Source organism: Delphinus delphis, chromosome 5 (genome assembly GCF_949987515.2).
Source record: "Delphinus delphis chromosome 5, mDelDel1.2, whole genome shotgun sequence".
NCBI lineage: Eukaryota > Metazoa > Chordata > Mammalia > Artiodactyla > Delphinidae > Delphinus > Delphinus delphis.
In genome coordinates, this window is record NC_082687.1 from 46,426,007 (window position 1) to 46,648,384 (window position 222,378).

At 39.4% G+C, this 222,378-nt stretch overlaps 3 protein-coding genes, 1 long non-coding RNA gene, 1 other non-coding gene and 1 pseudogene across 7 annotated transcripts; 3 read left to right on the forward strand and 3 right to left on the reverse strand.

Annotated features, from left to right (window-relative positions):
- Positions 1-55,403: 55,403 nt before the first annotated feature.
- LOC132426253 (histone H2A.N-like) lies at positions 55,404-55,869 on the reverse strand (annotated as a pseudogene).
- Positions 55,870-97,127: 41,258 nt separating this feature from the next.
- Positions 97,128-173,071, forward strand: CCDC158 (coiled-coil domain containing 158). Its single transcript, XM_060011693.1, has 22 exons — positions 97,128-97,340; positions 102,490-102,599; positions 102,712-103,039; positions 103,401-103,477; positions 104,921-105,031; positions 105,661-105,775; positions 112,120-112,239; positions 114,996-115,193; positions 115,868-116,350; positions 119,028-119,217; positions 121,087-121,239; positions 123,308-123,420; positions 127,398-127,556; positions 128,923-129,015; positions 129,807-129,902; positions 148,716-148,873; positions 151,576-151,635; positions 158,376-158,432; positions 161,145-161,212; positions 163,456-163,614; positions 170,489-170,596; positions 172,856-173,071. Exons 1-22 carry the CDS (start codon positions 97,143-97,145, stop codon positions 172,930-172,932), a joined length of 3,231 nt encoding a protein of 1,076 aa, XP_059867676.1. The 5' UTR covers positions 97,128-97,142; the 3' UTR covers positions 172,933-173,071.
- LOC132426402 (U6 spliceosomal RNA) lies at positions 121,922-122,029 on the forward strand. The gene has a single exon (XR_009519695.1). It is a non-coding gene; the product is annotated as a U6 spliceosomal RNA (small nuclear RNA).
- A 2,640-nt stretch (positions 173,072-175,711) lies between the features above and the next one.
- Positions 175,712-180,717, reverse strand: STBD1 (starch binding domain 1). Its single transcript, XM_060012334.1, has 2 exons — positions 179,972-180,717; positions 175,712-177,568 (listed from the first exon to the last, which is right to left on the reverse strand). The coding sequence occupies exons 1-2, from the start codon at positions 180,177-180,179 to the stop codon at positions 176,712-176,714; spliced, it is 1,065 nt and encodes a 354-aa protein (XP_059868317.1). The 5' UTR covers positions 180,180-180,717; the 3' UTR covers positions 175,712-176,711.
- On the forward strand, positions 179,406-184,572 carry LOC132425889 (uncharacterized). The gene is made up of 3 exons (XR_009519523.1): positions 179,406-179,690; positions 181,419-182,034; positions 182,127-184,572. It is a non-coding gene; the product is annotated as an uncharacterized lncRNA (long non-coding RNA).
- A 3,746-nt stretch (positions 184,573-188,318) lies between these two features.
- Positions 188,319-221,908, reverse strand: FAM47E (family with sequence similarity 47 member E). Of its 3 annotated transcripts, XM_060012332.1 has the most exons (8): positions 221,783-221,908; positions 217,363-217,554; positions 215,007-215,134; positions 208,893-209,043; positions 200,500-200,700; positions 195,576-195,731; positions 193,947-194,024; positions 188,319-191,696 (listed from the first exon to the last, which is right to left on the reverse strand). In XM_060012332.1, the coding sequence occupies exons 2-8, from the start codon at positions 217,504-217,506 to the stop codon at positions 191,631-191,633; spliced, it is 924 nt and encodes a 307-aa protein (XP_059868315.1). In that variant the 5' UTR covers positions 217,507-217,554; positions 221,783-221,908; the 3' UTR covers positions 188,319-191,630. The 3 variants fall into 3 exon arrangements, with proteins under 3 accessions (XP_059868315.1, XP_059868314.1, XP_059868316.1); XM_060012331.1 differs by lacking the exon at positions 188,319-191,696 and having other exon boundaries at positions 192,587-194,024; XM_060012333.1 differs by lacking the exons at positions 188,319-191,696; positions 200,500-200,700 and having other exon boundaries at positions 192,587-194,024.
- Positions 221,909-222,378: the final 470 nt, after the last annotated feature.

Consider the following 222,378-nt stretch of genomic DNA (forward strand, 5'->3'; position numbering starts at 1 on the left):
TTCGAACTGTCAGCTCATCATACACTTATTTATTTGCTCTACAGGTATTTATTGAGCGCATTCTTTACGTAAGGTGCTGTGTCAGGAGCTAGGGATACAGAGATGGTCCTTGTCCTTAGAGAGGTTACATTCCATCAGGTGACACAGACCTTAAGCAGTGAATTACTTAATTTTTTTGTTTGTTTAATTACAACTGTGATAAGAGTCATATGGGGAATAGGGCGCTTTGAGTGTATATTATGGGGGAGGCGGTTCTGAAATAGACTGGGGAGAACAGAAGGAGACAGTTAAGCTACACACAAAGGACAAGTGAAAATTAACTGAATGGAGAAAGGAATGAGAACATTCCAGGCAGAACTAGAGGCATGAATCCTTTCCACTGCATCAACTGCTTCTCATATATCATGGTGTTACTTATTCTTGAATGCCTGGGTCAGCAAGATAATTAGGAGATAAGAACAGCAAGTGAAAATACAAAGAAAAAAAGGGAAAAATCAAATGAGTGGCATTTTCCTAACTGAGAGATTTAACAGGAAGGCCAACTAGTCCAAGGGGATGTGGGACACCGTGAAAACTGAAAGTTGGGAATTATTTAAGCTGTTAACAAATGGTTTGGGTTAGACACCACCAAGAAAGAAGGTCTCACTAGGAATTCCTGTACCTCCAATAACTTGTCTGTGCCCAATGCCTTCATTAGGGATGCCTACTACACAAAGGCTCAGGTACAGGAAGTGATGGCATCTCTGGGGCGTGGGGCAGGTAAGAACTGCAGGTTCAGTGTGGATTTCTGGGGTCACTACCACACCTCAGTGCTGACAACATCCCTGAGGATGGCTCCAACTCCCTAACACTGCATTGCTTTGATCTCTTTACCAGAAACCTCCCATCTAATTCATTCAGACACCTGTGCCCATGGCGGATCTAGACCTGTCATTATGCAGAAATGCTCTAACCCTTAAACCTTAAATTCGTGCTTTCTAAACTCTGAACACACCCTCCTAGCCTCCTAATCTTGCCACGTGTTCTCTGGTTGGTGCTCATCACACATATTTTTCAATCTTAACCATATCTTTGGTCCACTGACACCTCCATTTTCTCTCAAACTATTTGTTCCTTCTGACCTTCAAGTCCTTTCTTATCATGCCTGGACCATTATCTTCTTACGGCCTCCCTTTGTCAGCACTACAGCCATGTGCCATCTGCTTCGGTTTTGTATCTAGGCTGCTGAGTGCTGAAGCTAATGATACCACAATATAGATGGTGGTCTCTCACCTAAGCTGACAATCAACGCTGTTCCTATTCCCCACGTGAGGCACACGCCCGCCATCAACGTTCACCAATCTCCTCAACCACCTTGTCTACTGTGTCTCTCATGTCACAGAAAATAAGAGCCCACAACGCCAGAACCACATCAACTTCCTGCCCCTCTCCCATCAGATGGGGTTTCCTAGACACAGAGCCAGAGGTGAATTCATGTGCAAGTGATTTACTGAGACACGTTTTGGGGAGACACCTGTACGGAAGTGAGGGAGGCAGGACGGCGCAGAAGTTAAGACATGGTTCCAGCTGAAGTCTGTTCTCAGGCTGATCCCACAGGATCTCTGGAGCAAGAATAACACCACAGAGTTGTCCACTTTGAGGCAAGGAAGCCAGATTTTTGTACTCTCTCATCAATCGGCCATTGGCTATAAGGCATCCCTGGGGAAGGGTACACAACACCTGGGCATTTTCTGATTCTTTCAGCAGAGGGCAGTTTACCCTGGGAGAGTGCAGCAGGGAGCCTGCCAGCCAGTGATCTCCCAGCAGCTCAGGGCCGGGGACACCAGTCCAGTCAAGGGGATCTGGGCATGGCACGCACAGCGACTCTTACAGCATCCAAGCCCACAACCTTACCTACCACTATCATCTTCCTCTCGTTGCTGAGCCCCTCAGTGTCCCCCACCCCTGGATACAGGCCTCACTGTCAGTGTGAACTATCACCACAGCGCTCATTACATGGGTAAACTCTAGTTCGACCGTCAGCTTACTTTATTTGATAAGCTCCCAGACAGTGGGGACCATTCATTCTTCTCAGGATCTCTGGTGCCTAGTACACAGAAGAAAGCTGGCCTGAACAAAGGTTTTGGGCTCTTTAGCGGTTCTAGGGGTGGGGAATTTCAATCACGTAGGTAAAAGTTTAAAGGGAAGGGCCTTCCACCCTTCAAATCAGATGGCACAGAGGACAAACTTAAGCAGCCCTTTCAGAAGTGGCCTTGACCCATGACCTCCATTTGCCAAATTCCACAGCTGGCATGTTGGGCCCCAAAGGCTACAACACTGAGGACCACTGAGAGCACCACAACAGAGGGCACCCCAAAGAGCCCCTCCCGCTACCATCCTCAGGATAAATAACTAAAAAGCCAGGATTTGTGGCTGCTCTCCATTTGCCAGTATTTGGTGGGGGTGGTGGTGGTGGTGAGGACATCCCCTCATCATTAGATTCCCACCCCAGCCATGTCTTGTACCATGTGTGTGGCGGTCTCAGCATCTCTTTTTCCTGTTCATCCTGCTGCTGCTTTCACTATCAGGGCCCTGAAATGCTCACCACCTGGGAGCAGGCTCCACCGTTTCTCCAGCTCGGCAGTCCTCTCGCTTCACGGGAAAGCACAGTTACCCGACCCAGAGGTGTTAAGTGATCTTGTTTGACAAACAGGAACAAACCAGCAGCGCACAGTGTCGATTCTGCCTCCGCAGTGCTACAGGCAGCGAGCCACACACCGGGGTCAAAACCGGAGTGCAATCCTGTCCCTCTGTGTGCTGCAAAGAATCTTGCCTTTTGCTCCCTTAGAGACGTGTGATGTGGGTAAAGAGTGTACAGACACCTGAAGGATGAGTACAAGGAAAATCTGAAAAGGCCCAGAAATTTAGAAATGGGTGTGAGAGATTTGGCGTTCAGTTTTCTACTGAGAAAGAGCTAGTCCACAGGGGAGGAAAAATCAATCTGGGGCACACACCAGCAGAAATTAATTTAATTAGGGAGGGGGCAGTGAGCATGGAGAACGAGAAAAATAAACCAAGGCCCACCCACTCATTTCAAAATTCAGAACAAGGACCATGAAAAGGATGACATAACTACAGCCTATAATAAAAAGTCAATAGTTTCCATTTCATGAAAACCAATTAAGGGTGAAAAAGGGAAAGGGGGTTGAAGAGATGTTCAAGGTCAAGTGAGGAATCAGGAAGGGGAGGACTCCCTGTCCCCCAGTTCCTGACACATACCTCAGTCTTTCACTCCCCTCAGCTTTGGCTGAATGCACGCAGCCCCCCACAGGACAGCAGATCTATCAGACCTACAGAATCCTCCTGGAGTCTTCCTTTATCCTCTCTCGAGTAACTTAGGCTGATGTCATTACCATCAGTGACTTCTTGTAGAATTCGGGTTGCCGGATTTAGTATATCCAGATATCGGACTCCCAGGTAAATTTGAATTTCAAATAAAATAATGGATATGTTTTAGTCTAAGTATGCCCCATGTGGTAGTTGGGACATACTTATATTAAAAAAAATAAAATAAAATTCTTGTTTACCTGAAATTCAAATTTAATTAAGTGTCTTGTAGTTTACCTGGCATCTCCACCCAGAATCCCACCATCAGAACCAAATTTTGTTGACATTATACTTCTAGCAAGATTCTTATTTGTCTTCAGGCGTGTCCCCCCTGAGGTGTGTAGGTAAGACCCACACCCTGCCCGGCCCTCCACGTAGAGCATGACCTAAGAAGTAGGAACTCTGATCTCATGTGGACAGGATCTTACATAAGATTTAGTCAAATATTTTCACTGACAAATATGGAAGCTTGGAAACATTAAGCAATTTTCCCTCCTGGGTGGCAGAATCAGGACTAGAATCTATGTACCATGTTTTTCTCTCTTCTTCCTGACAAGAATTTCCTTATCATAAACTTTAGATACAACACACAAAAAGCTTCAGGAGCTAAATGGTGAAGTGGGTACAAAATTCTAAAATAATTTGATAAACTTAAAATGAGCAAAAAAGAAGAGTATAATAAAGTGTTTGGCCTTTGTGAAATCTAACTTTATAATGTACCTTTTGAATCTCATTTTGAAATTCTGCAATCAATTACTTTTCAATCAATCAGTCATCCAGACCTTCCAAACGCATACTTGCTCCAATTCAAAAGCTTCACAAAACAGGCTAAGTCTCGTTAGCACATCCATCACTGGGTTGAACTTGCCTCCCTGCCAGCAGACACCAGCAAACGCAAGGAAGGTGGGAGGAAGCGAATGAAAAGAGCAGCAGCTCTGAAAGAAGAAAATACTTCCTTCGCCCAGTGTGTATCTAGGGGCTTTGGGATGCTTCAATTTACTAATGAGCCCTGTTGTCATTTGAGAAGCACACTGTAACACTGAAACCTAACAGGGACTCTCACCTAGCAGCAAACTTGGTGTAAGATCTGGGCCAGGCTTCAGGACCTTTAGAGACCTTTGTTAAAAAGCCCTCATTTTCTAGAAATGGGATCCAAAGCACATTCTCCTTTTTAGGAACTCCAACTATTTTAAAGGTTTCAGTGGACAATTCTGATGTTCACTCCCCATATGGTGTTTTCCCAAAATTAATGTCCAAAAGAGAAGGTACAGCCAGTCTTGGATCCCAAGGTAATCTGGGACCTGCATAAAGTCTATATCAGTTGGGATGCTCTGGCTATAAATAACAAAACACTCATCTAAAAGTGGCTTGAACAATGGGCTTTTTTTCCCCACATGATAAGCTGAGAGATGGATGGTCCTGGTGTTGTTTCAGGAGCTCCCCAATGTCAGGGCTCTGAGTCAACTTCCCACCTGTTTTCTCCACCTGTGCCTCAAGGCTACAAAATGGCTGCAGCAGCTTCCTGTAAGATAAACTTGCATTTGAAATCCAAAGTTGAAAGATATTTTTCTTACTAGATTTTTTAATCATCAAAGAGAAAAATCTTTTCTAGAAACCCCCAGGAGGTGTCCACTTATGTCCCATGACCAAAGCTGGGTCATGTGCAAGGGAGTCTAGGAAAGCAAGAATGCAGAATTTTTAGCTTTTATGTAGGGAGACGAAGTCTCTGACATCAAGGAAAGACTAACTGGTATACATTGCACACTAGTGTCCTGCCATCACCATAGGCCCAAAACACCACCACAGGCCTAAAAATCTTCGCAAACTGCTTCATCTCCTAATTTCCCTATTTCTATTTATGACACCAGCAATCTCTCTGTCACTACTCTGGAGACCTCAGATTCATTGGGACTCCTTCCTTTCCCTAATTCCCACAACCAATCAGTCCCCATGTCTCAAGGATCATCCATTTGTTCTCAGAGAGTCTTCTATCTCTCTTCTCTTTTTGGTTCTAACCTAGCATACTGACTCAGATGCTTATCACTTCACAGCAAGAGGAAAGTGCGAAAGCTAAATGGGACTTCCCTGGCAGTCCAGTGGTTAAGACTTCGCCTTCCAATGCAGGGGGTGCGGGTTCGATCCCTGGTTGGGGAGCTAAGATCTCACATGCCTCGCGGCCAAGAAACCAAAACATAAGACAGAAGCAACATTGAAACAAATTCAATAAAGACTTAAATAAAGTGCAAAAGCTGCAAAACCATTCTGCCCTCAGCCCATATACCACTTTCTTATAAGTCTCCTGTTCAGAAAACTTTCAAGGATTCCCCCATTAACTGCAGAAGATATTCCAAAACCTTTAGCCTAATCATTAAGGTCAGCCATGATCAGCTGTGGTGGTTAAGAAACTAGACTTTGCAGTTAAATGACTCGTGTGAGATTTGGCCATTGACTTAACTCTCCAAGGTTCCATTTATTCATTCATAAAATGGAGGTGATAATAATACACAGCATATGTGGTAAGTGTCAATAAATGGTAGTTATTATTTTTGCTCTTTTTCTCGTTCCTAAGTAGCAGGCACTCTACTATGGATTAGGACGTAGGGGCGGGTAATATATACATGGTGGCTGCCCTCAATGAGCTAATTTCAATCGCTGAAATAAAATTCAACCATTCTATTGGCTGAATGCACCTCTAATTCACCACTCAATGTTCATTTTATAAACTGATTCTTTGTCTTTCTCTACTTGACTAAGGAGAGTACCAAGGGTAGCACCATTTTGGGCTGTGCTCATTCTTCTGGAAGTTTCCTCTAGAATCCTAAACCTCATTTTGTCCCCAAGAAGACCTTCATTTGCTCTGAGGTCATAAACCCTGGCTCATATCTTGATTCATTCTTTCAAAGCAAATTATGCTTCCACCAGAAGCTGTTAACAGTATTTATTTATCTTCATCCGACATCTGTGCAACTTCGAAAAACAGAAATGAAAAGACAGCGTGGCTCTTTATTTTATTAGGCCACAGTTAGATAGTTTCAGTAAGTTTTAAGTACCGGAGATTAAAAGTCACACTAGGGAGTAAACGGACACACAAATTACATTCTTCTCACTTTGCGATGGTCTTGTGACTTAGCTTTTTCATCTTGACATTTCAACTCGTCTTAATTTGACTCTTTTGCCAGTTTCCACAAACCTGCTATAATAAAAGACAATATTGTATACAATAGCGCTCATTCTCTGTTTAAAAAAAAAAGGTATATCTTTAAAGATAAGCTAGATCTACGTCCTGCTGATACCTTCTGGCCACAAAAGAATTCCATACAACTAATGCTTCTTTGGCCATCTGAAATTATCCAAGCAGTGAAAGGCCAGGAGAATGCGTCAGCTCACCAGTTCATTTTGGCAAAATGCTGACATTTTGCTGGGCCCCTGCCCTCCCTGCCTTCTCCAGAGGCAGGAGTGAGAGTTTCTCCGTGTTTCCAGGTTGTGCAGGAACACTTAGTGGTTAAGGACACCAACTCTGGAACTAGACCACCTGGGTTCAAATCATGATTGTGTGACCTTGGGCAATTCTTTAACTTATTTGTGCCTGAGTTACTTCATCTAAATTGAGGGTAAAACCCTACTGACCTCATAGGATTGCTATGAGAATCATGTGAGTTAATACATGTAATGTACTTAGGGCACTGCCTGACACATCATTAAGAGCTCTGTAAGCGTAAGTTGTTGTTATTACTAGTACTCTTTCCCTTGGCTTGGCCACCTGTCAACAGTCTTAATGGCTTGCTGGAACACTTCTTAAAACATTCTCCCAAAGCTCCCTATTCAAAACCTCAGGCCAAGCCTATGAATCAACCAATTTCATTCTGTAGAAAAGGGTCCAAGAAGAATTAATGAGGAATGCTGGACACGGTAGGGCTAATGTTTTATCAGGTTCTTAAGAAATCTGAACAACAGAAATGAAAACTACTTGGCTTAAAGGGAGTCCATATTTTATTCCTCTCCAATGAAACAACGTTCTCCTTAAGAGTCAAACAGCATCCCTCTCACTGCCTACTCTTTATTACCTCCTACTCAAATATACAGGCCACTAAGAAAACTGTTAAAGTCTGCAGAGTTCAAATAGCTTTGGCTCATTAAAAAACCAGACTTTTGACAAGTTCATGAATCCAATGATCTCAATTCTAAGGTAATGTTCACTTTGCAAAGTCATAACAAGAACACCTATTATAAAGTTACTGTTATGATGAAAATACAGTCTATTTAAAAAAAAATCATTCCGGTGGTCCTTTTTCTTACTTTGTGACCACTTTAAAAAATAATAAATTCTATAATTTATGCACTTAAACAATTTGCTTCCTTTACTGTAAGTTCTTTTTACCATCCTTAATAATAACTCTGACAGCATAATACCAGAAACTAAGAATAGGTTGAAAGAAGCAGGCTGTAACTTCTTCAGAGTTTCAGGACAAACAACACAATTTACAAGGCACATAAAAACCATGATGACAAACCTACTATAAGTTCTTTTCACCTAAAGACTATAAAAATACTTTGTCTGAGTTATCTGTGTTTCAGGTCTCTTAGTTTAGTAAGTGGCACTAATAGAAAGTAAAAAGGCCAAAAAAAGAAGGATGGCAAGGAACTAAGAAAGCAAAGGCCCTAGAATAATCTGAAATTGGCTCCAGCTATCTTTTGAGAGTTAACTGATGGAAACAGGGAACCTCTGTTTCTACTCTATAGATCCAATTCTTAATGAATACTATCTGTGTTCCAAGTGCAGTAGCAAAATAATAAATCAGAGTGAATTCAATGGAAGTATGACCCTATTCAAAGAGACTAAACACTTAGTACAATTCACTTTTCTGTGGTTCACCTACTGGTTCACAACATGTGTGAGGGTGGGGGGTGGAGGGTTGGTGTAGGACCAAGAAGTACCAGCCAAGCCAGACACACACCACTGAACCCTCCTGCACTGTTGGTGGGAATGTAAATTGGTGCAGCCGCTATGGAGAACAGTATGGAGGTTCCTCAAAAAACTAAAAATGGAACTATCGTATGATCCAGCAATCCCACTCCTGGGCATATATCCAGACAAAACTATAATTAGAAAAGATCCATGCACCCCTATGTTCGTAGCAACACTATGTACAATAACCAAGTCATGGAAGCTCCCTAAAGGTCCATTGAAAGGTGAATGGATAAAGAAGACATGGTATACAATGGTATAAAATATACAATGGAATATTACTCAGCCATAAAAAAGAATGAAATAATGCCATTTGCAACAACATGGATGGACCTAGAGATTATCATACTGACTGAAGTAAGTCAGACAGAGAAAGACAAATGCCATATGCTATCATTTATATGTGGACTCTAAAATACAACACAAATGAACTTATCTAGGAAACAGAAACAGACACACAGCCATAGAGAATAGACGTGTGGTTGCCAAGGGTGGTGGTGGGGGAGAGAAGGATTGGGAGTTTGGGATTAACAGATGCAAACTATTATTTATAGGATGGATAAACAACAAGGTCCTACTATATAACACAGAGAACTATATTCAATATCCTGTAATAAACCATAATGGAAAAGAATATGAAAAAGAATATATATGTATAACTGAGTCACTTTGCTGTACAGCAGAAATTAATACAACATTGTAAATCAATGTAAATAAAACATTGTAAATAAAACCATTATAAATAAAAAAGGACATATACCATTAATAAGATGACTTTTAATATAACAGTTAATAATGGAGAGATTTCTAAAGTAAAAATTGCCCTTTCCCCAGCAATTCTACTCCTAGGTACATCCAAGAGAATTGCAAATATATGTCCACATAAATAATCTGTACATGAATGTTCATAACAGCATTATTCATAATAGCCAAAAAGTGGAAATAACTTAGATACCCACTAACCAATGAATGGATAAATAAAATGTGGCATATCCATACAATGGAATATAATTTGACAGTAAAAAGAAATGAAGTACTGATACATGCTAAAACACAGATGAACCTTGAAAACATGCTAAGTGAAAGAAGCAAATCACAAAAGGTCACACAATGTATGATTCTCTTTATAGGAAATGTCCAGAATAGGCAAATCTATAGGGATAGAAGATAGATTAGTGGTTGCCAGGAGCTGGCAGAAGGAGGGAACAGGGAAAGTCATAACCAGAACTCCAGAACAGGGTGTGACTGATAATGGGTATGGCGTTTTGGGAGGAGAGTAATGAAATGTTTTAAAATTGATTAGGGCGATTGTTGTACTATACCATAAATATATTAAAAATTACTGACTTGTACACTTTTAAAGGGGTGAATTTTATGATATGAAAATTATATTTTAATAAAGCTGTTCTTTTTATTTTTTTAAATTTTTATTGGAGTATAGATGATTTACAATGTTGTGTTGGTTTCAGGTGTACAGCAAAGTGAATCAGTTATACATATACGTATATCCACTCTTTTTTAGATTTTTTTCCCATATAGGTCATTACAGAGTACTGAATAGAGTTCCCTGTGCTATACAGTAGGTCTTTGTTAGTTATCTATTTTATATATAGTAGTGTGTACGTGTCAACCCCAATCTCCCAATTTATCCCTCCCCGCTCCCTTTCCTCCCTGGTAACCATAAGTTTGTTTTCTACATCTGTGACTCTATTTCTGTTTTGTAAATAAGTTCATTTGTACCATTTTTTAAAAAGCTGTTCTTTTTAAAGTTGCTTTTCTCTTACTTCTTCACCAAATAGATATTTATTAATTACTCAGTACAAGTTACAGGGTTAATAGTGAAGTATATAAGATACACAGTAGACCTTTGTCCTTCACAAGGGATACTCTGGAAATATTTCCAAATCCCCAAATAAATGATTACCACTAGGGCTGAGACATTGCACAACTACAAGGGGTGTCATTCATTTTGGAATCTATGTGAATGGTGACACCAGGAGTCAAGCAGAGCAAAATCTGCATGGCCATACATGGTGGTCCTGGCTACCACTAAGAAACTAGCATGTGACTTTTTGTTTCCTAGAACTCCCCCTCCCAGTACCACCAAAGAAGAAGTTCTTTTTTTTTTTTTAACTTTACAAGAATTATTGAATAAGTGCCAATGGATTGGAATACAGATAGTGGTTGGGCAGCCAGGCAATACGGTTTATTCCCAACAGGCATTGCCAGCCCTCATGAGGATCTTAAAGTTCCATGACCAGCCCTCCCATCTGGACCCCATCTCATTCAAATGTTTATGAAAGAGGTTCCAACCATGTGGTTATGAATGGTCTATCTTATTTATAGGCAAAGAATCTTTTTCTGCATATTCTAAACATCCTTTTCAAAACATACTAGTTGCCATCCACTGTCTGCTCTGGCCTTTTTAAATTTCCAATTAAATATGCAACTTTCTGTGCTTTTGCAGTACGTAAAGTTAGCATTGCAAATACTTAGGCTTACTGATCAAACACATGTGTGGTCACTTCCATCCCATCCCACAGAAATGGAAGCTGCTGATCTTTAAGCAAATGGCAGTGCACACATATTTTCTTCTGTAAGTTAGAGAGAGTGGGAAGCAACTAGTCACATCCGTAAAATTCCGTTTGTGTTTGTTTAAGGGGTAGGGAAGCAGAAAAAATGGAAATGGCCAAACTGTTACCATGTTAGTACCTACGCAAATGAATCATTTGACTATGTAGGACTAATTTCTCCAAACCATTTGTTCTATTTAGTTTTTACAGACATTTAATTATTCTGATACATTTCAGACATATAAGGCATAAAGAATCATGAAGCACCCCATTGCCTACTACAACCCTACATAAGCAATAAATGTAATCAGCACCCCGATCACATTATTCTCTCCACTATTTATTTTCAAATGATTTGGGAAAGAACAAAAAGGTGTTGCATAGGAGATTGGTTCAAGATGGAGAAGAAGGATGTGCTCTCACTCCCTCTTGCAAGAACACCAAAATCACAACTAAATGCTGAACAATCATCAACATGAAAACACTGGAAATCACCAAAAAAGATATCCCACATCCAAAGACAAAGGAGAAGTCACAATGAAATGGTAGGAGGGGTGCAATCACAATAAAATCAAATCCCATAACTGCTGGGTGGGTGACTCACAAACTGGAGAACACTTATACCACAGAGTCCACCCACTGGTGAAGGTTCTGAGCCCCACATCAGGCTTCCCAACCTGGGGGTCCGGCAATGGGAGGAGGAATTCCTAGAGAATCACACTTTGAAGGCTAGTGAGATTTGATTGCGGGACTTTGACAGGACTGCGGGACACAGAGACTCCACTCTTGGAGGGCACACACAAAGTAATGTGTGCATCGGGACCCAGGGGAAGGAACAGTGACCCCATAGGAGACTGAACCAGACCTACCTGCTAGTGTTGGAGGGTCTCCTGCAGAGGCAGGGGGGTGGCTATGTCTCACCGTGAGGACAAGGACACTGGCAGCAGAAGTTCTGGGAAGTACTTCTTGATGTGAGCCCTCCCAGAGTCCACCATTAACCCCAACAAAGAGCTCAGGTAGGCTCCAGTGTTGGGTCGCCTCAGGCCAAACAAACAAAAGGGAGGGAACCCAGCCCCACCCATCAGCAGACAAACGGATTAAAGTTTTACTGAGCTCCGCCCACCAGAGCAACACCCAGCTCTGCCCACCACCAGTTCCTCAGATCAGGAAACTTGCATAAGCCTCTTAGATAGCCTCATCCACCAGAGGGCAGACAGCAGAAGCAAGAAGAACTACAATCCTGCAGCCTGTGGAATAAAAACCACACTCACAGAAAGATAGACAAGATGAAAAGGAAGAGGGCTATGTACCAGATGAAGGAACAAGATAAAACCCCAGAAAAACAACTAAATGAAGTGGAGATAGGCAACCTTCCAGAAAAAGAATTCAGAATAATGATAGTGTAGATGATCGGGACCTCGGAAAAACATTGGAAGCAAAGATCGAGAAGATGCAAGAAATGTTTAACAAAGACCTAGAAGAATTAAAGAACAAACAAACAGAGATGAACAATACAATAACTGAAATGAAAACTACACTAGAAGGAATCAATAGCAGAATAACTGAGGCAGAAGAATGGATAAGTGACCTGGAAGCCAGAATGGTGGAATTCACTGCTGTGGAAAAGAATAAAGAAAAAAGAATGAAAAGAAATGAAGACAGCCTAAGAGACCTCTGGGACAACATTAAACGCAACAACATTCACATGATAGGGGTCCCAGAAGGAGAAGAGAGAGAAAGGACCCGAGAAAATATTTGAAGAGATAATAGTAGAAAACTACCCTAACATGGGAAAGGAAATAGCCACCCAAGTCCAGGAAGCACAGAGAGTCCCATACAGTATAAACCCAAGGAGAAACACACCAAGACACATAATAATCAAATTGGCAAAAATTAAAGACAAAGAAAAATTATTGAAAGCAGCAAGGGAAAAACAACAAATAACATACAAGGGAACTCCCATAAGGTTAACAGCTGATTTCTCAGCAGAAACTCTACAAGCCAGAAGAGAGTGGCAGGACATATTTAAAGTGATGAAAGGGAAGAACCTGAAACCAAGATTACTCTACCCAGCAAGGATCTCAATCAGATTCAATGGAGAAATCAAAAGCTTTACAGACAAGCAAAAGCTAAGAGAATTCAGCACCACCAAACCAGCTCTACAACAAATGCTAAAGGAACTTCTCTAAGTGGGAAACACAAGAGAAGAAAAGGACCTACAAAAATAAGCCCAAAACAATTAAGAAGATGGTCACAGGAACATACAAATCGATAATTAATTTAAACGTGAATGGATTAAATGCTCCAACGAAAAGACACAGGCTTGCTGAATGGATACTAAAACAAGACCCATGCTGTCTACAAGAGACCCACTTCAGACCTAGGGACACATACAGAGTAAAAGTGAAGGGATGGAAAAAGATATTTCATGCAAATGGAAATCAAAAGAAAGCTGGAGTAGCAATACTCATAACAGATAAAATGACTTTAAAATAAAGAATGTTACAAGAGACAAGGAAAGACACTACATAATGATCAAGGGATCAATCCAAGAAGAAGATATAACAATTATAAATACATATGCACCCAACATAGGAGCACCGCAATACATAAGGCAACCGCTAATAGCTCTAAAAGAGGAAATCAACAGTAACACAATAATAGTAGGGGACTTTAACACCTCACTTACACCAACGGACAGATCATCCAAACAGAAAATTAATAAGGAAACACAAGGTTTAAATGACACAATAGACCAGATAGATTTAATTGATATTTATAGGACATTCCATCCAAAAGCAGCAGATTACACTTTCTTCTCAAGTGCGCACGGAATATTCTTCAGGATAGATCACATCTTGGGTCACAAATCAAGCCTCAGTAAATTTAAGAAAATTGAAATCATATCAAGCATCTTTTCTGACTGCAATACTATGAGATTAGAAATCAATTACAGGGAAAAAAATGTAAAAAACACAAACACATGGAGGCTAAACAATACGTGACTAAATAACCAAGAGATCACTGAGGAAATCAAAAAGTACCTAACGACAAATGACAATGAAAACACAATGATCCAAAACCTACGGGAGGCAGCAAAAGTAGTTCTAAGAGGGAAGTTTATAGTTACACAAGCCTACCTCAGTAAACAAGAAAAATCTCAGATAAACAATCTAACCTTACACCTAAAGGAACTAGAGAAAGAAGAACAAACAAAACGCATAGTTAGCAGAAAGAGAGAAAACATAAAGATCAGAGCAGAAATAAATGAAATAGAAACAAAGAAAACAATAGCAAAGATCAATAAAACTAAAAGCTGGTTCTTTGAGAAGATAAACAAAATTGATAAACCATTAGCCAGACTCATCAAGAAAAAGAGGGAGAGGACTCAAATCAGATAAATTTGAAATGAAAAAGGAGAAGTTACAACAGACACCGCAGAAATACAAAGCATCCTAAGAGATTACTACAAGCAACTCTATGCCAATAAAATGGACAAACTGGAAGAAATGGAAAAATTCTTAGAAAGGTATAACCTTCTAAGACTGAACCAGGAAGAAATAGAAAATATGAACAGACAAATCACAAGTAATGAAATTGAAACTGTGATTAAAAATCTTCCAACAAACAAAAGTCCAGGACCAGATGGCTTCTCAGGCGAATTCTATCAAACATTTAGAGAAGAGCTAACACCTATCCTTCTCAAACTCTTCCAAAATATAGCAGAGGGAGGAACACTCCCAAATTCCTTCTACGAGGCCACCATCACCCTGATACCAAAACCAGGCAAAGATACTACAAAAAAAGAAAATTAGAGACCAATATCACTGATGAATATAGATGCAAAAATCCTCAACAAAATACTAGCAAACAGAATCCAACAACACATTAAAAGGATCATACACCATGATCAAGTGGGGTTTATTCCAGGGATGCAAGGATTCTTCAATATACACAAATCAATCAATGTGATACACCATATTAACAAACTGAAGAAGAAAAACCATATGATCATCTCAATAGATGCAGAAAAAGCTTTTGACAAAATTCAACACCCAGTTATGATAAAAACTCTCCAGAAAGTGGGCATAGAGGGAACCTACCTCAACATAATAAAGACCGTATACGACAAACCCACAGCAAACATCATTCTCAATGGTGAAAAACTGAAAGCATTTCCTCTAAGATTAGGAACAAGACAAGGATGTCCACTCTCACCACTCTTATTCAACATAGTTTTGGAAGTCCTAGCCACAGCAATCAGAGAAGAAAAAGAACTAAAAAGAATACAAATTGGAAAAGAAGAAGTAAAACTGTCACTGTTTGCAGATGGCATGATACTATACATAGAGAATCCTAAAGATGCCACCAGAAAACTACTAGAGCTAAACAATGAATTTGGTAATGTTGCAGGATACAAAATTAATGCACAGAAATCTCTTGCATTCCTATACACTAATGATGAAAAATCTGAAAGAGAAATTATGGAAACACTCCCATTTACCATTGCAACAAAAATAATAAAATACCTAGGAATAAACCTACCTAGGGAGACAAAAGACCTTTATGCAGAAAACTATAAGACACTGATGAAAGAAATTAAAGATGATACCAACAGATGGAGAGATATACCATGTTCTTGGATTGGGAGAATCAATATTGTGAAAATGACTATACTACCCAAAGCAATCTACAGATTCAGTGCAATCCCTATCAAATCACCAAAGGCATTTTTTACAGAACTAGAACAAAAAAATTTTTAAATCTGTATGGAGACAGAAAAGACCCCTAATATCAAAAGCAGTCTTGAGCGAAAAAAACAGAGCTGGAGGAATCAGACTCCCTGAGTTCAGACTACACTACAAAGGTACAGTAATGAAGAAAATATGGTACTGCCCCAAAAACAGAAATATAGATCAATGGAACAGGATAGAAAGCCCAGAGATAAACCCACGCACCTATGGTCAACTAATCTATGACAAAGGTGGCAAGGATATACAATGGAGAAACTTCAATAAGTGGTGCTGGGAAAACTGGACAGCTACATGTAAAAGAATGAAATTAGAACACTCTCTAACACCATACACAAAAATAAACTCAAAGTGGATTAAAGACCTAAATGTAAGGCTAGACACTATCAAACTCTTAGAGGACAACATAGGAAGAACACTCTTTGACATAAATCACAGCAAGATCTTTTTTGATCCACTTCCTAGAGTAATGGAAATAAAATGAAAAATAAACAAATGGGACCTAATGAAGCTTAAAAGCTTTTGCACAGCGAAGGAAACCATAAACAAGACGAAAAGACAACCCTCAGAATGGGAGAAAATATTTGCAAATGAATCAACAGACAAAGGATTAATCTCCAAAATATATAAACAGCTCATGCAGCTCTATATTCAAAAAACAAACAACCAAATCCAAAAATGGGCAGAAGACCTAAACAGACTTTTCTCTGAAGAAGACATACAAATGGCCAAGAAGCACATGAAAAGCTGCTCAACATCACTAATTATTAGAGAAATGCAAATCAAAACTACAATGAGGTATCACCTCACACCAGTCAGAATGGTCATCATCAGAAAATCTACAAACAACAAATGCTGGAGAGGGTGTGGAGGAAAGGGAACCCTTTTGAACTGTTGGTGGGAATGTAAATTGATACAGCCACTATGGAGAACAGTATGGAGGTTCCTTAAAAAACTAAAAATAGAATTACCATATAACCCAGCAATCCCACTCCTGGGCATATACCCAGAGAAAACCATAATTCCAAAAGACGCATGCACCCTAATGTTCATCGCAGCTCTATTTACAATAGCCAGGTCATGGAAACAACCTAAATGCCCATCAACAGACGAATGGATAAAGATGTGGTACATATATACAATGGAATATTACTCAGCCATGAAAAGGAACGAAATTGGGTTATTTGTAGAGGTGTGGATGGATCTAGAGACTGTCATACAGAGTGAAGTAAGTCAGAAAGAGAAAAACAAATATCATATATTAACGCATATATGTGAAACCTAGAAAAATGGTACAGATGAACCGGTTTGCAGGGCAGAAATTGAGACACAGATGTAGAGAACAAACGATGGACACCAAGAGGGGAAAGCAGCGGGGGGGTGGGGCTGGTGGTGTGATGAATTGGGAGTTTGGGATTGACATGTATACGCTGATGTGTATAAAATGTATGATTAATAAGTACCTGCTGTATAAAAAAAAAAAAAAGAAGGGAAAAAAATGGTGTTGCATAAAACCTTTTCAGGAACTGCAGGTCGAAACATGGGTCATAGCCGAGCCAACATTCTATAAAGATACTGACCTTTCTGATACAAAGGAATTACCTGGCCAAAGCTAACCCTGCTCCCTCGAATCCACACTGCCAGGATGTCTCAAACGCTCACCACAGGCTTCACTGGTGGCGCAGTGGTTGAGACCACCTGCCAATGCTGGGGACACGGGTTCGTGCCCCAGTCCGGGAAGATCCCACATGCCACGGAGCTGATGCAGGGGACACGGGTTCATGCCCTGGTCTGGGATGATTCCACGTGCCGCAGAGCGGCTGGGCCCGTGAGCCATGGCCGCTGAGCCTGCGTGTCTGGAGCCTGTGCTCCGCAACGGGAGAGGCCACAACTGTGAGAGGCCCGTGTACGGCAAAAAAAAAAAAAAAAAAAAAAAAAAAGCTCACCACTACTTCCTCTTTTATGCTAAAGCATCAAAGCTTCTGTACAGAGATGAATGGATATCCCTTACACATTTTATTGGATATCTGCAGGAAAACACTATGAATGGTTCTATCTTTGAATATTCATTTCTGAAACAAAATGTTCCACCATACATACAACTCTTCTCTCAGAAATGACCTATCAATTTTTCTATTTATAGTTAGGAAAAAAAGATACTCATTTAGGGGCTTATCTACTTTCTAATCTGTCTTACCAACTCTAGTCAAAGAGAATTTAAATCTTCCTTTTCAATGGAAAAAACAAAAACAAAAAACCCATAGACCAGGCTATTTGCAGGCAGTGAGAGGCAGGAAGGTGAGGACACAAGGTCAGGGGAGCAAGAGATGATTCACTGCTTACTCGACATAACTCCAAAATCCAGAGAACACACAAGACATTGAAACAATATGGAAAGGTGACCACAATGGGATTCCTACGTGATCTGAGAGCTCTTCTATTGTCTAATATTTACTGTGAATTTATTTATCACATTAGATTCTCTCTCCTAACAGGCCTGAGGAAATATGACACTGGACGGTTAAATTTTGCTTGGAGAATAGAGAAGAAGGGGTCAAGGGCTTGAGTGTTTTCTCGATGTTACAGGCCTGGCTGGGTGGCATGAGAACTTGGGTCTTAGAGAGGGAAGTAGAGGGCAAGGGAGGGAGACAAAAGGGCCGTCCCTGTCCATTTTCTCAAATGTCAGGCCCACCGCCCAGGTTCTGAAACTTCAGTTGTAATCATAGCCCTCTTATTTTCTGCTAACAGATGTTGAGTTACCAGGTCATTGCAGCTCAACCACATTTTTGCAATTTGAGTAAAATCCCTAGTATTAGAAAGAAAGGAAAGTTGAAAGGCTGATCCTGTTGGACCATAATCAACTCTCACAAGACCTACTTTTTTTGTTTGTTTGCTTTTGGTTTGTGTCATCGTGAGCTTTAGTGCTCCCTTGATATAAAAGAAAATGCTAACTAAGGTTATGGACAGGAAAAGAATCATCCTGCACACCTCATTGTTTTTTATCATGTATTCATTTCTTACTTCTTTCCAAAAACAATTATAGATGCCTTTATAAGAAAGAAAAAAAAGTATGTATACATATATATGATACATATGTTATACATATATATACACACACATATTCACCTATTTATCCATTATGCCAACTATTTATACATATATATGATAAAGTAGAAAGAAAAAATCATGGCAATGATTTAAAAATTTTAAACTTAGCACACTCTCTGTAACTGAGCATTAAGAATGGTTTTGAGGGGGTTCCCTGGTGGCACAGTGGTTAAGAATCCGCCTGCCAATGCAAGGGACACGGGTTCGAGCCCCGGCCCAGGAAGATCTCACATGTCGCGGAGCAACTAAGCCCATGCGCCACAACTACTGAACCTGAGCTCTAGAGCCTGCAAGCCACAACTACTGAGCCCATGTGCCACAACTACTGAAGCCTGCGCGCCTAGAGCCTGTGCTCTGCAACAAGAGAAACCACGACAATGAGAAGCCCGCACACCGCAATGAAGAGCAGCCCCGGCTCACCGCAACTAGAGAAAGCCCGCACACAGCAACGAAGACCCAACACAGCCAAAAATAAAAAATAAAATAAAATAAATAAAAAATAGTAATAATAAAAAGAATGGTTTTGAGGGGACTTCCCTGGTGGCACAGTGGTTAAGAATCTACCTGCCAATGCAGGGGACACGGGTTCGATTCCTGGTCTAGGAAGATCCCAAATGCCGCAGAGAAACTAAGTCCATGCACCACAACTACTGAAGCCTGCACTCCCTAAAGCCCATGCGCCACCACTACGGGGCCACGCACCACAACTACTGAAGCTCACACGCCTAGAGCCTGTGCTCCGTAACAAAAAAAGCCACCTGCGCACTGCAACGAAGACCCAATATAGCCAAAAATAATAACATAAATAAATAAAAGAATGGTTTTGAGCCTCCAAACAATTCAAAGCAAAAACAGAAAAAGGTCAAATATACATAGTTTTGCAACAAGTTTGAGTTTCCTCAGGGGGCTGTCCTTTTCTCTTTCCACATATCAGGTTAAAGCAGATCTTAATTAGTTTAGGAAATGTTGCTCCCAGTCTCTTATTTCAGACACACGAACTAGTTAAGATATATTTTATGAATATTCTCTTTTACCCTTATTTTTCCAAACACATAGGCGCTCCAGACTCAGAAATTGTAGCTGAGTCTACTCCAGCTCATCTGCAGTCACACACGTTGTAGAAACACATGGCACATTCCCAGAAGCATTATCTCAATGCAGGAGGTTATACGCAGGGAATTAAGAGATGAAAGGAGAGGCTATATATCCTAATTCTTAATCTTCTGCTATTTCTGCTTGAGAAAAAGAAAGACATTTCAGTAGGACAAAAATTGTTTTAAAATTACACACATCAAATATCTGAGACAGGACAAAGGGTATATGGTCAGATCTTTTAAAAGTAAGTAAAGTTGATAACCAAAATGTCCATGGACTTATTTGCAGCTCTTCTTTAACCAAGAAACAAAAAAAATAGAAGGGCTCAGTTAAAAAACCCCAACACCTAGAGATGAACTGGATTTTGTTGCCACTAAGCTGGTTTACAAGAAATGCAGTAATCTGATGCTCAGAGGTCAAGTCTCTTTAATAATGGATGGATCAGCATTTAGAAAACTATAGGAAACAGATCCTAGACCAGACCTTCTATCTGGGGTGGAGGTCATATAATTGAAGAGAATGGCTTGGGAGTCTAGGAAAAGAGTAGCGATCATCTCTCCTTGTGTATGAAACACACATGCTTCTCTAACCCGATTAGGTAACTCCTTCAACACCAAGGATTTTCAAACTACTCTAAAAACCTGCTGCCTCCAGATTCAGATCCAGGAGTCCCCACTGAAGTCTCATTTTCCTCGATACGCTAGTGCTCAGCATACTGCCTGACTCTGCTGGCACAGCTGCTATAAAATTGTTTCGTATGCCCATGCAGTTCAACAGGTTTAAGTGAAATAAAATATAATTGGAATACAGGCAAGACTATTTCATGTGATTTCTAGAATAAGGGGATTTTTTTTTTTAAAGAACAGTATTGTTTTGTGTTGATTAAACCACATGGATCCCAGGGAATACTGTAGAAAACACTAGGAGAATTCACTACTTAATGTTTTCTCATTTATTGTAAATTTTTTTCCCACCATAGAATATTAGATTAAAGAATGCTGGTGTGAACAATGAATTTGCAGTTAACATACTTTACTGAATCTGTCCTTCTGAAAAACTTCATTGAGAAAGTTAAGCGCTATGTACAAGCGATTTGCTTAGGATTCCTTAGCACTCTATTTCAGCTTGTAGTTTTCAATCCAAAAAGCTAACATTTGCTTTATAAGCTTTCAAAACGTCTAGTAAGCATATACTCAAAAATCCACGTGGGAAACAGATTTTATACATTTTCTGCACTTAATATTTTATTTTACAATACATTTCTTAGAGCTTCTAAAAACTACTTTGGTCATATTTTTAAAAATTCTGTAAATCGTTAACTCATCTACAATTGACTATGGTAAAATACAGAGTAAAAAAGTCCTTTGTCTCTGACCTAGGAGTCTTGTATCTTCTACCAGCATCTATCAGGTTAGCTTATTAGTAGTAAATTTTCCGATCCTTCACAATTCTTGGTAACTCTCATTAAATTATTATAATACAAATGTTCTGTTGAGACCTGGACTAATACACTATTTTCCCTTTCCTGTTCTCCAAATCAGGGATATGTATTAGTGAACATGACACAAAAATCTTGCTTTCATCTTCTATCACTTCTTTGGTATAGAAGAAAGTCATGCTTTATATATATATATATATATATCTCCATACATGTATCCATAATGCTTTATATAATAAAGATTTATATAATTGAATTTACCAGGCCAATATGATCAAGTCCTTTGGGGGAAAATTTCTAAAATCATATATATTCCCTAACACAAACGAGACTACCAAGTACAAAATTACTCGCACTCTCTAGTACAAAGCCTAGGACAGATGCAAAGTTGATGCTGAAAATGATGCAGGACTAAATTTCTGAACACACTCTAATCACCTTACTTGCTCCCTAAATAACCTGTAATGGTTCTCCATGGCCAGCTTCCTGATAATTGAAGCCCTTTATAATTTGATCCCGTTTTATATTTTCAAATTTATTTCCTATTACTTTCTTCATACACTCTACAATTCAGTCAAATCTAACCACTACAAAGCATAAAACTGCCCCATACTTTGTATTTTATTTATTTTATTGAGGTATAATTCACCTACCATGACATTCACCTTATCAGAGTGTACAAGTCAGTGGTTTTTAGTACATTTACAGAGTTTTGCAACCATTACCACTATCTAATTCCATAACATTTTTTATAACCCCCCCAAAGAAATTCTGTACTCATCAGTAATCACTTCCTAGTCCCCTTCTCCCCTCATTCCCAGCAACCACTAATCTGCTTTCTGTTTCTATTTTGGACATTCTATACAAATGGAATCACACAACCTGTGGCCTTTGTGACCAGCTTCATTCACTTAGCATAATGTTTTCAAGGTTCATCCATGTTGTAGCTGAAATCAGTACTTCATTCTTTCATATGATTGAATAATAATCAATTATATGAATATACCATATTCTGTTTATCCATCAGTTGATGAACAGTTGAGTTTTTCCCCCATTTTTTTTCTTCCATTTTTGACTATTCTGAATAGTGCAGCTAAAAACATTCATGTACAAGATTTTGTGTGGACTTGGGTTTTCATTTCTCTTGGGTAAATACCTAGCGGGTGGGATTTCTGGGTCATGTGGTAACTCTGTGTTTAACTTTTTGAGGAACAACCCAATTGTTTTCCAAGATGGCTATACCATTTTACATTCCCATCAGCAATGCATGACTGTTCCAATTTCTCCACATCCTTGCCAACATTTGTTATTGTCTGTCTTTTTCATTATAGCCATCCTAGTGGGTGTGCAGTGGTACCTTTGTGGTTTTTATTTGCATTTCTCTGATGACTAATGGTGTTGAGCATCTTTTCATATGCTTGTTGCCCACTTGTATATCTTCTTTGGATAAGTGTCCAAAAGCTTCTACTCATTTTTAATGGAGTTGTCTCTTTTCATTGTTGAGTTTTAATGTTTTCTTTTCTTCTTTTATTTTACTTTTTAATTTCAGCTTTATAGAGGCATAACTGACAAATGTAATAGTTTTGTATATATTCTAGATACTAGACCCTTATCAGATACATGATTTGAAAATACTTCTCCCATTCTGTGGCTTGTCTTTTCACTTTCTTGGTACTTTCCTTTGAAGCAAAACTTTTAAATCTTGATTAAGTTAAATTTATTTATTTTTCCCTTTGCTTGCTTGTGCTCTGTGTGTCCATCTAAGAAACCACTCCCTAATCCAAGGTCAGGAGTATCTCAAAATTTTTTTATTGAGATATCATTCACATACCACTCTTACTTTTTTATTGTGAATATAACAGACACACTGAAAAGTTAAACATAAATGTATAGCTTAATTAGTTATTATTGAATCATCCCCCAGGTCAAGGAACAGAATATTGCCAGCTCCCCAGAAGGCTCCCTCGGTGCCCCACCATTGCTTCCTAGTCATAGCATCCTCTCATCTTCATGGCAAGATTGTGGTTCTTGAAGGCAAGTCCCAAATCAGATCCATCTTTGTATTCAAACAGAATTTATTATAGTGCTTGATAGCAAATATTGTTGAATGAATTAGCAAAGAATGGAAAGTCAGTTAATTTACTATCTAATAGCATCTCCTATAAATTTTTGATTGGTGAAGAGGTTTAAATTATTGCACAAAGCTGTGTTTCTCAATCTGTCTTTGTCTTTTGTTTGTTTTGCCCCATTCCATCTTAGGTACATGACACATTTTGATGAATTAATGGCTCACGCTAGGTAGGGGAAGGAAAAATAATAATATATCGAAAAATAAGGAAAAATAATAATATCAAAAATAGCTGGGAATTCCCTGGTGGGCCAGTGGTTGGGACTCTGCACTTTCACTGCCGAGGAGGCGAGTTCAATCCCTGGTCAGGGAACTAAGATTCTGCAAGCTGTGCAGTGTGGCCAAAAAAAAATAATTTGCTGATAGACATTTATTGCATGCTTACTGTATGCCTGAAACTGTGCCAAGCATTATGTCACTCTTCACAACACCCTTGATGAGATATATATTTTTCTCTCTCCCCTTCTCCCCTCTCTATCCCCCACCCCCCATTCTTTTGTTTTACCAACAGAAGCATCAAGGCTTATCAAGACTAAGTAACCTGCCCCAGGTCACACAGCTATCAAACAGCAGAGAAAGAATGTAAAACCAGGCAATCTGACTCCAGAGCCTACAAGATACAACCCTCCACTCTTCCCAGGTAATTGTGATTCCCAAAGTACCTGAGAGCTGCCCTTAAATCTGATCAGGAGAAAAGATGCTCACTGGACCCCTGGCGTCTTTCTCAGATGTTCTTTCAGATGTATAGATTCTTAGAACAGGAAGTGTTCGATAAATGGTGTGTATCATAACATATTTTCTTATTGCGATCTTGGCCCCATTCTTTTTTTTTTTTTTTTTTTTTTTTTTTTTGCGGTACGTGGGCCTCTCACTGCTGTGGCCTCTCCCGTTGCAGAGCACAGGCTCCGGACACGCAGGCTCAGGGCCATGGCTCACGGGCCCAGCCGCTCCGCGGCACGTGGGATTCTCCCGGACCGGGGCACGAACCCGCGTCCCCTGCATCGGCAGGCGGACTCTCAACCACTGCGCCACCAGAGAAGCCCCTTGGCCCCATTCTTTTGATGCATTCATGTGTCACCTCCTGACTGGGATAGCAGGCTCTATGGATGTGAGGACTGAGTAAGGCTCCTCTCACTTTGGGTAACATTCCAACTGTCTCTGCTTTTAGATTTGCTAAAATCTAAAGGGAAAGCATGTGGCCATAAGGAGAGAAGGAACTAGTACTTATAAGAGATAGCTATCTTCAGGTAACCTTAGAGATGTGTGATTTTATAAAAAGATACCCATAGCGGACTGAGTCACTCAGGGGTGCTTTTTTTTCGTCAAGACATATACCCGTTCTTTTTTTGGTATGAAGATAAGTGATATTTCATAACAAAGTAGTGTATACACACACAAACACACACACAGCCTTTTACCTCTTCCTCTTAAAAAGGCACAGACACAGCACGAGATAGGAACTTGATATCCTTGGTAAATTTTTGGACCAGCTTTTAATGGAAGGATAACCAAGACTTGACTGAAGAACTGTCTATTAACGTCACCACTTTCTGCTTATGGCATTACCTACAGGCTGTCACCTGATCAAGGGCATTTGTCTCATTTACGGCACACAAAAGTGAATGTATTAGATGAATTAAATTCTGCTTGAAACGTGGCATGCTAAATTGCCCATGGTTGGCTTGGTGGCAGTCCTCTAACAAAATAATGAATTCAGTCTGGGCCTGGAGAACACATCCCTGGCAAAAGGCTTCTTGGCATTTTCAGCCACATTCGTTAAATGGGGATACATTTTCCAAGAGCTTCATTAGCAGCTGAAGGTGGGAACAATACACTAGGCCATGCAATTATCCTCTTACAGCCAGGTCAGTCCTGTTCCAGAGACTGTTCTATACAATGTGGCAATAGAATCGCAGTTTTCAGCTCTGAAAGATTTTCACCCCATCAAAAAGGCCACTTTTTTTTTATTACAACTTATCTTGATTATATGTCATTTTTTTCTTTTTTATCCTTGTGTTTTTCTTAATACGTTGCCATCCAAAAGTGTTCTTCTAATCCATGGTTAATTTTATTTTAGTTTTGACAGTAACTTGCTTTCCAAGTACTGTATTAAAAGGATTGTTCCATAGAGTAGAGTGAATAACATTTTCTACCTCTTGAAAACTGGCTTTCAAGTATCTAGTGCTTTGTGGTTTTCAAAGTACTTTCACACACAGAACCTCACTTGATTCTCACAGGAACCCTCCGAAGTAGACAGAGAGACAGAGTACAGTGACTAGCTCTGAGTCTGGGGTATTGATGTGTTTATATATTTTATCTTTTCAAAGAACCAGCTTTTTACTTTCTTTGATCTTTTCTATTCTTTTTTTAGTCTCTATTTCATTTATTTCTGCTCTGATCTTTATGATTTCTTTCCTCTACTAACTTTGGGTTTTGTTTGTTCTTCTTTCTCTAGTTCCTTTAGATGTAAGGTTAGATTGTTTATCAATGTTCACAGCAGCATTATTTACAATTGCCAAGAATGGAAGCAACCTAAATGTCCATCAACAGATGAATGAATAAAGAAGATGTGGAATATATACACAATGGAATACTACTCAGCCATAAAAAAGAATGAAAATTTTGCCATTTGCGTCAACATGGATGGACTTAGAGGGCATTATGCTAAGTGAAATAAGTCAGACAGAGAAAGACAGATACTGTGTGATATCATTTATATGTGGAATCTAAAAAATACAACAAACTAGTAAATATAACAAAAAAGAAGCCAACTTACAGATACAGAGAGCAAACTAGTGGTTACCAGTGGGGAGAGGGAAGTGGGGTGGGGCAGTATAGGGGTAGGGAATTAAGAGGTACAAACTATTAGGTATGAAATAAGCTACAAGGACATATCGCACAATGTGGGGAATATAGTCAATATTTTATAATAACTATACTTGGAGTATAACCTTTAAAATTGTGAATCACTATATTGTACACCTGCAACGTATGATATTGTACAGCAACGATACTTCAATTTAAAAATATTAATTAATTAATTAATTTTAAAACCTTAGCTGGCCCATTCTTTATTTTGTTGTTTCTTTTTTACTGCAACTTCCATTTCTATTTATTAATTTTTAAAAATCTCATCCTTTTAAAGCTTCTGTTTTTGTATATATTTTATAATCTATTAGTTCAATATAACTGAATATAATATATAAATAAATAGGCACACACAATATATAAATATAAGAATATAACATATCTGTACATTAATTGTTGAGGTAGCACATAATCAAAAAACTTTGGGGCTTCCCTGGTGGCGCAGTGGTTGAGAGTCCGCCTGCCGATGCAGGGGACACGGGTTCGTGCCCCGGTCCGGGAGGATCCCACATGCCGCGGAGCGGCTGGGCCCGTGAGCCATGGCCGCTGAGCCTGCGTGTCCGGAGCCTGTGCTCCGCAACGGGAGAGGCCACAACAGTGAGAGGCCCGCATACCGCCAAAAAAAAAAAAAACTTTGGTATCCCTACTCCAGACCGTCAGGAGAGACTGAGAGGGACAGGCTTAATGTGCACAATATAATGTTACCAACTGGCACCCCTTTAGGTAATTATTTTTTTCTGTAATAGAGCCATAGGGGTTGTCTGGAGAAGGGTTTTTAATGCTTTGGTTGTTTACCACCTTGGAGTCTTTCATATTCTTTCTGCACTATGATTTGGACTTAGGCTGATGTAGTTGAATGAGCCACCCTTGTTGGGTGAAAACCTGTGAAAGAAGGTCTCGGTTTAATATGCTACACTTGGGGGTGGAGAAATATGATTATGACCTAAGTGAGACAGACAAAGCAGGCTACAGTTAATAAGACCCTTGATCTCCATGGCCGAGACTCATGCTGAAGAAGTGGTTTCATTGACTGGTGCTGGGAAAGTCATTAGGATGCCAGGTGTGGGACGCCAAGCAGGAAATAAAAAAGTTGTAGACTGACTGTTAGAGCTGAAAGACCGTAGAGGTCATCTGGTCCACACTCTCATTTTACAGTGAGGAAACTGAGGTCCACAGAGTTAGAACTTTATCTAATGTTATGTAAGACTCTGTCTTTAACGCAGGAGGCAAACACAGTTCAATGTCTTCCTGGCCGGTCCAGATTTTAGCTGGGCTCAGAAGGAGCACTTGCCACCTGAGAACAGGAAAATGTTTTACTTTATAAGGAATTCAAATTCCACATGCTTCACATTAGCATATTATCCCTCCATTTATATAGTGAAATTATGTTATAAGGAGACAATTTTGAAGAGTCCACATTGTGATATATGGATGGACTACATGTAATTCTTCAAAAAATATTCAGGACTTCCCTGGTGGTCCAATGGTAAAGAATCTGCCTTCCATCGCAGGGGACTTGGGTTTGATCCCTGGTCTGGGAACTAAGATCTCACATGCCCCGGGCAATTAAGCCCGCGAACCACAACTAGTGAGCTCACGCGTCTCAACGAGAGAGTCCACATACCACAAACTACAGAGCCCACACTCTCTGGAGCCCACGCGCCACAACTAGAGAAGAGAGAACCCTCATGCCACAACTAGAGAGAAACCCATGCGCTACAACAAAGAGCCCAAGCGCTGCAACCAAAACATACCGCATGCCTCAACGAAGATCCCTCATGCCGCAACTAAGAACCGACACAGCCAAAAAGTAAAGAAAGAAAGAAAAAAAAATCACCTTAAAAAAATATTCAAACATAGCAAATTTTGGTCTTATTCTATGAGTATAAGCCATTTAGAATTTTATTCATCCTCTCAGGGACAGAAATATTAAATGTTATAGAAGTGTCTTATAATGGCCAATGTTGAAATTTTCCCAAGCATTTTAATGGCTAATCCTTGGGAAGTTTTCCATATGTTTTTGTATTGAAAGCAACTGAGAACATAATGCAATGATAATTCTCAAAAGGAAAATGTTAATTATTTTACTCTGTGTGACTTTTCTGGAAGGAGTGTTCTAGCCTCTGTGTGTCCCATTAATTTATATATTGGATTTCCTCTAAGGATATCCCTGAGTTTATGCCTCTGAAATATCACATGCATTTCCCAGGTTTCCATTCCTCCTGTCTGGAATGTCCTTCCTGCCTGGCTAATGTCTCTATTTCCTTACAGACTTAGCTCAGGGGTTGCCTTAGAGACCTTCCCTTGGCCACTCCTGCTTCTCCTCCTTTGCAGAGAAAAGGAGTCTTCTTCTTTTGGGGTACTTCTTTTACGATATTTCTCAGGTCTTGCTGAAATTATCTGTGGAACTGTGTTTTCCCTACGCTAAGTCTTGAGTTCCAGGGTGACAGAGAGAATTTTCTTATTTCTACATTTTCAAGGCCTAGCAAGTGGTAGCTCCAGAAACATATTAGTAGAGAAACACAAATTATTTTCAGAATCTCATTAAAGAACAACTAAAAATATCCCGAAGTCTAATGTAGACTAGATATATAGTGATTTACTATTTACTTCATATAATCGACAGATCTTGCATTAAATAAGCCATTCAGTTGCTTCGAAAGAAACATCCTGCATTTGATTCATATCAATAGTGTGATATCAATAAGTTAACTCTGCTCAGAGCTTCAGATGGAGCTGAGAGAATTCTAGGTAATTATCTTTTGAGAACACGAGTAACTAAAACTACAACTAATAAAATACTGGAGAAGCAAGATGATACTCTAGGCTCAGTCTCTTCTTTGAAAATGGTTTATTTTGGTCTGTTTCTCTCATCTTACATTAATACCTATAGTTCAAAAGGAATTATTGCTTTAATATACTAGAATTCTTTTTTTGTCCTAGGCAGCCATGGGACACATGTTTTAAAAATGTAGTCCCTTGATAAATTTATTTCATGTCAATATCTTTCTGGATGAAAACTAAATGTTTTAACCTATAATTCCATGGTTTTGATCCTGCTGGGTTGGCACATTATAGATGCCTACCACTTCTACATTGAAATTAAGGGAGGAAAACAGCTGTAAATTTTATGACCTAGATAAAAATCATATTCCTTTACAATCTCTTATCCTATAGCTTGATACTTTCTAGGTTCTCTGAATTGATCTAAAAAACATCTAATTTCTTCCTTACTATTTATGGATTTCTTCAATTAGCTTCAGCAGGGAAAAAAAAGACTTGAGCTGGCCCATTCTTGACATTTTTCAACTTAAATCTCAATATTCCTTCCTGTAAAGCTCTATATCTTCAACTGTCCATTGTCTTGTCTCTTCACATAAACCCAGCTTCCTACTTTGACCTACTAGAATATTTCCTAACCCCAATCCTCTCACCCATCTAAGGTACTAAGTTAAGAGGTTAGGGGCAAAAAAGAAAAAAGTGGAAGGAGATAATTGGGAATTTAAATGGAAGACTTGGGCAGACTCGTCCCTAATAGCTTATTACACAGCATGCTATCAGCAGCTCTTTACTCACTCCCCACCTTCCAACACCCACGGGACTCTACAGGGGTTGGCCTTGACACTTCTGAAAGGAGTGGACCATGACCTATAGGTACAACCAAAATTTCTTTTATTATATGTTGCAATACTTCTTATGCTATTCCCTACATTGAATCATCATGACAAACAAAACATTGACCCACATTAAATTAGAAATAGCTTTAACAACAGTGGTCAATTTAATGTGTGAATTTAATTTATATATATGTTCATTTTTTACATGTTTATATATACACATATACATATACAAACTGTTCTGTTTTGGCTTTATCGTAATAATTATGAATTAATCTAGTAATTTTTTCATGAACCCAAGTTCATTACAGAAAATAATAACTAAGTGATAGCAACTGAAAACCCTAAGAGAGAATTATAAAAACTGTGCAAGAAATCCTAGTCAAGAGACAAGAAATTCTACTATTGGTTTCCTCTAAGGATGCTGCAGTGAATGTCCTTGTATATATACCACTATGTACATGAATGAGTATTTCTTTAAGTTCAAACCCTAGAAATGGTACTGCTGGGTTAAAGAGAATGTGAATTTACAATTCCAGTAGATGCTGCCAAAATGCTCTCTCTGTGAATGTTGTATCCGTTTACACCTCCACTAGCAATGTACAGGAAGGTCCCGTATATGTGGAATGTTTCCCCCCAGCCTGGCCAAATATTGGCCAGTAGGATAGGTGAAAAGTAATCCCAGAACTTTGCATGGAGCCCTGTCACTCTGCCTTGTAGTTGAGAGCACACTTTTCCAGGGGGTTCAGTCTGGTCCTCTGAGCCATCAGGGGGTCTCTTTGTGTTCCTTTATGTTAATTCAAATACATATAATTTCCTCATATTCCACCTTCTAGAATAATGGAGTCAGCCCAGATCAAGTCCAAACTCCTCATCTCCATTTTTTTTTAAAGTAACAGCCGCGCCACGCAGCTTGCGGGATCTCAGTTCCCCGACCAGGGACTGAACCTGGGCCATGGCAGTGAAAACCCAGAATCCTATCCCCTAGGCCACCAGGGAACTCCCTCATCTCCATTTTTGATAGTAGGTATTGGAAAGTACGGTGTGCTCCTTGGAAGTCAGCCTTATGATCAAGTCATTTCTCTAAGTTCTGGTTCTAACTTCCCCAAGCCACTGCAAATGAGAGTTCAGTGTGCCTCAGAGCTCAACAGAATTATTCAAATTATGACTAGGTTTAAGACTATATATCTTCATTTCGAGTCTTCCTATGCTTCCCCTTTATACTCCCTTAGTTCCTTGAAGATCACCAACTGAAGTTGCAGTGTCTTCATGTGCAAGGTCTCACAGATCCTGGGTAGATTAGCAAAGCACACTGAGGGCGATCACCAAGAGCCTTGGCCTTTGGTTGTTCTAGGCTGGAACCCATTACTTAGCTGCCTCAGGAGTTAGTCCCTCTTACCAGCATTTGCTGTCTTTTAGAGTTCCATGATCATTCTCCTTCATCCATAATTTAAAGTCAGACAGGCCTGGGTTTGAATCCCAGAGGGACCACTGACAGGCCATATGATCTTGGGCTAATTTAACAACTCTAACCCTCAGTTTACTCACCAATAAAATGGAGATGACATGCTTCCTTTTCTGACTTCTGGAGAGAACAAAGATTTTATATATATATATATATATATATATATATATATATATATATTTTATATATTTATATATATACACACACCTCATCCAGTTAGAGTTAAGGTTTTATATATATATAGTGTATATATATATATAATTTTATATTTTTATATGTGTGTGTGTATATATATATATACATATAATTTAGCACAAGTGTTAGCACAAAACACAAATGCAACAAATAATTATCTCCTTCTGTTACTCTCCTAGCAGAGAAGCAAAATACTATGTTAGCAGTATTTTACTTTCTTTTAAGCCTATATTTTCATTGCCTTTACAGCCCCAAACGTAGGCATTTCTTCCTTGTCTCTTATTATTGCTAAATATACAATTAAGCAAGCAAAGAAACAAAAAGAGATTCTTTTATTGCCCTTAAGACTTGGTTTTTGTTGAAATTGTTCATTTTATTTAGCTTGATTATTTTTTGCAAGGCTTCTGCTGATTCTAGACTTGGACTTATTGCTATTACTATTACAAGATGAATGTTTTAGATTCTCCCAATATTAAATACATCATTATTATTGACTGAAAGCCTATAGCATCCAGGAAACAGTAGGGCCCCCTTTTCTGCATTAGATAAAAAATATTTCAGACTTGGTTGTGCCACAGTGGCCAAGGCTTCCCAAGGCTGCTCAGTTCGTGAGGAAGTCTGTCTACAAGGTAGAAGACAGTTGATTCCTATAATTGCTGCTGTAACCAAAATCTCTACCTCACTAATACCAATGAATTGTACTATGCCTTGAAAATTCACAAGGCAAATTAGAGCAGAACATGAAAGAGGAAGAGCATGAAGGGGCAGATGCCGTGGGAGAAGAGAAAGAGAATTTTGCTTTCAGTTTATCTGATTAGGCTGTGATAATGCCCTCTACAGACCTGTCCATCACGGCTGCACTTAGGTCAGACAAGAGTCTGACCCGAATGCCTGGGCAACAAAGGGCAAACAATGCCAAATTCAATTTTAGCTGATTTTTGACAGAAGGAAAAAATATTCTTTAAGGAGCCTGTTGAGAGCACCACATGAACCCCACATTTTTCATTTTTGACACCTTAGATCTTGTGGTAACACTTCATGGTATAAAATAGAAAGCAAAATATAGAGCGGAGGCAGACAAACATGTAAATGCTGTCTGGGTTCCCAGTTTCTGCTCCTAATCCCAGGAATTTAATCTCTTCCCTGGATCCACTTTAAAACTTTATTTCCAAAAGCAACATTTGCTCACCTAGGGAATAGATGTTTTTCTAGGGGAAAGAAACCAACTCTATTCAGGCATATTTAATTATCTTTTTTACATATGGCATATTTAATTATCTTTTTTTTAAACTTTCAGTTACTAGGAAAAAGTAAAATTATGCTCCCCAAGGCCCAGAAATCTTATACTTGTCAACAATCTAATATTCAATGGACTTCAGGCTTTTCTGCATTAGTTCATTTCTGTGTCAGCTCAGATCCTCTGAGAAACAAATGCCAAAGTGGAACAAGATGTGGAAGACATGTACTGGGGGAAGCACCTGTGGAAGGAAGGAGGGAAGGAAAGAGGCCTCAGTAGGAGGAGCTTCAGCCTGCAGTATAATTCTGAGATGGTCTTGGCCAGGCCGATGGGGAGCCTCAGAGCAAAAGTCGCCTGTCATAGCAGGCATCAGACCTCAGCTAGTATATATACATATACTAGCTTGGAAAAGCAAGTGATGTGGATCCACTTTGCTAATAAGATTTAAGTGGGGAGGGTGGGAGGGAGGGAGACGCAGGAGGGAAGAGATATGGGAACATATGTATATGTATAACTGATTCACTTTGTTATAAAGCAGAAACTAACACACCATTGTAAAGCAATTATACCCCAATAAAGATGTTAAAAAAAAAAAAAGAAGAAGTCTTGGCCTCTTTATTTTTTTTATTTTATTTTTTATTTTTTTGCGGTACGCGGGCCTCTCTCTGTTGTGGCCTCTCCCGTTGTGGAACACAGGCTCCGGACGCGCAGGCTCAGCGGCCATGGCTCACGGGCCCAGCCGCTCCGCGGCATGCGGGATCCGCCCAGACCGGGGCACGAACCCGTGTCCCCTGCATCGGCAGGCGGACTCTCAACCACTGCGCCACCAGGGAAGCCCTTGGCCTCTTTATTGAGGGAAATTAAAGAGTCTATAGATTTTTGAAATTTTCTTCATACTAGTTCTGAATGGATGCTAATTCCTGGTGACCCAAAACACCACTGGAGATCAGTATTCAGAGAGAAGACTTATGGTACTCAGGTGATACATGAGGTTTGAGCTCAAGACTATTTTACAGGACCTACCTGTAAGGAAATGGTTATTTCCTTAGTGCTTGGGTGTATAATTGATGGTGTATAATTGATGGTCTAATCTCCACACTGGAATGTGGCAAAATGCTGTAGGAAGGTCAAGTGGAAGCTCTTGGTATTCCCTCCACCCCATTCCCGACAGTCAACCGGAAGCAGTACCACATCCCTAGGAGAATTGCCAAGATTCATGCCAATACCAAAGACTTAAAAGATGCAGGTGTGGCAATTCCTAACATTCCCATTTAACTTTCCTGTTTGGCCTATGCAGAAGATGTCTTCACCTTGGATAATGATTATGGATTATTGTAAACTTAATCAGGCAATGCCAATTGTAGCTGTTGTTCCCGATGTGATATCTTTACTTGAGCAGATTAACACAAGTACCTGGAATCTGGTACACAGCTATAGATCTGATTTTTTTTCCCTTAAAACAATTCTCAAGGATCACAAACCTTTTGCTTTCTACTAACACAAGACAATAATACACCTTCACTGTCTTACCTCAGAGTTATGTCAATCCTTCTGCTCTCCATGTAGTCCCTGCCACAGTCCCCAGAGGTCTTAACCATCTTGACATCCCACAGAACATCCCACAAAACATCACTTGTGTCTCCTTCATGGATGACACCATGCTAAATTACTCATCATGGGCAGAGAGTAGTAAATATTTTCATGATTATTCCCTATAGTAAGTTTCCTCTTCTGACCTAACTAGTGTAGATTCTATTTTCCTGTCTGTCTCAACTCTAAATCCCACTTTCCAAAAATTATAGACCAGACGTCTAAACCAAACAAGAAATTATTGCTGGGCAAATAATTTATAGACAAAATAATAGACAAAAATAGACAAATTGACAAAATATTAATGTCTATTATTTTTCCATGGAAGTCTGGGTTTCTCCATAAATGTCAGATATCTTTCATATGATTGATATAAGTATCACAGGAGATATTCAAACAAATTTCACCACTGGCTTCAAAACTCCCTTTGATGCCTTTATGTGATACTGGAGTAAATTCTGGTCCTTTGGCTAATTTCTCATTGTCTATGAAGTGAAAAGCATGTTGTGGGCTGAATTGTATCTGACTCCCATTCATATAATAAACCCCTAACTTCCAGTACTTCAGAGTACAATGGTATTTGGAAATAGGACCTTTAAAGACGTAATTAAGTTAAAATGAGGTTGTTAGTATGGGTCCTAATCCAGTATGACTGATGTCTCATAAGAAGAGGAAATTTGTACACAGAGAGACATCAGGGATGTGCACACACACACACACACAGAAGACCACCTGAGAACCAAGGAGAGAGACCACAGAAGGAACCACACCTGCCGACACCTTGATGTTAGACCTCTATCCTCCAAAACTGTAAGCAAAATTTCTGTTGTTCAAACCATCCAGTCTGGTGGTATTTTGTTATGGCAGCTGTAGCAAACTAATACACAGCCTACGGTGTAAAGAGGTAATATGGCTTTTAAAACTTTCAGTAGTAAGAGACAAAGATCACAAGACAAGGGTGAAAGTGTCTTTGTCTTTGTGTCTGTTTTGGTGTGTTTGTGCATCTTTGTTTCTATCTGGATCCCTACTTCCCCACTGTCTTTCCCTCTCTTGATGACTCTTTCCGGTTTTGTTTTGTTTTGTTTTGTAGGGGGCAGAGGGTTTTATTTGACCCCCTCTTTCTCCTTCCCTCCCCCAAACTCTCTTCCAATTAATTAGTTAATAGTAATGATACTTACTCTGTGTTACCACTATTCTAAGAGCCTTACTTCTATTAACTCATTAAAACCTCACAATGAACTTACGAAGTAATTACCACCTTTTATCCCAGTCTTATACATGGGGAAATAGAGGGACAGAGAGGTTAAATAACTTGTCCAAGGCACATGGTTAGCAAGTGACAGAGTTCAGAGGTGAGCCCCAAAATTCTGACTCAGGAGCTGGTGCTCTTAATCGCTATGCTAAGCCAGATTTCACGTAAAAGAGAAGGATACCTCTGGATATGTCCATTCCTAAATAAGCTATTTTTATTGATTTGAAGACAAATGGAGAGAGTATTTTATATCTTATACCTAAGTTAAAGTCACTTTGGAACTTATATAGCCCTCAATACTTTTCCTTGGGTAATATTAAAAAGTTGTCTCGGGGGCTTCCATGGTGGCGCAGTGGTTGAGAGTCCGCCTGCCGATTCAGGCGACACGGGTTCGCGCCCTGATCTGAGAGGATCCCACATGCCGCGGAGCGGCTGGGCCCGTGAGCCATGGCCGCTGAGCGTGCACGTCCGGAGCCTGTGCTCCGCAACGGGAGAGGCCACAGCAGTGAGAGGCCCGCGTACCGCAAAAAAAATAAATAAATAATAAATAAATAAATAAATAAAAGTTGTCTCTTTTTAATAATCCAGAAGAGTCATATACACACAATTTCTAAATTCAAATATAAAAATTCTAATGATAATGAGTTAGAAGTATGCCTTGATATTGTGACAAATATACAAGTTAATCACTTTAATCCTCACAGGAAACTTGTAAGTTAGAAGGAGCTGGTACATTACCCATACTTTACAGATGAGAACACAGAAGCCAGGAGACATTGAGGACAAGCTAGATTGCGAGGCCATGAGGAGGAACCTTGGATATTAACTGCAGGGCCCCCATCTCCCTTTACACCACTCTTATTGCCGCTCAGAGAAGTCAAGTATGCTGCAACCCCAGAGCCAGCATTTGTTCAACTGTCACGACATCACTTTAGCCAAAGCATAGAGAAGATGCAATGCAGTTAGAAGGAAGATTTTACAGTTTTCCGTGCCTTGGCCTGGATAGCATCGTGACTCACAAAGCGAAAAGTGGATCATGGCACCATATCTGGCTGCGTGAGAGTTTCCTCCATTGATTTTTTTTCTCCATCTACTGCTCCAACTTGATCCTGTTTAGTGAATGAGTCTGACGGAAAACCCAAGCCTGCATAAAAAGCTCCCTGCTGACGCTCTGTCACAGCCGCTCAACCTAGGCTCCCAGGAACTTGGGCAAGCGGAAGAATCCTTTGTCTTCAGACTATGACAAGAGTGGAAAAAAATCCCAACTATTTGGCTGTGTAGCATCATTCGAGCATGCCTTAATGGGGAAGGTCTAATGAGGAATGCAGGCTTTGAAAAATCGAGCTTTAACAACTCCCAGAGCATTCTCACTGTACAATTCTACACCATTATCATTAATAGGATTCAAACTACAAATCAGAGATTATGTTACTATTTTACCCAGTTTGATGGCCACGGATGCTTCTTTTCTTTACTGGTTATGTTCAAAGAGATCTTGGCCTGTTATTATAATCAAATGTGCCGGAGAAAACATCCCTATTCTTCATGGATTCTATGGTGGTAGCAGGAATAAGAGAATAAAAGAAAAGCCAATTTTAAACTACCAAATGAACCGCAGCTGCTCCAGGCCCCTTCCAATCCCCCCTTCCTCTCCTGTTATTGACCTAGTAATGGATTCATGTTCTTGAGCTTAACTCAACTTTCAGAGGGGAGCTGGGCCTAAAACCAGTTGGAATGGTTTTTGAAGGTACCCAGAGGTCCTTTCCAAACACAGGGCACAGGTTTCTGGCAGGTAAAATTCACTTATATTTCCTCCTCTATAATTTCTCCCAAAGCAGTTCAAGAGCATTCACCTCCAACACTGTACTCCGTGCATGGTTAAAATGTTTCCAGTTAAAAAGAAAGAAAAAAAAAAAGACAAGGACGTCTAAAATACTTCAAAAGTGTGTGTGTGGTGGGAGATTTATACGGTCTGTGTATTATATCTCAATAAAATTGTTACTGTTTTTAAGCATATGTGTAGTTGGGAAGGGGAGAGGATGGATAAACATGACTGAATATAGAATACTGCTGATTTTAAAAGGCATCACTAAGAGTGTGGGTAATGGGAAGTTAATGCTTAATGAGGGTAGTTTCAGTTGTGGAAAATGAAAAAGTTCCGGAGATGGGTAGTGCTGATGGTCGCACAATAATATGAATGTACTTAATGCCACTGAATTGTACACTTAAAAAATGGTTAAAATGGTAAATATTACGAGTTATATATTTTACCACAATAAAAGTCATCATTGTTTTTAAATTAACAAAAACCATTACTACATCAAGACTACATGTTTATTGTAGAAACCTTAGAAAAAGAAATGAAAAAAGAGGAAAATATAAATCCCTTAAAATCCCATTATCTGGACACAACCATTTTTTAGTACCTTTGTATACACAGCCTCCAAAATTTTGTCAGAAACATATAAGTAAATAAAACTGGGGTTGTACTAGGTGTATTATTTAGCAATAATTTTGCTTCTCACTCAAAAAACAAATATATGTATATATATATATCTCTTTCCATGCTTAGATAGACAGATTACACGTACAGTTGGCCTTTCATATCTGCAGGTTCAACCAATCATGGATCAAAAATATTAACAAAAAAGATTCCAGAAAGTTCCAAAAGGCAAAACTTGAATTTGCTGCATGCTGGCAACTATTTGCATAGTATTTACATTGTACTTATAACTATTCACATATTATTTACATCATATTAGGTATTACATACACCTTAGATGTACATACACCTTAGATGATTTTTTTCTTTTCTTTAGGATAAACCCAGAGTTATATAATTGTTGAGTATGCACATTTTTAAGAGTTAGTACTTGGTGCCCTCCTGAAAAGACTGAGCCAATTTGTATTCCCATGGAAAATGTGTGAAATTACTACCACCAAGTGCATGTTGTTACTCTTCCTCATCTTTTTCAGAATTAGAGGAATTTAAAAAGAGTTTTTAGTGAAATAAGTCAGGCAGAGAAAGACAAATACTGTATGTTTTCACATATATGTGGAATCTAAAAAGCAAAACAAATGAACAAATGTAACAAAACAGAAACAGACTCACAGATGTAGAAAAGAAACTAGTGGTTACCAGAAGGGAATGGGGGAGGGAGAGGGGGCAAAACAGGTGAAGGGGATTTTTACAAACTCCTAGGTATAAAATTAATAAGTTACAAGGGTGTAATGTACAGCACAGAGAATATAGTCAATATTTTACAATAACTTTATATGAAGTATAATCTATAAAATATTGACTTACTATTTTGTACACCCGAAACTAATATAATATTGTGAGTCAACTACACTTCAATTTTTTACAATTCTATCTCATTTAAATCTTTATTTCTTTAAATACTAAGGAGAATAAATGCTTTTCCTAGATATTCCAAAACTCCCTGTTATTCTTTTCTTGTGAATTGCATGTTCATGTCCTTTCCCAATTTAGCTTTTGTGGGGGTTTTTTCCTTATTTGTACGTAAGAGTTCTTTTATATTAAGGATCTTACCCTTATCATATCTTTTATCATATCATTTTAGCTTATGGAGCTTCTGCCATGCAAATATTTTCAATTTTTTCATAGTCAGATCTGTTACCCTTTCTTTCCCTTATAATATTTGTCTTTGGCTATCGTACTTTCCTTCCTCCAAATAATAACAATATTATCTATATTTTAAAGCGTGACATAATAAAGGCCATATATGAAAAACTCACAGCTAACATCATACTCAATGGTGGAAGACTGAAAGAAAGCTTATCCTCTAAGATCAGTAATAAAATAAAGATGCCCACTTTCACTACTTCGGCATAATATTGGAAGTTTTAGCCAGAGCAAATAGGCAAGAAAAAGAAATTAAAAAACATCCAAACTGGAAATGAAGAAGCAAAATTATCTCTATTTGCAGATGACTGACCTTAGATGTAGAAAACCCCAATGGTCTCACACACACACACACACACACACACACACAGAACTAATAAACAAATTCATCAAAACTACAGGATACGAAATCATTGTACAAAAATTAGTTGTGTTTCTATGCCTAGCAGTGAACAATCCAAAAAGGAAATTAAGAAAACAATTCCATTTACAACAACATCAAAAAGAAAAAAATATTAGGAATAAACTTAACCAAGGAGGCAAAAGACTATACACTGAAAACTGAAAAACATTGCTCAAAGATTAAAGAAGACATAAATAAATAGAAAAACAGCCCATGTTTGTGTATTGGAAGACTTAGTCTTATTAAAATGTCAATACTACCCAAAGAGAACTATACATTCAATGCAATCCCTATCAAAATCCAAGAATTTTTTGCAGAAAAGTCCAACCTAAAATTCATGTGGAATCTCAAAGGACCCCAAATAGCCAAAAAAAGTCTTTAAAAAAACAACAAAGTTGTAGGTCTCACAGTTCTAGGTTTCAAAACTTACTACAAAGCTATAGTAATCAAAACAGTGTTGTCCTGGCATACAGACAACCATATAGACCAATGGAATAGAATAAACAGCCTAGAAATAAACTCTTACATATACACCCAAATGATTGTCTACCAGGGTTTCAGGACCATTTAATATTCAAAAGACAGTCTTGCCAATATATAGTATTGGAAAACCTGGATATTCACTTGCAAAAGAATGAAGTTGGACCCTTACTTTACACCATATACAAAAATTAATTCAAAATGGATCAAATAATTAAATGTAAGAGCTAAAACTATAAAACTCTTAGAAGATGCAAAGGAAAAGCTTCATGATATTAACTTTGGTAATGATTTCTTGGATGGGACACCTGAAGTGTATGCAACAAAAGAAAAAATTGTGTGCTTCATCAAAATTAAAAACTTTTGTGCATCAAAGGACACTATCAGCAGAGTCAAAATGCAACCCACAGAATGGGAGAAAATATTTGCAAACCATATATCTGATAAGGGATTAATATTCAGAATATATAAAGAACTCTAAAACAACAACAGCAAAACAATCCAATTTAAAAATGGGCAAACAACTTGAACAGACATTTCTCCAAAGAAGATATACAGATGGCTAACAAGCTTGTGAAAAGATACTCAACATTGTTAATCATTAGGGAATGTAATCAAAACCACAATGAGATACCACTTCACACCAGTTATGTGGGCTATTATATAAAAGAAGGAGGAGGGGAAGGAGAAGAAGAAAATAACAAGTCTTGTGAAAGAGGTGGAGAAACTTGAATCCTTTGTGCATTACTGGTGGGTAATGCAGCTGTGGAAAACAGTATGGCATTTCCTTAAAAAATTAAACATAGAAAATAAAGCATTTTTCAGTTACAAAAAAAATAAAGCATTTTTCCAGTTTCCCATAGAACTACCATGTGATCCAGCAATTCCACTTCAAGGTATATACCCCCCCAAAATTGAAAGAAAGTATAATGGACTGATTGTGTCTCCCCCCACCCCCAAATTCATACCCATGCCTATATTTGGCGTTAGGAAGTGATTAAGGTTAAGTGAGATTATAAGAATGAGGACCTGGTGTGATAGAAGTAATGTCCTTATGAGAAGAGACACCAGAGAGCTCCCTCTCTACTCCATCTCTGTCTCTAAGTCAGGAAGAGAGCTTTCACCAGAAACCAAATTGGCCAGAAACTTGATCTTGGACTTCCAGCCTTCAAGGACTGTGAGAAAACAAATTTATGTAGTTTAAACCAGCCAGTATTTTGTTATGGCAGTCCAAGCAGACTACGACAAAAGGCACTCGAGCAATATTTGTACACCTATGTTCATAGCAGCACTATTTACAATAGCCAAAAGGTGGAAACAACCCACATGTCCATCAACAGATGAATGGGTAAACAAACTACAATGGAGTATTATTCAGCCTTAAAAAGGAAGGAAATTCTGACACATGCTACAGGAAGGATGGACCTTGAAGACATTAATGATAAGTGAAATAAGCCACAGAAGGACAAATACTGTATGATTCTACTTATATGAAGTACCTAGAGTAGCCAAATTTATAGAGGCAGAAAGTAGATTTGGGGGACGAGGAAAATGGGGAGCTGTTTAATGGGTACAGAGTTTCAACTTGGGAATATAAAAAATTGTGGAGATGGACGGTGGTGACTGTTGCACAACAAGGTGAATGTACTTAACGCTGCTGAAATGTACAGCTAAAAATAGTTAAAATGGAAACGTTTGTTATGCATATTTTACCATATTCAAAAAAATTTGAAGTGTGCTTGCTAAAAGAATCTAAACAATACAGAAATACATGAAGTAAGCTTAGGAAGTAAATTTATTTCATTATTTTATATGTAAACCTTTAATTCATCTGGTTTTATTTTGGTGTTAGGAATGAAGTGGATCCAGGTTTTATCTTTCCTGATCACAGTATTATTGTTAAATAATCCTTCCTCCCCCATCACCCCTACTAATTTAAAGTTTCTCTTTCATCACATACTAATTCTTATCTATGTAGTGGATCTATTTCTAAATTTTCTATTTTGTTCCATGGTGCCACTGGCCAGTCAATTTGTTCCTGCCTCACAGTTTAAAGCATCACACTTTAAGGTGTAATTTATATGATATAAAATGCACAGATCTTCAGGATACAATTCAATGAGTTTTGGCAAATGCATACATACACATAGCCCATACCACTATTAAGATATAAAATATTTCAATCACCCAAAAAGAAGCTTTGTGCCTCAGTCAGTCCCCAGCCATCCCCATCACAGAAACAACCATTTTTCTGATTTCTTTCACTGATGATTCATTTTGCCTGTTCTAAAAATTCATGTAAATGGAATAATTCAATATGTACTCCCCCGTGTTCTACCTTTCTTCACTCAGCACAGTGTTTCTGTAGTTTATCCATGTTGTTGCACGTACCAGTAATTTATTCCTTTTTATGGTCGAGCAGTATTCCATTGTGCAGATGTGCCACAATTTCTTTACCCATTTCCTATTGTCAGATATTTAGATCGTTTCTAGTTTGGAGCTGTTATGAGTACAACTGTTACAAACATTCCTGTACAAGTCTTTATATAAACATACATTTTCATTTTCCTTGGAGGACCATACTTTTAAATTACTATAGCTTTATAATAAGTATTAATATTTACTACAGACATTCTTCACTCATTATTTTTATGTTTTCTTTCTTAAAATGGGCTATTTTTACATTATTCTGTCAAAACATGCCTTTGGGAATTTTTGGAATTTGATAGATTAGTTTAAGAAAAACTAACATCTTGATAACATTTAATCTTCCCATTCCAAAACATGTTACATTTTTCCATTTGGTCAGGTCTTCTTTTACGTTCCTCAATAAAGTTTTAAAATTTTTATCAAAAAGTGCTGCACATTTCTAGCTAAGTTAATTCCTAGGTAGTTTTATTTTTTTATTACTACTGAAAATTGGTACCTACCCAACCCCCCACCCCCCGCCCATTATTTTTTCTTATTATTACTACTTTTCCACAGGAGGGATCTCGGTTTCTTTTTTAAATTATCTTGTATCCAGCCACCTTACTGAATTTTTCTTCTAGTTATTCTATTATGAACTATTTTAAACATTTACTTTGTGGAGGGTTTCTTTCTCTGAAGAAAATGGAAAGAAAATTATCTCTTTCTAAAGCCCTGCTGGATTGCTTTCCAATCCTGCTTTCATTGTCACACTCCCTTATAATCAGTTATTTGACCTACCAGCAACCCCAACCAGCATCTCCTTTCTTTTGTGTCGACTATAAAACTTCAGGGAAGTCAACTGTCAATAGGAAAGTGACTTATACCTTTCAAGAACACATTTTGAATTAAGTCTAGTGCATATGAGAGCTAGAGTCTATAACAGAAAAACAATAGGTTGTTGTTGATTGTTAATTACACAAGTATCCATCATCTTTTTTCCATGAAGAAGCAGCCACTACACATTAGTAACAAACATGTAAACGTTCACCATAGATCCCTTGGATCTGAGACAATTTTGATCAGCAGATACTGGAATGGAGGATGATAGCAAGGACTTTTGTAGACATTTGAGAGACTCTTCTCCCATATGTTATGGGTCCCCACAAGAAGTCAGAGTGGACAGCCAGGAAAGTTACCATGGGGCAGAGAGAGCAACTGGGCATCATCCGTGGTCAAGAGGCTCCTGCTCTCAGGTGGCTCATGCCTCCCACATGGCTTCATAAAGTATGGCACTTGTAAAATGCCCACATGGCTTCATAAAGATGGCCCTTGTAAAATGCTTCCTCACCCCTCACTCTGAAATGCTTCTTTTCCTTCTTTATAATCTAACCAGTTCAGCAGCTTACTCACCTTTATAACCTCCAAAGGGGTAAAACTTCACTGATTTCCATATCTCAATGAACACAAATTTCTCATACTCGATTGTTAGCACCCCTCCTCTTCTGCAGTATTAACATTTTTTCTGTTGCAATGTTAAATGCCTTTGTGTCCTCAAACTCCACTAAAGAATGAAATTCTATCCTCAGCAATTTAGCAAAAACTTCCATATTTTACATTACTCTGCTTTCCCAGGACACTGCACCTTTATTTCTCAAAACATGAGCAGAATTAAACAGATTTAAGACCCTGACATCTGACAACAAGGAAGGCACTCTTCCTTCAGAGAAGATCCTAGAATCCACTGCCTAGGTCCTCTGAACGTGCCATATCAGGTCTCATTTCCTAAGTTCTCTTATTTTTTTTTCTCTTCTTTTTAAATTGAAATATAGTTGATTTACAATGTTGTGCTAATTTCTGCTGTACAACAAAGTGACTCAGTTATACACATATATACTTTTTTTTAATATTCTCCTAAGTTGTCTTCTGAACAACTTTTTAGATTGTCGTCATTCCCTAAATCATCAGGGCACTGCAATGTTGTTTAGAGCTTCATTTTTGTCATCTTCCTCTACTACTTTAAATTTCAGTTAATGAAATCAATACTAAATGCTGAACATGGTGAGTAATATCTATTTTGTGATTCTTCCTTATTTTCTTTCTCCTTTTTTGTTTCTTCTACTTTTTATTACCAGAATAAAAGTGGGGTTTTTTCTTTACAATTCAATGATTTTTAATATAAAGGTGTGCACTCATCACTGCCATCTACCTTCAAAACATTTCCACCACCTCAAAAAGAAACTTTGTACCATTTACTGTTACTCTCCATTCCCATCCCTAGCCTTAGGCAACCATTAATCTCCTTTCTGTCTCTATAGATCTGCCTCTTCTGGACACCTCACATAAATGGAATTACATAATGTGTGTTTTATTGTGTCTGGCTTCTTTAACTGAGCTTAATACTTTTTTTTTTAACATCTTTATTAGGGTATAATTGCTTTACAATGCTGTGTTAGTTTCTGCTTTATAACAAAGTGAATCAGTTATACATATACATATGTTCCCATATCTCTTCCCTCTTGCATCTCCCTTGAGCTTAATACTTTTGAGGTTAATCCATGTTGTAACATGTATCAGTATTCAGTTCCTTTTTATTGCTAAATAGTATTCTGTCATATGGCTAGACCACGTTTTGTTTAACCAGTTGGTGGGCATTTGGATTTTTTCCACTTCATGGCTATTGTGAACAATGCGGCTATGAACATCTGAGTATGTCTTTGTATAGACACACGTTTTCATTTCTCCTGGGTATATACTTCAAAGTATAATTGTTGGGTGATATGGTAATTCCGTATTTAAGAAACTGGCATCTGTTTTTCCAAAGTGGCTGCACTGTTTTACATTCCCACCAGCAATGTATGGAAAGGTATATTTTTAACATCTATGAAATGACGGCATAAATAGGACAAACCAAGGAATTTTGACTAAGAAGAGTGCATCTTTTACCCTGCTTGAGAGATGGGAGGTTGGGAGAGGATTCTCTCCTGTACTACTTTCTGAATCTATTTTCTGTTCCACAGGCCCCCTGGACCTAGAGTGGGCATGAATGTGCTCAGCAATCAATGCCATGGGGTTAAAATGAACATTGACTTGCCAAGACCTCCTTCATTATAATGAAATGCCCCTCCCTGTGCTCACATACACAAAAACACAATTTTTAAAAAATGCTTGTTAATTCCCACTGATGCAAAGAAGCAAATACTTATCTTCCTTTCCATCTCTTTTTTTGATAGCATATATGTTTATTGCTTGCTCTATTACTCAGAGTTCAGACTGCTATAAAAGTGCTTTAACTGAAGGAGGGAACAATGTCTTTGACATTATTATATTCAAATAAGAACGTAGAAAAGAGAAGACTGGAAGCATATTTAGTTTCCTTTGAGCTGCCAATTTCATATAGCTGACAACATGAATTACATTACATAAAATCTATTCATTATTCTAGCCATTCAAGAGCAACTTGAGGTTTAAGGCAGACTAATGGCTGTCACATGAAGCTACTGCTTGTCAGTCTTCAGTGAACTCAAGCAAAAAACAAGGAAATTGGGAACGGACAACATAGGGAGTCAAAGAATATTCATACTGTGGGGAAACCGCTCCAAAAGAAAAGAAGCTTCTTGTATTGAATTTGGCAGTGGTACAAGTTACACCAGGAAACTGCATTTCTGTGTTGAAAAGTTATTGTGTTATTTTGGGGTTGGGATGGGCTGGAAATCATTTTACTGCTTATTTAGGTGCCAAACTTCATACCATTGACAGGTTATACTGTCAAATATTCTGGACTTCAAAATATGTTGTTCATTTTTCTTCTTGTGTTATGTTTATAGAATGAATTGAGAAAGAAAATAAGCAACATAAATAAAATTCCTGAAAAGAACCTATGCACAGAGGCCCCCCACAAAAATCAGACAGAAAAAAAAAATCTTCTGTCTGTTCTGCTCATGGGGCCCCATTTTCCTTAACCACTAAGCTACATAACCTACAGAATAAAAGAACCCAAAGAACAAAAGAGAAACTGGATTCTCCTCTCAGAGGGGAGGGGAAAGTCTCTTGGTGCTTGACTGATACAGAAAAAAAGAAATAAGGATGAAAACAGTGAGACTTATCAACGAATTCAATGGAGAAAAAAGAGAAAGGCAAGCCCATCCGCAAGAGGGCAGAAGATGAAAGAGAGAATTGCAAAACATCATATCTAGGAATGAATTTCTCCTTTACTTAGCACCCAAGAAAATATTAGGTCTAAGAAAGTATGGGATTCCTCCTGCTTGAATTTCAGAGCAGAGTAGAAAGAGATCTATTGTACATTAGATTTTAGGTTCTAGCTTTCACTTAGCAAGCATCCTCTAAATGGTGGTTATTTTGGCTTGGGTTTCCCCAAGCAGACTCTGAGACGAGAATTCAAATGCAAGGAGTTTCACTGGGAAGTAAAGAAAACTGAGAGGGAAGTGGGCAAAGGAGGCAGGGAAAGGAAGGCAGTCACATTTTCAAGCCAGCTACAACCGTGGGCAGCTCCAGGAGCTAGTGGAAAACATGCACCTCACTGTTATCCCATCCAACGGATGAGGGATTTGGACTGGTCACCTTCTGACTTCACTCAGTCATGGGTGGAGGGCTGCTCCCAGAGTCATTAAACAAAGGGGAGGCAAAAGAAAGTCCATAAGTGAAGAAATGCAGATGCTGACAGTTGGAAGTCAAGCCTCTGTGCACAGCAGCGAAAGGTGAGGGAATGTGGGTGTGGCCATGCCTGGGTCAGCTTCAAGTGGTATAAAAACAACCAGGGAACAAACACCTCCCTCTTTGGGTGCAGGGACCTTGTTTGCTGTTGTTTCCCAATTCTGTCGTATTTTAGGCATTCAGTAAATAATGTGTTAACTAAATGTGTTAGTGAATGCATGAAATAGCTTTAAATCCTGGCTCCATCATTTGTGAAAAACCTCTTTGCTCATACATAAAAACAAACCTTGGGGCTTCCCTGGTGGCGCAGTGGTTAAGAATCCGCCTGCCAATGCAGAGGATGCGGGTTAGAGCCCTGGTCCAGGAAGATCCCACGTGCCATGGAGCAACTAAGCCCCTGCGCCACAACTACTGAGCCTGCGCTCTAGAGCCCGCGAGCCACAACTACTGAAGCCCATATGCTTAGAGCCCGTGCTCTGCAACAAGAGAAGCCACCGCAATGGGAAGCCTGTGCACCACACACAAGAGTAGCCCCAGCTCGCTACAACTAGAGAAAGCCCGTGCGCAGCAACGAAGACCCAATGCAGCCAAAGATAAATAAATAAAAATAAATAAATTTTTAAAAGACCTCATTCTACGAAATAATAAATGACATAACCTAAGATAGCGCCTGACCCACAGCGGGAACTGAGTAAATGTAGTTATTATGTATCGATTTCCTTCTTTCTGCCGTGCAGTCCTCCCTCCTTTATTTTGCTTTTCTCTCATAGAAAGGAAAGGTGGCTGTAGCATTTGATAGTGCCCTAGTTCAGAAATTTGAGAAATTTGCAATGTATCTTGACCCAGTGGAAGGGCCCACACCAACGGTTTCTTCTTAAAGGTCAAATTCATTGACTTACATATGTAGGGGAAGCTGTGATAGCAGTTCTTTCAAGAGAGGGCCAACACTTATTTAATTGTAAGTTTTGAGCCAAGAGCACCACTATGCAACTACGAATGCAATCCTGAAGAATGACACTAATTCTTTTAACCTGCCTGCTGCTTATATTGAGGTCAATGGATGACTTTTTTTTTTGACCTGATGCTCATCAGTAATTACTCCAAAGTGAAAATATGAAAAAAAAAAAATCAAGGACTAATATGAAAGTGTCAGGTATTTTCTGCCTTCTTATTCCCCAAATTCACTCACTCTCATACTCTTTTAATGTTTTATCTCAACACTAAACATGTGTATTTCTTTCTAGAACCCAGCCAGATCTCAGGTCTGAATTCCAATAGCTCATTTCCCAGTTTCCATGAAACAAGGCCTGAAAAATGTGAACTTCTCAGAGGACTGCACACAAGAAGATAAAAGCTTAAATTACACCCGTACAACTTCCTCCATTAAAATTTATAACTTTTCAAAGGAAAAGAGTAAGTCAATTAGTTCTAGAAATCCAATCTTCTTACCTTCCAACAAATGTGTGGCTCAGGATCTAATTTAATACCCAAAGTGCTAGGCACTTAGTCCAACTAACCTGAAGAGTGCTTATTCCACTTAACTTGCCTGTGTTTTGAGATCTGTTTAAAATGTTGACATCTTTAGAGTTCTAGGATCTGTCTAAACTACATTTCCAGGAGCCAAGTAAAGGTGAGGGTTGAGGCCAGTTGATGGACGCTCCTCCATGAAAGAACATTTGTTGTGCTGCTGAGCTTATAACCAGGTCTCTTCACCAAGCTGGGGGGCATGAACTTGAAGCCTCTCAGAAAATCAGTCCTCTACCAGTTTGAAACTCAAGTCTGACTGTGATTCAAATGCAGGCTTTTTCATTGACCCTGCCTGGGGTCAAACCTTTATCTTTCCTTCCTTCACCCTTTGCAGCCTTTTCCTCCTCACTTTCCCTTTCAGTGCTATATTTTATCCTCAATGTTTCTGAAAAGCACAGTGGGTTAAATGAGATAGTGCATTAGTTTCCTATTGCTGCTGTAACGAACTACCACGGACTTGGTGGCTTCAAATAACAAAAATTTATCATCTGACAGCACTGGAGGTCAGAGTCCAAAATGGGGTTTATTGGACTAAAATAAGATTTCAGCTGAGTTGTGTTCTTTTTAGAAGCTCCAGAGGGGAGTCTTTTCCTTGCCTTTTCCAGCATCTCGAGGTCACCTGCATTCCTTGGCTTGGGCCCTACATCATTCTGACATCTGCTTCCATCTCTCTCCTCTCCAACTAGTCTGATCCCTATATAAACTGGATCCAGCCCCTGTTAGCTTTAAACTGGTTAGTGTTCATTTAGTCAATTAGTGTTTCTCCTGGGGTAACAGGCTTGATTTGAGGGTTAAGGTTTTATCATGGCTTAACGATGTGATAGAGTGTATCCAGCCCAAGAGGTAAGCCCTAGGGTTTAGGTTAGTGAGAGGGGGAAGTTTAAGTCAATTGAGGAGACAAGGGCGTGATAGAAAAGTAAAGGCAAAGATGATGACTGTGCATGGAGATGAAAACACAATATCTCAGCTGAAAAACAACAATCAGAGAGGTCAAATGAGACCAAGGTTAGAACCTGACAGAAATAAAAGATAGCAGGAAGCAGAGCCTGGGAAAGTGGGAGGAGTCCAGTTTAATTCTTGAGGTTGATATCTCAGTCACACCCCTCATTTCATGGTGCAAGTGACCTTCAAGATACCATTGAGCTGCCTGACTTTTCCACACAGTTCACACATCCCACTTCTTCCCCCAGAAATCGTGACATGGGCCGAAGTAGATGGAAGGATTCTTTGGAACTATAAAATGACAATGCAGTTTTTACTTTAAAAGGTATTTCTTAGGCTTAAAGTTTAAAAGGTCTTCGATCAGCCCCTAACTACTTTTATGACCTTAAGCAATCTTCCAGTTTCCTCATCTATAAAGTGGAATTAATAATAGAATCCGTACCTCACAGAGTTTCGTGACGCTTATGTGAACTAACATGCCAGTTACAGAGCAGGACCTCAGTAAAGTTAGTCATATTGCTACGACAAATCTTGTTGTCTTTAAGTGAAAAATAACCCAAGAGATCAACAGTTATGAGGTGGAGGGGGAGAACTTTCTCCCAACTAATTACAAAAAGAATATTTACTGTTTATTTATGCATAATTCCATAAATCACAATGAATTTTGACAGTTTTCTTTTGGAAGGCTCTGTCTTGTTGTACACCCAGGAAGTGCCTTAGAAATGTATGAGGGAGAGGAGAGACTGGCTTTAAGAGTCAGCATAGGGACTTCCCTGGTGGTCCAGTGGTAAAGAATCCGCCTTCCAATGCAGGGGACATGGGTTCGATCCCTGGTCAGGGAACTAAGATCCCACATGCTGTGGGGCAACTAAGCCCGTGTACCCCAACTACTTAGCCTGCAAGCCTCAGCTAGAGAAGAGAAAAACCAGCACATCACAACTAGAGAGAAGCCAATGCACTGCAACAGAAGATCCCACGTTCCGCAACTAAGACCCGACGGAGCCAAAAAAAAAAAAAAAGTCAGCACAAAAAAATCACCCAGAGTTTAATTACATGGAATTGGCCCATCCCACCATAAGTAGAGAAAGAATTGTGGTGTGATGTACCCTTCCTCACACCCTGCATTTAAGTTCAGTCCAAGGTCCTTTCTACAACCTACAAGGTCCTGTCTGATCTGACCCCTGCCCCCCTTTGCATTCGATGTCATACTGCTCTCTCTCCTGCCTACTGCTATATGCTGAAAATGTGTCCTTCCCAAAATTCATATGTTGAAACCTATACCCCCAGCGTGATGGTATTTCGAGGTGGGGTCTTTGGGTGGTGATTAGGTCATGAGGGTGGAGCCCTCGTTAATGGGATCTGTGCCCTTATAAACGAGACCTCACAGAGCTCCCTTGCCCCTTCTACCATACGAGGACACAGGGAGAAGGTGACATCTATGGACCAGGAAGTGGGCCCTCACGAGATATTGAATCTGCCAGTGCCTTGATCTTGGACTTCCCAGCCTCCAGAACTGAGAAATAAATTTCTGTTTATAAGTCACTCAGTCTATGGTATTCTGTTATAGCAGTCCAAACAGATACCTAATATACTGCAAAAACATCTTTCTTCATATTTCTGAAACATTCCAAGACCTTCCTACATCAGCCTAACTTATAAACCTCTTTTATATCTGATTTCGTATTTCTTATCCATCAGGTCTTAGCTCAGAAGTCATCTTATCGGAAAACTCTTCTCTAATCATCCTACTTAACGTAAACCCTGCTCCCCATACCTCTACCTAACCGATACTACCATTCTGGAACTCATCATTTTTTTTTCGTAATAACCCTGAAATTACCATATACAAACATATTTTCCACCAGTCTATTTCTACTGAACTATGAGCTCCATAAGGGCAGGGAATTATCTGTTCAGGTAGCAACTATTGGCCATGATACGGAAAATTAGCCAAGTATCATCTTTGTTATGTGAGTTGCTAATGTCTGTTTGGTACCTACTACTCTCCCACCAGTCCATAACATCATGTCATAACTAAACTTCGGATGTGTTTTGTCATTTCAAAGCATTATTATATAGTTTAATCCCTTGGATACTTATAACAACTCCATTGGGTGAGAATGTTCCATTTTTATAGATGAGGACACAGATTCAGGAAAGCTAAGTTACTTGCCCACAGTCACACAGCCAGTTAAGACTATGGTAGAGATGAAATTTGTTTATTTTCACTCCAAGCCTTAGAGTGTCTGGGATGTGTATTTTGCTACACTAGACAGCTTTGCCTAAAATGAAAAGAAAAAAGATAACATAGAAATTACAACCCCAGGGACTTCCCTGGTGGCGCAGTGGATAAGACTCCACACTCCAGCTGTGACAAAGTGAGAGAGTGGCATGGACATATATACACTACCAAACATAAAATAGATAGCTAGTGGGAAGCAGCCGCATAGCACAGGGAGATCAGCTTGGTGCTTTGTGACTGCCTGGAGGGGTGGGATAGGGAGGTTGGGAGGGAGGAATATGCGAGAGGGAAGAGATGTGGGAACATATGTATATGTATAACCGATTCACTTTGTTATGAAGCAGAAACTAACACACCATTGTAAAGCAATTATACTCCAATAAAGATGCTAAAAAAAAAAAAAAAGACTCCACACTCCTAATGCAGGGGGCCTGGGTTTGATCCAGGTTTGGTCAGGGAACTAGATTCCACGTGCATGCCGCAACCAAGAGTTCACATGCCACAAATAAGGAGCCCATGTGCCGCAACGAAGGAGCTGGCGATCCACAACTAAAGAGCCTGCCTGCCGCAACTAAGACCTGGTACAACCAAATAAATAAATAAATAAATATTTAAAAAAAAAAAGCATTACTAAAAAAAAGGAAATAAGACATATATTTTTTAAAAAAAGAAATTACAACCCTATATCAATACAGACATACCAAAGGGCATTAAATATAAAGGCTTTAGTTAGATCTTATAAATCTCTAAGGTAAAATGCAGTTCAAGATGGAGAAGGCTATAATGAATAGATGCATGAATAGCTGAGGAATGAAAAAATGCAGTTGATTTAGAAAAGCCTCCTCTGAAGGCAGGAAAGAACTGTCACTTCCATTCTACAGACCGAGCCACACAAGTTCTCTTTTGTGGGGATAGTCATTAGAAGAGGGGAAGAAACAGTGCTTAGATTTAGCAGAGAGTCTTTGCCTTGTTTCATTTCATTTTGTTGAGAAGGGCCCAGGTTGTCAGAGCATAAAAGATGGATGGACTCCTGAGATGGACCGAGTGGGAAAACAGTGACTCTGCAGCTCTTTGGATCAAGATGTTTGCTGTTTGGAAGTACATCAAAGGGAGAGACGTGGACGATTCTGTCTGTGGGTTACTTAAGATCCAGAACGTCCTTTAGGGTTTTGTTTTTTTCAAAGATTGATAGAAAGTCTCGCATTATGTGTCTCCAATCACATTGTGGGTTCACTAAAATGAGACAGACAAATATATCTTAAATTGTGTTCCCTACATAAGAGGCAGTGCCTCGGGAATCTATTACCTTTAAAAGAAAGCAGAGTTCTTACAAATGCTAAGAGCCATCTGGTACATCACCTCAGCATGCTGCTTGAATAAAAGTTAGTTCCAACAACATTGATAGGATCACAAACTTAGTTTTTATCTAAAAACACATAACCTTTAAGCAAAGTTTACATAGTTTCAAAAAGTTAAATCAAAAACACAAATTTTCTTTTCTTCCCCAATCAATTCAACAGACATTTATATACGTGCAAGACATCATTAAATTGAAAATCAAACTCAACCTACTTACCTTAATTTTTTAAGCAGGGTTTTCTAGTATATACTACCCTCATCATCTTTCTAACAAAGACTTTAAAGAAGATCCCCTTTAATATTTCATTTGTCTCCCTCTTCATTAATACATCATTTTTATCATTGTTATGCATAGTTTAAGCATTGTGGATAAGAGAAAGTAAAGAAGGAAGAAAAGGAGGGAGGGAGGAAAGAAAGGCCCTCAGCTTCCAGAAGTTAGCAGCCTAACAGGGAGCTAGGAAAAGTATGAATGGCACAAGCAGAAAGCAATTAATTATTCTCTCACTAGCTGAGCTTTGCGTGCACACAGACACACAGACACACAGACACACACACACACACACACACACACACACACACACAGTTTGCTATGGCAGAAACCATCTTGGCAAATAACTGAACTTTATTGTATCTCAGTTTTCTCTCTGTATAATGAGGAAGTTGGATTAGATGATTGCTGAGATTCTTTATAGCTCTAACCTCCGATAGGTCATTCAACATTTATTGAGCATTTGTTGTGTGTGAAATGGGAAGTATTTCACTAGGAGAAACGGGATATACAGCCTGAGTAAAACTCATTTGGCTTTAAAGTGATTATCATTTATTGGCCAAATGCAAACAACTACCTGTACTAGAAGATGGCACAAATAAAGGTGCTGGGAACATGAGAAGAAGGAAGACTTGATGCAAATGCAGGACGGAAGGGGATGGAAAAATGAGGGACCAAACTTATTAGTTTAAGGACAGCAGACAGATGAGGCTACCCTAGTATGAAGGGCAAGTGATGTTAAAGGAAAGAGCAAGAAAGGTAGGGAAAGAACCTCAGAAAGGACTGGCTATTTTAAAAGGTCAATAACAAGCTGATCTAGCTGGGTTCTTGGAAGGAGATGAAAAAGATGACTTTGGGATGAGCTAAACCAAACAGCCCAAGGTCTTGGGAAACGGCCTAAAAGTCAATTTCACATTGAACTCAGAAACCGGCTACCATAAACTCATAAAAGGATCCTTGTTTTAGTGCAGAAGAAATGGGTCAAGAGAGATTGTATGGCTGACGTTGGCGTGTTGAAACTGAGGATCGCTAAGGAAGCTAGAAGGTTGTAATGTGCTCAGTGTGGACAGATGGATATAGAAAATCCAGAAGTGAGGAAATCTCAACATGGTCATCCAGACGACTTAAGTATGCTCCAAAGGAGTCATTTCCTAACCTACGGGCTGTTTCTATCTCCAAGGCTTCTCACAACGTAGCAAAGCAATTCATTTCATCTTGAAAGGGCAGGTTGATTGGGCTGTTCTGGATGATTCTCTCCAGAGGAGGAATTTTGAAGAGGATTCAGGGATTATCTCATATCACTGAGGCTAGAAAAACCCAATGAGAGAATCCACTTTAAAACCTGAGTAGTGTCAGCCACCAGGAAGACAGGGGGCATAAGTTTGAGGTTAGCCTCTGATGTCATCTAGCTAACACACCCCCTTACAGAAAAAGAATGGAAAGATGGGGTTGGGATAGGGGTGGTGAGCCAAGCCTTGGTAGGGGAAGGCTGAGATTTAGATCGACAGGAAGAGGATGATGGTGTTGTAGGTGGTAGAAGCAGATTCAGAGAAGGAGGGGTAATGGCGTGGAAGATGGAACCAACAGGATTTACTAGTGAGATGACACAGAAGACAGTCCAAAGAGCAAAGATACCTCCCAGGCAGGTAGGAATCAGGAGCATTGATGACAAAGAGACAATGGCTGACCTTCAGTTCTGAAGCCCAGGATTTTTTTTTTTTAACACACACGAGAAAAAGCCTTTATTTTTTTCTACAAAGGACATCAGAGGCTAAAAACACAGGACCGGGAGACCAGGTGTGGAGCACTAAGACTCCTGTTGTAGCCAGTACTTCTTAGATACATTGTCTCCAACCCAGCCCTCTGACACATACAATTTTGGGGGGCAAGTGCAATCATTTCCAACAACAGGGCCATTCAGAAACACTTCATTTATCCAAAAGCTCTTCAGAGAGGATCTCTGCTTGACTGCTTCAAGGAGTTGTCTGCCAGCGACAGCTTTTCTGTGGTTGTCAAAGGATGGTCTAGTTGCCTCCAGGCTAATCTGTTCCAGTCGCCAATCCTCCAGAGAGCCCAGAGCATCCAAGATCCAGGAGCACCCACTGAAGTCTGGGTGGGTTTGCTTTAGGATTTCCCCCATATAACTAAAATAAGCCTCACTTTTCCTCCTCTTCTTCCCAAGGGCTGAACTGGTACACTCATACTCCTTTGTGGCTAGACTATACATTTTAGTCTTCTTCCTAGGGAAGACCATGTAAGCACATGAAGTACATGTGGAGGTTTAAATCCTTTGAAGTGCACAAAAAAGGTGCCTCTCCAGGTGGAGACACCACAACAATACTTACTAAGAAATGGTAAGTGGTCCCTCCTTTTATGGGTCTTGAACTACTTAAAGGAGTTCCTGTACCTATTTTAGGGGACCTTTATAGGACTAAGTTTTTTTTTTAACCTCTTTATTGGAGTATAATGGCTTTACAATGTTGTATTAGTTTCTGCTGTATAACAAAGTGAAATCAGCTATGTCTACATATATCCCCATATCCCCTCCCTCTTGCATCTCTCTCCAACCCTCCCTATCCCACCCCTCTAGGTGGTCACACAGCACTGAGCTGATCTCCCTGTGCTATGCAGCTGCTTCCCACTAGCTATCTATTTTACATTTGCTAGTGTATATATGTCCATGCCACTCTCTCACTTCATCCCACCTTGCCCTTCCCCCTCCCCGTGTCCTCAAATCCATTCTCTGCATCTGTGTCTTTATTCCCGTCCTGCCCCTAGGTTTGGCAGAACCAGTTTTTTTTTTTAGATTCCATATATATGTGTTAGCATACGGTGTTTGTTTTTCTCTTTCTGACTTACCTCACTCTGTATGACAGACTCTAGGTCTACCCACCTCACTACAAATAACTCAATTTCGTTTCTTTTTATGGCTGAGTAATATTCCATTGTATATATGTGCCACATCTTCTTTATCCATTCACCTGTTGATGGACACTTAGGTTGCTTCCATGTATAGGACTAAGATTTTTTTTTTTGGCCACACTGTGCAGCATGCAGGATTTTAGTTCCCCAGCCAGCGATCAAACCCAGGTTCCCTGCATTGGGAGCATGGAGTCTTAACCATTGGACCACCAAGGAAATCCCAAGGACTAAGATTTTTAAAAATTGTTGTCTCTAATAAATTTTAAAACATATATAACAAAAGATTAATCCCATATTTTACCCAGATCATAGCTCTAGAAACTAGACTGAGACAAATATTTGGTAGGCAACAGTGACTGAACGGCAGAGTATGTCAAGCGCATGGACTCTGGAGAACCAGGATGCCTGCATTCAAATTCCACCTCTAGCACTTTCTACCAGCCATGAGAGCTTCAGAAAGCTACTCAAATTCTGTGTCTTGGTTTCTCATGTATAAAACTGGCATCATAATATTACCTTCCTCATGGAGTTGTGGAAATTAAATGGGTTAACACACATGGATCTCTTCGAATAGAGATCAGCACCCAGTAAGCACTTAGTAAGTGCCAGTATTTACTGGTGGTCGTTACTGGTTGTTGTTTGTTGTTGTTCTAGTTGTTATTTGATTATGAATCCTAGGGGCAGGTGCATCCCCACAGCAGGTGGAACCACTTTTCTCAGCCACAATACGGAGTGAGTCATAATAAAATCATGCCGCCAGCTTCCTGAACTATTGAAATACTTGAGCTTCTACATACAATCCCTATTTTTTTAAAAAAGTTACCCTTTCTTTTTGAAGTTTACAGATTACAGAGGCTCTTTCCTCAACTCCACCTTTCCTTTTCAAGGACATTAAAACCCAAAGAAAGGGATTTGGAAGTGATTTCTTTTACTGCCACATTTTTGTAGCTCCTTTTTCTCCATTCATTCTCCCACCTCATTTGTACCTAAAGAAAAATGATACTTCATTCATTATACTGTCACACCTGGCAGCTTATAACTGCTTTGTATAAATGTACCTGCCTTTCATATCAAAGACTTAATGTGTACTATCCTTCCCTTCACTTACAATGGGGGTCACCCTACATTAGGGGAATAGTGAACATTTGGTGAGCAGCATATGAGCTAATGGGCACTTTCTTCATAGTCCTAGAACAAAGGTCTTGGATACACACAATCAGCCTCTAAACTTAACTTTTGTCTCATCCTTGGTATTATCTTAATTACGCGTACTTTCATCAATGTTCAAACTCCCTGTTGGTTGGCAAAATAAAGCCCTCTCCTCCCAAAGACATCCACGTTCTAATCCCTGGAACCTGTGAATATGTTAGATGACATGGCAAAGGGGAATTAAGGCTACAGACAGAATTAAGGTCATTACTCAACTGATCTTAAAATAGGGATATTATCCTGGTGGGCCCAATGTAATCCCAAGGGTACTTCAAATTGGAAGAGGGAGGCAGAAGTTAGAGATCAGAGTGATGCAATGTGAGGACTCAACCTGCCATTGCTGGCTTTGAAGATGGAGGAACGGGACCATGAGCCAAGGAATGCGGGTCGCTTCTAGAAGTTGGAAAGGGCAGGGAAACAGAGCCTCCCCTATAGCCTCCAAAAAGGAACACAGCCTTGTTGACATCTTAATTTTAGCCCAGTGAGACCTGTGTTAGACTTCTGACCTACAGAACTGTAAGGTAATAAGTTTGTGTTGTTTAAGCCACTAAGTTTGTGGTAATTTTTATGGTAGCAATGGGAAACATACACGTTCCATGTCTGGAGATCTGCCTGGCATCCTCATCTCATGGGACTCTACATCCTTGCTTAGACTGCCTCCCTGCTCTGTTTTGCCTTTGCCTATTAATTCAATAGAAGTTATCGAGCACCTACCCTGTGCCAGGCTCTCTGCTAGATCTTGGAAATGCAAGATGAATAAGACATAGCCCATGCCTTTTCATTTACTCAACAAATATTTGTGTACCCGGGCCGAGTTAGATGTGGTAGAGATGAAAAGAAAATGGTCGCAGCCTTTCAAGAGGCTTTCAGACCGCTGAGAAGACAGTCAACATAAATTTTAAAATTATGATTTGGTGTAATAAATGCATGGTACTGGAGTGTAGAAGAGAGATCACCTAACCCAGCTAGATGAAGTCAGGAAAACTTCAGAGAGAGGAAGAAATGGCGCTTGGATGAATATGAGTTTGCCAGACAGACAGGATGGGGAGAGAGATTCAAGAGCTCTGAAGCAAGGTGGCACTTGACATCTGGCTAGTGGATATGAGAAACAGAATTTAAAATTGTATTTCATTTTAGTTACTTTTTTAAAATATAAATTTATTTATTTTTGGCTGCGTTGGGTCTTTGTTGCTGTGTGTGGGCTTTCTCTAGTTGCGGCGAGCAGGGCCTACTCTTCGTTGCAGTGCACGGGCTTCTTATTGCAGTGGCTTCTCTTGTTGCGGAGAGTGGGGTCTAGGCACGAGGGCTTCAGTAATTATGGCACACGGGCTCAGTAGTTGTGGCGCACGGGCTTAGTTGCTCTGCAGCAGGTGGGATCTTCCAGGACCAGGGATAGAACCCGTGTCCCCTGCATCGGCAGGCGGATTCTTAACCACTGCGCCACCAGGTAAGTCCCATTTTAGTTACTTTTAATTGAAATGGAAATAGCCACGTGTGGCTACCATATTGGACAGAGCAGATTACGCCAGATTATACCCTTGAAAGGAAGGAGATTGTCTTCTCTTTTCTTTCTTCCACTTCTTACAGACTGGAAAGCAGATGTTGGGGCAAGTCACCTTGGACCATGCAGACGGGGCATCAGTATGAAAGTAAGAAAGTAGAAGGCACGTGGGTCCCTGACCCCTTGCAGCCATCTTTCAGTTTGACTTATGCTCAGATTGTCATGTGAGAGAGATAGAAATTCCTATATTGCTTAAGCTAATGCTATTTTGGAACTTTGTAGATCAGACAAATCTGTATCCTAATACAATGTCTCTTAGACTAATGAAAAGCAATAGTCATAATCTTTGCTAAGATTTTTTTTTTTTTTTTTGAGCTCTTTCTGTGTACCAGCCCCTATGTTAGCTGTTCTAAATACACGGTCTCATTTAATCCCCACACATTCCAATAAGGGAGATAATCGTTTACCCCCATTCTGCAGATAAAATGGAGCCTTGCAGAGTGGCTCATTAGTGGTAGGATTAGGCCTGTTTGACAGGAAACTGTATTCTAGTGAGCAGATACATAATATCTTAACATTAAAGACCAGGCAAATTGAATGTAAACCAGAGTTTTAAAATGCAGAGATAATATTTATGTCTGTGGCAGACATTCTCAACTGTCTACCCGGCACCCACTCCCTCTTTCTTCCTGAAAACAGAACCTCAATTTGTTCAAATAGTGGGCAGAGATTCCTTGACATCAGGAAGGCTGTTTCTATCGCAGAACCCAGGAAAGAAGTCCTGACTGGTCTAAACTAGTCATGGTAGTCTCATTCCCCTTGGCCAATAATTGGTCTAAGGATAGGTATGTGGCACCGTTCTGGTCAACAAGATGTAAGCACAAGTTTGATAGGGAGGGTTCCAAACCAAAAGCCAAAACCAAAAGCCAAAACCCTGCCCAGAATGAAGATGCAATGCCGGAGATATGGCATCCATCTTGCAACCATGAAGACAAAAGTCTACATCGTAAAGAAGGCAGAGTGGAGAGCTAACTGAAGTTCTTGATGACATTATTGAACTGCTGCTCCTTGCCTGGACTCCAGACTTCTTGTAATATGAGAAAAACTAACCCCAGTTTACTTAGGTTACTATCAGTCGGGTTTCCAGTTACTTATAGCTGGAAGTCTTCCTAACTGATACACATATATGTATACGTATCTTTTGTTTTCTTAGGAAAGACAAGGAAAAGTCACACGGCTTACAGTGCTATTCTGCACGTCCTTGGCTGACGGCTGGAAAACAGTTCCCACTGGCTCACCCACAGTAAGCATCGTTTGTCTCTCTCAAAACACACATTTCGGTGGGATATGAAAAATAACCTTAAGTAGGTAATAGAGCGCAGGCAAAATGCATATTTACCTCTTTCCCACTCTCCAACTGAAACTAAATTTCCCCTCAACTGCAGATGTTTCTTGAGTAATGCTAAGGTGTGAAAAGCACTTATATTCTGTTGTTTTAGACTGTTAATATTCTGAAATTTTAAAAGAAATCTCTGGGGACTTCCCTGGTGGTCCAGTGGGTAAGACCCTGCGCTCCCAAGGCAGGGCGCCTGGGTTCAATCCCTGGTCGCGGAGCTAGATCCCGCATGCCTCAACTAACACCTGGCACGGCCAAAATAAATAAATAAATAATAAATTAATGAATTTTTAAAAAATTATTTAAAAAATAAAAAATCTCTGTAATCTTTCTTAACCGCTGAAGTTTTAGAGAAAAGCAGAAACACTAAACCTAATGCACAAAAAGGAGTCATTCAATGGGTATACCTATCCACACCAAAGATATATGAAGAATTGAGGCATGTTGCAGGATGATGAAGGTTTAAAAATTGGCTTAAATACATAGATAAACAGAAGAGGCAGAAATGCTGTTTTGCCCTTGGATTATATTGAAAGCTGATTTAATTCTCCTGAGTGTGCAAAAAGCAATAAATAATATTTATGCAATCAATTATCCAGAGTTGCAAACAGATTGTAAAATATTTCGGAACGCTAGATACTTCCAGTTGAAAGGAGAAAGAACAGATAGTTTTCTAGCCATAAAGGCACTCATACACAAATATACACCATGCCACTACATTAACTATGCTGTTAATCTTTAATCTGATTCATAACTGAAAAGATCATGTGGTAGCTGGTTTTATACTATTTCATTCACAAAAAGAGATTATCCATTAAACAAGCACATTTTTCCCTAGGATTTCACAGAATAAATGCGCGAGACACATTTTTCTTTCAAACACCAAGCTATGTAAAACATTTCCCGATATAATCAGAAAGGTATGAAACAGCAAATTAAGCAATATCTGGGCAATCCTCGGCATTATTCTGTGTTCTTGACAGATTAGAAAAAGCAATTTCAATAAAGACAATATTGGAAAAAGAAACATACCTTAGAGATGATTAATGGTTCTCCATGCTCCAGGCCACCTTTCAAAGTAAAACCCCAGGGAGCTCCTCCCTGCAGGAACACTTCCAGATAAACGTACCTTCCCCTGGGGGTCCTGTTAGGGTTTAGTGTGGCACTGGTCTCATCGAAGTTCTCTGTGGTCCTCATCATGCCAAACACATGATCCCTCAAGTTAAATTTTAAATGCCTGCAGCAGATTCAAGAAAGCGGTGCTTGTATAGCACATTATCCCATCCTTCATGATCCACGCTGGCCGAAAAAGAGGTTTTCAGGAACAAATTCTTTCAGATGTAAAGGGTTCTTCCGAGCTTCACTCCAAGATGCTGAGCCAGGAGGATTTTTCACTTCAACATTTCTGAATGTAAACTCTCCTCCTGGAATTCCCGGTTCTCACTGAAGCCCCCGAGTGGTGTATATCTCTCTACTCTGTTCAAAAAGAAACTTCTTTCAGTGTCACTCTCAAGACTGCCTTTATTTCACACACACCCACACCAAAACTCTTCCAGCAGATTTTACAGAGAAACTTCAAGTCATCTTACAATGTAGTAAGAAAATTGCAAAAACTCAACTGAATCCCTCAATTCTGATTGATTATCAACCCTTTCTTCCTCTCCGAGTGAAATTTACCATTACAATAGCCCCCCCCTCTCCCCAGAAGTGGCTTTAAAAGAAAGAAAGCACTTACTATGCTTCTGCTCGCTTCAGGAGTTTCTAACTTGTCCCAAACTGAGGAGCTGTGCTAAAACTTCTTGCCTCTGTTTTTCAGCAATAAGTTCAGTTTGTTTCTTGTAAAAGAAAACAAAAAAAGTTTTTTCCAGGATGTAGAGAAAAATGGAAGAAAGCATGGTAAATTAACCTTCCCTGGAGAAAATATCCAGGAGGCAGCTCAGTGCTTTCTTTGGTCCTTTCAGTGATGGTCAGCCACCGCAGCTGCCGAGGCAGCCACTTGCCTCCTCTGAAAGAAAGAGTAAGGAAGTGAGAGGAAAATGGATCAAGGCAAACAGAGGCACCGCAACCTTTCTGCACAGTAAGCCCTGCTCTGCGGAATTCGGTTCGCCACAAAGACCTGACCAATCAAAACAGTCTTACAGCTGATAAAACGGAGACAGTTAAAAATACCATACAGATGGCTAATTAGCAAGGAGTAGAAAAATAGTTGATAGATTAGCCACACCTTGTTCCAGTTAAAGCAGAATCCCTGGGGGTGAGGCACAGACATTGACATTTTTTAAAAAACTCTGGGCAATTCTGCTGTGCAGCCAAGTTTGCAAGGAGGATTTGGTAAACATTTAAGTAAGTGTCAAGGTGGTAGCACAAGGGCTTTATTTTGTTCTTTGGAAGAAAATGCCAAGTAAAATATATGACCGGTCTCTCATCTTGCAATAGGACTCTCCAGTCAAATTTCTCCTTATTTGATTCAATACAAACAGGAGGCAGGCTTTCTTCTGTATTTTAATTGTTATCTACTCCAAGACAGTTTGTTATCCATTCTTTAAATGAAAAGAAATACTTAATATCTGGCAAGTAATAGACACTCAAGGCGGAATGTTGTTCTCATTTCAGGTTAGCAATGGAATTTTGTAATAATGTTATATAAAATTTAACATTAATACTTTCTATTAACAATTTAAATAGTGCAAGATAACTATATCTTTTACCCAGAAGCTTCAGTTATCAAGTTATTGGAACAATTTAGAATTATTTCAAAGAGATATTTTGCTAAAACTTTTTCTGTTTAAAAGTACTTGATAATGTGAATTATGTTGGAAACTGACATTTTGATATCAATTTAATTTGGGTGTTTGTACCTACAGTTAATGAAAAGTTAATATAATAGAGAAGCAGATATAATATGCAAAGAAGTCTAGATGGTATTTAATGTACCACACATGTCAAGTGTTATTTGCTTTTCAGTAGTAACTTTATCTGTAGGGCTCAAAGACCAAAAAAAAAGTAAAATCTCATTTTAATGTAATGATAGTACTTTAGTGGAAACAAAAGTTGTACAAAATGAAAGTAGATGGTAAATATTGTCTGATTCTTAAGAGTAATTATGCAGTTTTCATTGGGGCTTCCTTTTCCAGCTTAATTTATAAATTAAGAATAAAAGGAGAAATGCTGGTTTTTCTTTCACTCCATTATTAAAATATATATGTATATACATTTAAATAAAATCCTAAGTAAATGAATAGTTTTTTTCTGAAAATTATTTTTTATGGCACTTACGATCTTGCTCCTGATTCATTTTGTAAAAAATGGGATTTCACAGAATCAACATTTAATATTAAAAGTAATAAAGCCCAAATCAAAAGGCAAAGGAAAGAAGAACAAGGTAAACAGTGATGAACAGAACTCGGTGCTTGTGGACTAACGAAACCTCTATTTTACATCATCACCAAAAATATTTGACATAAATATTTAATGAAAATTTATATACAATCTGAAAAATAACCCTATAGAACTTCATTTGGTGGGCATTCATTGTAGCAACTGATAGATCAGACTTAGAATAACTTTTTCCCCATCTTCCATTGCTCACAATCAACGAACGTATCCTTTTTTAGAGGTAAGGACATAGAGGCCATGAAAAGCCTAAATAATCTGACCAGAGTCATCCTGCAAGCAGCATAACAGCATAAGTGAGCATAAAATTAAAATTGTCAGACACTCAGGAATGGAATCTCAGTTTAAGGTAGGTCTCTTGCATAATTTATGTCTCTGCCAGCATTGTTAATTCATAAGAATAACTTCTGTTAGGGTATGTGATTTGGACTCAAACTCTAATTAGAGTATGAAATTGGACCCTCTCTCCTCACTAGAGAGAGAAAAACAACCCTATTGTCTCAAGGTGCTGACAGTGGATGGCACTAAGACTCTGTCTTAGTATTATTATGAAAATGTGTTTGACCTTGCAGACCCAAAAGGGTCTCAGGGAACTCTCCAAGATCCCCAGACCACACTTTGAGAATTCCTTTCCTTAACCAGATACAGCCATATCTGAAGCTACCCCATTCTTACCAGTTTGGTGAGCCTATAAACACATGTGTACTTTTTCCTTAAATAGCTGGAGTTGGGTTTCTGTTACTTGCAACCGAAAGAGTTCCGAGTAAACACAATGAAACCCTTCATTGTTCTTCCTGGTTTAGGAAAAAGTTTAGGGAAACAGTGCAGTCTCAAAGAGGTAGCTTCGAATCTTGTTTTCTCTCTACTTCTTCCCTCCTTCCTTCTGCCTCTAACTTAGGATTGCTCCTACCTTCTTAACAAGCTCTTCCCTTCATGATAAATAGATCCAACCTCACAACTTTGCTTTCTGTCTCTATATGAAAAATTCCCAGTGTTGTAATTGAGTTCATGTTGCTCTGTTACTGTGAATATGGTCCCAAAGCAGAAAAATACTTCAATCATATCGCCTCTTCTATTCTTCTGGCACGCCCATACCAAACACTGTTTTAAATGTCATTTGCCTAAACACTGTTTTGACTTCTTAGAAGTCACTCATCACTCTATTTGTTAACATCACCTAGGGAAAAATTAATTTGTTCTTTTCAAAATTCTCATTTCTTGATTTTAATTTTTCATAGCAACCTATGTGTCTTTACCTTTTTTAACATTTTAAATGTGATTTAACTTATTGGATTTTTTGGAATGCCTTTAAATTTAGTATTTCAAAGATTGAAAATGTCACTAGGTTGTCTCTGAAAATAAAAAATAATAAAGTCAGAGTGACATCTAGTGGCTCTTCTGGCTTACTAAATCATCATCAAAGTAACTGTAGACAATAAGTTGTTAAATTGTAGGTTTGGAAGTTTATTCAGTTTTTCTTAAAAGGAACGTCTCAGAACCATCCCAAATAGACAAAAATCAACCTTATTTTAAACTTTTCACAGTCTCTCTAGGCAGCCTTTCAGAGGCAAAAAGAATTATCTCTTCATGTGTCTCCTTAAGAGGGAGGAAAACTTCCAAGCCGACCTTCTCTCATCGCTAAATGCCAAGGAGCCTCACCTGAAAACAGTCACTTGAAAGAGGACTGAAAGCCCAAAGATTAGTTTAAAAATCATCAGGATGCACCTGCTAGACCTTCCCCTGAAGCAATGTCATGGCTCTGTAGAATGCTGTGTTGAATATGCAAAGTGGGATTCTCCTAGAAAAGAGGAAGGGGAAATGCATGTTGGTTACGCAGTTTATAGCACCTGCTTCACTAACCATCCTGAGGGCTGTCATAAAATTATCAGAGTACGATCAATTCAGATCTTTTGGGAATGATGAAAATGTTATGTCTTGATTGAGGTGGTAGTTTCATAGGTGTACACAGCTGAACAACATGAAGGTTGAGGCACAGATTCCCCCCACCCACGCATTCGAAAAGCTGCGTTTAACTGTCTAGTCAGCCCTCTGTTTCCTCGATTTTGCGCCGAGGATTCAACCAACCGCAGATCGCAGATCGTGTAGTACTGTAGAATTTACCATTGGAAAAAACTCCACGTATAAGTAGACCCGCGCAGGTCAAACCCTTGTTTTTCAAGGGTCGAATGTGTATCTATGAAAACTCATCAAACGGTACACTTTAAATAAATGCAGTTGAATAAACAGAAATTATACCTCAATAAAATTAGTTTAAGAAAAACTCAAGAACTCCATTGATGGATGAATGGATAAACAAAATGTGATATATGTGTGTGTGTATATATATATATATATATATATCACACAATAGTGGAATATTATTCAGCCTTTAAAAGGAAGGCAATGCTGACACATGTTACAACATCGATGAAACTTGTGGACATTATGCTAAGTGAAATGAGCCAGTCACAGAAGGACAAATATTGTATTATTCCACTTATATGAGGTACCTAGAGTAGTCAATTTCACGGAGACAAAGTAGAATGGTGGTTGCCAGGGGCTGGGGCGAGGGTGAATGGACAGTTAGAGTTTAATGGGTACAGAGTTCAGCTGGGGGAAAAGTTCAAGAGATGGACGGTGGTGATGGTTGTCCAGCAATGTGCATATACTGAACTAAACACTTAAAATGGTTAAAATGGTCAATTTTATGTTACGTACATTTTACTGCAGTGAAAAGGTTTTTTAAAAGGTACTTGTAAAAGGTGAAGAAAGATTATAAAATATGACACTATAATTAATCAGTTCATCACTTCACCATGCTGAGCATGGTTATGGGTGGATGTCCCCAAGACTGCCAAATGCATAAAGAAGCAAAGAATAATAATACCTGATAGCATATACTACATGTTAGATACCTGGCAAAAAGTATAACTGTTCTAGGAATTAGTAGTAAGCTATTATTCTAAAAAACTGGTAGAAATATATCCATAAACTTATGAGAAGTAAAGGATTTTAATAAGAATATAGCTCAGCAGAAACAGCAGTATTAAAATCTTAAACAATAGATGGTTATGATAAAGCGCATACATTTATTTTGGAAGAACCGGAGCCAGCTTCAAAAACGCTAGTGACGGGCTTCCCTGGTGGCGCAGTGGTTGAGAGTCCGCCTGCCGATGCAGGGGACACGGGTTCGTGCCCTGGTCCAGGAAGATCCCACATGCCGCGGAGCGGCTGGGCCCGTGAGCCATGGCCGCTGAGCCTGCACGTCCGGAGCCTGTGCTCCACAACGGGAGAGGCCACAACAGTGAGAGGCCCGCGTACCGCAAAAAAAAAAAAACCCTACTGACAACGGTGATTGACCACAACGGCAGAAACAGCCTAGAGGAGAAAAGGCAATCTGCCTTCATTTTATTAGTTATTTGGCTTCAATCTCCTACTTCTATCCCTTTTAATTCTTCTATAAAACAAAGTCTTTATCCTCAAAACTCAAGGACTTGCATTTTTAAAAAACTTAACTCATATCAGTGTTGGGGGGAGAGGCTGACTGCAAAGGGATGCAAAGGAACTTTCTGGGTCAATGGAAATGTTCCACATCTTGACTGGAGTGCTGTTTACTATGTATGTATATTTCTGAAAACACATCAATCTGTACACTTAAAATGAATGAATTTTATTGTAAGTGAAGTATATATCAATAAAGTTGATTTTAAAAACCTCAATCAACTCTAAAGAGTAAATACATTCCTGCACTTAGGATGGTATATGAAAGTCTTCTTTTAAAACTTGTTTAGAAAGTAACCACAAGTCAGAAATTGCTCATCTTCCAGTCCACCCCGTCAGGCAATATTTCTAGAAATCTAATCACAACCATACCTGGGAAGCAGGTGGGTCCTTCTCTGCTCTATTTGAATGTCCATACATCCCATGCTCCCTCTTCCCTGTCTCCATAGCACTCACCATGTTCTAATATGTTAATTAGGACAAGTGTTTATTTATGATCTGTTTCTCCCAACTAGAATAAGTTCCATGAGGGCAGGGTTTGTCTCTTTTGTTCACTGATGTTCTTGGCATATAGTTGGTGTTTAATAAATATTTGTTGAATGAGATCAAACTTTCTTTTTTAAAATATATTTTATGGAAGTATAGTTGATTTACAATGTGTTACTTTCTACTGTACAGCAAAGTGATTCAGTTATACATATATATATATATATATGCATTCTTTTTCATATTCTTTTCCACAGGTTTATTACAGGACACTGAATATACTTCCCTGTGCTATACAGTAGGATCTTGTTGTTCCAGACTTTCTTACTAAATACACTTCTTTTCTTTTAGTCTTAGTGGAAAGAAAATGTTAGAACATTAACTATACAGTCTCTAATGTTTTATACCATGTCTACTTGAACAAATTATTGGAGGTGATTTGCCATTTATTTCCTCCACAATATTTATGAGTCACTTCTATGTGTCTGCATTCTACCAGGCACTGGGAAAATACGGCTGTCAAATAGCACTTGAAATAGAAATTTTTAAACCATAATCAGGAAGAGAAAATATCGATATCAAAATCCAGACTACTCCGTAACTCTGGTTTAGCATTGCATTTAGCTTTGAAGACCTTTGGCAAAAAATCTTTAAGGTTGAAGTTATAAAGGAAACACATGGTTAAGAATTTTTATATAATCTACACTATATTTTTTAAACTACCATTCATTTACAAAACTGATTGTGTTGGTGAAACAAGGTTTTTTTTTTAACTAAGCAAATCATGAATTACATTTTAAGTGACCTTACGTATACATGATGTATGTGATGTCTGAAGTGCTTTCCTAGTACACTTTTAATCAGTGCTACTGTACTAACATAAAGTTCTATTTTTTGGTTTTATACAATCATAGTGGGGTTTTGGGGGGTTTTTTTGAGTTAGAAATATCTCTTGTGATAATTTCTCCAGCTAGCGTTTTGCAGATGGAAATACTAATGCTCCAACAGGTTGAATGGCTTGCCCAAGGCTGTATAGTTAGTGACAAAGCTCAGACCAGCTCTGGGTTCCTTATTCCTGAACCATCCTCTAATCAACCAACAGTCCTTAACTGCACCTCATAAAGGCCAGCAGCCATTCAACAATAAGAAGGACACTGGTTATTTGAGGGTGGAAACGGAAGCTTCTTTGTATCTTCCCTCACTGCCCAGCATAGGGTCTGGTCCAGAGTAGAAACCCAAAGAAGGGAGGCAAATAGCAACCCTGGATCGAGGCATGGACTCTTACTAACAAGCTCTTGGTGACTTGGGCCCTACATGACCAGAACTCCCAACCTCGTCTGGCTGGTCCACTCTGCTCAGGCCAAGCTGGCTTTTTGGCTGATTCTTAAATACACCAAGCACACACTTGGGCAGCTGTGTTCTACAATATGGCTCCTTCCTCTAGGAGGAGGCCTCTGTTCGATGTCACTTTATCAATAAGCCCTTCTCAGACCACACTACGAAATTAACCTCCTTACATGTCTCATGAACACTTATCCCCATCTGATATATTTGAACTTGCCTCTCTGCACATTATTCATCTTCTCCTACAAGAATGTAAACTCCACGAGGATCGGGACTTCTTTTTCATTCACAGCTACATTTTCAACACCTTTCCATCAGGTGCCCTGTGAATATATGTGAAATGACTGGATGAATGGTAAATTAACTCTGGACCCCTTCCTTTATCTCTAAATTATTTTGAAAGCTAAGAAGCTCATCTATATTCACTATCAGAAAAATACCATGAAGTAAAACTGCAAAGATACTTCAAAATGAAAAGAATGTTACAATGAAGTTACAATAAAATAATAAGAGAGGGCAGAGAGCAGAAGCAAGAAGAACTACAATCCTGCAGCCTGTGGAACAAAAAACACATTCACAGAAAGACAGACAAGAAGAAAAGGCAGAGGACTATGTACCAGATGAAGGAACAAGATAAAACCCCAGAAAAACAACTAAATGAAGTGGAGATAGGAAACCTTCCAGAAAAAGAATTCAGAATAATGATAGTGAAGATGATCCAGGACCTCGGAAAAACATTGGAGGCAAAGATCGAGAAGATGCAAGAAATGTTTCACAAAGACCTAGAAGAATTAAAGAACAAACAAACAGAGATGAACAATACAATAACTGAAATGAAAACTACACTAGAAGGAATCAATAGCAGAATAACTGAGGCAGAAGAACGGATAAGTGACCTGGAAAACAAAATGGTGGAATTCACTGCTGCAGAACAGAATAAAGAAAAAAGAATGAAAAGAAATGAAGACAGCCTAAGAGACCTCTGGGACAACATTAAACATAACAACATTCACATGATAGGGGTCCCAGAAGGAGAAGAGAGAGAGAAGGGACCTGAGAAAATATTTGAAGAGATAATAGTAGAAAACTTCCCTAACATGGGAAAGGAAATAGCCACCCAAGTCCAGGAAGCGCAGAGAGTCCCATATAGGATAAACCCAAGGAGAAACACGTTGAGGTACATAATAATCAAATTGGCAAAAGTTAAAGACAAAGAAAAATTATTGAAAGCAGCAAGGGAAAAACGACAAATAACATACAAGGGAACTCCCATAAGGTTAACAGCTGATTTCTCAGCAGAAACTCTCCACGCCAGAAACTCTCCAAGCCAGAAACTCTCCAAGCCATGTGGCATGACATATTTAAAGTGATGAAAGGGAAGAACCTGAAACCAAGATTACTCTACCCAGCAAGGATCTCAATCAGATTCAATGGAGAAATCAAAAGCTTTACAGACAAGCAAAAGTTAAGAGAATACAGCACCACCAAACCAGCTCTACAACAAATGCTAAAGGGACTTCTCTAAGTGGGAAACACAAGAGAAGAAAAGGACCTACAAAAACAAGCCCAAAACAATTAAGAAGATGGTCCTAGGAACATACAAATCGATAATTAATTTAAACGTGAATGGATTAAATGCTCCAATGAAAAGACACAGGCTTGCTGAATGGATACTAAAACAAGACCCATATACATTGCTGTCTACAAGAGACCAACTTGAGAACTAGGGACACACACAGACTGAAAGTGAGGGGATGGAAAAAGATATTCCATGCATATGGAAAAGAAAGCTGGAGTAGTGATACTCATAACAGATGAAATGACTTTAAAATAAAGAATGTTACAAGAGACAAGGAGAGACACAACATAATGATCAAGGGATCAATCCAAGAAGAAGATATAACAATTATAAATATATATGCACCCAACATAGGAGCACCTCAATACATAAGGCAACTGCTAACAGCTATAAAAGCGGAAATCGACAGTAATACAATAATAGTAGGGGACTTTAACACCTCACTTACACCAATGGACAGATCATCCAAACAGAAAATTGATAAGGAAACACAAGGTTTAAATGACACAATAGACCAGATAGATTTAATTGATATTTATAGGACATTCCATCCAAAAACAGCAGATTACACTTTCTTCTCAAGTGCACATGGAACATTCTCCAGGATAGATCACATCTTGGGACACAAATCAAGCCACAGTAAATTTAAGAAAATTGAAATCATATCAAGCATCTTTTCTGACCACAACACTATGAGATTAGAAATCAATTACAGGGGAAAAAACATAAAAAAACAACCACATGGAGGCTAAACAATACGTGACTAAATAACCAGGAGATCACTGAAGAAATCAGAGGATATCAAAAAATACCTAGAGACAAATGACAATGAAAACAAGACAATCCAAAACTTATGGGATGCAGAAAAAGCAGTTCTAAGAGGGAAGTTTATAGCAATACAATACTACCTCAACAAACAACAAACATCTCAAACAAACTAACCTTACACCTAAAAGAACTAGAGAAAGAAGAACAAACAAATCCCAAAGTTAGTAGAAGGAAAGAAATCATAAAGATCAGAGCAGAAATAAATGAAATAGAAACAAAGAAAACAATAGCAAAGATCAATGAAACTAAAAGCTGGTTCTTTGAGAAGATAAACAAAATTGATAAACCATTAGCCAGACACATCAAGAAAAAAGAGGGAGAGGACTCAAACCAATAAAATGTAAAATGAAAAAGGAGAAGTTACAATGGACACTACAGAAATACAAAGCATCCTAAGAGACTACTACAAGCAACTCTATGCCAATAAAATGGACAACCTGGAAGAAATGGACAAATTCTTAGAAAGGTATAACCTTCCAAGACTGAACCAGGAAGAAACAGAAAATATGAAGAGACCAATCACAAGTAATGAAATTGAAACTGTAATTTAAAATCTTCCAACAAACGAAAGTCCAGGACCAGAGGGCTTCACAGGTGAATTCTATCAAACATTTAGAGAAGAGCTAACACCTATCCTTCTCAAACTCTTCCAAAAAATTGCAGAGGAAGGAATACTCCCAAACTCATTCTATGAGGCCACCATCACCCTGATACCAAAACCAGTCAAAGATACTACAAAAAAGGAAAATTAGAGACCAATATCACTGATGAATATAGATGCAAAAATCCCCAACAAAATACTAGCAAACAGAATCCAACAACACATTAAAAGGATCATACACCATGATCAAGTGGGATTTATCCCAGGGATGCAAGGATTCTTCAATATATGCAAATCAATCAATGTGATACACGATATTAACAAATTGAAGAAGAAAAACCATATGATCATCTCAATAGATGTAGTAAAAGCTTCTGACAAAATTCAACATCCATTTATGATAAAAACTCTCCAGAAAGTGGGCATAGAGGGAACCTACCTCAACATAATAAAGGCCATATGCAACAAACCCACAGCAAACATCATTCTCAATGGTGAAAAACTGAAAGCATTTCCTCTAAGATCAGAAACGAGACAAGGATGTCCACTCTCACTACTATTATTCAACACAGTTTTGGAAGTCCTAGCCACAGCAATCAGAGAAGAAAAGAAATAAAAGGAATACAAATTGGAAAAGAAGAAGTAAAACTGTCACTGTTTGCAGATGACATGATACTATACATAGAGAATCCTAAAAATGCCACCAGAAAACTACTAGAGCTAAACAATGAATTTGGTAAAGTTGCAGGATACAAAATTAATGCACAGAAATCTCTTGCATTCCTATACACTAAGGATGAAAAATCTGAAAGAGAAATTACGGGAACACTCCCATTTACCATTGCAACAAAAAGAATAAAATGCCTAGGAATAAACGTACCTAGGGAAACAAAAGATCTGTATGCAGAAAACTATAAGACACTGAAGAAAGAAATTAAAGATGATACCAACAGATGGAGAGGTATACCATGTTCTTGGATTGGAAGAATCAATATTGTGAAAATGACTATACTACCCAAAGCAATCTACATATTCAGTGCAATCCCTATCAAATTACCAATGGCATTTTTTTACAGAACTAGAACAAAAAAATCTTAAAATTTGTATGGAGACACAAAAGACCCTGAATAGCCAAAGCAGTCTTGAGGGAAAAAATCGGAGCTGGAGGAATCAGACTCCCTGACTTCAGACTATACTACAAAGCTACAGTAATCAAGACAATATGGTACTGGCACAAAAACAGAAATATAGATCAATGCAACAGGATAGAAAGCCCAGAGATAAACCCACGCACCTATAGTCAACTAATCTATGACAAAGGAGGCAAGGATATACAGTGGAGAAAAGACAGTCTCTTCAATAAGTGGTGCTGGGAGAACTGGACAGCTACATGTAAAAGAATGAAATTAGAACACTGTCTAACACCATACACAAAAATTAACTGAAAATGGATTAGAGACCTAAATGTAAGACCAGGCACTATAAAACTCTTACAAGAAAACATAGGAAGAACACTCTTTTACATAAATCACAGCACGATCTTTTTTGATCCACCTCCTAGAGTAATGGAAATAAAAACAAAAATAAACAAATGGGATGTAATGAAACTTAAAGGTTTTGCACAGCAAAGGAAACTACAAACAAGACGAAAACACAACCCTCAGAATGGGAGAAAATAGTTGCAAACGAATCAACGGACAAAGGATTAATCTCCAAGATATATAAACAGCTCATGCTGCTCAATATTAAGAAAACAACCCAATCCAAAAATAGGCAGAAGACCTAAATAGACATTTCTCCAAAGAAGACATACAGATGGCCAAGAAGCACATGAAAAGCTGCTCAACATCACTAATTATTAGAGAAATGCAAATCAAAACTACAATGAGGTATTACCTCACACCAGTTAGAATGGGCATCTTCAGAAAATTTACAAACAACAAATGCTGGAGAGGGTGTGGAGAAAAGGGAACCCTCTCGCACTGTTGGTGGGGATGTAAATTGATACAGCCACTATGGAGAACAGTAGGGATGTTCCTTAAAAATCTAAAAATAGAATTACCATATGACCCAGCAATCCCTCTCCTGGGCATATACCCAGAGAAAACCATAATTCCAAAAGACTCATGCACCCCAATGTTCATTACAGCACTGTTTACAATAGCCAGGACATGGAAGCAACCAAAATGCCCATCAACAGACTAATGGATACAGAAGATGTGGTACATATATACAATGGAATATTATTCAGCCATAAAAAGGAACGAAATTGGGTCATTTGTAGAGACATGGATGGATCTAGAGACTGTCATACAGAGTGAAGTACGTCAGAAAGAGCAAAACAAATATCGTATATTAACACATACATGTGAAACCTAGAAAAATGGTACAGATGAACCGGTTTGAAGGGCAGAAATTGAGACACAGATGTAGAGAACAAACGTATGGACACCAAGGGGGGAAAGCCGGGGGTGGGGTGGTGGTGGTGGTATGAATTGGGAAATTGGGATAGACATGTATACACTGATGTGTATAAAATGGATAACTAATAAGAACCTGCTGTATAAAAAAATAAATAAAATAAAAAGTTATAATAAAATAATTTTCATACATATATGCGGATTTAAATAGTTTTATCGTGTTCTAATTAACATACTATTTCAATTAAAGACTTCAAAACGTAAAGAAAACAGAACTTTCTTTGTTCGTAGAGCCCAGGGTACAAACATGAGACACCAATGGAAATCACATGTTAGGAACTAAAATATTTTCTTGCCACACTCATGCTTTCATAGAATAAAATTTGAAACAATATAATTAAAAAATGCTTTCTGTCTAGCCACAAAACTTAAACCATTCATCCCTCCATTTAATACGATTTCATTCCCTATTAAAATACTTGATTCTATAGGCAATCTTAGCTCTCTCCCAGTCAATAAATGGAATAATTTATATCATAGGTACAATAAAAAGCAATCTTTAGTGGTATTTAATACTAATTTTATTAAAATTTATAACTACATTATATAATGTAGGATTTATTAATACTTCCAATAAACTTGCACATAAAAAGTTATTCACTGTAGGTGTCCGTATAACGCGGCAGCCAATAGCATTAACGCGACAGGTTTTATCTATCACACGCAGGCCTTTCTGGATTCCTTCCATCTGAGCACTAATTTAGGCAGCACCGAGAGGTCTAAGTGTGTAAATCACATTATGTGATAAGTTCTATATTAGAGATAACGACAGAGAGCAAGTGAAGCACAGCGGAAGAAACAACTCTCCGGAGGCAAGAGGGTCAGCTACCCCGAGAACACCTGTGAACCTTGAAAATCATTCCGTACAGAGGATCGGCATAAGCGAAGGCAGAGCTGCAGAATGTGAATCGTTAAAGGAGATAGTCAAAGCGGAATTGAGGGGTGGGTTGGCGGAGAGGGGTACGGAGGCACTGTCAGAAGCCAGGCGGGGAGACCTGACTGGCAACGCCAAGATTGGGCTTGACGCTTAGATTGTGGGTAGAGATAGGATTTGTGAGGGTCGGTAAGAATTGGGGAAGATCATTTGGGGAACAACTTCGAGAATAGCCTGGGGCGTTCGGGTGCTGAGAGGTGGGGGGGGGGGGGGAAGAGTAGGACTTGGAAACCGGCTAAGAGGCCGTAGAAAAAGAGAGAGGCCTTGGGAGGCAGATAGTGTAAGTGGAGGCCCGAATCAGGGTCGTTTCTGGGGTAGGGCTGGCAGCATTTGATGCCTGCGGGGTGCAAGCAGACTCCTTAGGGCTCCTGGGGTCGGAGAGGAGGGCGGGAGAGGGGGGAATGGCGCTCGGTTGCCCGGGCGACGGCGTCTGGGGACGCAGTCCAGGTCTGGCGACGCAGTCCAGGTCTGGCGCCGGCCCCCGCGGAGTAGTCCAGCACCCCTTCCCCCTCCCCACGCCCGGCTGAGGTGCCCTACCGTTGCCCGCGCGGCTCGCTTGGAGCAAGTGGCGGCCGGAGCCCGAGCGCACGAGGAGAGGGCGCAGGGGTGGGCGGGGCAGCGTCCGCGCCCCCGCCGCCCCGCCCAGTCGACGCGGGTGCGGCCGCCGCGCCCGCCGGCGTCCCCCCGGTGATGGGGTCGGTCTCTTAGGATGAGGAGTTGGCCGCAGGTACGGGGGCGGGCGCGACCCTGGGACCGGGTGAGGGGGTGGGTCGTTTTCCTGAGGACCCGAAGCAGCGCGTCTTCATTTCTGGAACCTTCCAGACCTTTGTGTCTGTTTTGCACGTGGTGGTAGATGGCCGATAAATTGTTTCTTTATCAGAACGGACTGCCGTTGTTTTCGGGGATCGCAAGACCTCCGGGGACGGTGGCTGAACTCTGGGACCATAGTATACCTTTTGGTAGAAATAACAGGATCCTGTCCCAACATTACTGCTAACTCCTGTTCCTACCCCGCTTCCGGCGGACGGGGGGGAGGGGTGGGGAAGACAGAGGTATGAAGAGGAATGTGTAGCCTTGGACAGTCTTATCCAGAATGAGATTGTATTAAATGCTGTGCAGGGGCCCTTTCAGCTGGAGCCCTCCCTGTTGAGTGAGGAGTCTGGTTCTGCATCAGTCAGAAACAAGAACTTCTCAGATGAGACCATCCTTTTCCACAAAACTGTGCTCCAAGTCCCCGCTGAAGCTGTCCCAGGTTGTGTTCATTTATCTTGGTGTACTTTAAGGGCAAGGAAAAGTAGAAGAAAAGTGAAGTCGGCTATTTCTCAGGGTTTTTAGACTGGCAAAACCACTTCTTGCTTTCTCAGCAGCCGATTCGGGAAGGACAGGGCTAGCACTTTCCACTGTCCCAGAGACCAGCCGGGCAGGACTGTTTCCATGTGTGTAAAGTCGTGGGATGGAGGTGAGGGAGTGGTGGGAGACAGTCTGATCCTCCCAACTCTGTACCACATTTATTGTTTTAAAACTTACACAGTTATCTTTATTTGTGTTGTGGGTAAAGTGGTTTTTAGGCCGTAGAGATATTATTATACTCCTGAATTGAGGGCAGAAATTGACAAGTTATTTGGTATGTGCATAGCCCTTACTGTTGTGTTCTACAAAGAGGACTCAGTGTTGTCTATCTAATATGTTAGGGCCACTCGCTGTAATAATCCACAATTCATTAAATAGGGGCTCTGTGAACCACCTGTGCCCAACCTAGATGGCTCCAAATTATATGGTATAGTAGGCTGAATAAGGGCCACCCAAAAATATCAGGTCCTAATCCCTGGAACCTGTGAATGGGATAAGGAAAGAGGGTAAGGTCAAAGATCTTGTTATGGGAGGTCATCTGGGTGGGTTCTAAATGCAAACACAAGTATCCTTATAAGAAGGAGTCAGAGGAGATTAGATACAGAAGAAGAGAATGCAGTGCGATCACAGTGATGTAAATTGGAGTGATGCAGCCACAAGTCAAGTAATGCCAGCAGCTACCAGAAGCTGGAAGAGGCAAGGAATGGATTCTTTCTTAGAGCCTCTGAAGGGAGCACAGACCTGCCAATACTTGGATTTCAGCCCCGTGAGGCTGATTTTGAACTTCTGTCCCCAGAACTGTGAAAGAATAAATGGCTATGGTTTTAAGCCACCAAACTAGTGGTAACTTGTTATGGCAATTACAGGAAACGAATACACTATAAATCACATAGAATCAAACCTGGATTGATGAATACAGTAAGTCTTCTACATACGAACCTTCAAGTTACAGGCTTTCAAAGATGTGAACGTGCCCCTGTATGCCAGCTGTTGTACTGTACTACTGTACTTTTCAAGGTACTGTACTGTAAGATTAAAAATGTTTTATTTTTTGTGTTTGTTTGTTTTTACATATTATTTGTGTGAAAAGTATTACAAACCTATTACAGTACAGTACTGTATAGCCGCTTGTGTTAGTTGGGTACCTAGGCTAATTTTGTTGGACTTACGAACAAATTGGACTTACAAACATGCCCAGAACGAAACTCGTTCATATGCAGGGGACTTACTGTATTTTAAAGCTCTCCAGCTGGGGCAGTGGCAGGTGTAGTAGTGGAGACCACTAAATATTTCCTGAACCCCGTAAATCCTAAGGAAAAGACTGAACAAAGAATTTGGTGAGAAAAGAAATTAAAAAGTGCAGAAGAAAGAGGTGGTCTAGCACTTCAAAGCAATTTTTTAAACTTTTGTTGTATTCCTATTAATATATCACCGCATTTGTTCTGGTTAAGAGAATAAAGGTACAAAGTGAATTAGGCTTGGTCCTTAGCTAAGACATCGTTGGATAGCTGTCATGTGTATATCAAATAAGAGTTGCAGACACTTGGGGATTGCGTTCCAGGCTCAATCCAGGGGAAAAGAGGTAATGCCAAAGTGCTTCCATGTGGCGGGGAGTTAAAAACAACCTCTAGTCATCTTGAAATAAAGACCCTTTGGAGTATTCAAGATGCAGGAAAAAGCCAGTGTTCAGGTTTAACTGATTGACTTCTGGGTCCCAGGAAGCTAATTAGCACCCCTATTCTTACCCCACAAAACATCACAAAAACGTACAAAGTGTAGCCAATCTGCTTTCTTTTTGAACTGCTTTTTTGAGGTATAATTTGCATACCATAAAATTCAGCAATGTTAAGTGTAAAATCCAGTGATATTTAGTAAATTTAGAGTTGTGCAGTCATCACCACAAATCAGTTTTAGAACATTTCCATCACCCAAAAAAGATCCCTGGTACCCATTTGTAGTCAATCGCCATTCCCAATCCCAGCACCAATCCACTCTAGATCACTGGCCTCCTTTAGAGTTAAGGTTTTAGTTCCTCTGCTGTACTGCTCCAGTGGCCTCATAACTGGCGCCTTCTACTCAGTATATTTCCCACCCAGCCGCTAGAGTATTATATTCCCCTGGTTAAAATCCTCCAGTGGCTTTCCACTGCAATTATAGAATAAACCCCAAAGTCATTAGTATGACTTTTTCAAGGCCCCGTGAGCTCTACCACCAGCCAACCTCACCAGCAACTTCTCAGGATAATTTAGGAAAGGAACTGCTAATAAGCACAGCATTTCTTTGGGCACAGTACACAGTTGGCTGTCTATAAGCAGACCTCCCATTCTCCCTGGACTACATGCAGTTTCAGTAGCCTCCTTCCTGGCAGTCAGTGAACCCTTAGCCCTCTCATCTCAGGACCTTTGCATGTAGCACTTCCTCTTAAGATCTTCCCCAGTCCTCTGCAGGGCTGAATTTTTGTCATTCAGCTCACATGTCACTTCAGGAAGTTTTTCCCTGACCTACCCTAACTAAGTAGTCTCAACTCCTTCTCTCTGTATATTATTACTACCCTGTGTTATTCTCATCATTGCACTTGACCAATCTCTAAAATTATATTTTTGATTTGTTTGGTTAGTGTCTTTCTCCGTTAGAATATAAGATCCACGAGGGCAGAAACTTGATTGGTCATGATCTTAGAAAGTTCTATCTCCAATATTTACAGAAGCACTATTCATAGCAGCAATACATTGTAAACCATCAAAATGCTAACAACAGTAATGAATAATTACCAGAGGTCTACTTTGTACCAGGCCCTGTGCTAAGTGTTTTATATGCATGAATGATTTAATTAAAGCTTACTACTTTTGATGTGAGAAGAGTAAGGGGAGCATGTCCTCCAAATATAGTCCCCTACATTAAATTATATGTTTCAGAGGCATTGGGCAGTTTTCGTTCCCTTTTTATTAGAACACTGATTTTAAAGACTGGATCAGTGTACATTGCTACCAGTTACATAGTTTTGAACCTCTTTCTCCACATCCCTGAAAGCTAAACTGGAGAGGATTTTGCTGGGAAGAAAGGAGGAGAAAAAGAAGAGTATAAATACAAACAGGGTCCTGAAAGAGCAGGACATGCTCAGGACACAGCTAGTAAACATTGAATGGTGCACAGTGTGCGTAAGGGAGTGAAGATGAGGCTGGGAGGTTGGTTAGGCCAGATGGTAAAGGGCATTGAGTGCTGGTCTTAGTTCACAGCTTTGTTTTTGGGCAAGGTATGGCAAGATGGCTCTGATTTTAAAGGAAGATTGTAAGAAACTGAAACTAGAAGAATCATTATGAGGTATTTTGTAATAGGTCTAGTAAGAGTTGATTAAAGCATGAAAGAATACGATAGGACTAAAATGAACTAAACTACATATTCCAGGATTCCTTCCTTATAACTTTTGACCACACTTAAGTCTCCTTCACTGAGTTAAAAGGTATTACAGAGATAGACTCAACAGAATGTGGAGTTTGAATAGATGAAGAGTGAAGACACTGAAATGTCTGACTTGGGAAGTTGGGTTTATGGTATCACTATCTGAGAATGCCCTAGAAAACAGGTTAGGTGGGAAGGAAAAGAGACCAGATTTGGGATAAGATGAATTTAAGGTGACTGTAAACATATATGCAGAGGTGTTAAAGGAACAGATTTCATTAAAATTTATCTAGAGCCAAAATTCTTAAACAAAAGAGCATGAAACTTGCTGGAAGCAGTGGAATTGTCCCTATCTGGCTTTGCTGTTGACTGAAATCATCTGTGAGAAGTCACTGTATTCCTGGTCATCTTTTTGATGAATGTTCTCCATACAAAATCATAGAATGTCCAGATTGGAGAAGATCTTACACTTCTTCTAGTCCAATACTCTGCCCAAGGGAGGACAGCCAGCGGCAAGTTGGCATCCCAACGAATGCTCATCCCCCCTCAGTTTGAACACCTCACAAGGAAGTCCACCCTGTAAATATCCAAGGTGCTCTAGTTTTTAGAATGTCCATTTCCACCCTGAGCTAGAACCTACCTCCCTTTACTTCTGTTCATTAGTCCTCATTCTGAACATAGAATATTGTCATTCTTTTTTTCCAATGAGGTATAACAGATATATAACATTATATTAGTTTTAGGTGTATTCCACAATGATTTGATACTTGTATTGTCATTCATTTTTCCAATGAGGCAACTGCTTACTTAGATTCCACTGAGATAGTCCAAAAATCCTAGTTGTTTATCTCAGCTCCATTGCTTAAGATTTATAGACCCATTTCTGACCTATTTCTGATTTATAGACAGAAGTTCCTCTGCTCAGTAACTTTTCTAACCAAGCATAAGAACTGTTACCTGGTCAGAGTATCTCCAGCAGTGAAAAGCAGTTTAAATGGTCAGAAGACATTCAGGGGGTCTATTTAAGTCAGCTTGGACAGTACCTGGAGAAAGATCAGGTCTGGGAATGTAGACACGGGCCTATATTGTTTACTTGCTGCGCTATCTTGATAATGTCAGTGAGACCTATACCAACAAGATTAGCATTGGGCCAATAAATAGGGAGCATATAATTGAACATGTTCTGTTGTATAAACATAGCCTAGATAAGTGCCATAGGCTATACTTTTAAAGCATACTTTCATATACAAGATAAGCCCAAAGGAAAAAGAATTTAGTTTTGTTGCTGCTGTGTTGTTGTACGTGTGTGTTTTAGGTGTTGTCAAGATCTTAAGTGATGAAAATTAACTTGCAAATTGAACTTTTTGAAAATAATAAATTTCAGATAATGAAGTATTCTATATATGAATAAGCAGATTAAAAATTTTTTTTCAGGTGTTAATAGTATAAGTGAAAATAAGAATATCCAGATTTTAAGGTATTTCTTGTTTTACTTTGAGTTATATTTAAGAATTGTGACTAAATACAACTGATACGCTAATTTATTATATCTGTATCTAATTTTAGAGCCTGAAGTCTTAAACTTGATGAATGTCTAGGCTGGAGTATCTAAGATAATAAAGTTATAAGGGGTTTATCTCTGTGGTTTTCAAACTCTGCTCCGTGGAGCCTTCTGAATTCCATAAAGGTGTTTGGGAGGCATAGAGGAGGGTGTGTAGTCGGGGTTACGGTTGGAAAACACAACCGTAACCTCACTTAGTAATGGTGGAAATTGAGGCTCAGAGATGTGAAAAGATTTGCCCATGCTTTCACAGGTAACCAATGACAGAATTATGTGCCCTGATCCTAAGTTCTGTGCTTCTTATGTGCTGCCTCCCTACAAGATGGTTTTATGTACTGGTGAAGTAGGGTCTAAATAGCTTAATTCTACATTATATTATAATGGTCCCTGTGTTTACTTAATGCATTTTAAACTCACTCTCTTTTCTGTTAGTGGACCTATATGAAACTTACATCTTCTTTCTAGATATATAGAAAGATATAGCCATTTATTATGGGCAAGTGAGGGGGTATACACTGCCTAAATTTTAAAAACAATATTGTTATTCATGGCTTACTGTGGCATTATGTACCTGTAGATTGAGGCAAGTACTGTATAGTAAGGCTGACATGAGTTATCTCAGTTAACTCTTATTCTTTTGAGGTATATACTCTATCTCCATCTTATAGTCTTACAGAGGTTAAATATAGTTCTCAAGGTCACATAGGTGGTAGATCACAGAGCTAGGATTTGAACCCTGACAGTCAATGACAACATCTAGAGAGAAAGAATGTGATTGAGAAAGCAGACAATAAGAGTGATGTGAAGTTATTGGTAACAACAATAACTCAGGCAATAAAGGGTTATTCAGTAATAATTGCTCTCCTCATTGCGTTTCTGAGACTGTACCCGCCCAGATATGTGGTATTTGGATCAATCTTGGGGTACCTTAGAATTTTCCAGGGGAAACATACCTGCAGACTGGTTCTACAAGAGTATGGACCAGTTTTATAAAATCACCAGTCTCAGGCTTCTGTGAAAGGTGGCACTCTAGGGGCTTGAGTCATTAGTTGACGAATCCAGTAATCTAAATATAACACACATTATACATAATCTTTCCCAATCAAAATAGAGCATGGATTCTAAATCAGCTTACTGTGGAGATAGTCACATTTCATCACAGTCACATGAGAGGTCCACCTTACGTAGCCATAAGCAAAGAAATCAAGGTGAAGACTGGTCACATTAGGGAAAGTAGGTGTACAGTCACCACGGCCTTTTGGAAGCCAAGGAGAAGGGGTGAGAGCCCAGGACATAGTTTTAAGTCTTTTAGCTCAACTATGTAGCAAAAGTTAAAGCCTATAAACTATTTTCCTCCAAAAGCCCTCTTTTGGTGGTCTGTGGTTTCTAAGGCCTTTTCTGCAACATTCCAATTAAATAACAAGAGTTATTTACCTCTTTACCTAGCTATTATTCGTCAGAAATTTAAGGCTCCTTTCAATGTGAACCTGTTCATAATTTTAAACCAGGTAGAATTGTTCTTAATAAATCTTGAGCATACTAGAAGAGGCCAAGATCTTATGTGTGTACTTTACTCAGAGATTTAAATCAGACACATGTAAGTTCATGTTTTGATCCCCAAATCAACAAAGTGCAGCGTTTTCACAATTTTATGACTTACTGAGGCAAAAAAACCTTTCTTTTCCCAGGAATCCTTAGTAATTTAATAAGTTTTATGCCTGAAAATAGGATTATCTTTCAGTTCTTACAATTCGATGCAAGTAGAGAAACACTGAATGATTTGACCAGTTTAATGATTTGGTCAGTCTAAAATAGTGAAAATCTAGATTACAAATACTTTTTTAAAGACAGATTTCATTACTCTATGGTACATAAAATAGCTAGCAGCATTGACAGGTAGAAGTGCTAAGCGTCTTTACAAATAAATGATTTTAAAATTCTTGTTTAAGTAGATAGACCTGTGCTGTCTTCTTTATTAATTTTCTAAGCAAAAAATTTCCCTCTGAAGGACTGTGGCTCTTAATATCCTACCAACAATCAGTGGATACTGAATTAATGAGTTTATTATCATCATCTTATGCCAAAGTAGAACATGGTTTCCATATCAGAATAATTGGAAGTCAAACCTTTTCCTTTCTTCTCTTTTCTCCAACTTCTAGTACCCGTTCTGCTTATCTTGCTTGTAGGTTCTGTTTCCTTCTTGATACCCAGAACTCTGGTATCAAGCGGAGTGGATTAGTGTATGATCTCGCAATGCTGGGCTTTGATTCAGCCTGTCCTGCTCATTCCTTCATGCTTTTGATCTAACTGTAATTTATGATAATAACATTACTCAGTAATTTACATTTTCTTAACTGTCTTTCATCATCCTGAAGAATCCCCAAATGCATCACTTTAGTGTGTAAGCTAAATTATACAGCAGACATTCATGATAACACTTGTTTAAATGAGAGGTTTTCCCAAATAGCAATTCCTTCTGTTAGAACATTTAAATTGCCTAGCAATCTTGAGTAACATTCCATTTGTTATAATTCTTTATGCAATGTCTCCCTACCTACTACGTATTTCCTAAAAATGATAGCACAAAACATATTAAGGTAGAATTTATCTAATTGTTGTTTTGACAGGTGGCACCTCAGTAATCTAAAGGGAGAAACTGTGAGTGAAATAAAAAGGAATTTTGTTCAACAAAAATTCTTCTTAGCTCAGAAGTTTTTTTTTTTAAATTTAACACTATGCTTACATTGTGCATTAATGTCAAAATGGTAAGCAGTATGTTATAAGTGATCTTCCTCTTTCCATCATTTTGATGGCCCTTGCCTATATTTTTTTTAAAGAATCAGGATTCTGATTCATTAATTTGATCTGTTGTTTTTCTGTTTTCTTCATTAATTTCTGCTTTTATCTTTATTATTTCCTACCATGTGCTTTCTTTTGTTATACTTTTTCCCCCTACCTTTTTGTGTTAGAAATCTAATTCACTTATTATCATTCTTTTTTTAAAATTGAAATAGGTGTTTAAGGCTAGGAATTTTCTTCTTTGCATTGTTTTTTTTTTTTAAGTCTGTTGTTTATTTATTTATTTTTTGGGGGGGGCGCTCCGTTGGGTCTCTGTTGCTGTGCATGGGCTTTCTCTAGTTGCAGCGAGCAGGGGCTACTCTTCGTTGCGGTGCCTGGGCTTCTCATTGCGGTGGCTTCTCTTGTTGCGGAGCACGGGCACCTAGGTGTGCGGGTTTCGGTAGTTGTGGCTCCCGGGCTCTAGAGCGCAGGCTCAGTAGTTGTGGTGCATGGGCTTAGTTGCTCCGCGGCATATGGGATCTTCCTGGACGAGGGCTTGAACCCGTGTTCCCTGTATTGGCAGGCGGATTCTTAACCACTGCGCCACCAGGGAAGTCCCTGCATTGCTTTAATGTATCTCAGATTCTGATATGTAGTGCTTTCATTGTCATTATTTTTCAGAAATTTTTAAATTTCTGTTTATATTTCTCTTATCACATGAATTATTTAATACAAGGCCTTTTAATTTCCAAGTGGAAAGGCCTTTTTGCTTTTGGGTTTTACTTTTATTTTTATTTTCTAGTTTTATTACATTGTGACCAGAGGTGGATGTTTGTAACATTTCTATTTATGGAACCTACTGATCTTTTATTTGTGCCCTAAAGTATGATTGGTTTTTGTGACTATTCCATGTGCACTTGAGAGGAAGGTATAGTTTCTATTATCAAAATGTAGTGTTCAGTATATATCCAAAAAGTCTACCTTAGTGATTATTTCATCTAAATCTTTTATATCATTACTTATTTTTTGGCCGCTTGACCTATCTCATACTGAGTGGCCTGTTAAAGTCTCTCATTATTACTGTGTTTCTAGTTCTTATTGTGTTTCCTGTAATTTATGTTTTATCTTAGTGGTTGCTGTGTTACATGGTACATGGAGTCAGAGGTATTATATCTTTACCGTGGAATGCAGCTTTTAACTTTAAGTGCCCTTTGTCTTATTTAATACTCTTTGGCTTGAGGACTACTTGGTCTGGTATCAGGATTTTAACCCATGCTTTTTTAAAAAATTTTATTGAAGTATATTTGTTTTACAGTGTTGTGTTAATTTCTGCTGTACAGCAAAGTGACTCAGTCATACACATATATATATATTCTTTTTCATATTCTTTTCCATTATGGTTTATCACAGGATATTGAGTATTGTGCTGTACAGTAGGACCTCGTTGTTTATCCATCCTATATATAATAGTTTGCATCTTCTTATCCCAAACTCTCAGTCCTTCCCTCCCCCACCTCCCTCCCCCTTGGCAACCACGAGTCTGTTCTCTATTTCTGTGAGTCTGTTTCTATTGCCTAGATATGTTCATTTGTGTCGTATTTTAGATTCCACATATAAGACATATGGTATTTGTCTTTCTCTTACTGACTTTGCTTATTTGCTTATTATGATAAGCTTATTATGATAATCTCTAAGTCCATCCATGTTGCTACAAATGGCATTATTTCATTCTTTTTTATGGCTGAGTAATATTCCATTGTACATTGTATAGCATTGTATACCATGTCTTCTTTATCCATTCATCTGTCAATGGACATTTAGGTTGTTTCCATGTTTCAGCTATTGTAAATAGTGCTGCTATGAACATAGGGGTGCATGTATCTTTTTGAATTAGAGTTTTGTCTGGGTACATGCCCAGGAGTAGGATTGCTGGATCATATGGCTACTCTATTTTTAGTTTTTTGAGGAAGCTCTATACTGTTTTGCATAATGGCTGCACCAATTTATATCCCCACCAACAGCATAAGAGGATTCCCTTTTCCCCACACCCTCTCCAACATTTATTATTTGTAGACTTTTTATTGATGGCCATTCTGACTGGTGTGAGGTGGTACCTCATTGTAGTTTAGATTTGTATATCTCTAAAAATTAGCAATGATGAGCATCATTTCATGTGCATATTGGCCATCTGTATGTCTTCTGTGGAGAAATGTCTATTTAGGTCTTCTGCCCATTTTTCAATTGGGTTGTTTGTTTTTTGTTATTGAATTGTATGAGCTGTTTATATATGTATTTTGAAAATTAATCCCTTGTCTGTCACATCATTTGCAAATATTTTCTCCCAGTCCATAGGTTGTCTTTTCGTTTTATTTGTGGTTTCATTTGCTGTGCAAAAGCTTATAAGTTTGATTAGGTCCCATTTGCTTATTTTTGCTTTTATTTATATTGCTGTGGGAGACTGACCTAAGAAAACATTGGTACAATTTTTGTCAGAGAATGTTTTGCATATGTTCTCTTCTAGCAGTTTTATGATGTCATGTCTTATATTTAAGTCTTTAAGCCATTTTGAGTTTATTTTTGTGTATGGTGTGAAGATGTGTTCTAACTTCATTGATTTACCTGCAGTTGTCCAACTTTTGAACACCACTTGCTGAAGAGACTGTATATCCCATTGTATATCCTTGCCTCCTTTGTCGAAGATTAATTGACCATAGGTGTGTGGGTTTATTTGTGGGCTCTCTATTCTGTTCCATTGATCCATATGTTTGTTTGGCCAGTACCATGCTGTTTTGATTACTGTAGCTTTGTAGTATTGTCTGAAGTCAGGGTATGCCTCCTGCTTTGTTCTTTTTCCTCAGGATTACTTGGGCAATTCTCTGTCTTTTATGGATCCATATAAATTTTTGGATTATTTGTTCTAGTTCTGTGGAAAATGCCATGGGTAATTTGATAGGGATCACATTAAATTTGCAGATTGCTTTGGGTAGTATGGCCAACCCGTGCTTTCTTACTGCTTTCATTTGCCTAGCAAATCATTGTCCATCACTTTATTTGTAGTCTTTTTGAATCTGTGCCTATTAGTGTCCTCTTGTGTACAGCACAGTGTTGAATTTTTTTTAGGAGCCAATTTGAAAATACTTCTCTTTGAATAGGCAAGTTAAGTCCCTTCAGGTTTATAGATGTGACTGTTGTGTTCGGTCTAAATTCTGTCACAGTGTTATTATGTTATTATCTTCTTGTGTAATTACTGCAAGTATTATATTTACTGTGTTTATTTGGTGTTTCTTCTTTACTTTTTCTTTTTAAAATTCTTTTGTCACTTAAGAAGATTTGTATTTTTATTCTAGTGGTTACCTTTGCCTTAGTACTTTCTATACTGCACCTATAACCCCCTTTTTTTTCTTTACCTTTTGCTTTTTGTCAGTTTTAAATGGTACCTTTTACAACCAATGGCATTCTACTTTCCCTTTTTTTTCTCTTTTCCCGTCTTTAGTTACATCTCTTCTCCATTGTCACACATATAATATTTATATGTTATTCTTCAGTGCCATTATCCCACCCATGTTTTAGTCTCAACTTTTTTTTTTTTTTTCAAATGTTCATCTTTTTTCCCAAGTTTTATTTTGGAAAATTTAAAACCTAGAGAAAAACCAAGATTTTCACCAGTTGTTACCATTTGGCCGCATTTGCTGGTCATCTGTTGGTTGGATGAAGCTTCACTCCCTCTAGTTGATTTCTCAGAAGGGGCACTTAATGTACAGTGTTCTGGTGCATTCAAAACTGCTTTTCTGTGCCTTTGAATCTTTTGAAGATCTTGGCTGGGTATAATATCCTTGGTTTAAATCAATACTTTCTTTCCTTAGATTTCTTGAAAATGCTGCTCTTCTGTTGCCTTGATTTGTATGTTGTTTTTGAATAATCTGATGCCATTCTAATCCTCTTGCCTTTGTATGTTATTTCATCTTTTTTGCCTGAAGGCCCTGAGGATTTTTTCATAATCTTTAAAGTCTTAACATGGTTTATTAGGATATATTTCAGAGTTGATCATTCTTGGTCGATTTTCCCTAGTATGAAAAATGTGTAGATTTGGATCCTCCTTTATTTATAGGAAGCTTCCTTAGATTATTTTAAATAATAGTTCTGTTTCATTTTTTTTTTGACTTTTTTCTTCAGGGACACCAATTATGTTCAACCTTCTTTGCCTGTCTTCCATTTCATTCACTTCCTCTCCCACCCTTTTTATTTCTTTATCTCAGTTTTCATCCTCTTGGTTGTTTTCCTGATTTTCTTCAATGCCTTTTATTAAGTTTACATTACAGTCTCTCCTCCCTGTGTACTTTGTAATTTGGTCTTCATTTCTGATATAATTTTGTCTTTTTCTTTTCTTTCTTTCCTTACTTTAATCAACTCTCATTTCATTTCTTCCTGATTTTTTGCTTTTTTCATTGTTTCTTGTCCACTTCTGTTCTTACATTTACAATTCTCATTCAAGGGTGACTTTTAATCACCCCCAAATGCTTGCTTGAGACTATTTAGTTCAGTTTGGAGTGTTGTGTTACAATTTTCTTTGACTTCATGTTTGTTGGCAGGGAGGGTATGGGGGGACTCTTCATAGGCAAAAAAGAGTTTATCCACATTTTCTGACATTTTGTTATAGTTTTGTATGGATGTGTTCTACTTTTATCTATTTTTATTCATTTAGTGGACAGGATTCCTTGTCTGAGAGAGCCATCTTCTACGTGTTCCCTTTTATGGATGGTGGTGGGGACGTTGGGTGGGAAGGGTAGAAGGAGCACTGGCATATCTTGCTTCTTTTTGTTTCTGCTGGTTCCTGAATTTTCCCCTCTCATTTCCTTCTTCCCTTTACTGCCATGTCTCCATATCTGATTCTCCCCCAGAAACATTCTTCTCTGAGGCTGACACTCCTGGTGCCCACCCACTTTCAAGCCCTTACTGCATAGCCAGGGCTACCGACTGTCATGTTCCATCCTGTGCTTAGTAACCTGGCCTTTCTTCTTCACTTTCCGGGGTGACTCTGTGCTTCCTCTCAGTCCTCTACTCCTTTTCAGTCTTTTCAGCCTCTCCTTCCCTGTTGTCCATACTCACAGGCCTGCAGTACTGGTTGGTAGAATATGGGAGAACTTTTGGAAACAAATTTCCCTCTCCTTACAGACAATTTGAAGGCTGTGGTATTCTCTGTCTTCTGGGAATGCTGAAGGCTTGGAGCCCATGTGCTTTTATTTATTTGTTGTTCTTGTTGATTTTATGGATATTCAGAGGATGAGGAGGAGATTTGGAATCAGGCCACCAGTGTTTTCCAAACCCAGAAGACCCTCTTGGCCTAATCTAAAATTATGAGCCCTGTTTGATATCAAAGAAGTCTTTACCTTTTTATTAATGATTTCTAATTTGCTGATTTGTGATCTCTTTTCCTAATTTGTGGCTTTTTACTGAGGAAATGTCTTCTTCCATTATTTGACAATGTAACGTGATGAGAGAGACTTAAGAAGAGGAAAAACTCTGCCCCAAATCAGAGTGCTAATAATCATAATAATTAAAGTGTTAGTTTTTTATTTTTAGATTGTCTCTAATAAGCCACTTGGCCTTTAAAATCAATAAGTTTTACAGTAAGATTCTCTTCACTTATTAATGTTAGATAATAATAAAATATTTCTGTGTAAATATTTTCCTGGTGAAAAATTGCTGTGAAATTTCAAATGTGAATATAGTCAGTTCCTCCTCTATGAACTTTTTTCATGTAATACCTTATTGATAAAGATCGAATCCCTTTCTTTTCTAGATAAGAACTAAAAGAACTAAATAGGGAAGCATTCATATTTCAAGATCTCTAAGAAGAGGTAGCAAATATTTAATATGGAACAAAACCCTTGTGACTCAAATAATGAGGATCTTTTATCAAGTAGTGGCATCACATCCAATGCAGGTAAGTAATTTTTATAAAACAAAATGGGAAAAAAATTAGAACTAAGCAGTCTTCGTAATATTCATTCAAGCTGCTATTTTTTCAGTATGTTTTGATTTTAACTGTGCAAGGCACAGACCTTGCTCATGAATGTTTACCAGATTATTTATAATTCTGCCTTATGAGGAAGAAATTGTTTAGTCTTTTAAAAATAGCATATCTATTTTTTAGCATGTGTTTACATTATTTTTTGGTTTGAAGATTGTTTTCAAGTTGAGGAACTTTAGCACATGCCACGTTTCTCTAAATGCCTTCTCTTCCTCAGTCTGCTCTAAGCCCCAATTCTGCATCATGGTGACTTCTTTTCTCTCACGTCCCCCGCCCCCCATCCAGTCAGGTACCAAGTCCTGCTTTCTCTATTCTCAGAAATGTGTCTTGAGTGCATTTTCCCTCTCCATTCCCATGACTGCTGTCCTAGTTCAGGCCCCCCATCAACTCTGATGGAAATTATTTCAGTCAACAGAGAGCAGGCAGGAAAACAGGAACAGTAGGAATAAATAGGTGACATTTAATACAGGGAATTGACAACACAGGTGTTGAAAGAGCTGAGAAGGCTCAGAGATGAGCCACTGTAGGAAGCTGCTACCAGCCTTTGGGCTAGAAGGACCCTCAGAATGGGAACTGTCATAAGGCGTAGGTACAAGCAGGAGCTAGAGCCATGGGGACGGCTGCCTGTGGGAGCTGAAGCCACCCCTCACTGCCAGAAGCCTGTCAGAGGCAGGAGAGAGGAGCGGTCCCTTAGCTTCTCCCTTCCTCTGGCCTTCTGGTCTTTTGCCGGTACCTCCCACTGCGAACCGTCCTGGAAACAAGTTGGGAACGGGGCCTAGGAAAAGAAGTTCTCTACAACACACAGCAGAATAGGGGCAGGACAGAGAATGGATTATCTTGGAGTCAGGCAGGTGACCTGCACAGCCGTAATTGCTTTCCCTGTCATGTCTGTCTCATCTGAAAGAATGCAGCCAGAGTTTATTCTCAGTTATAGGTGTTGTTTCACCGTTTCTAAGCGCAGTGAAACAGTGCTGAAAACTTTTATTTTGGCACCTTTATTTTGTAAAAGCTTCTGCTCCTTAGGACGCTCATGCCATTGTCACCTTCATCCTACTATACCCATCAACCCTGCTCACCTCCCCACCTACCCGATATCCCTCATCCTCAGGGACATGAGCACTTAGCTCATGGGCTGTCTCTCCCTCCCCAGGCACATCATCATCCCGTAATACCATCACCCTCATGGACGACCCGTCTAAGATCTTAGACTTACGGCTTCTCCACCTTTTTAGTTCTAATTGTTTTGACCTGTACTCTAGCTACTCAATTTCCTATCTTGGATCTTATTGCCAAGAACGGTTGGACTTCTGGAATCCAGCCTGCTATCTTCTAGCACTCTCACTCTCTTATTCCTGCAACACTTATTTTTCTGCCTCATGAAGGTAGTGGTTCTCAACCATGGTTCCACGTGAAAATCACTTTTTGAGACTTTAAACTTTTAAATGGCTTAGAACCACACCTAGAGAGGCTAATTCGGGAGATCTGGAATGGGGCTTGGGCACCACTGGTTTTTTTTTTTTTTAAAGCTCTCCTTGTGTTCCTGGTTTACAACAAGGGCTGAGAACAGCTGCTCTACCTTCTGCTATTTTCTCCTAACCTATCAACCTCTTCCTATCTTCACTTTCTTTATCACTTGCCAATATCCTCAACTTCCTCTTTCTCTTATTCTTCTTTGCACTCTTACAGGAGAATCCCAGTCCTTTCAGGCTGACTGCCTTTTCCATTTTTGTCCTGGGCTGCTGGAAGAAAATACACAAATGTGGATTTTCCACCAATTTGCCACTTGAGAGTCATAGTTTGCCATCTCAGCTGGGCCCCCGATGCTGCTGAGGAACCTTCCTCTTAATCTTAGCCAGTTCTGTCTCTAATTTCTCACCACACTTATTTCAAAATTACACCATTCTCAAGCCCCTCACTCTGCCACCATCTTCCTCACTCTCAGATGACATCATTTCCTGATTTGCCGAGAAAATACGCCATTCGGCTGGCATTCTCCTACCCTCTCCTCTGCTGCCCCTAAGACTCACTGTTCTTCACAGTCCGTGCCTCTTCATAGTTCCGTGGAGGAGGTACCCTCCTAATTTGCTACTCATGCTTTAATTCCCACCCCCGCTCGCAGCAGCTCAGCCTCCTCGGAGGTTTGGCTCCAGGATCTCTGCAGAGTCTCGGGCCCCACTCACTCCGATATCTTCAGTCCCTCTCTCTCCATTTGCACGTATCCATCAAAGTAAACATGCTAAATCTCTCCAAGCCTAAAACCACTAACAAGGAAAACAAACCAAAACAACAAAAATGAAAACCTCTCCTCAACCTGCGCCTTCCGTGCCCCTTCCTCCGTCACAGCTGTGCCGTCTGAAAGACAAGTCTGTGTTCACGTGTCCACATCTTCACCATCCATTCACTCTGTGAACCACTGCCTTAGGACTTTTGAACCTAGTATTCCAATGAAATCACTCTGGCCATAATGACTAGATTTTCTCTTTTTTGCCAAATGCAGTGAACTCTTCCCCCTTCCCAACATTTTATTTCGAATTTTTTCAAAATGGTCGAACAATTGAAAAAATAGTACGTTGAATACATTAAATACCGTTCAACTGATGCACCAGTTGTCAGCATTTTATCATATTTGCTTTATCTCTATGCCTACAATTTATATTTCGTTTTGCTGAAGTTGAAGGCATCATTATTCATGCCTCAAAACCTGCATGTGCATCTCCTTAGAAAAAGGATGATTTCCTACATTGCCACATCATTGTACCTGAGAAAATTACTGTCTATGCAGTTATCATCTAATTCATATGCATATTTAAATTTCCCCAGTTGTTCCAAAAAAAGTTTTACTTAGCGTTTTAAAAAATCTAGAGATCATGCACTGTATTTTGTTGTTTGGTCTCTTTATTCTCTTTAAATCTGTAACCATCCTCCCTCCTTTTGTTGTTGTTGTTTCTCACAGCATTTTCCTTAAGAGTCCAGACCAGTTGTATTGTAGAATGTTCCACATTCTAGATTTTTTCTGATTGTTTCTCATGTTTAGATTCAGATGAAACTCATTTGGCAAGAGTTTTACGTAGGTGACAATTTATACTTTTACATCATACTTTAGGGAACACATAATGCCAGATCCTGCTAATTTACAGTCATATTTTCTCCTTTACAATAAATAAGTAACCTATAGGATGGCCCTTTGAGACCTTGTGAATATCCTAGTACTAAATAACCTTCCATTCAGTGGTTTTAGCGTCAATTGAAGATCCTTGCCTGAATCAATTATTACATTGATGATTTCTAATTTTTTTTTTTTTTTTTTTTTGCGGTACCCGGACCTCTCACTGTTGTGGCCTCTCCCGCTGCGGAGCACAGGCTCCGGACGCGCAGGCTCAGCGGCCATGGCTCACGGGCCCAGCCGCTCCGCGGCATGTGGGATCTTCCCGGACCGGGGCACGAACCCATGTCCCCTGCATCGGCAGGCGGACTCTCAACCACTGAGCCACCAGGGAAGCCCGATGATTTCTAATTTCACCATAGTTATTAGCATACATTTTTCAGGAAAGAAAAGCTTTTCTTTTATATTATCATTCTAGATCCATAGGTTGTTTTTAATTGTGCTATAATGTATTGTTGTCACTGTTGTTTTGATGCTCAGTTGTACCAAATTTGGCCAGCCCCTTTAAGCCAATTCTGTGTCTTTTTAAAACATGGCCCACTTCATTACTTTCTGGCACATCAGAATGTTCCAGGCTGTACTTTTCCTCCTGTTCCACCAGACCTGGAATCAGCTATTCACTAAAGAGCCCTGGTTCCTTCTATTAGGAAATAGTATTCACACACCAAGATCTCGTGTGCTTATTGCTACTGAAGTGTCACTGTGTCTAGGAATGTTCAGTGTCTGAAGCTTGGAATTAGATTTTTTTCCCTTAAGTTCACACTGGTAATTCTCAAATCCAGTACCACAGAGTTCTTCCTCATCTTCCCCCCATTCCATATCTGTATTTCCCTTACAGTGAAAACTCAAGTTTCCAACAACTTCAGTGTGTTTACTTGTTTTCTCTCTTACACGGTACACACAAAATTGTTTCAGAATTGTAACGACACCTGTTATATTAACAGCCTACCTGCTAAGTTAAGTTCACGTGCAGTCAGGGTACTGTGTTCTAAAGTTATTTGAAAGGGACTATTTTCTCTGTGAGGTTATGTTGTCAACTTACTGTACACTTAGGTTTATTTTTTTCTGTTAGTTTTCAATTTTATTTTTTGAATATGTATAACATGTATACGGCTCATAAGTGAAAACTTTATAAAAAGGTATATTCAGTAGAGTCTAGCTGCCATCCCTATCTTTTCCATTCTGTTTCCACCCATCCCTATACTGCTATAGATAGCTGTTTTCATGAGATTCTGTCTTATTGTTCCAGTGTTTCTTTTGTGCAACATTAAGCAAATGCCACACATACACACATATCCATATATGTACATATACACATACACGGACACTCTTGTTTCTCCTTTCTTACAAAGAAGAGGGAAATTAACCTCCACCTGTTTAAGGGAGGAGTAGCAAAGAATATGTGGACATATTTTAAAACCACTGCAAGTTTACTTTCTGGTCACAGATTATCTATATTTCTCTCACATGCAAAATATATTCACTTTCCTAAGAAGGCCCCTAATAGCCTGATCACACTACAGCACTCCCTGAAAGGCCAGAATACCTTTACCTAAATTAGATTCAAGTATGGATGAAACTCCTTAATTGTAATCCCTTAAATACAGCTCCTTGAGTAGAGTTCCTCGTTATCTGAAGACTTGTGACACCCAACATGCAATGGTAGCCAGGCACAGGATAACCACTGTCCACTCCTATTGAGGAAGCAGTAAACAGGAAGCACATATGTCTGGAAGCACATATGCACACAGTTCTGAAATCCAGCTGGGCACAGGCTGACCACTCAGGACTAGCTGATGGATTAGGACGCAGGCCTGGGGATAAGTCTCCATGGTTCCTGGCACCATCCACTGGACTCTTGGGTCTGACTCTGAGTTCTCCTCCCTTTTGCATGAAAGGTAGCATATGTTTCCAGCTGGGTGGCTTCTTTCAGCCTGCTTGTAGAAAAGCCTCTCTCCGTCTCATACTGTCTCTGTCCCTCAGTTTAAGCCAGCGGTGGTTCTTGAAAATCTTCGTGTGTCTTCTGTGACTCTTACTGGGTTTTACGTCCTTTGTCTTCCTTTTAAATGTGAATATTTCCTCAGAGTGCTCTGCTTGATCCTCTTCTCTTTTCACTCTGTACGCTGCCCCTAGATGATCCCCTTGACTCCAAGGATTCATTAGAACTCATATGCTGTTGATTCCCAGAAGCTTATCTCTAAAGTAAAACACTCTCCCAGACTTCAAGTCCATGTACAGTATTTGCAAATCAACTTCGTTACTTGGACGTTGCTGAAGCCGGAAACTAAAGAGAAATCTTTGATGTCTCCCTCTCTCTTACTTACCACATATATTTCTTAAATTCATGCCCTTGTTTCTAGCTCTGCTGTCTCTGCTTTAGGGCAGACCCTTGCCATGCCTTGCCTGAACTGTTGAAAGCCTTCTTCTACTTTGAGCTTCTACCTTCATTTTTATCCCCATCCAATGCATTCTCTACACTGAAGCCAGAGAGCCTTTTCAGAACACAAGTGTAGGTTATATTACCCCTATCTTCAAGTCCTTTAATGATTCCCTAGAGCTTTCACAATGAAATCCAAATTCCTTGGCATGACCACAAGGCCCTTCGTGATATGTCCTACATTTTCATTCTCATATCTGGCCACTACTTCCTTTCACCCACAGTATGCCACGCTGCTTCAAGACCCCTCGCCAATAATGATGGTGTTCCCACTGCCTGGGATGGTGTTCCCAATAATGATGGTGTTCCCATAATGATGGTGTTCCCACTGCCTGGAATGCTCTTCCTCTTCTCCTGTCTTCCAGACTACTTACTTCTTACTCATAGATGCTTCAAGACTAATTCAAGTATCACTTGATCACTGTCAAGTAAAACTACCCCCTCCTCCCTAACCTGTTCCTCCTTTTTACCTTGTGCTCTTCTCTCTCAGAGACACTCTCACTTTTCTGTTCTCCCCATGAGACCTTGGGCTCCTTCAGGGTTCAATAAGGGAATCTACCTGGGATAATGTGTGCCACAAAATTATTTTATTATTAAGTTAATTAATTGGTTAATTAATTATTTAATATTTAGGTTCTTCAGGTTCATTTTTTATGTCATCTATTCGTGGAACAATAATTGAAAACACATCTTCAACTGGGACTTTGACGCAAATCCCTTTTTTCCCTAAATATGAAGTGGAACTTGATTCTCACAGAAAAGTCATTCCTTACCCTGGAAAGGAACACATTGAACGTGTTTTGGAAGAATATTCACATCAAGTCAAAGATTTGCAGAGAAGACTAAATGAAGTGAGTTACATTCTTTTCCTCCAGTATCTGATACCATTTTGGGGAGACAGTGAGGCACAGAGCTTTGGAATAGAACCCAAGCTTTCTGGAAAAAAAACTTAATAATGGATTCATGGGACTTCCCTGGTGGTGCAGTAGTTAAGAATTCACCCCCCAATGTAGGGGACATGGGTTCGATCCCTGGTCAGGGAACTAGATCCCAAATGCATAGCACAACTAAGAGTTTGCATGCCACAGCTAAGGAGCTCACCGGCCGCAGCTAAGACCCAGCACAAAATCACCAAAAATAAATAAACAAAATTAAAAAAAATAATAATAATGGATTCATTGGTTAAACTTGTTAATTTGGCCTATGCCTTCTATTTCACTATTAAAAATTGGACTGATGGAAAGTCTACACACCCATTTGTCTTTTGTTAATAATAAGTCATAATGCCTTGTCTTAATGGTGTAATTTTTTTCCAGTTTTATTGAGCTATAATCAACATAGAGCACTGCATAAGTTTAAGGTGTACAACATAATGAATTGACTTATATATATCATGAAATGATGACCACAATAAATGTACTTAACATTTATCATCTCATATAGATAAAAAAAAAAAAAAGAAAAAAATTTTTTTCCTAGTCATAAGAACTCTTAGGATTACTCTCTTAACAACTTTCATATATACCATACAACAGTGTTAATTGTAGTCATCATGTTGTACGTTACATCCCCGGTACTTATGTTGTACCTTTTGATCACCTTCATCCAATTCCCCCTCTCCCCACATCCCTGTTTGGTAACCACAAATCTGATCTCTTTCTGTGTAAGTTTTTTTGGTTTTTTGTTTTTTAGATTCCACATGTAAGTGAGATCATATGATACTTGTGTTTCTCTGTCTGATGTATTTCACTTAGCATAATGCCCTCGGTGTCCATCCATGTTGTCGTAAATGGCAGGATTTCCTCCTTTTTGTGGCTGAATAATATTCCATTGTGTGTGTGTGTATACATACATACCTCAACTTCTTTATCCATTCGTCTGTCAGGAGACACTTAGGTTGTTTCCATGTCTTGGCTATTATAAAGCATGCTGCTATGAACATGGGGTGCAGGTATCGCTTCGACATAGTGTTTTCATTTCCTTTGGGTAAATTTCCAGAAGTGGAATTGCTGGATCATATGTTAGTTCTCTTCTTGACTTTTTGAGGATCCTCCATACTGTTTTCCGTAGTGGCTGCACCAGTTTTTTATAATCCCATCAGTAGTACACGAAGGTTCCCTTCTCGCCAGCATTTGTTCTCTCTTGCCTTTTTGATGTTAGCCATTCCAACAGGTGTGAGGTGATATCTCATTGTGGTTTTGATTTGCATTTTCCTAGTGATTAGTGGTATTGAGCATCTTTTCATGTGCCTGTTGGTCATTCGTATTTCTTTGGAAAAATGTCTATTTGGATCCTTTGCCCGTTTTTAATTAGATTATTTGGATTTTTGCTATTGAGTTATATGAGTTCTTTATATATTTTGGATGTTAACCCCTTATCAGATATAGGATGTGCAAATACCATTTTTTCCCAATCCATAGGTTGTCGTTTTCATTTTGTTAATTGTTTCTTTTGCTGTGCTCTTGGTGTAATCTCAGTGAAACTTGAATAGCTCAAAATGTTACAATTAATGACATTCATCTATAATTATAATTAGTAATCGGTTCAGGCCTGCTATCCTGCTTTCATGATACCTGGTTTTTCTTTACAAAGCAGTTGGTAGGGGGTCGGTTTTTAGATGCATGTGTATACACGATAGCTAAGTAGTGTATAGAAGTTATTCGATAAAAATTTCAAGTGGAGCTTGTGTAGAATGAAGCTGGCTTTAGTCAGCTTTACAGCTGCAGGTTGGATCCTGATAGTCTATAGCCTAGAAGTCAAACTTATACAAAGGCCTTTGTGATCGAATATTTTTCGCTGTACATTTTAGCCTCTTCGGCTACCTGTTCCCTATATGTACCCTCCATTCTAGCGATATCACTCTTCCCTGGATGTGCCATTCTGTTCTAGACCTTCATGCCTTTGCCCAAGTCATTTCCTCTTCTCTGCCTGTCTACCTGTTAAATTCTTATTATCCATCAAGACTCAGCTCAAGCATTTCCTTCTCTGAAGCCTTTCCTCTAGACACAAGTAGGTGTGTTCTCCTCTGTACACTTGTTGCTCTTCATACACACGTCTATTGTAGTATTTAGAACGTTTTATTATATTCATTAACGGATTGTTCTACTTCATCAGAATGTGTGAGCACTTAAAAAAATAACTATAAATTTATTAAGTGCTGAAAATGAGATACCATTGTATTATGTAGAGGGGATGCAAAGATGAATAAGATAGGACTCATAAGGAGTTCATAGTCTTGAAGGGGGCCTGGCATATAAACAAATAATGACAATACTTTATGATAAGTGCACTAAAGAGATGGATTGATGATAGATAGATAGATGAAGCACAGAGGTACCAATGAGGAAAAGAAGCAATGTCAGTTAATTTTCCAAGTCTATCCTCTGGCGGAGTATGTGACACTTGACTGGCTCCCAATAAATTAGTTAAATCAGTAAATAAATAACAGGGCTATTTGGGTACTTACAATATTTATCGCAAACCTCCTATGTAACAGATATTATGCTAGGTACTGGATATATAAAAATGGAAAAGGTGTGGTCCTTTTTATGTACACATTTACAGTCTTATAGCTGAGATATTTAAAATAGAAAATGGTAGTAACAGGACATGTATGCTACAGTAGGGGTAAGCGGTGATGCTAAATCTAATCAATCCTTTACATTCCTTGTCTTACTTGACTTTCCAACAACATTTGACACACATGACAATTCTCTTCCTCTTGAAGTGCTCTTTTCTCTTAGGTCTCATGGAAACACACTCTCCTGATTTTCCTCCAGCTCATTCTTTTTCAGTTTCTTATTCCAGCAAAACCCTCCATAGACAGTAATAGTGATTCCCATAGCTTCTGTTGCCATTTATATATAAGTGAATGTTCGGTTTACATTTCTGGTCAGACCTCTTAACTGGTCTCCACACCAGTTAGTGTACCTGTGTTCCTACTGGACATTTCTACTTGAAATGTTTCTCAGGCTCCATAAACTCAACATTTCCAGTTGCATACCTGATCTTTCCCCCAAACCTTTCTTCTAGCTGTATATGGTGCCACATTTATATTGTTGCACAGGGCAAAAACCTGATTCATTCCTGATACCTCTTCATTTTCCCTGACATCCACTTTACTACCAAGTCCATCCAGTGTACCACATATATTTCTCAAATATGGAAATGTTTTCATTTCCACTGTTACCATCCAAAGTTCAGACTACTCTAGCCGTTCACCTGGACTATTAGAAAAGAAGGTAAAGGATCTTACCTTATATTGACTATATAAACATTGTCAACTGCAGAATTAGGTAGTAACCTATTATATTTCCTTTCCTGTGTAATGTTTGTTTTTCCTGTGGTTCCTAATTGCCTTGCTTTTTCCTTATACTGTTGATATTTACCTTTATCATATCCTCATTAAAAAATTATTATATAGGTTTTCTATCAAACCTCCTTTAACCCAGGACCCTTTAGGAGTTCTTCTGTCTAGTCTCGATGAGTTTCTTCTTAGGTCTGCTGTATAGATATTTTCTTGGGATTCCTATCACTGCTTTCCTGGTTGAATTCATGATTTCCAGGATTCACTGTTTTCTCTTTTCCTCTTTCTTGATTTATTTCTTCATTTAGTCAAAACACATCTTTAGAAACTTTTAAGAAGTATATGGGACATACATTATATGAATTTTTTCATTCTGATAATGACTTAAGCTGGATAAAGCTGAGAGTTATTTTCTCTCCGTCCTTTGAAAATATTGTGTGCCCTTGCACAGACTGAGAAGATGTCTATCTGATTCTTGTTCCTTTGCAGATGATATGTTTTCACTTAATTGGGGTCCACCTTTGGAAACTTTAGGGTCTTTATCTCTGAAATTCCACTATGATGTTCTTAAGTGTGGATTTTTGTTTTTTCCTTCCCTGTGCTAGTACCAAAAGGGACTCAGTGGACCCTTTTGGCCTGCAGATTTGTGCCCTTCAGCTTTGAGGAATTCAGGTTTTTTTGGTTTCTTTTTTCTTTGATAGTTTTTTTCTGTTTTCTCAATTCTCTCTTTCTGAAGCTCCTGTTAGTCAGATATTAGCTCCTAGGTTGAACCTCTAAATCTCTTACCTTTTCTTTCAAAATTTTTGTCTACTTTTTTACTTTTGGGATGCATTTCTTGACTTCCATCATTTCTATTGCAACTTTTTAGTTTGCAACCATATTTTTAATTTCCAAGAACTCTCTCTTCTCCTCTGATCACTTCTCTGACACAGTGTCCTGTTCTTACTTTACAGCAAAAATGTCTCTCAAACTTCTCTGCAATACAAGTTTTTGGAAGTGTTCTTCCACTGTTGCATTATCTCTTTTTGTTTCTTTGGATCTTTTTTCCTGAGTATTTGCTCATTTGTTTAATCTTGGTCTCTTTTTTATTTTGTAATCTTCCTTCAAGTGTTCAGTGGTTTTTGGCTTTTTGTTCATACTCAAGAATGAACAGTAAAACAACTGATGGCAGTCTCCCTGAGGGCAGAACTTGATGGCTTTACTTTGGGATAATTAGGTGGGGCATCAACCATTGTGCTGGGAGATCGCTCAGTGCCTGATTTTGAGATCTTTGTGAATTTCTTTGTAGTAGAACACCTTGATTTTTGAATGGTAGTTGTCTGCTGCCAAGTTTTTTAAGTCAGTTGGAGGCAGAGGTTGACTTTTCTATATACACAATTTCCACCAATTCTCATGTCCTCGGGAATAGAGTTTATTTCTATCTCTGTCTTGAACCAGAGTCAGATTTGTTCTAGGAACGGTGTTTTGGTTGTAACGTGAATGGATTGAAAGAGGGCAAGGTTGAGACAGTGAGACTAAAGTATTCAAAAAACCTAGGTGAGAAATGATTAATTAGGCCCCCAACAATGGTGAAGGGGGAAGGAAGTACACATAAAAATAAATCATTGATATATAGATTTTTGGAAATTATTAGCTATAAGGAAATACGTTCCTCTAATGAAAACTAATTTGCAGGACTTTTTTTTTTTTTTCAGAGCAATGAATTGCATGAGAAACAAACATTTTACCTAAGACAGTCAGTCATTGGTTTGCAAACAAAACTTAAAGAGATGCAGATGGAGAGAGATGCCATGGCTGACATCAGGTTGGGATTCTTACCTGATATTATCTTAAAGTTTTACTCTTTGTAGTGTAAAATCACTTGTGTGAATCTGAGTTTTATCAGTATTATTTCTTCTCTTTCATTTATTTCCTAGACGAAGAGAGAGTCAGTCCCAGGAGGATTTAAGAAATCAGCTTCAAAATACCATTCATGAACTTGAAGCTGCCAAATGCCTTAAGGATGATATGCTGAAAGACAGCAACACACAGATAGAGCAGCTAAGAAAGACGATGCTTGGTCATGAGCGAGTGCTTCAAGAAATTCGATCAGTCCTAGTTGACTTTGAAGAAGCCTCAGGCAAGAAAATATATGACCATGACAGCATGTCTACCATCCACTTCCGCAGCATGGGCTCAGCTATTAGTAAAATCCTAAGAGAATTAGACACAGAGATTTCTTATCTTAAAGGGAGGATATTTCCAGTAAGTGGTGAGAACACTACATCCATATTGTATTAAAACTCATTAAGACAATAGTATTAGGCATACAATTTTTGAAACTCTTCAAAGTAAGCCAAGGTCTCATTTTTGTTCTCTAAAATAGCAGAAGTTACTTCCACAATGATCTTTGTGAATAATGGGAACTAACTCGACTTATCTGTGTAGTTACGTGAGAGTGTAGCCAATGTAAAAGGTCTAATAAAATACAGCGATAGAATGTATCTGATTTTAGCATTGCTTCTGTTTGCATCTTTCTAAGGCATTCCTTTTGTTGGAAAATCTCTAAATTTTCCAAGCTTTAGATTTACCAATTCCTAAATCAGTATCTCTTTATTATAACCAGGTAGAGGATCAGCTTGAAACACTGAAATCTGAATCACAGAACAAAATAGAGCTACTACTTCAACAACATCAAAATAGGTAGGTTTCTGAGGTATAGAACAGGGGTCTCCAACCCCTGGGCCACGGACTGATAGTGGTCTGTGGCCTGTTAGGAACTGGGCTGCACAGCAGGAGGTGAGTGGTTGTGAGCGAGTGAAGCTTCATCTGTATTTACAGCCGCTCCCCATGGCTCGCATTACCGCCTGAGCCCCGCCTCCTGTCAGATCTGCCGTGGCATCAGATTCTCATAGGAGCGCAAACCCTACTGTGAACCTCGCATGCGAGAGATCTAGGTTGCGTGCTCCTTGTGAGAATCTAATGCCTGATGATCTGAGGTGGAGCCGAGGCGGTGATGCTAGCGCTGGGGAGCGGCTGCAAATACAGATTATCATTAGCAGAGAGGTTTGACTGCACAGGGACCATAATAAATCAATTGGAAAACAAGCTCAGGGATCCCACTGATTCTGTATTATGGTGAGTTGTATAATTATTTCATTATATATTACAATGTAGTAATAATAGAAATAAAGTGCATAATAAATGTAATGCACCTGAATCATCCCCAAACCATTCCTCCCCCGCAGCCCCAGTCCATGGAAAACTTATCTTCCATGAAACCAGTCCCTGGTGCCAAAAAGGTTGGGGAACACTGGTATAGAAGATCGTAGTGAAACTATACCACAAGTCTATAATCTCTCATCAGCAATTCCAAAATCTATAAAGCTCTAAAGCACAGAATCCTTTTTTCATAGATTTGTGGCAAACTCACGTTAAAGAAAAAATTATTCTGACACGTGTTTAAAAAGTAGGGAAGACCTTATTGAAGACTGTTGCAACAGGAGTTTGCGTTAGAGAGTGATGAGGCTCAACTCCCAATACAAGGGCAAACGGAGATTCATAGCCAAGAAGCAGGGTGAGGGGTTCAGTGGATAGAAAATTGCTAGGAGGAGGCGTCGAGGTGAGAGGCTTCTTACTAAACGGACTTAGCGAGCTTCATACCAAGCCTGGGCTTCTTACTAAGTGGGCTGGAGGCACAGACTGCCGAGAGGAGTCTGACTAAAGCTTGGTCAAGGTTAGAGTCTTTGTCACTCATTTGTTGGGAAAGCCTGAGCTAATGTAAAGCTTTTTATAGTCTTTATGAGTTACCGTGAATATTTAAAAACCTACTGTTGTGTTAGTAATGTCTGGCTTCTAGGACACTTCCCTAGATCTCTCTGGGGGTGTCACATGATATTTAGTACTGTTATTTATCACCACTGTAAAATTTAAAAAAAAAAATCTGAATCCTAAAACCTAACTGCCCCCAAAGGACTTGGATAAAGGATTCTGGATCTAATTTACATACTTGTTACAAAAAGAATAACATATTCAAAGCTAAAACAAAATACTAAATTTGAGAGTGTTGACAATCATTAATATTTAGAATAATTCATTGTCAGGCAACATCTGTATCAAATAACAATCACCACATTCTTTTTATAGGATTGAGCAGTTAATCAGTGAATATGAAATTGAAAAAGCAGGACTTACTGAGAAAGCTAGCAGTGCTCGGAGCCAAGCCAGTAGTATCCAAAGTCAACTGGAAATCATTCAGTATGTGTGTCCTGGTGGTTTGAAATTGATAGTCATTTATCTTCTTTTTATTTTTATCAATTTTTTGTTCTAAGATCTTTTAAAAAATTACTTAATAATTGATTCTACAGGAAAGTAAAACTTTTCTAACATTCAAAGAAACAGAAAAGATTACTTAACATGTAGATAATACTTTATAACCATATCAGAAGTATTAGGGCAAGTATTTGGGCCTCTTGGGACGGGATGTTTTAGATATTGTCTACATTTCAACTGATAGGATGAAACAAACACACACTATATATGTGTGTGTGTATGTATAAATATACATAAATTATATATATATACATATAAATAACTTTATAGTTTGAGCGCCTGTGTTGAAACTTTTTATATGGACATTTTCAGTCGTACACAAAGGTATAGAGAAAATTGTATAATGAACTCCTATGTATACATCACCTACCTTTAACAGTTAACATTTTTGAACTTAATCTTTTAATAAGCAGTTTTGGAAAATAAAAGACTATTGGCCTAATAATGCCATATTAAATAATTAGTGGAAGTATCTAAAAGCTAGAGAACCCTTAGGTATCACACTTATTCTTAGTCTGCTATTTGCTGTTATTCCCCTTTTAAACCCTTTTTAGAGAACAAGCAAGAAACCAAAATTCAATGTATATGCGTCAACTCAGTGACCTGGAATCTACTGTTTCTCAGCTACGTTCTGAATTAAGGGAAGCCAAAAGGATATATGAAGACAAAGTGAGTTTAGATTTTGCTGCTCTGCTTCCAGCGACTATTATACACAGAATCAGTTATGTAGTTTTTAATGGTTTATTTGAAAATGAGGAATCAAAGCAATCATTTAAAATTAAAAGCAGTTTATAAGATGGGTGCTAAATAGCTACATGTTAAATTACTATAGAAAAACAGTTTTTAAGTTGTTTGCTCAAATTAATTGATTCTTAGAAAAGTTTTTTGCATCCTTCAAGTAAGTTTCTAAAAAGTGAATAATAAGGCCATTTTAGTTACTTTTACAAGGCTTAGCTTTCGCAGGTACTTTGGTACCAGCTGGTCTCCCCGACCACTGAACGTTTTGGGGCCTAACCTCCTCTCTTACTTCAGCTCCTCCTTATTAATCATTGTGCGGCTAGCAAACTGAGTTCCCTTCAAGATTAGGCCGAATAAAAAATAATTAGGAAGCTAAATCTTCATTTCTCATCACACAGTTCCTATTAAAACTAGATATTAATATTTACTACAATATTCTGTTCTCTCCCTGTCTATAGCTAAAGACAAGCTGTTCGTTATCATTATCAACCATTTTTCTGGAGCTTAGGTTTTTGTTAATTTCAAGGACACAAAGTAGTGTCCTGTTTTGTGAATGCCACCTTTCATCTCCAAAATGTCCTAGTCTGGAAGATAAATTCTACGTATAATCATCCTGCCTACAAGAGAACCTACAGTTCTAACCACTTGTAGTTAATTTCCTACTCCTTAGTTGATTGGGAAGAAATAGAGTATAAGGAAGCTGCCAGATTTTCTTTATAAAATAATCCAGTTCTACAGGGTAACAGTACAAGAAAAAAGCTCCTTATGGGAAGAAGCAATTGAATATTGCAGCACTAACTCTTCCAGATATTTTCCTGCCTTTGAGCAACCCCTCCTGTAATTACCACTGTCACCCATTTGCTGGCCACAGGAGGGGGCTGTTTCTCCTCGGTTCTCAACTTTAAAGACCTCAACTTTAATTCGTTGTGGCACGGCTGAAAGAAGAATGGAAAATTTAGACATGAATTTACTATAAAAGTCTAAACAATAAAGAGTAGCATGAAACTATATAATCTCAGTTATGAGATTTGGATCCTCTACAGGGACTTTCAAACATTTTTGATCACTACCCACAGCAAGAAATATAGTTTACCATATAATCTAGTACACACGTACAACTGAAGCACACTTCACAAAACAATACTTACCCCTATTACTTAAGACGCTGGCTCTTTTCTGTTTTCTTCAGATACTGATTTGATGCTCACTAAGTTGACTTCGTTTTTCACTGCTGGGTTGCAGTGTGAATAACACTGCTCTCCAAGACCTCTTCCTTAGCTCGTGGCCTAGATTCTTGTATCAAGGTCATTTCAACAACAGCCACCTGGAAGCAGCCTTGAGGAACCTTAGACTTCTTAAAGGCTAAACCCAAGAAACAAAAGCCCAGAGAGAAATATTTGCTCTTTACTGCTTCTCTGAGGCCTGCTTTTTGTGTTCTAGTTTCTTTCCTCAGGGTGAACTTTTCCCCTGAAGATTGATAGCAGGAATATCGATCGAACCCATTCTGGGCAGATCAAGCCTACACAAAAGGCCTTGATCTCACCCTATAGGATGGTAATGATTTCAATACAGCATGGGGTAGAAAGATGCTTTACTTTACTACTCAGGTTGAGTGGAGGTAGGCACCTTGGCCGAGCTGAGCACTGACGATCCAACAGTGAGAAAGGAAATAGGAGAGCTGCTGTACTATAGTACGGTACAATAACCGATATTCATCATACTCAAACCATTTTGAAAAGACTATTCATTGTTTATTGACAAACCCTTTGAAAAGCCACGAAGTACTAAATAAAACTCAACTCACCTGTTTGTCTTACATAATTTGAAATTGATACAGCTTTCCATTTGTAATGTTGCTTGGAAAGATGACCCCTTCATAAGCTATCACCCATTGCTAATCTGCACATGGTCTGATATATAGCATCATGCTGATCAACTCTAAGTTTGGGCATGGTACGAAATTTTAACAAATACTGACATGTAAACAATACAAAAATAGTTTTTGGTTTTATAAACGTCTATCTCTTTAGCATTCTAGAAGCATAAGCATCCAGATGAATGACTGCAAACCTTTTATATGAGTGTTTTGAGGTCATATCGATACAAACATAATACTAAAATCATTGTCTTACTTTGCTCTAATGTAAACAATGGATCACCAAGAATTTCGACAGTCTTAAACAGTCAACATTATTGGAAATAAGGGGGGCATATTAGTTTAATTAATTTTAATCCAGATCGTTGAGACTTCTAATAAAGCATATTGAACCTAACTGAGTTGGCACCTAGATGATGGCTAACAAGGATCTCTTAACAGTAACTCCCTTTAGTGAGGGAACACTGAGAGATGATTACCCTGCCATGTAAATATAGATTTGAATATACTCCGACCTGAAAGGCATTAATAATACATGGTAGGGCTTCCCTGGTGGCGCAGTGGTTGAGAGTCCGCCTGCCGATGCAGGGGACACGGGTTCGTGCCCCGGTCCGGGAGGATCCCACATGCCGCGGAGCGGCTGGGCCCGTGAGCCATGGCCGCTGAGCCTGCGCGTCCAGAGCCTGTGCTCCGCAACGGGAGAGGCCACAACAGTGAGAGGCCAGCGTACCACACACACACAAAAATAATAATAATAATACATGGCATAACTGAGCAAAGAAGATCAAGCAAGTTAACAAAAGTATTTCAGTTTGGGTTCATGAAAAATTCTATTGTTATGAAATGTTTTTGTTGTAATAAATCGAATATAGAATTTTTAAAGACAGATTCTTTTGTTAATTTCTTTTATTTTTCATGTACCTTGACTTTACATTGCTAAAGCCTATTAAAACTTTAAAATATATTTTATTTTCCACTGCTTCAGTGCACATTTTCGTATATCCTGTCCAAATAACAATAAGGAAAAAATACTTAAAAGCTATGATTAAAAGTGAGGTTTGTGAGAAAAGAGACTTATAAGGGTATGTTGATATTATACATCAACATATTTTATGAGAGGCAGGCAGTATTACTATTTTCTCCTGAGGTCAGATTCCTTCAGAAAAAAAGTATTTATTATTTTTAAAAAACTGATGACAGGTCTGAACAAAACTTTCCCAACTAAAATGCATAAGTTTAGAGAAAACTTGTTTAGGAGGGCAGTGTTTCTCTTCAGATCATATTGATGAAAATAGAAATTGTGTTTCAAAGAACATTTTAGACGTAGCCTTCAGACATACAAAAGTGTTTTGCTGTAATGTGTTTTCTATTCTTCTCTTTCCATTTTAGGAGAACCTCCAGAATTCCCCTTTACGACATGGGACCAGTAGAAGCTGTCACTATTGGCTCTATAGATTTGGCTTTACTCTTAGCTTTCGCTTTTTGACAACACAAATATCTCATGATCTTGATTCTAAGTTTATTTTTCCTACTTTGAAAGCATTTGGGGCTGAATTTCATACTCAAAAAGTAAAGATTTAGTAGCACTGGCTGGAGCTATCTACTGTGCGGGAAGATTCTGTGCAAACCTCTTTGCATAGTTCTGCCAATGCACCTCCATGCTCACCTGCAGCATCCCTTATTACCCCATAACTGTGTCTTTTTGAGCACAGAAAACAAAAGATACAATTTGGCATGATTGGTGATACCTAAAATCACTGTAAGATTTAGAATGAGATCCCAGTACCGATTTGTCCAGTGATCCAAAACAAAAAGTAGATTCATAGATGGTGAAAGGGAAAACCAGTGCTGCTATTTACAAAGAAAAAGAAAAAACCTTTACTATATCTCAGATGTCAGTATTTATTCTGGACATTTTAAAAGGCTTTTCTTTATAGTGTTTTTAACAGCGGTTTGTATCAGCTCAGCTGCTACTTCAATGGTTTTCCCTTTCACTCTCCATTTATCTTTTTGAATGATTAATTAATATAAATATTTTTACTCTAAAAAGTGAAAGGTAAAAGCAGAGCTATAGCAGTTGAGTCAGTACTGACAACTACGAAACAAGTGTTCCTGCAGGGGTCTGGAGGAACTTCTGATACTTAGAAAGTTACGAGTTGACTCTTTTTCTTTTCTTTTTAAAATTTTGGCCTTATAGATTTTAACATCAGATGGTTACCCAGGGTTTCTTAAAAAGTGAAAACAGACATAAAATAGCAAGTCTTAATTGAAGGTTTTAAAGCGCATATACAAATACTTTGCTCAAAGACAGAAACACCAGACTAGGAGTAGAAGATGTTTGTTTTAGTCATACGAGTAGCTTTTCAAGTGGAAAGTGTTCTTGTTAAATTTATAGCTCAGAATATGGTTCCTTTGACCATATTTTGTTTCCAAAGACAGGTGGAAAAGATAGAATTTCAGCTTCATTAATACTGTTCTTCTTGTGTTAAAAAGTATTAGTAGCAGAATTGAAAGGAATTTAAAAGATCATCTAGAATACTCTTTTCAAATTATTGGTGAAAAATGTATAATTTAGACTCAAATTATAGGCTCAGAGAGCTTATGTGACAGAAGCTGGTTCAGAACCCAAGGTGTTTGACTCTTAGTAAGATCACATTTCCTGTCTGATCACATTTGTCTACCCAAAGTGAAAGTGTATGGGTTTTTTCCTAACTACTCCTACTGTCTTTACTAAGTGTGCTGAGTTAGTCTTTCCCAATAATAAAAGAGCTGAAGAGGTTATATCAACTGACATTATTCATTCATTTATCTTGGGAAGCTACTTGTGCCACAGAGGGTGAATTGTTGTAGGGCTTTTTTCTGTGTATGTCCCCAAAGGAGCACAAGAGTGAAAGTACTTCTTTATAGGATTATGAGAATCTCTGAGCACATTTCATTCGGTCACCTCATGTTTTATTTTATCTAATTCCTGTGAAATACTTTTTTTATATATAACATGCAGTCAAATACAGAGTCAGTTTTAAAATATATCCAATGTATATATTAAAATTTATATTCCAGTCCCTATAGGCTGTAATACTACTCTGTTGAATTTGAACCTGTTTGATAGTCCTGTATTAGTATTTTCTTAAGTCATGTATGTATGTATGTATAAAGATATATATATATATATATATATATATATATATATACACACACACACAGATAACTTCTAAGTATTCATACTTACCATTTATCAAAGAGATAGTTGCATATATGTGTTTATATATAATGTGCTTAATAAGTGTGTGCTGAATTAATAAATGAAGATCTTAAATGAACTTAGTCCAGTTTAAAATAGTCATTAAGAAAAAGTTAGTCTTGCTCATATGTTCTTTAAGAAGGTTTAATCACAGTTGCGTCCAAACCAATCAATAAGTTTTATCCTTGACAGTAGATTTGGAAGCCTGTTCAATAGATGCCTTAGCAGTAAGAAGGGATGTGTAACATTTGTGCAGACATGAAAGATTTGTTATTACTGAAAAGTGGATGACGAAATATTATTGTAGGCATCACATTAAAGATCAGGGATTACTACATATCACTAAGTATCAGTAGTTTTTCATTATTTTAATATCTGTGTCTAAGTTATGAGTTTGTACAGCTGTGCCGGAATCTAAACCCAGAATCTACATTGTCTGAGACCTTAACCTTTTAGCCTGCACTGCACCTCCAGGTTAAGAGCTGTAGGGATGCTGTTAGCAGCTATGGCCCTTCTGGCATATGTCATAGAAATGCAGTCACACAGATGAAACAGCTGCCCGTCTGTAAGAGAAAACTACACCTATAACAATCCTTTAAAATTGGTATTCTTATCCCATTTTATAGTCATAGGAATTGAGGATTGTAATATAACTTCACTTATTCTTGCAAACTAGGGTGATTATATAATAATGACAGTAACTATAAACTTGTTGTTACCATTTATTCTTTTATATTCAATGCCTTTTATTACTGACACTAATATTCTGAAACAAAATAGCTCTTCTAAGTATAATATAGTTAATTTACGTGGGCTCTGCAGAATGTTATTTATGCTACATCAAGCTTCCTTAAATACCAAATTATAGAACACATACTCACAGAAGATAAATCTTGAATAGTGTGAAAATGAGAGTGATGCATTACAGACCATGGCTTAACCCAACAGTACCAAGTATTTCATTTTGGTCCGTTTGTCTGGCTAAATTCTACATAGATCTTAAGTTTAGAAAACTTCGCAAAATACATCACAATAAACTTTATTTTTGCCCCCCAAATAATACCATTGCCCCAACATAATCCCATTTGTTTTCCAAAGACTCTATTTATTTTATATTACTCATTGACGTAGCCAGACTGATTTGTGCTTTCCTTTTAGATAGAAGAGCTGGAGAAGCAGTTAGTTCTTGCGAACTCAGAACTAATGGAAGCACGGACGGAACGTGATCAGTTCAGTGAGGAATCTGGAAATCTGGACGATAAACTTCAAAAGCTCTTGGCAAGTTGATGATTTGAAATATGAATGAGATTAATTCTGGGAAATTTTTACCACAATAGTTCACAAAACTAGTTTCATTTGTAAAATTACAAATTTTACAACATAGTTGTACATTTATACACAGCACAATATCCTAGACACTACTCAAGTTTTACATATAAAATATAGTATTCTATACTTTAAGCAGAACTGTTAGGGCTTAAAAGTTAGGTGAAGCCGATCTTCAAACACCCATAGTCTTTCTTTTCTTTCTTTTTTTGTTTTATGACAGTTTATTGAGTATTTTTAAACAATTGTATTTTTTTCATTCCAGAAGTTCTATTTGCTTTTTTTTTTTTTAACATCTTTATTGGGGTATAATTGCTTTACAATGGTGTGTTAGTTTCTGCTTTATAACAAAGTGAATCAGTTATACATATACATATGTTCCCATATGTCTTCCCTCTTGCGTCTCCCTCCCTCCCACCCTCCCTATCCCACCCCTCCAGGCTGTCACAAAGCACCAAGCCAATATCCCTGTGCCATGCGGCTGCTTCCCACTAGCTATCTACCTTACTACGTTTGTTAGTGTGTATATGCCCATGACTCTCTCTCGCCCTGTCACAGCTCACCCTTCCCCCTCCCCATAACCTCAAGTCCGTTCTCTAGGAGGTCTGCGTCCTTATTCCTGCTTTACCCCTAGGTTCTTCATGACATTTTTTTTCTTAAATTCCATATATATGTGTTAGCATACGGTATTTGTCTTTTTCTTTCTGACTTACTTCACTCTGTATGACAGACTCTAGGTCTATCCACCTCATTACAAATAGCTCAATTTCGTTTCTTTTTATGGCTGAGTAATATTCCATTGTATATATGTGCCACATCTTCTTTATCCATTCATCCGATGATGGGCTCTTAGGTTGTTTCCATCTCCGGGCTATTGTAAATAGAGCTGCAATGAACATTTTGGTACATGACTCTTTTTGAATTTTGGTTTTCTCAGGGTATATCCCCAGTAGTGGAATTGCTGGGTCATATGGTAGTTCTATTTGTAGTTTTTTAAGGAGCCTCCATACTGTTCTCCATAGTGGCTGAACCAATTCACATTCCCACCAGCAGTGCAAGAGTGTTCCCTTTTCTCCACACCCTCTCCAGCATTTATTGTTTCTAGATTTTTTGATGATGGCCATTCTGACTGGTGTGAGATGATATCTCATTGTAGTTTTGATTCGCATTTCTCTAATGATTAATGATGTTGAGCATTCTTTCATGTGTCAAACACCCATAGTCTTTCAATTAGGTACTGTGTTCTGCTAAATTGAAATAATGTTGAGTGTTCATTTCAAAGCCAGACAACATCCAAAACACATACAAATTATGTATAAAGAAAATTTAAATGCAAGTTCAGGTAAAAAAAATTTTTTTAGAAGGAAAGAAAAGAGGATTCTGAGAGTAGTGAACCAGATTCTGCCCTCTGTTTAGGGGTACGACAGGCTGAGAAGTTTAGGAAAGGAGACGTTAGTACCCCTTCGTGTGATATTTATTATAGGACCTCTAAGCAGAGGCTACAGCGCCCTCTGCTGGTAGAGGACAGGCCGACAGGGGGCTTGAAGAGCGTGCGGTAAAGGGAGAGCTGGCAACTGGGAGAGAAGCTCTAAACCTTGGGATGATCCTCACTTCTCTCCCTCCTATTGCGTGTATCCCAGTGTCCTCATATCTAATTTGAAAATCTTGGAGGTTAAATGTCTGAACCGTCCTCATAACCATCCCCTCCTTTTCATTCTTGCTGCCACTACCTATTCATCCAAGCCCCTCATCATACCTGCAGCGTGGCAGCATCTCCTCACTCGGTTCCTAAATCTAGTTTCTTCCCTCTTCCGTCCAGCCTGTATTCATCTTTCTAAACTATAGCTCTGATTGTGTCTCTCTTCCACTCAGAAATTACTCTCCCCATAAAGTCAGACTCCCTGCCTTTCAATTATTATCTGGCCCCAGCTTACCTTTCCAGTCTCTTCTCTCCACATACACCCAGTGCTCCAAGCAAACCCCATGTGCGTCTTTCTAGTCCCTTCTTCCTAATCTCTGCATCTCCAAGCTGTTCTCAAGGTCCAACTTAGATGCCGTCTTGAAGCATTTGATCTCCTTTTTGATCATTTCTCTCTGCTGTTCATTAGCTCTGTCTCTTCAGTGAAAAGCCACTTCCAGTTATTTGTCCATTTATCTCTCTCTGGGTGAAAAGTTCTCTGAATATCTGTGTGTCTTTTTTTTCTCTTTCTCCGACTATGGCGTTTTTGCCAACAGTCAACACTCACTATGTGTTTCTTGAGTAACTGAAGAGGGAGGTATTCTATCCACAACCCAATTGCCCGTCCAATCCCAATACCAGACACTATTCTGCTATTTCTGAAGCAGTCAACCAAATTACTATTGCTGTCCCTTCAAGCTTTTCTTTATTACAGGAGTACACTTGATGTGAAGCATAATGCCTTTGTTAGAAAATTCAAAACGTAACAGGATGATTTGTAGTTTCCTCTTCATTATATACTATTTGGGGTCTAGTCCATTGAGGTGTAATGCTAGAAATTACAAGTAAACAAAATGTTATTTTTCTAGGAAATATTGTTCTTTATCAAGCCATTAAAAGGGAATCAGATTCCAAAATCAAAGGCTTCTCAAATCACATAGCAACTCCAAAAATGATGTAAGGAAGGAAAATAAGAATTTTACTTTAATTATTTAATACTAGGGAAAAAGCTTATCTTCGTTTCTTGTAGGCTGATCTGCATAAACGAGAGAAGGAGCTGAGTCTCGAGAAGGAACAGAATAAGCGTCTGTGGGACCGGGACACAGGCAACAGCATCACCATCGACCACCTGCGGCAGGAGCTGGACAACAGGAACATGGAGGTGCAGCGCCTGGAGGCCCTCCTCAAGGCCATGAAGAGCGAGTGTCAGGACCAGATGGAACGGCAGGTCAGGCAGGGCTGGGCGGCTCCTCCTTGGTCTCCCCCAAAGTAGGGTTGTGGATTCTGTGAGCAACTTATAAAAACCTGTTGTTTATGTCTATATTTTTGACGACTTGTTAAATTTAAAATGTTAAGCTTTATCTCGTTTTTGTCCATTGTTGTGTAATGAAACTCCCATCCAATTTTCCTTTTCATTTCCACCTAGAAATTGGTAACCTAGTAATTGCTTATTTCAGAAAAGCATCAAACCATAGGGAGATGTGAGGAACAGCAGGGTTGAAGGTTTCCAACAGATTTTTTTTGTTTTTGTTTTTCCCCCGGAATTAAGGGGCAGGTTGGAGGGAAATAGAAAGGGCAGTTTGTCTTCAATCCTACCACACTCTCCACTATTGCCAGTGTTATGCTAACTTAACTTGGTGTGGAAGACATCCTCAGAGGAAACTTGCCAAGCTCCTCCCAACGCTAGAAAACCACTCTAGAGGAGGAGCATTATTATTCAATTAAGGCCTCTCCACCTTGGTCTAATTAACACATGTCAGTCTATGGTCTCTATGAGGTTCTGACAGCAGAACAATTTGAGACACTGTCAGATTCATGATTTCACGTTGTTGAGCTAACTTGTCATATCTCGAGACCTCTGTCTGTCTGCCTAAATTCATGAAATTCTTCTTTAACAATCAGATGGCAGCAATTCAGGGAAAGAATGAAAGTCTCGAAAAAGTGTCCTCCTTGACTGCTCAGCTTGAATCCACCAAAGAGATGCTCCGCAAAGTCGTAGAAGAGCTGACAGCCAAGAATTTGAGCCTGGAGAGCTCCGAGAGGACTGTGTTGGACCTGACAGCTTCGTTCCAGGAGAAAGAGAGAGCCATCGAGGCCACCAACTCGGAGATCATGAGGCTGCGCTCCCGGGTGGACTTGAAGCTGCAGGAGCTGCAGCATCTGAAGAATGAAGGGGCTCACCTCAGAAACGTGCAGACAGAATGCGAGGCCCTCAAGCTGCAGATGGCAGAGAAGGACAAAGTGGTCGAGATCCTGCGGCAACAGATTGAAAAGATGACGCAGCTGGTGGGCCAGCACGGACGGACGGCTGGCGCTATGCAAGTAGAGAAAGCCCAGCTGGAGAAAGAGATCAATGATAGGAGACTGGAGCTACAGGAAGTTAAGGTCTGTAGAGTGTTTTGTTGGTTTAGCTTCTGAAATATCTTTTTTCCCATGAGTAAGTATGACCTAATTGACTGGAAAGGGGTTTTGTAAGATGATTGTGGACACTCTGAAATTGTTTGAATGTATTTGTGTCAGTATGCATATATGTTTTTGTGAGAAAGTTTCCATACTTTTATCAGATTTCACAAGGAATGGCCCCAAAATGGTTCGGAACTGCTGACGGAAAAGAGAAAATCCAGCTTCTTCACGAAGCCTTTCCTGATCCCACAGTTTGAAGAAGTATTCTGTCCCTCTTCAAACAGACCTAAATTTGAACCCCATCTCTCACCACTCAATAACTGTAAAACACTGGACTGTTTGCTGAACGTTGGCTTCTGTGTCTGTAAACCAAAAAGCAAACAAAGAAAACAAAACCCCCAAAACCTATTGGGTTATTTGAGGCTTCCACGAGAAAATATGTATCAAGGATTTACTTAGCTTGGTTCCTGGCCTGTGGAAGATGTTTAGAAAATATTAGTTCTCTTCCCCCATTCCGTTCTCTCTCTTCTGAACCTTATCATACTGCATTTGTACCTGTTATAGCCTGGATCACATTCTGTATTGCACTGTGTGTGTGTGTGTATAAATAGCAATGTCTCCTCTTCCCTATAAGACTGCAGACTTCTTCAAGCAGGGTACACATCTTATTCATCTTTGTACCCCTGCCCCAGGACTTTGTGCCTTGCACCCAGCAGGTGCTCAGTAAATATTTATCAAAATTTAAAACTATTGAACCAATTTTTAAAAATTTGATTTCCTAAGCTTTATGTTACCTGTATCTGCCACGGTAAGTAGTAGGAGACAAGTCACGTACAATTATTATTTTTCTTTTAGTTTTACTGAGATATAATTGACACAATACTGTATAAGTTTAAGGTATACAGCATAATGGCTTGATTTACATATATTGTGCAATGATTACCACAGTAAGTCAACATCCATCATCTCATATAGATACAAAAAAAATTAAATAAAACAATGTTTCTTCCCTTATGATGAGAACTTTTAGGATCTACTCTCTTAGCAACTTTCAAATATACCATACAGCAGTATTAATTATAGTCATTATGTTGTACGGTACATCACTAGTGTAGTTATTTCTGTTATATCTGGAACGTTGTACCTTTTGACCACCTGATCCAATTTCCCCTCCCCATCCTTTCCCTGCCTCTGATAATCACAAATCTTTTTTTAATATTGATTTTCTTTTTTTTTATAATTTATTTATTTGTTTATATTTTTGGCTGCATTGGGTCTCGTTGCTGTGCGCGGGCTTTCTTTAGTTGCGGTGAGCTGGGGCTGCTCTTCCTAGTAGTGCGTGGGCTTCTCATTTCGGTGGCTTCTCTTGTTGCGGAGCACAGGCTCTAGGCACGTGGGCTTCAGTAGTTGTGGCATGCAGGCTCAGTAGTTGTGGCTCACAGGCTCTAGAACACAGGCTCAGCAGCTGTGGTCCACGGGCTCAGTTACTCCGTGGCATGCGGGATCCTCCTGGACCGGGGCTGTTCCTTGAACACATTACCCATGCCTGGAGCTGTCCCCAGCCTGCCACATGCTTGCTCCTTTACCTCTTTGAGGTTTCTGCTCATCAGAGAAGCCTTTCCTGACCAACTGTGGCAGGGTCCCCAAGACCACTCACAGGGTGATCATTTACTAGGAGGACTCAAACAGTACTCAGGAGATAGTCGTGCTCATGGATAAGATTTATTACAATGAAAGGATCTAAAACAAAATCAGCCAAGGGTAAAAGCACACGGAGGAAACCAGGCACAAGCTTCCAAAAGTCCTCTCTGGCAGTCACGCAGCATATGCTTAATTCCCCCAGCAACAAGTTGTGACAACATGTGTCAAATGTTGCCAACCAGAGAAGGTCATTAGAGACTCAGTCTGCAGGGTTTTTATACTGGGGGCTGGTCATTTAGGTACTCCTTACCGGACAGGTGAATACAGTCTTCCGAAAGGAAAACAGGTGTTCAGCATAAATCGTTTTGTTTGCAGAACAGTTTAGGCAGAGTGGGCCACTTTTATTAGTTAGACTGGTGGGAACCCTCTCAAAATCCTGGCTGTTGGAACAGCCAACAGCCAGCCTGCCTAGCAGGCTTTCCTCAGGGTAGCAGTCAGGCTCTCTTCCACGTACCAACTTAGCTCACGTAGCAGCCCCCTCCATGTGTTCATTCTCTACCCTCTCACCTTTTTAATTATTTTTTGTCCTCGTTATCTGGCTATTAAATATTTGTTTCATCTGTCTCCTCTCACTGGAATGTAAAGCCCCACGAGGGCGGGGACGCTGTTTGATTACTGCTGTACACGGCCAGGGCAGGGGAAGCCTCGCAGGTGAGGTGTTTTGGGAGTAAAACAAGGAGGTGCTCACCTAGGGCCTCCCCTACCTCCCCTGCTACGCTATCCCCAACAGATAACGTGGAGCCTGGCACAAAGTAGGTGCTGGTGTTCAATCCCTGTTTTTGAATGAATGAGTACAAAGAATAGGAATCATGAAGGGTTGCGGTCAGTGATACTGAGAATTAACATCTAAGGTTAAAAGGAAGTCAAATATTCCTTTTGTTTTCCAGCTTACTATTGCTGCTTTATATTTTATTTTTTTAGTTCTTACTCTGTCCTTTGTGTTTATCCCTATATTTAGATTTTGAAAGATAAAAAAGATGCAAAGATACGGGAGCTTGAAGCCAGAGTGAGTGACCTGGAGCTGGAAAATGTGAAGCTGGTGAACGCAGGCTCTGAGCGGCTCCGTGCAGTGAAGGACATCACACAAGAGAGAGATCGTTTATTAAGTGAGGTGAAAGCTAGTAGGAATGAGTTAAACAGTCTTACAGGTATGTTACTCCAATTCAAATTCTGCTAAAAAATAGGAGTGCTATCAGTGAAGTTCAATGAGGATCCTGGGACTATGTGAAAGAATGGTTCCTCATCCCAATTACAAACATGGATAATTATGCTGTCCCAGTGGACACCTGAAATCCTGATGCTTCTCCTTGAAGCCCTCCCACAGCTTGCACTTATTAACCACTAACTTTAGTCAGTCTTCAGTGTCCATAAAATTCTTCACTGAGTTTCCAAGAGGAGGGTGAGGGAAGCGGAAACCTCGAGTCCTTTGAGTCAGATAGCTTGATTAGATGTTTAATAACGAAGCAACACATGTAAACAGACTTATGCAAATTTCTTGAAACAGAAAAATCCAAGGCCTTAAATTTTAAAAGGAAATACTCCTAGTTCACCAATAGTATGGTATAGGTATTATCTACTTCTCATACACACACACACACACAGGCACACACACACACACACACACACACACACACAGGCACACACGCATACATCTGCGATTCCTGAACACTTACTATGCCAGATGCTGAGACAGGCCCTAGAAACAACAGTGAGGCTCCTGGCTAGTTGAGAACCAGACCCGTATAGAACAGGTTACAGTACAGTGGGTGAGGCACAGTGGCCGTGTGCCGGCTGCACATGTGGCAGAGGATAGAGAATCAGCCTCCTGTAGGAGGGAACATCTGTACTGGGCTTGATGGAGGAAAAGGAATTTGGCAGGTGAAAAAGAGGTAGAAGGGCAATCCAGGCAGAGAGAACATTATGGGCAGAAGCATGAAGGCATAAAATAACATAATGTGACCTCAGAAGTATTTATGGAAGTAAAAATACAAAGGAATGAGGACTAAGAAATGAGGCAGACAATGTGGAGCCAGCAAAAGATATTAAGTAAGAGATTGTTGTCATCAGATTTACATGTTAGAAGGACATTGTCGGCAGGTAAAGAGAGAAGGGCAAGCCTAAAGGAACAGAGGCCACCCAGTTAAGGAGGGTTTTGCTGTAGTCCCAGGGAAAGGTGATGATAACTTGAACTGAGGCAGTGGCAGTGAGAAGGAGAGGAGAGGGAAGAATTAAGAATATTTTTGGAGATTGGAGGGACTGTGTATGTGTTTCAGGTTTTAAATTTGCAGTATTGGGAGAACAATGATACCAACAGCTGAGAGAAGGAAACCAGGAGGGGTTGGCTTGCGGGCAGGAGGGTGAGACGCAGTCAGTGTGATACCGTTGGTCTGGGGGCACCAGGACGTCCACGTGGAAGTGTCTGGTTAGACAGAGTTAGATCTTAGCAGAGAGGTCTTGGTTCTGTTTGTTCCCTATATATGTAAATCTATCTATCATATATAAATAGATAAATATAAATAAATAGATACTTGAATAAGTGTGTGTGTGTATATGTGTGTGTGGGGGGGTGGGTGTGTGTGTATTCTTATGTATGCACAATGAATGCTGGGTATTTTGATAGTTACTGGAGATAAAAAATCAGATAAGACACATGGCGGCCTCAGGCTACTTACCATGTGGTGGACATTTCATCTACCTCCAGCTGGAGGTTAAATCTGTTGTGGTAGATATGATTATCCAAGAAGGTTTAAGATGAAATAGGTGTGAGCCAATTATACTGGCTGGGAAAAAGCAGTAAATAATAAGTGGGTAAAGGAGGAAGATCCACCCAAGCAGATTAAAAAGAGTCAGATGCCTGGAAATGTGTATGTACATCTAATTTTTGTAACAAATGATGTAACTAGATGGAATCTCTTTCAGCTCTAAAATTCTATGATCATTAATTACAAATACAATATACTTTATAACAATGGAGTAGAAAAAATTAATCAACTATTATTGATTATCACGTTGTACAGAGGACTATGAAGTCTTAAAAAGGAATTTTCGAAACAAGAGTGAAGAAATGGAAACTACTACAAATAAGCTGAAAATGCAATTAAAATCTGCACAGTCTGAGCTAGAACAAACAAGAAATACATTAAAGTCAATGGAAGGATCTGATGGTCACGGTATGCTTTAGTAGCTTTTTTCCTTTTGTTTTTAATTCCCTTGGTCTAGATTTATTAAAACACAAACCTAGATACGTTGCCTTTCACCTCTTCACAGGGCAGCATGCTGTGAGAGACATACAACAATAGGTAAATAGGTATCACTTATGGGTGTTATATAGCAGTAGTTCTCAGGTTTTTGTGGGTTTTTTTGAGGGAAATTGCCATTTACTTAATTTAATCTTTAAGTATCTGAATCTTTCTTTTTCTGTAGCTATTTCAATAATTTCTAACAGACCTCAATGTCCATAAATGCCAGTTAATTGTTTTTAAGGAAGTGTTGATATAAATACGGGTTACCAATAATTTTCATTCAACACCTTATTTTTCACACGTTTATTATCTACATAAACTGTGTACCTGTGGCTAATTGTCAGTTCCCAATTCCTTCTCTGAGGTGAAGATGGGAGGGAGCCCTGGGAATTGAACTGCTAGGATGAGGGGTCCCTTCAACCACTTACCTGTTCCCTTTTCACCTTGCTGCCCATTTTAATTCAGAGAGAGAAGGTTAGTTGCTGTTTCATATTATTCATATCATTGTTTGTATGGCTACTATATTAGCTGACTGTAAGAATAAATATTTAACTAAAGGCTACATTTTTTCTATTTCTCAGTATTTTTTCATGTTAAAAGGCTTACGTTTGTGCTTACTTCAACAGCACATATACCAAAATTGGAAAGATACTGAAGGAGATTCCCATGGCCCCTGCACAAAGATGGCACGCAAATTCTTGACGCGTCCATATTTTGTGCGGTTCTTGGAGATTCAGCTCTTTCTTCGCTGGTTAACACCAAGAAAATGGTGGGACTTGGAGAGATCACTCCAGAGGCCCATCTGGGGTCTGTCCCCTCGTCCCCTCCACCAGACAGAGTCTCGTCCTCAGTGTATTCCAGGCCTCTCCACAACTGCCCCAGTCACATTACCATTGTTAAATTAACTAGGTAATCCTGTATTTGCTCTCGAATGCCTATTTTCATTGATTAAGATCACCTTAAAACAAAAACTTTATTAAGAAATTTACCTTTGAAGGCCAACCATGATCCACTTAATCAGACCAAAATTCTTCAAAGTGGTGAGCGAATGATGCCAGCCAATCAGTGTACTGTGCCTGTATTAACCCTGTCTTTGACAGTTTAGCTATAAGAACTGTATCTTGTTAGGAAGAAGTCACACCTTTCATCCTCCAATAGTTTGCTTTTAAAGAATGGCACATTTTCTTTTTCTTGTTAACCTCGAAGCTCTAGCTGGACCTAACTCAAAGCAGTGGCATTTTCAAACCTCTTTTCTCAGCTGACTCCAAGAAACAACATAAGGTCTCTGACTTTGAATTTCCAAACAAGGATGAACTTTATTTATCTTTTCAGTGGCCTGCCATATCTTAAGTATTCAGTGCCTACTACCTGTCTAGAACATTCTCATCCTGTCATCAGTTTTAGTAAAATAATCACATATATGCTTGTATTGCCAGTTTGACTTCTGAAACAGCAGTGAGTTCCAAGCACATGACGGTAACCATGAGATTGGAAATTGAGTCGTTTGTGATATCACTGGGATCTTTTAAAAGATCACTAATAGTAGATGTCTTGCGTGGTATTTTATATATCAGTTTCTAGAAAAATTATTTTAGTAAAAATACTATATACATTTTTCATTTTATGACTGTATATATTTTGTGTGTATATATTTCCTATATGTGTAAGTATGAACTTGGTCAGCATTATTTATTACTGTTGGAGATACGGCAAATTATGATGGCCAGTGAAATTAATTCTAGCAAGGAATCACAAAACATCATCATTTATATACATTTCTGAGCTCAAAACCTCTGAGTAATTGCTGAAAATTGTTATATCCCAATATTGTGAAATCTGAAGACATTTTCTGTGAACACTTCTTTGAAACGGTCCAGGTGCCTTAGAGGAATCTTACCTGTCACCTTCTCATAATGTTTGACCATCAAATTATAGTCACCTCTCAAAATTTAGAAACTTTAGAAACTAAGATACAGTTTAGTTCCTTTTTTTCCAGCTATGAAAGTGGCAATGGGGATGCAAAAACAAATTACGGCTAAAAGAGGTCAGATAGATGCCCTTCAGAGCAAGATACAATTTTTAGAAGAGGCCATGGCAAATGCAAACAAGGTAAGTCTCTGTCCTTGGAATGGGGGAAGCCAATATGTTCACTCATTAGTAAACTACAACACAGAAGAAGGTGTAGCAGAGATACAAAGTACAATGGAAGAAAGACAAGAGTTTATTCCTGACAGAGAGAATGAGGAGAAAGTTCCTGAAGGAACATTTGAGCAGGACCTTGAAAGAGCTAGTATTTTTTTTTTTTTTTTTGTAACTACTCTGGAATGAATTTTATTTTATTTTATTATTTTTTTCCTTGGTCCTCTTTTATTATTTTTTTGCATGTATCTATTCTTTTTTAAAAAATAAATTTATTTATTTATTTATTTATTTATTTACTTTTGGCTGTGTTGGTTCTTCATTGCTGCACAGGGGCTTTCTCTAGCTGTGGCGAGCAGGGGCTACTCTTCGTTGCGGTGCACGGGCTTCTCACTGAGGTGGCTTCTCCTGTTGTGGAGCACAGGCTTAGTTTCCTGTTGTGGGCTCTAGGCGTGTGGGCTTCAGTAGTTGTGGTGCACGGACTTAGTTGCTCCGCGGCATGTGGGATCTTCCCGGACCAGGGCTCAAACCCGTGTCCCCTTCATTGGCAGGTGGATTCTTAACCACTGTGCCACCAGGGAAGTCCCCATGTATCTATTCTTTTTCAGATTCTTTTCCTATTTTGGTTGTTACAGATTATTGAGCAGAGTTCCCTGTGCTATACAATAGGTCCTTGTTGGTTATCTATTGTACTTTAAATACAGCAGTGTGTATATGTCAATCCCAAACTCCCAATCTATCCCTCCCCACGACCCTTCTCCCCAGCAACCCTAAGTTCGTTCTCTAAGTCTGTGAGTCTGTTTCTGTTTTGTAAATAAGTTCATTTGTATCATTTCTTTAGATTCTGCATATAAGCGATATCATATGATATTTGTCTTTCTCTGTCTGACTTACTTAACTTAGTACGATAATCTCCAGGTCCATCCATGTTGCTGCAAATGGCATTATTTCATTCTTTTTTATGGCTGAGTAATATTCCATTGTATAGATGTACCACATCTTCTTTATCCATTCATCTGTCGATAGACATTTAGGTTGCTTCCATGTCCTGGCTATTATTAACAGTGCTGCAGTGAACATTGGGGCGCAGGTATCCTTTTGAACAATGATTTTCTTCGGATATATGCCCAGGAGCGAGATTGCTGGATCATATAGTAGCTCTACTTTTAGTTTTTTTTTTTTCTTTTTTTTTTTTTGCACTACGCAGGCCTCCCACCGCTGCGGCCTCTCCCGTTGTGGAGCACAGGCTCCGGACGCGCAGGCCCAGCGGCCACAGCCCACTGGCCCAGCCGCTCCACGGCATGTGGGATCTTCCCAGACCGGGGCACAAACCCATGTCCCCTGCATTGGCAGGCGGACTCCCAACCACTGCACCACCAGGGAAGCCCTATTTTCAGTTTTTTAAGGAACCTCCATACTGTTCTCCATAGTGGCTGCACCAATTTACATTCCCACCAACAGTATAGGAGGGTTCTGTTTTCTCCACACCCTCTCCAGCATTTTATTGCTTGTAGATTTTTTGATGATGGCCATTCTGACTGGTGTGGGGTGATATCTCATTGTAGTTTTGATTTTTATTTCTCTAATAATTAGTGATGTTGAACATCTTTTCATGTGCCTCTTGGCCATCTGCATGTCCTCTCTGGAGAAATGTCTATTTAGGTCTTCTGCCCATTTTTTGATCGGGTTGTTTGTTTTTATGATATAAGCCGCATGAGCTGTTTGTAAATTTTGGAGACTAATCCTTTGTCGGTCACATCATTTGCAATATTTTCTCCCATTCTGTGGGTTGTTTTTTTTGTTTTGTTTGTGGTTTCCTTTGCTGTGCAAAAGCTTTTGAGTCTAGTTAGGTCTCATTTGTTTATTTTTGTTTTTATTTCCATTACTCTGGGAGATGGATCGAAAAAGATACTGCTGCAATTTATGTCAGAGTGTTCTTCCTATGTTTTCCTCTAGGAGTTTTATAGTGTCCGGTCTTACATTTAGGTCTTTAATCCATTTTGAGTTTATTTTTGCGTATAGTGTTAAAGAATGTTCTAATTTCATTTTTTTTACATGTAGCTGTCCAAGAGCTAATATTTTAACTGCAAGAAGTAGGCAGAAGGATATTCGTGGTAGAGAGACGGAATGGTTATAAACAAAGCATATTCAGTTCTGCTGTAGTGCAACATATGTGTTCCTGAAACGACCACGCTCTGCAAAATTGTGCCATAAAAGCCACCATGGGGCTTATCAGAGCAGTGGGATCAGCACCACACTAACGAACTTCATCAGTGACAAAAGGAAAACAGGAACCTAATGGAAATGGAAGCACTGTTTTACACATGTTAAATGGTTATGAGATACATAAATACTACAATTAGGATGGCCCTTTATCTTAAAAAAGACTGGAAGTTTGCTTGTGCCTTGAAGAATGGCAGCATGGGAGTTGTTAAGAAGGGGTAGAAGGTGGGTTTCCTGTAACACAGTATGTGCATGGACATAGCTCATAACCCACGGTAAACTGAGGGAGCTGATAGTTGTTTGAAGAGTGTGTATGTATGCTTTTTGTGTATTTCTGTGCAGCTCTGTTTAGCTGGGTGCTGTTTTCTGCCTTGACCCCGTATGTCTCATAAATGAAACTCTGCATAAGTAAATGTGAAATTTGTGTTATATTCAAATGTTCCCTGATAACATCAATCACTTTGGAACAAATTTGCACTTTTAGAAGAAGAGTTATAACAGAACTGACTGTAATGGAGATGAGAAGGTAAACAGCATAAGCAGAAAATAAGGGCAACTAAAATAATTGCTTTCCCCTTACCGAAAATGCTGAAATACTTTTTTTAGAATGAGGCTAAGTATTAACGAATATATACATACATTTGTGCATACCCCTCATCATATGGACTTATTTATTTCCTGTGCTTTTGTTCTTTCCCACTTTTTTCTCCCCTCCATTTCTTATCCTAAATTTGTTCTTTTCTTTTTCTTCTTCCATTATTTGCCTATTTGGAACCTAAAGCAGGGCTTATCCTCGTCCTCCCCAAGGGTACTTAGGGCAGTAAGAGGTTACTGCCTGCTGTCACCAGAAACACCTTCACCTAGTAAAGGAAGGTGTTCATCAAAGCTCGATGACATTCCTCTCAAACAGGAAGGAGGCAGCTTGAAAAATTAATCCTTCTTTCTTTCTCATCAGAAAAGGAAAAACTATTTGTATCCAGAATGTGTATTACAGTGGTGATACCTACTACCTTGTTTACATTAAACATTTTCTCTATGAAAAAAATATACATATAGAAAGAAATATAGACTCAGTAAGTTCAGGTTTATATCTTAACTTGATTACTATGCATTTGTTCTCTTCCACCCATTTCATGATGTATTTTAAAGGAATGAACTAATTTTAATGAAACTTTGTTAGATACCAAAGATTCTCCATAAGTTTATCAGTAAGCTCATTCTCATCACTGGATCACAGTGACTTTGAGGACAGGAACTGTGTGCCCTATTTCTTTTTATGCCAGAGGGTCTATAGTAGGCATTTGTGAAATGAATATTTAACCATTTGTGAAATTAATATTCAACCTTGAAACAAAATAGAAAACCCATAAAGATTTCAAATACGTGTGTCTTCTTTAAATCTCTTGTGTCATTTTAAAGAAGTTTCAATTTGATTTGGTATATGATTTCTCAGTTCACCACAACACTGTCTCTTTTTATGACAGCACAGTTATTACATATTTCATAGGTTTTATCAAAGATTTAGTAAGCCTAGAAAGAAGTAATAAACTAGTAGTGATAAAAATGAGAGAGAACATGGTAACATAATTCTAGCAGCTCCCAACTCCAATCCATATACAGTTAAGCTATAGTTCAGATCTTTACATAATAGTTTTATATTTCCATCACATCTCAGCATCTACATCAGTATATTATTTCTGATATTTTCTCCTCTGTAATTGTAGGAAAAGCATTTGCTAAAAGAAGAAAAGACAAAATTAAGCCAGGAATTGAGTACTGTTGCAGCAGAGAAAAACAAGATGGCGGGAGAACTAGAAGTCCTACGATCTCAGGAACGCCGACTGAAAGAAAAGGTTGCTAATATGGAAGTTGCTCTTGATAAGGTGGTTATTAACTAAATATATAAAATGGTTATCAACTAAATAGTTATTAACCAAGTGGAATTGTTCTGAATGAAAGGTCCATGTTGATAGAACCAAATCTGTCAAACTGTATTGTATCCCAGTCACCTCACACAAGAAAAAAACTGTATCCTGTACAGAAGGCTGAGCTTTAAAAACATAGTCATGATGCATACTTTTTACAAAATTATCTTTTTTCTGGCTAACAGGTCACAAGAGCAGTCAGATATAAGATGTAAGATGCTGCTGGTATCCTTTGTGACCTGAATAACTAAAAATACCACCAATCTAACTTACCATCAAAGAAGGACTTGAATACTAGGTAGAATACAGTCTGTTAATAATATCCATACATAGATAAAGTAATGCTAACGTCTGGCACTTTGTGGAGTTCAAAAAGTGCAGGTGGGGAGCTTCCCCGGTGGCACAGTGGTTAAGAATCTGCCTGCCAATGCAAGGAAACAGGTACAAGCCCTGGCCCGGGAAGATCCCACATGCCGCGGAGCAACTAAGCCCATGCGCCACAACTAGTGAGCCTGAGCTCTAGAGCCCACAAGCCACAACTACTGAGCCCACGTGCCACATCTACTGAAGCCTGCGCGCCTAGAGCCTGTGCTCTGCAACAACAGAAGCCACGACAGTGAGAAGCCCGCACACTGCAACGAAGAGTAGCCCCCGCTCACCGCAACTAGAGAAAGCCCACGCACAGCAATGATGACCCAACACAGCCAAAAATAAAATTAAAAAAAAACAAATAAATTAATCAATTAAAAAAAAGAAAAAGTGCAGGTGAGGAACACAGCTTAAAGAATGAGAAGGATCAATGATGACACTGTATTTGTCATTGCCATTTATTGTAGAGAAGTAAATCTCTCTTTGTGTCCCCTGAAAACTCTGGAAGCCTAAAAATATACCAAGACTAGTCATTGATTCTTGAGAAATCAGAGCATTCATGGTGATAGAAAATGACCTGTGATCCCACCTATTTAAACTTAGGTCTTAGAACATGATATATTGACTCAATGAATTTCAGTTGTGGTTATTTTTATAGAAATGTTTTTACATTGCTAAAGCTGTTTGCTCATTTCATCCTTAGTTCATTCATTCTTCTGAGTGCCCTCCACATACTAAATGCCATGTAGATGCTGGGGCTATAGAGGATAGAGACATGGCCTCCAATTACTCTCAAGTTTTCTGAATAAAACATAAATAAATAGATAAATGTAATACAGTGTGCCAAGAACAGGGGCAGTTTCCTTGAAGAGATGGCAACTCTGCATTTATACATTAATAAAATAAAATTGCATACAGAATGGAGGGTAAACCACATGTGGTTGCTTGATTGTAGGCATCTTTGCAGTTTGCAGAATGTCAAGATATAATACAGCATCAGGAACAAAAATCAGTGCACCTAAAACTTCAACACACTTTGGATGTAAAAGTAAGATCTTTTTTCATCAAAAATAGTAGTTTAAGCAAAAATTATGCCTTGGTTTGATATACTTTCATATATTCCCCATGTACTTGAGATACATTCAAGTGTACTTTTAACATTATCTAATATTAGCAATTATAAAATCTGTGCATTGTACAGATTATACCTATCCTTTTCATATATAGTAACAAATTGAAGCACCATGCTTTATGTTAAGTCTATACTGAATGAGGGAAACATAGAAGTACCTACCTTGGGGAACCAGAGGTTTGTGTACAGGAGGTCAAGTATGTTTGGCTTGTTTGGAAAATTTAAAAAATGATGTAATTTGCATGACAAAACATGTCTTCTTTAAAAATAGTAGATTTTTCCACTGGAGTATATGTCTGGCTTTCGAGTATATTTTAAAGTTGCAGACATACTTTAAAGTCTCAATACTGGATATTTTCACAGGCAGAAGCACTCCATAGTTGGAGAGGGTCTTTCTCAGTAGTATGTCAGAAGTAGTGTGGAGTGTTTGGCAAAGTTAGAAACCAACGTAGTAGCATCCCATCCAAGATATGTTTTCACATCTGGAATGATTTTATCCATCAGAAGTGTGAAGGCATCTTCCTAAGCCCATGATTAGTCCCCAAAGAGTGATATACACCCGAATCATCTTGCTTAATACTTTGGCTTAAAACTTTGTAGAAGTTCAACATGTAAGACTGAAATTATATTTGCAAAAATACATTTTGATTTCACAATTCTCACTGTAGGTTGACAGTTATTTTGCTCACATGTATATTGTCTTCCAGGAACTTAAGGGCCCTGGATACACCTCCAATTCTTCTGTGAAACCACGCCTTCTACAGCCATCTGCTGCCCAGTCTGCAGCCAGCTTCCTATCTCATGTAAGTAACTAGTCTTGTAGTCTAATCACACATGAAATCACACATGAAAATCAATTTCATTAGTTAATAGTCCTATTGTACATATAGCAACAGGGTTGCTAGTAACCTACCAGTTATCCTGCTTATGCATTTAAATGAAAAGCATGCACTGCAAAATGAAAAAGTGGAAATGGACTATTTTCACACATATGAGTTATGTGCACTGATAAACTAGCTATCACCCAGCAAGTAACATTCTGTCAAACAAAAGAATATTATTAATATTAGAAGTTAACATGGTTCTCTCTGGAGACTGGAACTTGGAGGTGGGCAGAGGAAGGAAAGGAGACTGCTGCTTTTTGTTTTAAGTGCTATAAAATCATTTTACCTTTAAAACTATATGCACGTTACATTGATAAAAATTAAATTAAACCCCTCTCCCCATGAAGCAAACAACAAACACAACAAAGAACATTTGACCAGGAGTCACTGGGACTCAAGATGTGTCTCTAACTACTTTGTGTGACCTTGGAAACTGAGTTAAATATATTGTTCCTTTTCATCTCTAATGAGGAGTCTGGACTATAGATCATCTCTGGGGTTTTCTAGAAGATCAGCTCTGAAATTCCATGACTCTTCATTACCCAAAAGCCAGCCTAGTAGTTAGGCTCTTTAATACATAGACTGTACTTGATTATAAAGAATCTCATCCATCACTGAAAAAGTACTAGTCATAAGTCTATTAAATTTAACACTTTAATTGTAATTCTAACAGCAGTAATGAAGTGTATTATCTAAATAGAGTGTTAAGCATGTTTTATACAATTTCTTCCCTTAAAAATGTTTATTATATAATTTTACACGTTAAATGTAACATACATTCTTTGTTTTATTCACTGATGTGTTCCAAGCACCTGGAACAGTATCTAGCATGTGGTAGGTATTCAGTACATATTTGTCTAATCGGTGAATGAATTCATTGTAAAATATTGTGTTCAGGTTTTCATTGTTTCTACTGACAAGTCAGTTTTAAGTCTTGTTGTCGCTTTTTGGGAGGTACTTTTTTTCTCTAACCACTTTAAAGATTTTCTCTTTGTTTTGGTTTAAGCAGTTTGACTGTGATGTGCCTGTGTATAGTCTTCTTTGTATTTATCTTTCTTGGGGCTCACTGATCTTCCTGGATGTGTGGATTGATATCTTTCATTGATTTTGGAAAATTTTTATCTTTTATATTCTTGACTATTTTTTCTGCTCCATTCTCTTGTTTCCTTCTGTGACTTGTACTATTAAGTAACTTTATTTTTTAAATTGGTATGTGATAACTCCATTGTCTGAATCCCCTATGAACTTCTGACCATTGTTTCTCTTGGTTTCTGGTCATATTTTTGTCTGCTCTTTTTACTGCCTTTTTTTCAAGACTATTTTTTAGAGCAGTTTTAGATTCACACCAAAATTGAAAAGAAGATACAGAGATTTCCCTTATACTCCCTGCCCTCACACATGCACAGCCTCCCCATTATAAACATCATTCACCAGAATGATGTGTTATCAAGGGTGAACCTACATCGGCACATCATAATCACCCAAAGTCCATAGTTTACCTTGGGGTTTGCTCTTGGCGTGGTACATTCTATGGATTTGGACAAATGTTTATACATATGTCATAATTGACATATATCCATCATTATCATATCATACGAAGTATTTTCACTTTACTAAAAGTTCTGCCTCCCCCGCATCCACCCCTGGCAACCATTGATCTTTTTATTGTCTCCCAGTTTTACCTTTTCCAGAATGTCATTGAGTTGGAATCATACAGTATGTAGCCTCTTCAGATTGGCTTCTTTCACTTAGTAATATGTATTTAGGATTCCTCCATGTCTTTTCATGGCTTGATAGTTCATTTCTTTTTAGCACTGAATTTTCATTGTCTGGATGTACCACAGTTTATCTGTTCATCTACTAAAGGGCACCTTGGTTGCTTCCGAAGTTTGGTGATTGTGAATAAAGCTGCTATAAACATCCATGTGCAGGTTTTTGTGTGGACACGTTTTCAACTCCTTTGGGCAAATATCAAGAGCATGATTGCTGGGTCATATGGTAAGAATCTGTTTAGTTTTGTAAGAGACTACCAAACTGTCTTCCAAGGTGGCTGTACCATTTTACACTCCCACTAGCAGTGAATGAGAGTTCCTCTTGTTCCACAGCCTTGCCAGCATTTGGCAGAGATTATATAATCCAGTGGTTTCCTGAGAATGGGTGCATTTCATTCATTAAGTGTTTTAAAACCTTGCATGTCTGAAAATACCTTTATTCTTCACTTACATTTGATTGATGTGCAAAATGTTGTTGCTATTGTGCCATTTTGATTCCAGGGCTTTTGTATGTGACCTGTTTGTTTCTCAAAGATTTTAGAGTCTTTTCTTTACCTCTGGTATTCATTTCAGGGTGATCTCTGCTGAGGGTCTTTTTCCCTTCATTGTGCAGGCTCTTATGTTCTTTCTTCTCTGAAATTTTCTTGTGTCATTTATTTGATCATTTTCTTCCTTCATTTTTTCAGTTCTCTCTTTCTAGAATTCCTGTTAAGTCACCTATTAAGCCTTCTGGATTTATTCTCTAATCTCCTTTAATTTTGACTTCCAATTTCCATCTCCTCATATTTTATTCCCACCTTCTGGGAAAACTCCTCAACTCTATCTTCCAAACATCTATTGAATCTTTTTTCTGATATCATGTATTTTTAAAAATTTCCAGGAGGCTTTTCTTGTTTTTTAAATCTTCTCTTTATATAGGTTTATGTTCTTTTGTGGATGCAGTACTTCCTCATTTCCGTCTAAGGATATTAGTATCAGTTTTTCAGTAATTTCTTCTGTTACCTAAATTATTGCTGTTTCTTTAAATTCATTTTTTTTCTGTTTGTTTTGATGTCTGTCTTTCATGTTGGAGATTTTCCTTCACTGTTTGGCGATCATTGGCTCTCCATTCATATTTAAGACTGAGGCCCTAAAAAACCAATGAAAAGCACTTCGTAAGGTTCACAGGATTTGTTAGCTAGTAGATGGTTAGATATTACTTTTTAACCGAGGGATCTAAAAATGATCTTAGTTTTTTTTCTTGGTCCTGTTAATTCCCTTAAAGAGCGGTTGTCTTACTACAGACTTGTAGATATAAATCTATCTGCCAGTATTCTGAGAGGTGAGTGAGGCAGGGAATCTGGGGTATCTATATATCTGTAAATCTTACTTTATGCTTATATTTTCAGTTTGCAACCTTCCTCCTGCCATGCCAGATATCCTTTTGGAGCCTAAAGTCCTTTGGTTCAATCTCACCCAGAGATTAAGCCTCTAAATGTATTTAGGGGAAAAGAACGAATTATTACCTGACTCCGTGGGGAGGACATCTGGTATTCTCACAGCTTCTACCATAAATTTTTAGCCAGTCCTCCCATTTTGCTGCCCTGTCCCTTACCCTGGCCTTCCTTTCCTCTTTATCCCTGTTAATTTCTTTAGTGTCATTTTAGTGGGGCTTCAGATAGAGCAAAAATAAATGCCAAGTCTTATGTTTAAAAGCAGAATATCTCTATGTGCATTGTTCTCCATTGCCCCTTCATTTATCTCGTTTCATTTTAGTCTTCTTGTTCCATGATTCTAATAATAGTCATTACTTACTGAACACCAGGCACTGTGCAGCATACTTTCTATAGATTATATAATGTATTCCTCACAACCACCCGCACGAGATAAGTGCTGTTATTATACTTATTTTACAGAGGAGGAAACTGAGGCTTGGAGAAGCTAAGTGACTTACAGAGTTCACACTCCAAAAACCCAGTTGTGCCAACCCTTAACCAAGAGAGCCTGAGCCTAGAACCTGTCTCCTTAGCCAGTTATACTGTATTCATTCTCTACACCACACTGTTGAATGCTGTTTATAAACAAAATAAATGGATGATGACGTAAATAGATACTCTACCTGAACCAACAGTGTATTTCATTAGGTCTTTGTGGATGAATATTATACCATTTTGGAAGTACAAAGGCATTAAAAATTATCCAATTGATTGCCCTAGTTTTAACAGGTGAGAAAATGGTAGAACCAGAAAAATTATATTATGTGATTTGATCCAAGCTCAAACACCAAGAACATGTATATATGTATGTGTATCTAAATACATACCTACACAGACAGACACATACACACAAATAATTGGTAGCTTGACATAGACGATTTTAGATGAAAGTTTCAGATAAAGGCTATTGTAGCATATAAAAATAAAAGATTTCCAGGATCGTATAATTTATTTTGTTTATATATCAGACTCTGTACACATGCACTGTAATTTGTGCTAGCTGTGCTTGATCTTCGTTGTTGAAGTACCCATGATGTGAGCAAGATTTTCAGCAAGACTTTGTAACTTTTGTCTTATTTCCTACTCACCCATTTTTAGTATACAATATAAAAATATATATATATATTCTAAACAGTATATTTTTATTCCATTTTTATTACCGCCTTCTGACAGGAACATAAGTATTATAGGAGATGGATTTGGTCAGACGTTCTCAAAATAGAGTAGTCTAATTCAAACTGAATGAGATCAAGCTTTTATTTTTAGCTTTTACATTCATCTTCTATCTTTGGAAAATGGAGCTAGGAGGAGTTGAGAAGCACACATTCTCCCTAGACATTACTTATCTTACATTATAACTCATTAGTTTGCCTGTAATGCACTCAAGGCCATTAGAGAGAACAGTATTTGGGGAAGATGGAGGTACATTAGAGATATAATTTGCAAGGTATTTTGGAAACAAATTTAACATAAAATAATTTCAGAGTCAAAATGTAATAGGAAGCTAATCAAATCACAAAACAAACCTTAAGTTTAACAACAACAGTATAAGCTTATATTCTTCCCTTGAAACCAAAAAAGCTTGTAGAAGTTTTAACCTGAAAATGTATGTCCCCTAGCAATAGCCTTAATGTGTATCCTAAGGGTCAGAGATTGGAGTGGGAGAGAGCAAGATTCTTTGACGGGCTCCAGTAACTTCAGGAAGAGCTTATATGTAGCTATTTCTTTACCAGCCAGACAGGAGTCATATGTAAAGAATGTTTTTAAATTGTTCATTTCCTAGCTATTTTCTAATTTTTAAAAGTGTATTTTTCTCATGTTATAAATCAAAATATGTTCCATATGAATCAAACAGCATACAAAAGTATTAAAAATGAATCAGTGAAAGCATTACAAGATTTATAAACATTAAAAGGAACGATTGGGACTTCCCTGGTGACACAGAGGTTAAGAATCCACCTGCCAATGCAAGGGACATGGGTTCAAGCCCTGGTCTGGGAAGATCCCATGTGCCGCAGACCAACTAAGCCTGTGTGCCACAACTACTGAGCCCGCTCGCCTAGAGCCCGTGCTCTGCAACAAGAGAAGCCACCGCAATGAGAAGCCCGCGCACCGCAATGAAGGTTAGCCCCCGCTCGCCACAACTAAAGAAAGCCTGCACACAGCAACAAAGACCCAACACAGCCAAAAATAAATAATAAATTAACTAATTAATTTTAAAAAGGAACGATTGATTATTTTGAGTAAATAAAACTTAAATCACAAAACCACCATAAACAAAATCAAAACACAAACTAGAAAAATATTTCTAATAAATAAAGGGTTAATGTGTATAATATAGAGAGTTTTTACATACCCAGATGAAGATAGCATATACTCTAAAAGAAAAGTGTACTAAAGATATGGATACAAAATTCACATAAGAAATGCATATAGTCAATAAACATGAAAAATGTTCAAACTCATTTATAAACAAATAATAATTACTGCATATTAAAGCAAAAAAAACTAACAATTTTGCATATAAAATGGTCAAATGGTAACGGGAAGGGTGCAGCATAATGGCCACTCTTGTATCATACCTTACTGATAAAGATATAAATTGATATGATTTTGTCATTTTTGCTTCCAGAGTTCACTGTTTCTTTTTTTTTTTTTTCTTTTTAAATTAATAGACTAATTTTTTAGGGTAGTTTTAGCAGAAACTAGAGAATTGAGCAGAAAGTTTAGAGAGCTCCCATAGACTCCCTTTGCCCTACCGCTCCCTCCCCCCAGTTTCTCCTATTACCAATATCTTGCATTAGTATGGTACGTTTGTTACAATTGATAAGCCAATATTGATACATTATTATTAACTAAAGTCTATAATTTACATTGGGGTTCACTCCTTGTATTGTACATTCTGTGGGTTTTGACATATGTATGATGGTATATATCGACCATTATAGTATTATACAAAATAGTTTCACTGCTCTAAAAATGCCCTGTGCTTCACCTGTTCATCTCTTCCCCCCCCTTCCCCTGAACCCCTGGCAACCAGTGATCTTTTTACTCTCTTTGTAGTTTTGTCTTTTCCAGAATATCACATAATTGGAATCATATAGTATATAGTCTTTTCACATTGGCTTCTTTCACTTAGCAATATGCTTGCAAGATTCCTTCATATCTTTTCATCCCTTAGTAGCTAATATTTTTTTCACTGAATAATATTCCATAGTATGGGTGTACCACAGTTTGTTTATCCATTCACCTGTTGAAGGATATCTTGATTGCTTCCAAGTTTTGGCAGATTATGAATAAATCTATGTGCAGATAAACATCTATGTGCAGGTTTTGCACAGACATAAGTTTTCAACTCTGTTAGGTAAATACTACAGAGCATGATTGCTGCATTGTATAGTAAGAGCATGTTTAGTTTTGTAAGAAACAATGAAACTGTCTTCCAAAGAGGCTGTACCATTTTGTAATCTCACCAGCAGTGAATAAGAGTTCCTGTTGCTCCCCATCCTTGACAACATTTGGTGTTGTCAGTGTTTGGATTTTAGCCATTCTAATAGGAGTGTGGTGTAGTATGATATCTTGTTGTTTGACTTTGAAATACCTTAATGAAATACAATGTTGAGCCTATTTTCGTATGTTTATTTACCATATACATATTTTCTATGGTGAGATGTCTGTTCCAAACTTCTACCCATTTTTTAAATGGGCATTTAAAATTTTTTCTTATTGTTGAATTTTAAGAGGTTCTTTTTTGGGGTGTATTTTAGTTACCAGTCTTTTATCAGTTATCTGTTTTGAAAAGATTTTCTGCCAGTCTGTGGTTTATATTTCCATTTTTTAAACATCGTCTTTCACAAAGAAAAGTTTTTAAAGTTAATAAAGTACAATTTACTGATGTTTTTCTTTCATGGATCATGCTTCTGATGTTGTATCTAAAAAGTCATCACTAAACCTAAGGTCATCTAAATTTTCTCCTATATTATCCTCTAGGAGTTTTATAGTCTGGAATTTTACATTTAGGTCTGTGATTCACTTTGAGTTAATTTTTGTGGAGGATATAAGGTCTGCATCTAGATTCATTTTTTTCCGCATGTGGATGTCAAGTTTTTCCAGCACCACTAGTTGAAAATAGTGCCCTTTCTCTATTGAATTACCTTTGCTCTTTTGTTGAAGATCAGTTGGCTATATTTGTGTGGGACTGTTTCTGGGATCTTTTATTTTATTCTGTTCCATCAGTCTATTTGTCTGTTCTTTTACCAGTACCACACTGTCTTATTACAGTAAATCTTGAACTTGGATAGTGTCAATTCTCCAACTTTGTTCACCTTCACTATTGTCTTAACTCTTCTGGGGTTTTTGCCTTCCCATATAAACATTAAAATCAGTTTGTCAATATCAACAAAATTTAAAGAATTATTGGGGTTTTGATTAAGATTGTATTTAATTCATAAATCAGGTTGGAAAAAACTGATATCTTAACAATATTGGGTCTTCTTATCCATGAACATGGAATATCTCTCCATTTATTTAGCTCTTCTTTGATTTCTTACATCAGAATTTTTTAGTGTTACTCATGTAGATCTTGTACATATTTTGTTAGACTTATACCTAAGAATTCTATATCTTTGGTACTAATGTGAATGGTATTGTGTTTTTAATTTTAAAATCCAATTGTTCATTGCTCTTATACAGCAATTGACTTTTGTATATTAACCTTGTTTCCTGACACCTTGCAATAATCTCTTATTTGTTCCGGGAGTTTTCTTGTTACTGTTGTTGATTCTTTGGGATTTTCTACATAGTGAATCATGTCATTTGTGAAGAAAGACAGTCATTTCTTCCTTTGCAAATCTGTACACCTTTTTTTTCCTTTTTGTTCTTTAATTAGGTCCCATTTGTTTATTTTTGCTTTTATTTCTTTTGCCTTAGGAGACTGATACAAGAAAATATGTCAAAGAATGTTCCACCTGTGTTCTCTTATGGGAGTTTTATTGTTTCAGGTTTTACGTTTAGGTCTTCAAACCATTTTGAGTTTATTTTTGTATATGGTGTGAGGAAATGTTCTAATCTCATTGTTTTACATGTGACTATCCAGTTTTCCCAGCATCACTTATTGAAGAAACTGTCTTTTCTCCACTGTATATTCTTGCCTCCTTTGTCATAGATTAATTGACTGAAGGTGCCTGGATTTATTTCTGGGCTCTCCATTCTGTTCCATTGATCTATGTGTTTGTTTTTGTGCCAGTACTACACTATTTTGATTACTGTAGCTTTATAGGATAGTCTGAAGTCTGGGAGGGTTATACCTCCAGCTTTGTTCTTTTTTCTCAGGATTGCTTTGGCAATTTTGTGGTCCCATATAAATTTTAGGATTATTTGTTCTAGTTCTGTGAAAAATGTCATGGGGTATTTTGATAGGGATTGTGTTAAATCTGTAGATTGCTTTGGATAGTATGGCCATTTTAATAAGATTATTTCTTACAATCCAAGAGCATGAGATATATTTCCATTTCTTTGAATCATCTTTAGTTTCCTTTATCAGTGTTTTATAGTTTTCAGAGTACAGGTCCTTCACATCCTTGATTAAGTTTATTCCTAGGTATTTTATATTTTTGGATGCAATTTTAAGTGGGATTTTGTTTTACTTTCTCCTTCTGATATTTCATTATTAGTGTACAGGAATGGAACAGATTTCTGTATGTTAATCTTGTATCCTGCAACCTTGCTGAATTCATTTGTTCTAATAGTTTTTGGGTAGAGACTTTAGGGTTCTCTATATAGAGTATCACGTCATCTGCAAATGTTTTACCACTTCCCTTCCAATTTGGACACCTTTTATTTCTTTTTCTTGTCTGATAGCTGTGGCTAGGACTTCCACTACTGTGTTAAATGGAAGCAGCAAGAGCGGACATCCTTGTCCTGTTACTGAATTTAGTGGGAAGGCATTCAGCTTTTCACTGTTGAGTATTATGTCGGCTATGGGTTGGTTGTAAATGGCCTTTTGCTGAGATACTTTATCATGGGTGGATGTTGGATTTTGTCAGATACATTTTCTGCATCTATTAATTTAATCATGCGATTTTTCCTCTTTAGCCTGTTGATGGTGATAGATTATATTAATTGGTTTTTGAATGTTGAACTAGCTTTATATAACTGGGATAATTCCCACTTGATTGGGGGGTGTAGTTCTTAAAATAGATTGTTGTATTATACTTAGTAATATTTTGTTGAATATTTTTATACGTATGTTCATGAGAGATATTAGTCTATAGTTTTCTTTTCTTCTAGTGTTTTTGGTTTTGGTATCAGGGTAATGCTGGTCTCATAGAATGACTTAGGAAATATTCTGTCTACATCTATTTTCTGGAAGAGATTGTAGAGAGTTGGTATAATCTTTTCCTTAAATGTTTGTTAGAGTTCAGCAGTAAACTCATTTAGGCCTGGTGCTTTCTGTTTTGAAAGGTTATTAATTATTGATTTAATTTCTTTGATAGATATAGGCCTATTCAGATTCTCTATTTCTTCTTATGTAAGTTCTGACAGATTATGTCTTTCAGGGAATTGGTCCATTTCATCTAGGTTATCAAATTTGTGGGTACAGAGTTGTTCATAATATTCCTTTATTATGTTTTTAATGTCCATGGGATCTGTGGTGATGTCACCTCTTTCTGATAGAAATTTTTGTATCCTCTCTTTTTTTCTTAGCCTGGCTAGAGACTTACTAATTTTATTGATCTTTAATAAAAAGCAGGTTTAAGAACCTGCTTTTGGGTCATTGATTATCTCTATTGGTTTCCTGTTTTTAATTCCATTGATTTCAGCTTTAAATTTTATTTGTACTTTCTTTGCTTGCTTTGGATCTAATTTGCTCTTTTTTCCCCTAAATTCCCAAAGAAGCTTAGATTATTGGTTTTAGATCTTTCTTTTTTTCTAATATGTGCATTCAGTGCTATAAATTTCCCTCTAAGCCCCACTTTTGCTATATCACACACATTTTGGTAAGTTTTATTTTCATTTTCATTTCATTCAAACTATTTTAAAATTTTTCTTAATATACCTTCTTTGACACATGTGTTATTTAGGACTGTGCTGTTTAATCTTCAATTATTTGGAGATTTTCCAGCTGTCCTTCTGTTACTGATTTCAAGTTCAGTTCTATTGTGTTCCTAGAGTAGATATTGTATGATTTTTATTCTTTAATAATTGTTAGGTTTGTTTTATGGCCCCAAATTCATATCTTGGTGAATGTTCCATGTAAGTTTGAGAAGAATATGTATTCTGCTGTTTTTAGATGAATTAGTCTTTAGGTATCAATTATATCCAGTTGGTTGATGGTGTTGTTAAGTTCAGCTGTATCCTTACTGAATTTCTGCCTGCTGAATGTTTCCATTTTTGAAAGAAGGTTATTAAAGTCTCCAACTAATTGTGAATTCATCTATTTCTCCATGCAGTTCTGTCAGGTTTTGCCTCACATATTTTGATGTTCCACTGTTAAGTGCATACACATTAAGGATTGTTATACCTTCTCAGAAAATTGACCTGTTTATCATTATGTAATGCCCTTCTTTATCCCTGATCGCTTTCCTTGCTCTAAAGTCTTCTCTGTCTGAAATTAATGCTACTCCAACTGTTTTTTAAATGAGGACCATTTTTAAAGTCTTTTAAAGAATTTGTTACAATATTGCTTGTTTTTTATGTTTTTTTGGTTTTTTGACCACAAGGCATGTGAGATCTTAGCTCCCTGACCAGGGATCGAACCCACACCCCCTGCACTGGAAGGTGAAGTCCCAATTACTGGACCGCCAGAGAAGTCCCCCGATTTTTTAAAATTAGTGTTAGCATGGTGTAACTTTCTTCATCTCTTTGCTTTTTTTTTTATTGTTTTTTATTTTTGGCTGCATTGGGTCTTCATTGCTGCATGCGGGCTTTCTCTAGTTGCGGTGAGTGGGGGCTACTCCTTGTTGCGGCGCATGGGCTTCTCATTGCGGTGGCTTCTCTTGTTGCAGAGCATGGGCTCTTGGCACATGGGCTTCAGTAGCTGTGGCACGCGGGCTCAGTATTTATGGCACGCGGGCTCAGTATTTATGGCTCGAGGGCTCTAGAGCACAGGTTCAGTAGTTGTGGTGCACGGGCTTAGTTTCTCCGTGGCATGTGGGATCTTCCCAGACCAGGGCTCGAACCCGTGTCCCCTGCATTGGCAGGCGGATTCTTAACCAGTGCACCACCAGGGAAGTCCATCATCTCTTTACTCTTAATCTATATGTGCTTTTATATTTGAAGTGGGTTTATTGTAGACAATATTTGGGTCTTATTTTTTTTGATGCACGCTGACAATCTCTGTTTTTTAATTGGTATATTTAGACCATTAACATTTAAAGTGATTATTTATATAGCTGGATTAATATGTATCATATTTGTTACTGTTTTTTGTCATTGCCTTTGTTTTCTTTCCTATTTTTGTCTTTCACTCTTTTCCTGCTTTTTTTTTTAAGTTGAGCATTTTGTAAGATTTTATTTTTCTCTCCTTTTGCACATCAATTATGGGTTTTTTTCTGCTTTTTTTAGTGGTTTTCCTAGAGTTTGCAATATACATTTACAGATAATCCAGGTTCACTTTCATATAACACTATACTGTGTCATGGGTAGTACAAGTACCTGCTAACAACAAAATAGTACTAATTCCTCTCTCCTGCCCCTTGTATCATTGTTGTCATTCATTTCACTTATACATAAGCATATATTAGTAATACATATCATAATGTATATTATATACTTTATTAATATATATGATGTACATACCTAATTGAATACATTATTGCTATTATTGTTTGAACAAACTTCTGTTAGAGCAATTAAGAAAAAGTTTTGTTCTTTACTTTCACTTATTCCTCCTTTAATGCTCTTCCTTTCTTTATGTAGTTCTGGGTTTCTGACCTTATAATTTTCCTTCTCTCTAAAGGACTTTTAACATTTCTTGCAAAGCAAGTCTACTGGCAAAAAATTCCCTCAATTTTTGTTTGAGAAAGTTGTTATTTCTCCTTCACTTTTGAAGGATAATTTTGCAGGGTTCATAATTCTAGGTTGGTAGGTGTTTTTCTCTCAATACTTTAAATATTTCACTCAACTCTCTTTTCACATGCATACATGGTTTGAAGAAAAGTCTGATGTAATTTTTATCCTTGCTATTCTATAGGTAAGGTGTTTTTTTCTTCTGGCTTCTTTAAAATCTTTCTTTTTTTGATTTTCTGCAGTTCAAATATAATATACTTATGCATAGTTTTTTTTTTTTTTTTTTTTTTTTGGTGTTTATACTGCTTGGCATGTTCTCTTAGCTTCCTGGATCTGTGGCTTGATATCTGTCAGTAATCTTGGAAAATTCTCAACTGTTATCACTTCAAGTATTTCTTCTGTTTCTTTCTCTCTTTCTTCTCCTTCTGGTATCCCCATTATGGATTTTACACCTTTATAGTTGTCCCACAGTTCTATTTTCTGTTCTATCTTTTTCATGCTTTTTTCTCTTTGTATTTCAGCCTTAGTAGTTTCCATTGACATATCTTGAAGCTCATTGTTTCTTTTATTAGGCATGTCCAGCCTACTGATAAGTCCAACAAAGGCCTTTTTCATTTCTTTACAATGTTTTTTCTTTCTAGCATTTCCTTCTGATTCTATCTCAGAATTTTAATCTTTCTGCTTACATTACCCATCTGTTCTTACAAGTCATCCACTTTTTCCATTAGAACCTTTAGTATATTAATCATAGTTATTTTAAATTCCTAGTCTGATAATTCTAAAATATCTGCCGTATTTGAGTCTGGTTCTGATGCTTGCTCTGTCTCTTCAAACTGTGTTTTTTTGTCTTTTAGTATGCCTTGTACTTTTTTGTTGAAAGCTGGACATGATGTACTGGATAAAAAAACCTGAGATAAACAGACGTTTAGTGTGTGGTTTTGTGGTTTTTTTGCTAGGAGTTGGGCTGTGTTTACTGCTTGCTGTAGCTGTAGGTGTCAGAGGCTAAAATTTTCTCAGGTGTCCTTGTTTTTGTTTCCCCTCTTGTCTTTGGGTTTCCCTAGAGACTTTCTCTTAAGGCCTTTGACATGCAGTTATTTATGTTGTAGCCTCATTATTATACAGAAGGCTTATTGATGTCGTGGTAAGGTGTGTGTGTGGGGAACACTGTATAGTCCTGTTATTAGGTCTGTCTTTTAGTGAGCCTATGCCCCTTGGGTGGGACTCTCCCAAGTTCTCAGTTTTGTTACCCCACCACCACTATCATCTTTAGGTAAGACAGGAAGGCTAGGAGGAGTTGAGTTGGGTATTTCCCTTCCCCTAGGTTGATCAGGCTCTAGTAAAACCCAAGATGTTTCACCTCTGGTTTGATATCAAGTGTCCCTTGAGGGCTGGATTTGTTAAGAAGAACAGAAGGCTCTGAGCATATTTCAAGATAGTTACTTTTCCCTTACTCCTGTCAGGAAACACAAGGGGATTTTTCTCCAGTCTTCATTCTGAGAACTGATGGGGCTCCTGGAGGTAAAGCTTACAAAAATGTGGTGGCCCTAACTTGGAGTTTTTAATTCTTAAGCTTGTTCACACTGAGCCTCTAACACTTCATCAATGTAAGTTTTTCTACCCTTTACTGGCTTCATTGGAGGATCTCTGCTCCTGGACTTCTGCTCCAGTAAGTTATAATTCTGTATATTTGCCTCCAGTTTTGAGAGTAGCAGTTTGGCCTGTGTCCTCAGTTCTCTGATGGATCTAAGGGGAGTTGATGATTATCAGTTTGTTAAGCTTTTTTCTTGTTGTGAGGAAAGAATTGGTGACTTCTAAGCTCCTTGCATATTGGATTGGACTGTTATGACTTTTCTAGATAATAGTTATCAGAAGTCCTAAAATTCCCTTTGATTCAGTAATATCATCTCTAGAAATTGATCTTGATAAAATAATGAGAGATAGGCACAAAGGTAAATGCATGAAGATATTCACTGAAGTATTATTTATAATAGCCAAAAATGGAAATAATACAACTGTCTAACAATAGGATATTGGTTTATAAAGGAAGGGCGCGAAGAAAAAAGAAAAGAAAGATAATGTCTCTACTTATATCAAGGGAGAGCATAAGTAACTAGAATGCACAGTTAACCCTTATGACATCTTCTTAGTGGCTCTATCCTAGTACTAACACATTATAATACTTTAAGTCTTATTACCTTTCTGGTCATTCTAGATCAGTAAATATGAAGCATATAAAATACTTCATGTGTTTCTATGCTAAAGGGAGAAGGAAGTGGAAACCAGCCTTTACTGAATACTTCCAATGTATACATTAAATGCTTCTCATTCCTTATGCCATCCTTATAAAGTAAGAGTTATTTTCCTCATTTTTACAGATTAGGAGATGGAGATTAAAAGAAGCATTTCCCTTGTTATAATGAAATGATCTGTTTATGCATTTGCCTCCCATATTAATCTGTATGGTCTCTGCAAGCAAGGACCAGTTATATTTGTCATTTTACGTTAGTTCCTAAGAGTGTCTGGCACATAACAGATATCCTGCAAAGTCTGTTGGAGTGTGAAAGGTAACTTGTTCTACATCACATAGCCAGAGAATGGTAGTGGCCATGATTTAAAAGCCTGTGCTGTCTTCCACTGGTACCACACTGCCTCTCTATTCCCTATCACCTCCAGAATGGGTTAGGAAGTGGTACTGGCATTTGTGTTACTATCTCTTTAGTAGTTTTAAAGATTCCCAGGGTACATTTGACTGATAAATCAATTCTTGTTTAATGCCTCTGAGTTTGTAGAGTAGTTGCCTTCATGTGATTTGTGAATTACTTTTAGTAATAACCAGACTGTAAGTATGGTGAGCTCAGGTGTTCAGCTATATGATTTAATACTTGTCCATATTCTACAATTTTGTGATTTTATGATCCTAAATTTGGACAGCCCCTTACATACTGATAACGTTTCCTGATGAATATATCCAGTGAGAATTAGTCAGTGTATCACATTGGACAGATCATGGACTTTGAAGACAAGCAGATGATGTTTTTTTATCCCAGTTGTGCCATTTACCCCTTGTGTGATTTTCAGCAAGTTGTTTAATCTCTCTGTGCCTCAGTTTTCTCATTTCTAAAATGGAAATGATGATTTCTACCTTATTGGGTGGTTTGAAGATTAAAGTTTAAATGAGATAATATATTGAGTACTTGGTACATGGTAAACATTTGATAAAAAGTGCCTCTATCAACTTATCTTGACAGTTGAAATGATGAGCCACATCTATGAGAGAAAGTTTGACTGGGACAGATATAGTCTTGAACTTGGTACTAAATACACAGAAATGCAAATTACAGGACATGGAAGATGTGTGTTATCAATAACGTGTGGAAAAGACCTGGGGAGCCTCAGCTGACTGCCTACTCAGTCTGAGTCAGCAGTATTATGTTGCAGCCAAAAAAGGTTTTAAGGATAGCACCCAGACCAAGGAAGGAGACAGTTCTCCTCCCTTCTGCTCTGGTCAGATTCTCCTTGATTTCTCTATTTCATTTCTGGGCATGAGCATTTAAGAGAATCATTGATTAACCAGAGTCTGTTAAAAAGAAGCACAACCGGACTTCCCTGGTGGCGCAGTGGTTGAGAGTCTGCCTGCCAATGCAGGGGACACAGGTTCGTGCCCCGGTCCGGGAAGATCCCACATGCCGCGGAGCGGCTGGGCCCGTGAGCCATGGCCGCTGAGCCTGCGCGTCCGGAGCCTGTGCTCCGCAACGGGAGAGGCCACCACAGTGAGAGGCCCGGGTACCGCCAAAAAAAAAAAAAAAAAGAAGCAGCAGCACAACCAAAGTGGTGAGAAATCATGAGACCATGCTACTTAAAAGAGTAGATGAATTGAGAAGATCTAGCCTGGAGAGTGTGTTAGAAAGTGTAGGTGGGGGAGGGGAGGTTGGCATGATAAAATAAGTATCCATTTCTAAAAGGTTATCATGTTAAATTGTTCCCTCATAACACTAGGAGATAAAACTATGACCAGGGATGGAAGTTGTATGGAGGAGATTCAGTTTAAGCCTTTCTTGCAAAGGGTTAAAGCTATATGAAAATTAAACTGCCTTCCTTGGTTTTTGGTGATCAAGTAAATGCCAGATAAGTATATTGCTGGGATGCCGTAGAGAAAATTCATCATCACTTCTGACTGGAGATTGGACTAGAATTAAATGATCTTAAAGACCCTTCCAACTTTATATTTTTGTGATTTTATATACAAGCAAAGTATGGGTTATTTGAAATGCAGCGTATAAAGGCGGAGATGGTCGAACCAGTCCTTGCCTCTATGAAACTTACATTTTAATTGGAGGAACAACACAAATTTTAAAAGTTTTAAAGAGTATTAGGATGAAATCACAATAAGAGAATATCATAGGGCTGATTATGATTAATTGTTAAGTTAATGTTAATTGAATACTTTTCAACCTTGTATGTTTTGTAAAGCACCAGTTACTCTCAAAGAACATGAGTGTCATGATCCTGGGAGTGGGGAAGGAAGCATATTTACATGTTTGTATGTTATTATACTGATAAGTTATAATAAATGTCAAGGGCTTAAAATTTTTAATGACAAAGCTTATTAAGTAAACTTTCTAGTGGGCAGAAGATATGAAGGTCCAGGTGTTATATTGATATCTCAAGGTTAGAACTAAAGTGACTGAATATTGCAATAGAATAAGGTTTTTGAAGTTTGTTTTTTTTTTTTTTTTTTGCAGTATGCGGGCCTCTCACTGTTGTGGCCTCTCCCGTTGTGGAGCACAGGCTCCAGACATGCAGGCTCAGTGGCCATGACTCACGGGCCCAGCCTCTCCGCGGCACGTGGGATCTTCCCGGACCGGGGCACGAACCCTTGTCCCCTGCATTGGCAGGCAGACTCCCAACCACTGCGCCACCAGGGAAGCCCTGGTTTTTGAAGTTTTATTCCACATTAGATATGATGTCCACCAGGGCTAGGACAGGAACAAAGCCAGTGTTTGTTTGGTGAAATTGGATCTGCTTAGAGACAAATGCTTTTATTTATGATTAAGAAACTTGTTCAGCATGTGTGCCATCAGCGGGTATATGGGAAATCTCTGTACCTAATACTCATTTTTACTGTGAACCTAAAACTGCTCTCAAAAATAACGTCTATTAAAAATGGTTCAGGGCTTCCCTGGTGGCGCAGTGGTTGAGAGTCCGCCTGCCGATGCAGAGGACACAGGTTCGTGCCCTGGTCCGGGAAGATCCCACATGCCGTGGAGCGGCTAGGCCCGTGAGCCATGGCCGCTGAGCCTGTGCGTCCAGAGCCTGTGCTCCGCAACGGGAGAGGCCACAATAGTGAGAAGCCCATGTACCACAAAAAAACAAAAACAAAAAACAAACAAAAACAAACAAACAAAAAAAATGGTTCACATCTTCATATATTTTAAATTAATGAAATCGAATTTCATAATTTAATGGAGTCTAATTTATGAAATTCTGAACTCATCATGTAATTTCTAGGTTAAGGCGACCATCAGTAAACTGGAAAGATCATAATTACCACACATTCAGTTAGAACTCTTGACATCTTCAGCTGGATATTTTATGTGGTTTATCAGTGGTGGTAGGAAAGGAAGGGGAATGTGAGCGTTATACCAGTAACATCAACACCTGGTTGACGTGGACCCTAGAAAAGTAATGCCCAAAGAACAAAAATTTTGCAGTGTTCATCCTTCAGCAACCAATCCGTGTGGCAGGTGTAACTCTGCCTTGGGACAGACACTTCTGGCTAAAATAGCTTGATGATGCTTGATGCCTCTCTAGCCATGAACATCCTCCAACTAAGTCCACCTGCTCACCAGGGCAACTTCTGACTAATGTTCGGTTTCCTCTCTTTTTGTGCCAATTGGGAACCTCTGTACTTTTTCTTATATTATAAATATTCATTGAGGAATACTATCTATTTGAAAATCTTTTTTATATTATTCTCCAACTAACACAGTTTGAAAATACTGGATGTCTCTTTCCTCATCAGTAAAGTGTTGGGGGTAGATTGACTCATCGCTAGAGAGTTCCTTACTTGTAAAGTTCTGTAGCTTTATAAAATTAGTTCAGCCCTTAACAAAAGTATTGGAATTATTTTGCCTGGATGTAGTTGTAAATATTTAATGGCATGGTAAGATGTACATACCGCATTGTTAAAGTTAAAAAATAAAAAAGGATTTAAAAATAGATGTGTATAGTTTGATCCTGTGTTTATATATATGTATAAATAGGTATACACACATTTATAGATTAGATATAGCACTGTGTGGATTATTGATTGAATATTATTGATTATCCCTGAGTAGTAAGATTACAGGTTTTTTATTTCCTCTTCTTTCTCCTCCATAATTTCTGTTTACCAGTTGAATTAATTTTATAGTAGGAAATGGCATTTGAATCTGAAAAAAAACAGTGTCCTTGTCTTGTAAATTGTTTTAATTCAGCACTCTACGAAACCTAATACAAAGGAAGATCCAACGAGGGACTTGAAACAGCTTCTCCAGGAGTTGAGAAGTGTGATCAACGAGGAGCCACCCGTGCGCCTGGGCAAGAGCGAGGAAGACGGGAGAGCACCATCTCTGGGGTTCTCCTATGTGGCTGTGTAAGACTGAGTGTACTTGACAGTGGGAAGGCTTCTCTAATCAGTGGGTGGCGATCACGGTGTCTATGTGGTACAGCTTCTGGGGGGTTGAAGTTTCAGTAACTTTGAGGGGTATCTGGACATTACCAGGGAAAACAAAAGTGGATGAGTTAGCAAAAGTAAAACACCTTGACATCAAGAGAAAATAATAGCAATAGTTTTCCTACTCAGAAATTAGTCAAGGCAACGTGTTACCCAAAGTTACATTCATACAGTAATTTATAGTTCCCAACAGATGTCACATTCATAATCTTATTTGATTGTCACAACAACTGTCTGTTTGAGACAAGATAGAGCAGGATTTATTTATCCCATTTTAAAAATGAGAAAAACACAAGTTCCAAAAGGTTGACTTACCTACAACCACACATAGTGAAGCTAAAGCTCAAACCCTGAGAACTGCATAACTCTCCAGGTATAAGCTAATTGGAAAGCTTTGGTTCTGTAGGCATTAAGTCTAGGCAATGACTTAAATTAATAAAAGTCGTATCCAAAAAAGGATTCAACCAGTCCACCAGCCACTGCCTGCACGTACCTGCAGAAATCAATGAGATCCTCATACTCTTTTCAAAAGTGTTTTAAATTTTTAATGTGTGCTATTATTAAGTCAGCTTAGAGCATTTTAATATGGTATATACTATATTCTTAGCATTATAATACTAATTATATGTTGTTAGTATTATAATAACCCATTGTAATTTTGTTTTCTGGTTATATGGCAAATATCTCAAAATAATACTTTCTGACATAATACTTTTATATAAACAATCTCCATTTTCTTAAGATGTTCAGTGTTTCTTAAGATGTTAGTGTTTATTAACCTGAGGTAGCAAAATATTAATTGGATTTGTCTATTTTTTATTAATAATATTATTAATAGTAGTAGTAAAATATTAATAACATTAATTAATTAATAATTATTAATTAATTATATTAATTATTAATATATTTAATATTAATTTAATATTTATTATATATTATATAGTTTATTATTTATATTTTATTTTATATTTTATATATAAAATATATATATTTTTTATATATATATTTTTTATATATTTTTTTATATACATATAAAAAATATATTTATATATATAAAATATATATAATATATATATTATATAATATATATAATATATATATAATATATAATATAATATATACATATAATATATATATTATATATATATTATATATATATAATATATAATATATATATTATATATATATTATATATTTTATTATTTATTATATATTTAATATTTATTATATATTATATAATTTAATATTAATTAATATATTTAATATTAATTAATATATTTAATATATAATTAATATATAATATTATTAGTATTAATTAATATAATTAATTATATTAATTATTAATTAATTAATATGCTAGTTACCTAGCATAACATTGCATTCTCTGAATCACATGTTAGAAACATTCTGTTGTCACTCCATCCAAGAATACTTATATGTGCAGGACACTTTCATTTTTTTTAAATGTTCTCAAGCATTTTATTTTTTCTCAGTTTTTTTATTGAAGTGTAGTTGATTTACAATGTTGTTAATTTCTGCTGTATAGCAAAGTGATTCAGTTATACACATATATGCATTCTTTTTTTTAATATTCCTTTCCATTATGGTTTATCATGGGGTATTGAATATAGTTCTCTGTGCTATACAGTAGGACTTCGTTGTTTATCCATTCTGTATATAAAAGCTTACATCTGCTAACCCCAACCTCCCCCTCCATCCCTCCCCCACACTCCCTCCCCGCTTGACAACCACCAGTCTGTTCTCTCTATGTCCATGATTCTGTCTGTTTCATAGATAGGTTCATTTGAGTCATATATTAGATTCCACATATAGGTGATATCATATGGTATTTGTCTTTCTCTTTCTGACTAGCTTCACTTAGTATGATAATCTCTAGTTGCATCCATGTTGCTACAAATGGCATTATTTTGTTCTTTTTTATGGCTGAGTAGTATTCCATTGTATGCATATACCACATCTTCTTTATCCATTCGTCTGTCGATGGACAGTTAGGTTATTTCCGTGTCTTGGCTGTTGTGAAGAGCAGAGCACTTTCATTTTTGTCATAACTCTATAATATGCCTTCTAAGCCAGGGCAGTATTATTAAGCTCATTTGACAGATGATTACATTTAGACAGATTAAGTTGCCTCCTCCTATGAGGCAAAGAGACAAAGTCAGAAGTAAACATTAGAGACCCTGGCTTCCAGAACTAATCATTCCACAAGATTACCATGACTTCCCTGATCAAACTTCCATCACTTCAACCATTAATGATGGGCTTGACTATATTGAACTGTATTCAACATGAATATATTTAGCCCCTGCCGTTAGAGAGTTTATGTTAATTTGCTGTAATCCTACAAATGACCTTGTCATTTTAGGCTTTGGCACCAAAGCCAGAACTCAGCCTCAAGCGTTTAAGGGTTCAGGAACAAAAACATTTCTAAATTGACAAATTCCAGGGGTAGCACTTTGCAAAGTTTGCTTGGAGGCCTAAATTCTACTGTTGTGCCTTAAAGAAGAGTTAAATACATAGGAGCAATTGATTATTCTAAAAATACATGGAATCTAGAAATTATTCTTTGTATAATTAACTGAGAGTTACATTTATCTATACAGAGATGATAGAATAAGAGAGTGCATTACTGAATCAAACCTGAGATTAGAGATATGCCTTAGGTGAGAGGAATCTGAGATTCTGAATCTAATTAATTGTCCAAGAATTTTACATGTGACCAGGTAATTTGGGAAGTCTGGACAGTTCACATGAGAATTGATGGAAAGTTGTGATAGTGTTTAACTGAAACCAAAAAGGATTTTGGTGAAATGTACTAATTTACTTTCTAGAAATTAACTTAATAGGCATTTTTTAAAAACACCTTTATAAGAGTATAATTGCTTTACAATGGTGTGTTAGTTTCTGCTTTATAACAAAGTGAATCAGTTATACATATACATATGTCCCCATATCTCTTCCCTCTTGCATCTCCCTCCCTCCCTCCCACCCTCCCTGTCCCACCCCTCTAGGTGTTCACAAAGCACCGAGCTGATCTCCCTGTGCTATGCGGCTGCTTCCCACTAGCTAGCTATTTTATGTTTGGTAGTGTATATATGTCCATGTCACTCCCTCACTTTGTCCCAGCTTACCCTACCCCCTCCCCATATCCTCAAGTCCATTCTCTAGTAAGTCTGCATCTTTATTCCCGTCTTGCCCCTAGGTTCTTCTGACCATTTTTTTTTCTTTTCTTTTTTTTTTTTTTAGATTCCATATATAAGTGTTAGCATACGGTATGTGTTTTTCTCTTTCCGACTTACTTCACTGTATGACATCTCTAGGTCCATCCACCTCACTACAAATAACTCAGTTTCATTCCTTTTTATGGCTGAGTAATATGCCATTGTATATATGTGCCACATCTTCTTTATCCATTCATTTGTTGCTTCCGTGTCCTGGCTATTGTAAATAGAGCTGCAATGAACATTTTGGTACATGACTCTTTTTGAATTATGGTTTTCTCAGGGTATATGCGCAGCAGTGGGATTGCTGGGTCGTATGGTAGTTCTATTTTTAGTTTTTTAAGGAACCTCCATACTGTTCTCCATAGTGGCTGTATCAATTTACATTCCCACTAACAGTGCAAGAGGGTTCCCTTTTCTCCACACCCTCTCCAGGATTTATTGTTTGTAGATTTTTTGATGATGGCCATTCTGACCAGTGTGAGATGATATCTCATTGTAGTTTTGATTTGCATCTCTCTAATGATTAATGATGTTGAGCATTCTTTCATGTGTTTGTTGGCAATCTGTATATCTTCTTTGGAGAAATGTCTATTTAGGTCTTCTGTATGTTTTGGAGATTAATCCTTTTTCAGTTGCTTCATTTGCAAATATTTTCTCCCATTCTGAGGGTTGTCTTTTTGTCTTGTTTCTGGTTTCCTTGGCTGTGCAAAGCTTTTAAGTTTCATTAGGTCCCATTTGTTTATTTATGTTTTTATTTCCATTTCTGTAGGAGGTGGGTCAAAAAGGATCTTGCTGTGATTTATGTCATAGAGTGTTCTGCCTATGTTTTCCTCTAAGAGTTTGATGGTGTCTGGCCTTACATTTAGGTCTTTAATCCATTTTCAGTTTATTTTTGTGTATGGTGTTAGGGAGTGTTCTAATTTCATTCCTTTATATGTATCTGTCCAGTTCTCCCAGCACCACTTATTGAAGAGGCTGTCTTTTTTCCACTGTATATTCTTGCCTCCTTTATCAAAGATAAGGTGACCATATGTGCGTGGGTTTGTCTCTGGGCTTTCTATCCTGTTCTATTGATGTATATTTCTGTTTCTGTGCCAGTACCATAGTGTCTTGATTACTGTAGCTTTGTAGTATAGTCTGAAGTCAGGGAGTCTGATTCCTCCAGCTCTGTTTTTCTTTCTCAAGATTGCTTTGGCTATTCAGGATTCTCTATGTATAGTATCATATCATCTGCAAACAGTGACAGCTTTACTTCTTCTTTTCCAATTTGGATTCCTTTTATTTCTTTTTCTTCTCTGATTGCTGTGGCTAAAACTTCCAAAACTACGTTGAATAATAGAGGTGAGAGTTAGCAACCTTGTCTTGTTCCTGATCTTAGTAGAAATGGTTTCAGTTTTTCACCTTTGAGGACAATGTTGGCTGTGGGTTTGTCATACATGGCCTTTATTATGTTGAGAAAAGTTCCCTCTTTGCCTACTTTACGGAGGGTTTTTATCATAAATGGGTGTTGAATTTTATCAAAAGCTTTCTCTGCATCTATTGAGATGATCATGTGGTTTTTCTCCTTCAATTTGTTAATATGGTGTATCACGTTGATTGATTTGCATATATTGAAGAATCCTTGCATTCCTGGGATAAACCCCACTTGATCATAGTGTATGATCCTTTTAATGTGCTGTTGGATTCTGTTTGCTAGTATTTTGTTGAGAATTTTTGCATTTATGTTCATCAGTGATCTTGGCCTGTAGTTTTCTTTCTTTGTGACATCTTTGTCTGGTTTAGGTATTAGAGTGATGGTGGCCTCGTAGAATGAGTTTGGGAGTGTTCCTCCCTCTGCTATATTTTGGAAGAGTTTGAGAAGGATAGGTGTTAGCTCTTCTCTAAATGTTTGATAGAATTCGCCTGTGAAGCCATCTGGTCCTGGGCTTTTGTTTGTTGGAAGATTTTTAATCACACTTTCAATTTCAGTGCTTGTGATTGGTCTGTTCATATTTTCTAATTCTTCCTGGCTCAGCCTCGGAAGGCTGTGCATTTCTAAGAATTTTTCCATTTCTTCCAGTTGTCCATTTTATTGGCATATAGTTGCTTGTAGTAATCTCTTATTATCCTTTGTATCTCTGCAGTGTCAGTTGTTACTTTTCCTTTTTCATTTCTAATTCTATTGATTTGAGTCTTCTCCCTTTTTTTCTTGATAAGTCTGGCTAATGGTTTATCAATTTTGTTTATCTTCTCAAAAAACCAGCTTTTAGTTTTATTGATCTTTGCTATCGTTTCCTTCATTTCTTTTTCATTTATTTCTGATCTGATCTTTATACTTCTGCTAACTTTGGGGTTTTTTTGTTCTTCTTTCTCTAATTGCTTTAGGTGTAAGGTTAGGTTGTTTATTTGAGATGTTTCTTGTTTCTTAAGGTAGGATTGTGTTGCTATAAACTTCCCTCTTAGAACTGCTTTTGCTGCAACCCATAGGTTTTGGGTCATTGTGTTTTCATTGTCATTTGTTTCTAGGTATTTTTTGATTTCCTCTTTGATTTCCTCAGTGATCTCTTGGTTATTAAGTAGTGTGTTGTTTAGCCTCCATATGTTTGTATTTCTTACAGACTTTTTCCTGTAATTGATATCTAGTCTCATAGTGTTGTGGTTGGAAAAGATACTTGATACGATTTCAATTTTCTTAAATTTACCAAGGCTTGATTTGTGACCCAAGATATGATCTGTCCTGGAGAATGTTCCCTGAGCACTTGAGAAGAATGTGTATTCTGTTGTTTTTGGATGGAATGTCCTATAAATATCAATTAAGTCCATCTTGTTTAATGTATCATTTAAAGCTTGTGTTTCCTTGTTTATTTTCATTTTGGATGATCTGTGCATTGGTGAAAGTGGGGTATTAAAGTCCCTTGCTATGATTGTGTTACTGTCAATTTCCCCTTTTTTGGCTCTTAGTATTTTCCTTATGTATTGAGGTGCTCCTATGTTGGGTGCATAAATACTTACAATTGTTACATCTTCTTGGATCGATCCCTTGATCATTGTGTAGTGTCCTTCTTTGTCTCTTGTAATAGTCTTTGTTTTAAAGTCTGTTTTGTCTGATATGAGATTTGCTACTCCAGTTTTCTTTTGATTTCCAATTGCATGGAATATCTTTTTCTATCCCCTCACTTTCAGTCTGTATGTGTCCCTAGGTCTGAAGTGGGTCTCTTGTAGACAGCATGTAAACGGGTCTTGTTTTTGTATCCATTCAGCCAGTCTATGTCTTTTGGTTGGAGCATTTAATCCATTTATATTTAAGGTAATTATCTATATGTATGTTCCTATTACCATTTTCTTAATTGTTTGGGGTTTATTATTGTAAGTCTTTTCCTTCTCTTGTGTTTCCTTTCTAGAGAAGTTCCTTTAGCATTTGTTTTAAAGCTGGTTTGGTGGTGTTGAATTCTCTTAACTTTTGCTTGTCTGTAAAGCTTTTAATTTCTCCATCAAATCTGAATGAGATCCTTGCTGGGTAGAGTAATCTTGGCTGTAGGTTTTTCTCCTTCATCACTTTAAATATGTCCTGCTACTCCCTTCTGGCTTGCAGAGTTTCTGCTCAAAGATCAGCTCTTAACCTTATGGGGATTGCCTTATGTGTAATTTGTTGTTTTTCCCTTGCTGCTTTTAATATTTGTTCTTTGTATTTAATTTTTGATAGTTTGATTAATATGTGTCTTGGCGTGTTTCTCCTTGGATTTATCCTATATGGGACTCTCTGTGCTTCCTGGACTTGATTAACTATTTCCTTTCCCATATTAGGGAAGTTTTCAACTATAATCTCTTCAAATATTTTCTCAGTCCCTTTCTTTTTCTCTTCTTCTTCTGGAACCCCTATAATTCGAATGTTGGTGCGTTTAATGTTGTCCCAGAGGTCTCTGAGACTGTCCTCAGTTCTTTTCATTCTTTTTTCTTTATTCCACTCTGTAGTAGTTATTTCCACTATTTTATCTTTCAGGTCACTTATCCGTTCTTCTGCCTCAGTTATTCTGCTATTGATCCCTTCTAGAGAATTTTTAATTTCATTTATTGTGTTGTTCATCACTGTTTGTTTGCTCTTTAGTTCTTCTAGGTCCTTGTTAAACGTTTCTTGTATTTTCAACATTCTATTTCCAAGATCTTGGATCATCTTTACTATCATTATTCTGAATTCTTTTTCAGGTAGACTGCCTATTTCCTCTTCATTTGTTAGGTCTGGTGGGTTTCTGCCTTGCTCCTTCGTCTGCTGTGTGGTTCTCTGTCTTCTCATTTTGTTTATCTTACTGTGTTTGGGGTCTCCTTTTCGCAGGCTGTAGGTTCGTAGTTCCCGTTGATTTTGGTGTCTGTCCCCAGTGGCTAAGGTTGGTTCAGTGGGTTGTGTAGGCTTCTTGGTGGAGAGGACTGGTGCCTGTGTTCTGCTGGATGAGGCTAGATCTTGTCTTTCTGGTGTGCAGGTCCATGTCTGGTGGTGTGTTTTGGGGTGTCTGTGGCCTTATTATGATTTTAGGCAACCTTTCTGCTAATGGGTGGGGCTGTGTTCCTGTTTTGCTAGTTGTTTGGCATAGGGTGTCCAGCACTGTAGCTTGCTGGTCATAGAGTGGAGCTGGGTCTTGGCGTTGAGATGGAGATATCTGGGAGATTTTCGCTGTTTGATATTACATGGAGCTGGGAGGTCTCTTGTGGACCAGTGTCCTGAACTTGGCTCTCCCACCTCCGTGGCACAGCCCTGACGCCTGGCTGGAGCACCAAGAGCCTCTCCTCCGCACAGAAAGCAACAGTGAAAAATGCAAAGACGACTCTTCCCAGTTATAGCCCACAGCTGCTCTTGCACATCCTCTTCAGAGAAGCTCCTCGAGGATATCTGAGCTGCTGCCACTTGTGCTGGAGTCCTCAGTAAGATCCCGGAGTACAGCTTAACTTGCAACTTTTAGGTTGTGAGTTTTCTTCAGTCGACATGTGTGTTCTGCTGCTAGAGTTGGAGGGCCTCCTGCAGAGGCAGGGGGTGGCTGTGGCTCACAGTGGGGACAAGGACACTGGCAGCAGGAGTTCTGGGAAGTACTTCTTGGTGTGAGCCCTCCCAGAGTCTGTCATTAGCCCTGCCAAAGAGACAATAGGCATTTTAAAAAATTTACTTATTTTATTTATTTTATTTTTGGCTACGTTGGGTCTTTGTTGCTGCACACAGGCTTACTCTAGTTGCGGTGAGCGGGGGCTACTCTTCGTTGCGCTGCACGGGCTTCTCATTGTGGTGGCTTTTCTTTGTTTCGGAGCATGGGCTCTAGGTGCCCAGGATTCAGTAGTTGTGGTGCGTGGGCTCAGTAGTTGTGGCTTGCGGGCTCTAGAGCACAGGCTCAGTAGTTGTGGTGCACGGGCTTAGTTGCTCGGCGGCATGTGGAATCTTCCCGGACCAGGGCTCAAACCTGTGTGCCCTGCATTGGCAGGCGGATTCTTAACCGCTGTGCCACCAGGGAAGCCCCACCATTTTTTTTTTTTTTTTGCTTATTTTACATTTTACTGCTGTTTAACCAGATGAAGATATTTATATGGTATGCCATTCCACAATCGGAATACTTTTTCTACATTTACATGTATTTACAGTAGCTTACATAACTTTTGAGGGAAAGGTAGTCTGAAAGGAAGTTACAACAACCTCAATATAGGATTATAAGAACCTTACTGAAAACAGTTCTAGTTTTTATTAATAATTGAATTGCTGAATGTTTAAATGAAATCATAAAAGGAGCATAAAGAAATGAATTCCATAACCCCTAAACAAAGACAACTTCTGAGAACTGACTTTAGCCAAAAAGGAAAAAAAGCTAATATTAATTTGTTACTCATGTCAGACACAGAAGCCGTTGCCTGCAGATCTGCTGCATTCAATACATGGTTCTCAGGCTGACACTGAAGAATCTCCCTAACTCGTCACCACCCTGCTTTCCTCCTGTATTGTGCTCTAACCAAGACAGACTACTCCTGATTCCCAAAAGGGGTTCATTTCCTTCTGTCTTCAAGCTTTTCTCCATACTGTTCTCTCCACTGGGAAGAGCCAGCGCCCCAGTCTCACTCTTTTGAATCTGCATTTGTCTAAAAGCAGTATCCAGAGGAACAATTTTGTTTGATCACTAAGTTAAAATTACGTCACGTAGTCTTTAACTTCTCCCACCCTCTGCCAACAGAAGCAACAACTCAAGGGAATGCACTGAAGGCAGCGAATCAAGTGAAACTCTTCACAGGTAAGAAACTATCTCTCCAGCCCCTGACTTGCAAAATGTCCCCTTTACTACTGTTCATTCATTAATTCAGAAGATCGTTAACTGCCCATGATGTGCCACACGCTGTGCTAGGCCCTTAGGATGTAACAGTGAGGAAGACAGATATGGGCTCTGTCCTCACGTTGCTTATAGTCATAGGGTCTATTTATTGACTGACTGCCTGGAAAAAAGCTTTTATCTTTTCTATTTTTACCACTTATAAAAATAGAGATATGAGAGCCCTCTTTATATCATAAGAATATGAAAATGAATTCTAGGGTTTAAATTCCATTTAGGCAAAGAAAGGGTTATTCATTACTGTATCTTCAGCACCAAGCATATTGCCTGTCATATAGTAGCTGTTAAGAAAATATTTGTTTAGTGAATGAATTAAGACAGATACTTTCTTACTGTCCCTGCTGTTTGATCAATATTCAGTGGACTTGAATCTTTCTAAATACAGCTTTCTCATAGCCTAAAAGAAACAAGTTTTGATTTTCTTCTCACCTGAGTGTGTAACATTACATCGTTCCTGTTAATAATATCTGCAGCTATCTACTGCATATTTTTATTTTTACTATTATATGGGTGTTTTAGACTCATCTCATTTAGTCCATCTAATCGAATCTATGATATAGGCATTATTATCCCTGTATATAGATTAGAAATGGAGACTCAGCTTGCCAAGCAATTTGCCAGGTCATACAGCTTGTAAATAGAGGATCCAGACTTGAACTCAGGTCTAGCTGGTTCCTGAGCGCAGGCTTGTAACTGCTCCTGTGTTCTGCCTCTGAGTACCTGAACAATCAAGGTGATGGCAGGGCTGCACTCCTTGCAGAAGCCCTTGGGATTAATCCATTTCCTTACCTTTCTTTTTTAGGGCTCTGGGCCTCTAGAGCCTCATTCTTTGCACTCTTTGCCTTGGGGCTCCTTTCTCCATCTTCACACCCTGTGACATAGCATCCTCCAGTCTTTCTGCTGAGATTGTCACATCACCTTCTCTCTTCTGTGTGAAATCTCCCCCTGCCTTCCTCTTCGTACAGAGACTTGTGATGGCATTTAGATAATGTAGGTATATCTCCACATAATCCAGGATAATCTCCCCATCTCAAGATCCTTGACATAATCACATCTGCGAAGCCCCTTGTGCCATATAAGGTAACATTCGTAGGTTCTTGGCATTTGGACACAGATATATTTGTCAGCCATCGTTCATCCTACCACATCCTACTTTTCAGGCCATTTTACCATTCGCGTGTACCATTGTGGTGGGCTCTACAGTGTTTCGTGTGGATGTTTTAAATCTCCAATCTCTTGCAAGTTCCAGTCACTTCTGTGCATCAATTTCAGATTGATCGCCTGAAGTACACCTCAGACTATGTTCCCAGCCCCCAAACCTTCAAAGGCTCCCCATTGCCTACTGCAGCAAGAACAAACTGCTTGCCCTGATAATTAAAACTAGCCACAATATAGCCATGACCTTCCTTCCCAAGGCTTTTCTCCTAATATTCTCAAACTTTTTGGTCTCAGGATCCCTTTGCACTCACAAATATCACTGAGGATTCCAAAGAGCTTTTGTTTATATAGGCCATTTCCATTTTTAGTATTGGAAAATAAAATTTAATTTTAAGCATTAAAAAATTAAAACATTTTGATATTTATTCACTTAAAAGTAACGAAGTACATTATATATTACCATAATAACATATTTTATTATGAAAAATAACTATGTTTTTCAAAAAAGTCATTGAGACTTAATCGTTAAAAATCATTAAATCATCAATTTAATGCATGGCTTAATGAAAGATAGCTGTATTCTCATATCTGCCTCTGCATTTATCTGCTGTGATATCAGATATCATGGAGCCTCTGGGAAACTCCACTATACACTTGTTTGAGACTGAGAGTTAAAAAGAAAATAATACCTTAGTATTATAATAAAAATAGTGTTGACCTCACAAACCCCCTTTGCAAGGGCACCACCTTCAGAGCTGCTGTCATAATATTATCAAACTGGTACCCATCCTACAGAGAACTATGTAGCTTAGTTCAAGTTACTGATTTAAATAGGTCTGATAGTTTTGTAAAGTGATACTTATTGCTAAGAGAGGTGTTTTTTTCCTTTGGTTTTTTAATTTTTAAGTGAGTCATTAAGATTGCATCTCTTAGAATCCATGAGAGAAACATTGGGTTTTATAGCTATTATTACACAAAAATGAATTTTCTAACCAAGATTATATATTATTACCTTTTCATTCTGCAAAATGTTCATGGGCACTGAATACATAGAGGTGATGCAACTTTGGATCTCCCTCATAGGGTATTTTAGGACTTCTGCAGGTTTGGGTTATGGCTGCCATCTTGGGCTTTTTTTTTTTTTTTTTTTTTCCCGGTACGCAGACCTCTCACTGTTGTGGCATCTCCCGTTGCGGAGCACAGGCTCCGGACAGCGCAGGCCCAGCAGCCATGGCTCACAGGCGCAGCCGCTCCGCGGCATGTGGGATCTTCCCGGACCGGGGCACGAACCCGTGTCCCCTGCATCGGCAGGCGGACTCTCAACCACTGCGCCACCAGGGAAGCCCTGGGCTTATATTTTAAGCCATCACTTTTGCCTTCATTAGCTTGTTTCTGTCAATAAATCTTAACACTGAGTTTTGAAATGGAATGTTTGCATGACCATTCTTATGCTTCCAGAGAGCCAGTCACATTACACACAGGAGAGTTGGAAGATCCACCTAGTTGCTTCACATTCCCATCTGCAGGTGAGTTTTTAATGAAAGCACAGAAATGGAGCCTGCTTAAAACCCTGCAGTGGCTCCCCTTTCAATGCTTCCCTCCACACTGCTAGCCTCCTCACCACCTTTAAAGCCTTTGCTCAGATGTCACCTTCCCAGTGAGACCTACTCTCACCACCTTATGTAAAAATTATAACCCTCCCACAATCCCAGTCCCCCTTATCTTTTTCTTTTTTTAAATTACACTTAGCATTTTTTTATACTATGTAACTTACTAATTTATGTTGTTGATTGTGTGTCACCTCCTGCTAGACAAAAGCTGCACAAGGGCATATGTCTTTAGTTGTTTGGTTCCCTGATATATCCAGTACCTAGAACTTTCCTGGCACATAGCAGGTCCTCAATAAATAATTACTGAATGGATGAAAAGAAAAAGAAATGAGACAGATGGTTCTCTATATACTTTCCAAAGACAAAGTGTTCTCTATAAAACAAGGAGATCAAGGAAGAGATTGAAAATAACAGAATCTGTTGAAAAACAAAATGGCACAACCCAGGCTAGATATGGAAAAGAAAAAATAATAACATTACAGAGGAAAGCCTTAGAAAAATAAAAATTAGGATATGCATGACTGAAATCATAGTCAGGGACATGATGGACCCCAGGAGAAAATTACAGAAAAGGAATTTTTAAACCTAAGAAACATGAAAGATAATGATACAGAATATGTTAGATTTGGAAGGCGAAGGCAAATAAGCAGACACTTTATCAGCCTTCTTATGGAAGAGAACAAAGTAAATGGGAAAGAATGATACTGTGAAAATGATGGTTATTCAACAAACTGTAGCTATAAATCTGGACAGTAATAATGTAAATAGGGAAAATCGAGGTGTGAGGTGAAATAGAAGAAGGTAAGTTTCCATATTTTCTTGTCTTTTGTAGAAGAGTATCTATGTATACCTAAAATAAAAACATAATATTCTTAAATAAAATAATGGCAAATTTTAATTTTTAAACCTTTAACTTGTGAGAAATCTTTAAGAACTAATATTTTGAAGAAAAGAGCATTTATTTGAAATTGAACAATTAATTCCTTCAGGTTTTACTTCACTTATATGTTTATACTGTTGTTTCAATGTTTACCCAAGAGAATACAACATATATCCTTGTTTTATTAGATTAATATGTGAGTGCCTTTACCTTTTCTCATAATTTGTGAGTACCTGAGAACATGTTAACTGCATTCACTTTCCTTCCAACTGTCATACAGTTGTTGTCACATGTAAAGGTAAAGGTAAATACCATAATGGATCATTTGCATTGTGTTGTACAGTTAAAATTCATTTAGATACACCCACATATTCACACTTTACTTTCTATCTGCTATCATTTTACTTATGCCATTAATGTTCCCTTTAATGTATTCTCCCAGTTTCTGTTTTCCTGAACTTGTCTTTATTTTGTCCCCATTTTTGAGGAACATTTTTGCTGAATATAGAATCTAGGTTAACATTTTTCCTTCACTTTGAAAATATTCCACTGTTTTCTGGCTTCCAGTGTCTCTACTAAGAAGTCAGCTCTAAATTTAAATGTTGCTCATTTAAATGTAATCTGCCATTTTTGCCCTTCTGGCAGCTTTAAGACTGTTTTTGTCTTTGGGTTTTTTCTGGGTTTTTTGTTTATTTGTTTGTTTTTTGCAGTTTTTATTGATATACCTAGGTATGATTTTCTTTATATAAGAAGAACTTGTTTGGGGTTTGGAGTAATGCTGTTGAATATGTGGTAGTCTGCGCCTCCATTATCCAGACCTTGTGGGTCTATATCTATTACCTGTATTTTTTTTCTCTTGGTTTTCTGCCATGTTATTTTGTCTCCTCATATGCCTGGTTATTTTTATTGTATGACAGACATATGTGAAAAATTGTACAGATGGTTTCAGACTTAGAATATGATCACCTTCCTCCAGAGAGCATTCATGCTTGCTTCTGGTACACAGCCAAGGACACCAGCAATCCCAGATCAATTTAATCCAATCAGGAATTAAGATGATTTGAAGATGGACCTCAGGATCCCCAAGGGCAGGTCCAGTTCCTTATTCCTATGATGTAGCCCTTTTCTGTTCCAACCCAAAGCCTTGGGGTTTTATCAGAACACACCCCAGCCCCATGATTGGGAACATAGTCTCATGAGAGTTTGATTTTTTTGAGAGATGCAGCATATTATTTTTAAGTAATTCTGTCCTTTTGTTTTTGTTCTTGTAAAATTTTAGGAAGTCCATCTGTGAAAAATTCAGCTTCTCATTCATTCCATTCTTCTCCTAAGAAGTCTCCAATTCATTCATCCCTAACTAGTTCGGCTGAAGATTCTATAGGTTCCACACCACAATATAGATCCACCAAGCCTGTTCATTCACCTGATTCTGTTAACGGTAAGAATAATCTGATATAACTGATGAGATTAATTGATTTCCTACTCCAGTGACTTAAAAGTTCACTGGAATTATATTAATTATATTTTTATATTATTTATATAATTAATTATATAATTATATTAATTGGAATTAATAAAGGTTCACATGGTGTTCTTATATGTACACTCTAATTGATGCTGTGTGGTGGGTGTGTGCTTAAGTGGGTCTTCTTTATTTGTTTATTTATTGAGTCTTATTTAAATAGAATAGTTACTGTATACCACATACACACACACCCCTTAGTAAATATACATAGATATTATAGGTAAATATTATCTGTTTCTTTCTCTGACATGAATAATGACCTTTTTTCTCTATTTTATTATAAGATTTTGAGTCTTCTTTTAAATGCTGAGAATGACTTTTCTTTTTTTTTTTTCAGTTTGGAGGAAATTTTATACACCAGGTTCTTATTAGTTATCTATTTTATACATACTAGTGTATATATGTCAATCCCAATCTTCCAATTCATCCCACCCCCACCCACCTTTCCCCCCTTGGTGTCCATACGTTTGTCCTCTACATCTCTGTCTCTATTTCTGCTTTGCAAACTGGTTCATCTGTAACATTTTTCTAGATTCCACATATATGTGTTAATATACGATATTTGTTTTTCTCTATCTGACTTACTTCACTTTGTATGACAGACTCTAAGTCCATCCACCTCACTATAAATAACTCAATTTTGTTTCCTTTTATGGCTGAGTAATATTCCATTGTATATATGTACCACATCTTCTTTATCCATTCACCTGTCAATGGACACTTAGGTTGCTTCCATGTCCTGGCTATTGTAAATAGAGCTGCAATGAACATTGTGGTACATGACTCTTTTTGAATTATGGTTTTCTCAGGGTATATGCCCAGGAATGGGACTGGTGGATCATATGGTAGTTCCAGTTTTAGTGTTTTAAGGACCCTCCATACTGTTCTCTATAGTGGCTTTATCAATTTACATTCCCACCAACAGTGTAAGAGGGTTCCCTTTTCTCCACACCCTCTCCAGCATTTGTTGTTTGTAGATTTTCTGATGATGCCCATTCTGCAATGAGGTGATACCTCATTGTAGTTTTGATTTGCATTTCTCTACTAATTAGTGATGTCGAGCAGCTTTTCATGTGCCTCTTGGCCATCTGTATGTCTTCTTTGGAGAAATGTCTGTTTAGGTCTTCTGCCCATTTCTGATTGGGTTGTTTGTTTTTTTAATACTGAGCTGCATGAGCTGTTTATATATTTTGGAGATTTATCCCTTGTCAGTTGCTTTGCTTGCATATATTTTCTCCCATTCTGAGGGTTGTCTTTTCATCTTGTTTATAGTTTCCTTTGCTGTGCAAAAGCTTTAATGTTTCATTAGATCCAATTTGTTTATTATTGTTTTTATGTCCATTACTCTAGGAGGTGGATCAAAAAAGATCTTGCTGTGATATATGTCAAAGAGTGTTCTTCCTATGTTTTCCTCTAAGAGTTTTATAGTGTCTGGTCTGACATTTAGGTCTCTAATCCTTTTTGAGTTTATTTTTGTGTATGGTGTTAGGGAATGTTCTAATCACATTCTTTTACATGTAGTTGTCCAGTTTTCCCAGCACCACTTATTGAGGAGACTGTGTTTTCTCCCTTATATATCCTTGCCTCCTTTGTCATAGATTAGTTGACCATAGGTGCATGGCTTTATCTCTGGGCTTTCTATCCTGTTCCACTAATCTATATTTCTGTTTTTATGCCAGTACCATATGTCTTGATGACTGTAGCTTTGTAGTATAGTATGAAGTCAGGGAGTCTGAATCCTCCTGCTCTGTTTTTTTCCCTCAAGATTGCTTTGGCTATTTGGGGTCTTTTGTGTCTCCGTACAAATTTTAAGATTTTTTGTTCTAGTTCTGTAAACAATGCCATTGGTAATTTGATAGGGATGGCATTGAATCTGTAGATGGCTTTGGGAAGTATAGTCATTTTCACAATATTGATTCTTCCAATCCAAGAGCATGGTATATCTCTCTACCTGTTTGTGTCATCTTTGATTTCTTTCATCAGTGTCTTATAGTTTTCTGAGTGCAGGTCTTTACCCTCCTTAGGTAGGTTTATCCCTAGGTATTTTATTCTTTTTGTTGCCATGGGGAATGGGATTATCTCCTTAATTTCTCTTTCTGATCTTTCATTTTTAGTGTATAGGAATGCAAGAGATTTCTGTGCATTAATTTTTTATCCTGCAACTTTACCAAATTCATTGATTAGCTCTAGTAGTTTTCTGGTGGTATCTTTAGGATTTTCTATGTATCATGTCGTGTCATCTGCAAACAGTGATAGTCTTCCTTCTTCTTTTCCAATTTGGATTCCTTTTATATCTTTTTCTTCTCTGACTGCCTAGGACTTCCAAAACTGTGTTGAATAAGAGTGGCAAGAGTGGACATCCTTGTCTTGTTCCTGATCTTAGAGGAAATGCTTTCAGTTTTTCAGCATTGAGAATGATGTTTGCTGTGGGTTGTCATATATGGCCTTTATTATGTTGAGGTAGGTTCCCTCTGTGCCCACTTTCTGGAGAGTTTTTATCATAAATGAGTATTGACTTTTGTCAAAAACTTTTTCTGCATCTATTGAGATGATCGTACAGATTTATTCTTCAATTTGTTAATATGGTTTATCACATTGATTGATTTGCATATATTGAAGAATCCTTGCATCCCTGGGATAAATCCCACTTAATCATAGTGTATGATCCTTTTAATGTGTTGTTGGATTCTGTTTGCTAGTATTTTGTTGAGGATTTTTGCATCTATATCCATGAGTGATATTGGTCTCTAATTTTCTTTTTTTGTAGTATCTTTGTCTGGTTTTGGTATCAGGGTGATGGTGGCCTCATAGAATGAGTTTGGGAGTGTTCCCCCCTCTACAATTTTTTGGAAGAGTTTTAGAAGGATGGGTGTTAGCTCTTCTCTAAATGTTTGATAGAATTCCCCTGTGAAGCCATCTGGTCCTGGACTTCTGTTTGTTGGAAGATTTTTAATCACTGTTTCAATTTCATTACTTGTGATTGGGCTGTTCATATTTTCTATTTCTTCCTGGTTCAGTCTTGGAAGGGTTATACCTTTCTAAGAATTTGTCCATTTCTTCCAGGTTGTCCATTTTATTGGCATAGAGTTGCTTGTAGTAGTCTCTTAGGATGCTTTGTATTTCTGCGGTGTCTGTTGTAACTTCTCCTTTTTCATTTCTAATTTTATTGATTTGAGTCCTCTCCCTCTTTTTCTTGATGAGTCTGGCTCATGGTTTATCAATTTTGTTTATCTTCTCAAAGAACCAGCTTTTAGTTTTATTGATCTTTGCTATTGTTTTCTTTGTTTCTGTTTCATTTACTTCTGCTCTGATCTTTATGATTTCTTTCCTTCCACTAACTTTTGGTTTTGTTTGTTCTACTTTCTCTAGTTCCTTTAGGTGTAAGGTTAGATTGTTTATTTGAGATTTTTCTTGTTTCTTGAGGTAGTATTTCTGTAAACTTCCCTCTTAGAACTGCCTTTGCTGCATCCCATAGGTTTTGGATCGTCGTGTTTTCGTTGTCATTTGTCTCTAGGTATTTTTTGATTTCCTCTTTGATTTCTTCAGTGATCTCTTGGTTATTTAGTAATGTATTGTTTAGCCTCCATGTGTTTGTGTTTTTTACATTTTTTTCCCTGTAATTTATTTCTAATCTCATAGTGTTGTGGTCAGAAAAGATGCTTGATATGATTTCAATTTTCTTAAATTTACCAAGGCTTGATTTGTGACCCAAGATGTGATCTATCCTGGAGAATGTGCCATGTGCATTTTAGAAAGTGTAATCTGCTGTTTTTAGATGGAATGTCCTATAAATATCAATTAAATCTATGTGGTCTGTTGTGTCATTTAAAGCTTCTGTTTCCTTATTTATTTTCATTTTGGATGATCTGTCCATTGGTGTAAGTGAGGTGTTAACGTCCCCCACTATTATTGTGTTACTGTCGATTTCCTCTTTTATAGCTGTTAGCACTTGCCTTATGTATTGAGGTGCTCCTATTTTGGGTGCATATATATTTATAATTGTTATATCTTCTTCTTGGATTGATCCCTTTATCATTATGTAGTGTCCTTTCTTGTCTCTTGTAACCTTCTTTACTTTAGAGTCTATTTTATCTGATATGAGTATTGCTACTCCAACTTTCTTTTGATTTCCATTTGCATGGAATATCTTTTTCTGTCCCCTCACTTTCAGTCTGTATGTGTCCCGAGGTCTGAAGTGGGTCTCTTGTAGAGCATATATATGGGTCTTGTTTTTGTATCCATTCAGCAAGCCTGTGTCCTTTGGTTGGAGCATTTAATCCATTCACATTTAAGGTAATTATCAATATGTATGTTCCTATGACCATTTTCTTAATTGTTTTGGGTTTGTTTTTGTAGGTCCTTTTCTTCTCTTTGTTTCCCATTTAGAGAATTTTTTTAGCATTTGTGTAAAGCTGGTTTGGTGGTGCTGAATTCTCTTAGCTTTTGTTTGTAAAACTTTTGATTTCTCCATTGAATCTGAATGAGATCCTTGCTGGGTAGAGGAATCTTGGTTGTAGTTTCTTCCCTTTCATCACTTTAAGTATATCATGCTGCTCCCTTCTGGCTTGTAGAGTTTCTGCTGAGAAATCAGCTGTTAACCTTATGAGAGTTCCCTTGTATGTTATTTGTTGTTTTTCCCTTGTTGCTCTGAATAATTTTTCTTTAATTTTTGATAGTTTGCTTACTACGTGTCTTGGCGTGTTTCTCCTTGGGTTTATCCTGCCTGGGACTCTCTGCGCTTCCTGGACTTGGATGGCTATTTCCTTTCCCATGTTAGGGAAGTTTTCGACTATAATCTCTTCAGATATTTTCTCGGGTCCTTTCTGTCTCTCTTCTCCTTCCAGGACCCCTATAATGCAAATTTTGGTGTGTTCAATGTTGTCCCAGAGGTCTCTTAGTCTGTCTTCATTTCTTTTCATTCTTTTTTCTTTTTTCTGTTCCACGGCAGTGAATTCTACCATTCTGTTTTCCAGGTCACTTATCCATTCTTCTGCCTCAGTTATTCTGCTATTCATTCCTTCTTGTGTATTTTTCATTTCAGTTATTTTATTGTTCATCTCTGTTTGTTTGTTCTTTAATGCTTCTAGGTCTTTGTTAAACATTTCTTGCGTCTTCTCGATCTTTGTCTCCGTTCTTTTTCCGACGTCCTGGATCATCTTCTCTATCATTATTCTGAATTATTTTTCTGAAAGATTGCCTAGCTCCACCTCATTTAGTTGTTTTACCTTGTTCCTTCATCTGGTCATAGTCCTCTGCCTTTTCATTTTGTCTGTCTTTCCACAAATGTGGTTTTCGTTCCACAGGCTGCAGGATTCTAGTTCTTGTTTCTGATGTGTCTGACTTTTCTTTCTTATTTACATTCTCTAAAATTATTTACATTCTCTTCAGTCTCTGCCTTTGTAAGTGCAAGTGTCTATCATACAAACTTACCAAAATGTTCTCATTTTTAAAATTTTAAGTTCATTTGTTATTCACTAAGACAGATGGGGAAATGATTTGATTTAGAATAAGAGCCTGATAAATAAGTGGACATTAAATATGTATATGTTGAATTGAAATTGAAATGTTTTTCATCATATATGACAGTGATTCAAACGGCCCCAGTGCTCTGTGGTATCATTCTCTTTGATAAGGGATAAGTTAGGCAAGTTGTTGCATCATTGTTAAGTCAGTTCCTGGTCTTTTGAAATTCTATGCCTAACATATTTTTAGATCCTAAAAAAAAAGAAATCAGGACCTAATCACAGATTTTAGTACAGTTTCTGTTTTACCATCTTTTTCTGCATTTGTGTCCTCCTTCATCTCTTATGCTTCTAAGTTATTCTTTTAATATTTAAAAAAAATTTAGAGTAGCAAATTACTTCATTATTACAGCAGTGATTATTGCAAGAGTAGAACAGTGCTGTTGGTCACCCCATTATTAATTTGTGGTTACATAATAGCGTGGCATTTTCTTTTTTTACCCTGTTGTCAGATACTCATCAAACTTCATATGTTTTGTGTTACGTTAAAAATTTCTCAATGAGAAATTATTTTTTATTCTCTTGAACCAAAATAACTCCTAGATGATTGCCTTTAAAATTTAATATCTTGAAGTGAAAGAGTCTTTTGGTAGGAAAATGAGCCATCAAAAGTATTTTCTTTTTTTTTTTTTTCATCAAAAGTATTTTCAAAGTTATACAGCAAGTCAGAGGCTAAGCTCAAAATCTTGTGATTGACAACCAGTATTTTTTAGAGGTTGACAAAACTTAGCATACTTATTAGAGAATAGCTCAAATGCTTCTAGCCTCTCCTCGGTTGCTACTGCCACATTTACTCTAGATTCACTGTGGCCATGTCAGCATCTGTACTCCCCTCTCCCATCATTTAATACTATCCTCATTCAGGTGTCAAGAACTGAAATGGGCACTTGGCCTCACACACACTCAAAGCTGTTGCCAGCATCAGTATTAAATCTTGTGCTTCCAAACTCTAAGTTACTGGAACTACTCAGCTTTGGTATGAAAAGTTGTCATTTATAATGCAGAATGTATCATTAAACTTGAAGTGTTCTTCACACTCATCACATTTAATGCTACCTAGTTAAAATATAGTAAATCAGATTGGTTTGAAACAAAATCAGATAAGCTAGTATTGCAGTATTAGATAAAACATTTCTTTATTTTCAAATAGTGTTTTAAATTTTTCATTATTTTAAAGGAAAGATTGTTTAACCTGTAAGAGAAAGATATCTAAGATGAAATACTGAATAGATTTTTAATACCACATCTAAGCAATTTTCTAATAGCTTCACAGTCTCAGCCAATAGAAACAACTGGAAAAACATGCAGGAAGCTTCAGAACAGACTGGAAAGCTTGCAGAATCTGGTAGAAGATTTACAGATGAAGAATGAAGGTACAGTGTACATTTTTGGAGAGATCTTCCTTGTTCAAAAGAATACTCACCTTCCCTTCAGGTTAAGCCTCTTATCTGTAGTCCCACTGAAAAGGATCTTGAACAAGAAATTCAGAAACCTTAGTCAAAATATGAGTGTCTTAACCATGCCTAATGCCTGGATTAATAGTGTGACCTTGGGCAGGTCACTTTAGCCCTGCTCTCCTCTTTCATCTAATAGGGATGATAATATGGCTGACTAGCCCTCAATAGAACACATGTTTTGAGCGGCTGATTTTACATGAGACTTTCCCATACACTGTCTTTCTTGTCCCTGTTAGGTCTGTAGATGAGAATTTGTATGGCAGTAGCCAAGATAAGTTTGCAGTTAATAGCCAGAAAACAAAACAACAGTATTTAGCCTTATAGAGGATTTAAATTAGCATGGGTATAGGAGACTGTGCCACCCCATGAATCACTCAATAAAAAGATAAACTGCATATAAATATACTGAAGCAAAAATAAATAAATAATAAAAAATGAAAAAAAAATTAAATTTAAAAAATATATACTGAAGCTCTCCAAATGAGAAACTGTTGTACTCTGCAGATGATAGACAACTTTTGGGGCATAAATTCTTAGTGGATGTTCCCATGGATTTGGGAGGCTGTCATGTTTTATGATTTGCTGACATGAATCCAGGAGCCTTTGTCAGAAAGAAATTAATTTTGGAGGATACATGTTATTCTCATTTCATCTTCCATCTCTAGAGAATATAAGTTGCTAGATGGAGGATAATAAATAATTTTCTAAGAATAAATCCTTTTAAAATAAATTTAACCTTATTAATAATAATAGTTGTTATTAGCATTTATTGAGCACTTACCAGCTATGTGCCAGGCCCTGTACTCAGTGTCTTACTAATTAGCTTCACAACACTGGGAGGTGGGTGCTAATATTATGTCATTTGGTGATGAGGAAGCTGAAGATCACAATCAGTCAGTAAGTTTTAAGTCACACAATGAGTAATAGAGCTGGGACTTGACCTCTGCAATTTCTAGCTCCAAAATGCACATTTTTTAATGTACTAAAGTTATTCCAAATTGTTACTAAAGAAAATTAACAACTTCTTTATGATAACTCCAGATGCCTGCATATATAAACATAAAGGAAAATGTTTGAGTTTAAGTTTATCATAACTTTTTTAAGGAAGATGCATTATCTTACTGACCCCATTTTTATTCACACTTTGACTTATATTTCGGACTTTATCTGAGTCATCCTACCATGTAATAATCCAAATGGAAAACATGTTGTATTTGTTTAAAAAACCTCTTAAAAGTTTTTTTAGACAAATACTTTTTGTTGGATGCATTGTCTGGGTAGAGTGTGTCTTGGAAATTCTGCAATAGCTATTTTGGAGAGAATTTGGGGAACATTTATCAAAATTTAAAGCGCATGTATTCTTTTACCCAGAAACTCTACTTCTAGCAATTTATTCTGCAAGGAGACATTGTACATACAAAAGTCTGAAGTATTTCCTATAGCATGTTCATAAACTAAGATAAGAAACAACTTTTAAAAATTTATTTACTAACATGGGGCATCCACACAATGGAATACTGTGCAGTCATAACAAATCATGAGCTGAACTGGAAAGAGGTTGACGTTCTGTTAAGTGAATAAAAGCAAGCTACAGAACAATTTCTACCACATATTTCCATTTGTGTAAAGAAGAAAACTCGTGTGTGTGTGTGTGTGTGTGTACACATGTGAAGATACTCACTGACAGGTTTACAGTGATGACCTGGGATGGGGAAGTTCAACAGATTGAGGGAACAAAATCAATGACCTTTACCCCTCTTTGTACCCTTCTGAGGTGTTCAAATTATTTACAATTAGTATGTATTACTTCTATAACAATAATTATCATGTTCATTTATTTATTGGCTGTGCTGCACAGCTTGTGAGATCTTAGTTCCCTGACCAGGGATTGAACCCATACCCTCAGCAGTGAAAGAGCAGAGTCCTAACCACTGGACCACCAGGGAATTCTCTATCATGTTCATTTAAAGCAACTGAAAGAGAAAAGATTTACCCTTAGCTCTGTTTCATAATTTCAGTCTTTTAAAAAATATGCTACTTTGCAGTTTTTGAGAACTTATTGAGCTCAGGATGTATCTATTCTGTGGTAGCAAGCTGACCTTTTAAGACGTGCATAATAGAATTTAAAGCCTGAGTAATGTTGCTTTTCTAACTTTGCTTTATCAACATTTTCAGCAATGTCTTCAATGATCAGAAATCAAGAAGAGAGGATACAGAAAGTGAAAGACCAGGAAAAAATGTTACTAAAATGATACATTGCTTGCCTATTCTTTACAGAGAGATGATGCCCAATTAATTGTGGTGTTACTTATAATTAGTGCCTTTTTCTTTTTATGTGAAAATTTAATAAAAGATACCCTGTCCTGTAAACTCTATTTTGAAATAAACTAGTCTTCAGCGCTCTCTCAGTAAAACTTAAAAGCAGTACTAGCTAGAAGCAAAAGTACCTAATAGGTGTTATTTTGTGCTAATACCAGTGTGTTGGAATAATCACGTGTTTTTTTGTTATCTTTAGTGGTGCTGAGGCAATAGCCTTCTTCTTTTTCAGCTTAAAATGCTTCTTTCACATGAAATTGAAAGATGGGGTATAATGCCCAGAATGGGAGGACAAACTCCAAGGTACTGACCAGGATTCCTTCTGTGACCCTGAACTCCCTGTTTGTTCTGTCAATATCAGTGAATGTAATCACATAACTAAACATTGTGGCCCGTAATCAAAACTTTTAGAAAAGTTTTCTTTTTACATATTAATAACTAGGAAGCAAGAGAGAAAAAGGTTGTTATTCTTCAGCCAGTGGGTAACTTCTGCAGATTGAATGGATTCAGTCTGCCTTAATTAGAGTTTAATAAATTACTGGCGTTTGTACGTGGAGTGTTTTCCAGCGCCAATAACCAATTCTCTGTGGGTACCAACTGGGTGTCTATGAGTCAATTCCATTCTGACACTACCTGGGGTTGGTGTCAGATTGTACAGATTTAAGGGCTCAGTCCCACAAGACTGCCCCTACTTCAGACACCAGTCACAAGTCCTGGGCCACCTATACTTTTTGACTGACAGGCTGTAAATTGGGGGTTCCCACATCCTCCTCTAAAGTTTCAATAATTTCCTAGAACTGATCATGGAATTCAGGAAATTGCTTTACTTACTATTACAGTTTATTATAAAGGCTATAACTCAGGAACCGCCAAATGGAAGAGATGCACAGAGCAGGGTATGGGGTGGAGGTGTGGAGCTTCCATGCCCGCTCAGGGCTCCCGGCACCTTGTGTTCGCCAACCCAGAAGCGCATTAAATCTCACCATCTGAGTCGTTATAGAGCTTCTTCTCCAGCCCCGCTCCCCGTCCTGGAGATCAGAGTGTGGCGCTGGAAGTTGCAAGCCTCCGATCACTTGGTCTTTCCAGTGACCAGCCCCGGCCCGAGGCTATCTAGGGGCCCCATCTAAGTCACCTCACTAGCAGAAGCTCAGGCGTGATCCAAAGGGCCTCATTATGAATAACAAGATACTCCTATCTCTCAGGAAATTCCCAGGGCTTGAGGAGCTCTGTGCCAGGAGCAAAGACCAAATATATTTATGACACTACAGGATGTGAACCAAATAAAAGGGCAGAAGAACAGATACAAAAATGTTTACATTGTGCCAAGGACAACAGGAAGGACTTCCCTGGTGGTGCGGTGGTTGAGAGTCCACCTGCCGATGCAGGGGACACGGGTTCGTGCCCCGGTCCGGGAGGATCCCACATGCGGCGGAGCGGCTGGGCCCGTGAGCCATGGCCGCTGAGCCTGCGCATCCGGAGCCTGTGCTCCGCAACGGGAGAGGCCACAGCTGGGAGAGGCCCGCGTACCGCAAAAAAAAAAAAAAAAGACAACAGGAACAGTGTCACAGAAGCCTGTACTCCCGTTCCACAGTACAGCTGTCACTGAGAAACTACTGCCCAACTAGAGACTGTGTCCCAACCCCACTTCCCCTCTCCCTACCTGGGAACACCTACCTGCCCAGTTCTCACTAATGACACGTGGACACAGCAGTTTGTGGTGCTTTCTGGCCCAAAGTTTTAGTGGGTCTTTCCTTACTTTATTTCCCCTTCCACAGGCTGCTTACAGAGGACAGTGAGGTCCTAGGGGATGGAGGAGCCACAGGACAGGAGCCCGGGTGATGACCTGCAAGGAAAGCTGCCCTCCCGCCAGGAGCACCCACTGCTGTTTAGTGAGGGAGAAGTAAGCTGCTGTCGTTGCAGCCTTCTTACACGCTGGGGTCTGTGACAGCGGGTGGCGCTCAGGGTAACCAGTGCAGATGACACGCTAAGTAGGGCGTAAGTTACCACCACAGCCCTCATGCTTCTCCCTCTAAGCACATCCGATTTTAAATAACAAGTTTTAAAAATATAAAGTTTAGTATTATATGTTATCTCTTAAATCAGTTGGCTTTACTGAAAAATTTTTATTTCATCAGGTAATGATAAAATGGCTAATGATAGAACTCTAAACAGATTTTGACTGTAAATTGTTTTCCCTTTAGTTTGACCTAATAGAAATGCTTGGGCATTCTGTACGGTAATGGTGAATGCCTCTGAAGACCTCACTGGTAGAATATAAAATTCACTGGGAAGTCTGTAGAAAATATATGTGAATTTAACACAAAAGTGCTATGAACCCAAAACAGTTCTTAAAGCACTTTCTAACACTATTTTCAGTTGGGTTTAGGCTCTTTTCAGCAAAGACCATCTATAACCAGGATTAAACGCTGTTTTGCCAATAGATGTTACACTTATTAAAAGTTGTTTTAATATAGAATTAATTTTCAAATACAGGCATGTATAATATCCCTCCAAACAAAGGTAAAGTTTTAAAAGAAATATTCTAAAACTTTTTTCTCTAAAGGGAGAAGAACAGACTCTGTGCCTCTGGATGTTTGCTTTTTTTCTGTGTCATTAGTGGAGACAATATTAGTATTTTATTTTACATCTAAGCTATTATGGTACTAAGATTTATACAAATAATTCAGACATTTGATAAAGATGTTAAAACTCAGGTTTTATTATTTGTTTCAGTTATAATGGCAAAGTTTAAATGTTTATTTCTTCCCAGAGCAAAGATGTACTTCCGTATCACTCTCCTGTTATAATTTTGTTACCTACTAGCATGAAGGGAGAGGGAAGAGGGTGAAATGATTGCTATGGGGCAGTCCATCTGTCAGCCCAGAGCTGCTGTGAGAGGAGGAGCCGTGGGGAGAGATGGTCCTGCAGGAGGCCCGTGAGGAAACGACGGGCATGTCCCACCCTGCAGTCCGGCGGGGCCTGTAGCTCCCAGCTCTCTAAGAGGTGTCATTCAGGCCACCTTGCTCAGCCTATACCCTACCCCCTTCCTGTTCTTTCCTCTTGGGCTGCTCCTGCTAACAGGCTCTGATTAGGCCCCTTGTTTGTACACCAGCCGTTGATCATTAAGACAAAAACATACTTGCTACCCTCAAACCATACATGGCAAGTAAAATCAAGCAAAAAACATTGGGAAGTCTTAATGCATTACCTTATATCCTGGCTAATCACATCTAGTGACCAGATATTTTCTAATCACAGTTCCATACGATGTTAACGATTTTTAAATATAAAGTGTGTATGATTAAAGGGAGCATTTCTCCAGCTGTACCAGTACAAAATCTCCTTTTGAATAAGGCGTGTTTTACTCTGCTGCTTCAAGAATCACCCAAGGCTCAAGCCTGAACCCTCTGCAGCTGGTTAGTTTCTGTGCTCTGTGACCAGTGCACATCTGAAGTCTAGCCAAGCCCTCCTCAAGACCACCAAGCCCTAAAGTAATGATGGACCAGCATAAATCCATCCATCAGTGCCACAGGAAAAAAAGTCCACGCTCACTGGAAGCATCATCTACACATTGGACAAAAGCCACTAGCAAATCTGAAACAACTCTGATGGCTAGACTGGGAGTTTCACTTCCTTTATTTTAAATTATCCAGGGTGCTCCACAACCTTAGCCTCTTCCATGTTCTATAGCCTCTTCGCTACTTTGCAAATTGAATCAGTGAATCCCCCACCACTTGTGAACCACTTTATCCTCATGGCCAGTCTCTAAGGATCTATTGCTGCATTCTTCCCAACGGGTAACTTCCCCATTCTCTACTACCACGAACTTCCATTCCACCACTGTGTCTGCTGGCAGGGGCACAGAACGAGACCAGAGCCCGTCCTTGCTACACTGGAGCGGGATGTAAGTGTTCCATCTCCCAAGACTCTCATGGTCTCCAGTTACTGCAAGGCATTGCACACCAGCGCGTGTGATATAATGGACCTGGAAGCTGACACTAACCTGATGAGCCTCTGAAGACACTGCTCCTACCCTTTTTGGTTTCACATCCACTTCCTGACCTCTTGCCTCCACAAGAGTGCTTCTGTCATAGTCCTGCTTAGAGCTTAACACTGGAGACTCAAGACTGCCACCCAAACCAACATCGCCCCAGGATGCGTGCCGGGACACCATCTCCCAGTCCACGTGGTCAGCCCGGGCCCGACTGTCCAACTGTGCGAGGCTCACTCCTTCTTGCGCTCTGTCCAGGAGCAGGTTGCTAGAAGGCAACTTCTCTGCCAGACCTGGAGCTCCTTTAGCAGTTTTCTCTTGGCCTTTTTGGAATCCCCATTCTCCTATAGGAGATCCAAGGCTTTCGTTTCCTGAAACGTCAGAGTAACTTCTAGAGTTACCAGTCTCAGAGGTAGCTGGAGATTGTGTGTCTGGAAATTGTCCAGAGGGAACATGTGCTCTTGAATTGTCACGGTTACTGCCTTCTCCAGAAGGACTCTGCAGTCTCCATGCTGCTTCCTGCAGGTCACCAGGGCCTTTAGTCGTAGAAACCAAACATCCATTGCTTTCTTGAAGATGCTCTAAAAAACAAAAGGAAAAGTGTAATAGTGTCGTGCAGTTCATGTGAGAAAAAAGTTCAGTCAGGCCGAGAAAATAGTTTTAGTTTTTAAAGACTTGGCTACTAATCTATCTGCAGTTCACATAATTTGCCTCTATTAAAATCAAGTACTTAATTACCTGGTATGTTCCCAACTGTGCTCTAAGAATATACAGGCATATCCAGTAATAAAAGACACATCCAGGAGTGTCAGTATACCAGCACAAGAGTGTAAACGAGGTGGCAAGCTGTAGAGGCAGAAGTGTAACCCTGACATGGCCCTGGATCTCTGCAGTCCAGGCCGTACTGGCACGCCACCAAGTCGAGTTGTTTGGCTGCCATCATCGAAAAATGTCCAGCCTGTGTGACGAAGAGCTGCACGGTTACCCTGCAAACCAGATGAGTACACTTGTACTCCCAGGAACTGCGTGCAGGCCAGGGATTGGCTCTCACAGGTGCGGGCAGGTCAGCAGCAGCTGTCACTGTGGGAGAATACAAAGGACAGCAGTGCATGGCTGGGCAAGAGTTGGGGATGAGGGTGGGGAGGGCGGCTGGATTCGCCTTGCACACCCCATGTGCATCAGGAACCTCTTCGACAAAACACAGGCATCTTAGATCCCCTCCCACTGCATACTTTAAAAATATATTTTCTTGGGACTTCCCTGGTGGCACAGTGGTTAAGACTCTGCCTGCCAACGCAGGGGACACGGATTTGATCCCTGGTCCGGGAAGATCCCACATGCCGCGGAGCAACTAAACCCGTGCGCCACAACTACTGAGCCGGCGCTCTGCAACAAGAGAAGCCACCGCAATGAGAAGCCCGCGCACAGCAGTGAAGAGTAGCCCCCACTCGCCGCAACTAGAGGAAGCCCGCGCGAAGCAATGAAGACCCAACACAGCCCAAAATAAATAAATAAATAAAAATATTTTTTCTTAAGACTACACAATCCAAGCTCCCTCAAGACTCAGTTTCATTCTTGGCCACCTCATTGATAGTCCAAATAGCTCCCTACAACTGAGGTCCCCAACCCCCGGCCCAGACCGGTAGGTAGAGGTCAGTCCTCTGCCTGTTAGGCCCCCGCGGCACAGCAGGAGGTGAGAGGCGGGGAGCAAGCGAAGCTGCCTCTGCCGCTCCCCATCGCTCGCATCACCGCCTGCACCACCCTCCCACTCCGCCCCCTTCCGTGCAAAAATTGTCTTCCACGAAACCTGTCCCTGGTGCGAAAAAGGTCGGGGACCGCTGCCCTACAAGATCTTATTCTCCAAAACCATACAATCAGCATATGCGGATTGGGGGAGATGACGGTGGGAAGAGGGTGGTCTTGTTTAATTTTGTCTCTTTTTAATGGTGGTGTTGGAAGTGAGACGTAAACAAATATTACTCTGAATCCACAATCTTTCGACCTGAAACATGAGTTAGGCTTTCAGGAAAAGAAGATAAATGAGCTCTCTGCAGGAGAGGCACAGGGGCAGATTTTCAAGTGGCTACACATGAACGCCACTCCACTAAAGTTTACAGATGTCATTTTCACCACTAGGCTGGAGTCCAGGCATGGGCAGCTTGCCAAGGGAGGGCGCTGGAAGGTAAGGTTCTCTGCCAGTGCTCATAACTTTGCCTAGTATACAGGGTCTAAAATATAGAGATGGAAACCTAGATGTCAATTGTACTCGTCGGAGCAGAATTAAGTGTCTCTTCCCTGGGGTTTCAGACAACCGTGCACTGTTCGGGTGAGCGTGGGGGAGGGCCGACAGCTCCGAAATGGGCGGCCATCGAGCAGCCTCAGGGCTTCAGCCCAAGCCTTCAGGGCCAGAGTCCAACCTGAACTTTGCCTCCCCGACAGAAGCGTCCAGACATGGGAGGCTGCTCGCTGAGCCAGTGTTCCCAAACACAGCTCTTCCGTGGGGTGAGGGATGGGAGGCCATGAGGCTATGGGATTGGGACCGAGACAGTGTCCCTGCTCGGACAGAAATTGGAGAGGGTCGTGGGATCTCCGAACTCTAGGCACCCCTTTCCGAAGGCCCGGAAAGGGCGCCGCCGCTGCAGCCGCCCGCACTGCACCAAGCTCCGCCAAGCAGAGGAGCCCATCCCCGCTGGAGGAGTAGGGGTAGGTCCTCAGGGGCGGGCGCCGAAGGCAGCGACTCAGCGGGGCGCGGACCTGGGACAAACCGCCTGGGCATCCCCAGGGCCTCGGTGTAGGGCGAGAACCCCACCCGGCGCGTGCGCACCAGCCGGGGAAAACGCGAGCCGCGGGGAGGGTCCTGCCCGGGCTAGGAGAAGCTAGTCCTCGGGAAACCTCCAGGTGGATTTCCGCCCCCTGCCCCCTCCCGCGGGTAACTTCAGAGCCCCCCGGCAAATACGCCCTCGAGACACAGGGAGGAAGAATACCTGGTTTGGTGACCAGCTCCCGCCTAGAAGGTCCAGGGCTCAGTCCGCCGCCACCACCCTGATCGCCTCCCGGAGCCGCAGCCTCCCCTGGAGAGGCGTCCTTCCCCTGCTCCGCATCCCCCTCCTTTCCCGTGTCCCGCAGCAGCCAAACGAAAAGCGCTCCGGCCAGACCCCCTCCGACCAGCAGGGCGGACCAGACGGCGCCCATGACTGAGAGGCCGCAGCTGCGGGAGACGACGGCGACCGAGACGGGGGCTCGGGTCACGCAGGCAGAGCCACACCTACCCAGCCCGCTGCAGCCTTTTACGGTCCCCGGTGGCGGGCGCTCCCGCGCGGGGCCCAGCCCTCCGCGACCAAAACTCAACTTTCCCAGCCCCGCCCCATTCCCCGCCCCGGGGCTGCAGCCCCTGGTTCTGGCAAGGCGGACACGCGAGCGCCCTCCTTCTCCAACATTTTCCCTTCTCGACCCCGCCAGTCGCCGGCGGCGGGGAGCACCCGGCGCAGGGTTCCAAGTGCGTCCCACGCGCGTGAAGGGTCCAAGGGCGCACGGCTCCCGTGCGCAAACCCGCCGCCTTCTTTTCCTGTTCCGGCTGCAGCTCAGGTGCAGCCCTGCCTGGGACAGCGCCGGCCACCTCGGCGCCTCCTCCCCACAGACAATCAGTAGCAGTGCGGCCCGAGCTTCTGGCACTTAGACGCTGAAGAGGCCGACGTGCATCTGCGACACGCGAGGTTGCGGCGAGAGCGGAGGCGGGGCGGGAGAGGCAACCGGGCCGGCTGGGTAGACCCATACAGCCGGCGCGTTGGAAGCTCCATTCCTCCACCAGTTAGCTGCGCTTAACGTCCCCAAGCCTCCGCCTCCCCGCCTGTAAAAGGAAAGGATTGGACTGAGATCCATCCATCTGTAAATGCCAATCACCTTAACCGCCTCCAGTCATTGCTGAGGGTGCGTGGTTGTCGCAAGGTGCGCGCCCTCCTTACTGGACTACATGTTGTGCAGACGCAGGCTTCTCCGGATGGGTTATTAATAAAAAATTGCGGGCTTCCCTAGTGGCGCAGTGGTTGAGAGTCCGCCTGCCGATGCAGGGGGCGCGGGTTCGTGCCCCAGTCCGGGAAGATCCCACATGCCGCGGAGCGGCTGGGCCCGTGAGCCATGGCCGCTGGGCATGCGCGTCCGGAGCCTGTGCTCCGCAACTGGAGAGGCCACAACAGTGAGAGGTCCGCGTACCGCAAAAAAAAAAAAAAAAAAAAAAAAATTGCAACCGTCTTTGTTAAGTGCTGTCGGCGTGCCAGGTGTTTAATGTATGCATTTAATTTGATCCTCACAAAACAACAACAACAATCTGGGAACTAAGAATTACACACATTTCTTTCTAAATTCACTCCTCTGCTGATCTGATGGCTTTACACACCAACTTCAAGCTAACGGTTCCCATGTTTGTATCTGCAGGGTGAGCCTTTCCCTTGACCTACACGCTCCCACATCAACTGCTAAGACTACAGCTGGAATGATTACTAAAATGGCTCCTCTGGTAAAACAAATCGTTCCAACGTGCCCCGGGGTCGAGTCTTGTTTGCAAAGTCAGGTACAGAAAGCAGTGGGAGTCCTTGGTGACTCTGCAGTGTTTGTGGGATGGGAGCTCGCTTCGGAAGGCTGAGCGGTGAACGTGGTGAAAGCTGTGAAGAAGGCCGACGTGGAGGGAGCCCTCTCCAGAGAAACCTGGAGGCCAAGGGGAGGAGAGGAATCGAAGTGTCTCTTGAGAAGAGAACAAAGCCTAAGGGAAGCTCTTTCAGACGGAGAGACACGTGGGCACGTTTGTTCAGTTCGTCGGCAGGAGAGAGCCAGCCGAGACCTGGAGGAAGATGTGAGGAGGACGCGAAATCCTGGGCGGGAATTCCGCGGGAAGGAGGAAGTCAAGAACACCATTAGAAGGGGCGGAGTCGGAGGAACGGAAGGGAGGAAACAGGCGTGGAAAAGCAAAGAAGACACAAAAGAAACATTTTGAGATACACAGGGGCCCATGAGTGAGGTGAGCTATCAGCTGAGTGAGAGAAAGGAAATCCAGGTGAGTTTTTTTGTTTTTGTTGTTGTTGTTTTGGTTTTTTTTGCGGTACGCGGGCCTCTCACTGTTGTGGCCTCTCCCGTCGCGGAGCACAGGCTCCGGACGCACAGGCTCAGCGGCCATGGCTCACGGGCCCAGCCTCTCCGCGGCATGTGGGATCTTCCCGGACCAGGGCACGAACTCGTGTCCCCTTCTTTGGCAGGCGGACTCTCAACCACTGCGTCACCAGGGAAGCCCAGGTGAGCTTTTAAGGAAAGCAGAGCAGGTAGGAAAGAAATGGCCGCTCGGGGAAGAAGTTGCCTTGGGAAGTCCTGTGGGTCCTTCCATCACAGGCCGGTTGCATCGCTCCCTTCCTGCCTTTCCCAGTGACCGCGCCTCCGTTCACACCCCACCTCACCTGTCCAGACCTTACCATCCTCCCGCAACTCCCTCCCCTCTGGCTGTGATCCAGTCTGCAACCACTCCTGATTTAATCCTCCTAAAAGCACAGCCTGGGGTAGGGCATCTCCTCTGTTTACCAGACTAAATCCAACCCCATTTTAGCCTTCAAGGTCTCCCTGACACACCCCAACAAGCTCTCCAGGCCTTTCTCTTATCGTTCACCTGAACTACAGCCAAACGGGGACTCTCCCGCGGGAGCCTTCTCTCATTGGTTTAGACGTTTCCCAAAACCCACTTCCTTCCATGAACTTTTCCCTAGCCCCCAATCCCACTCTTAGCCCCCAGCCCTCAAACTGATATGCCATTCTTTTCTTTGAACTCTGATTATGTACTGTAACTCTGTTAGAGAAAAATACAAGGTTTTCTCTTATGGTATAATTACTTTTGTCGTTTATCTCATCCCCATATTAGATCATAAATCCCTTGAGGGCCAGAGTTTGTTTATTCTTTGTATTCCCCAGAATACAAAGTTTGTTATGTAATAGGCCTTTTTATTGTCTTTGTTCATTGAATACCGAATATATACTGGCCCTAAACTAAGTGCTTTATGAGGATTATCTCATGTTAAATCCCTGAGAGGAGTAATCTGCCCAAGGTCATACAGCTGGTGAGTGACCAAGCTGGGATTTGAACCCAGTGTTCTGACCTCCCAGGACTCCTGCTTGAAACTCTAGGTACATTGAATCCTAATGCTTTTAAACCATGTCCAAATTTCAAAGCATACATTTTAGAAGTGAGTGTGCAAATCCGGATGTGTGATACCAGCGTATCCCTCTGGTAGTATTCCAACATTTATGGTGAATTTCAGCCTTGCTCTCGGTTTGTAATTCCTCTCTCTGCAAGCCCTCACCTCATTAGGGAGATGTACTCACTACCAGCACCTGTCTGTTTCTGTCAAGCCTCTGGCTTCTGCTACTCCACATAATGTTAACCACAAGTCAAACCTTCTGCAAAGCAGTCACATTGGAGCTGCCCAGTTTCATATTTCATAGGGACATTTTCTAAGTGCAACTGTTTGCAAATCTCTGACTCATCTTAGTTCCAGAATAGACTCCAGGCTGAGCTCTCTTACGCTGAATGATGAAACCTTTAGAGCAAAGGAAAATCTGTGTCAGGAGAACAAGTTCACTATGTAGAGAAGAATAAAGTTAGATTACTACTTTGTACCACGTAAAATGGTGGACTGCGGATAGAATGAAGTCCTGAATGTAAATGGTCAAACTACTACTAATGGAACAAAATCCAAGAGACTGTCATTGTGATATTGCATAATGTAAGAGGCCAAAAAAATTCTTGGCTTCATCAAATAAGGCTATCTCGTCAGTGAGGCTGCCATAGACAAAGTTAGCAGGTAGATCCAGATGGGGAACAGATTTTCGTGTTGTTAAAACTGACAAGGCACTAATATGTAGATATAGGATGAACTCATACAAACTGATCCAAAAAAACCCACAAAACCTGACACGAGATCCAGTATAAAATGAACAAGGGATGCTTCTCCCCAGTGCCTGGAACATAATAGGCACTCAGGGTAATTTTTGGTTGAATAAATGAATGACTAGCAAGAGATGCAAAAATGCTCAAATTCACTGGTAGTTAGATAAATGCAAATTAAAACAAAGATGTTACACCATTTTACATCCACCAGAAAGGCAAATATTAGAGAGATGCAATGCTGCTGATGGGAGAGTAAACCGGTACAAACGATCTGGAGAACAATCTGGAAGAATTTTGTGAAATTAAGTATGCGTATACCCCATGACCCAGCAATCCCCCTCCTGAACGTGTATGGCCAAGAGATTGCACAAGACTGTAAGGGGGCACATAGTGTTATTTGGGATAACCGTAAGTTCAAGGCCACCTGGCTGCCCATTGTGGGCAAATAATAAGTAAACTATGGTGGATGCCGATGAAATGCTATGAAGTGGTTACAACAATGACCTTGATCTACACACAGCAATGTAATTAAATCTTAAATACATATTGGCGACTAAAAAGTAAGAAAGTAATATCTCGCAAGTTGCACAGTGCAGCCAAAAAAAAAAAAGAGAGAGAGATTTGTGGGTTTGGCTCTTGAATAATGATGTGGACCGTCTAAGATTCCAGGAAACCTGCAAGGTTTTTTGAAGAACTATAGTGCAATAAACACTGCCAGCTTGGACTAAAATGGGGGTTGTCTAGAAAGGGGATAAGTGTATTTTGCATATGAGAGCAACATAAATAATTTGTGGCTAAAAGACAGGCTGCGCTGGTCTTATACTATGGCCACAAATTATTTGATATTCTTCCCTTCGAAGGAAATTTGGAGGAGTTCAGTTCTCCTCTTCTTGAAGGTGGGCTGTACTTAGCCACTTACTTCTAATAGAATATGGCAGAAGTGGTGATGTGTGATTTCCAAGACTAGGTTATAAAAGGCATTGTGCTTCCTCCTTGCCTTCTCTTGGATCACATGCTATAGGGCCAACTTTTTCAACCTCAGCACTATTGATATTTTAGACAGGATTATTCTTTGTTGTGAGGAGGTGCCTGTGCATTATGGGATGTTTAGCAGCATCCCTGGCCTCTACTCACTCAAAATTCCCAGAAATTGAATTGTTGTGTCAAAGGCTATATACATCTGTACATATGTACACACACACACACACACACACACACACACACAAAGTTGCTTATTTATTCTGTTTGTTTTTTTTTAAGGCTTTGGATAGCCAAATTGCCCTACAAAAAGTCTGTATCTTTTCCCACTTTCACAAGTTGAATATATGCACCTTTTTCTTAGCATTTTTGCCAATATTAGTTTTGTCTTAAAAAAAGTCTTTGCCAATTTGATAGACAAAAATTGATACCTTGTTTTAATTTTTTTTTATTTGTGACCTTGACCATTTAAGAAATGATTTTGGTCTGTTGTATTTTTTTTATGACTTAGCCCATTTTTTTTCTGCAGCATGAGCAAAAACATAGAACCTACTTTCTATGTGAGCAGAGCAGGTGGCACTGTACATTCTGGTGTGGAGGACTGGAGAAGCCCTGCTTCCCTCACCACCCCTCCGAGGCAGAAGCCCACTGTAGGAAATTCTTCCTTTAGAAATTCATTCCTTTGGTTCGTTCTCCCTCTAGATTTTAAAATATCAAGCAAATCCACTCTAAGGTATTGGCGACACATCAACTTTCTTTTTGACACATTTTAACAGTTACCAATACTTACAGTGCCATGGTTGGGTAGGTGGGTGGGATCGGGAAGCAGTTAAAGAATAATCCTGAAAAGAGGAAGAAGACAAGAAACGGGGGATAATGGTCACCTCATCATAGTTTTGCTTAGGTATGTCCTTTTCTAGTCTACCTCACTCTCTCCCAAGAAGATAACTGTCAATTCTTAAAAAAATTTTTTTCGGGAAATTTGCCTCTTTTTTGGTGCTTCACCATTCCTGATATTCATCCATTCATTCAATAAATGCATAGTTTGAGCCCCAGCTATGTAGGACTCTAGGCACTCTGCAGGACACTAGGAAAAACCTATACCTTCCCTGCCCTCATGAGCTTATACTCTAGTAAGGGAGACACACCATTAATGAGTAATCAAAGAAGATAACATGATGAATGATGGGCGATATAATGGCTATCAGTGAGGTGCCGGAACTGGGAATAATCTGCAGCAGCTCTGCTGGCCTGTTGGTGCAGGAGTGGTGCAGGCATGACTTTGGAGGGGGAGGTTGAGAAAGAATTCTGACCTACGTTCACTTCAGTAACAGTTTGCTCTCATATGCAAAATATACTTAGCCCCTTTCTAGACGACCCCCATTTCAGTCCAAGCTGGCAGTGTTTATTGCGCTATAGTTCTTCAAAAAACTTTGCAGGTCTCCTGTGAATCTTAGACGGTCCACATCATTATTCATGAGCCAAAACCACAAATCTCTTTTATTTGGGGCCGCAGCTTACGGGATCTTAGCTCCCCAGCCAGGGACTGAACCTGGGCCCCGGGCAGTAGAAGCACAGAGTCCTAACCACTGGACCGCCAGGGAATTCCCCACAACTATCTTGAAGATAAGCCCTTCTCTACCTTGAGAGTATGCTGAAGAACAACGTCCTCCACTTCCTTAGACGCTCTATTGTTTGACTAAAACTGTGAGGCACACTTTTAAAAATTTCAGTAGCATTTTTGTCCACCTGAATGTACTCTGAAGCGTCACCTTTGAACTTTCTGAGGTCTTAACAAGGGATTTAACAATTACATCCTTGGATTCATCTTTAGACCATGTTTTCCTGGCATGTCCTTTGATGTGTTCTTTTGGATCTGATCTTTGCTACAAATCATTTCTTAATTTAAACATCATTTGTCATCTGAGAGGCTAGGAGTTTACAAAACCATCAAGTCCTGGTTGCTTTTGGTTAAACTGTCCCTTTGGCTTATCGATCTCCTCTTGCATTTTACTATAAGCAGCAAGAAACCAGGCGGTACCTTCAACACTCTGTGTAAAAATCTCCTTAGTCACATCACCAGTTCATTAGGTAGTTTTTCTACTTTCCATGTTACTTCAGGTGACAGTATGGATAAACTTCCTGCTATTACATAACAAGGAGACCACTTCTCCCAATTTCCAACTACATTTACCTCATTTTCCTGCCAGCCTTCACCCACAGCCTCTTCACAGTCTATGAGACTTCTGCCAACAGTTTCTTCAAAGTTCTTCCAGTTTCAACCCACTTCTCAATCCTGTTCCCTTTCACATTTTACATTCTTGTTATAGCATCCCACTTCCAGGCACAAAAATCTATTAGTTATCTATTGCTGCATAACAAATAATCAGTAAATTTAATGGTTTAAAACAACCAACATTAGAGTCATTTTTATGGGTTAGGAATTCAGAAGCATCTTCTCTGAGTGGTTCTGGCTCAGGATCTCTCATATGGTTGCAGTCAGGATGTCAGCAGTGGTTGCAATCTCATCTGAAGGCTTAATGGGGGCTGAAGGATCCACTTCCAAGACGGCTTTTCACATGGCTATTTGCAGAAGGCTTCAGTTCCTTGCCATGTGAGCCTTTCCATAGACAGCTTGGGTGTCCTCACAACACAGCAGCTAGTCTCTCCCAAGTGATTCAAGTGAGAACGAGGAAGCCACAATGTCTTTCATGCTTTAGTTTCAGAATGATACCTCATCACTTCTTCCACATTCTGTTCCTTAAAATCAAGTCTAGGTACAGCCCACATTCAAGGGGAAAAGGGGTTAGGCCCTGCATTTTGAAGACAGGTGCATCAAATAATTTGTGGACCTTTTTTTAAACAAACACAAATCTCCCAAATTAGAAAAGTCCTTGGGATTGTCTAAAGTAATCTCATGTCTTGCAGCTATTGAACTGAGAAAGAAAAAGAAAAAAAAATGATCCTTTAATTTGCTGAATTAAAATATCATTTGAATTCACAGCTTTGTAAGATCTCATAGGTGAAGACAGAGTATAGATTGGGAAAGAGTGAGACCCTGAATGCTGAACTGTGAACATATGGGAATGTTCAGATGGCTTCAAGTTCCCTAAACTCCCAACCCTATGAAAATATGCTGCTCAGATCTCCTGTTGCAAGGAACACAAATGACTGATGGACCCAGCTGCTACCCCTCTGGATCTTTCGCCCTCTCGCCGAGGCCATACTCCCCTGGGCTGCTCCCAGCCAACGACAGAGCATGCAGAAGTGCCAAGGCAGGCCCATTTTAGCAAAATGTGCGACTCCTCCTCTTGGCGACCTTGACTTAAGGTCTCCCCATTGGCCTGGCCAAACCTTCCTTTGAACTGTGCTGCAGTTCAAGACCGTATCTTCTTTTCCTCCCTTTGTCCTTCCGCAGGGATCACACACGCATCAGAATCTAAAGGTTCTCCCTCGGTTCTGCCGCTCCCACCCCAATAAACCTCTCAAGCATCTAATACCCTTTTGCCATTTGCTCCCTGGCAGACCCAAACCACTGCAGCCTTCCTTGTCAGAGAAGTTCTCCCTACTCCCTCTGTGGTGAGGATTTTCCCACTTTGCACGAGGACTCTCTAATGACCTTTGTGGAAATAGGCTGGCAGGAGGCCGGGGTAGCCAACTCTCTTTATTCTTCACCCCTAACATCCCTCACTGTCTTGAATGCTACCCATGTGCTAGAGGCAGTTTATCCTAGCTCACAAAAGCCAACTGTTAAATTTGCAGGAATTTAGCAAGTTGGTTGGTAAACACAGTCATTACTAAAACTTAAATAGACTTACAATTAAAATAAATTATATTAAAACCAAAGGTAACAGAACTCAAAACCTCATCTCTTCCTGGTTTTTAACACCTTTTTGTTAGCATCTATGCTCTTGAGGTTATTTACGTCTATTATGTCTGGGTGTTGGAAATAACATGTAACGATGTGCCACTTGCACTTCTCTTTGGATTTTGGAGGCCAGATTTAGATGTGCTGTTTCAGCTCATTGCTTTAGTAATCTGAGAGGTTGCCGGCTCTGAGGGCAGCCTGAAGCAAGAGAAGGCTTTCAGCTGGTCCCGAAATCTCTGCCCTCTGATCCAATGTATCCAGCGTGCTCAGAGCACCTGTGGCACAGAGAGCTGCTGAATGGAGCTTCGGCACGTCCAGAAAGGCGAATCAGAGCACAGGCCCCCAGGGCTTTGCAGCTGAGCCAGGAGCTCTGTGGCACGTAACTGTTCTCCTTTGGAGAAACCAATCTCCGTTTGTTGCTTGGCACCAGTTAATACGGCAGCCTGATCCTGAGACCTTAGGTAACCAAGCGACTGGTGCCCATCGTCCACCAAGGTCATCTGATCCACTAAGCCATAAAGTCAGCTAACATTTAGTGTGTGTGCACAGTGCCAGGCTGTGTTCTAAGCACTTTACTGGTAACATTCCCTTTAATCCCCACCACCATTCTGGGAGATAGTACTGTTATGATTGCTACTATCCTTACTTTAGATGAGAAAACTGAAGCAGAGAGAGGATAAGCAACTTGCCCCATAGTCATATAGCAAATAAGTAGCAGAGCTTGGTTTGAATCCAGGCCCTCCTGCTCCAAAGTCCACACACATAATTACCAAATTATTTTGCTTCTCGTAATCAAGTGAAAGTTTTCTATTTAGGGCTGGGCTTGACCAGGAATTGAAGACAGAACAAATTGCATGGTGTGCCCGCTCCTACCACCCTGTCATCTTCCTCAGCTTACACATTTGACCTGGGGACGTTCTCTAAGTCCAGGTGATGAAACAGACAGCCTCCACTATATGACGGCAGCAGCCACAAGTGGACTGCCACAACACTGTAGCCCAACTCAAGGGTGGCCCTGAAGAGCAGCTGAGAAGGGGAATTTTCCAGTAGACAGAAATGTAAGCATTTCATCCTGTTGACCACTTTGTCTGAAAGGAGAAATGGGCTGAGGTGCATGTCACCAACTAATGGTCAGCAGCTGATGGCTTAGCTTAGTAGCCAGAGACTTGGAAGGATCAAGAATGCAGGGATAGTGACAAAGAGATTTGGGAGAAGAGGTATACAGGGGATCGCTCAGAATGGATCCAGAGTATGGGAGTATTTGGTTCTTTGTGAATACCCACCAAAAGCCCTCCACTGTAGAGGAAGCGCTCAATAATCAGGTGAAAAGTTTGACCTATCCTCTGCATGCCAGCCCGCTTCCTTCTCCAGAAATTCCAATGTTGCCCAGTGATCTCATGGGCAAAGTGGGCATGGAGGCAGAAATGCAGGCTCCCCGTGGGTTCAGCAACTTGGATTTCCCCTCACGAAGGCTGCCCTGGCTCCTGCTTCTGTGGAATAATTGTCCAGTAATTAAAACCAAACTTGAGTCCCTAATGTGAATTAGGCTTGAATGTAACAAAGCCAGGAACAATGTGTCCAGGGAAAGAAATGCATTCTCTCCAGACCACCGCCAACACCATCTTGGCTCAGCACTTGAATGTCAGAATCCTGCCCCAGCTTGCCTGGTAGAACTGGATGCCTCCTCTGGGCTCTCAGGCTTTGGGGCTCCCATGGGCTACCAAGCGGGCATGTATGACAAGTTGAAACAGCAAGGGAGTCAGAGGAAAGTGGCCTGACTAGACTAGCAACCTATTCTGCAATTGGATTTGCTTTCCTGCTTAACAAACTTCTGCCCACACCAACATTTCTACACTTCCTGCATGCTCATTCACCACCACGGTATCCCACTCAACACTGGAACTCATTTCACAGCAATGGGCTGACACTATGCGTTCATTGCTTCTGTCATGTACTCCATCACCCTAATGTGTCCAGATGCATAGAGTGTATAGTAAAGACTCACTTACAGCCTACAGATTATTGAAATGGGATCATGACAGACCCAGAGGATGAAAGGTCATCCATCACCCAGAGATTCTGTATTTGAAGACAAATACTATAACTGGTAAAACTTTGGGATCCAATATCCTTTAAATAAATTCCTTTGATTAAATTATCCAGAGGGTATTTCAGAGGGAAAGATCTGGAAGGATGCATTCCAATGAGTAAAGAGTAGTTACTGCTGACTCTATAGGAAGTATTTGTATTTTCTACGTTCTTTTTGTTAGTCTATATTTTCTAATTTTCAACATGAGCATTAACATGTTAAATAAAATAATTTTTAAAAATTTAATGTAAAAATATGTCATCTTGAGTTTCCATTAAACTTTATGACCCATGACATTATATTATAGGTACACACTTATTATCAAGATTAACATGCCAAAAAACCCTCAGTAAGCTTAATTCAAAATGAAAGAAAATTATATTGTAAAGAAAGAGTAAAGGAGCTATTCACTCAAAACCAGGGAAAATAATACTCTGGGAAAATGAAATAGAGCAATTCTGCTTTTTTATGGTTTTATTTATTTTTACAAATAGTTGATATAACTATGTAATATTGACAATGCTACCAAAATGTTAGAATACCAAATATGAAATTGATCTCACGGTTGATAAAATATATAAAATATTGATTAACTGAAGCAGAAGACTGTTCTGAAATGTTTGTATTAGTTATAAATTTTATGGATGTTGCCAAGTCAAAATTGTACAACTATGGTGGGACATTCATTATAAATTTTGTTGAATGTTTAAAGAGAGAGAGAAATAGCCAAGTATATAGTAAATGAAATCTGTCTAATCATCTTCCCAAGATTCTTCCATGCTTGAGTTATTTCACAGAAGTCTTGTTACATTCACATTTACATTCCTTCCTCATACACATCTTCTCAAGGAACTAAAAAAAAAAAAAAAAGATGAGAGAAACTCCTTTAAATTGGCAAACGAAAATTGTACAGTCTAGTCACAACCACTACCATACCCGAATCCACAGTCTCACACTCTGATGTATATCCTGATAGGACCCAAAATCTGATGTCGATGATAGACCATGCGAGATGGTGGACTTTGGAAAGTAGTTGCACACCATCAGAAATATCTAGATATAATTCACACTTTTTCTGTGGCCAAGTCCAGCCCGGGCCAGCTCGGCACAGCCTTGTGCTGCTCATCTCTGCTATTAAAGGCCTGGGGCTTCTGTGTAGCCGAGGGAATGAAGCTGTAGGTAATGCACAGAGCAGTTAATCCAGCAGCAGATACTGGAATGTGTATGTTAAGTATGTATGCTCATGTAACATACATAAACATGTATGTATACAAGGTGTACATAGACATTTAAGGGAGTAAAAAGAGAATGAATGCTCACATATAAATTTAAATAAGTAATGATTTTATATATAGATAGATAATTTACCATCATAGATTCCCCCCTCTCTTTTAGTTGAAATCCTACTGATAAAATAGAGGATATAGGATGTAAGAATAAAGGGAGAAAATATTCCAGGGTTTTGAGTGACAGGTGTTCTCAGGGGACTCAGCCATAGCCAGGGGCATCACCTCTCTTTAGTTGATGCAGCTAAAAGAGTAACTAGTGAGTCAGGCATGCTTCCTTTTGCCCAAAATTGAACTAAATGTTCAGCAGCAGAATGGATTAAACCAACAGGGGACAAATCAAAATAAATAAAGCATCCTCTTTTGCCACTAAAGAAAAAACTATGAGTCACTATAACGTCAAGAGCAAACAGGGATATATATGTATATACGTATATCTCCTTGGCAAGAAGAATATATATGTGTGTGTGTGTGTGTGTATGTGTGTGTGTATATACACATATATATCACATAATTATGCTTAAGTATAATTTTGTGTGTATTATATAAATATATAATCATACATACAATTATGTTATATAAAATATATAAGCATATTTAATATATTATACATATAAATATATAAAATATACTTATGTAGGCCATATATGCAGATGAGGCAGTGACTAAATACATAAGTACAAAAATATGTGTAAGTATATTAACTATATCTTATATATAAGTATCTTATATATAAGATATATACTTATATCTAAGTCTATAAAATATACTTACGTAGGCCCACTGTTGATGCTCAAAGCTATTGGAGTGATTTCATCCTAGTTCTAGAATGGAATCTTCTAGCCCATTAGTCTATTATCGTGCTCTAGACTTTCCCTTCACATCACCTGATTTAACTTTGAACAAGTCTGGATCTGAGATTGGTCAATATATCTATTTGCCAGTAAGTGTAAGCTGTTGTTAGTTTTATCGCTCTTAGAAAAAAAGAAATCCAGTATCCTAGTTCCAGGAACTTCTACCATCTGGCTGCATGTCCTCCTAAGGACTCCACGGGCCGTGAGCACAGGGGACTCTGGACAAACACAGAACTTATCAGCCACGACTTGGGCCCCAGGCCCAGCTGGCTTCCTGCCATGGTGACAGGGCTGGTCTGGGGACAGATCTCCAGGCTGCAGGCCCTCCTGCTAAACGGTCTGCTCTGCCAGCCTCCCACCCCACTCTTGTTATCTGTGGCCTCCCGGGGGAGCCCTCCACGTGGGAGGTGGGGGGACGACCAGCACTACAAGCTCAGGGAGAGGGAAAGACAAAGTGGAAAAAAGACAGAAGAGGCTGCAGGGCTGTCCGGGAAGTGACCTTTGGCCCTAGTCTGCGTCCTCATGTACCCCACAAATAGCACAATAATAGTCCCAGCTCCACTCCCAGCTCCACTTCGTCCTGACCCCAGCATGGCTCCTTGGAAGTAGAAGTGAAGGAGACTGGACACTTCCTGGAGAATTCATTGTTTTAGTAGCAGGCTCACGCCCTGCACATGGATCCCTTTCACTTTGGCCCCGTTAAGGCCAAACCCAAGGAAGGTGAGTCAGCAGGGAGACAGCAGGAGCCAAACAGGCTCCTGTCTGCTCCTGAAAAGAGCAGGACGCCAAAGCCCATCTGTGGGCCCCCGTCTGGGGAAAGCACACCCCTTCTCCCAGGGCTGAGTCCTGGTGTGTCCCTGTAGAAGAAGTATTTTGATTTTGTCAGGGTGCTGACCCCTTCCCATCAACAACTGTGAGCCCCTCAGCAGGTCTTTCTGAGGTCTTTCCGGCCCTTTACTCACACTCGGCATCCTGTAGCCCCTGCGCAGAATGAAATCCTTAAAGGCAGCTGTTCCATGAAGGTCTGCAAGCAACTCCTCCTAAAAGAGGGTCCACACTTTAAAAAACCGGTCAGCTGTCAGAAGCTTGATTTCATTATTTGTCCTAATTAAAAGCACTTAGCCATTTATCAAGTATGTTATTTTAAACGACTTCCTTCTCATTTAGGAATATGTGTGTAAATAACGTTCAGAAGTTGATGAATACAAAGGCTTTCGAAAGATAGCCAACCTTCTCTCCTTTCTCTGTTCTTTTTCTTACCCTTGTATCAAGGATAAGCAACACATTTTATCAATTAGATCATTATTGACCTAGGATGTCCGGAATATTTGAGATTAATCATTGTGATACTGTGATTTATAATAAGAGATATTGGGTCTTCTTCCCATTCCTGGCACAGAGGCCTTAAAACCCTTGGAATTTCCTAAGTGATGAGAGCCACAACGGTGAGAGTCTTTCCTTATTCATAACAAGCCCCTTTCAACCACATTGCAATTTATCTTAATGACGTGTTTTTTGGAAAGCCCCTAGATACCTACTAGATGGGGGCTGGTTGCCAGGGAAACCAACCACGTGATTAGAGGATTGGCACTTTCAGCTGAACCTCCCCGGCTCCAGGGAGGCGAGAGGAGCTGGAGGTTGAATTAATCACTAATGGCCAATGATGTAATCAATGACACCAATGTAATGAAGCCTCTATACAAACCCAAAGGAGGGGTTTTGGAGAGCTTCCAAGTCGGTGAACATGTAAAGGTACCTGGAGAAGGCAAGGAAGCTCCAAGCCCCTCCCCACGTGCCTTACCCTAGGCATCTCCTCCATCTGGTTGCTCCGGAGTGTACCTCTTTATAATAAACTGGTAATCTTACTAGCTTGGAAGTAAACTGTTTTCCTGAGTTCTGTGAGCTGTTCTAGCAGATGATCAGACTCAAGGAGGGTGTCGTGTGAACCTCTGATTTATAGCCAGTCAGTCAGAAGCACAGGTGACAACCTGGACTGGAGACTGGCATTTGCAGTGGGGGCAGTTTTGTGGGACTGAGCCCTTAACCTGTGGGATCTGATGCTCTCTCCAGGTAGGTGGTATCAGAATTGAGTAAAATTGTAGGACATCCAGCTGGTGTCAGGGAATTAGAGAATTGTGTGGTGTGGGGAAAAAACCCGACACATTTGCTGACCAGAATTGAGAGTGGTAGAGGAAGAAACGGGAGTGTTTTCCTACTCAGTATATATCCACAAATTTTAGATCTTAACTCCAAAGGGCATGATAATCAAAAAAGATTTGATCCAGTCCCAACATCTTAGGGGTATTCATGCATTCATTTGGCTTTTCCTTTTATTTATTGGAATTTAAAATTTGGGATGTTGAAGTTTATATCATTGTAATTCAGTTCTTTAAGACCATTTCACCTTCCAAATGAACTCAGTCAAGAAGAGTCAAAAGTCATGTGTTTCCAGCAAGAGAGTCATGTCATCATGGTGTCCCTTACCAGCACACGATTGCACCCATGTCTTGTGAACTGACTTCAATATGAGGTGGCGTTTGCACTGTGACAACCTTCAGCTCAGATGATCAAGTCTCAGCATATACACATACCTGTTCCCATAGCTCCTTTTTCATATTCTCATCTTGAGCTTTATGTAAGACCTTGGGGTCAACCAAAGGCTCATCGGCTCTTTGCTTTTTCCACAACTTGGTGTTCAGATACCATGCTCCGTACCTCATCTTCACCCACTTTGGTTTATAAGGATTCTGTAGAAATAACATAATTCCCAATTTCATTAGTTTGTTTGGTTTGTCATTTCAATAAAGCTAAGATTTAGCTTATGAAAGCAGTATCATTTATTTTTAATCTATGGTTACTCCTTGCCAAAGTATTTTATGAAGTTTCAGTGTGCTTTGATTTACAAAGGTAACATGAAAAGTTCATGACTGAGAAAATAATGTGGTAGTTAAGAATGGCTTTTGGATTTAGACAAACCTGGGCTCAAATCCAGCCTTCCCCACTTAGTAGCTATGAGTCCATGGACAAGTTAGTTAAATGCTTCATTTGTAAAATAGAGATAATAGTATCTCTATAGGGTTGTTGGGAAGACTAAAGGAGAGAACTATGTGAAGCAGCTAGAACTCATGTAAGAATCACTTATTTCAGTGAAGGGTAATGACCTTCAACAATACTCAGTCAACCAAAATAAGAAGTTATCAGCCTCTCTGTGAGCCCAGCTCTATACTCAGCTTTGTAAATGGTACACTACTTTTGATCCAAATGCTATTCAACACCAGTCTCTTGCCTCTTTAGTTTTTAATTAAAAAAATATTTATGTATTTATTTATTTATTTGGCTGCACCATGTCTGAGTTGCGGCACGTGGGATCTTCATGGCCGCCGTGTGTGGGATCTGCAGTTGTGGCATGCGGGATCTTTTTAGTTGCAGCATGCGAACTCTTAGTTGCAGCGTACGGGATCTAGTTCCCTGACCAGGGATCGAACCCGGCCCCCTGCATTGGGAGCGTGAAGTCTCAACCACTGGACCACCAGGGAAGTCCCTCGCCTCTTTAATTGGAAGAGAGAAAGAGGGGGAGGAAGAGAGAAAGAGGGGGAGGAAGAGAGAAAGAGGGGGAGGAAGAGAGAAAGAGGGGGAGGAAGAGATGTCTTTCCTTTCTTTCTCCCATTCCTCAGGAGTGCATCTGCTGGTTCACAGCCTGATGCTGTGATGCAATACCCGCTCATTGTCTCATGAAAGGAGGTCTAACGCTTGTGTAGGACAAAGAAACATGAAACACAAAGACCCTGCTCCTCCGTCTTCTCACTCATATCTAAACTATGAGGTGGAACGTGTGGCCATTCTAGAGTCAAGCCAGAAACACCTGCCTGAAACAGAGATGATGGGACAGAGCAGAGGGGAGGGAAATCCCTTCTCAGAGCTGGGTTCAGCATTATGATCCCTCCAATCCAAGCAGACTGACCTCCTTGCTGTTTCTAGAGCACCTATCACACTGCTGCCTCAGTGCCTTTGCACTCACTGTTCCTTCTCCATGATGCTCTTCCCCAAGACACCCACAGGGCTCACTCTCTTACCTATTTCAGGTCATCTTTTCAGTTGTATCTTCCCTGACCACCCAATTCAAAAACTGTAACCCCGCACAACACTGCTTGTCTTCTTTCCCTGCCTCATTTTTCTGAACAGCACTTATCGCCGCTTGATATGCTGTATATTTTTCTGATTGTTTGTTGTCTCACCTCTGACCTTCTAAAATGTAAGCCTCTGAGCTTGTTCGCCGCTACATCCCCCTGGCATCTAGAACAATACTTAGGACACAACAGGTGCTCAATAAATATTTGTTGGGTTAAAGTCAGGTTTCTTAACTTCAGCGTTATTGACATTTTGAGCTGGATAATTCTTTGCTGAAGGTGGGGGTCGGTGGTGCTGTCCTATGCATTGTAAGATGTTGGGCAGCATTCCTGGTCTCCACCCACGAGATGCCAGTAGCATCTCCAAATTGTGACAACCAAAAACGTCATCTCCAACGTTGCCAAATATCCCTGGTGGGGTGTGGGGGTGGGGAAGGGGACAAAATTGTCCTGGCTGAGAACCACTGAATTAAAGGAAGGAGGGTAGGAGAGGAAAGAGAGGAAAACAGAAAGGAAGAGAGAGGAACGGAATCTACATACTGCTCCACTAAAGAACTTGAGCTCTGGAATACGTTAGGTGGCTGGGTACCTGGTGATCTTTCAAGATTCAGTACAAACATAATTTCTTCTGTGAAGTCTTAACTGTACCCACCCTCAGCCCATGCCTGGTGGAACTGGTTACTTCTTCCTACAACCCGGATGAACCATGACATCATTTCATTATAGTTAGTCATTTATCCATTGACCTCACTAGACCGTAAGCTCCTTAAATGCAGGAAACAGTCCTTCATTTGCTCCCAGCACTTTTCGGCACATAGTAACAGATGCTCAGAAGTGTTTGTTGAATTAATGTATAAATAAATGGATGAATGAATATACAGGGCCAAGAGAAACATGCTACAATAGAGGCAGAAACTGCTGTGAGAGACTAGAAGTAAGAATAAGTTAATGTCAACCGAAGGACCTGGAGAAAACTCCATGGAAATATTGGCATCTGACCTGTGTCTAAAGGAAGATGTAAGAGTGTAGACATGAGAAGAGGGGCACGTCAGGCAGAGAGAATACTGTGAGCAAAGGTAAGGTAGTCGAAAAGCTCAGAGTTTTAAAGAACATCAAAGAGCAGAGGATAACAGGCCTGAGAGTATGTGGAATAAGAAAATAAAGATGGAGATTCCATCCCCGGAATAGGGACCAGATTTATCCTTACACCTGCAACAACCAAAAAACGAAATATAGATATATATTGAATATATATATATATATATTTATTTATAAGACACTGGACATCAAATAGCAAAGGACAGTGATCCCTGAGAGGCAAAAAGTGAATAAGCCCCCAACTGCCCCAGTTCACTGTCTGCAGAGAGTTCCCAGGCCACAGAGCAGGAGAAGGAGCCCAGGAGGAACCTAGTGGACTTTCTGAGTTGAGAAGACAGAACTGAGAGTCCAGGAAGACCAAGGCAGCTAAAGTTTGCAGCCCAGAGTAACAGAAAGGAAAGAGCTGCACAGAGAGGGAACTACAGAGGTTTGCAGAGGGTCTCCATCTGTGTATGTCTGGGAGGAAACCACCTGAGGTCTGGGAAAGAACTAACCAAAAGGATTAGAGAGAACAGTGTCCTGCATGCACACAGGGCCAGGGCCAGGGCCTGTTCCCTCCTGGGAAACTCGAAGATTCACAGGATACTGGGTAGAATACACGAAGGGTCTTGCATCGGTAGTAGGGAGTTAGCCCTAGACTAAACATTATTTTGACCCTTCTCAACAGTTCTTAAAAGCAAGACCCAAAAGGATCAAACTTTTCCAGATACAAGAAACATGAAGACATATACACCAATGTGTATAATAATCACACTGCTCAAAACCAGTGACAAAGAGAAAGTATTAAAAGCAGCCAAGAAAAAACAGGTCCAGAAAAACAAAGATAAGGATGACATAAGATTTCTCTTCAGAAACAACACAACCAGGAGGACGGTGGAGCAACAGTTTTAAAGGACTAAAAACAAACAAACAAAAAACTTTGAACCTAGAATTCTATACCCACAAAAATATCTTTAAAAATGAAGGAAGAACAAGGATATCTTCAGACATAGAAAAGCTGGAAGAATTCATCACCCGCAGATCTACACTAGAACTATTAAAGGAAGTCCTTCAGGCAGAAGGAAAATGATACTCTGTGGAAATCTATTTGAACTTTTGCATAGTGATCCTCCATTGGCCAGTCAAAAGTTCGATTTTGGCAATAACCACCATGCTTTATAAAGCAGCATTTGTGCAATTATTTGTAAATACAGAGAATTGAGCAATTTCATTCAGCCCAGATTCAGAACAAGCAGTGGTTCAGGTCCCATGTGCCTGAACCACATGGATATAATTTGCCTGTCCAGCATCATTCTGCATTTTACCCTTTAGAAAGATGAGAGGAGAATGGAAAATTTTAAGTGCTGAATTAGTGATGGAATGCATAGTTTTCATAAACTTTATGCAACAGAGACAAAGACGGAAAACATCATGAATGTAAAAATAGGTCAGCTGATCATGTTCAATTATGAAAGGACAAAGCTGGTATGTCAAAAATATTGGAAATATAGTATCAAAGATTATGTGTAAAAGACAGAGGGAAATTATTATCTTCACTTCCAGAGAAACTAACTCTGTAATCTCCCCGCTTCCCACCCACACTTAGGCACGTAAATCTGTCGTTGGACTGGCACAATTTGACTTGTGTATATATATTTGCACTAAAACATTGTGTAGAAAAGTACTCAGGGGCCCATAGTACTTCCCTTTAGAACATAGCTTGTTTTTTCTCATCTCTGCTTCCTTGTTCTGTCTTCACAGGAAATTGGTGCTGGGAAACTGAGCGATTTGTTAATTATCAGGCAAGCATATGGTCAAGAATGATGGTCTGTGGTCGAAAAGACCGCCATAAAAATTCAAGAATTCTTTGGACATACACAGTGTTCACAACTGTTAACTGCAGCATCTTACTCTTGCAATAATAAACATTCACGTATATTTCTACTGACTATTAGAATTTCAACATGTAAAACACATAAAGAGATAGATTTCAACATATAAAACACACAAAGAGGTTGTCTCAACATATAAGACACATAAAGAGGGAAATAATGACTGTTCAGATATTAACAATAATGCTGAATGGCCTGCCTTGTTTGTATAACTGACTTTTTAAGATGTATTAAATATTCATTCATTTAACAAATGTTTATTTATTGTATTTTTTACAAATGTTAAACATCAAAAAAATTTCAAGAATTTTCCTGAAAAAGGTCAGTGCCTTCTGAAGTACCAGAAGTCAAGAACATTTAATACTTGAATACGATTTAATTTCCTTTGATTCTCAGTTCTTCCCCCTTTTTGCAGTTACCTGTGGTTTCTGAAGTCTCTGCTCATAGTGCAGTTTCTGGGAAAACTGTGGCTCCTGCAGGTTATTCAGCCCAATCCTTTTCTTTAGCTCCAGAGGAACCTGCCTGGGTCTCATTGTATGGAGCACATTATAGCTTGGTTTGCTCTGACAGTCAATGTCAAACTGTTTCAGGATGAACTCCTCATCAATGTTCAGGCCCCGCTGGAAGAATAGCACAGGGCATGAGTCAAGGACAAATGGTGAAATGCTCCTTCTTCCATCTTTAATCTACAGGAGGTATTCGACCATGGCCGGAGAAGAGAGAGGTAGTTTAAAGGAGAGGTAGAAAGTGCTCAGTCACCATTTGTAGGAGACAAGAAGTATTTGGGGTCTGGAGAGCTTCGTCAGTGCATTAAGAGACAACTTAGGACCCACAAGAAGCAGTGAGTCCTGAGGGAGATAGTGGTGCTGAGGAAAATTCAGTCTGTTTGATCAAAAGCAAACATCTCCAACACTTTATAGTAGTAACATCTTTAGAGGTATTTTCCAGACATGTCTAGAAATGTTAGTTTGTGCTCTGCCCACAGCCCCTTATACAGGAAGCTGCCCTGTTCGGGGCTCCTACTGAAGCCATGGGCTCCTTTTAGTCAGCCATGTTTTGAGCACAGAACAAACCCGCCTTCCGCCCCCCAGCCATAGCTGGCAGGAGTACAGATGGGCACATTAAGAGCCCCTAATCTGTAGACTGACCGTGGATCTATGATATGGCTGAAAGATAACTTAGATTTGAAGGATAGGAGAATATAGCACCCCAAAATATGCCTCTGGCTTAAGGCTTATTTTGAGCTGATGATTTTGAGAAACAGCAGACAACACAGGAAACGATCTAGAAACAGAGTAGAAGTCACCCTTTAAGTGAAATTTACATTTATTGAAAAAACTCCACTTGTAAGGCTGTCTCCCTCTCCATTCCAGGAAGAGAAGGAAGACTTTAAATCATAAGACAGACACTCTTAGCAAAGGAAAAGGCACCCACTTAAATTTGCATAATAAACCGTACTCTTGTTCTCCTATTTCTTCCTGGTCACCTCCCCATTACTGACTCCCCACACCTTTCTCTCTTTGTCTTTGGCGCAAGTTGGTATTTGAGCCTGAATTCTAAGCCACCTAGGAGAGTTAGTCATTTTTCCCTGGGTATCTCCCATGTATATATGAGGTATACTTGTTAATAAACTTCTGTTTGTTTTTCTCTTGTTAATCTGCCTTTAGTTATAGAGATCCCAGAGAGAACTTAGAAGAATAAAAGGAAAATTATTTTTTCCTGCTCTACAGGCTCAACACAATCTTACTTTGGAATATATAAGTTGGGGAATATAGAGAATGGGGTCATTAGCAACTGAAGCTGATGTCGGAGTGAAATTTATAGACGGGGTCATTAAATCGAGTCGGGGTATAAACTAGAGCAAGCAGAATCAATGAGGTAAAAAATAAATAAATAAACAACATGGAAGGAAAGTATAAACTAGTGCTATGGAGAAAATACCACAGGGTGATGTGATTGGGACCAAAGTAGTATGACAGTTATGGGACCTTGGTCATAAGGGACTGAAAACAAGGCTGGTTACCACAGCAGTTAAACAATTATCCTAGGGTTCCTTACACTTCCTGCCTCGAAAGAGGAATAGTCCCCAACAGGAGGAGTGGGAGAGGTGGAAGGGCTGGGACTCGGGCAATCCTATCTAGTCAGCTTGTAGACAAGCAGTGGTAGAGTGGGCATCACCTACCCTGTCCAGCATCCCTACTCCAGTCACACTCCGGAGAGCCTCCCTCCACCACTTTCAGTCCATCTGTCGCAAGTGGGCTGGACATGCCCACCTCTTGGCCTCAGGGTTGGACATGTGACCTAGACCAGTCAATGAGCATATTCCATCTCCTTACTCATAGTGGATAATTCAGGCACAGGTGTGACCCACGTTAGTCTGGTGAGAGTAAGCCCTGGATTTTTCCCTACAGGAAAAAGGTTGCTCTTTTCCCATGTTAGGTTGTTGCCTGGTGGGATATAAGCTTGGAAAATTTAGTGAATACTTTTGATATCTCTTAGGGAAAGACTACAGGAATATGAAGTCAGAAGAGAGTAGCTAAGTGATAGGGAGAGCACCTAAAAACATTTTAGCACCCAGATCCAGCTGTGCCTGAAGCTCTGAATACTTCTGGATGATTCCCTTTTCTCACTTAATCTAGTCTGAATTATATTACTTGCCAAAGAAATAGTCCAAAATAATATATTGACTAAAACTGACTCAAAAAATGGGGGGAGGGGGATTGAAAATTCTAGAGAGTCTGAAATTCAGGAAAAAGCATCGGGAATCTAGACATCTACTGGGACTCAGGGACAGAAATAGATAACTAAAAAGGTTCTTAGAAGGAGGGCAAGAAAAGAACTTGATAACTGAGTCAAAAGTCTCTTCATGTCAAATATTTTTCATTAACGACTGTAGTCAAGCATAGCTTTCCAAGTACTTACAGATAAATATAACTGAGAAAAATGAATTGAAAAAAGAGGGAAGGACAGAGAGAAAAGAAGGTCCTAACATTGAAATGAAAGATTAAAATATGAAACAATGGGGCGGGGAAAATGGGGAGATGCCCAAAGGGTACAAACTTCCAATTATAAGATGAGTAAGTTCTGGGGAATCTAATGTACAGCATAGTGACTCTAGTTAACAACGCTGTATCATATACTTGAAAGTTGCTAAGAGTAGATCTTACACGTTCTCACCTCACACACAGAGGTAATTACGTGAGGTGATGGATTTGTTAACTAACCAGATCATGGTAATCATTTTGCGATATATACATGTATCAAATGATAACATTGTATACCTTAAAATTACACAATGTTATATGTCAATTGTATCTCAATAAAGTTGGGTGCAGACAGCCACTTTAAAAAATATATGAGAGGGCAGAGAGCAGAAGCAAGAAGAACTACAATCCTGGAGCCTGTGGAACAAAAATCACATTCAGAGAAAGACAGACAAGATGAAAAGGCGGAGGGCTATATACCAGATGAAGGAACAAGATAAAACCCCAGAAAAACAACTAAATGAAGTGGAGATAGGGAACCATCCAGAAAAGAATTCAGAATAATGATAGTGAAGATGATCCAGCACCTCGGAAAAAGAATGGAGTCAAAGATCGAGAAGATGCAAGAAATGTTTAACAAAGACCTAGAAGAATTAAAGAACAAACAAACAGAGGTGAACAATACAATAACTGAAATGAAAACTACACTAGAAGGAATCAATAGCAGAATAACTGAGGAAGAAGAACGGATAAGTGACCTGGAAAACAGAATGGTGGAATTCACTGCCGCGGAACAGAATAAAGAAAAAAGAATGAAAAGAAATGAAGACAGCCTAAGAGAACTCTGCGACAACATTAAATGCAACAACATTCACATTATAGGGGTCCCAGAAGAAGAGAGACAGAAAGGACCAGAGAAAATATTTGAAGAGATTATAGTCGAAAACTTCCCTAACATGGGAAAGGAAATAGCCACCCAAGTCCAGGAAGCGCAGAGAGTCCCATACAGGAGAAACACAAGGAGAAACATGCCGAGACACACAGTAATCAAATTGGCAAAAATTGAAGACAAAGAAAAATTATTGAAAGCGGCAAGGGAAAATGACAAATAACATACAAGGGAACTCCATAAGATTAACAGCTGATTTCTCAGCAGAAACTCTACAAACCAGAAGGAAGTGGCATGATATACTTAAAGTGATGAAAGGGAAGAACCTACAACCAAGATTACTCTACCCGGCAAGGATCTCATTCAGATTCAATGGAGAAATCAAAAGTTTTACAGACAAGCAAAAGCTAAGAGAATTCAGCATCACCAAACCAGCTCTACAGCAAATGCTAAACGAACTTCTCTAAGTGGGAAACACAAAAGAAGTAAAGGACCTACAAAAACAAACCCAAAACAATTAAGAAAATGGTAACAGGAACACACATATCAATAATTATCTTAAACGTAAATGCATTAAATTCTCCAACCAAAAGACACAGGCTCGCTGAACGGACAGAAAAACAAGACCCATCTATATGCTGGCTACAAGAGACCCACTTCAACCTAGGGACACATACAGACTGAAAGTGAGGGGATGGCAAAAGATATTCCATGCAAATGGAAAAGAAAGCTGGAGTAGCAATACTCATAAAAGATAAAATGACTTTAAAATAAAGAATGTTACAAGACACAAGTAGAGACACTATATAATGATCAAGAGATCAATCCAAGAAGAAGATATAACAATTATAAATATATATGCACCCAACATAGAAGCACCTCAATACATAAGGAAACTGCTAACAGCTATAAAAGAGGAAATCGACAGTAACACAATAATAGTGGGGGACTTTAACACCTCACTTACATCAATGGACAGATCATCCAAACAGAAAATTAATAAGGAAACACAAAGTTTAAATGACACAACAGACCAGACAGATTTAATTGATATTTATAGGACATTCCATCCAAAAACAGCATATTACACTTTCTTCACCAGTGCGCACAGAACGTTCTCCAGGATAGATCAAATCTTGGGTCACAAATCAAGCCTCAGAAAATTTAAGAAAATTGAAATCATATCAAGCATCATTTCTGACCACAACACTATGAGATTAGAAATGAATTACAGGGAAAAAAACTTAAAAAACACAAACACATGGAGGCTAAACAATACATTACTAAATAACCAAGAGATCCCTGAAGAAATCAAAGAGGAAATAAAAAAATACCTAGAGACAAATGACAATGAAAACATGACGATCCAAAACCTATGGGATGCAGCAAAAGCAGTTCTAAGAGGGAAGTTTCTAGCTATACAAGCCTACCTCAAGAAACAAGAAAAATCTCAAATAAACAATCTAACCTTACACCTAAAGGAACTAGAGAAAGAAGAACAAACAAAACCCAAAGTTAGTAGAAGGAAAGAAATCATAAAGATCACAACAGAAATAAATGAAATAGAAACAAAGAAAACAATAGCAAGGATCAATAAAACTAAAGGCTGGTTCTTTGAGAAGATAAACAAAACCATTAGCCAGACTCATCAAGGAAAAGAGGGAAAGGACTCAAATCAATAAAATTAGAAATGAAAAAGGACAAGTTACAACGGACACCGCAGAAATACAAAGCATCCTAAGAGGCTATGACAAGCAACTCTATGCCAATAAAATGGACAACCTGGAAGAAATGGACAAATTCTTACAAAAGTATAACTTTCCAAGAATGAACCAGGAAGAAACAGAAATATGAACAGACCAATCACAATGAATGAAATTGAAACTGTGATTAAAAATCTTCCAACAAACAAAAGTCCAGGACCAGATGGCTTCACAGGTGAATTCTATCAAACATTTAGAGAAGAGCTAACACCCATCCTTCTCAAACTCTTCCAAAAAATTTCAGAGGAAGGAACACTCCCAAACTCACTCTATGAGGCCATCACCTCCCTAATACCAAAACCAGACAAAGGTACTACAAAAAAAGAAAATTACAGACCAATATCACTCATGAACATAGATGCAAAAATCCTCAACAAAATACTAGCAAATAGAATACAACAACACATTAAAAGGATCATACACCATGATCAAGTGGAATTTACCCCAAGGTTGCAAGGATTCTTCAATATGTGCAAATCAATCAATGTGATACACCATATTAACAAATTGAAGAAGAAAAACCATATGATCATCTCAATAGATGCAGAAAAAGCTTTTGACTAAATTCAACACCCATTTATGATAAAAGCTCTCCAGAAAGTGGGCATAGAGGGAACCCACCTCAACATAATAAAGGCCATATATGACAAACCCACAGCAAACATCATTCTCAATGGTGAAAAACTGAAAGCCTTTCCTCCAAGATCAGGAACAAGACAAGGACGTCCACTCTCACCACTCTTATTCAACATAGTTTTGGAAGTCATAGCCACAGCAATCAGAGAAGAAAGAGAAATAAAAGGAATCCAAATTGGAAAAGAAGAAGTAAAACTGTCACTGTTTGCAGATGACATGATACTATACATAAAGAATCCTAAAGATGCCACCAGAAAACTACTAGAGCTAATCAATGAATCTGGTAAAGTTGCAGGATACAAAATTAATGCACAGAAATCTCTTGCATTCCTATACACTACTGATGAAAAATCTGAAAGAGAAATTAAGGAAACACTCCCATTTACCCTTGCAACGAAAAGAATAAAATACCTAGGAATAAACCTACCAAGGGAGACAAAAACATGTATGCAGAAAACTATAAGCCACTGATGAAAGAAATTAAAGATGATTCAAACAGATGGAGAGATACACCATGTTCTTGGATTGGAAGAATAAATATTGTTAAAATGATTATACTGTCCAAAGCAATCTACAGAATCAGATTACCAATGGCATTTTTTACAGAACTAGAACAAAAAAATCTTAAAATTTGTATGGAGACACAAAAAAACCCGAATAACCAAAGAGGTCTTGAGGGAAAAAAACAGAGCTGGAGGAATCAGACTCCCTGAGTTCAGACTATACTACAAAGCTACAGTAATCAAGACAATATGGTAGTGGCACAAAAACAGAAATACAGATCAATGGAACAAGATAGAAACCCCGGAGTAAACCCATGCACCTATGGTCAACTAATCTATGACAAAGGAGGCAAGGGTATACAATGGAGAAAAGACAGTCTCTTCAATAAGTGGTGCTGGGAAAACTGGACAGCTACATGTAAAAGAATGAAATTAGCACACTCCCTACACCATACACAAAAATAAACTCAAAATAGATTAAAGACCTAAATGTAAGACCAGACACTATAAAACTCTTAGAGGAAAACATAGGAAGAACACTCTTTGACATAAATCACAGCAAGATCTTTTTTGATCCACCTCTTAGAGTAATGGAAATAAAAACAAAAGTAAACAAATGGGACCTAATGAAACTTAGAAGTTTTTGCACAGCAAAGGAAACCATAAACAAGACGAAAAGACAACCCTCAGAATGGGAGAAAATATTTGCAAACAAATCAACAGACAAAGGATTAATCTCCAAAATATATAAACAGCTCATGCAGCTCAATAACAAAAAAAAACAACCCAATCCAAAAATGGGCAGAAGACCTAAATAGACCTTTCTCCAAAGAAGACATACAGCTGGCCAAGAGGCACATGAAAAGCTGCTCAACATCACTAATTATTAGAGAAATGCAAATCAAAACTACAATGAGGTATCACCTCACACCAGTTAGAATGGGCATCATCAGAAAATCTACAAACAACAAATGCTGGAGAGGGTGTAGAAACAGGGAACCCTATTGCACTGTTGGTGGGAATGTAAATTGATACAGCCACTATGGAGAACAGTAGGGAGGTTCCTTCAAAAGCTAAAAACAGAATTACCATATGACCCAGCAATCCCACTCCTGGGCATATACCCAGAGAAAACCATAATTCAAAAAGACACATGCACCCCAATGTTCATTGCAGCACTATTTACAATGGCCAGGTCATGGAAGCAACCTAAATGCCCATCAACAGATAAATGGATAAAGAAGATGTGGTACATATATACAATAGAATATTACTCAACTGTAAAAAGTAACGAAATGGGTCATTTGTAGAGTCGTGGATGGATCTAGAGACTGTCATACAGAGTGAAGTAAGTCAGAAAAACAAATATCATATATTAACGCATATATGTGGAACCTAGAAAAATGAACCAGTTTGCAGGGCAGAAACTGAGACACCGATGTAGAGAACAAACATATGGACAGCAAGGGGGGAAAGCCGCGGGAGGTGGGGGGTGGTGTAATGAATTGGGAGATTGGGATTGACATGTATACACTGATGTGTATAAAATGGATGACTAATAAGAACCTGCTGTATAAAAAAATAAATAAAATTCAAAAAAAATGTATTGATAATGGCGCATTAATTTTTTCAAGTGTACCATACTAATTATTAACACAAGAGATGTTATTAATAGGAGGAACTGGGCATGAGAAATATGGGAAATTTCTTACTATTTCTGAAACTTTTCTGTAAATCTAAAACAATTCCAAAATAAAAAGCTAATTAAAAAAATTATAATAATAAAAAAATTTTAAAATTAAAAAAAAATATATGAAACAACAGCAATGTACTTATAAACAATAAACATTCAAACATTGGCTGTAAGCTTGCAAACTTTCCAGAAATTTCACCTACAAGAAACATTTCTATTTTAAACAGTGGGAGAGTCAAAAGATTCCTTTACGACTTTGCCTATTTGACTTAGATTATATCCAAACACTGTTTTTTAACAAAAGCAACTTTGAGCTCGACTTTTAAGTATTACCAGTAACTTACAAACTTAGTAGCCCAGCTGCAGAAGTCGCTAACTCCTTTGCGTACGTTTTCATGACGAAGTGGACCATCATTGCAGAGCAGATCTGATTCACTTGGCTTCTTTTCTTCATAAAGCCACTGGCCTGGATGTGACACAGGAGTCTTCTTGGGACTAAAGTTAATGAGATCATCAAAGAATCACAATATACAGCGCCATGAATCCAGGTGGATTTCATATAGTATCTTGGGGAGGAGCTCATAATGCAAGTATGTTTAACAGGCAGGCTCTTGCAAGCTGGTACAAATTCTATGTTAGTATTTTTCAAAGATCATATTCTCATTATCAATATCATAAAGACAAGTATATCATATTTATTTAGAACAATTAAAGCTGATATAGAATTTTATCACTGTAAGTTAATTTTTTAAAATTATGAGTACCATTTATTAAGACCTATTTCAGGTGAAAACACAAATTACAGTGCTTGGAATCTGTCAAGACTATCTTGACAAGTAGGAGATATCCTTGCCTTCTCTCTCCCTCAGCCCTAAACTCCAGCCTATTAGTAAATCTGGTAGATTTTAACTCTGTCTCCTTCTCTGGACTGTTGCAAAAGGCTCCTTGCTGGGGTCTCTGCATTTTCTCTTAAGGCCCTAACTGCTAATCCCTAATCCATTCCCAAAGTGTAAATCTTGTCTTATCAAATGCAGCTACCCTTCATCCTGGATTAAGCGTCTTCAATAGCTTCTTTTTAAAACTTGAGATATAACTCACACACCCTAATAGTTACCATTTCAAAGTATACAGTTGCTTTCATATATTTACAAAGTTGTGCAACCATCACCATTAATTCTGAAACATCTTCGTCACCCCCAAAAAGAAGGCCCATAAACATTAACAATCACTGTTCATCTCCCCACCCGCACCATTCTCTCTGCTCCTAAAAACCACTAATCTACTTTGTGTCTCTGTGGATTTGCCAATTCTGGGCATTTTATCTGAATGGAACCATATAGTATATGATCTTTTATGTCTGACTTCTTTCACTTAGCATAATGTTTTCAAGTTTCATACATGCTGTTGCATGTATCAGTAGTTTCTTCCTTTTTTATGGCTGAATAATATTCCATTGTATGGAGAGACCACACTTTGTTTATCCATCATCAGTTGGTTGATGGATATTTGAGTTGTTGCCACTCTGGCTATAATGAATAATGCTGCTATGGACATTCAGGTACAAGATTTTTGAGTTCAATAGCTTCTTGTTACTCCTCCAGTAAAGATCTAAGTCTAAACTCAGTTTTCAGGGCTCTTCATGGCCTGTTCCTTGCCTATCTCTCCAGATTCTTCTGTAACTACACACTCCCTCACTCTCTGAGCTCCAACCATAGTGGCCCCCTCTCAGTCCCATGAATTTATCATGCTCCCATCCAGCCACAGGGCCTTTGTACATGTTATTCTAACTGACTGCAATGCCAACTCTATTCCCTCATCCCCATTATGTCTCAACATACATGCCACTTCCTCAGGGAGGTATTCACACAGTCTGTCCCCAGAGCCCACATTTTATTCACAGCACCCTGTACCTTTTATTCATAGCACCTATATATTAATTCATCCATCCATCCATTCCACAAATATTTATTAGGCACCAACTATGTGCCAGGCACCATTCTAGGCATTTGGATTCAGCTGTAAATAAAGTTAAGACCCTGTCCTCCCAGAGCTTACAATTGAGTAGGGAGAGACAGATAGGAAAGAGCTAAACAAATATATACCAGGTGATTATAAGTGGTATAAAGAAAAATAAAACAGGGCAGGAGGGATGGAGAGTGATGACAGGGGGCTCTTATTTATACAGAAAAGTTCTCTCAAAGTGATCTTTGAGCAGAGACCCAAAAGAAGAAAGGGATTAAACCATGTAGATATCAAACAATGCAGACACCAGGCAGAAAAGAAAAGCATGTGCAAAGGCCCTGAGGTTGGTGCTAAGCATGTATGAGGTACACAAAGAGGTCAATGCGACTGGAGAGGAGTATGTAAAGGATATAATAGTAGAGGATGAGGCCTGAAGAGATAATGGGAACCTGATCATAAGGAACTTGAGAGGCAACTGTAAGGACTATGGACTTTACTCTGAATAAGTAGGCAACTGGAGAATTTTGAGCACAGGACTGATATTGTATGACTTAAGTTTTTTACAGAATCACTTTAGCTATTGTGCAGCAAATAGACTGGGGCAGAGGATGGGGACTGGGTGGAGGCCATGAGACCAGTTAGTAAACTATTCCAATAATCCAGGCAAGAGATGATGGTATCTTGGAATAGCCTGACAGTAGTAGAACAGGTGAGATTCTAGGTATATTTCAAAGGTAAAGGCGTTAGGATTTTTCGGCAGATTGCAACCACTGTTTCAAAAGCCACTGGAAGAATGGAGTTACTATTTACTGATCTGGAGAAGACAGAAGCGGGTGCAGGTTTGGGGAAGAAATCAAGAGTTCAGTTAGGACTTGTCGAGTCTGAGATGCCAATTATACACTCAAAGGCAAATGTTAAACATCCATACATAGACGGCCTGAATGAGGTGACTTAGATTGCATAACATGTAGAAAAGAAGATGTCAGAGACTGATGCACTTCAAGGTTAAAAAGAAGGTGAGGAAGGACGAGCAAAAGACTGGGGAGAGGACCATGACGCAGGAGGAGAGCCAAGAAAGAGGATGTACCAGAGACAAAATGAAAAAGTGTTTCGAGAAAGATGATATCAATTGTGTCAGCTGCTACAGTTACATCAAGTGGTGATCACTGAGAACTGATTAGGTAACATAGAGGCCATTGGTGACCTTGACCCAAGGGAGATCCAGTGGAGTGCTGATTGCTGAGTTCAAGAAAGAATGAAAGAGGAAGTGAGTATGGACACCTCTTTCAAGGAGTTCTGCTCTAAAGGAAAGAAGAGACTATATAGTTAAAGAAAGTTGTTTTAAAGATGGGAGATATTACCTCACGTGGGAGGCTGCTAACGGCTCCCAAAGAGATCAGGTGCTGATCTTTGCAACCTCTAAAGGTTACTTTATGTGGAAAAAGAGTCTTTACAGATATGATTAAACTAAGGAGTTTGCGATGGGGAGATTATCCTGGATTATCTGGGTGGGCCCTAAACGCCATCACAGTGCCTTATAGGAGAGAGGTAGAGGAAGATTTGACACACACACAGAGGAGAAGGTGATGTGAAGACGGGGCAGGGAGAGATTTGAAGATGCTGCCCTTCGAAGAATGGAGTGATATGGCCACAAGCCAAGGAAGGCTGGCAGCCTACAGAAACTGAAAGAGGCAAGGAATAGATTCTTCCCTAGAGCCTCTGGAAGGACACGTACCTGCGGATACTTTGATTTCAGCACAGTAATTCTGATTTCTGACTTCAGGCCTTCAGAACTGCAAGATAATAAATTTCTATTGTTTTAAGCCACAAAGTTTGTGTTACTTTGTGTAGCAGCCATAGGAAACTGAGAATACACTGACAAAAAAAGCCCTCGCCATTATATAATTATACATTCATTCTGTGATATGACAATTTATTAACACATTAATTTTGTTCATTTTCTCTATACTTTACCTTCTCCCCTCTTACGTAGATAACCCATTAGCTTGAAATTTCTTGCCCTGGAGATTTTTACAGGGTTGACCAAGAAAACTGCCTAAGTGAAAGACACATCTTATATTGTGTAGAAACCCAAGCTCACTGAAGTAATTATGTAGGCGTTGAGATGGGATGGGGAGAGTGGGGTGGATGCATAGAGTGTGACAGAAACAGCAAAGGGTTGAGAAAAGAAAGAGTCCCCAAAACCAGAAAGAAATTAAATATCAATTTAATTGCCTCTGCAATTGCTAGAGGCCTATCCCACTTTCTTACACTACAAAAAATGACCACGACTGAATGTTTGCTATTCAGTGGGATGAGGGCTTGGTGTCAGATATAAATAGAAATAAAAGAAAAGTCATATTTCATAAACATATAGCTTTGTGAACAAAGACTCGATGCCCTTGATATTTACTGCTTTCTTCCACACCAGTCTGCAATCACCACGAAGATGGGGTCCTAACTTGTTTACCACTGTGTCCTCAGAACCTAGCACTGACCATGACCCATAGTAGGTGCTTGATAAGTACTGTTGATCTTTTTGCATAAATAGAATGAGCTAGTGGTCCCTGAGGGTCAAGAATTCAAAGATGCTCACAGGGCCACACTGACCCACACTGTTGGAGTCTCCAAGGGGACCCCCTACTTACAACACTCCTCCCTCTTCCCCACCCACATTCTAAGCACTGAAAAATAATACAAAGAGCAAAGACGAAAGCCAAAATGTCCCCTTTATCACTGGCGGTAGCCATGTTCGAGCACTTGGGTTCAGGTCCAAGAGGACTTGCTAACTGAAATCCAGAAATGGGCAGACTGTCCCATCCGGGCAGCAGCGGCATGGACCAGGGTGGGGCTCCCCTCAAGAAGGAAGGAAGAGAGGAGAACTCGTGCTTCCATGGGCCATCTTGCTTTCCAGTAGAAGGGCAGAGCTGAGACGAGTGTGCCCAGTTGTTCTCCCCAGACTGACCAGGGGTACACTAAGAGGCCAGAACAGTGGGGCTCCTGTCACCTCATGTCCCCCACTAACCAACATGTATAATTAATCAGTGGATTCTCTCTCACTCCACTTCCATGTAGCTAACTCGTATGACTAGCAAAGCTCTCCGTGGCCCCTTCCACACACCCTGGCCGTGGTCCTGGGTCCTATGTAAGTGGCCTGGGTGCTGTGGCTGGGCTGCCCTCTAGTTCACCCATACGCTTCAGTGCCTGCCAGTGATCTCATCAATTTCAACGGTCAAATGCATATCCCAAATCTGTTTGTGTCAAGTATACTTATCATGGCATTTACATTTTAAATTAAATAATATGTGAATGGGGAAAACAAAAGTGTGATATGAAAGAGAGCGGTTTCTATGAAAATTAAGCTTAGTGCTTTGGAAAGGTTCAATGAAGGTGGCATTACTGGTGTAGTTTATGCAAAAAAGATGACTGGGAAACTCCAAGCAGCAGACCCGTACTCCAAAAAAAGGCTTTATATTAAAAGACTAGCAAGTGAATGTACAGTTATGTTTTAGGGTAAAGCAAAATGTGTCAAGTACTAAAGTATCATCTTCTACAATTCCCTATGTTAGCCTCTTGGTTGGCTGGTTTGGTTGGTTGGTTATTCAACCAACTACTGGTCTCAGTCCTGTTGAATAAAAGGGCTTCTGCCACAGATAATGCAGAAAGCCATTGTGGGCTAATCAAAGTCAATCAGGTTTTCTGCAGTTTTCTTCTTCTCCGACAGCTGTCCTAGAGTCACGCAGATACACCCGTACTCGCTCCATAGCTGGCTAATTCACATCCGTTTATGAAGTAAACACTCTTCAGAGCGGGACCCGAGGCTCCCTTCCCTCCTCCTCAGGAACTTAGTTACTTTTGCTTCTCTTAATTATTCTCAAGATTCTTAATTATTCCTAAAATATTCTAAAGATGAGAAGCTTTGAGAAGGTAACTACAGATAGTCACTGACTTATGATGGTTCGACTTACAATTTTTCTACTTCATGATGGAGTAAAAGCAAGCAACATTCATTCACTAGAAAATGCACTTTGAATTTTGAATTTGGATCTTTTCCTGGGCCGGTGATATGCAGTGATGATACTGTCTCGTGATGCTGGGCTGCGAACCACAGCTCCCCGTCAGCCACGTGATCACAAGGGCAAACAGCCGATACACTTACAACCATCCTGTACCCACACAACCATCCTGTTTCTCACCTTCAGTGCTGTATTCAGTTAATGACATAAGATATTCGACACTTTATTATACAATAAGCTTTGTGTTAGATGATTTTGCCCAACTGTAGACTAATGTAAGTGTTCTGAGCACGTTTAAGGTAGGCTAGGCTACGCTATGATGTCTGGTAGGTTAAATGTATTAAATGCATCTTTGACTTATGGTATTTTCCATTTACCATGGTTCATGGAGACATAAGCCCACCGTAAGTCAAGGAAGATCTGTACTAGAACGTTTCATCATGGGACAGGAATGAGCGAGAGGTTAAGAACGATACTTACTGCCCCAGGAAGACTTGAGTAGAACGTTTTTTTAAAAGTTTTGTGGGTTCCTTCATTCTTTTCCGGATGCCCTGACAATAACCCCGTGTGTCCTCCAGCTTCCTGTCAGGACCCAGCACTTCCAGCACCTTTAATAAGAGTTACAAACAGACAACAACTTTAGAGGAAAGAAAGATGAGCTGAAAAGGGTGCCCCTTGATTCTAAAACAGAATGGACCTAGTCATCCCTTTCCTTTTCCTTTCCAGTTGGTCAATTCTGTTCATCAATTCCAGTGTAAATACAGCGCTGGGTGCTGCAGGTAAACGTCCATCACCTAGACATTAGCTATGTGGCCTTTTTACTGAAGTTCCATCTCCTCTAGGTGGAACAGTTCCTCTGGACCCACCCGGACCCCACTGCCCCACAGAAAAAAAGTGTCTCTAGAGGATTTCTGTTTATTTGACTGCCCACCATCCATTCTTCCTCCTATGAGTAACAGTCTCTAGACTTCTCTTTGGAGAATCACGTCTCTCTCCACTCTCAGTCCTTGTGATCTGAATTGTCCTGACCACTCATCACTCTGCAGGCTGACCGTGTTAATCAGGCCCACAGTGACTGGCTTACGAATGGGTACAAGACCCACGTGAGACCTAGGGAAATTTGGTCATGGAATTTTGCTGGAACCGTGCAAAAAGAGGTGGTGTTTTTCTGGGTAAAATTTACATCTAGAGCTGCTGGTGGCCATCATAGCACCACAAGAAGAGATCCTGCTTCAGAAGGAAGCCAACACATCTGTTTGAGGAGGTCAGACATGGGAATAAGAGCCACTGTCCCATGTGCCCTCTAAGGAGGTGTTCAAACAATCTCTTTGTCACGGACTCAGAGCTCTGGCCCGCAGGAGGCAGTGAAGGAAAGCCCAGGGGCCAAATCATTGATTAGAAATTCCAGTTGTCCTTTCTACAGACTTCCCTGACACTAATCACTTACTCATTCATTCATCCATTATCCATAAATATTTATTGAGTGTCTACCATATGCCAGGTATTGGTGGTACACAGTGAAAGACACAGATAAAATCCCTGCCCTTGAAAAGCCCTGCCCTTGTAGAGCTTTTATTCCAGTGAGAAGCCCAGTGCTGACAACTGCTAGGACGGAAATAGATCATGGTAAGGCACAGAGGATGAGAGGGAGGGGAGTGTCTTTTTATGTAGGCCTCTCCAGTGAGGAGATAATTGAGGAAAGAGCTGAAGCAAGTGAAGGAGTGAGGCCGGCAGACATCCGGGGGCAAGTGCTCCAGACAAAGGAACAGAGACCTAAACTGGACATGCTTGTTCACGTTTGCTGAGCAGCCAGGAGGCCAGAGTGGCTGCAGCAGACTGAGGAGGGCAGAGGAGTAGGCGGTGAGGCTGGAGAGGGAGCAGGGCAGGAATGGGATGGAGCACAGAACACGCAGGACCTTCCAGACCATGGCAAGGACTTCACTCTGAATGAGAAGCTTTGAGCAGAGCCTCAAAAGTTTACCTTCTCAACAACTGTCATGCTTGCTGACATAGGGAACAGACTGCAGGGGGTAAGGGGGTAGCGGGGTCGCAGGCACTGTTAGTTCCCTGTCCAATATCCATCCTGCCCCCTTTCCTTAAATCTAATAGAATTTTGTCCTGGATTTTGTTCAGGACTGCAATACCCACCCAAGAAATTCAATTTTCTAGACTCCCTAGCAGCTAAGAGTGGTCAGATGAATGAGATGTTTACTGGGAAGGCTACTATTTGCCTAATTAAAAGAGTCAGCTGGCGTGCAACTTTTAAACTCTGCCCCTTCCCCTTCTTGTCTGAAAGACAGACTCGATGCCTGGAGGTGTGGAAGCCATTTTGAGCTATAAGGACAAGAGACGTATGCGAAGGACATTAGACCTGCAACTTAAAAGAAGCCTGGGACAGAGGTGACATATCGCAGCTGCTGCCCAGCCCTAGTCTTGGCAATCTGGTGAAATTGCCCATGACATTTCAGGTGCGCAGGTGCCTTTCTAGCCATCCGTTAATAATTCTCACGGACACCTCCCAAGACCAGGCTAACGTGACAGAAGCAAGACTGGACAATTCCTCCACTCTATTCTCCCCCTAAAAAGTCACAAGCAAAGTAGACTGGTAGAGCTTCAGGGGTAAGCAAGTCGGACACTTCCGGTTTGCTGGGCCTTTGTACGTTGGATGGCCTCATAGGAAGCACAGAGAGCGGCGGGTATGTTGCTGCCACTTGCACATCTTAGAAGGCTGCTCCAAACCCCAGGAGAACTGCCCCCCTGGGGACACATTCATCACCCTCTCCCCCTGGAGGGAACTCCCCAGGCATCTAAGGAGCAATATTCCCCGGGTGGTCACCTCTGCGGGCATGTCTTCCTCCAGGTCCGGGTAGGGAGCCGAGGGGTGCGGGGTCGGATGGGCCTCAACGTCCGCCAGGAAGTCCTTCCGCGCCTGGCGGGCCGGCGAGAGCGTGGAACACAGGGCTGCTTCCCTAGGCAGCATGTCCTTCTGGCTCCTCTTCGGGGCAGGTCGGGGAGCTCTGTGATAAATCTGGGGGAGAAAGCCCTCCTCAGGGCCCCGAGTGATCACACCTCCGCAAGGCGGGCAGCCTCTCCGGAAGTCATCCAGTCCCGTTCTCACAAACCTCCACCGCCGGCTGTTCAGTGACGTGGGGCGTGGCGACCTGCGCCCGTGCTTTGTGAAGCACTTGGACGGCAGATCTTCTCTGTACCTGCGAGACAACGTGCCGGTGTTATGGACCACAAGGACCACAAGGGTGGGAGAAGGAGGTTGTGAGCAGGCTGGTCTCCACCTGTTTCAGGAGGAGAGGTGGGGGAAGGGAGGGTCACGTGGCGAAGTCTGAGTTAATCATAGTCCTGGTTCATGGCACGTTATCGCTGGTCTGTGCAAGGCCCCTCTCCTGTTTTCTTTATTCTACGTTATTCCCATAGCCCACCGTCATTGCCCTCCCCTGCACAAGCAAAACCACTCTTAACAGATTTGGAATGTACCCGTTGTTTGCAGACATCCTTATAAGACCTGTGTATCCTTCATGTACGTAAATGGTACTATTCTGTGACTTGCTTACCAAGCAGGATACCACGAAGGCTCATCCGTGTCACTATGTGTAAATGTAATCCATTATTACATTTGGTGGTGCTGTCACCACCATCCAGCTATCCAGTCTCTTTGTGAAGAATACTCACAAGTTGTGACCCCTCTTGGGACTCTTTCTTATCCTTTAAAGGGACACAGTGCAGTGGGAAGAACTTGGACACAGTGACACCTCGCCCCTAGCTAGCTGCATGACCTTCGCCCTTCATTTAATCTTTGTGGACCTCGATTTCTCCTCTAAACTCAGGGGGTCAAGGGTTGCAAACTGGTTGTTCATGGACTGTATCAGGCCCACAGACCTGTCATTTGATCCCATTTGTGTTTTAATAAGAATCATAAGAGTTCACATGTATTGAGAACTTTCTATATAACACGTGTTGTTCTAAGTGCTTTACATGAATTAACTTATTTTAATCTCATAACACTCCTATGAAGTAGGTACTAATATTATTCCCATTTACAGATAAGGAAATTGAGGCACAAAGAAGTTGAAAACCAAACACTTGTCAAAGTTCCCACAGCTGATAAGGGGGAGAGCTGAAATTTTAATACAGGTAGTGTGCCTCTGGAGAAAGGTGTTTAACCACTATGCCAGAGCTTCTGACATATAAAAAAGTTCACACAAATAATCTGGAACAGAAATTAGGAGCTCTGGGGACACTGGGTCCACCTATCCATGGAGCCATTATTGGTATAAGGGCTGCCATCTTTTAGACAAGTCCTATGCTCTCTTATTCACAGTCTCTACCACTCCCTACTGCCTCATATGCAGCCTGCTTCACTCTGTTTCTTGACCCATCAGACCCCTGTTTGCACTGAGTAGTTAGGGCATGAAGCTAAGATGGAAGAGACAGATGGACAAATAGGAAGGAAAATGGGACGTGGATAATCTAATATATCCAGCCATGGCCAAAGTCAGGACTTGCAACCTGAGCAGCTTAATGGCAGGTCTCTCATTATCCTAATACATCACACAAGCACTTCATAAAATCAAATCTGATAACCAATATTTTTACTTAAGGACAGTCATACCACTTAAAATGGGGAAAGTGTGGCAGCTAGCTCAAACCTCATAGAATGTTAGAGCTGGCAGAAACTTTGAAAGAAATCTAGTTCACCTTCCTCACTTTTCAATGAGGATACTGAGTTCCAAAGAGGTGAATAAGGCAACCAATCTGGCTGGAGGGCTTCCCATGACACCACTTTACCTCTCATAGCTGATAAGCTTACCACTCTGCATTCTGTTAAGTTCATGAAAAATTTTGCTTGACCCAGAAAATAAAACATTTTTTCTAAACGTTTACTATTTCACAGTCACTATATGATACTTGGATATTTACACGTTTAAGAATTGCAAAAGAGTGTCAGGCATTTATCCTAAAGAAATGAAAACTTATGTTCACACAAAAACCTGTACGCAAATGTTCATAGCAGCTTTATATGTAATAGCTAAAAGCTAGAAACGACCTGAATGTCTTTCAGCACATGAATGGATAAGCCATGGTACGTCCATGCCACGAAATACAACTCAGCAGTAAAAATGAACTAATTTGATGCACACAATATCTTGGATGGATCTCAAGGGCTTTCGCTGAATGAAAAAGAGCCAATCTCAAAAGTTTTATACTTTTAATAAAGGTATTATTCTATTTATCTAACATCCTCAAAAGAACAAAATTATAGAAATGGAGGCCAAATTAGTGGTTGACAAGGGTTGTGGGTGGGAAAATGAATGATAATAAAGGGATAGCATGAAGTGGTTCCCTTGTGGTGAGGAAAGTTTTGTATCTTGATGTATACATATGACAACATTTTACTGAACCACACACACACACACACACACACACACACAAGTGACAACTGGTGAAATTCAAGTAAAGTCTACCGTCTAATTCATATACTGCACCAGTGCTGATTTCCTGCTTTGGTAATGTACTATCATTATGCAAGATGTTACTACTGGAAGCATCTGGAGGAAGGGTATATGGGGCCTCTGCACTATATCTGCAACTTCTTGTGAGTCTATAATTATTTCAAAGCAAATAGTTTGAAAATGGGGGTGGGGAGAGATTCTCAAAGAGTTCATAATTGCTAACATGTATACAGTGCATGTATGTGGCAGTAACTGCTTCACAGGTGCTATGTCAGTAAATCCTCACAACAATCCTATAAAGCTGATTCCTTTTATTGTCCCCATTTTACAGGTAGGAAAACTGAGTCCAGAAACAGCAACTAAGTTGCCTAAGGTCACCAGTCAAACAAGAGGAAAACTGGCCTTCAACTCCAGCCTTTCTGATTCTAGACTTTGTAATCTTAACCATCACATCGTGCTGCCTACAAGAGAGCCGAATTCCATTCTCATAAGCAGCTCGAGGAATCAGCAAAGGCAGAAAGCCTCAGCTTCCTGTCCTGCGGCAGTGACAGAGGTAGGAGACAGATGGGCCCCTGGGCTGGACAGCTGGTGTCTGTCACGTGGAGTAAAATTGAAGCTTTGTTCTCCCCCAGACGCTCCAAGGACAAAGCTAGTGGCAGAAGCTGAGCTCTGCTGAAGTAAAGAGATAAGATGACCACTCCTGAGGTCAGGAAAACTTCCCTTTCTGCACATGCGCAGGAAGGCTCCTTGGGGGTCAAAAAGGGAGGGGGCGCCACCCCATAGTAAGTGTGGACATGCACCCACAGGCCTCTGCGGTGGGATCCATCTTAGCAAAATATTGCACACGCATGTTGGGGAGCATCCTAGGACCAGTCAGGTGTGAAGGAAGAAGCAAGATAATTGGCCAGATGTAAACAAAGACCTGGAAGGACTGTCCTATAGAAGGGATTTAAATCACCTCTTCACTGCTTTTCTCAATCAGGAGGCCAGCACTCCTCTCCGGTTGTGTACTTCCGCCTAGTTTCTGACTTACTGTCTCCTCCTCATTAAGAGAGGACGCCCATACCCGTTCTCCCTGGGTGTTTATTTCTGCCTAGCTCCTGACTTAAATAAACTGTTTCAGTGTGTGCTCTCCCATACATTGTGCTGTGTCTCTAATAATAAACGCTGTACCTGTTTTTACAGTTTTTGCCTCCTTGAAACATTCTTGTTTTCAGTGGGGGTAAGAGCCAGGGGAACTTTGCTTCTAGCCTCTAGCCCCTGGTGTCTAGGATTCCTGGTTTTCATCCAGGCTACCCAGGTTCAATTCCTGGGCAGGGAACTAAGATCTCTCTTCAGGACAGCTGACTGCTGTCTCTCCGAGATCAACACATTCAAAACAGCAGCAGACCACCCCAGTACCCGAGGTACTCTCCAAACACGGGCTCAGCTTGGCCACAGTTACCAGCTGGGTGGCCAAGGCTCCAGGTGCTGTCTAACCCGGAGAAGGGCAGGTCGCAGGCTAAACCAGTCTCCGCAGAGGACTCTATGGCCATCAGTTTCCCATCTGGAATGGGTATATTCATCTACATCCTCTGGGGGACTCTGAGAATAACCAAAAAAAAAAAAAAAAAAGGTGTCCTTGGCGTTGAGGAACGTCGCACGCTGGTTATGGTCTATTTTTGCGGGGGACCATGAGGAGGTAAGGGAGTTGGGTCCTCCGCCGCCCCCGGCCATCCCCCGCCCCCAGCCGCAGCAAGCAGGGGGCGCAGGCTCCCCCCACGCTCCACCCGCGCGCGTGCGCGCGCTTACCAGGGCCTGCAGTCCGTGCCCACCGACACCCGGGCCCGCGCCGCGGGTGCGAACAGCCGCTTGCGGTCAGCCGTGTTTCCCCGGCTGCCCACCCGGCTTCCGGTGGTGTGTTTCCCCCGCCTCTCGGGTCGCTAGGAGACCCGCGGAGCTGTGCACTGCGCAGACTCGCTCAGGGCGCCCCCCTGCTGCTGGCGGGGAACACGCGTCCGCGGGGCGTCCCTGCGTTCCCCAACCCTCGCCTCACCAGAACCTTCTCCAACGCCCCGAGGCGTGGACCGTGGCAGGGGAAGCGCGAAGGATCAGGTTCTTGGTTTAATTATGTTTTAATCTGTTCGGAAGGCGTGTTCGTGTTTATTTTGTTCACCACCGTTTCAAAAAATGTGTTGAAAAGGAAGAAAGCAGCTGGAGAGAGAGCAAGAGAAGGAGTGGAAAGGGGGCGAAAGGGATAGACTGATTTCTAGTGGTGGGAAGGCCTTTTAGCACGGAATGCTTTTCTGGAGGTCTTGGAACTCCGTGAATCTCACCGCCTCAGTAAATCGGGGGCTGCGCACTGGTATCTAGCTAGTCACCAGCTGGTTTCCAGAGTCCCTCCCAGC

Coding starts and splice junctions, on each gene's coding strand:
- FAM47E (XM_060012331.1), bottom strand. CDS start 217,506: ATGCTGCCTAGGGAAGCAGCCCTGTGTTCCACGCTCTCGCCGGCCCGC. Junction 209,044..215,006: donor ACTCAAGTCTTCCTGGGGCA/GTAAGTATCGTT, acceptor CATTAACTTTAG/TCCCAAGAAGACTCCTGTGT. Junction 195,732..200,499: donor AGAGACTTCAGAAACCACAG/GTAACTGCAAAA, acceptor TTATTTCTACAG/AATCCTTATAAACCAAAGTG.
- CCDC158 (XM_060011693.1), top strand. CDS start 97,143: ATGTCATCTATTCGTGGAACAATAATTGAAAACACATCTTCAACTGGG. Junction 105,032..105,660: donor AGTCAACTGGAAATCATTCA/GTATGTGTGTCC, acceptor AACCCTTTTTAG/AGAACAAGCAAGAAACCAAA. Junction 158,433..161,144: donor TCAAGTGAAACTCTTCACAG/GTAAGAAACTAT, acceptor TTATGCTTCCAG/AGAGCCAGTCACATTACACA.
- STBD1 (XM_060012334.1), bottom strand. CDS start 180,179: ATGGGCGCCGTCTGGTCCGCCCTGCTGGTCGGAGGGGGTCTGGCCGGA. Junction 177,569..179,971: donor GGAGCTGGTCACCAAACCAG/GTATTCTTCCTC, acceptor TTTGTTTTTTAG/AGCATCTTCAAGAAAGCAAT.